Source organism: Muscardinus avellanarius (assembly GCF_963383645.1).
Source record: "Muscardinus avellanarius genome assembly, chromosome: 6".
Lineage (NCBI taxonomy): Eukaryota > Metazoa > Chordata > Mammalia > Rodentia > Gliridae > Muscardinus > Muscardinus avellanarius.
The window spans coordinates 62276354-62564711 of record NC_137791.1 but is presented as its reverse complement, the minus strand read 5'-3'; the positions used below and the strand labels follow the sequence as shown (position 1 = coordinate 62564711).

The 288358-nt window shown below is 36.1% G+C and overlaps 1 protein-coding gene across 2 annotated transcripts; it reads right to left on the bottom strand.

Moving 5' to 3' along the window:
* Positions 1-95623: 95623 nt before the first annotated feature.
* On the bottom strand, positions 95624-213971 carry SNCA (synuclein alpha; the record flags this gene model as incomplete). 2 transcript variants are annotated; one of them, XM_080698096.1, is made up of 5 exons in its annotated part: positions 95624-95656; positions 97394-97477; positions 191591-191733; positions 200295-200336; positions 213851-213971. In XM_080698096.1, the coding sequence occupies 5 exons, from the start codon at positions 213969-213971 to the stop codon at positions 95624-95626; spliced, it is 423 nt and encodes a 140-aa protein (XP_080554222.1). The 2 variants fall into 2 exon arrangements, with proteins under 2 accessions (XP_080554222.1, XP_080554223.1); XM_080698097.1 differs by lacking the exon at positions 97394-97477.
* Between the last annotated feature and the right edge of the window lie 74387 nt (positions 213972-288358).

The following is a 288358-nucleotide window of genomic DNA, read 5'->3' as shown; positions in this document are numbered from 1 at the left end:
TCCATTAAGATGTGACTACAATGCACCAATAAAAAAGTTTAAAAAACCAAATTGATATTTTGGAAAAATGATTAGAGCAAAAGTTTCAAGGGTTTGTTGTTCAAAGGAACAAAGACATGTGAGCTAGTGGTTATCAAAGAAAATGGAGTAATAAAAGGTTTTTCTAAGATGAGGGAAATAACACTAAAATTCAAAGATGATAAAACTGATTCAGTAAGTTATTGATGGAAAAAGAGAAAGATCTAATGAAGTCATGTGCAAAAGAAGGTTAAAGGAGATGGAGTCTGGTAGAAAGATGGGCTTTGGACAGGAGCATGAAAACTTTACCTGTGGCAACTGGATAGAAGGGAGAATGGTGGGTATGGATGTGGGTGGGTAGTTGGTTAGATGCAGAGGTGGAATTCTGGATATATCCTTAGCATTGCTCCAGTTTGTTGATGAAGTCAGAAGAAAGGTCAAAAACAGACTGAGAATAAAGAAAGAAGTGTTGAGGGTTTTCAGAAAGAGAAGAAAATATGGAAGTGTGTGTGTGTGTGTGTGTGTGTGTGTGTGTGTGTGTATACAAGAGGAGAGTGATCAGACATAGAGGATAAAATATATACTTGGGTAGCATTTTGAGGACCCATTGGTAGCTTTTTTATGAACTTAAAATGGTACCAGTCAGCTTAGTTGTCTGTTTTTCCCCAGCTACAGCAAACTTATTGAGTACAGGCATGAGTTGATCAAGAATTAAATTTAGCCAAGATCATGGTATTAGCAAAAAACAGATAAGGTGAAAAAGAGGCAAGGGGGTCATGGGAATTGATGTCACTTTCTTGGATTAAATGACCATCTTCCCTTAATAAAATACTGCAACAATCTCATAAATGGCATCTTTGTCTTAATCTCACTCTTCTCGAATTCCGTTTCTATACTATAGCAATAATGACTTTTGCTAAAAATAAATTTGTGATCACTTTTTTATCTGAAACCCTTTAATGATTACTCCTTCCCCTAGAATAAAGTTCAAAAGTTCTTAACATGGTTTCTATAGACCTTTATAACTTGACCATTACTTGTTTTTCTTGTTGTTTTGTGGTGCTAGGGATTGGACCCAGAGACATTCTACATCTAACCTACACTCCCAGCTCTATTTTACTTTTTATTTGGAAGCAGAGTCTTGATAAGTTGCTGAGGCTGGCTTTGAAACTATGATCCTCCTGTCTCAGCCTCCCAAATACTGAGGTTACAGACATATGCCACCTATCATGTTCAACTTCGTAGCTTACTTTCTAAGCGCCATTTCTTTTTACACCTATGAATCCAACCAAAAGAAATGGACTTTGATTTGTGCTCTTTCTAGTCCCTGGAGGAGTATTCTTTCATTTTTTCATCCTTCTTTTCAGTATCTGTCTTTCTTCCTTCAGGATACAGCTAAAGCAGTGATTTCTCTAAGTGGTATTTTTAAAATCTTAGGGTGGTCTTTCATCCTCCACTCTTTTAAATTTTTACTAAGAAGATACCATCTTGTACCCTATCAAGATGTATGACTACAATGTATTGATGAAAAAAGTCTTTGAAGAATGTTTTTGCCCTATTTTTTAAAAATTGGGATACTAGAAATAGAGATTCTAGTATCTAGGTTCATCTTCACCTTATAAAAGGTGGCAAATTTGATGCTGGTAGCTATTAAGAAAAAAAAGTAGTGGGAGAGACAACCTGAGCAGTCTCAACTCCTTTCCTGTCTGCCCATTTCTGTGTCTTCTCACTCACATGACTGTGAACACACCCCTGAGGACTCAGGTTCCTCTTCTCAGTTGTATCTTACAGACCTAGACCTCTAACAAGAAGGACTTCAATGATGGTCTCAAAGAACTTCTTATCTTAGGGGAGACAAATAGCAACAGATAATGATTAAGTCAGGGGGAAGTGAGATCCTAGATGTTAGAGATCCTAGATTATTGCAGATTGTTATTATATGTATGTATTTATTTACTGTATCGACCAAACTTCAATATAAACCCTCGGTGCCTTTTAAGAGCTTCTTTTATTCTGTTTGTGGCTTTCATAATTTCTTATTAATGTCTAGGGCAGGGTCTGTCTCATATCAAGATTTTAATAAAACTTGCTGCTAGAATGACACTATTCTACTGCTTTCTGTTTTCTATAAAATGATGGCTGTCTAGTGATACCAAACAAGGAATGGAAAGCACTTTCTGAATCAGATGGCCTCTAACCTTATTTGAAATTTTAAAAATTAATTTAGAAGGAAGTTTTCAGCTTAAAGGAAAAAGTGACACCACACTAGTAATACCTAACACAGCCATGTTCTCCTCAAAGTACTTTATATGTATCTAATCTAATGGTCCCAATGACCCAATTCTTTCATATTATTGTTATTAATATTACTACCACTTATGCCTTGGTAAAAAAAAAAAAAGTAAGCATGTATGTCTTTATCATGTGCCCCATTAAGATGTATGACTACAAAGCACTGATACAAAAATTTAATTTTTTTTTTTTTTTTGGTGGTACTGGGGTTCCTGGAAGCCCTTCTACCTCCGGGCTACACTCCCAGACCTATTTTATATATTTTTTAAATTTGGAAACAGGGTCTCTTAAGCCAGCAAGGCTGGCTCTGAACCAGCGCGATCCTCCTGTCTCTGCCTCCCAAGCCAGGGATTGCAAACTTGCGCCACCACGCCCGGCTAAAATTTAAAATATTTTTTAAAAGAATATTTCAAAGTCACATAGCTGAAAAATATAAACCTGGAATTTTAACCCAGACTTAGATGCATCCTTTAACCAAATTGCTAAAAGCTTCTCACTGGTCTTTTTCAGGTCTCCAGATTAGCAAACCAAAACATGCTTTCAGGCCCTGTGTTTTGCTTCTTGTTTTTAAACTTATTTTTTTAGACAGAATGATTTTCTTTTTTCAGTACTAGGGATGAAACCCAGGGGCATTCTACTTCTGAACTACAGGGTCTCACTGAGTTGCAGAGGGCTTCACTACATAGCTGAGGCTTTCCTTGAACCGTGATTCTCCTGTCTCAGCCTCCCAATTCTGGGATTACAAGCATGCACCACCACAAGCAGCTAGGATGATTGTTATTTTATTAGGAAGATTATATGATATTCATGTATGTATAATCTCTCTATATTTATAAAATACTCAAATGTAATGTTTTCCTACACTTAACATAATATTTGTCTGGTTAGAGACATCATTTCCTTATAATTTACCAAACACATATTTTTGCAACCTATCCATATTGAAATAATTCTAGTGCTCTTAATAACTCATGTTTTCTGAAACCAACAATCAAATCAGAAGATCCTCAAACCAGATTTTCTTCCAGAAGAATTAAAAAGTTATATCAGAATTTTTGAAATTCGAATTTTTGTGGAAAAATTTAAAAAACTACTAGAATCAAAAGAATTAAAAATCTGATTATTCTTAGTTAAATATAATTTTGTGTTTACTCTAAATAAAACTATCACTTACCTGAAATCTTTTCTGTATCAGGAGGTCAGTCTGTTATTTATTGATTAATGGCTAGGGTGATTTGTTTTTCACCACACAGAAGCTAATATTAGATAACCTCCAGCCATGGGCAGACGGCTGCTTTAAGCAGTCCTTCCAGATCTGGGCCAGCTCTCCAGAGAACCCAGGCTCCCTTATTTGGAGATGAATCTATAAATTGACTGATACTCACACACAACAAAAAGGCTTTTGGGAAAGCCTTTGAGAAGGTCAACTGCTTACAAGACAATCGCTAAAAGATAAATGAAGAAAGACAGCTTTTATAAGAGATTTGCATTTTTTGAATGGAACTCTAAATTCCTAGTCACAAATGAATTTAGATTTAGGATCTGTGATTCTGTTGTTAGGACAGCCCTGCACTTGGTAATATTTAAGGTGTATCTTAGAGATGTTTCTAATGTTTCAGCAACCCTGCCCTTTCACTTGGCTAAAGGGCAAATAGAAAGTTGCTGGAAAAGAAAAAGACTGAGAATATAATGAAGATAAAGATTCTTAAAGAAGAAATGGCAGCTTATCAAGACAAGACAAAATGAGCAAGGAAATCACTGAAAATCTATGGCCTTTTGAAACATCAGAGAAATTTCTGCTTTAAAGACTTAATCTTGTTAAGATAAGAATTTGTCAATCAGCTCAATGGAGAAATTGGATTACACTTTGACCTGTGGTTGGATGAGTTGTAGAATATCTTTCAGGACAAGAAATTAAATAAGAACGAATTTGATAAATTCAATTTTTCCTTGATGTGGGACATAAAATCTCCAGCCATCATCTTTTATTCCTACCAGAAAGAATAAAATACTGCTTAAATAATAGTGTCAGAGAATAGTTCTCCAGAATCTAGCCTCCCCCTTCTCTATAATTCCTTGAAATCTTACCACTTCTGTGGGTGTTTTCTTTCCCTGGTGATAGTTCTTTGCATTTGTGCAAACACTGATGATTGTATCCTTAAAAGCTATTTTAATTCTCTTATTACCGATCAAACATTTTTATTTAGATGTCAGTATCTACTGATGTGAAGGTGTGCTTCAGGGAAGGCTGGCTCCTGCCCTGGGGCAGAAATCTTAATAACTCAATTATGTTTATGGGATAATGATGACTTGACTAAACCAACTTTGGTAATTCCATTGCCATGTGACCTAATTTGGGGCAATAAGGGACAAGGAGAAGAATGAACATTTGAAAAAAGATTTTCTAGATCTCTAATCTAAAAAATATATAAGGATTTATTTTCTCCCTCTATTTTCCACCTATGGCTATCGCTATTTATGAACATACTCTTTGGTATTGCTATATCTATTCCTGGTGCTATGATAAGAGATAATTAAAATGAGAATAGCAGAATGAAAAATGAAATTTTAGACACTGATTTAGTTTTTTTTCCAAAGGAAATCACATGTCACCAATATGATCTGATATAAAAACAATAAGAAATAAAACCTACATCTATTGACAGACATAGAAAAAGATTTTTTCAAGTACTTTCAAGGGTTAAAAGACTGAACATCAGAAAAGATAATAAGTTTTTGATATTTCTGGCACAGTATGTTCTTAGTATCTCAATAACTATTTAGATTCTCATTTATCCTTTTTGTACTATGATAATCTTGCTGTCCATAAAGGATAGTTTTCTTATGAATAATGTGTATGTCAGAATGTGCATAAAAGAACCTTCCTACCTCTCCCTCTTCTCTTCTGACTCACACTATCCATCTGAATGTTTAGCTAAACACAACCAATGTATTTATTTGCCACTGATATCCTGTCTCATGCATCAAAGCCACTGGGTATGTATGTAACACAATCCTAAATCACCTCTGCTCCTACCATCAGTGGATATAACCCTCAAATGATATTCTTGGGAACTTTGGGGTTGTGGAGCAATAGAAAAATGTTTCCAACTGATTGCAAAGGTGTAATAATTCTTCCCAAAATATAAAAAGAAAACCCTGTTCTTCTCTCCAGACACATGTTAGGCAAGGAAAACTGAAAGACAGCTACACTGCTGAGGCAAAGGAGGAAAAGCCATCTCAGGGGTTAACAAGTAAAATATTCAGCAAGCAATTTGCAGAGCAGATGGTTGGGGGAGGGAAAGAGAGAGAAAGGAAATCTTTACAGAAATCATTTAAGACTTAATTTTTGAAGCAAACTGAACAAGAGCAGGGGCTCAACAATCTCTGCCATCATGAGTAAATGACAAGGAGTCACAGCTAATATGCCTTGGGATATGGACATCCACAAGGAAAGAAGAACATCATGGGTGAGGAGTATCACAATTTCTTTAAGTAAAAGGTGGTTTCAGACATTCTTTAAAAAGTCTTCCTCTGATAATAATGGAAAAGGTACATTTGAATATGTGGGTACATGTGACTATAACGTAGTTGACATGGACACTCAGTATTGGGAGGAAGAGAAAAGGGAAAGGAGAGGAGGATAACAAGTACTGTGTGAATATATGCCATTGTCAACATGATCCACATTATGAGACTATAGTGCTCCAATAAAAAAAATAAAAATAAACTTATTTTGTCTGATTAGCCTTTTCATAATTGTCCTGACTAGTTTGCCATATTAATTTCTTCAGAAAATGTGAGCTTAATTTTATTAAGTAAATATGAGTTTAATCTTATTACATAAGGCCCCCATCACATCCTGCTGTTATTTTAATTGGGTTTCAATTGAATTACTTTAAAGGAATTATATATATTTACAATTACATGTTTTTATAAAAAATTCTCCCTCTGTTCTCATCAAATCCCTTCAGGTATTTTGAGGTATAATTTTACTGGGTAACTTACCCCTACTGTTTTTAATAAGTGCTCTAAATTAGCAAAAGAAGGCAACCAGAACTCAGATAAATCAGAGTCCCATTGGAGAACAACAATCACATCAAAGTAAGATTCACTAAAAAATACAATTAAATGGAATACTTTAAACATTAAAAAATAAAAATACAAAAAATAGATTCTTTTTAGGCAATATGCACTCTTTTCTGTCTGGCTTCTTTCATACTCATACTTATTTCGTGATTCATCATGTCATATGAGTCAACCATGTATTTGGTTTTATTGCTGAGCAGTTTTTTTATGGAAAACCACATTCATATACATTCATATGCTGGCAGACATTTGGTTTGTTCCTATTTTTTGGCACTATAAATTAACATTCTATGATTTTTCATGTAAAAATTGGATTTGAGCAGTGTTTAGCAAAGGAAATATTTACAAAAGTATCAACAAGAGAACTCACAATAGAGATAGGTACACTGGGTTACTATATTATGATATAATAAGAAATTCATATTTGGTCTTCATCCCAGATTCCTGGCTAGAGCTCCTAAGCATCTTTATTTATAACAAGCCTTTTTCTCTACACCTGGGTTTATGTTAATGGTGTGCTTTTGAAAGCCTCTAAGGGGAAACTTGTTGCCAGAGGAAATGACCATGTGGTTAGAGGGTTGAGATTCTGAGCTCTCCTTCTGACCACTAAGGTGGGGAGACTGAAGATTGCACTGATGCCAGTGGCTAGTGATCTAATCAATGATGCCTATGCAGTGAAGCCTCCATAGAAACACTTTAGGATGGGCTTGGAGAACTTCCTGGATAGTGAAGAATGTATCCAAGTGCCAGGAGGGTGGTTAGCCTCACCCCCAACCCCAAACTCCTCAGGTACAGAGTATCTGTGTTCAAGACTTGTCTGGACAACCCTCCCATATATTCACACATCTGGCTCTTCATATGTCTCCTTTAACTTATCCTTTGCAATAAACAAATAGTGCAACAAGTAAACTGTTTTGTGAGTTGTTCAAGAAAATTATAGAACCCGAAGAGGAGATTGTGGGAATCTCTGACTTGTAGTCAAGTTGGGCAAGATAACGAACCCTGAACCTGTGAAGTGTATGCAAGGTACCGACAGATTGTGTCATAATTACTTGCAATGGGAAGCCTGCACATCTCTTGTCAGAAGTCATTTATGCTGAGTGTGAGTAGAAGGAAAAAAATTTTGTTTTTTCTAAACAGCTAGTCACAGCAGGGTGCTAGTACCACCTGAAGGAAGAGACCAAGGGAGGGGGCCTGGCAGAAGAGGTGACCATTGGTGGGGGGAGGAGAAGCTGAGGAAACACCCTGAGCTTCCTCCTCTCTTTCTTTCTTAGGGTGCTTCCCATTGAACCCTGACAGAGGGCTAGAGGGCTAAGGCAGAGGAGCTTGGGTGCTGTTCCTGAAGGTCACAGGGCAAGACAGAGAAGAAGGGAGAGTAGAGAAACCTACAGCAATTCCTTTTCAGATGGCTTCTTTTTTTTTTTTTAAGAATTTGTTTTTTATTCTTTATTTTGAAACAGGATCTCACTAAGTTGCAGAGGGCCTCACTAAGTAGCCGAGGCTGTCTGCGAACCGCGATCCTCCAGTCTCAGCCTCGCGAATGCTGGGATTACAAGCTTGCACCACCACGCCCGGCTTCTAAAAATTTTTTTATTGGTCCATTGTCGTCATACATCTTAATGGGGTAAAAGATGGTAGAGGCTTACATGCACACATCACTCATTTAGTTCTTCCCCAATTCTCTTCTCATTCCTACTCTTTCCCTCTTTCTCATGTTTGGCTTAGTGATTGACTTTGATATGTTTGTGAATGTACATCATGTACATTAGGGAATTTCCTTCGTAGCAAGCCTTAATGATTTAAATCTTGGTGTACTTGTAGTTCATTTGGACATAGAGCTTATTTCACCTGAAAGCCCTTTTGTTCTCCAGTTTTCCTGAGTCATAACAGCTTCTTTTCAGCTAATCTAAACTCCATATGGCTAACTATTCCTGATTCAAATCAAGTGTTTGCTCCCCTGGGAAAGTAGGGACTGTTTCTGCCTATTCCTGATAACAAACTGGATCAGTCAGAATTAGAATCAACTGCATAAAGCAGAAAACTCAATAAGAGAGCAGCTTAATCTAATAGAAATTTACACTTTACGTAAGAAAATTTGCCGGGCGTGGTGGCGCACGCTTGTGATCTCAGCATTCGGGAGGCTGAGACTGGAGGATTGCGGTTCGTGGACAGCTTCAGCTACTTAGTGAGGCCCTCTGCAACCCAGTGAGACCTGGTTTCAAAATAAATTATTAAAGAAAAATAGGGCAGGGGGTGTATCTTGGAGGTCAAATGCCCCTGGGTTCCATCCCCAAACCTGCAAAAAAAGAAGAAAAAAAAAAAAAAAGAAAGAAAGAAAAAAGAAAATTTTATCTATTTGGGAAAATATATACATTTCAAGAAAGGGTCCTATAGAAAATGAACCAATCACCTCACAAACTGGAACCTGGATCTGAACAGAGATCTTTTATAGAGCTTCTCATTGTTAGCTCATGATTTTAAGAGAAAGAGATACTTCTTTCTGCAGCCTTATAGTAATGTCCTAAGTCGATTCATTAGATAGACTGAATTTAACCTGCAGCATCGTTTTATATTTACAAAAGAAATAAAAACTGCCTAATAATAACAATGGAGGAAAAGGGCTTGCAACACACTGCAAACACATTCTCTTTCAATACCACAGGAGAAATACCAATTCTTTGGAAATGGCTCTCCAAATAATTTGCTCTCCAATAAAGATAATCACTGCCCAATTATATGGTTTCTTCATTACAAGTATATTTGAGGAACCAGCGCAGAGGTATATGAAGAACTGTGCTAATGATGGTCAATGCTTTCAAAGGACAGGAAACCTGGGGAACCTGGTAAACAAGTGTCCATTCTCCTGCCCTGGATTTCATCAGACTATATTGACTACTGAATTTCAGCAGTAATTTCAGAAAAAAGCGATTTGAAGGACTGAAGGGAGAGGGAGCTGTGCCACATTCTTTTTTTTTTAATTCTTAAAAAAGATAATTTTGGAGTCTGTTAACTTTCTTTTTAAATTGGGGTTATAGAATATCACTTTAGAGGAACTAATTTTGTGCATTAGTACTTCCACGGCACTCACGGTGTGGGAGGGAGCACTTGATTCTTTTCTGGGATGTGGCTTGGAATCTGTCCGTGGTCTAAATGTTTCTGCTATGGTTTTCCTGAGTGTCCTCTTGCTGGCTGCTCTTCTCCCACCCCAACTTCCAAAACAGGCCTCTTGGGCCCAATTTTAGGTATTACACAAAATTTTATTTTATTTTATGGAGAAATAATGCAACTATAGTTTCCAGAAGAAAATCATTTGATCAGGGGAGGGAGAAGGACTAAAAATGTAAGCATGTTCACACTTGAAGATTTACTTTACTAGTTGATCAAAATTGAAAGAAGGAAGGAACAAAGGAAAAAAGGAAGATGGAAGGAAAGACTGGAGGAAGAAATAAAGGGAAGGAAAGACAGATGGTAGAAGGCAAGGAAGAAAGATAAAAGAAAGGAAGAATATCCCTTCAAATCACAGAAGGTTTGTGAAAGACTAAAACCATTTTGACTTCATGGCAATTGAGATTCTATAAGAAATTATAACTTAAAAAATTTACAGTGTAGGCCGGGCGTGGTGGCGCACGCTTGTAATCCCTGCGCTTGGGAGGCAGAGACAGGAGGATCGCGCAGGTTCGAAGCCAGCCGTGCGCGCTGGCTTATGAGACCCTGTTTCCAAATAAAAAAGTATAAAAAATAGGTCTGGGAGTGTAGCCCGGAGGTAGAAGGGCTTCCAGGAACCCCAGTACCACCAAAAAAAAAAAAAAAAAAAAAAAAAAAAAAATTTCCAGTGTGGTGGCACACGCCTGTAATCCCAGTACTTAGGAGTATAAGACAGGACGATCTCAGGTTTAAGACCAGCCTCAGCATCTTAGCAAGATCCTCATCAACTTAGACCCTCTTTCGAAACAGAAATCAAAAGAGCTGGAGAAATGGCTTAGATGTAGAATACCCTAGGTTTAATCCCTAATACCAAAGGGGAAAAATAACAATAGTTATTTTTGATGATTTGTTTCCTTTCACTTAGGTGTACAATGTTTGCATCAGTTTAAAAAATTTAAATATACATCTTATGATAGACCTCCAGTAAAGTAATTTTTTTCAAAGGCAAATGTAACATAGCCTCATTGCCTTTATAAATTTACTTGGCAGAATTCTAAGGAATTTTATTCAAATGGCAGAGACTAAACACATTATATCTATCCATTAAGTCTCAAGAGAAGAGATAAGAATAAAATTCTAACTACATTTTTTTTACTGCTTTTGGTGCCATAAAAGGAAAACATCTCTCCATTATGAATCATCCACTGTTCTCAAGAGGGTTTTATGATCTGAATTTAAATTAGGCTTGACTATTTAAATGTAGGAGTTTGCTACAGGTGTTCTGGAAAAGAAGTATTGATTTAAGTTTAAGTGCTAACTTCCATATAAAAAAGCCCCAGGTTTGCTTTCATATGTCTTGGTGGAAATCAGCTAGACAGTTTTATCTGTCCTTGAAAAACTGTTTCAAAATTGGCTTTAAAGTTTCATCCTCCAGATGGGCAGCCTTAAGCAGACCCTGCTGAGATGGTGTATTAAAGGCCTAAATATGCTTTCAGTCTACACACGAATTTCCCAGTTGACAATAAATATTTAAAGAGTCTCTTGTATGTCACAAAAACAAAACTGCACCTTGTGTTTATGTAGGATGGTTTATAAATAAATCTATTTTCCACTCTTTCTTGTCATGTCATTTTTATTTTAAGAGTCTGAATCAGTTGCATTTTTAAGGACTCACCCACACCTTGAGCACATAGCTGAATCAAATGGTCATCAGAAGCTACCAAGAGTACCAGTAGGCTTGGTGTATGTTACCAGGAAAAAATATAGACAAATATGCCTCACAGACAACAACAACAACAAAAAAAAAAACCCAAACCAACCAAACCAACAAAACTGACATCACTTGAACAGTGGTAAGAATAACTTCATTCGTTCATTCATTCATTCATTCATTCATTCATGTGCAAATTGTGCAAATATTGTTCTAGGTCCTACTAAGTACTGAGGCTACAGAAATGATAATGGCAATCATGATCATAATAACTTTTACATCAATAACTAAACAACCACTATCATTCATCAAACAATCACTAATTGGTGATAACATTTTACATCAATTAACCTTCTCCAAATTCTCTAAGGTGGGTAGAACCCCAGTTTTATAGGTACAGAATCATAAGCCCAAAGACAATAATGTTTTTCTTTGTGTGTCTGCTTTGTGCTGGGAAATGAACCCTAGGTTTTGCACATGCTAGGCAGGCACTCTGTCAATGAGCTATAAGTCCCAGCTGACAATAATGTTTTTATTGTCTTACATTTTACCTTTAAAGGTTTATATTGACTTTTGCCTACTCAACAAGTTGTGAAATTTCTTTTAAAGTAAAATACAGTAAAATCACTAATGGCATGATTATATTTACATACTTTGTTTTATTTTATTTTCTAGCCACCAGATTAATGTACAGATTAATGCTATACTTGATATGCAGAGATGAGTACATCCTCTCTCTCTCTCTCTCTCTCTCTCTCTCTCTCTCTCTCTCTCTGACTCACTGACAAGCACACAATACATCACTACCTACATATTTTAAATATTTATGGGTTTGTGGCTCCATGTCAGCATTTTTATATCAGAAAGTTTTTCAAGTTTCCTAAATAAATCTATTTTTAAAGTTAACATAATTGTAAATATTGTACTATTGCTACATAATCATATATTTCATTTTTAGTATCAATTTAAAAGACTTGTTTTTCTTTTTATTTATTTATTATTGCCACATTGTTGTCATACATCTTTTTTAAATTTTTCTATTTGTGCATTGTAGTCATATATCTTAATGGAATAGAAGACTTGTGTAGACATACATGCACACATCACCCAATTAGCCCTTACCCCATCCCTCCCCATTCCCTTCCCATCCCTCTTTCCTATGCTTGGATTAGTGATTGCCTTTGATATGTTTAAGTACATCATGTTTAGAGAGTTTCCCTCTTCCCCCCTCCCATCCCCTCAGTTAGGTTGCCTTATTTACTCCTCATACATCTTAATGGGGTAAAAGTAGAGCCATACATGCACATGCCACTCATTTAGCCCTTCCCCAATTCCCACTCCATCCCTTCCCCTCTCCCTCCTTCTCATGTTTGGCTTAGTGATTGACTTTGATATGTTTGTAAATGTACATCATGTACATTAGGAAATTTCCCTCTTTCCCCCTCCAATTCCCCTCAGTTAGGTCACCTTATGTGCTCATCTGTGGTTCCTCTTTCTTTGTCTAGAGTTCTTCCTATGATCCTTTTTCTCCATAGCTTCAGTATATTAGGGAGAACATCCAATTTTTTACTTTTTGTGACTGCCTAATCTCACTTAGCATAACGTTCTCCAGTTCCATCCATTTTCTTACAAATGATGTAATTTTGTTATTCTTTATGGCTGAGTAAAATTCCATTGTGTTCATATCCCATGTTTTTGTAATCCATTCACCTGTTGAAGGACATCTTGGCTTGTTCGGTAGTTTGGCAATTGTGAGTTGTGTGGCCATGAACCTAGATACACATACATGAGTTTGGTAGTTTGGTTTCCATTCTTTGGGGTAGAGATCCAGAAGTGGTAGTGCTGGGTCATATGATAGGCTCATTCCCATTCTTCTGAGGATTTTCCATACTGTTTTCCAAAGTTGCTATTCTACCAACAATGTATTAGAGTTCATTCTTCTCTACACCTTACCAGTAATTGTTGTTGTTTGTGTATTATTATTATTATTAGTAGTAGTAGTAGTAGTAGTAGTAGTAGTAGTAGTAGTGGTGGTGGTATGGGGGTGGAACCCAGAGGCTATCTACCTCCAGGCTATGCTCCCAGACCTATTTTATATTTTATTTAAAAAGAGGGTCTCACTAAGTTGCGCCAGGCGTGGTGGCACATGCTTGTAATCCCCGCACTTGGGAAGTGGAGACAGGAGGATCACGCAGGTTCGAAACCAGCTGCGCTGGCTTAAGAGACCCTGTTTTCAAATGAAAATATAAAAAATAGGCCTGGGAGTGTAACCCAAAGGTAGAAGGGCTTCCAGGAACCCCAGTACCACTAAAAACAAAACAAAATAAAATAAAATAAAATTTCTGTTCACTATGCAACACAGCAACAAAGTCTTATCTCTTCTCTGAATAATTAATCTTGGACAGCTAATGGAACAAATTTTATTGCTCCTCAAATATTTTATATAACCTACTATTGAAGACCTGAGCACATGGAATTAGAATTACTTGTCCTTTGTAATTTCTTTTCACTAAATTGTGATCTACTTTCCAGAATGGTCCATGTTTTGAACCTTTCTTTAAAAGAAAGAAATGCAATCCTTTCTTCTTCTCATTATTAAAATATGGTTAAATATAATGTAGACATTTAGTAATTTTTACTGTACAGAATTATTTTTATTATTTTTCTGTTATGCTTCTAAATTTAAAATATAGCCTTCTATTGATTTATTGATACATTTATCTATTTCACAATATTCCCTATTCATAAAACAATTAGAATATATACTGATGTCACTTAAAAGTTAGAAAAGTAGCCCTATTTTAACTAATAAAAATACATTATCTTATAAAAATAAATGTAATTACTTTGGTAAGGAAACCTATCTTTTTTGAAAACTGTACCAGGATTATCTTGCATGCTTCATCAATAATGCCATCATATCTGGCCTATTATGACTAGATACTGAGTCAGAGAACATAGCTACAATTTGCTTAAAATAACTGTTAGGATTGAAAGGAAGAAAATAGATACAAAGATGCAATATTTATAACTAACAAATATAAACATTCAGACTAGGAGGATAGAGTATGATGGATATAATTTGAACTTCTACATTAATTTTTATTTTTGATTAATGGTTGTTTACTTCAGGAGAAATAACACTAAAACAAAAGAAATATCCATTTTATTAATAAAAATTATTTAAGATAAACATTAGGATAAATGTATGATAAATTCTAGGCAGCAAAACTTGATTGAAATATATGATTGAAGTTTAAATATTGACTAAGTTGTCCCTGTATATAAACACATAAACACATACACTTAGTAGCTGAGGCACTGGGAACCTGTGATCCTCTTGTCTCAGCCTCCCAGGTATTGAGATTATAAGCATGTGCCACCATGGCTGACTTCACATTTATTTCCTTACCAAAGCAAATATTATCTATTTCACATTAATAATTAATGAGGAAAAAAGAGGCAGGCATGGTGGCACACACTTATAATCCCAGTACTAGAAAGGCTGAGACAGGAGGATCACTGGTTCAAGGACAGCCTCAACAAGTACTGAGACTCTCATCAACCTAGTGAGACTCTGTTTCAAAATAAAAATAAATAAATAAATAAATAAATAAATAAATAAATAAATAAATAAAATAGAGCTGGGGTGTAGCTCAGAGGCAGAATGCCACTAAGTTCAATCACCAGTACCAAAAAAAAAATGAGGTACAAAAGGAAATATCCACAAGAACAAATAAATACCTGTCTAGATTTTACAGTCAGTTTAATTGGTAGAAAATAATTTGTAATTGTTTTCACAAACTCTCACATTAAAAATTTATCTTTTTGGTCAACAACAGGAAACATACATGTAGAAAGTGTTGAATTATTATGTAAATTGAAAATTTTTCATTCTGTTCCTTTGGTAGAAAGCATGATGAAAATAACCTTATAAATGTATATGTTGAGCTGGGCGTATATGTTGCTGACAACTTAATCAACAGTGATACAGAGATGCAAAAAAATTACTTACAAAAAATAAAAAATTCTACCAAGAAGTGTCTCCTTAGTGTTTTTAAGTTTTGGTCTACATTAATAACACAAAGATGGTAAATGTGTTTATGTGTGTGTTGGTGTGTACATGTGAATTATACATACAGTGAAAAAGACTTGCAAGGGTGAGAATTCTGTTTGCTATATTTCTAACTTATTAAGAATTTTCAAGATTTCCTATCATAAGCATAGATTTTTTTCATGATTAAAATAATTTTCCCAAAGATATTAAAAGACAGTTATTTGGCCAAAATAGCCTATCATTTTCTAAAGTGAATATCTGGGATAAGAGCATAATTCTGATATTTATAATTTATAAATCAATTTTTGATAATTGGTTGTTTGGCTTCTTAGTGCAGGAACAGCAATGTCTTCCTACTCTGAGGTAGGAGATTGTTCCTCTAGTCACTACACAGAACATTTGGGACACTGAATTAATGTGCAGCATCATTTGGCTCATTCTGCTTAGGATAATGGTTTATGATATTGTTGCTGTCTGTCCCAAATGATGAGCAAAGAAGGACAAGTTAAATAACTTTATAAGAATTATCAACTATCAAATAGAGCTTTTTCTTGAAAGACTTCTGGCCTTAAATATTTAAATATCTAATGGGAATCAAATATTTAAATTATCAAATACAGTGATCTAAATAATTAAACACTAAATACAGTAAAATTCTTAAAGCTTTTCTTATTTAATATTCTGTTTGTACTAGTCCTAAACAATTTCACATAGATCTCTAGACAAAGAAGGAGAAACCATAGAGGAGCAAAATGGCTACCTAATTGAGGGAGATGGGAGGGGGAAAGAGGGAAATCCTCAAATGTACATGATGAACATTAACACACATAATAAAGTCAATCATTAAGCCAAACATGAGAAGGAGGGAGAGGAGGGAATGGGGTGGGAATTGGAGAAGGGCTAACTGAATGATGTGTGCATGTATGCCTCTACTGTCTTTTACCCCATTAAGATGTATAACTACAATGCACCAATAAAAAAAAAGAAATATGATATGACTTTGTCTTCATTCTTCTGATTTATTAGTATTAAAATTATTTATGGAAGTTTATTGCTCTAAAAGAACATAATATTCAACCTAGAATTATTTATGTCATATATTTTCTCTTAACATTAATAAAGATCAATCTATTTCCCAATACATTTTACTATTTTAAAGTCTTTAAGAGTTTATGTAAGCAATTAACATTTTTTCAATCATTATAAAATTATGGTTCCATTTTAACTATTACAATAATAAATACACATCTCAAATTAACTCATTAAATCTTTTCAGAAAAAAAATTTGCTTCAAGTTACCTATATTTGAAGGTAAGGGAGCCATTACTTAGACAATTGATGACATTCTTTGGTACTCATTTTGTAAATTTATTTCTAAGTGATTGCTATTTGACTTTGCTTTTTGAGTATTTTGGCCAAGGGATATAAAAACAAAACAAAACAAATAAAGAAGCCCCTCTGTATTCTCTGAACATTGACCTAGATTCATTTAAATGCTAAGTTGACATGGTTCAGTACTGTTGCATTTTTAGGAAGTCATTGTGCCATGGGCATAATAACTCGCTTTCAGAAGGCTCTATACAGAGAGTGAATCAGAAAGCTTCATCCAATTTTTTGTGGCTTTAGGCACCTATGGTGTGAATCCCTTTTTAATCTTGCATTGATGTTCCATATGTTACCCTTGGACCTATTTGTTTCACATGTGAATGTGATCTCTGCAGGAATATGATGATAATATCTTTGAAAGAATCTATAACTATGTCTAAAGGACATCGAGTCCTGGGATAAAAGTAGCCAAACAGTCTGAATATCATTTAGTCTGAATTAGCACCTCAGGTTTATATTTATTTGGCCAAAGGTGGGCTTTTCTTTTATGATCTATAGAACTTTCAGCTTCTTTTGCTTCATTCCTTAGATATATAATAAATTACAAGGACCCCTACTGACCCATTTCTTCCAACTAGGTCTCATCTTCTCTAATTTCCACCACCTCCTGATAATATCCTGAAATTATGAATCAATCAATGGATTGATCCACTGATGAGGTCAGAGTCCTCATGACCCAAATACTTTCTACAAGCTTCACCTCTGAACACTGATGCTCTGGGGACCAAGTCTTCAAGAGGCAAGCCTTTGGGAGACATTTCAGATCCAAGCAATAACATGAAGGCTGTCTTCTTCTACTCAGTCTACCAGGACAAACCACCACACACCAGGTGTCTTAAACACTAGACATTTGTTTTCTCACAGCTCTGGAAGTTAGAAGTTCAAGATCCAGGTGTTAATAGAATTAGTTTCTGGTGGAACCTTTCCACTTGGCCTATAGATGGTCATCTTTCCACAGTGTCCTCCCATAGCTTTTCTTCTGGGCACATAAGGAGAGACAACACTGGTATCTTTTCTCTTTTTATAAGAACACCAGTTCTTTTATAGTAGTGTCCCACTTGTTACGTCATTTAATCTTAATTATTTCTTTAGAGTTCTTATCTTTAAATAAATTTACATTTGGAATTATAAATATGAATTTGGGAGGTACACAATTCAGTGCATAACAGGAGTGGAGAGTGGGGGGAGGGGTTCTTCAATGAAAATTTAGTTGCTACAAAATCAAGAAAACTATTCAAATACACACACATACACACACAACCAGTTACTCTAATTTAAAATCATATATTAACTGTTCTCAAAGGAAAATTATTTAAAGGCTTCTCCTATATTGCTTTTTATTATCGTATCTTTTGCAAATAATAGGCCTTTAGTAAGGCTTATTTTTAGCTTGATGAAAAAAATTGGAATGTTATCAAGTAAAGGGATTTCTCATTGGCTTTTTCCAATTGACACAAGCATGTAATACTTGAGAAAAGGTCTTTTGCTCTTTCATTTTAAAATAATTGCTATGAGTTTGTATGATTAACTACATTTATCTCCAGTAGCTGTGTCTAATCACACACTGTGAGCCCACAGTTCTCATGGCCATATGGGAAAATGTTTCTTTTAATGAAAAAGCTGGACAATCATTATACTCATTCCTTAGCTTGACCAGTGAGAGCAGCAGCTTCATATAACTCGAGTGAATGCTTTTATGAACCAAATTTTAATTTCAACTTGTCTCTGGGGGCTTCTTAGCCTGGAAAACAAATTTCTCTGTACTAAGTGTAGGTGCATGAGACTCAGCCAAATGGATCCCCTTGCTACATTCAGTGCCGTTGACTGCAAGCCTGGAGCCTCAGTCCTGCTACCTGGGAAATTTCCCACTCAAATGAGAAAATTGAGTCTTAAATGTTCTGATCCCTATTTTTCCATCTCTTCATGCACTTAATAATAAAATCTCTCTTTAGCATGTCATGTGATTTAGTTATGATATTAGTTCTTTAAATATTTATCCTCTTATATGTTAATGTTTTTTCCTATTTTACTCGACTTTATAAAACAAATTAGACTTCATCAACATATTTTTAAATTCAGTATCAAGAAATGACTTTCCTTTTTTTTTTTTTTGCAGGTCTGGGGATGGAACCCAGGGGCATTTGATCTCTGAGCTACAATCCCTGCCCTATTTTTTATTCTTTATTTTTGAAACCGGGTCTCACTGAGTTGCAGAGGGCCTCATTAAGTAGCTGAGGCTGTCCATGAACCATGATCCTCCAGGTCTCAGCCTTCCAAATGCTGGGATTACAAGAGTGCGTCACCATGTCTGGCTCATGACTTTTCTTTTGAAATGTTAATTTATGTCTTTAATGGAGATGAAGTTATCAGAACTATCAGGGTTCAATCCCCAAGAAGCTGATATTTTTAATATTTTATTTGATATGTAAACTTGTTACTCTTAGTCCTAAAGGAGATGGACTGAGGAAAAAAAACATTTAAATTATTTTTCTTAAATTTAGTTCTAAATTTTGTTGTCTTGACTAATTTTGAAAATAAAATCAGGTTTTTGCCTTACTAGTAAACTGAAATTTAAAATATTTATCCTAAAAGCAGTATGAGGCCTTCTTCAGTTTGATATTTGATTGATTGCTAATCAATTTTATGCTTATAGATCTAGATAACTTAGTTACTTATATTGGGATTGCAATAAGGAGTATAATGCCTAGGAGCTACCTTATTGATTAACTGAAATATTAAGGTCTCCATAATCATAGGGTTCAATGAATGATGCCAATGCTTTTGGAGAACCCAGGAAGATCTTTTATTAAAAGTTGGAATTTGAGTCTGCTGGCTAAAATCAAGTCAAAATGAGATGGCATGAACTTATCTTCTAAAGAACAATTTTAATGACATGATTTTTGTAGGAAAGTTACCATTGAATTTGAAAGGTTGAATACATTATCATATAGCTTCTATCTGGGTATGCTATTGCCATCTAACTTAGCCGTTTCCTTTGCATTGGTATTATTAATTGAAAGTCTGAGACATACCTCATACTATCTTCTCACTCATTACTAAGTTCCAAACTGATGAAAAACACCAAGCAGTTCATAGCTCCATCCTTCTTTAATGATGAATGTGCTGAAGAGGACTTTCATTCTATGACCTGCTATCTTATTTCAGAAGCAAATGGGTTTCTTCTTATGTGATGTCTCATACTGACTGCTCAGTATCTTTACTAAATTTAATAAATAATTATCAAATGGAGGAAATACAAATACTTCTTTAAAAGTTGGAGAAAACTTATGTACTATGAGAAACTTCTTGCTTACTTATTCAAATCTAGATAGTTAAGTTTCTAAGTCCACATTCACTTACAATAATGAGACCATTATTAAACTGAAATAGCTGCCTGCTTCACATCAAGGTCCCGTGGCACGTTTTCACTCAGGCATTACAAAAGGGTGAATGAAAGGCTGAGAACGGAATGATATGTGCTGTGAGCTCCCACCAACTCAAATTTTGCATGAATGTTTTCATGAAAAAATAATAAGCCAGTAGATGGCACTCTATTTCAGTGAGAATAGTGCACTTTCAGTGTACTATCAAAATAAGCAATTAATTGTTGAATGCGAAAATGAATGAAGTTCTTCACATCTTATTGTGTTTCCTCAATTGATTTGTATTCAACTACACAAAAAGACAAAATCAACACAGCTGACTTGATGTGCTTGAAAATGGACAAGCACACTTGCTTTGGGATTTTGTATAAATCTTTTTTCAAATAATGATGTGAAGAAAGAAATTATAAATTTAAAAAGATGACTTGAGGTCCTTGTTTTGAGCCTTGAAAATAAAAAGTACATGTATATAGTTATGTTGATATATACATCTATAAATTTTAAATGAAATTCAGTTACAATTATAAAGCTTGAAAAATATTTCCTGAATGCTTCATCTAAAATAAAAAAATACAAAAAGTATAGGTTTTGAGAATCCCTTCCTCTCCTGGCACATAGATAAGGAATGCTTTAACCTGAAGGTAAAAAATTACAAAGACTTTTTTTTATAAAGCAACACAGGGTATCTGACCAGAGATGGAACTGAAACACAAAATAATAAATGAAGCAGAATCCAACATTTTGCCAGGCTCTCAGCCAAAAACAAGTCTATGATACTGGGAACTTTTTTTTTTTTTTTTTTTTTTTGGTGGTACTGGGGTTCCTGGAAGCCCTTCTACCTCCGGGATACACTCCCACGGGCTACACTCCCAGACCTATTTTTTAACATTTTTATGTGGAAACAGAGTCTCTTAAGCCAGCAAGGCTGGCTTCGAACCAGCGCTATCCTCCTGTCTCCGCCTCCCAAGCATGGGGATTACAAGCGTGCGCCACCATGTCTGGCGGGAACTTTTGAGTATATGGGATAATAGAAGCTAAATCTACCTTGAGTATGATAGGGGACAAAACCCTGCTCACTGCCTGAAACCAAAGACCCTCATTCATGTGGAAGGATGTTCAAAACAGCTATGGCTTGTTTCTGCAGCACTGGCCTGAGAAGGAAAAAGTAGGAGCCTCCTAGACAGGACCTGAGCCAAACAGCCTACTGTTGTGAAACACAAATGGTCCAAGAGATCATTAGCATCACTCACCCTGACTCAGGTGCACACATTCTCAGGTTCTGCACTGTTTACCGTCAGGTGGAAGGAACTGTAAAGTTTTAGGAAACAGGGGTGAAATTAAAATGGAAAATTGTGGCCAATATTAGCCTGAATATAAACCTTTTGACCATGTCAGGAAAATTTAAGGAAGACTACAAACATGATAAGCAATACGAATGACAAAATACTCCGTTATGGCTTTAGAAGAGAAAGAAGGAGGAGACGGTCAAGATGGCGGCCACTGAAAAGGACATGCATTCTTCGGAGAAGCCCTGGACACCATATTTTGGTTTAATATCTGATTGGGACAACTTAAGGAGAAATTTCCAGCTGTGAATTCCTATCTAGAATACAGGAGAGAGAGTAGATTAAGGTGGAATTAGAAGCAAGATGAAAAGGAGGTGCCCGCCTCGCAAGAAAAGTGATTTTTGGAAGAACATCCCAGAAGAGATAAGAGAAAAGACCGCTTCAGCTGCTTATGCTGGGGACTCTTAACAACATCCCTTGTAAGAAAAATGACCCAGATGTGGTGGAGGGAGCTCAGCAGTGCTGGGTGGGAAGCCTAGCTGCGTGTCTGTGGGAGCTCAGCGCGCCCGGCCACCACGCTCTTCTATGCTGCACTGGGGTTCCTGTTGCACTCAGAACAGCAGATCATGCTCTATGTGGTGAAGCTATGGCCTCCGTTCTTGGAAGGGAGATAAAATTCATTACGGCTGAGTGCTCAATCCCCATATATATAAATATAAAATATAATATATAATATGTATAATAAAATTATATATATATATATATATATATATATATATATATCCTATCCAATTCACCTGGAACTTTTGGAAAAAAATCCCACAAAGGGGACTGCTCCTGCTGCACATGCTTAAGATTTCTGGACATCATATCATGTACAGAAGGAACTCAATGGAGAACCAAGAGGAAGGTGGTGGCAGCGGCAGCAGCGGTGGCGGTGGCAGTGGCGGTGTTGGTGGCTGTGGAGGCTAGTATTTGGGAGAGGCAGAGATCTGTTCCAGTCCACCCTGATCTTCTGAAGAAATTGTGCCAAAAGTGGAATGCTACTGCCATGCGTGCTCAGAAATTCTGGTCAACATGCAGTGTGGGAAAAGTGTTTGGGAAAGAATTGAGATGGTGGAGGCAGTGGCAATGGCAGTGGCCAGTATTCAGGAGAGGCAGAGATCTGATTCAATCACCTTGATCTTTTGAAGAAATTGCCCCAAAGGTAGAATGCTACCACCGCACAGGCTCGGGAATTTGGGACAGCAGGCTGTGTGAATAAGGTGCTTGGAAGAAAACCGACATGGCTATGGTAGTGGCAGCAGTGGTCAATATTCGGTAGAGGCAGAGATTGAATCCAATCCACCTCATAATTTTAAAGAAATATCCTCAAAAGTATACTGCTACTGCCGTACATGGGTGGGAATTCTAGAAAACAAACTGCATGGGAAAGGTGTTTGGGAGAGAACCGAGATGGCAGTGATGGCAGCGGCGGTGGTGGTGACCAGAATTTGGAGGGACAGACAGATCCAGTCCAGTCTACCTTGAACTTTTGAGGAAATCTCCCTCAAAGTAGACTACTCCCGCCATATATACTCGGGAATTCTGGACAACATGCTAAGTGATAAAAGGGTTTGGGGGGTTTCAGAGGGAGCCTCACATAGCCGAGATGAGCCACCATGCTGCATGTTCTGAGAGTCATCAGCCCTCATGGTCAATGAGTGGGAGACCAGGGTACACGTGGAGCAGCAGAGCCTGCTTTCCGAAGTGAAGCTGTGGACCTCTGCCTTTGGAAGGAAAATAAAATTCATTGCCAACAGGTATTTGGGGTCCCAGCTTTTGCAAAAGACATGTACTACTCTCTCATATTAAAAAAAAAAAAAAATCAAGTCGGGCATGGTGGTGCATGCTTGTAATCCCAGCATTCGGGAGGCTGAGACCGGAAGATGGTGGTTCGTGGATAGCCTCAGCTACATAGTGAGGCTCTCTGCAACTTAGTGAGACCCTGTTTCAAAATAAAGAATAAAAAATAGGGCAGGGGGTATAGATTGAGCATACATATTTCTTATCCTGCCAGCAATTCTCTTGATAGACAGAAAATATAAAGAATAAGTCCACGATTTTAAGTGATAAATTAGTACATTGTAAATTATGACAATTACTATGGAGAACAGCGTGAAGCTTCCTCAAAAGACTAGGAATGGAATTACCATATAACCTAGCTATACCACTCCTCAGTATATTCCAAAAGAATTAAAATTACAATACTGCAATGATGCACATATATCCACGTCTATAGCAGCAGAGTCACAAAAGTCAAATTACAGAACCAACCTAGTTGTCTGTCAACAGATGAACGGATAAAGAAACTGTATATACAGACAATGGAATTTTACTCAGCCATAAAAAAGAACAAAACTATGTCATTTGCAGGAAAATGGATGGAAGTGGAGACTGTCGTGCTAAGTGAGAGCACCCTGTCCCAGGAAGTGAAGGGCTACTGGTTTATCTCATATGTAGAAGCCAGAGAGAAAAAAGAAAAGAAAAGGGACCACGTGAAAATTAGAACAGAGACCAGTAGAGTAGTGCAAAGATTTGGGGGAAGGGAAGAGGGAAAGGAAAGGGGAGCTGGGAATGGGGACGGAAACAGACAGAACAGCATCATGTACATATACCAATGTACTACTATGAATATCACTATCATGTACAATTATAATGCACCAATAAATAATTAATTAAAAAACCAAAATGCAGAAAACCTGCAAAGTAGACAGGATCAGGTGGTAGAAAAGCAACAGTAGGAAATCCAGAGCCCCAAAGTATTCAGAGACAGATATTGGTTGGGAAATGGCAGTTTATTCCACAAAACCCTGAGAAATTTTATGCTCAAAATAAATAAGCACATAACTCAGGAAAGACCTCTAGATCAATAACCAGAATCCCTCAGTGAAGGCTGTGATCATTGGAGTCTGCAGTCAGGCCTTTCTCCTGCTCATGAATATGGAGTGATCAGCAGTCACCACAGTGGTGACAGGTTCCCTGCATGAATCAGTGTGGTGCGGGAAGAGAACAGAGAAAATTAATCAAAGAAACAGTAGGAGACCATTCCCAGAGGTAAGGAAAAAATGTCTCTACATTTAATGTCTGCATAGTGCCAAATAGGATAAATACAAGGAGAGTTATTTTTAGACACTTCCTAGAGAAAATTTAAAATCCTAATTTATCATGACAAAGAATTTGTGCCTTAAAACAACAGAAATGTATTTTCTCACAGCTCTAAAGACTGTGAGAAATATATATGTCTGAAAGAAAAATGTGGTTTGGGCCATCCTCCCTCTGAAGGCTCTAGCAGAGGACTCTTCTTTGTCTCCTCCTGGTTTCTGTTGTTCCCAGAAGTGCTTAGTCTTCTTGTACACACATTGTTCATCTCCGTTTCTGGCATCACGCGACTTTCTCCCAGTATTGTCTCTAGCCACTGTCCCCTCTTTTGGAAGGACAGTCAGTGTTTTGGGGTCAATTCTGGTCCAGTGGATTCTCATATCAATGTGATAGCATCTTCAAAGACTTGTTTTCAAATAAGGTCACATTCATAGGTTGTAGGGGTTACAATTCAAACCTACTTTGGGATGGGGGCATAATTTAACTCTCAGCACCTACCAACAATAAAAAATCCAACACTGTCTAGAATGACCATCAGTAGCAAATGATATGGCATTAAGACAAATTAGACAAAACCTGATACAAATATAAAGGAAGACAACCTGATACAAATATAACGAAAGAAAAAACATTATATTAGAAATCAGCAGAATAAACATAAAAAGAAAATTATAAAATGAAATATTGAATAAAACAATCATGTCTATAGCCATAAACTAGATTTACTCAATGAGGAAACCTTTTATTTTAAGGAAAACAAGAGATACTTATACAAATGGACAATACATGAAGTCATTAAGAAATTACCCATAACAGAAATTATATCAGCATTTTCTCTGCATAATATACTAGAATAAAAATTAAAATGAAACCAAATCAAAACCAAGTACAATTATAAAATAAAAAATTAAAATGTGTCTATATTATTATCAAAATTTAACAATACTTCAACACTCATTCACAGAGAATTGTAAAATATTGCTGAAAGAAATGGAAGACATAAATAAATGGGGGAAATATACTATACTCATCAATTGGAAGAATCAATACTGTTAAGATTTAAATTTTAACCATAAATATACCTGTTAACAAAAGTGGTTAATATTAAATTAGCCAAGGAGTTTGAAATGCACTAAGGTCATACAATATAAGAAAAACTCAATAGATATAAGTAAAAACTAAAAAATAAATCTAAGCAATAAACCCAAAATTAATATTTTAAAAAATAACCATTGGATAATATGATAAAGAACAAAGGGAAAATGGGCCAAATATTAGAAATAAAAAAGACAGAGCTGTTGATACATATCTATGAATATGAACATTAAATGATTTGCACCTTCAGTGAACAACTAATACCAATACTTCATAACCTGTTACAAGAAATTGAAAGAGATGGAACTCTCCCAAATTCTTTCTATGAGGCCAGTATCACATTAAAACCCAAACCAAATAAAGATACCTCAAGAAAGGAAAACTACAGACCTATATCCTTAATGAACATAGACACAAAAATTCTAAACAAAATATTAGCCATATACATTCAAAATTATATCAAGAGAATAATACATCATGACCAGTCCTTTCTTTTTCATTTTTATTTTATTTTGAAGCAGAATTTTGCTAAATTCTGAGAGTTTCACTAAGTTGCTGAGACTGGCCTTGAACTTGTGATCCTCTTGTCTCAGCCTCCTAAGAAATAGGATCACAGGCATGTACTACCATACCTGGCTCTGTAATTACAATTACTTGTCCCCTTCCATTACCTACCCAGTTAAAAGTGGAGCATATAGCTTAGCAGACATCTGTATTGGTTAGGGTTCTGTTGCTCACACTTTTCTGGATGAGCACAGTATATCCAAATTAGTGATCTTCAGTTCTAAATGTGTTCCACTTAGTGAGCCAGAATTCTTTGACTGACCCTATGGTAACTAACACCATCAGATTTGCAGTATGCCATATTGGGAAGACGCATTTCCTCAAGATGTCCTCCTAGTCCTCGGCAAAATTACTACAATCCTGTTACCTCATTTGTGCAGAATGCTGGTTCTAGTTAGTGATACACAATGCCGACACACTGATGTGACCACTCTCATCTTTTAGGTCAAGAGAAACCATGATTTCCTCCATTACAGTGTTTTCAGGAAAGACTTGAGAACATAATTCAACAGACCATATATACAGCTTTTCTCCTTTACAGTGGAATAATTTTACTTCATTTTGGAAGGAAGTTTAGAAATATAATGGCTGTAATTTTTAATTCACCTGGTGAATTAAAATATCCATCTGTTTCAAAAAACAAAAGCAATTTCAGAGCATTGGGCAGAAGTATAACAATCACAGCCAAGACTGGTATTTATAGTAATTGTCATTTTTATTGGAACAAATTCTTTCTGTTACTCTTCAAAGCACAGTATATTCTGCTTCTTCCTGTAAATATACACATTTTTTCCTTCCTTCCTCCTTCCTTCCTCTTTCCTTCTTTTCTTCAGTTAGAGACAGGATCTTTCTATGTTACCAAGACTGACTTCCAACGCCTGGGCTCAAGTAATCCTCCTGCCTCTGCCTCCTGAGAAGCTGAGACTATAGGTTTCTCTCACTGTGTCCAGCTCTTAATGGAGTTTCATAATACATGAAACATATTACTATATAACTGCTTTCCTTTAATATTTTTCAGCTAACCTCCTGATGACCTCATCAATACAAGGATTTAAAGATAATTTCCTGATTGACATTCTTTATGGGATCTAGCCTAAAATAAAAAAATTATATAGTAAATTTTTTCTTCCAACAAAAATTAAGCCAGATCAACTAGTTATTGAGTTTTTACCATGTATTCACATTGAGATAACAAATATAAAATAAAAGAAACTCAGAATTTCTGTGTCCTTAGTGTTCTAGGATCTGAAATATAAATCACTTCACCTGAAGTCACAGAAGCTTAATAAGCTTTTCCCAAAATTGTTTTGAGGTTTTTGATTCAGAGTTAAATGCCAAATCTATAATTTGAAGATCAAGAAAAGAGCCAGCAAGGGTAGGCCCAGTGGCACACACCTGTAATACCAGTACTTGGGAGGCTGAGACAGGATTGCGTGACAGACTCAGCAACTCAGTGAGACTCTTGGCAACTCATTGAGACACTGTTTCAAAATAAAGGTGGCAGTATAGCTCAGAAGTGGGGACACCCTGGGTTCAATCTATAATATCAATATAAAAAAGACACAGCAATGCTAACTTTAGGTGTAGAATGATCACTCAAAATGTAAATAAAATTGAAGAGCAAAGAGAATAACTCAGCATTAAAAAAAAAGAAAAGAATGAAAACTTCAGATGAATTTTTTCCTGGAAATGAGGAACACTTCCTATGGATCTGATCCTGAGCACTGGAGGTGTGAACTCTGCAGCTGCAATGTCTGGCCTGATGTGCTCCAGACATGGACTATAAGCCAGAAGGGCTAGCATCGCTTTCGTGGCTGCCACTTTTTCATGATGACAACCCAAGCTTGAGGTGATGTCTAACTTCCTCCAGGACAAGTAATTAAAGAGACTAATCCCTAAGAATGGCCATAGAGAGCACAGACTGTGGCTAGTTCAGGCCATGTCGCCATTTCAGGACACAGAAAATGGATTTGCAGAGCAGAGATGTGAAAATCCTGCACTGTGGAATGCATTGAGAGAGGGGCTCAGCCTTGCGTAGTACTGAGTGACTCCTAATTTTGTTTATTTATTTATTTGTTTGTTTTATTATTTTGTTGGTTTGTTTTATTTATTTTGATACTGGGGATTACACCCAGGGCCATTCTATCTCTGAACTCCATCCATTTTTTTATTCTTTATTTTGAGACAGAGTCTCACTGAGTTGCAAAAGACCTCACTAAGTAGCTGAGGCTGTCTTTGAACCGTGATCCTCCTGTCTCAGCCTCCCAAATGCTGAGATTACAAGTGTGCAACACGATGCCTGGATTTCCCATAAATTTTGTAGTCCATTTATCTCTTGATGGACACCTTGGTTGGTTCCATAATTTGGCTATTGTGAATTGCTTCTATCAACATGGATATTCATGTATCACTATAATATGATTTCAGTCCTTTAGAAATATAATCAGAAATGATATAGCTGGATCATATGATGGATCAATTGCCACTTTTCTCGGGAATCTCTCCACGGATGTCCATAGTGGCTGTCCTAATTTGTAATACCACCAAAATTGTAGCGTTTTTATTTGCCCACATCCTCACCAGCATTTATTGTTATTTGACTTCTTGATGATTGCCATTCTAATTGGGGCTAGGTAAAATCTCAATGTAATTTTGATTTTACATCTCCCTGATTGCTAATGATGTTGAACATTTTTTCATGTATTTATTGGCCATTTGTATTTCTTCTTTTGTGATGTGTCTATTTAATCAACTTTTCCATATTTTATTCCTTTTTTAGCAATAAGTTTCTTAAATTCTTTGTATATTCTAGATATAAGTTCTCTATCAGAGGAATAGCTGTCAAATATCTTCCCTCATTTTGTGGGATTTTTGTTAAGGTTCTTAATGATTTCCTTTACTACACAGAATGTCTTTAATTTCATGCAATTCCACTTATTAATTCTCATTTTAATTTCTTGTGCCTTGAGGGGTCTTACTGAGAAAGTTTCTACTTACGCCTATATGTTGGAGTTTCTAATCAAATTTTCAGATCTTTGATCCATCTTTACTTGACTCTTGTGCAGGGTAAAATGGGGTTTATTTCCTTTTTCCACAAATGGATAACCAGTTTTCCCAACATCATTTGTTGAAAAGGCTATCTTTTTTCCAGTGTATGTTTGTGACAGCTTTGTCAAAAATCAATTTGCTATAAATGTATAGATTTGTTTCTGTATCTTTTATTCTATTCCATTGGTCTATGTATTTGTTTTTGTGTCAATACCATGTTGTTTTTATTGCTATATCTTTGTAATATAACTGGAAGTCAGGAATTGTGATGCCTCTTTTATGTTTCTTGTTGCTTTGGCTATTCTTGGTCTTTTGTTTTTTCATTTGAAATTTGGGACTGATTTTTCTTGCTTTATGAAGAATGACATTGTTATTTCAATAGAGGTTGCATTGAATATATAAATAAGTTTTGGTAGAATGAGCACTATTTCTTTACTTGATGCACTGTAAATTTATAACATATTGGAGTACAGAGTGTCAGACGAATACATGCTCATAGTTCTTGGTGCCCTCTCCATAAGGGCCCTCTCCTCTCACTCACCCAGAATGGGCATTTTGATAATAATTATTCTGCCAATCTAAATTATGGAGATCTTCCCCTCTTTTAAGATCCTCTTCAATTTCTTTTTTTAGTGTTTTATAATTTTCATAGTAGAAGTCTTTTACCTCCTTGGTTAGGTTTATTCTTAGGTATATTTTTGTTTTTGAGGTTATTGTGAATAGAATTGTTTTCCGGATTTCATTTTCAGTGGATTCATGGTTGACATATAAACAAAGTACTAATTTTTATAGATTAATTTTGAATCCTGATACTTTGCCAAATTTGTTGATTTATTCTGTTTTACAGTTTGTTAAGGTAGAAATTTTCAAAATAGTTTCTGATGACCCTCTGAATTTCACCACTTTCTGTAGTGATGTTTCGTGTCTTATTTTAAGACTTTCATGTCTTATTTTAATAATTTGGGTTGATTCCCTCCTTCTTTGGTTAAGTTGATCAAAGGTTTATGAATCTTGTTTATCTTTTCAAAGGACCAGCTTTTGATTGTGTTGATATTGATGATGTTTTCTATTTCACTGACTTCTGATCTGATTTTAATGATTTTCTGTCTTCTGCTGGCTTTGGGGTTGTTCTGTTCCTGTTTAGTCCAGAACCTTGAGGTATATCATTAGGTTGTTTATATGGTGACTTTCTGTTTTTCTTATGTGGGCACTCAGTGCTATAAATTTTTCTCTTAAAACTGAATTTGAAGTGCCAATAAATTTTGGTATGTTGTCTCTCTACGTTTGTTTAATTCTAGGTATTGTTGATATCTTCCTTTAAATCTTCCATAGTCTAGTTCCCATTCAAAATATTTATATAATTCATTTGGGTATTCATGTTGTTGATTACTACTTTCATTCTATTATAGTCTAAAAAGACGCATGAAATTATATTACATTTTTTAAAAATTTGCTAGTACTTGATTTGTGGCCAAGGACTTAATCTATTTTTAAAAATTTCCTTGAGCAGCTGAAAATAATGTGTATTGGCTGTTTTTGTTTGGAATACTGTGTACTATATATTAGGTTAATTTGGTTTATAGTGTTCTTTAGGTCTGAAGAGTATTTACTCATCTTTCTCTGGAAGATAGATATAGTGGCATGAGAGGTGTGTTGAAGCCTTCTAGTATTATTGTATTTAGTTCTATTTGTGTGTTAATGTCCAGAGTATTTGTTTTATAAAAGTGGGTGAACCCATGTTTGGGGCATACATGTTTACTATTATTATATCTTTTTGTTCTATTTTTTTCTTTTACCAGTAAGAGATGACCCATTTTGTCTCTTCTGATAAGTTCTGCCTTAAGGTCTTCTTTTTTTCAGTATGAACATTCTTTTCCTGCTTGTTTTGGGTCTCCATTAGTATGGTAAATCTCTTACCATCCTTTAACCATCAGCCTGTGGATATCTGTGTCAGTAAGATAAATTTATTGCAAGCAGCATATTGGTTGAATGATGGTCTTTATTTCTCATTGCCAGTCTATGTCTTTTACTTGGGGAATTTAGATTTTTGACATTCAATGTTACTACTGAAATATGGGTTTTGTTTCTATAATTTTGAGTTTTATTTTCTATTTAATATAGTGTTGTTTCTCCTTTGTTTAGTTGTTCTGGTGAAATTTGTACCTTCTTTTGTTCTGGTATTTATTTCTTTTTTCTTCTTTGTGTCTTATTTCTTTAAGTATTTTCTCTAGTGCCAGCTTGATAGTCATATTTTTTTTGGGGGGGATTCTACTTATCTTCAAATGTTTTTATTTCTCTGTCAGTTTTGAAAGATAACTTTGCTGGATATAGCAGCCTCATTTTGAAGTTATTTTTTTTTCTTCAGGATTTGGTGTATATCATACCAGATCTTCCTGACTTTCTTGCTTTGGATTGAGAAGTCTGGATTGATTCTTATTGTTTTGGTTCTGAATATCACCCACCTTTTTGCTTTAGATGCATTTAAGATTCTCCCCTTGACCTCTATGTTAGTCACTTTTATTATGTGGTGTGGAAAAGTTCTTCTTTGACCTTGTCTTATTTGGGTTCATCTTTAAAATATACTATTGTAGAGTTCAACTGGGACAACATTAATTTCATCTATAATAAAATTAGCAGGTTATTCCTTTAAACATATTTTATTAAACCTAAAAATAAGCACTAAAGCTTATAAAGACCTTATCATTTAAAACTCTCATATCAAATGGACATATTTCCTCCTTCAGATTGCCAATCAAATAATTCATTTGGTAGTTGCTGCTTTCTAACTATTCATAATCTTAAATAATTAAATGTTGTCATTTAGCACATGTATGCCAATTTAACATGTGTTGCTAATTCCCTCCAAATATTTTGCAGTTTCCAAGTAGAAGAATTGGAATAACAATGCGTAGTAAAGAAAACATTGTAAGGGTATTTTTTAAAAGCTGATAAATAATTTACATAAAAGGAATATATAATTCTTAAGTTTTAGCTTTGACAATTGTGTATATCATCAAAACCAAGAAATAGAGCATTTCTTTTGCCATAAAAATAACATTTCTTTCAACATAGAAATTGCCTCTGAGCCCCTTTCCAGTCAGACTTCTTCCCAAAGGCAGCCACCTCTTGATTCTGAATCAAGAATTGTGAAGGATGTGATTTGTTATTCTTGAAACTTCATCAGTTAACCCTGCTTTAGTTTTCTAGATTCTGGCAGAAGGCAAGAGTTATAATAATAGTAAGCAGCATTGGATTCTAAACCAAAAAAAGGCATTAAAAATGACAAGAGCTATCAAACCATTAGCTCCTAAGATCTAGGGAGCAAATAATACAATTGTTCAAAGAAACATTATGAATTCATTTCATGTTTAGTTAAATAACTTCTAGAATTTCAAGCTTCATCACTTGATTCTAATTCTTATTTTGAACTAAATTAGTTTCAAAGGCAAGAGTCCAACTTTGCATATTACTAAATTAGAAAGACATATGTGAGATGATATTATGGTTCTATGAGAAATGTTTTCCCACTTTGCACTTTCATATAATAGCTATTGATAAATACCTAAGATTAACATTCCAGGAGAAGACCTAACCAGGGATGGTTGTTCTCAAAAGAACTCTGTGGAGTTCAAGTTTATATCACACCTATATCAAAACAGCATATTGAACATTGAATCAAGTATATATAATTATAATTTGTTAATTGAAAATAATATAAAATACAATAAAAAATAAGAAAACAAAGCATTCATTTCTTGACACATGGCTTTACAATAATTTTACTCCTGAATTCCAGTGACTTTCTATCTTGCTTTTTAAAAAGTAAATGTGATATACACAATGGTAAGCTGCAAAGTCAAGGCTAGAAACATCTGTTTCTGAAAATGTAGCATGGTTTTAATTTTTAAAAAGGCTTTATTTTTATTTTTATTTATTTATTTATTTATTGGTGGTACTGGGGTTCCTGGAAGCCCTTCTACCTCCGGGCTACACTCCCAGACCTATTTTATATTTTTGAAACAGGGTCTTTTATGCCAGCGCAGCTGGCTTCGAACCTTGAGCAAGATTTTGAAAGTCAAGACAAGCAAAGACAAACATTCTGTGCCTACCTATCAAGATAAAGACTCTTTTTTAGTGGATAAATGTTGATACAAGAACAGAGAGAACTGAGAGGTAATCTAAGAAAGAATTTTTTATGCTGAAAGAAATACTGGATAGAAAGACTGGATATGGGGACATCTGGGAAGATGGCGATGGAGAAAAGCGGGGCTTAAGAGCCCCGCTAACAACCAATCTCCATTACCACAAAATCACTGCCTTTCATAGCCAGAAAACACCATCACCAGAGAAACAAAAAAAATCACCAGGCTCCAGAGAGAAAGCGGACTGAGAACAGAGCTCAGAGACACAGAGAAGATACACTGGCCTCAAGCCCAAGGACGCGGCAGCAGCACCATACTGCCGGCGGCAGCAGTGAGTTCACCACACAGCTACAGCAAGGCGAAGTGAGCCTCTGCGGAACAGCCAAGTGGGATTTCTCAGCACAGGGAGCATCTAAAGCTCCCAGTGGCTGAGCTCAGCACACGCTGCAGGGACTCAAAGTGGAACTCAAAATCAAGAAGAAATACGCCAGCCTCACAGCCGAGGGTGTGGCAGCAGCGCCATATTGCCACCGGCGGCAGCAGCAGTGAATTCACCGAGTCCAGTACAGCTACATCTGCGTACTCAAGAACAGTGAGTCAAATTGCGGGCCACAGAGGAGAAATCCCAGTACTGAACTCCCTGGGACTTGACCCAGTGGGGGAGTGGCGGTGGCAGAGATATCACACAATAGGAGAACACCCAACCTGGCAACTCCCATGGTCTAAAGTAGCCTCTATCGACTCCCTGGGTCGGAGACTCTGTGATACAACCCAGTAAAGGAGTAGTGGGGTCTGAGATACCACAGACTCGAGATCCAGAGCACCTTAAGTGAAGTCAGAGTGACCCAAGGGAAGAACCCAGAGAAGGCACAAACTTCCGAAATCATGGGAAAGAGGAATAACAATGGAGCAATGAATGCCCACAACCCCACAACATCAGAACCTGATAAAACAGAAAATCAGAGATTTCTAGAAGATCAAATCAGGAAAATAACTGTAGAAATAATAGAGGTGCTTCAAAAAGAATTTAGAGAGAGCCAAAAAGAGATAAAGGATGCAATTAATGAAGTAAAGGCCTCAATTCAAAGCACAAACAACTGATTAGACCACATGGAGAATAGAATCTCGCTCTTAGAAGATGAGCAATCCAAAAATGAACGCATAGTTTCTAACTTAGAAAAAAATATCCAACAGCAGGAATCTCACATTGAAGAAATATGGGCCCATTTTAAAAGAGCTAACCTAAGAATAATTGGAATAGAGGAGGGAAAAGAAAGTGAAACCAAAGGGATCAACAATCTCTTCAAGGAAGTAATAGCAGAAAATTTTCCAAACATAGAGCAAGAGGTTGATACACAGGTCCAGGAAACTTATAGAACTCTTTTTAGACAGGATCGGAGAAGAGGATCCCCACGCCACATAACTGTCAAAATGACCAATGTGGAAGCCAAGCAGAGAATCTTAAAGGCAACAAAAACAAAGGGCCAAGTGACATTCAGAGGCAAACCAATTAGAATCACTCCAGACTTCCCAAACCAAGTCATGAGAGCCAGAAGGGCTTGGAGTAACATATTCCAAACTCTGAAAGAAAACAACTTCCAGCTAAAAATTTTCTACCCAGCAAAACTTTCTATCAATTTAGATGGAAAAATAAGAAGCTTCCATGACAAACAGAAACTGAAGGAATTTATGTCTTCAAAACCAGCGCTAGAAAAAATACTCAAAGAGATTAACTACAAAGAAGAAATAGGTAACACACACCAGAACCAGAGAAACAAGATTTTCCATCCAACAGACAACTAAGATTGGTTATCTGTGGAGATTCATTATTTATGTTAGTCTTTTACCTATCTCTAAATTGTATTGTTTGCCTTTATTGTTGTTAATTTTTAGGATTTCTAGTTGGAAATATTAATATACCTTTAGATATAGCATTTGGAAATATTTTATCCCATGCTATTAGTAACTTTTAACTCTGTTTACATTGTCTTTGGATATACAATATTTTTTTATTTTTTAGGGAGTTTGTATACTCTTCTGTTGCCTGTGCCATTGAAATCATATCCAAGAAATCACTGCCAATTTCAATGTTGTGAGGTTTTTATGACCCAGATTTTCTTCTAAAAGATTATAGTCTTAAGATTTATATTTAGGTCTTTTATCTATTTTGAGTTAATATTTGTATATGGGATTAGGTAAGGGTCCAATTTTATTCTTTTCCATGTAATTATTATTTTTCAACAATGTCTAGTTAAAAGATTATTATTTCCACCACCAAATGTTTGTGGAAACCTTGTCAAAAATAACTTGACAATATAGGGAAGAATTTAGCTCTAGGCTTTTATTTAACTCCAATGGTTTATATATCTGCCTTTAGAATAGTACTACACTGTTTCAATTATTGTAGCTTTATATGGTTTGAAATCAGAAAATATATATCTTCTATCTTTGTTCTTTTTCAAGATCGTTTTGGGTATCTAGAGTCCATATTCCATATTAGGATAGATTTTTTTTCTGAAAAATAAATATATAATATATGATAGTCTCACCTAAAAAATAGAAAAAAAATATTCTCTGGTAAGAAAGAAAGCAAAAAGAAGTATTGAAATGTAATCTTTAAGTCATCAAAAGCTTGGTATCAGACAAATGAAACTGTTATGTGAGATTATCATTCTTAATTTTGGATAAATTGCTATAATACTAGATGTCAACCACTAAGCCAAGCATGGGAAGGAGGGATGGGGAGGGAATGGGGTTGGGATCGGGTGGGAGCTGACTGGGCGATGTGTGCATGTATGTCTACAAAAGTTTGTATCCCACTATGATGTATGAATACAGTGCACCAATAAAAAAAATTAAAAAAAAAAAAAGAAAGACGGGATGTGGGTGGACTTGAAACAATCAAAATATGAATGAGCTGGGTTTGTGGTGGCTTGATTTATATAGATGATTAAGAGTTTTAAAAGCCAGGCATGGTGGCACACGCTTGTATTTCCAGCATTTGGGAGGCTGAGACAGGCGGATCGCAGTTTGCCACCAGCCTCAGCTACTTAGTGAGGCCTTTTGCAATTTAATGAGACCCTGTTTCAAACTAAAAAGAATAAAATATAGGGCTGGGGGTGTAGCTCAGAGGTAGAATGCCCCTGGGTTACATCCTCAGTACCTCAAAAAAGAATTAAAAATTATGTTTTAATGTAATTTTCTGTCTATATGAAAGTTATCACTCACTTCTCCAACATATATAGAATTTTCTCAAAAAAGTCATTTTAAGTTTCAATTTAATTTTTGTCAGTTTGTTATTTTTGATCACAGGTAAATTATAAATTTTCCAAATTTGGAAGTGTGTTTACAAAATTCAATTAGTTATTATTATTATTATTATTATTATTATTATTGGTACTGGGGTTCCTGGAAGCCCTTCTACCTCCGGGCTACACTTCCAGACCTATTTTATTTTTGGGAATAGGGTCTCTTAAGCCAGCGCGGCTGGCTTTGAACCTGTGCAATCCTCCTCCCAAGTGTGATCTCCGCCTCCCAAGGGCGTTCTCCGCCTCCCAAGTGCAGGGATTACAAGCCTGCGCCACCACGCCCGGCTAGTCTCTATTCTTTTAAAGAAAAGAGGTATTACATTCTGGAATAAGTCACATGCATAGCTTCTATAATTCCATGTAGAAAGAAGATTTGTAATGAATTTTTAAACATAAAACAAATTTTTAGTAACCAATGCTTATTTCAATTCACTAATATATTTTGCTGCGTTTTTTTTTTTTACTGTTTATTTTTTACTGGTGCATTGTAGAGATATTTCTCAATGGAGTATGTGATTGTTTCTTGATACTTTTACTTCAGGTAATGTTTTTCTTGATGAAGTACATTCTATAGTCATTTTTACTTAGTGTATGGTAGACTAATTTGAGTATCCAAAATACTTGTATTATACCCTCACTCTTAAATTACGACTCAGGCATAGAATTTTATACTAACAATCATTTTTCCTCAAATATTAAGGTACAACTTCTGGCATATCATGTTGCTAACAAGAGCTCTGGTCAGATATCATCCACTTGCGGGTAATATTTCTCTTCTTTTATTGATTTTATGACTCTCTCTTTATCCTTGACACTGGGCCATTTCACAATAACATATCAAAAAGTGAATGGGTCCTTCTGAGGCTTGTATTAACTTCCATTTCACATATTTCTTTCTGCCTGTTTCGTGTGCTGAGTTCACTTTCATCAATTATATATTTCAGTGTTTAATTCTATCATGACTAAGTCATCTAATGCTAGCTTCAACCTTTGAGTTCCCTATTTGTAAAAGTATTATTTCATATTTATGTTCGTTGAATAGTTCTTTTCATATCTTGTGTGCTAGATGTAAGGATCCTTTCTCATCCTTATTTTTTTTTTTTAGAAGTCTAAATGCCTTATTCAAAGACAATTACAAATTGCTATGTAATTTCTCTTTCTTTATCTTGTTGACTGCATCTGTGAAGGGCTCCCCAAGTTAGATTATTCTTGAATATGGCAAACCTGCTGTACTTGTCTTTCAGTTTCAATACATAACCAGTTGCTCTTTGGTTCTTAGTATTTTCTGGGTAGCTGATTATGTCATTTGAAAGTAATGACAATTTTATCCTTTCCAAAGTTTCTAACTTTTCTTTTATGCAGAGATTTTTTGTGTGTGTGGTAATGGGGTTCCTGGAAACCCTTCTACATCCAGGCTACACTCCCAGAACTATTTTGTACTTTTTATTTGGAAACAGGGTCTCTTAAGCCACGTGTCTGGCTTCGAACCTGTGTTATCCTCCTGTCTCCGCCTCCCAAGCGTGGGGATAAGCGTAGCCACCATCCCCAGCTCTACGCAGAGATTTTTGGCAGAGCCTCCAGAAATTTATCACACAGTGATTGTGGTAGTAGCCTTTCTTGCCTTATTTATGATCTCTAAAACTGTAACTTAAGTTTCTCCATTTTGTGCAATGTTTGCTGCAGGTTTTTTTTCTTTTTTTTTTTAGTCCCTGTTGGTTCTGATCTCCTGGGCTCAAGTGAGGAGTCCTTCCTCGTTTCCTCTTCAGTCTTCCAACTGCCAGGACTACAAGGTACATGTGTACCACCCGTCCCACTTTTGTTGCAGATTTTCCCTATAACATTATTACAAATTTGAAAAGTTACTGAGTTTAAGTCACTTGTGGTGGTGCATGCTTCTAATTCCAGTACTTGGGAGGCTGAGACAGGAGAATTCCTCCAAACCAGGAGGAGATAACTTAGTGAGATCCTGTTTCAAAATAAAAAGATAAAATAGGCTCCCAGGGTAGAATGTCTCTGGGTTCAATCCTCAACACATAAAAAAAGGATTTATTGTGTAATTTTAAATCCTAGCAAAGACTTTAGACAGATAAATGTATGGTCTTTGTCTTTTATATCATGTGTTACTTTAATAGATTTTTTTAGTACTGAAAGGTCCTTTCTTAGGACAAACTACACATAATCAACTTTAAATGTATTTTAGCATAGTTTATATAAGTTCTAAATATTTAATAAAAATGATTATTTAGACAAATCGCACATGGAATACCAGACCAATGTATTTTACTCTATGGAAAGTATAGGTTCATAACTCCAAAAATTGTAGTTAAATCTTCATTTTCCAAAATATTTTTTAATAAAAAGTAGAAAGTGTTCTTCCTTCTCTGTGGTTCTTTTGGTGTTATTACTTTACAGGATTTCAAATAAAACCCAATCCAGAAATCAGTTGGCATTTTAGAATTTTAATTTTTTATTTTTTATTTTTGCTGAGTGTGGTGGTACACCCTTGTAATCCAAGTACTTTAGAGGCTGAGACAGGAGGAAAGCAGGTTCAAGGCCAGCCTCAGCTACTTAGGCCCTCCACAACTTACTGAGACCCTGTTTCAAAAAGATTTAAAAAAATAGGGCTGGGGGTACAGCTCAAAGGTAGAATCCTGCCTCTGGTAATCAAATGGTGCCGCTCAGGTGTGAAGTTATTAGAGGAGGGCATAGGCTCAACACTCCAACATGTAGGAGCAGGCAGTAACTTTCTCAATGAGAACTCCACAGCAAAGGAAATTAAAAGAAAGAATGAACAAGTAAGATGGCATCAAACCAAAAAGTTTCTGCTCATCACAGGAAACCATCAAGAACCTAAAGAGAAAGCCTACAGAATGGGAGAAGGTCTTTACCAGCCACTAGAGAGCTAATATACAGAATGTACAAAGAGCTCAAAAGACACTAGCAGCTGGGCTTGGTGGAGCACATTGTAATCCCCGCGCTTGGGAGGCAGAGACAGGAGGATCCTGCAGGTTCGTAGTCAGCTGTGTTGCCTGAAGAGACCCTGTTTCCAAATAAATAAAAAATATAAAATAGGTCTGGTAGTGTAGCCTGAAGGTAGAAGGGCTTCCAGGAACCCCAGTACCAAAGACACTAGCAAAACAAATAACCCAATCAAGAAATGAGCAACTGAACTAAATAAACACTTTGAAAGAGAAGAGATACAAATGGCCAACAGATACATGAAAAATGTTCAACATCATTAGCCATCAGGGAGATGCAAATCAAAACTACACTGAGATTCCATCTAACCCCAATCAGAGTGACAAGCATAAATAAATCAAATAACAACAAATGCTGGCGAGGATGTGGGGAAAGAGGAACTCTTTTACACTGTTGGTGGGAGTGCAAACTAGTTCAGCCACTGTGGAGATCAATGTGGAGATTCCTTTAAAAACTGCAAATAGATCCACCATATAATCTGGCTATACCACTCCTGGGTATTTGTCCAAACGGGCTGAAATCAGGGAACTACAGTAACATATGCAAACCCATGTTCATAGCAGAACAATTCGTAGTAGCCCAAATATGGAACCAACCTACGTCTCTATCAACAGATGAATGGATTGCAAAATTATGGGAAATACATACAATGGAATTCTATTCAGCTATAAAGAAGAACAAAATCATGCCATTCTCAAAAAGTTGGGAAGATGTAGAGAACATTATGTTAAGTGAGATCGGCCAAGCACAGAAAGAGAAGGGACATATGTTTTCTCTAATATGCCCAAACTAGGGAGCATTGGGGATACCAGAGGAACTCCAGATAATGGAGGGGAAATCTCAGCAAAGCTAGAATGGAAGGATAGGAGAGGAAGATGGCTGAGGTTGATTTTTGGAGTAGCTACATTAGAATATGTGTAAAAGTATGAATATAGCATGGTTAGCCTGGACACTCATTGTTGGGAAGGGAGGAAGGGGAATGGGGGTTGGGTAGGGGAGATGGCACCAAGCACAGTCTAAATGTATACCATTTTCAATATGTTCCACATATAAATAAAAAATAAAAAATAAATAATTCTATAAAGCTTATATGATAAATAAAAATAATTAAATAAGCTGAGAAACAAATAAATAAATAAATAAATAAATAAATAAATAAATAAATAAAAAGGCAGAATGCCCCTGGGTTTTATCCTTAGTACCTAATATATATATGGCCTTTAACATGTAACATTCAAAATCCTATAAATCTCCTATAATTCCAAAACCCATATATCAAAATTCCAAGGTATAAGGTTTGTTTGTTTTTTTTTTTTTTTTTGGTGGCACTGGGGTTCCTGGAAACCCTTCTACCTCCGGGGCCACACTCCCAGACCTATTTTTATACTTTTTTTTTTTTTTTGAAACAGGGTCTCTTAAGCCAGAGCGGCTGGCTTCGAACCTGCAGGATCTTCCTGTCTCTGCTGCCTAAGTGCAGGGATTACAAGCGTGTGCCACCATGCCCGGCGGAATAAGGTTTTTTTAAAAGGAGATCTTTGTGGGTATTGTAGAAAATAACAAATTGTTCAGAATCAGGAAATAACTTACTCTAATTTAATTAGATACAAAAAAGTATTTTTAAAATATTAGCCTTTTAATTCATGGAGAACTATAATTTGTACACAATCATGCCTGGAAAACAGTAAGCGGGAAATGTAACCTATTTGAAAACATTTGGTTATCATTGCAGTTGACTCCATACATCCGGAAATATAAAGCTCTGTAAAATTAATATGAAGCATTTTAGCACTTAAAAGCATGTCTTGCATTTCTTCTTTTTTTATTTAGATACTGGGTGTTGAATTCAGGGCCATTCTACTCCCAAGCTGTACCTCTAGCCTTATTTTGATTCTTTATTTGAAAACAGGGTGTCACTAAGTTTGGAGAGCTTCGCTGAAGCTCTATGAACTGCTATCCTCCTGTCTCAGCCGTCCAAGTACTGCAATTACAAAAGTGTGTACCACCACGGCCAGCTCCCTATTTTTTTACTCTGTTTTAAAGCAGGGTCTCACTAAGTTGCAGAGGACCTTGCTAAATAGCTGAGGCCAACTGTGGACCTGGGATCCTCCTGTCTTAGCCTCCCAAGTACCATGTCTTGCATTTCAACGAAGCCTTTTGGCTAATTTTATTGTTTCCTTCAAAGTTCCAAAGAGCATTGGAACATATGCTATCATGCATCACAATTTTTGGTACATACAACATATAATAAATATTTGTTACTTTTCTGTCAAAGTAAAATTTTATTTATAAGGCAATGAAAGGAAGGTAGATTAGCTTGTTTATTGTCAAATTTAAATCCTAAACTTCTGCTTCTTAGGCCAAGGGGATGATATTTCTGCTTAGAACATACCATGACTTAGCTCCAATTAAAGGAAGTAAACTTTGATATGGTGTCAGGACTACTATTATCCAGAAGAGTACTATGATTTAACTTTGCTACAGGGAACTATGGAGTCCAAGAACAAAAGAATGCAAACAGAGGGAGAAAATACATCGCAAAGAAGCAAAAGCACACACACAAAGACTCATTGAATAAAATGTTTGATGACTTTGAATTACCCAAGAAAAATATCTTTAGAACAAAATCAGAGAATTTGATAAATTTAAGTAAAAACAAATTTACATGACTAATTGTATCAATGAAAAAAATATATAGCAAAACCCAGTAATTCCAATGGAACAATTATAAAGATATAATCAAATTATTGCTTTTATTTATTGAAACTTGACTAAAATTTTATTTAAAATTTTTTAATTAAAATATCAACTAAAATATTGTGAAATATAAATTTATTCATATTTCAGTCTAAGGATGTATTATTTCTTAACTAATTATAATTGTATAATTTAGCTCTTAATATTATTGCTGCCCTATTCTAGTAGCTTTTCTTCTTACCTCCTTAGGGCAAAAATCAGAAGCTAAGGACTCCCAGATAAAGCTTTTCAAATATGATGCCTCTGTAAAAGTAGATAGAATCTATTTTTTTTCTTTGCAAACAAAAGCAAGCTGTTGTCTCATCCTAGAGTTCTCTTCTTCCAGGGCAATGTTTTCTCTGTCCAAATTCTACCTCTCTCTCAGATTTCTATTTAAATGGTTATTCCTTTAAAGATTTCTTCAGATATCTATTGCTTTAAAACATTTCTTTCCATAATTAATGCCATTTTTTTTTTTTTGCTATTCTCTTTCTTTCTTTCTTTTTTTTTTTTTTTTTGGTGGTACTGGGGGTGGAACCCAGGGGCTTTCTACCTCCGGGCTATACTCCCAGAACTTTTTTTACATTTTTATTTGGAAACAGGGTCTCACTAAGTTGCTGGAAGCCTCACTGAGTAGCTGAGGCTGGCTTCGAACCTGTGCGATCCTCCTGTTTCAGCCTCCCAAGCACGGGGATTAAAAGCATGCGCCACCACGCCCGGCTCTTTCTTTTATTAGCTATGTCTAAATGTTTCTTTTATTAAACCCTCATACATTGTGTGACATATCGTCCTTTTTATTGGTTCCTTTACATGACCCTACCTATTGAAGATTTTTCATGTATGAATGATAAATAAATAAATGTAAGTAAATTCATAAAGGATAGAATGATTTTGTATGTTTAATCTGTATACATAAAGACCCACATCTGAAATTAGGACTTGGGTAAATGTAGGAAAAATATTTGTAGTGGCTTTATATATCTGCCAATGGTAAATCTGAAAAACAATGAAAGGTAAGTAAGCAGGTTCCTTCTGCCTTCTAACTTTTTATACATTTCTCATTATTTTTACAGTATTTCCTATACTCCTGTAAAACATGAAAATCATTAGATATAAACATTACATTTTATATTGGCTCTTTCTACTGAGGTTTGAATTAGCACAATATATTTTCTTAATGCACCAGGTAGGTATATCCTACCTTCCCAAACTATAGTCACAGGGAAAATTATATTCCAATCTAAGGACTGTGTTCTTTCTTTACCAAGAAGTGCCAAAATACTTTAATCCTAGTTTGATATAGGAATTTTTTTAGTGCTCTAAGAATTTTACCTCCCTTTTCCACAAAAGAGGTGCTTTAATTAAACAAATATAGCAAATAAAGAAATATAATTGTGTGGCAATAATTAAATTGGGGTTTTGCTACTAGTTTCCTGATCCAGTTTGGCAATGCCAGGTCTACCTTCATAGCTGCTCTTTCATCTGGGGGATGGACTCATTATTCTGCTACTTGGTATCCCAGTACCAGCCACCTGAATCTAGAACTTGGGCTTCATGAGGAGATAGTAGGAGAGACAAAAAGATAATTTTTTTTTTAATCTGTTGACTCCAACAAACCTGTTAAAACTTAAGCTGTAATTCAAAATGAAACTAGTAGCTTTAAATTTTTTTTTTCTTTTTTTGGATTTGCCAGCAAATGAAGAAGCTCCTAAAAAATTGCTACTTAACAATCAATCCCAAGGCATGGTGGCTTGAAACAATACTATTCATTTTTTCTACATATCTACAATTTGACAGTATGAACCAAGCTTGGCTAAATGCCGTCTTTGGGGCTAATCCCATGTGTAGGTTCTGCTGCAGTATCGACATGGGGCTGGGTATGCAGGATGGGCTCAGTGGAACAGCACTTCTCTTCTACAGGAGGCATCTGACTTCCCAGCACCTGGGCCAGCCTTGTGCACACAGCCATGGCAGAGTTCTAAAACACAGTGTTAGCGTGGAAGGTTCTTGGTCATTCCTATCATGTTCTGTTTGCTAGGACAGTCCAGATCAGAGGTCAAGAAATAAACTTCACTTCTCAATGAGAATCAATTGAAAAGGGTCCACATAAAGAAAGGAGTGAAGATATGGCTGTTTGTTTTTTCAGAGTGCTATACTTGTCATTGATGAGGAAGACTGATTGCATGTCAATACTGAAAACAAACAAAAACAACAAGAAAACTGGCCTTTGTTGAGAGAAATAGCTTAGCTAACATCCTGTGCAGGTAAAAGATTATCTATAAAATATGGGGCAGGGTTGAGGCAGAAAAGGGCATGTACATTGACTTCTGCTTTCCCAGCAGGTTTTATTTTAAATCATGTGCTGTTTTGCTACTGTTTATTGAGAGACAAATGAGATAGATTTTTTAAAATGTAGTGACATGTAAGTCTTTGCTTCAGTCAGCGTATAATAAAAATGTCCTTAAAACAAAAGAAAGACAAGAGAGAGACATACTAACAATCAAGATTGTTCTACTAAATTAGCTTCTTCATATCAAAGTCTGTCAAGTTTATGATTCATTCGGATGGCACTTGTTTTCAGTATAATAACTAAACTGGTGTTTTCATCGACTTCATTCTCGTCTATTATTTTACATTCTCTTCCTTATTGTTTTGTTGAAGCAGGATACTGTGCTGAATTGAACCATGAAATGAATTGTATTAAACAACATTAACGATGAAAATGTTCTAGGGTGTCATCTGTATTCAAATTTCTTTCCACAGTTGCTACTTTGGTAGTATTGCAATGCTTTTCATTAGATATCATATCATAGAAGAAGATAACAAAAATGTGTTATTAGCTTAGTTTAGTATAATAAAAGAATCACTAGCATCAGTAAAAACTGTGGGTGCTAAATTGGCCTTCTAATTCTTTGATTTTACAGTGTAATATTTATTAACTATTCTAAGCACATTGCTATGAGGCCTAAGGATTATTCTTCAGCCTGGAAAAATGGTATTTTTGTGTTTCTTAAACTAAGTTAGGGAGTATATCTAAGTTGTTAACAGAGGAAGAGAAAAGACAGTGATGGAAAAGCTTCAGTTGGGAGGGCTCCCAGTGTCCTTGAGGAATAGCCACCTGGTCACAGTGGCTAAAAATTGAGTCGGGTAAAAAGAAGCAAGAGATTAGGTCTCAGAGACAAAACAGAGGGGCTCCTGTCTGTTTTGGGGTTGTACATCCATTGTGCTCTATGACCAATCCCTACTAGTAGGTCACAGTGGTTGATAATTATGTTGGGGGATCTTGGCTCTTGGGTTACAATACTACTGCCTCTAGGTGGTGTAGTTGCATGTGACAAACTGTCTGGATTGTCCTAACTCTTCCCTTGGTTCTTTCAGATAGTCTTAAGTTTTAAAACCTAGATGGACCTGGAGAAGATTATGTTAAATGAAATTAACCTGTAATGAAAAGTAAAGCGTCATATGTTCTCTCTCATATGTGGAAGCTAGGGAGTAATCAGAGTACCAGAGGGACTTCAGATAATGGAGGAGAAACCCCAGTGTGGTGATGGAGATGGTTTAGGGCAGGGCTTTGGTGGAGGAGGGAGAATTAAGGAAACATTTCCACCGACATTATGTACATATGTGAAATTACCAATGCCAGCCTCCATATCATGGATGAGGAAGGGGAGGGAGCCAAGGTCAAGCTCGCCAAATGTTGTGTGCATGTTTGTCCCTATCACTGAATTACATTATGATGTGAGAATATAATGCACCAATAAAAGTATATAAAATCAGTTGGCTTCTATTATTTTCTTAGAGTAGGTCCTGTTAGTTTATTGGACCTTGATTAATAGACAACAATGTAGACAAAGATAATGGTGGCTTGAAAGAAGGTACAAAGTGAAATAATTAGGACATATTTTATAAGTAGAGCGTGGTATAATAATACATTTTTGATCCTGATCTCTGACTTCTAACATAGAGTTCCCAATGACTTCGGGATTTCCAGAGTGATGAGTCTTTTTTGTATTATAAAGAGAAGATTGGTTTCTGGGGACCCGGACAGAGTTTCAAGACAAAGGCTGCTCACTAGAAAGACCATGACATAAAAAGAAGGTTAGAATTTTTGTCTTGCTCCTTGACCAAATGGAAAAGAGAAGGGATGAAGATTGAATTCAATTACCAGTAGATGATAATTTAATCAACTATACCTACATAAAGAAACCTCCAACATGATGAAATCTCCATAGAAGCCGCTAAATTGGGGGTTTTAGAGAGCTTCTGGATGGGTGAGCACAGCAAAGAAGGAACTGGGAGTGTGGCAAGCCTTCAGAGAACATGGAAGGCTATCATTCTGCTCCCTCTCCTGACCTTATACCTATTTCACTTAGGTATTCCTAAATCATACCTTTATATAGTCAACAAGATGGATGAATGTCATAAGAGAAATGTTAAAAAATGGCACTACTGTTTAGTGAGAGAAGTAAAAAAATGTTCAGAATACTGTTAACTAAGTTGAGAAGTGTATAAGTAAAGAAAGAATACAGTGAGATCAGGGATTTCGTTTTGGACATGCTATGTTAAAGGTCTCTACTAAACATTAAATTGGAGCTGTCAAATTATCCGTAATATATATTTATTTATTCATTCCACGGTTACATTCCTCAGTTCCTGGAGGTTCTGAAGGAGACTCTTTCTCTTTGTCTAGTTCATCTTTTAGACACCACCTGCATTCTTTGGCTTGTGAGTTCCTTCCTTCACTTCAGAGCCAGTAAGACTTGCTGAGTTCTCATGGCTCATTACTCTGATCTTTCCTTCTGCCTTACTTTTCTGTTTTAAAAACCTTTTTACTTTATTAGCCAACCTCGATAAAGCAGGTACTTTCCCCATCCCAAGGTCCTTTACTTAATCAAATCTACAAAGTTCTTTTGGCCATGCAAGCTAACTTACAGTTTACAGAGAATAGGAGGTAGATACCCTTGAAAGGCTGTTACTCTGCATGCCAGAGAGTGGTCACTGTCACTGTACAATAAAAGGGCACTTGAAATACAGCTAGCGCAACTAAAGAACAATTTTTCTTCTTATACAATTTTAAGCAACAGGAATTGAAATAACTGCATATGGACAGTGGCTGCTTTATGGGACAGCACAGATATGGAAGAATAGAAGGAGAGGCTAGGGATAAATAAAATGACCACAGAGCAGCATTCATGTATGGGGCAGTCATGAATTTTAGGTAAGACTTGAGCATCATTATCTTTCTATAGCCATGTTTAGCTAGAGGTGGCACCAACAAAATAAGCCTTAAGATGTGTTATTAAAAAGGAAACAGACTCCCGGGAAGATGGCGACCGAGAAAAGCGGGGCTTACAAGCCCCGCTAACAACCAATCTCCATTACCATGAAATCAGTGCCTTTCATAGCCAGAAAACACCATCACCAGAGAAACAAAAAAATCACCAGGCTCCAGAGAGAAAGCAGACTGAGAACAGAGCTCAGAGACACAGAGGAGATACACCGGCCTCACGCCCGAGGACGCAGCAGCAGCACCATACTGCCGGCGGCAGCAGCGAATTCACCAGACAGCCACAGCAAGCCGAGGTCAGCCGCTGCGGAACAGCTAAGCGGGATCTTTCAGCACAGGGAGCATCTAAAGCTCCCAGTGGCTAGGCTCAGCACACGATGAAGGGACTCAGAGTGGAACTCAAAACCAGAGAAGAAAAAATACGCCAGTCTCACGGCCGAGGGCGTGGCAGCAGCGCCACATTGCCACCGGCGGCAGCAGCAGTGAATTCACCAAGTCCAGTACAGCTACATCTGCGAACTCAAGAACAGTGAGTCAAATTGGGGGCCCAGTACTGTACTCCCTGGGACTTGACCCAGTTGGGGAGTGGTGGTGGCAGAAATATCACACCACAGGAGAACGTGCAACCTGGCACCCCCCATAGTCTAAAGTAGCCTCTATCGATTCCCTGGGTCGGAGACTCTGTGATACAACCCAGTAAAGGAGTAGTGGGGTTTGAGATACCACAGACTCGAGATCCAGAGTACCTTAAGCGAAGTCATAGTGACCCAACGGAAGAACCCAGAGAAGGCACAAACTTCTGAAATCATGGGAAAGAGGAATAACAATGGAACAATGAATGCCCACAACCCCACAACATCAGAACCTGATAAAACAGAAAATCAGAGATTTCTAGAAGATCAAATCAGGAAAATAACTGTAGAAATAATAGAGGTGCTTCGAAAAGAATTCAGAGAGAGCCAAAAAGAGATAAAGGATGCAATTAATGAAGTAAAGGCCTCAATTCAAAGAACAAACAACTGATTAGACCACATGGAGAACAGAATCTCGCTCTTAGAAGATGATCATTCCAAAAATGAACGCATAGTTTTTAATCTATAAAAAAATTTCCGACAGCAGGAATCTGATATTGAAGAAATATGGGCTCATTTTAAGAGAGCTAACCTAAGAATAATTGGAATAGAGGAGGGAAAAGAAAGTGAAACCAAAGGGATCAACAATCTCTTCAAGGAAGTAATAGCAGAAAATTTTCCAAACAGAGCAAGAGGTTGATACACAGGTCCAGGAAACTTATAGAACTCCCTTTAGATAGGATCGGAGAAAAGGGTCCCCACGCCACATAACTGTCAAAATGACCAATGTGGAAGCCAAGCAGAGAATCTTAAAGGCAACAAAAACAAAGGGCCAAGTGACATTCAGAGGCAAACCAATTAGAATCACTCCAGACTTCCCAAACCAAGTCATGAGAGCCAGAAGGGCTTGGAGTAACATATTCCAAACTCTGAAAGAAAACAACTTCCAGCCAAAAATTTCCTTCCCAGCAAAACTTTCTATCAATTTAGATGGAAAAATAAGAAGCTTCCATGACAAACAGAAACTGAAGGAATTTATGTCTTCAAAACCAGCGCTAGAGAAAATACTCAAAGAGATTAACTACAAAGAAGAAGTAGGTAACACACACCAGAACCAGAGAAACAAGATTTTCCATCCAACAGACAACTAAGATTGGTTATCTGTGGAGATTCATTATTTATGTTAGTCTTTTACCTATCTCTAAATTGTATTGTTTGCATTTATTGTTGTTAATTTTTAGGATGTCTAGTTGGAATATTAATATACCTTCAGATATAGCATTTGGAAATATATTATCCAATTCTATCAGTAACTTTTAACTCTGTTTACATTGTCTTTGGATATACAATATTTTTTTATTTTTTAGGGAGTTTGTATACTCTTCTGTTGCCTGTGCCATTGAAATCATATCCAAGAAATCACTGCCAATTTCAATGTTGTGAGGTTTTATGACCCAGATTTTCTTCTAAAAGTTTATAGTCTTAAGATTTATATTTAGGTCTTTTGATCTTCTAGAAATCTCTGATTTTCTGTTTTATCAGGTTCTGATGTTGTGGGGTTGTGGGCATTCATTGCTACATTGTTATTCCTCTTTCCCATGATTTCAGAAGTTTGTGCCTTGTCTGGGTTCTACCCTTGGGTCACTATCACTTCGCTTAAGGTGCTCTGGATCTTGAGTCTGTAGTATCTCAGACCCCACTACTCCTTTACTGGGTTGTATCACAGAGTCTCCGACCCAGGGAGTCGATAGAGGCTGCTTTAAACTATGGGTGGTGCCAGGTTGCACGTTCTCCTATGGTGTGATATCTCTGCCACCGCCACTCCCCCACTGGGTCAAGTCCCAGGGAGTACAGTACTGGGATTTCTCCTCTGTGGCCCCCAATTTGACTCACTGTTCTCGAGTTCGCAGATGTAGCTGTACTGGACTTGGTGAATTCACTGCTGCTGCCGCCGGTGGCAATATGGCGCCGCTGCTACGCCCTCGGCTGTGAGGCTGGCATATTTTTTCTTCTCTGATTTTGATTTCCACTCTTAGTCCCTGCAGCATGTGCTGAGCACAGCCACTGGGAGCTTTAGATGCTTCCTGCGCCGAAAGATCCCTCCTGGATGTTCCGCAGCGGCTCACCTCGGCTTGCTGTAGCCTTCAGATGAACTCACCGTTGCCACAGGCAGTATGGCGCTGCTGCTGTGTCCTCGGGTGTGAGGCCGGTGTATCTCCTCTGTGGCTCTGAGCTCTGTTCTCAGTCTGCTTTCTCTCTGGAGCCTGGTGATTTTTTTGTTTCTCTGGTGATGGTGTTTTCTGGCTATGAAAGGCGCTGATTTTGTGGTAATGGAGATTGGTTGTTAGCGGGGCTCTTAAGCCCAGCTTTTCTTGGTCGCCATCTTCCCAGAAGTCACCTAATGAAAATTTAAGTTAAAATTTTTTAAAAATCCATGTAACAGACCCCTGGAGAAACCAGGCCCAGTAAGACGCTGGGTTCTGGGCGGGGGTCGCAGGCTGGGCACGCCAGATGGGGCCCGGGTCGCGGGACTCTGGGCCCCAGGCAGAACTGCGAGTAGCACGCCAGACCCCTGGAGAAACCAGGCCCAGTAAGACGCTGGGTTCTGGGCGGGGGTCGCGGGCTGGGCACACCAGATGGGGCCCGGGTCGCGGGACTCTGGGCTCCGGCCGAACTGCGCATAGCACGCCAGACCCCTGGAGAAACCAGACCCAGTAAGACGCTGGGTTCTGGGCGGGGGTCGCGGGCTGGGCACGCCAGATGGGGCCCGGGTCGCGGGACTCTGGGCCCCAGGCAGAACTGCGAGTAGCACGCCAGACCCCTGGAGAAACCAGACCCAGTAAGATGCTGGGTTCTGGGCGGGGGTCGAGCACAGGGCACGCCAGCTGGGGCCCGGATCGCGGGACTCTGGGTCCCGGCCGAACTGCGAGTAGCACGTCAGACCCCTGGAGAAACCGGGCCCAGAACAGAAAAAGATAAAGAAAAACATCGGAGAGGTGGTAAGAAAGCCGTCATGGATGCCAGGACACTGGAGATGCAGAAAAAACTTATCTAAATGCACTGGAACTTATGGAAAAATTTGCCATGAAAGAGGACTGCTATTTCTCTATATTGTTAAGAATCTCAGACATCACATATAAGGAGAGAGTTTAGCGGAGACCAAGGAGAAATGCGGTGTTGAAAGAGTTCTTCGCTATGGTGGTGGAGACTTGTATTCAGGAGAAGCAGAAACCGGATCTTACCAACTTTATTTTTTTGGAGAAATTACACCAAATGTCGAATGCTACCATCACGCATGCTTCGGAACACTGGACAACATTCAGAGTGGAAAAAGAGCCTGAGAAGGATTTGAAACGGTGGAGGCAGTGGCAATGCCAGTGGCCAATATTCGGGGGAGGCAGAGATCTGATACATTACAACTGGATCCTTTGAAATAATAACCACAGAGACAGTGATCGGAACCTGCTGAGGGGTTAGGCGGGCGCCGGGGCCAGTGGCCGACATCGGAGCTTGCTGTGAGGCAAGGCCACTACTGAGGCCTCCGTGGCCGGGATTGGAACCTGCAGAGGGGTTAGACTGATGCTAGGGCCAGCGAGGCCGGCATTGGAGCCTGCCATGATGCAAGGCTTGTGCTAGGGCCTCCGAGGTCGGGTCCGGAACTTGCTGAGGGGTTAGGCCGGTGCTGGGGTCAGCGAGGCCGGCATCGGAGCCTGCCGTGAGGCAAGGCCAGTGTTGGGGCCCCCGAGGATGGGACCGGAGCCTGCTGAGGGGTTAGGCCGGTGCTGGGTCTAGCGAGGCCGGCATCGGAGCCTGCCATGAGGCAAGGCCGGTAATGGGACCTCCGAGGCCGGGATAAGAGCCTGCCAAGGGGTTAGGCCGGTGCTGGGGCCAGCGAGGCCGGCATCGGAGTCTGCCATGAGGCAAGGCCGGTACTGGGGCCTCCGAGGCCAGGATAAGAGCCTGCTGAGGGATTAGGCCGGTGCTGGGGCCAGCGAAGCCGGCATCGGAGCCTGCCTTAATGCAAAGCCAGTGCTGGGGCCTCCAAATCCGGGATCGGAGCCTGCCAAGGGGTTAGGCCGGTGCTGGGGCCAGCGAGGCCGGCATCGGAGCCTGCCTTGAGGCAAGGCCGGTACTGGGGCCTCTGAGGCCGGGATCGGAGCCTGCCGAGGGGTTAGGCCGCTGCTGGGGCCAGTGAGGCCGGCATCGGAGCCTGCCGTGAGGCAAGGCCGGTACTGGGGCCTCCGAGGCCAGGATAAGAGCCTGCCGAGGGGTTAGGCCGGTGCTGGGGCCAGCGAGGCCGGCATCGGAGCCTGCCTTGAGGCAAGGCCGTACTGGGGCCTCTGAGGCCGGGATCGGAGCCTGCCGAGGGGTTAGGCCGCTGCTGGGGCCAGTGAGGCCGGCATCGGAGCCTGCCTTGAGGCAAGGCCGGTACTGGGGCCTCGAGGCCAGGATAAGAGCCTGCCGAGGGGTTAGGCCGGTGCTGGGGCCAGCGAGGCCGGCATCGGAGCCTGCCGTGAGGCAAGGCCGGTACTGGGGCCTCCAAGGCCAGGATAAGAGCTTGCCGAGGGGTTAGGCCGGTGCTGGGGCCTCCGAGGCCAGGATCGGAGCCTGCCGTGAGGCAAGGCCGGTAGTGGGGCCTCCGAGGCCAGGATAAGAGCCTGCTGAGGGTTTAGGCCGGTGCTGGGGCCAGCGAGGCCGGCATCGGAGCCTGCCTTGAGGCATGACCAGTGCTGGGGCCTCCGAGGCCGGGATCGGAGCCTGCCGAGGGGTTAGGCCGGTGCTGGGGCCAGCGAGGCCGGCATCGGAGCCTGCCTTAAGGCAAGGCCGGTACTGGGGCCTCAGAGGCCAGGATCGGAGCCTGCCGAGGGGTTAGGCCGCTGCTGGGGCCAGTGAGGCCGGCATCGGAGCCTGCCTTGAGGCAAGGCCGGTACTGGGGCCTCGAGGCCAGGATAAGAGCCTGCCGAGGGGTTAGGCCGGTGCTGGGGCCAGCGAGGCCGGCATCGGAGCCTGCCTTGAGGCAAGGCCGGTACTGGGGCCTCGAGGCCAGGATAAGAGCCTGCCGAGGGGTTAGGCCGGTGCTGGGGCCAGCGAGGCCGGCATCGTAGCCTGCCGTGAGGCAAGGCCGGTACTGGGGCCGCCAAGGCCAGGATAAGAGCTTGCCGAGGGGTTAGGACGGTGCTGGGGCCAGCGAGGCCGGCATCGGAGCCTGCCTTGAGGCAAGGCCGGTACTGGGGCCTCCGAGGCCAGGATAAGAGCCTGCTGAGGGGTTAGGCCGGTGCTGGGGCCAGCGAGGCCGGCATCGGAGCCTGCCTTGAGGCATGACCAGTGCTGGGGACTCCGAGGCCGGGATCGGAGCCTGCCAAGGGGTTAGGCTGGTGCTGGGGCCAGCGAGGCCGGCATCGGAGCCTGCCGTGGGGCAAGGCCGGTACTGGGGCCTCCAAGGCCAGGATAAGAGCCTGCCGAGGGGTTAGGCCAGTGCTGGGGCCAGTGAGGCCGGCATCGGAGCCTGCCTTGAGGCAAGGCCGGTACTGGGGCCTCTAGGCCAGGATAAGAGCCTGCCGAGGGGTTAGGCCGGTGCTGGGGCCAGCGAGGCCGGCAGCGGAGCCTGCCGTGAGGCATGACCAGTGCTGGGGCCTCCGAGGCCGGGATCGGAGCATGCCGAGGGGTTAGGCCGGTGCTGGGCCAGCGAGGCCGGCATCGGAGCCTGCCGTGAGGCAAGGCCGGTACTGGGGCCTCCAAGGCCAGGATATGAGCCTGCCTAGGGGTTAGGCCGGTGCTGGGGCCAGCGAGGCCGGCATCGGAGCCTGCCTTGAGGCATGACCAGTGCTGGGGCCTCCGAGGCCGGGATCGGAGCCTGCCGAGGGATTAGGCCGGTGCTGGGGCCAGCTAGGCCGGCATAGGAGCCTGCCTTGAGGCAAGGCCGGTACTGGGGCCTCTGAGGCCAGGATAAGAGCCTGCCAAGGGGTTAAGCCGGTGCTGGGGCCAGTGAGGCCGTCATCGGAGCCTGCTGTGAGACATTACCAGTGTTGGGGCCTCCAAGGTTGGGACCAAAGCCACCTTAGGGGTTTGACCGGTTCAGGGGCCAGCGAGACCAGAACTGGGTCCTCCCATGAGGCAAGGCCGCTGCTTGAGCCAGCGAGGTCTGGATCAGTCCACTGAGTAGCCAGGCCACTACTGGGACCATCAAGAGTGGGATTGGTACTTGCAACGCAGCATGCACAGAGAAATATCGCAGAAAATATAAATCAGATGCTTCTCTTAATCAGCAATAACTAGGAGGAAAAGGGCAACAGGAAGAGGTTGAGCTATAGAAAGGGCCCTATAGTGAAGCAACTAATGTGACCAATCAGAGGGTATGTAATACTGGAGGACGGAGCCTCTTTAAAACGCAGGAGGTACATAAACAAATGTATCAAAGTAAATCACCAAAGAAGTGTGGGACGGAGGGAGGGGGAGGGAATGGGACGGGGGCTGGAGGAGGGCTAATTGGATGATGTGTGCTTGTACATCCTCTCAAGTCTTGTACTCCAATGTGATTGATATATGACTACAATGCACCAATTTAAAAAATAAATTAATTAAAAAAAAAAATCCATGTAACAGCTTCTAGTTTTATGAAAACAGGTATGTTCAATAGATAAAAACACGTTTTATTTCCACGAAAATCACAGCTGTAACCTAAAGAAAGAAAGAAGATTGCAAGTGATCCCTTTTCTCCCTACCTCCTTACTTAGCTGCTCAGTTGTATCCACTGACTTCATACAAGTTGACAGCTGGTATTTTTCTTTTATTCCTTCTGCTTCTGCTAATGGTTTTCACCTCCCCTTCTCTCCCTGAGCATCACCATCTTGGATTTTCCAACATCTGTTCTTCATTAGCCTCCCAGAGAGGTGAATTTTCTTCAACAAATATTTATGGAAGATCTATGACAAGCATGGCACTGAATGTGTGCATTTAAGAAGGATTGTCCCAAGATGCAAGAAATCTGACAATCTTGCAAGAGAACAAAGGACAAAAATAGCTGCTATTTTATCCAAGAATAAGATGAATATTTCTTTCAATAAGTATATTTTTATAGTGAATGAGATATGTATCACTAACTTGATTCATAATCTGTAAAACGCATTTTGACATTACCTAAGGGTTGCTATGGAAGCTGATATTACTCCTCATTTGGAAACTGGCAAGAGGCTGTATATTTTTAAAAAGAATTATGAATTATGAACACTTTTAGAAAATGTATATAGTTTAAGAGCCCTGTGTTAGACATATAATATCTAACATGTCCTTTAGTAACAATCTTATACTATCATCATTAGCTAGAACATTGATTTATTAAAAGTAATGGAGTATATTGAGCAGTCATTATGTACTTTCTAAGAACAAATGTATTTAAAATATAAATATATAATAATTGAGCTGGAAGCAGTATCACACATGTGTAATCCCAAGTCTTAGGAGGCATAGACACGAAGAGCTCAGTTTCAAGGCCAGCATTCAGTAACTTTTTGACATCTTGCTTTAATGTATAAAAAAAAAAAGCTAACAGTATAGCGAGTATAGCTCAGAAGTAGAATGGCCCTAGGTTCAATCTTCAGTATACACATATAAAATTTAAATAAATTTATTAGATATTGACAGAATACCTTATATATTTAAATTAAAGTCACTGCCAGGAGTAGTGGCAAACACTTGTAATCCCAGTACTTGGGAGGATAAGACAGGAGGATTGTTCAGGTTCAATGACACCCTCAGCTACTTAATGAAGTTCTCAGAAACTCAATGAGACCAAACAAAATATAAAATAGATACGGGTGTGTAATATAGAGGCAGAAGGCCTCTGGGTTTTATTCTCAATACCACACAAAAATAAAATAAAATAAATTAATTAAGGTCCTATAACTCTGAGCTATACCCCCAGATCTATTTTCATTTGGAAACAGGGCCTCACTAAGTTGCTGAGGGTCTTGGTAAGTAGCCAAAGCTGTCCTCAAACCTGTGATCCTCCTGTCTCAGCCTCCCAAGTATGGGGAGCTAGCGTGCACAACTCTGCCTGCCTAAATATGGACTTTTAAGTATGGATATCCTTGAAATTAAATCTTGCTGTACTACAACTCATGCATTTTCCAATCTGAGTACAAATTTTTAGGGAAACATATTTGTTCTACTTTCATTAATAGGCGGAAATATAAAAATGACATGAGTGTTTGCAAGTGAAAACAAATGTATACACCTCATGAAAACAGACCTCAGGCATTAGTTAACTTTCATTCATTCACTTGAAAGTCACAGAGCTAGTTAAACTGGAGCTAGTTAAACAAACACACATTTTAGGAAGATACTGAAAATCTCAAAAGCTAAGTTAGGGCTGAGCCACCAAATTGTGTTTACTTACAAAAATAAAACTGACTGTGTTCTGTAATACTCTCCACGTACTAGAGGTAAAAGAGATATCAGAGCAGGCTCCAGCTGTGGAAATCTACAGGGTTGGGTACACTGTTGGAATGAAACTAAGTCACCAGAAGCTCCCAACTTCTGTGTCTATGAGATTAGTATTCTGAATTCCTGAGATCTCTAGTTGGCACAGCTTCAACGTGGTGTCCATATCAAACCAGATCAACTGACAAAACTAGTGGGATGGCAGAGCCACGGCCGGGGCCCCATCCCTGTGTACCAGGGGCGTTTCCCACATACAGAGATCTTTAATGACTAACACTAAAGCAAGAGCAATTTCCACAGCCTAAATGAGAAGAGGGTGACACTTTACCAAACTAAATTCCAATGATCATCAAAGCTGATGATCACAGTTTCACCAGTTACGGGCAGCGGTGGAAATAAAACACATGCTCATCCCTCCCATGGATGCAGAGAGAAGCATTATAAAATGCATGTGATTTATCTTTTTTATTTTTATTTCTTTTGGTACTGGGCATTGAACCCAAGGGCCTTCTGTCTCTGAGCTACACTCCCAGCCCTATAGTAGTTTTTGTTTATTTTGAAACAGGGTCTTGCTAAGTTGCTGAGGCTGGCTGCTAACCTGTGATCCTCCTGTCTCTGCCTCCCAAGTACTTGGATTATAGGCATGTGCCACCACATCTGGCTCATTTTTATTTTTATAAGTAAATACTTTCATTAAAAAACTCATTTCCATGAGTTTAATTATTTTTCTATTTAGGCGTGTGCAATCTCTTGGATTTAAAATGTAATCATTTAACTGAATTCTACACAAAATTGAAAGCTTAATTGGAATGAAATTTTATAAAAGAATAAAGTGGAACTTTATTATATGCCAACTCTTTTATCAAAAATGGGGTTTCTTTCTGTGCCTTACAAGGCAGTTAAGCTTTTGACCATTCTTAGATTAAAAGATTTTACTCTGTTACCAAGTGCACCTGAAAAGGTTAGTAAAATCAGATTTTTAAATTTGGTCTCCAGAAAAGTTGATAATCCTATGTCAGCCTTATTTGCTTTAGCATTCAGAGCTTACCAAAAAATATCTACTAATTATACGTGTGTGTGTGTGTGTGTGTGTGTGTGTGTGTGTGTGTGTGTGTTACTAGGGATTGAATTACCTCCAAGTTACACCCTCAGCCCTTTTTAGGTTTCTTTTTTCTTTCTTTTTTTTTCTTCTTTTTTTTTTTTTTTCAGTACTGGGGATTGATCCCAGGGGGCATTCTACCTCCAAGCTACATTCTCAGCCCTATTTTTCATTCTTTATTTTGAAACATGATCTCATTAAGTTTCAGAGGGCCTCACTAAGTAGCTGAGGCTGGCATCAAAACTGTACAATCCTCCTGTCTCAGCCTCCCAAGTACTAGCAATATAAACATGTGCCACCACGCCTGGCTAGTTTTTTGTTTTTGTTTTTGTTTTTGTTTTTGTTTGTTTGTTTGGTGGTACTGGGGTTCCTGGAAGCCCTTCTTCCTCCGGGCTACACTCCCAGACCTATTTTATACTTTTTATTTGGAAACAGGGTCTCTTTGCAATCCTCCTGTCTCTGCCTCCCAAGCGCAGGAATTACAAGCGTGGCCACCACGCCCAGCTAGTTTTTGTTTTCAAGAAGAGTCTCTCACTAGGTTTCTGAAGCTGGTCTCAAATGTGCAATCTTTCTTGTCTCAGCCTCCTAAGTACTGGGATTATAGGCATGCACGACTATACCAGCTGACCTTGATTTCTAAATAACAACAAAACCCATGATCTAATAGTGGCATCGTGGGGTGATCAATAGAAGCTGTGGGTGACTCTTTATGGTTACAGTTAAGAACAAAATCTGTGACTTTAGAGACTGTTATGAAAGATCGCTGTGATAAAAAATAGCTAAATTTTTTTCCTCCCTTATGATAATAACCAAGCACTTAACTCCTTTAATAAATCCCTTTTGTTGGATGTTTGGAGCAGGGAATGGAGATCAGGAAATTGCATGGTGAAGAGACAGGCTCTCATTGTCTGAGTAGCTGACTGCTGAGCTAGAGCAGCATCAGGAGGGCTGGAGCAAGGGCAGAAAAATGCAAAAAATTCTTTGTGCATTCAGTGGTGTGCTTAGATTCAGGGTCATATACCAGCAGTGCAGGGAAGACAGACACCAAGCCTGGTGTCTCTGAAGAGATTAAAGCTTTGCTTTTTAGCACACTGGTGAGTGGCACATGGGGAAACACCAAAGTTCTTCCACAGGGCTCAGGGCTCCATCATTCTTGTTTCTTTGCAAGAAGGAAGCACCTGGCATCCTTCACCCCAAAGACTCAAAAGGCTACAGTGGCAGTCCTTCCGTGCTACCTTACCATGCTGCCTTGAAAGAAATTGCTGGGAATGAAAGGCAGAACTTTGGGTGAATATCGATAAGGGAATCTGTGAAAATTGGTCCCATAATGTTCCACTGGTTGAGGCAGCACTACTGTAATTGTGTCAGTATCCACTATAAGTCTGATTCAATTTTGATTGAAAATGTGTGTGTGTGTGTGTGTGTGTGTGTGTGTGTGTGTATGTGTGTGTGTGTGTATGTGTACGTGTGTGTGGATAACTTCTCCATATAATATGTAATTAAGAGTATTGATGTAAGTAATGTTTACACAGTTTATTTAAAATTAACCTAGAACTCTGACTGGAACTTATTTCATTTTATGTAGAGAGACCACTGTCAAGAACCCTAGTGTCTACTTCCAAGGAGTCTGAATGAAGCAGGTACAACATGGAGCCATCTAGATTCAACCCCAACACTTAAGACTGGCCCCAAGAGACCAGCTTTAGATAAATGATAACCATTAGCTGAGCTGCAATTTATATCTTATAGTGAATCGCTGTAGAGAGAAGCCAGTTTCAATGTGTTAGATTTAGCCTCATTTTCCTGTTATCTAAAGTCCTGATGTGAGACTATAATGAACCAATTAAAGTATATAAAAAAGAATTGGCCTCATTCTATTTGCATTATTTTAACAAGCCAACCAATTACTGGACTTAGTGAAGTCATCACACAGGGCATGAGAAAAATTTAATATTATATATTCAGTAGAGTAATTACATTGTGTCAGGCACTGAACTAAGAACTTGCAACTCATTTTGGACATTTCCTAATGGAAAAGAAAGGTATCAAACAAGGAGAGAGAATGATGTCTGATGTAGTGACCATTGCTAAACTTGCACAGTTGAAACAGAAGGAAACACCAGAAAACGCAACTGCGTAGGTACTCATTATAAAGGTAATGGAAGCCAAGCATGGTGGCACTTGCTTTTAATTCCAGCATTTGGGAGGCTAAGACAGGAGGATTGTGGTTCACGGATAGCCTCAGCTACTTAGTAAGGCCCTTTGCAACTCATTGAGACCCTGTTTCAAAATAAAGAATAAAAAAGTAGGACTAGGGGTATATCTCAGAGGTAGAAGGTCCCTGGGTTCTACCACAAATAAAAGGACAATGGAATCAGAATCAATTATGTCTCTTGCTGAGCATAATTGATGCATTTGAAACTGCGGGTTATTAATCACAGATCAAAAGCAAAATGCAAAAGTCAAAAGTCCTTCTTGGCAGAAGGACTCTTATCTTTTACAGATATGCACAGGAAAAGCAGAGAATCAGGGCTATTAGTAGAGCTACTGAGCAGGCTGAAGTCCCAACTGCATTAAGTCAGGCTGTGGGTGGAAAAGAGTGAGCCTCTGAGATGTGGGATGGTGTCATGGGGTAGAAAATGTCAAAGCTCTGGATTCTTTTAAACCCTCTATAAAAGGTCCCACTGTTCCCTTCTAGAGAGACCATCACTTTGTTTTGCTTGAAGACAATGCAGCAGTCTCTAGCTTGCAATTCACTCCACTTTTTCTCTGAAGAAGCTAGCTTTACTTCCCTTCCTTACCACTAGACCAATGAGCAACATCAGTGCTAGGAGTGGAAGAGAGGAAATGGTCGGTATTCCAAAGAAGCTCTCTCATCTAGCCAATATGTACCAGGAGGAGACAGAAAATAATAGATGGGACTGGATGGATTCTAAAGGTGCTCTATTGAGTGACTGTGAAAAGGGTAGGATCGAAGTATGAAAAATGAGGCATTTATTGATATGATAGCATTCTCCTCTACTACGGGATCTAATAACATGGCAAAAACTTGGGATACTAGAAATATGCTGCTTGGCTGGCACATGAAAATTTGGAGACTACAGCTACAAAAGCAAATAGTGGAAAAGTGAATGCAAGAGTGAATATTGATGTAAGGTTAGAAAATCTACCAGCTGACTATGTTCCATGGGTACAGATAGAGGACATTTCTTTTACTAAGGGAAAAATTATGCTCTGATAAAAGACACACAACATCACTTAGAAATTGGCAGTGAATTTTCTTCTATAGGTGAGGAAAACTAGCAGAATATTCTGTTGTGGACCTAGACTCAATATTATGATCAAGAATCACAGAATCCCAACAAGATAAATACCAGAGGGTGGAATATCTCCTCCAAAATATTTTAGCAGATATTAAGATTCCACACATCCCAACACTAAGAATAAAACAGATTTGTTTCCAAGAAGTGAGTTTGTTTTTTTTTTTTGTTTTTGTTTTTTTTTTGGTGGTACTGGGGTTCCTGGAAGCCCTTCTTCCTCCGGGCTACACTCCCAGACCTATTTTATATTTTTGAAACAGGGTCTCTTACGCCAGCACGGCTGGCTTCGAACCTGCGCGATCCTCCTGTCTCCGCCTCCCAAGCGCGGGGATTACAAGCGTGCGCCACCACGCCCAGCGGAAGTGAGATTTTCTACTCTTGGGTATAGTACTACAACTTTTTGCATATGCAGTGGAAGGCAGCCAAGTTGAATGGGATTCAAGTCCAAAATGCTATAGAAGCAGTTCTACCTGTTGGGCCTCAGTGTTGTGAAAAGGGTATTATGTTCCACTTATGTATGATCCAGGTTTTCTAAGTGAAAAATGATTGCATAGCAACTCTAATGGTAAATCTCGTATGAAGCCATTTGCGTATATTGAAAAATGATGATGAAAAGAGAGTTTCTCATACTCTCCCTAGAAAAGATTTGTTTACATTGCAGAGCAAAAGTCTCTGTCTAGAGAGGAGGATCAAATGTGTCAGCTGCACTATGTGAGCTGGTTCTCATAATTTTACAGTGCTCTTCTGTAGGACATACTCTGCATGGATAGATGATATCTGGCCCTCATTGTATTGGCCAACAGGAAGTTGGGGCATGCTGAGATGCTGTATGAATAAATACTATGTTTCATCCAGAAAGCATGGTTTTCTGTTAATAAGTAGATGGATAGATAGATAGATAGATAGATAGATAGATAGATAGATAGAGATGATAGATAGATAGATTACCTTGCAAAGAAAGTGGCATCATATATCTTTCACAGCTTCAAACTTAAAAATGTGATCTGACATTTGTGGTGGAAAACACTTTCTATGGAATTTCTTGAAAACCCTATCAGGACTTATAAAGCCTAAGTAGTAAACACTCTGAAATATGACCACCTCATTTGTTTGTAAAATAGTTCCTAAATTGCTCCTTAGCCCCAATAGAGGTAGAATAATATAAACAATTGGCATGAGCCATGAAAAAGCCCATTTTTTTGAGAAGGGAGAAGAATAAGGATCTAAAATGGCAGATAAGCACATAAAGTGTTTATGCCTTGCCTCAACAATTTGGGAAATACAAATTACTAATTAAAGAAAAACATTAATTCTTCCAGAAAGAACAATATTTTTGTAAAATTTGAATTATAAAAAATATTTTTCAGCCAGTCATGATGGCAAACACCTGTAATCTCAATTTTAGGGAGGCTGAGACAGGAGGATTGAGGATTTGAAGACAGCCTCAGCAAGTTAGTGAGACTAAGAAACCTAGTTACAAATTGTCAAAACAAAAAAATAAAAAAAAATCTTGGAGTATAGCTTGGAAATAGAATACAACAAAAAAAGAAAAGAACTACTTTGAAAAAAGTTCTATGATCTCTGGGGTCCATAAGTCATAGAATGACTAAAGGAAGGCATTTAGAAAAACAGAGGAGAGACGACAAGTCAGGGAACAGAAGCAAAAAGCAGTACTAAAGTGAGAATAAGAAGAAGACCTCTTATCCAAGAGTCTACATTAGAGTGATGGTTAAAAATAAGGACCTGCTGGGCATGGTGGCGCATCCTTGTAATCCCCGCACTTGGGAGGCAGAGACAGGAGGATCGCGCAGGTTCAAAGCCAGCCTTGCTGGCTTAAGAGACCCTAAGAGTTCCATCCAGTACCACCCAAAAATAAATAAATAAATAAATAAAATAAGGACTTAAATCTGATAAATGTTGATGCCAAAGAGAAATATGTGATAAAAAATGATGGAAAGCCAGACATGGTAGCATATGCTTGTAATCCCAGAATTTGGGAGGCTGAGACAGGAGGATCATGCTTCACAGACAGGCTCAGCTACTTAGTGAGGCCCTTTGCAACTCAGTGAGACCCTGTTTCAAAATAAAGAATATAAATAGGGCTGGAGGTATAGCTTGGAGGTAGAATGTTCCTGGGTTCCATCCCCGGCACCACAAAAAGAACGAAAGGAAGGAAGGAAGGAAGGGTGGGTGAAAATGATGGAAACTCAGGGTTTACCTATGACCAGGATGAGAGGCCAAGTAATAGAACCTACAACACAGAGTGGAGGGATTCTGATGATGACTGACAGGAGGCAAGGGCAGAAGGGAAGGGTATTTCTCATCTTTCCTGAAATGGGCAGAAATTCAGCTGTGTATTACTTTTTACTTACCTATTTCTACTTTCAGACAGGATGTGTACAACTCTAGAAGCCTTCTAGTCCCACAGTCACATTTCAAAGATTCTGTCCTATGGATTGTGTGAAGAAAGAAAACAAATCCTACTTAAATGGACACAGAGCTCCAGTAGCCTCACCTGGCTTCCAATGCAGAGCTCATTGGGAATGCTGATGAAGTTGACCCCATTGGGTTCCTTGAGAGGTCTAGGTACACAGGGATGCTAGGGTCACTTGGCACCCACGACACATTTTTGATGATACCGAGCTATTCTCCCATGTCTACCTTACGGCTATCAGCTCTAAAAGACTACATGCCTGAGAGCATACCATGGAGTAATAATGTTCATTTCCCTGTGTACTTGCCTTCATTGGGAAGGCAAACTGGGTATTACTTGTTCTTATTAATAAAAATAATTATAATGCAAAAGCTAACATTTCCCTGCAGGCTACACATCTGCCTAGTACTGACATGCTTTTCAAATTTTACCTTATTTTCTCCTTAACTCAGTATGTTTTGTTCTCTTATTAATCTTATACCACAGAAAGAAAACAGGTATAAAGGGATTAAGTAAACAAAGCTTTAACAATTACAAATGTTGTAGCTTTATTTTGATAAGAGAAAAAGTCTGAGACGTCCTAAGTTGAATTCTAAGGGCCAGAAAATGGAAGGTGTGTGTGTGTGTGTGTGTGTGTGTGTGTGTGTGTGTGTGTGTGTGTAGGGAAGGTTGTTAAAAAGCTAATAGCTATAGGCAGAAAACAACAAAAAGCCATTTCATTTTCATGGATGTCTGTTAGAACCTTAACTCAAATCGACTGTCTAGTAAGGACCACATCATCATGCTGATATCCAGAAGCAAAAATTCTTTCTCCTTTTGGATCTGTACTTCTGTCTTAAAATTGCCCCTGGTCCATGTTATTTTGTCGCTCTCATCCATAGCCAATGTAGGTTCACTGTCAACAGCTAATGCCTTTCTTACCCACATTTCTGCTATACAATTCTATTAGCTCTAATCTACTGTCCAGTCTTCCAAATGCTACCTAGTATTGCTGCTGAAAGTTTCAGAAATGTAGCTGAGGATCTTGTCCTTTTTTCTGGCTAGCATCTATAATATAATAACCCTTCTATTTTATAGATCCCTCGGTATCAAGCAAGACTTTTGGTTTAATGTGTGTGTGTGTGTGTGTGTGTGTGTGTGTGTGTATGTGCGCGTGTGTGTGGTACTGGGGATGGAACCCAGGGGCATTGTCCCTCCAAGCTACACCCACAGCCCTATTTTTTTTTCTTTATTTTGAAACAGGGTTTCACTGAGTTGTAAAGGGGCTCACTACGTAGCTGAGGCTGGCTGTGAACCATGATTCTCCTGTCTCAGTATCCCGAATTCTGGGAGTATAAGCATGCACCATCAGCCCAGCTCTGGTTTAAATATTTTAAACTCAGATCATTTTATCCAGAGCCCTGTGCTGGCCCAAGCCACATCACTGTATGCCTTCTCCCTTTGCTCATTCTCATCTCCCATTTTAGAATCTCTCTGTTAGGGGATAAATATCTCACATTATTAATAGTATGTTTTCTCATACAGAAATTAAGAAAGTGGCAGGTAGAGTTACCAAAACAGAAAAAAAGACAATATTGACGTGAATGTAGTCATTTAATTTAGAAGGTAAATAATTTTTTTTAGTTCATGGGGCAGAAAGTGGAGGACAGTTAATGCTTGATAAAATCTATTTGTAAATCAGCCCCTTATTCACTTCCTACAGAGAAAAATATAATTTACATTCTATCAATAGTTGAACAAGTAAAGGGAATGAATATATAAACTATATATGTGATTAGTGTTGTATTCTAAAATATAAAATGTCGCCAAGCGTGGTGGCGCACGCTTGTAATCCCCGCGCTTGGGAGGAGGAGACAGGAGGATTGCGCAGGCTCGAAGCCAGCCATGCTGGCTTAAGAGACCCTGTTTCCAAATACAAAGTAAAATAAAATAGGTCTTGGAGTGTAGTCTGGAGGTAGAAGGGTTTCCAGGAACCCCAGTACCACCAAAAATAAAAAAATAAAAAAATAAAATAAAACGTGGAATTAGCTGGGCATGGCGGCACATGCCTGTACTCCCAGTACCTGGGAGGCTGAGAAGGGAGTTATCCCAAGATTGAGATGAGCCTCATCAATGTAGCAAGACCCTGCTTCAAAACAAAAAATATAAAGGGCTTGGGGTGTATCTCAGAGGTAGAATACTCTGGGTCTACTCTTCAGTACCACAAAGACAAGCAAATAAATATTTTTTGTATGTGTATATATATTAAAATTAAGGTTTAGGCTTTGTATTTATAGTGCCAAAAGGACTTACAGCTTTGTACAACTTTACTAAGAGGCAGTAGCCATTGTGCTTTATTTTATAGGTTTAAACTCTTATAGTTATTTATGGTATATTATATTTCACCACAATATATTAAAACATAGGTTTTTCTGTCTCACATACTCCCAGAATCCTATCACTCTCTTCCTGTGGAAAGATAGAGCCTATTTCTTCTTCCCTTTGTATCTACATTTGCAAATAAAAAGTGATGCAAAAGTAATACTAGTAAGTCTCCAGGCTTGGGCCATAAGGCCTAAAAGGTGATAGTACTTCCATCTGTACTATGGTCTTTCTTCCTATATCTCTGACCTGGCCACCATGTTGTGAGAAAGCACAGGCCACATGGGGAGGTTATGTGTAAGTGGTCCAGCTGTCAGCCACAGTTAAGGACTTGGTGGATGACTACAGCTAAGTTCCAGGCAGGAGAATGAGCAAGAATTCAGACATTCAGAGGTTACAGCACCCAGGCCACAAGGCTTCACAAATAGAGAAACGCTCCTGTCATCTTTCAGTTCTAAAGTTAAATGATTCAAACTCAAAAAAGTTCTCTTCCAATGCTCAGTTTCTATTAAATTGTTCTTTTACACATTTTATCACAGTGCCTTGTAGATTTCCTCTAGACTGCATGTGTTATCAGCTTTTTATCACTGTGACCAAAATACCTGGCATCAACAACTTAAAAGTGGAAAAGTTAATTTCCTCCTTTGGTTTTAGAGGACTAAGTCTGTGGTTTGCTGATTCTAATGCCCAAACATCAGGGGAGAAGAATGGCAGAGAATAACTGCTTGACTCATAGCAGCCAGGAACCATAGGGTGGGGGAAGGGTCTGAGAGAATATACACCCTTCCAGAGCACACCACCAGTGACCTACTTACTCCAACTAGGTCCAGTCTCCAATAAAATATTCATCTGTCAATGCATAAATATACTGAAGAGCTCAGAGCCATCATGATCCAAACACTTTCCAAAAGCACACCTCAGACATTGCTGCTTTGGAGACTCATGAGACTTTGGGGGTCACTCTAAATCCAAACCATCAGAATGACTATGGAATATAAGTAAGTATATATTTATGTTACTCTACAATAATACAAATATAATTTAAACAATAATTTATATTTGTGTAATTATTTGTTATAAATATGTAATGAGAGAGATGGTCATCCCTCTGTATCTTGTACCTCTCATGGATATCAAAAACTGAGGGAACTCAAGATTATCATATAAAATGATATAATATTTGTATATAAGCTACCCATACATTATCCAGGACAATGTTAAATGCTGTATAAATAGTTGTTATAATGTATTGCTTAGTAATAATGACAAGAAGAGTCTATACATGTTCAATATAAACACAATTTTTTCTGAATAATTTTATCTAAGATTACTTGAATCCATAGATATGGAACCACAAATATTGAGGACTGATAGTATTTATATTTCATATGCATTATGAATGAGTTTTGTCTTTCTAGTTCACCATATGTCCCCAGTATTCTAATTTTGACATTTAGTAGGCTCTCCATACATATTTATTGTGCAAATTATGTAATTGTTTCTCTGATGATGGAGTAGTATTCATTTACCTAGAGGTCATCCTGACTGTCCACTAGCTCCTCAAAATAACTACAACATTAACATGTAGCCTCTCCATTCAACCTGAGCTTCCTTTCAACAAGGTAACTTACTCTAAAGCACTTAGACCATGTAAACTGTCCTAGATGCTTGTACTTTAGGAGACTGGTAGGGGACAGCATTATTCTTAATTTTGTATTTATGTCATCAAAGTAATGTGAGGTTTTATTAGATATACAGAAATAAGCAATTCATTCAATCAGATTTGCTTATTAACATTACTTTTTTTTCCCCTTGGAACATAAAAATAACTTTTCTGAAAGCATCCTTGCTTCTTCCTCTTTTGTATCCTGCTATCATTTATCATCCTGAGAATGAGGCTATAGCACAAAAGGTGAAAAAGTAAGGAGTAAGTTCCTAAGAAAGACACTAAAAATTTAGTCCTGGCACAACTGCTGGACGACCCAAACCTGGACCTACTTTAAATCTTCTTAAATCTGGGGCTTTGTAAAACTGGCTAAGCAAAGTTTCTCTGGTGGAAATAGATGCACAGAATACAAATTTCCAGTGATAGGTGTGGCACCGTTCAATGCTATGCAAAGCAAGGATAAAGATCTTTGAGATTTGTTTCAGGGGCAGCATGCTGAGTAGAAAGAAGAAATGTGTAAAGTCTGACAAAGCAGAACCCTGACTTTTCTAATTCTAGCTAAGCTTTATATTCAGAATGGCCTCTGTTTACAGTTGAATGAAATAAAGCATGTAAAACATGATAAACATTCAAAAAGTAATACCATTTTCTAATTAATATTAAGGAATCAAATCTACGGTGAGCTGGTACACTTAGTACTTGAATCAATGCCAGTATGCTGGTTGTAATGTTTAGACATAGTTTTCAAGACATTTCCTGTTGAAGGAAACTCAGTTGAGGGTACATGGATCTCTTGTATTACTATATACAACGGTATGTAAACCCACTAGTATAGATAAAAACCCACTAGTATAGTTTTAAAAAGTGTGTGAGAAGAAGAGAGCCTCAACTCATATCGTAGGATGGCTGAAGAAACATTAGAAATTCAATTATTCGACAGTTTCCATCATTTTCCAAATGATATAAGGAAGCCCACAAAAGGTAAGTGACTTGGGAAAATACATAGTTACTGGCAGAGTCATAAAATAAATGTTCACTATTCTAGATCCAGATTAGTCTAATAACACAAATCTAATAGGGTTTTTACACATCTAAGCAATCTTTGCTTTTCCAATTATGGGTACATATATTTATATTTTAAATACATTAAAAGAATCTTTGTATGCTTACACTAATATAGATATCATAGCTCAATTGCTCAAGGAATCTGAGTTTAAATATACATTATGTTGTTAGTTGGTACCAAGTTAAATGGTCTAAAAAGATGTTTCTCATGACATAGACATTGACATGGACAACTGCCTTCTGTGAAATTGACAATGTTTTAATTTCCATCACCAGTATTTATACCCTATACCCCATGTAAGCACCAAAGGACAATAGTGAGGCGGCCACTTTCCCACGAATAAAGGCATCCATAATATCTACTATGGATCTCCGCGTGTCTCTGTGCGAATGGGGGACACGCCAAATGCCAAATTATCTTTCACTAGGATCTCCTTTGATCCTTCCAGAGTCCTTTTGTCTCTAGGGCTTAGTCCAGGCCCTCCATTATCAAGATCCATGGGCTGCATTGCAGATTTGTCCGGTCCTGTCTGCTCTGCCATCCCCTATAAAGCAATACTTATATTACAGTTAGTAGACAGGGCAAAACATTATAACACAGGTGATTGGATTTCTATAATTGTTCTTTAATGCATGATTTTGAGGCTTTTGAGACTTTTGAGTTTTTTACTGTCCTGCTGCTGAGTCACTAATAGGCTTTTGTTAAGGCCAGATAAGAGCTTATTAGCATCTCTTAAGAGGGAAAACAAATGGTCCAGGTTCCAGAGACAGTTTTACATCTCTTTAGGAAATGGGGCAAGAGGTGGGTTTGCAGCTTCCCCTGCTGGCAGAGAGGTGCTGGGAGCTAATCTTTAGATCAAAGGACCTGCCTTCCGAAAAAACCGACAGGAATTTTGCAGCCCCTGAATTCTGGATGCCCTTTATTACAGATGGAACAATATAGAGAAATTCTGAGGGTTCAGACATTTTACTAGAAAATTTATCTTTCATGGAATCAACTTCTTCCACAGTCCTAATTCTTGGGATCCTGTTTTACATCATTGGAGCTTCTTATTAGTGTAGAAATCTAAGAGCAGGGAGTATTTTTGCCAGAGATGACGCCTCCTCCCTCAGGGCGTGGTCTCCATGGGCCTTACCGAGTGCAAGCCTTTGTCACACTTGCATTTTCCTGAGGAGGGACGGTGGCAATGAATTGAAAAAAATTCAATACTCATAAATAAAATGCATAGAAGATATGTGGATTTTTACATTCAGTTTGAAGCACCATTCAGGACCAAGAAGAATCATATGTAATGAGTCTTAAAGGAGCCAAACATCCTCCACTCAAAAGACTCTGCCTCTTCAGTTAGCTTCATTTTCTATACCTTGCCATTAATTTTTTATTTCTAATGGTTGCTTGAGTATATCTAGATATAAACATCCCAAAAGTGAATTTTGTTCCCACCAATGTTTTATCTGCTTCCATGTAGAAAATACCTGAAACCAACCAACATTCTGAGGCAACAGGACACAAAAAATCACATTGTTGGAGCACATTTGATGTCATGGTAAAGAAGACCTGACCTTTCATGGGCCAATGTGACAGAAAATCTGAGTCAAGGGTGGGGGATGATAAATACAAACAGAAATATGAAAAGAAGAAAATATTAGAAATACATTTATAATCAACATAATGATATTAAAATGAAAAGGCAATCTTAGTTATTAACACCAACCAAAATTTGATTTGTGTGTGTGTGGTGCTGGGGAAGGAACTAAGGGTCATTCTACCTCTGAGCTATACCTCCAGCCCTAGTTTTTTATTCTTTATTTTGAAACAGGGTCTCACCGAGTTGCAAAGAGCCTCACTCAGTAGCTGAGCTGTCCACAAACCGAGACCATCCTGTCTCAGCCTCCCAAATGCTGGGATTACAAGTGTGCATCACAACACCCAGCTGATTTTCACTTTTGTAATTACTCTTTGGCTAATAATTGGTTCATTTTCACCACTGAGTGAAAAGTCATGTCATTTTAAAAATTAAATTAATTTAATATTTTGTGCCTAGAGTTTTCTGTCCTATCCTCCCAGACCATCATCTAGAAACATTTAAATGCACCGCTAAAATCTCTTCACACCTTTTTTTTGGTGTGTGTGCCCTTTGCCTTTTTCCTAAGGCATTTGCCCAAGAGCCTTAGCTTCTTCTGATCCCACCTGTTTAGTAAACCCCCTTCCTTGGTACTCTATTTCATGTGACCCCCTCTTGGGGTACAGTGACAATAGCTCTTAGTCCTGAGAATATAGTAAACATTTTTTGGCGTGGGGGTATGGAATACAAAGATAGGGTTTTTTTTTTCTATAAAGTATACTAATAGAATTTAATTGAAAACTTATACCAAAGGTAATTTATATATAAAGTATAATTCTTTCCAGATGTTATAAGTAACTTTTAACAAAAACATGATCAACTTACTAGATTTAACATTCAAAATTACAGGGACGAGGATATCTATGATGTTAATTATTCATACACATCAGAAATCACTGGTATACTAAAGTAGAATCAGTGTTTACTTAATGTTTCAACTATAAATTCTTATATTACAATGAAAATATCACTTTTCCCAACAGAGTTAAGGCTCCAGTTAGAATAATATACAATTATTCAAATATGTTTTCTAAACTCTTTCCTGTATATTAAAAGTGATTCTGAATAATTATGTCACCCTGATCCATCAAGAGATGAATTAACCTTGAAGCCAATAGTACCCACAACAGCCAATAATGAAGAACTGCATGAGAGTTCATTCTGCTATTGTTTTGGTGACAATACTATCAAGTTGCAGTATGAATTTTATTTGAAGTCCCTGTATTTAGTATTACACCTGGGGATATCTCACACAGAAAGCCCTAAACCAGGTGAAATAAAGATAAGCTCTCATGAATGAAACACGTCAGGTAGCTCCATTAGATCAAGCATCAACAGCAGTGCTGCATGGAGGAGGGGAAGTTCCAAACTCCCTTCCCCTCCATTGACTGCTAGGGTAGTGGTGTTTGCAGCTACTGTGGTTGTAAGTCTGTTGTTTACAAAGGCCAACTGCTGATGAGAGGGGAGTGGAAATGAAGCAGGGTTAGAACACTACAAAGCTCTTTTTTTTTTTTTTAACCAAGATGCCACAGGGTTTGTTGTTGTTGTTGTTGTTTGTTTGTTTTTAATAATATAATCTCCCCAGGCATGGTGGCGCACGCTTGGAATCCCCAAGCTTGGGAGGCGGAGACAGGAGGATCACGCAGGTTCGAAGCCAGCCGCGCTGGCTTAAGAGACCCTGTTTAAAAATAAAGTATAAAATAGGTCTGGAGTGTGGCCCGAAGGTAGAAGGGCTTCCAGGAACCCCAGTACCACCAAAATAATAAATAAATTAATTAACAATAATAATAACATAATCTCAGGTGATTAAAATCATTGATTAGTTTTCATGGTTCTGAATAAGTTTATTTTAACAGAACAGATGTTCTTGTTGTTGTGTGTTTGTTTTTGCCAGTATTCTCATTGCTGTTATAGAGAAGCTAGAGGGGTTTTTTCATTTTGTATTTCTCTCCCTCTTTAGAAAAAAAAAATCCTAGTGCAATGTTTATGTACGCCACTCTTGCTATGAACTACATTGTGATGTGAGACTATAATGCACTAATAAAAGAATAAACAAACTAATTATAGCAGATTAGGAAACTATATCCAGCGTCTGGTAATAGTGAAAAGAGATATAATTGGCAGCATTTATATTCAACAAAATAAAAATTCAAGGTGAAATCATAAATGTTTGAAGTTATCTAATATCGATGAAATGTGCAAATATGCTAGGATCTTCATGTTACAAACAACATGACTTTGAAATATACAGATATAGAGGGAAAATAGGGCAAGTTGCAAGGGTTCAAGCTTAACAGACTGCTCTGAGAAGTTATTGTTTACTGTTAAAATAGTACAGTGTTACAGTATTCTACAGTATTCCAATAAAAGTTGGTTTAGATAATTTAGATATTTTTCAAAATATCCTATAGTACAGTTACAAAAGTGTCTTCAGCTACAAAGAAAATCTCTAATAATTCTCAAAAGTAGACTTTCAATACATGACATTTCCTGGGCCCAATAAATCTCTAGTTTAGTAGGGAAGCAACATAAAAAACAATATAATGAACCTACTCATTTTAAAATGAACACTCTTACAAATAACTCAGATTAAAGAGAAAATCAAAGCTAAACATAGTTTGAGCAGCTATGATTATTTTAACTTTTAAGAAAGCTATCTTTTCAAATGGCAGCTATCATTCTTTTGTGTATACACTAGTGTCTTGACATCCCCTTGAGATGCAAATTTAAAATAAAGAATTGTTCTCTTTGTATCTCCTTAAAAGCAGAGTTTGACAGTACAAAATACAATAATCTCCATAATCACACTTCCCAGAGGCAACCACTTTTATCACTCGTATTTTGTGCTATCTGGGGGTTATCTCCTTAACTCTGAATAAAACAACTATATCTATATTTTCTGCATTAACAATTTTAGATATTATGCAATGACTCACTTTACTGTTTCTTCCTCCCTTTGTCATTTTTAAAGTTGATATTGTATCTTTAAATATGGTTACTTAAGTAATTTTAGGTAATATTCCTAAGTAATTCTCTTGATAATAATGTTAAACAATTATCAAAACTATTCACTATGTAATAGAAGATAGGATGGACTATACCATGTCATTTTCTTTTCATCTCAAACTTCCTTGTAAGATACCTTCATTATTACAATGTCAAAAATAGTCACATTTAACACATCTGTGCTTAGTCAAATTTTTAAGTGAATGGTCACAACCAAAAACTATATTTTTATCTTGATTTGTTACTCCTCAGCTAAAAAATGTACTACTTTTACCTGTCCTTCTTAGTAGCCTCAATACCATCATGCCAGTGACAAGTGAGCGTACCAAGTTCAGAGGGATTTGTTATTATTCCACTCTGTGGACCACCTAAAATCATGGCACAATTTACTTTGTGTAATATTAGGACTATTATTTTATTCTGCAGCTTTTATTTTTCTCTTGGCATTTCTTTCCTATTTTATAGCTAACAAAAATTATCCGTGTACGTATGTGTGCATATATATGTATATGTGATGCATTTATATTAATATTCACAGTGCATTATATATATTATAAAATATAGAATATCCTCAAGATTATCCAGCTTTTTATAGACATTTGACCAAAATAACTATTTGAGTTTCCCTTTTGTGCAATTGATCTTTTTCAAATGCCTGGTGGTGATTTTCTTTCTTCATTATAAATGGAGAACTAATTTGGTTAATATTGACAACTGACATAAGAATTCATTGTCTTTATGTTTCCCTACATGTCTTTTTTCTTGAAAGAAAAAAAAATTCAGTATCTGGGATTCATTAAGAAGCATGTGAATTTTTAGGCTTTATTTTAGAAAATTATAGCAGCTAGGCATACTATACCTTAAAAAACAAAAAAGAAAGAAAAAGGAAGGAAGGAAGGAAGGAAGGAAGGAAGGAAGGAAGGAAGGAAAGAGGGGAGGAAGGAAGGAAAGAAGGAAAAGGATCGATTTGCTTTTGTTTCTGTCAGATGTCTTATGGGATCATTAATTGGAGGCTTTTAAATAAAGTTTTCACTTGGACTTTTTTGAGCCCCATGTGTATTGTGAATTCAAAGCTCTACTTAGAGAATGGCACTCATTTCTGCTGAAATTTCTTTCTGTGTATTGTCTAGCTTCTGATTTCTCTGATCAATTTTCACCTTTGTGGCACGTTCAATTCTTAGAGACAGCTATTATTCTGTCTGTGTCTTTGACAGAGGAATTTATCTAATAAGTACAGACCTGCACTCAAAAAGTTTCACATTTTGGAGTCTTTGGGGTTTCAGGTTTGCAGATTAGGAATGCTTAATTGGTAGATTTTTTGGGGGGAGGGGGTCTGGGGATGGAACCCAGGGGCATTCAACCTTCGAGCTACACCCCCAGTCCTATTTTTTATTCTTTACTTTGAAACAAGGTCTCATTAAGTTATGGAGGGCCTCACTGAGTCGCTGGGGCTGTCTGCGAACCACAATCCTCTGGTTTCACCTTCCCAAATGCTGGGATTACAAGTGTTCACCAGCACACCTGGCTTAACTGGTAGATTATATACAAATATTCCAACTCTGAAAAATTCCAAACTTTGGAACAGTTCTGATTCCAAGCATTTCAGATGAAGGATAATGTAATTATCACAATATGTTTAAACTTTGGCTGCTGTCTGGTGTTAGGTTTTTGTTGTTTATACTATTTTATTTTATTGGTGTATTATAGTCATAAATCATGATGAGGTTCAGAGTAGTAGAGGCAGACATGCGCACAGCACTCAGTGCGCCTCCCCCAGTTCTCACCCCCACCCATGATCAGCATAGTGATTGACTTTGATAAGTTTATACATCATGTCGATTGAGGTTTTTTTTCTTCTTCCCCCTTACATATTTTAATACTTTTTATTAAAAACTTTTCTGTTTTAAACTTGGTTATGTCTTTCCAAAGAATTATGTTATCTATGTCTGTTACAAAATGCCTTAATCCATTTATTCTTCAATGTCAGTAACTTATCTTTTTTTTTTTTTCCTGGAAACCCTTCCACCTCTGGGCTCCACTCCCAGACCTATTTTTATACTTTTATATTTGGAAACAGGGTCTCTTAATCCAGCAAGGCTGGCCTCAAACCTGCGCGATCCTCCTGTCTCTGCCTCCCATGAGCCTGGATTACAAGCGTGCGCCACCCACCCGGAGTAATTTATCATTTGAATTTTGATAAATGATCATTGTTTAGTATATTGTAGGTCTTTTGATTAATGAATTTTTAAAAATATAGTAAATTTTGAAGTGGAAGACTTAAAAGCTATTTGGAATTTGTGGAATTTTTCTGGTTTCTTTGCTCATTGCTATTTCTTGAATTCAAAATTTTTCTCTTCCTTGGTTTTCAGTCCTCTTGGTTTTGTTTGCTTTCTTTTTTCTTTTTTTTTTTTTTTTTGTGGGTCTTGAAATGGAACCAGGAGCATTCAACCTCAGAGCTATAACCCCCGCCCTATTTTTAATTCTTTATTTTGAAACAGGATCTCACTGAGTTGCAAAGGGCCTCACTAAGGAGCTGAGGCTGTCTGCAAACCACGATCTTCCAGTCTCAGCCTCCCAGATGTTGGGATTACAAGCATGCGCCACCATGCCCGGCTGTTTCCTTTTTATTTATTTATTTTTTTTTTATTGGTGCACTGTATTCATACATCATAGTGGGATACAAACTTTTGTAGACATACATGCACACATCGCCCAGTCAGCCCCCACCCAATCCCCACCCCATTCTCTCCCCATCCCTCCTTCCCATGCTTGGCTTAGTGATTGACATCTAGTATTATAGCAATTTATCCAAAATTAAAAATGATAATTTCACAGAACAGTTTGATTTGTCTGATACCAGGATTTTGATGACTTAAAGATTGCATTTCAATATTTCTTTTTGCTTTCTTTCTTACCAGAGAATATATTTTCTCTATTTTTTTTAGGTGAAACTATCATATATTTATATATTTATTTTTCAGAAAAAAATCTATCCTAATATGGAATATGGACTCTAGATACCCAAAACAATCTTGAAAAAGAACAAAGCTAGAAGATATATATTTTCTGATTTCAAACCATATAAAGCTACAATAATTGAAACAGTGTAGTACTGTTCTAAAGGCAGATATATAAACCATTGGAGTTAAATAAAAGCCTAGAGCTAAATTCTTCCCTATATTGCCACATAATTGTCAAAATGACCAATGTGGAAGCCAAGCAGAGAATCTTAAAAGCAACAAAAACAAAGGGCCAAGTGACATTCAGAGGCAAACCAATTAGAATCACTCCAGACTTCCCAAACCAAGTCATGAGAGCTAGAAGGGCTTGGAATAACATATTCCAAACTCTGAAAGAAAACAACTACTAGCCAAAAATTTTCTGCCCAGCAAAACTTTCTATCAAATTAGAAGAAAAAATAAGAAGCTTCCATGACAAACAGAAACGGAAGGAATTTATGTCTTCAAAACCAGCGCTAGAGAAAATACTCAAAGAGATTAACTACAAAGAAGAAATAGGTAACACACACCAGAACCAGAGAAACAAGATTTTCCATCCAACAGACAACTAAGATTGGTTATCTGTGGAGATTCATTATTTATGTTAGTCTTTTACCTATCTCTAAATTGTATTGTTTGCCTTTATTGTTGTTAATTTTTAGGATTTCTAGTTGGAATATTAATATACCTTCAGATATAGCATTTGGAAATATTTTATCCCATTCTATTAGTAACTTTTAACTCTGTTTACATTGTCTTTGGATATACAATATTTTTTTATTTTTTAGGGAGTTTGTATACTCTTCTGTTGCCTGTGCCATTGAAATCATATCCAAGAAATCACTGCCAATTTCAATGTTGTGAGGTTTTATGACCCAGATTTTCTTCTAAAAGATTATATTCTTAAGATTTATATTTAGGTCTTTTATCTATTTTGAGTTAATACTTGTATATGGGATTAAGTAAGGGTCCAATTTTATCCTTTTCCATGTAATTATTATTTTACAACAATATTTAATTAAAAGATTATTATTTCTACCACCAAATGTTCGTGGAAACCTTGTCAAAAATAACTTGACAATATAGGGAAGAATTTAGCTCTAGGCTTTTATTTAACTCCAATGGTTTATATATCTGCCTTTAGAACAGTACTACACTGTTTCAATTATTGTAGCGTTATATGGTTTGAAATCAGAAAATATATGTCTTCTAGCTTTGTTCTTTTTCAAGATCATTTTGGGTATCTAGAACCCATATTCCATATTAGGATAGATTTTTTTCTGAAAAATAAATATATAAATATATGATAGTTTCACCTAAAAAATAGAAAAAAAAATATTCTCTGGTAAGAAAGAAAGCAAAAAGAAATATTGAAATGTTATCTTTAAGTCATCAAAAGCTTGGTATCAGACAAATGAAACTGTTATGTGAGATTATCATTGTTAATTTTGGATAAATTGCTATAATACTAGATGTCAACCACTAAGCCAAGCATGGGAAAGAGGGATGGGGAGAGAATGGGGTGGGGATCGGGTGGGGGCTGACTGGGTGATGTGTGCATGTATGTCTACAAAAGTTTGTATCCCACTATGATGTATAAATACAGTGCACCAATAAAAAATTTAAAAAAATAATTTTCATTAATTTTAGTGGATACATAAAAACATGAAAGTCAAACATACTAATAAATAACATGTAATATTTGATACATGAATACATTGTGCAATATTTAAATTAGGTTAAACATATTTATCTCAGACATTTATCATTTTTATGGTGAAAATTTCAAAATCCTTTTCTCTCGTGTTTTTGAAATTACAGCATAAATTACAGCATATTGGTATTTAAGACTGAGAAAGTGTGTCAATACAACTCCACCCTTACTCAAGTTTAAAAAGCAGCAGGGCATCATCCCAACATTCTAATCATCTCTTTTTTATTTTGTTTGTTCTACTTAACATAGGCGGACACTAGATTAAGATACTGAAACTAAAATATAGCTTTTGCCTATAAATATTGCAGCAGTTTACACAATTTCACCAAGGACTTTGTTATTTTTGGAGTCTGAGAGAAGAAATATTCTCCTCTCTTTCCTTTTTTTTCCCCTTTGGTACTGGGTATTGAACCCAGGTACATACTACCTTTGAGGTACACCTCTAGGCATTTTAATTTCTCGTTTTGAAATAGGGTATTTGTTAAGTTGCTGAGGCTGGCCTCGAACCTGCAATCCTCCTGTCTTAGCTCCTAAATACTGAGATTACAGACATGTACCACTGTACCTGCCTCTTTTTTTTTTTTTTTTTGTCTTTTCTTTTTTTTTTTTTTTTTAATCCTTTTTCCTTTTTGGATAACAGATGACTAGCTAGGGAGGAAATAATAAGGATCCTTGAGTCAACAAAGGCAGGCAATATATTTCCTTAATGGTAATTTGCCCTGATGATTAATGAATATGTGAAGTTTTTATCTAATGGGGGCCTGATGGCAAAGTTACCCAGTTGGGCAAAACTATAGTTGTTGTTTGTTGGAGAACAACATGTGCCAAAGGTATGATTATATTTTACTCATAAAAACACCATATATGAATTTAATTATATATTTGAAGTGAATTATACAAACTTCATTTAATTATCTCAGTGTTCAGTCAGGAAGTGGGGTTTTAAACTATCATTTCTTAGCCGGGCGTGGTGGTGCACGCTTGTAATCCCCACGCTTGGGAGGCTGAGACAGGAGGATGGCACTGGTTTGGAGCCAGCCTCGCTGGCTTAAGAGACCCTGTTTCCAAATAAAAATAATAGGTCTGGGAGTATAGCCCGGAAGTAGAGGGCTTCCAGGAACCCCAATACCACAAAAAAACCCTATTATTTCTTGAGTGTTTTTCTTGGACTATCTGAGCAAGGAAATGTTTCCTAGATGAGGAAAGGACCTCCAGTGGGCAAGACCCTGAAACACAACTCTTTTGTGTTACTCTTGGAGAATAATGCTCATTAAAACATTGATGACTGAAAAGTAGTGCAGTACAGAAGTTTAATTTGCCAGTTAAATTATTTTATATTTATTATCTCTCTGGGAACTAATGTTTTATGAAATGTATTTTTTAAATTAAATTTTAGAGCTGAGCACGGTGGTGTACAACTGTATCGCCAGTACTTGGGGGGCTGGAACAGGAGGATCACAGATTCCAGGTCAGCACACTGGGTTAGTGAGACACTGGCTCAAATAAAAATACAATAAAATAGGGCTGAGGGGTAGCTTAGAGACAGAATGGTGTTCTGTCAATACACACAGTACAGCAACAATAACAACAACACACACACACATAAAAATAAGGTGTTAGTGAATCTGAGATAATTCTAGTAATCATACAATATGATATTTTTTCTTTAGATTCTTAAGTTCTTTGGGGTTATATCCACTTTATTTATTATTTATTTATTTATTTATTTATTTATTTATTTATTTATGGGTCTGGGGCTAGAACCCAGAAGCATTTGACCTCAGAGCTACACCCCCTGCCCAATTTTTTATTCCTTATTTTGAAACAGGGTCTCAGTGAGTTGCAGAGAGCCTCACTAAGTAGCTGAGGCTGTCCACGAACCATGATCCTCCCATCTCAGCCTCAAGCGTGCGCTACCACGCCCAGCTTCATATCCACTTTAGAAGCAGATGAACTTGAACACCCAGGCGTGGTGGCAGAAACTTATAATCCCAGTATTTGGGAGGCTGTAAAAAGAAGTTTGTAGGTTCAAGGTCAACCTCAGTAACTTACTGAGGCCCTGTTTCAAGATAAAAATAAAGATATAATCTCAAAGGGATAATGCCTCTGTGTTCAAACTCAAGTATATATAAAAGATGGATGAACAATAATATTTTTAACTAGAAAAGTTACACAGATATATATATATATAATATATATATTAAATTTTGCATAAAATTCAACATTTTCATATTATTTAAGGGCAATACTTTAAATCCACCATTGGGACCTATGTTGAGAAAACTTGAACTTTTTTTTTTTTTTTTTTTGCAGTACTGGGGATGGAAGCCAGGGCATTTGACCTCCTAGCTACACCCCCTGCCCTGTTTTTTTATTGTTTAGTTTACAACAGAGTCTCACTAAGTTGCGAAGGGCCTCACTAAGTAGCTGAGGTTGTCTGCAAACCGCGATTCTCAGGTCTCAGCCTCCTGAATGCTGGGATTACAAGCATGCGCCACCATGCTCAGCTGAACTTTTTTTTTCTATGTGGATTATATTGAAAATGGGATACAGTCAGACAGTGTTTGTGACCTTTCCCCTCCCCGCTTCCCCTTTTCCCTCTCCAAACTGTGAGTGTCCAGATTAACTATGCTACATTCATACTTTTATACATATTTGAATGTAGCTCCTCCATTAATCAACCTCAGCCTTCTTCCTCTCCTACCTTCCATTTCAGCTTTGCTGAGGTTTCCCCTCCATTATCAGGAGTCCCTTTGGTATCCCCAGTGCTCCCTAGTTTGGGCATATTAGAAAAAAATATATGTCCCTTCTCTTTCTGTGCTTGGCTGATCTCACTTAACATAATGTTCTCCAGGTTATTTCCATCTTCTTGCCAATGACATGATTTTGTTCTCATTTATTGCTGAGTAGAATTCCATTGTGTGTATTTCCCATAATTTTGTAATCCATTCATCTGTTGATGGAGACCTAGGTTGGTTCCATATTTTGGCTATTACAAATTGTGTTGCCATGAACGACTATGATTGGCTGAACTTGTTGACTCACAAATTAAGCTGCATTTTTGTTATTTCTGCCACGAGGTGTATTTAATTGCTGATCACTTAAGCTCTGCATTTTACTATTATTCTTTACTTAATGTAATATATGCTTTCATCTTTGTGATGGCATTTGTTAATAACCTGCAAAAAATACAGATAATCGGAAAACCCAAGAACAAGTTTTTTCCTCCCCTACCCCATAAAAATTTGGAAATAAAGTATTTAGAATAAAAATCTTACATGAATTTATTTAGTGGGTATGGTTTTGATACATTAGACTTTTATTAATCTTTTAATATTGCTGATATTCAGGGGCATAGTATTGAATCAATTTAACAGTCTTAAACATTTCTTAAACAGAAATTAAAAATTTCTCAGTGCTCTATTGCAGCCAAAGGAAGAAATGCATACTGTATGTAGCCAGTGTGCAGTATATGTCTAAAGATGGAATATAAACATATTATAAACATTTAGCTTTTAAATGTTTTAAATATAAACATTTAGCTTTTCTATTGTTTTTCTTCCTTTTCCATGTAAGTTAGGATGTTAAGGTTAATTTTTATGAATATAAATAGGTGCTGCTTTACAATTTAATTTGAATATATGTCCTATGACATTCTTACTGAATCAAAGGGCTTTTAAAATTTTTTAAGTTCTCTCCAAGAGAACAAACAGGTTGATATTTCTGCATATTTACAAAGTTTGGAGCTTTTTGTGCTTTTTGTGCATTATAGTCTCACATCATAATGTAAATCATGTTGACAATGGCATACATGCACACACTCTTGGTGTCCCCTCCCCATTTTCCTCCCTCCTGATACAGAGTACCCAGTTTGACGTTGGTGTATGTTCACATGTATACACATAATCTATGGTAGTAGTTTTATTAATGAACCCAAGTATTCTTTCACTCCTACCCTTGTATCTCCTTCCTGGCTCCCTGAGGTTTCTTCTTTTCATCTGGAGTCTCTTTGGTATACCAGTTACTCCCTATCCATCATATATTACATAAAGCATATGACCCTTCATTTTCTGTGATTTCCCAATCACACTTAACATAATGTTCTCTAGGTTCTTCCATTGTCTTGCAAATTATGTAATTTTATTATTCTTTATTACTGAGTAGAATTCCATTGTTGTATTTCCCGTAATTCTGTAATCTATTCGTCTGTTAATGGAAACCTAGTTTGGTTCCATATTTCAGCTATTGTGAATTGTGCTGCTATGAACATAGGTATGCATATATTACTGTAGTTCTCTGGTTTCAACCCCTTTGGAAAGATACCCAATAGTGGTATGGCCAGATCATATGGTGGATCCATTCCCAGTTTTCTAAGGACTCTCTACACTGAACTCTGTAGTGGCTGGACTAGTTTACAGTCCCACCAACAATGTAGAAGAGTGTCTATTTCCAATTTGCTAACATTTATTATTATTTGACTTCTTAGTGATTGCCATTCTGATTGGGGTTTGACGGAATCTTACTATAGTTTTGATTTGCATCTACCTCATTGCTGATGATGTCGAACATTTTTTCATGTATCTATTGGTCATTTGTATATCTTCTTTTGTGAAGTGCCTATTCAATTCAGTTGCCCATTTTTTGATTAGGTTATTTGTTTTTGTAGTGTAACATTTTAGCATATAGGCACAGATAGAAACTTTCTCAGTAAGACCCCCAGAAAATTAAAACAAGAATTAATAAGTAGGATGGCATCAAACTAAAAAAATGTCTCCTCATCAAAGAAACCATCGAGTCTAAAAACAAACCCTCAGAATGGGAGAGTATCTTTACCAGCTATCCCTCTGACAGAGTTCTAATATCTAGAATATACAAAAAATTAAAAAAAACTTTACACTAGAAAAGTTTGAAGCTTTACTTGTGGCATTTTCCCCCTAAGCTCATATTGCTCAAGAATTTTTAAGTTTCTATTTTATTTTATAATATGCAGCATAATAATATGAGTAGTCACTAAAATTTAAGCCCAATAGGTACAACTAATTAATAATATTTTATTTCTATTGCATCTTAAAGTTTTTACTTTGGAAATGGAAATGAAAATTACTAGATGTTATTAGGATAATTTAATTATAATTTATCTCATTTATTCTTCAACAAAGTACAGTAAATATAATTATTTCTGATTTATATCTAATTTTTAAGAGACAAAGGTTTTTGTCTATATGACCCTGTTTTCCAGGGTCACATAGTTATAACATAGTAGGCTAAAATTTAAATCAAGTTATGATCATTTAAAACTTTTTTTATTTTTAATAATTTCAAAATAGCTAGGCCTAGTGACATATGCCTCTAGTTTCACCTATTTGAAAGACTGAGATATAAGGATTGTTTGAGTTCAAGAGTTTAAGGCCAGTTTGGGTAAGTTAGAGAGACCCCATCTCTAATAAAATTAAATAACAATAATAATTTAAAAACTTGCAGACTAATTATTTGGGGTGGGGTTGTGAAAATAAATAAGAATTTGTGTTTAGAGAAATAAATTCCTTAGGTTAAGAGTATAGTAACCACAGCCATTCATGGCTTAATGATGGTGATTTGTTTTGAGGAAATTGCAATTGGGTAGTTTCATCATTGTGGAGATATTCCATGCTGCACATCCACACACAAACCTAGAAGTCTTACTAAGCAGCTCAGGTAGGCCCACCTGGTCTCTTTACAGAACTGAGAAACAGGTAAATACCTGGTACACTTCTCTTAGTAAACTTTTTTATTTTTTCTAAGTAGAAAGAGCACACCAGAAAATAACAATTAAAGTTATGGTACCATCAACACATAAACCAGGAACAGTCATTTTCTATCATTATCAGTATGTGGTGTGGTATATAATTGTATGTTGCTGACTTTTGTGGCTGGCAGCACAGCAGATTTGTTTACATCAACATTATCCAAAACATGTGATGTGTCTTGCCCTTTGATGTTATGATGGCTGTGATGTCTAATAGATAAGACTTTTTAACTGCCTGATAATATTATGGGACTACTGTCATATATATGGTCTGTTGTTGGCCCAAATCAATGTTTTATTGTTACTGTGTTCAGTTTACAGAGTACACAGAATACGTTTTCTCGTGTGTGTGTGTGTGTGTGTGTGTGTGTGTGTGTGTGTGTATGCGCGTGCGCGAGCGCGCGCGTGTGTGTACGTTTGTGTGTGTTACTGGGAATCGAACCCTAGGTGTTCTATCTCTGAGCTACACTCACAGCAAACAAGGCCTCACTAAGTTTATGAGAGTCTTGCTAAGTAGCTAAGGGTGGCCTCGAAAATTCAATCCTCCTGTTTCAGCCTTCCAAGTACTGGGATTACAGGTGTGGACCACAATATAAAGCCAGTTAGGTCTTTTTGTACTTTGGTGTCTTTTAATTCTTTTTTTCTTTGCTTATTATTTTAGTCATAGAATTTAAGTATGTGCTATCTCATATATAAAGTACTCTCATAATTTTAATGAATTTTATATACATATACACATGCACAATTTCATTTAATCTTAAAGGTAAATCTATTCTCAAATGTGAAAGACCTCAAGTGGCTGGCCTAGTTTGGAATCTCGTTTCTTGTGTAGTTGCTGAATTCACACCTGCTGCTTCTCCATCTGCCACAATTTTAGATCAGTAAGACCTTCTTGAAATATGTGGAAAATGTCAAACATACTCCAAAAAAAGTGCTGTCTTCTTTTAAGCTGATGGTGTCCTGAGATGACTGAGATTTTTCTTTTCTTAAAGTTTAACGCCCACCTCTTCCTTTTTCCTGTTGACCTAGAGTCTCTATTTAAAGCATCAAGAGACAACTTGGTCATGGTTTAAAGAACAGAGAGGTAGCATTTCAAAATTAATTGTCATGTGCTTGATGGTAAGTATTTGAAATGTCATCTATATTATACTTAGAAGATATTAGTCATATATTTGAATAATATAACAGGTTATGTTGAATTTTTATTTAGTGAAAGAGCAAAATGATTCCTTTCTATAATTTTATATGTCCACTACAAGAAAATTTACACTTAAGAATAACATCTAATAGCTTGATTTAGTCATTCAGATATTTCCGAGTAACATTCTACAAGAAACTGTATTATGAAGGCCCACATGATGTGTTCATTGAGGGACTTGATGAAATTATATTTATATGGTTATATATGGTTCTTAATATTAAATTTCTATTTTGTGTGTATGTTTAGTATTTAGGTACGACATTTTGTGTTTATTGGCTTACACAAAAATATATAATTTTCATAGTACTTTTTTTAATTGCCTAAAAACTAATTTCTTTTCCATACCAATAAGAAAGATATGGGGGTAAAAGTTAATACAATGGTTCAAAGAAACAAGGAGTAGTGAATTTTGAATCTACTATAAAAAATTACCAACGTTTGAGAGTATTATGTTTCCAGTGTATATTTAGTTTTAGTGTAATATTTTAATTCCTTCTAGAGATATACACTGGAATATTGTCATGATATAGAATGAAATTCACCAGTAATAGTTCTTGGTAATGGTTGAAAGTCTGTTTGTATTTTATTTAAAATGGCAATCTTAACTGGGCGTGGTGGCACAGGCTTGTAATCCCAGCATTCAGGAGGCTGAGACCAGAGGACCACAGTTTGAGGACAGCCTCAGTTACTTAACAAGTCCCTTCTCAACTCAGTGAGACACTGTTTCAAAAATAAAAAAGAATAAAAAACAGGGCTGGGGGTATTGCTTGGAGGTAGAATGCCCCTGGAGTTCCATCTTTAGTACCACACACACACACACACACAAAAGGCAATCTTAAGTGTTTGATTGTGAAATGTTGGCACTGGACAGTTATAAATCATGTGAATCTTGGGTTCTCAGACAATACACAGGTTCATGGTCACACTGGAGTAGGGTTTCTTCTTCTTGTGAAGGGCGAAAGAGGGACAGAGCTGTATGATCAACCTTCTAGAAGAGTTGTCAGCACTCGTTTTATAGGCCCTGGTGTTAGGAACTACTTTGGTTTTTCTTCTTACATCTATATCAAAGCCCAAATCATAACCTAGTCTCACTCCTAATGTTTTTTATTTTAACCTTATAACAATCTAGATACTTTTGTTCTTTTGGGTTGTTCTGACTCTGATGTCATTTAGGGAAACTCACTAGAGAAATCCCACTTACAGGGATTGTGTATGAACTTAATAGGATAAATACATCCACCCAAAAAGAACACTAACTAACATGGTAGTTAAGATTCCACCTAGAAACCTGAATGTTTTTAAATGCATTCTTTGAAGACCTTTAGAATTTATTCTGCCAGTTTGCACCCTGAAATTTGTATGTAAGGAGACATTGACTTTTACCTGAAACAAAACAAATCAGAGAATAAACTAAAGTGTACCTTGTATCTTAGAGAATGGGAGCCCTAAGTACATGGTATAAGAACATTTTTCATCTTTCTACTCACTTTGACCAAAGGTGTGTATAAAAACATTTTGTTTTGAACAAAATTCTGAAAGGCAATACTAATTGTTCTTAGAATCTCTAAAATTTTCAAAGTATCAAGAGCATGGTAAGAAATTTTCTCCTGATTTTGCCAAATGCTTGTGAGTGAGTCAAGGCTGATATTTTTGGCTGTGAGTATCGTTTGATCTGTAGCCTGATGGTGGTCTTGCCAATTCACTGAAGATTGCAGAATCCTACTGCTACACCCTGCAAACTTCTCTCCTGCTGCCTCGTGCACACTTCTCTTTGGGTCCTTCATGCACTCTCATTTGTTTGATAGTTTTCTATTGTTTCTATCTAAACTTCCTCCCAGAAGCTTCTTATTTCCATAGACAAGTAAATTTCCCAATAGTTTTCCTCCCAACATGTTTTATACTACAAGTATTTGAGTCTTTTATACCTGAATGCTATGTGATGTCATAATGGTTTGTACAGATCACTCCACCGAGAAAGGAAAAGGAAAAGAACTGCCATGCTTTTAATTCTGTCACTGTGTAGGCAGCACTTGGTACTAGGGCTAACTGCTTCTGGAAACTTAGAAGAACTGACAAACTGAAATATCCATTTTTGTCTATTCTGGATTTAATGTGGACCTTGACTAAAGGGAAAGGCAGCATTGTTTATCCAGATTTTCTATCCTCTTTTGTGGCCTTGCACTTTCTCTATTTCTTCCTCAGGAAAGATCTTGGAGATCTTTTGGAATATAGAAAGTTATGATTTTTAAAAATTTTTATTGGTGCATTGTAGTCCTACATCTTAATGAAGTATAAGATGGTAGAGGCATACATGCACACATCACTCATTTAGCCCTTCCCCAGTTTCCACTCCATTCCCTCTCACTCCCTCATTCTCACGTTAGGCTTAGTGATTGACTTTGATATGTTTGTGAATGTACATCATGTACGTTAGGAAATTTCTCTCTTCCTCCCTCCCATTCCCTCAGTTAGGTTGCCTTATTTCCTCATCTATAGTTTCTCCTTCTTTGTATAGAATTCCTTTTATGCCTATTTTCTCCCTAGCTTCCACATATTAGGGACAGCATCCAATTTCTTATTTTTTGTGACTGACTAATACCACTGACTAATATCGCTTCTTCAGTTCCATCCACTTCTCTGTAAATGACATAATTTTATTCTTTAGGACTGAGTAAAATTCTATTGTGTTCATATTTGGAAGTTATGATTTAAGTGAGTGTCATTTCACTGTGCTATGTTTTAAGAGAGATATTTGGTAATGAATTTCTATTGGGTATAAAAATAGAAAAAAATGATTCTTCTGCCCCACTACAAAAATAATAATAATAATTAATAATAATAATAATAATAATAATGATTCCCATGGACAACAATAATAAAATGTGTTCTTCCTACAGACATTGAAAATTATATAATCTTTGTGTTTCTCATATGGATTTGGCTACCAAGAAACTTAGCTCTAAATGCATCATTTCATACAATATTCTTTGTAGTCTAATTTCTCTACTATTTCTAAGTGATTTCTCATGTTAAAAAGTTTATCATTATTAGCCAGGCATGGTGGGGCATGCTTGAAATACCAGTACTTCGGAGGCTGAGACAGAAAGATACAAGGTTTGAGACCAACCTCAGCAACTTAGTGAGGGAGGCCCTATGTAACTTAGTGAGACCCTATTTTAAAGTAAAAAAAATCAAAAACAAAAAACAAAAACAACAGAGCTAGAGTGTAACTTGAAGGTAGAATGCCCCAGGGTTCAATTCTCAGAATCAATCACACACACACACATACACACACACACACACACACACACACACACACACACACACACTGTAATAAAATCTATAGCTCAGAAGTAGAAAGCCCCTGGATTTTATTCCTAGTACAAAAAAAGCATTATTTCATAGTCAAATGTAATTTTGTTTGTTGGTTGGTTTTCTTGTTTATTTTATTGCAAGCCATGCTGTTTTATGGAGGTAGGTTGAATATATATTGCGTTCAAAACTCTGAAACATTACACAGATACTGTTAAAGGTTAGGTATCAGCATCAACATACTTGTATTTAAAACATTCCATAATTAAATATGCAAGATGACAGCTTGGTGTGTGTTAAGCTGGTGATGAGCATGAGTGGGAGCAGGATAAAGAAGTTTGTCAGCTGGGAACTTGTTCAAGAAATTCAAGTCAATTACAAACTGTCAATAGGCTCTATCATCTATAAAAAGGAGGCGATTATGTGGAAATCATTGTTATTCTAGAAAGAATTACTTTGAGCAAACTGTTTCTAGCACAGCCAGGAAGTGTTGGTGTGCAAATGATGGTTAAAACCTATGTCTAATGGCCTGGAACCAGGTCTGATTGTGAAAAACTTGCAGAGCGTAGCATTCCAGTATCCATTTTCACCACAGGGTGATTCAGAACAGTCATGATAATACTGATTTACAGAGCTGCTCTTAGACAGAACTTGGGGTTGTGCTTAATATTTTTTTTCAGAATAGCAGCAAGTATCTACTTGTACTTTACCTCCAAACTTCTCTCCGATAATTAAATCTCAGAGTAAGATTTTTACAATATAAAAGTAGCACTTGTTTTAGATTTTGTATCTTCATTTGGTTTAGATGGTATTTTAACAGTTGTGGAAAAGGTACTTATCTCTGCAATTACTCTTTTGCTCATCATTTGCACACAAGGGCCTTGCTAAAAACATGGCATAGGCAGCTGAGGTTTTCCATGTCTGATTGTTGGGAAGTTCGCCAAGACAACTTGCCAGATTTCTCCTCAGTCAACATGGTGCTCCATCTCCAGCAGCAGGAGTCAGCCCTGCTGAACTACAGACACTTGGCAGCCCTTCAAGACTTGCCTTCAATTTCCATAGAGATTTGGGTGAGGCCTTAAACAAGTGCTAGGTTCTAGATGCTCAGCTGTCTGCATTTGGATCTTCATTATATTATAATGAAAGTGTCTTTTTTTAGAAAATACCATAATGAATAATAATTTTCTGCTACTCTGCCTTAATTCCTTAGGCTGTGACAGAGTGTGCATCGAGTAAGACTCTATACTGCCTTGCTGATTGGCTTCAACACGCTGCACAGAATGGGCTTACGAGCTGCAGCTTGCCCCTCTTACTGGTCTTCACTCCCAGGCGCTCACAAAAGGCATAAAGAGAAAACAAAGAATAATTTCCCTGAAAACATGATTGCTGGTATCTCTGATGTTTCTAGTGTAATATAGAAAGAAGTTGTCATGTAAATGTCACCTCTTTTTGAATAAAAAATAAAATTTAACAAAGTGGGAAGGGTATACAGGAAGATAATGGAACATAAATTAGACTTGGGGAATGAATGGATATTCAAGTGGCTGTTTTTTTTTCTCCTCAGCTGATAGATCAATGAGTTTTAGAGCAATGAGTTTTACTTATATATAATTATTCCTTTTTGAGTGACCTGAATCATAATTGGTGAATATATAAATATTTATCATCTCCCAATTAGAAGATATGTGACTTGAATGTAGTTGAGCCGGAAGATAGACATGTTCCATAAATATAGTAACTGGTGCATAGTCACATCTTAGCAAATTATTATTTTTTTCCTTTTTGGTTCTTGGTGATATTTTGCTGAGCACACACAAGTACAGCAATATTGGTTATTAAACTTTTAAAATGCTCCCAAAGCTATTAGGAAGTAACTTTTACCTCAGGTTTCCAAAATGTGTCTTCCATCATCCCAATGTTGACTACCATTTCGTACTAATAGGAGATATAAATTACATAAATGACACTATCTGGACTTTATTTCTTACTTACCTTTATACATGCAACATACTCTAAAACTACTAGCACAATTACTAATGCTGGCCTCATTGGTGCATTGATTATTTACTATTAGCCAGGCATAGTCATCATTCTCTGTGTTATCTCATTTATTTCAAACAACAATGCTATGGTGTATTATTATCATCCGAATTTTGGCAAATAAGGAAACTGAGGCAACTGAAGTTTAAATAATGTGTTCAAGGAACACAGGTAGTAAGTGACATAACTTGGAGTTAGTTCTACCTAGTCTAGTTTTAACATCCAGGCTCTTCACTACAACTCCTGCCCCTCATTAAGCAAGAATTGCTGACTATCCTAGATAAATAGTATTTTACTCTTTTTTAAGATAAATACTTACTTGCTGCTATATTTGTTAAGATTTGACTTTACTGGAGTCCAACTTGGCTTTGACATTTACTCACATGGGTTGACTTGCATCTCACTGCGAGATATAAAGCAACCTGGTATTTAGTTTACCTGCCAAGGCAGTTAGGAAGACCTAGAGGAGCCTAATTAAAATGCAGCACATTTCCAAGGCACCATATCTTGCTGTGTTGCCATAGAAACAGTGGGAATTTCTGGCCACTGACCTTTGAGGGAATCTGAGGATACATTTTCATAAGGCTCATAGAGAAGTCAACCCAGAGTATTACTCTATAGTTGGAGGCTCAACTTTTGGAAATTCCCTATGTAATTCTAGCTGATTTTGGAACTAAATTATATTAACAAAATTTATTAGAGGCTCAAATGAAGCTTTTTGAAGGAATGTGTTTAAGTGCTTCCATTATAGGATTTAAAACAACTAAGGATACTATAATAGAAATAAAAATATTAAACAGCATCTTAATTATGGAATAAATATTGGAACTAAAATCATATTTTAAAATAATTTGTGTTTCAGCTATTTTATTGAATTTTGAGTTCTTTAAGCCTAACTTCATGCAAAAGAAAATATTAACATTTACTATATTAAAAATCACATAATGCCGGGCATGGTGGTGCATGCTTGTAATCCCTGCGCTTGGGAGACAGAGATAGGAGGATCGTGCAGGTTCAAAGCCAGCCTCGCTGGCTTAAGAGACCCTGTTTCCAAATAAAAATATAAAATATAGGTATCTGGGAGTGTAGCCCAGAGATAGAAGGGTTGCCAGGAACCCCAGTACCACATATATATATATATATGTGTATATATATATATATATATACATTATGTGTATATATATATATATACACATTATGTGTATATGTATATATATATTATGTGTATATATATATATATACACATAAAAGTCAAAGCTTATTCTGAAATCATGTTTTACTACTTAGTACATTTATGAATTCAGTCATTCCATAACTAAATATGTGCAATTGGAAACCCTAGTTATATCTTAATTTATATTTTACTTTGTCCATTTGGCAATCACCAAGTACTCATGATTTAACAGGGAAAAATGACAATGCCTGCTTACTGTAGACTGTGGTTATTATTACATCAATGTTTTTATTTTCTACTAAAAATAAACAACTTTATTCTATCATCAGGATGTGCATAGTTTAACTATAAGGAGATATCTATGGGGGTGTGGCTAATTTCTCCTAGAATTACAAATATATATCCACTTATACGTATCACTTTGAACACACATAGACACTACAAGAAAAATAGACACTCATAATTACATCTAGAAAACTGAAGCTACCACCTCATCTTTTAGACTTCTGAAAAGTCCTCACAGTTGTGTGTCCTCACTCTGAGACACAGTATGATATTGTGCTGATTAGTTTGTTCATTGATATAATGAGAATGATAATAGATTCTAGGCTGTTTTGAGAATTAAATTATTTAATATTTATGAATCATATATATTTGACACAAAAATATATTGAAGTCCAAGGACAGAGGTAGTATGAAAATGCCATCCCCATGTACTTCCATCCTACAGGAGGCAGAAAGAAGCAAGTGTATGAACGCATTCCAGAGGAAAATCAGCACCATCAATGTAGTAGAGAGAAGCAACCTGTCAAGTTGAGTGCAAAAAAAAAAAAAAAATAGTTTTTTTTTCTGAGTATAGATTTAGAAAGTGATATATCTGCGAATTAATGGTTGTCTTTCAGATGTGTGTGTGTACATGTTCATGCATACACACATACATGCATACACATGCTTATTCCAACAGTGAAAAGGAAAGCCAACCAACTTTTCTTCTTTTACAACATTCAACACCCCACTTCTGCCAACAGACAGGTGTGGGGCTTTTGGTTAATTTGTTTCATGAAAGAGTTTCTAATTCTCTGAAGACATCAATTGGGTGTCCAGTGCAAATATGACACTCTCTACTTAAGATTGCATAGATGGACAGATTAAGAGCTCAGTCCGACAAGTCCACCTTACACTTAAGATGCCAGTTACATGAGATGGGCACTCAGATTACCCATGACTTTCCACTTGGCTGAAAATCAGAGGTCTCCAGGATCCTTTCCTCAGTTTTGATAATTTGCTAAAGATAATTTGATAATTTCCTAGTTTCAAAGTACCTAAGAAACCAATTTACTTACTAGATTATTAGTTTATTGTAAAATGATACAACTTAGGAACAGGCAGGTCAAAGAGATGGAATGGTCAAAAGAGTGGTTTAGAATTAGTGAGCTTCTATACCGTCTTTGGTATTTGTCTATCTGAAAGCTCTTTTAACTCTGTCTTTTAGGGTCCTTTATGGATTTTCTTTCAATTAGTATGGATACTTTCAATTAGTATGTGTAATATAATATATATATTCATGCATTCATGAATATATATAGTATATTACACATACTAATTGTGTATTACACATACTATATGTATATAATATATACTATATATACTACTAGCATATTACATATATATATATATATATATATTTTTTTTTTTTTTACTGAGGATTGAACCCAGAGATATTCTACCCCTGATCTATACTTCCAGCCCTATTTTATTTTTTGATTTTGAAACAATCTCACTAAGTTGTTGAGGCTAGTCTCAAACCTGCAATCCTTCTGTCTTAGCCTCCTAAGTACTGGGATTACAGGCATACGGCACCACACATGGCTACAAAAGATTATTAATTAAGTATCTAGCTTCATTTCTCTCTCTGGAGGACCAGGAGTAAGATGAAAGTTCCATGTTTCTAACCATGACTTGATCTTTCCAAAGGCTAATGCTGGGATTCAGAACATAATACCTCATCTTATGCCACTTGGGTGCGCTGCATATTTTAAGCTGAAGGAAATTGAGAAAACTGCAGAAGGAGAACTATCTCTCTGGCTTTCTCCTGCCTGAAGACTGTGAAGTGACAGGTGTCCCACCCCACACCAGGAATGAAGGAATGTTACACAGAGAGGCCAAGATGAATCTGGGCAGGCCTTACTACTCTCCCGCTCTCAGTATTACCATTAGCTCACACCCCTTTGTGTCCAAGCATAACTGACGATTTGACATCACACCTAAACATACAAATATAGTTGCCCTAGATCTTTGGGTCTTCATATCACACCAAACGTGTGCATTCATTATGTTTTTTTTTCTCTTGTTTCTCTGTGTTCGTTACAGCGATGTCAGCTATAATCCTTGAGATGAATGAGAAAAAAGATACTACTTTTCTCCCATACATAGTCTCCATCCAGAAGCCCACCAAGAGGCATTTCATTATAATAAATGATGCACATATCACAGGGGAAATTCCAAAGCATTTAGTAATCATATCATAAACAGGGGTCTAGAACTACTATTAGAATAAAAACAGTACCTTATATCCTAATGGCTAAGAAAATGCTAAAGATTTTCGTACTTTGTACAGGAATTGGCGGCAGAAACCAATTGTGTGTGTGTGTGTGTGTGTGTGTGTGTGTGTGTGTGTGTGTGTGTGTTGGATGGGTGGGATAGGAGGATAGGAGATTGAATCCAGGGTTGTTCTACCTCTGAGTTACACCCCTAGCCTTTTTATTTTCTTTATTGTGAAAAGGAGTCTTGCTAAGTTGCTGAGGGTTTTGCTTAAGTTGCTGAAGCTGGCCTTCAGCCCAATATCCTCTTGTCTCAGTCTTCTACCTAGGATTATTGGCATGTACTACCATGGTGGGCTCCTAATATATATTTTAATATGTCATGAATAATTACTAACTGTATGAGCCAAAATAATAAGAAAACATTTGTATTTCACACTGGAAGCAAGATTTTGGAAAAGATGCAACTTGGAATGCTAAACCACACATTAGATTGTTCTGCTGTCAGTTGTGTGCCAATGCTTATTCTGAAGGGCTTTGGTAAAGCACCTTGTGGACTCATAGCAGACTGAATAGCTCACACTTGGAGAAATTAATATCTGCAAAATAAAGATAGGACTAGACTGCTCCTTATACCACTTCACTGGTGAAAGTCTCAGGAGTGAATGGGAGACCAGCCTCCTGAACAGGTTTGCATGGCCTGTAGAATTTTTTTATTTGAGTACTTGGTTTTAACCAGGTTTTCTTAGAACTTTTGTGCTAATTCTTAAAGGATATCTACAAAGGATGCAGTCAAAATAATTTTTCACAGAACCTAACTTTTTAATATAGGGCCCTAAGGTATCAGTGCACATCAGAACACACTTTGGACACTCTTGCTTCAGGGAATTCTGAATGTAGGATTATTGCTCTATCTCCTTAAACACCTCCCAAGTTCTCTTTCAACTGGCTGTTAAAAGTTTTAAGCGTGTTGTGTCCATTCCCTTTTAATATATTTATAACTATTATTTTTATTAAGGTGAGATGAAGAAATAAAATATTTTTGTAGTGAGATAACATTTTATTTTAATTTTCACCATTTATATACAAACACAAGTTAATAAAACACATCACAAAACAGTAAAATTTCATAGTTGATATTTATAGGTGCATAGTTTCATGCTCACATATTTTATATAGTGTATATATTAACAAATTCACAACACGTCATTATTCTTAGACAGAAAATAATCATTAAAGACATCTAAAATCTTATGTAATAATAAATCACAACTTCTCAACAACAGCAATGACAAAAAAATAGCGAAGATTTAGAAATACGTGGTAGTCACTTAGGTGTTTTGAATTTGTGTTAACATGTTAGATTTGAAGCCACAAGATCCACAGCACACAGGGTCCTGCTACCATGTATTTGCTTCAGTGAGAGGGAAGCACCGAAATGCTAAGTGGGGGCAGGTACGTGTACTTCAACCACTGCTGATGGAAGACTTCAAAAGACACTGAAGAAACTTTAAGAAAATTTCATGGCTGGGCACATGGGAACTGAGCACTTGTACAAGATGGGATATTTGTTGGTCGATCTCAAGAAAGTGGGAGCAGAGATGCTTCTTAGGCTTCAGGTTCGTAGTCTTGATAGCCTTCCTGACATTTGGGAAATCAAACAGACAGCCACATCATTAGTGGAAGAGTTCAGGAACCAAGGACTTAGAGTAAATGATGTAGGACATGGCTGACCATTTTGAGTAAGATTTATACTCCTAACAGTCTTGGAACTATCCTGCTGCAAAAAGACATAATCTTATTTTTATTAGTGTTGTCTTACCTGCCAGATAAAAAAGTGAATTGTGGTAGTTGTCAGAGAGAGAGGGCATTTGGGTTCTACCTCCAGATGTGCCATTAACAATCACAATGCCTTATAGAACAGCTGTTCTATAAGACAAATTAGTTGGCCTCTCTGGTTCTCAGTTTTCTCAACTGCAAAACTTAGACCCAAATCAAATGGCTTCCGAAGGATTTTTCTTTTTTCTTCTTGTTTTTTTTATTTTTATTTTTATTTTGGTGGTACTGGGGTTCCTGGAAACCTTTCTACTTCCGGGCTACACTCACAGACCTATTATTATTATTATTATTATTATTATTTTTTACTTTTTTTAAATTTGGAAACAGGGTCTCTTATGCCAGCGTGGCTGGCTTTGAACCTATGCGATCCTCCTGTCTCTGCCTCCCAAGAGCGGGGATTACAAGCATGCGCCACCACGCCCAGCTCCGAAGGATTTTTCATGGCTAAGCTGTTCTGATTCTTAGAAGGAAATTAAGGCATTAAAAGGCAAAATACATTTTCTGTCCTTTCACTCTACCACTTTGAAAATTCAGCTTCATTTATGTCTTCAATTATTACTTTTATTCTAAAGCACAACACCCTCCCCTGCATAAAAATATCTAGATAACATCCACAATAAAAATATTCATGTTCTTTTTAAAGGGCTGATAAGCCCTCCTAAAAACTCAGGGTTCTGCTTAAAAGTAAACATACTCTTGAAAACACAAGTTGCTGTATGAATAAAGTACAGACTTAAACCACAAGATTGTCCTCTTGCTCTACAATTAGATTTTGACCTGTATCATCTCTGCAACTTTAATCAGTCACTATTCTCCCTGTTTCCTAAGTTTGAATCTTTTTTTATTTATTTTTATTTTTTTTAATTTTTTATTGGTGCACTGTATTCATACATCATAGTGGGATACAAACTTTTGTAGACATACATGCACACATTGCCCAGTCAGCCCCCACCCGATCCCCACTCCATTCCCTTCCCATCCCTCCTTCCCATGCTTGGCTTAGTGGTTGACATCTAGTATTATAGCAATTTATCCAAAATTAAAAATGATAATCTCACATAACAGTTTCATTTGTCTGATACCAAGCTTTTGATAACTTAAAGATATCATTTCAATATTTCTTTTTGCTTTCTTTCTTACCAGAGAATATTTTTTTCTTTTTTTTTTTAGGTGAAACTATCATATATTTATATATTTATTTTTCAGGAAAACATATATCCTAATATGGAATATGGACTCTAGATACCCACTAAGCTTGTATCTTAATTACTCACTGTTCCTCAACATATCTACATGAACAGACACGTCTGCCTTTGCTTCTGATATTTCCTTGTACTAGAATGTTCTCCCTTCCTTTTGACCTGCAGTATCCCCTACCCTTTCGCACCCAGATCAAGGTCATCTTCAGAAAAAAATTTCTCCTGATTCATGTGTGCAGATCCTAACACAAGGAAAACTGACAGTGGTACTGCCTATTATTAAGACATTAACAATCCAACTTTAACTCCTAAACTTTATTTTGGAAATTCAAATGTTTACCTCAGAGGGCATTTCATAAGCCTCATTGTCAGGATCCACTGGCATATCTTCCAGAATTCCTTCTTGTGGGGATCCTTCTTCTCCCTAATGTTTAAAGTGAGAAGGATATAAAGAATTTGATAAAGGTGCCATTTTGTATTTTAATGCATATTTTGAAAAAAAAACCTTACAAATTATACACACATACATGGGATATTGTCAGGGATGCTATAAAAAAAGGCACTTTCAGGGAAAAGAGTGGTCACATGGGTTACTGACAAAGTGTACAAAGTTTCTGTCCAAGTAACTCACTATCCAGAAAACAGTCCAAATATATTTTTCACGATACCAGTGACAGCAGTAAAAATTTGTTAACTCAATGATCAGTGGAGAAGAGCCAAGGAAATTATCATTAAACTACTCAATAGATTTTTGAGGCCATGCATTATTAAAATATGAGAATCATGTAACAAACTGACAGTGCATTTATGGAATAGTGTGCAGCAGGACGTGAAGGGTGTGTATACTGTGGATACAAGCAATGTAGAAGTTAGATGCAAAAGTGAAATGACTGGAAGAAAACACAAGATATTAAAAGTATTTTAGGCTGTTTTGTATGTTTTTTGTATTTTTTTATTTTATTTATTTATTTATTTTGGTGGTACTGGGGTTCCTGGAAAGCCTTCCACCTCCGGGCTACACTCGCAGACCTATTTTATACTTTTTTTTATATTTGGAAACAGGGTCTCTTAAGCCAGTGTGGCTGCGTTTGAACCTGCGCGATCCTCCTGTCTCTGCCTCCCAAGCGCGGGGATTACAAGCGTGCACCACCACGCCTGGCATGTTCTTAGTATTTTTAAACTAGCAAGTAGGGTACTAATTTTTCAATGTAGTTAACTGGAAGACCTTGATAAAGACTCCACTAGTCAGTATGCTGGGCCTGGCCTGCTTGTTATAATTGTCCCAAAGCAGTTGCTTCCATTCAAGTAGGGCTAGTGGATATTACTGGATGTAGTCTGCATGTGCACTTAGGGTCTAGGTATACCCTTCCAAGCTCAGCCATGCATCACTGAATTTCACTTATGAATTCTTTGACTAGATTGATTATGTATTTGGATTAACTGAAATCCATCCTTGTTAATTTTACATATTTTTCACTCAAGTTGCAAGTACATCCTGATTGCTTTTCTTTTTCCAGTACTGGGGATGGAACTCAGGGGCATTCTACCTTCGAGCTACACCTCCAGCCCTATTTTTTATTCTTTATTTTGAAACAGGGTCTCACTGCATTGCAAAGGACCTCACTAAGTAGCTGAAGCTGTCCGTGAACCTGAGCCTCCCAAATGCTGGGATTACACATGTGGGCCACCATGCCTCACTCATGATTGCTTATTTTTAAAAGTAAAGTATATGCATTTTTTTTTTTGCTTTTTAAATTTTTTTATTGGTGCATTGTAGTCATACATCTTAATGGGGTACATGATGGTAGAGGCATATGTGCACACATCACTCATTTAGCTTTTCCTCGGTTTCTACCCCAATCCCTCCCCACTCCCTCCTTCTCATGTTTGGTTTGGTGATTGACTTTGATATGTTTGTGAATGTACATTATGCACATTAGGGAATTTTCCTGTTCCCCTCTCCCATCCCTTCAGTTAGTTAGCATTGTTTGCTAATCTTTGATTTCTCCTTCTTCATTTAGAGTTCCTCCTATGACCCATTTTCTTCCTAGCTTCCGGATATTAGAAAGAGCATCTGATTTCTTACTTTTTGTGACTGACTAATCTCACTTAGCATAATGTTCTAACACACATTTCCTAATTCTTTTTAAATTGCACACTAAAGATCTACAGGCTATAAAGTACTTGTTTTGAACTAAATGCAGGAAATAAAAATGTACTCTCATGTGCCTTCATTTAGGGAACCATTGCATTTTACATTATCTTGAGAATTATATTAATCAAAAGTTTAAACATTTATAGAGTTCTAAAATTGGCTTCATTGTGGGAAAGGGCTTGAGAAACCCTAGAGGAAAAAATGAATATTCTAGTAAAAGAGAGAACCAATAAACAATAAGACAGAAAGAGGGTACAAATATGAATAGGTAGAGAGAGATAGATGATAGATAAATAGAAGAAAGAGGGAAAAATAAAATAAGGATGAAATATCAAATACAATCCTAGATGTTCAATTGACTATTAAAGTCACAGAATAGAATTATATTTTTAGAAACATTTTGCTCACATAAAATAGAGTTGTTCCTTGGTACCTGTGGGGCTTGGTTCTATGATCCTCCTTGAATACCAAAATCTACAGATACTCAAACAAATCCCTTTTATAGAATAGGGTAATATTTGCATAAAATCCATCACATTCTCTTGTATCATTTAAAGTTTTAGATTACAACTAGTGCAATGTAAATACTATGTAACTAGGTGTTAAACTATATTGTTTAGGGGATAGATACTATAGTCTGGATATGAAATATCCCTCAAAGGGTTAAAGGCTTGGTCCCTTACCTGCAGTGAAATTGGGAAGTGGTAAAACCTTTAAGAGGTAGAGTCTAATAGAAGGAAGTTACATCAGTGGGTGCTTATCTTTTTTTTTGGGGGGGGGGTCTGGGGATGGAATTCAGGGCCATTTGATCTCCTGCCCTATTTTTTATTCTTCATTTTGAAACCGGGTCTCACTGAGTTGCTGAGGCTGTCCATGAACCGCGATCCTCCGGTCTCAGCCTCCTGAACGCTGGGATTACAAGCGTGCGCTACCACGCCTGGCTGGTGCTTATCTTTAAAGGGTACATTGAACTCCAGACCCTTTCTGCCTTCCTTGTTCACTTTCTGGCTGCCACAGGTTAAGCAGCTTCCACTATGATATACTGAGCTGCCACAGACCCCCAGATAATGAGTCAACTACCATTGGCTTAAACCTCTAAAACTGTGAGCCAAAATTAATCTATCTTCCTTCTAAATTGATCATCTGAAGTATTTTCTCACAATGACAAAAGTTGACCAACACAAATGACAAGAATAAATGGTTTATGCATGTTCAGTAAAGATGTAGCTTTTCCCCCATATACTTTCTATTCGTGGTTGGTTTAATCCATGGATATAGAGCACATGGCTATGGAGGACTAACTGCACAAGTTGCTTTTACATGTTTGATTGCTGGATGTATTACTGCCATATTTCTGGAGAATTAAATTATTGATTACATTAAACTAAAAATACATAAATATTTCATTAATAAATTATAATTTACAGCTATAAAGGAATTAAATAACTGTATTAAACACACAAAATACAAGCAGCACACACATATTTTAAAAAGCAGTTCTCCTTATCCACATCTTCCTAAGGAAACATTGTTTCATAGTTTAATAATGTTCCCAGTTTAATAATGTTTAATAATGTGCCCAGTTAAATAATGTGCCCAGTCATACTGGCAGACTTTATTAATCACTATTCTGAGATTTTTGTCCAAAAGAGTTTTGTCATTCAAAATAGTTCCTCAAATTACCTATAGACTTCAGTAATCGAGAATGTTCTGTCCTGTCTCCTACTATGTCTATTTCCTTTTCATACTAGTTAGGAGTCCAGTGCAGGTACAGACACCTTTCTTATAATTTGATTGATGGAACACATCAATGAGGAAGCAATCATGGACCTCTGTAAGTTTATCCACAAATATGTATTTTATATGACCATTATACGTTTTATACTATGAATGTATACTCCAAAGGAGAATCAAAATAACTAAACCCAACATCTGTTAAATCACAGGTAAGAAAGCCTTTGTTATGAAAAGACCCTGATGAGTCACCAGCACTGAGGGCAAGGACAGTGGAGCTGGGGGAAGTGGAGGTGAGGGAAAGGTAGGCCTTCTTCAGCCATAACTTCTATAAGGAAGGGAGCCCAAATCCAAGAACAAGTGTATCTAATATTTTGTCTCCTCTTTATAAACTCCAGTCCTGTGCTGTAGCACAACGTTGCCATCTTTCCCAGCCCTTCATACTTCATTGTGTCTAAATTTTCACTGAAGTTTGCCATAGTGTTCAGTGCAGGAAGCTGCCAGGCCAGAAGGGTACAGTGTTGGGAAGAGAGGGATTATTTCACAGAAACAAGAACTCAGGATCAGGAAAAATGTCACCTTGGGAAAACAAATCAGGCTTTTATCTTATCTCTCTTGTATGAACTGTACCTTGGAGTAAGCAAGGAACCGGTATGAGATATGAAAAGAAAAAACTTTTCATAATAGACATAATCTAGCTAAGGCAGAAATGGATAGAACTAGGATATTAGCTTTTCACAATAGATCTGGGTACTTGTCATAAAATGCTATTAATAGGACATGGAGAAAGTCAGTTAATTATTAGGTACCCCCTGATGGAAGCACACATCTAGAAGATTTAAGTGCCCAAAATTTGAAGTACTCATCAACCACTGAGAATTTACAGCATTATAAAGGACTGAAGAAGACGGGCACATTGTTGGATGCAATTTGGAGCTGTGGGATACTACACGTCAAATAACAGCTATTTTAACAAGTAAATTACAAGAAAAAAAGTTATTATAGATTAAATTAGATCTGAGTGAGAAATAGCAAGTTGCAACTTAACCTTATTGTGTTAGACAGCTTTCTATTACTGTGACAAAAATAGAGGCTCCAGTTCATGGTCACTCATCCCTGTTGCTTTGGGCCTTTGGAGATCCAGCACAATATGGCAAGAGCATGTGGCAGAAGAGACCTATTTATGTTAGAGCATCAGGGAAGCAAAAAGAGAGGCAAGGAAGGGTCTAGGGTACCAGTATTCCCTTCAAGGGCATGCCCTCAATGACCTAACCTCCTTCCACTAGACCTCACCTTCTAAAAATTCTACCCATCTAACAGCACCACAGAATGGCAGCCCAGACTTTAGCAGCGAGCTCTGGGGGGGCATTTAAGATACAAACTATAACAATTATTCTATTCTTATTTGAAACTTGATTTAAACACATGAAAACGTATGTGAAACAGCCAGGAAAATTTGAACATTGACTAGATATTTAATTAATTCAAAGGTTATTATTTGTTTAGGTGTGACAGTATATTTGAATTTTGCTTTTAAAAAGTCTTTAGCCGGGCCTGGTGGCGCACGCTTGTAATCCCCGCACTTGGGAGGCGGAGACAGGAGGATGGCTCAGGTTCGAAGCTCTGCGCTGGCTTAAGAGACCCTGTTTCCAAAGAAAAGTATAAAAAAAAAAAAAAATAGGCCTGGGAGCATAGCCCAGAGGTAGAAGGGTTTCCAGGAACCCCAGTACCCCCCCAAAAAAAAAAGGTCTTTAGCTGTTGGGCATGGTGGCACAGGCCTGTAATTCCAGTACATGGGAAGTTGAGATGGGAGGATCACAGGTTGAAGGCCAACACATAACAACTTAATGAGACTGGGTTTTGAAATAAAAAAAATAAAATAGGTTGGGGGTGTAGGTATAGAAAGCCTCTGAGGTCAATCTTCAGTACTATACACACATAAAAAGTATCCTTCACTTTTAGAAATTAAATAATCAAATATTCATAGATTAAATATGTTATTTAGGAATTCCTTTAGAACTATCCAGGTTTTGGTAGGTGAAGATGGATGAGCTATAGAAGAAAAAATTTATACTTTTTATGTTCTAAAAATGTATAAACTCATATTATGTTCAATCTCTAATGTTTTCTGAATATGATTTAAATTTGTGACCATAATATCAACAGATGTTTAAGAATAATAAAATCTTTAGCAACTATTCTAAGAAAATATAACAACAAGTACTTCATATAATCACTAGATATTAATTTTTCACTATACCTGTATATAACTGTAAAAGTATTAAGTACTATATTTATAGGAGTCTTTTCTAATCATTTTGAGTACAATTTAGAATTGCACCTTATTGTACTTTGAGTGTTAAATCACATTAATGTTTTTGCATTTTATGGTTATTTTCAAAGTTAATTATATTTGAAACTTTTTTTATTTTACTGGGATATTTTAGTCATACATCTTTATGGGGTACAAGATGTTAGAGGCATAACATACACACATCACTCATTTAGCCCTTCCCCACTTCCCACCCCATTCCCTACACTCTCTCTCATTCTCATGTTTGGCTTTGGCTTAGTAATTGGATTTTATGTTTCAAAATGTACCTTAGGGAATTTAAAATGTATATTCTATTGAGTTTTACCACAAATAAAAAATACTAATGTAACAAATATTAAATATTTTTGAGAAATATCATTTTCTTTTGAAGTTTTCATTAAGCTAATATACTAAGCCAAAATAGGTTCTAGGGCAATGAAATGCATGAGAAACATGTCTGGATCCTAGTGAATCTCTGTATGTTTGGGAAGATAACCTATAGGGCAAATAAATATAGGAGAATACCCTGTTTCCTGCTATTATTTGCTCTGTTTATGGAAAACCAGTGCCCTCCTTTTACTAGAGAGATTGTTTCAACAACAGTGCAAAGAGTGAGTTTAGCATCTTATCTTTGCATTTAACTCATAGAAAATAAAATGATTATATAAGCCAACAGCAAAAAAAAAAAAATACACAGTGGAATGAGCTTCCACTGGTATTAAGAATTAAGAACCACATCTTTCATAGGGAGAAGAAAGAGTGTGCTGACATCTTCCACCCTAAAAACCCAACTGAGTTCTTTTTAGATGAACCTTTTGAGTCAAATAGCTGGTGCACAACCAAAGACCAACTGATGCCTGCCCTAGTTCCCATGCTCTATAAAACAGACAAGAGACAAGGAGAAATGGAAAGAAATATTCACTGTGGGAGAGAAAGGCAGCTGATTGCATGCTTGCCTCAGGGCAAGGCTGAGGGTCACCCAGCTCACTCCAGCCACAGGAGCAAGTTGGAGGAGCTATCTAGTATCTACAAGCCTCCCACAATATTTTTCCTGGATATATAAGGGAGAAATTCCTGTGTTACACACCTGCATACTTAGAAATGGAGTTGAGTCTGTTTCCTTGACCAAACTATTATTTAAAGGGTAAATTAAAAGCCGGGTATGGTGGCGCACGCTTGTAATCCCAGTATTTGGGAGGCTGAGACCAGAGGATCGTGATTTGCAGACAGCCTCAGCTACTACTTAGTGAAGCCCTCTGCAACTTAGTGAGACCGTGTTTCAAAATAAGGAATAAAAAATAGGTCAGGGTTGTAGTTCGTAGGTCGAATGCCCCTGGGTTCCATCCCCAGACCCTCAAATAAATAAATAAATAAATAAATAAATAAATAAATAAATAAATAAAATAAGGTACATTAATTTTAATTAACTTTATTTATATTTCTATCTGCCATTAATGTCATACATTGTTGGCCTGCTTTTGAATAGCATCCTTCTCTTTATTAATACAACTGTATGTATAATATTTTATATTTAAAACTATATTATGTTTGTTTTATATGTATGTATATGTAAATGTATGTATGTATGTATGTATGTATGTATGTACTTTATATTTATGGTACTAGGTATTGAACCCAGGGGCATTATTTATCTGAGCTGTATTCCCAGACCCATTTTCTTTTTTGTTTGTTTTTGAAACGATCTCAATAAGTTGCTGAGGTTCTTGCTAAACTGTTAAGGCTGGCCTAGAACCTATGATACTCCTGTCTCAGCCTTCTAAGTACTGGGATTATAGGTGTGTGACACCAGACCTGGCTTTAGATATCTACTAATAATTTCTGTAAAGAATTATTCACTTCCATGACTCATAATTTTATTGTATATTTATCTAGCACATAAGATAAAACTTACTTTCTTAACTACACTCTGAAGCAAAATATAGAATTGTTTTGAAGCCTTGTTAAGAATGCATGTTTCTAGGGCCTCATAAACGTCTTGTTAAATACACTCCTTGGAAACTATTGCCCACTATCAGCAGTTGTTTATAAATTCTGTGGTGTCATTTAGCACAAACATTTAGCAATGTGCTTGCTTTCAATATGTTAAAATAAAGGGTGCCTTTTGTTTTGAAGTCTATACAAAGCTCTCAAACAGTTTTCTAAGGACACTGTATAACAAAATATGGTTTTGTTAATAGCATTTTTAATGGCAAGTCTCCATCATTAACCTGGAATCTGTATCTTAAATGTTCAAAGCAATAGATGTACTGCAGACTTACAAATTACAGTGGATCACTGATGATCTCTCTTGCTATCTCCTGAGACCATCTTGAATCTCCTAATTAAAAAGTGCAACAATAGCAGATGATTTTCATCATAAATTGCAAGGTCCACTACCCCAAAACTGAGCCTCAAGTTTGAATGAAGACATGGCTTTTGGGGTAAGTAGATTACCCTACTGCAAAAGTGACCTACCCTTTCCAGGCTAGAGAATCAACCTATTAAGATTATGTCTTGCCAAAAAACAAATGACTATACCGTCAATCACCCAGGTCTCTTGGGAACATTCTAATCACCTGGGTTTCTTGGAAAGAATCAAATGGTGAGCACTATAAGTCATCTAATAAACAATTTGTTCATAGTTCATAACTACAAAGACCGTAAGTCATCTAATAAAGACTTTGTTCATAGCTTATATATACAGGAGACTTTTCAGATCAAGAATGCAAACCTATTTTAATTATGTGGTGGTTTTATTTTTTATTTATTTTTTCTTTGGTGGTACTGGGGTTCCTGGAAGCCCTTCTACCTCTGGGCTACACTCCCAGACCTATTTTTATATTTTTATTTGGAAACAGGGTCTCTTAAGCCGGCGTGGCTGGCTTCGAACCTGCGTGATCCTCCTGTCTCCACCTTACAAGCTCAGGAATTACAAGTATGCACCACCATGCCCAGCTTATGTGGTGGTTTTTGTGTACACACAAATGAATCTATTCAGCCATAAAGAAGAACAAAATTATATCATTTGCAAGAAGATGGAAAGCCCTGGAGAACATTATGTTAAGTGAGATCAGCCAAGCACAGAAGGAGAAGGTACATATGTTTCCTCTAATATGCCCAAACTAGGAAACACAGAGGATACCAGTGGGACTCCAGATAATGGAGGGGAAATATCAGCAAAGTTTGAATGGAAAGATAGGAGAGGAGGAAGGCTGATCTTGATTAATGAGGGTCTATATCTGAACATGTGTAAAATTATGAATATGACATGGTTAACCTGGATAACCATTGGTGGGAGGGGGGAAGGGAAAACGGGGCAGAAGAAGAGGGCACCAAATATAGTTTAAATGTATACTATTTATGTTCAATAAAAATATTGTTAAAAAAACTGGATGCACTTAGAGAATCAGTTATCATATTATTCATTTTCTTATTTTTTGCCATTCTGACTGTACCTTTAGTCTTGACAATCATCTAGGGAGAGAAAGATAGACTGATAAAAATTAGTTCATCTCATTATTTTTAAACATTTTTTGAGAAAAGGAGAAAGTAATATAATGTATTAAGTATAGTTGTGGTTCATTTCTAGATGCTGTTTATCAGTATTTTCTCTGAATGAAGGGTTTTTTTTTTTTTTTTTTTTTTTGTCGTGTCCTGGGATGAAACCCAGGGGCATTTGAACTTCGAGCCATACCTCCTCCCCTGTATTTTATTTTTTATTTTGAAACAGGGCCTCACTAAGTTGCAGAGAGCCTCACTAAGTAGCTAAGGCTGTCTGGAAACCACGATCCTCCAGTCTCAGCCTCCCAAATGCTGGGATTACAAGCATGCGCCACCACGTCCAGCTTTCTGAGTAGAATTTTATATACTGTATATGAAGTCATAACTTATAAAAATAATTGTTATATAAATAAAAAATGGGTGTGAAATCATCATTTTACCCCCCTTGGTAATAAGGATTAAAACAGGGTTATTCTCCCTCTATGCTACAACTCCAGCCCTTTAAAATTTTTTTTTTTTTTTTTTTTTTTTTTTTGGTGGTACTCGGGTTCCTGGAAGCCCTTCTACCGCTGGGCTATGTTCCCAGACCTATTTTATATTTTTTTATTTGGAAACAGGGTCTCTTAAGCCAGCATGGCTGCCTTCAAACCTGCACGATCCTCCTGTCTCCGCCTCCCAAGCGCAGGGATTACAAGCGTGTGCCACCACGGGTCTCTGTATGTTGCTGAGGCATTCTAGAACCTGTAATCCTCCTGTCTCAGCCTGCCAAGTCCTGGGATTATAGGCATGTGCCACTTTGCAGTTGGAACACAGGGGCATTCTACCTCTAAGCTATACCCCCAACCCGATTTTTTAATTATTTGTTTAGACACAGGGTCTCACTGAGTTGCAAAGGACCTCACTAAATATTTGAGGCTGGCCGCGAACCACTATCCTCCTCTCTCAGCCTTGCAAATGCTGGGATTACAAGAGTATGCCACCATACTGGGCTCTAAAATAATTTTTAAGAAGAGCTTTTCATGCCGGGCGTAGTGGCACACGCTTGTAATTCCAACACTTGGGAGGCTGAGACAGGAGGATTGCACAGGTTCGAAGCCAGTCTCAGCTACTTAGTGAGGCTCCCAGCAATTTTGTGAGACCCTGTTTCCAAATAAAGTATAAAATAGGTCTGAGAGTGTAGCCCGAAGGTAGAATGCCTTTGGGTTCCATCGCCAGCACCACCAAAAAAAAAAAAAAAAGAGAGAAAGGAGAGAGAGAGAGAGAGAGAGAGAGAGAGGGAGGGAGGGAGGGAGGGAGGGCGGGAGGGAGAGAGAGAGAGAGAGAGAGAGAGAGAGAGAGAGAGAGAGAGAGAGAGAGAGAGAGAGAGGGAGAAAGAGCACTTTTCATTGCATAGCAAAGAAGTTGTAATCACTCTTAAATTTTAATTTTCCTTGGTAAGCAGCTCAGTGCCTGCCATGTTAATGGTAGAACCATGTAATTAGCTGACTCACCTAATAAGACTTCAGAGTATAGGAACAATTGCCTGCCTTATCCCCCTGTTACTTAGATATAGATCTGGGTGCAAATACTAATACACAATGGTGAATCTGAGAAGAAACTATTTTTGTTTTTCACATCTAAGGAATCATCCTCCTCTTCTACTAACAAAATGGCATTTTATATGTTTAAAGGTATATTTGAATGAGTTTATTTTATTTCACGGATTGAATTCTTAAAGACTGACTCCTCAGCCTGGGAGGAATAATACATCATCAATGTAAAAGGGGGCTGAGCTCTTGTGCTGGGCTCAAAATCAGCCAGTCATTTCACCTTTGCAAGTGCATTGATATTTGGAAGCAAGTAGAAACCAGCGCCTGGGTGAAGAACCTGTAGAGTGGGTGGGTAGGCTTTTACTAAGTTCAAAATAGAGTCTGTTTTTACAGTTAAGAGAAACCCAGTGAATGCTGGAAGGCTTTTAAGAAAGCCAGGTCTAAGTGAGCCCAGGCACAGGCATTTCCTTTAAAAAAAAATAGGACACAGGTCTTGATATCCTTACTTGAAAATACTTCATTAAAAACCTCTATCCATGCTTCAACAGATTGAAGATAAAAGAAATTTTACCATATTACTAAGAAAGATTATGGGCTAGAAATATTCTTAGGAGGTCACTGACAATCACATATTTTCAGATGATTACTTACTTTTCTGATATGGAATAACAAGATAGCTAATGTTTATTTAATGCTTACATTTTATTTGGCATCATTTTAATAGCTTTACATGCATTATTTCATCTTAAAAACCAACTCTATCTTGACTGCTATTATCTTTTATAATCTATTTTATCAGTCTTTATCTTTTATTATCTATTTTATCAATCAATGGACAGAGATGGATAGTCTTGTCAAGAGCCTTCAGGGGGAAAAATGTTCTTATCATAAAACATCCAGTTGGGCTGCTTAAACAAAATAAAACTAAGTTTGGAAATTAATTATCTCAAAATGAAATGTAAAATATTTTAAGGTTACATATCTGAATTGCTTATTTTGTACTATTTCCAACAAATGGAAATCAGGAGGATAAAGAAATTATGTTTTAATGTGTGTGTGATGTTTGTGTGTGTGTCTGTTGGTAGGCAGAATGCATTTGCAAGAGCAATAATCTGACAGATTACTTACTCTCTGGTAATTAAATCTGCAAACATCAAATTGATACATTTTTTGTTATAGGGAAAATAGTTTATTGAGAATTCAATGCATATCATTTTCCAAGTAGTTTAGGCCTTTTCATTAGAATGTTCTAACAGAATCAAGATAATAAGATTATTAGAAATAAATTATCCATTTACCCAACAATTTAGGTAGCACATATACTATAGTTTTTTAGAATGGTTTGAAATAACATCACTTGAATTTCTTATTTCACTACTTTTGCCAACCAATAAAGCTTCTTTGCCTGGGTTTCAGTCCTTAACTTTCTCCGCTGTCTGCTGGAGATGGTAACTTCTCCCAAGTCCCTGCATTATGTTCATTTTGATTACCACAATAAAACATAATGATCCATTAATTCTATGAGGCAGATGTTATACTTAGTCATGATGTTTATTTATTTATAACTCTGCCTCATTCCACAGAGAATTTGTAGAGAAATAAAAGATTATTTTCACATCCAATAAATGATTTGTTTCATTCCATGTTGTCTTTTCTCTTTCTTTAATTAGGAATTAAGTGTTTATTTGTGTACTTTTAATTACTTTTAAGGCATCCATTATTTCTGGATTGCCTTATTAAATCCTCAATAAATCAATACACAGCTCTGCATTTCATTTTTTGTGTCGCCTCTGTGTAATTGGTTTCATTTATATCTCCCTTTGGTGTTCGTTGAATAGGAACTCATGATTTCTGTATGAAAGAGAGAGAGAGAGAAAGAGAGAGAGAGAGAGTAAAATTACAGAGCACAGAATATTCTGTGTTAAAGATGCTCCAACTGTCTGTATGGTGTGTGTGTGTGTGTGTGTGTGTGTGTGTGTGTGTGTGTGTGTGTGAGAGAGAGAGAGAGAGAGAGAGAGAGAGAGAGAGAGAGAGAGAGAGAGAGAATGAGAGAGAGAGAGAGAAAGAGAGGGAGAATATGCATATGCATGTATGTGCACTGGAAAACATGTTTGGGGGATAATTTCTAACTCTATCATGTTGTGGCACAATTGAAGCTGTGGTTACAGGATCACTTTAAGTGCTCTGTATCATAGTGCTCCTCACCAACAGTTGTATATGCTATTTATTGCTTAGAAACCCAGGAAATGAAAAGCTTGTAAGAGCATGCTATTTAGCAGCAGACTGATCTAGTGACAAATGGCCCCAGTGACAGCTTGAGCATGTAAATGTGTCAACTGGAAAATGGTGACAATATCTTTTTCAGAATATCGTTGTATCTAATGAAATGATATGCATAACGTAGCCTATAATGACCAAAGCACAGTTATAACACCACCAATGTGCTGGGTTATTTCCAACACATTGTTTTCAAATTTTTACTTGTGTTAGTATATTATACTCTCACGTCACAATGTGGTTCATATTGATTGTGGCCTACTTCCATACAACACTTGGTGGGCTATCCCCACCTCCCTCCCCTTGACAGGATATAGAGATTGACATTGGTATTTTCACGTATGTACACAAAGCTGATGGTAGCAATTTCTTCAATGATCCTCACTCTTTCCCTTTCCCTTCCTCTAGACCACCTCCCTGGCTCCACTGGAGTTTCTCCTCCATTATCTGATATCCCTCTGATACCCCAATTACTCCTTAGCTTCTTCATATGAGAGAAAACCTATGACCTTCACTTTCTGAGACTGGCTACACTTAACATGTTTTCTAGGCTCATACATTTTCCTGCAAGTGACATAATTTTGTTCTTCCATATTGCTGAGTAGAATTCCATTGTGTATATATCCCACAATTGTGTAATCTATTTCTGGACATCTAGGTTGGTCCCATAATTTGGCTATTGTGAATTGTGCTGTGATAAATATAGATATGCATATTTTACTGTAATATTTTTATTTAATTTCCTTTGAAAAGATACCTAGGAATGGTATAACTGGATCATATGGTGGATCCATTCTCAGTTTACCAAGCAATCTCCACACTGATAACTCCCTTTGATAGCTCAGTGTGTAGAGCAATTCTTTTGTTACTTTAAGTATCTACCCACTGAATGTGTAGCATATATTGCCTCACTAAATATTACACATTAATCTACTGTTTTAAACTCATGGATGATTTGTGCTTAAAAATTGGGGGAAATTTGTGATAAACAAGTCATACTATGTTAAGAATAGAACCTTTTGTTTTATTTCATCTACAAGCTACATTTGAGTCTCCAGTGAAACTCGGGTGTTCTGCTCTTCTCAAACTGGTGCACAGATTTGCTCTGTTCTCTTGCTTTCAGTTGTCTAGAAATACAGCTAAAGAATTTGATGTCAGATGATAGAGGACATCTTAGTCACAAACAAAAGAACATGCTACAGAGCTGTGAGGAAAAATGCTACAAGTATGGCATTTTAATTGTTTCTAACTGAAAACTTAAAAGCAGAAGCAGTGAGCTAGTGTATATGTATTAACAGAAATATTCAGAGCATAAGTACTTGAACATTAATATACTTTTATTGACATTTTAATGCCAGTAAGAAATATTTCTTATTCCTTTAATCATTAGCTTTTCATAATAGAATCAAAATAATATCTATATTAAAACCTATGACATTTTCTTTCATGTCTTTCTTGGATGTTACAGAAGGCTCATTACTTTGGAAACTCTATACTGCTTGTATCAGCCACTTATAACTTTGATGTAAGGAACACAGTACAGAAAAAAGCTGTAGACTAATGAGATATTAAAACTGGAAATATCATATTAGTATTTATGAGAATACATGATAATAACTAGTAGCATTGTGACTTCCAGTAACATGCAATATATTTATGTCCAAGCCACTATACATCCTGAACAGGCAAACATAACAAATTAAAATTGTTTTGTTCTAAGAGGTGACCTAATAATATTTGTGACAGTACTATTAATCATTAAAGACCTCCAAATTATAATGAAAACAAGGAAACAGAAAATGTTATTTTTCTATTGTGTAATTCAGAGATGAGATCTATATATTTTGTTATCAACCATTCGATCTTTTTGTCAATATTAACCTACCTGATTAGCCAGAAGAAGAGTAATTAACACCATAAGTTCAACAAAATACTTATTCTGTACAGGGAATGATGTCAAGAATTATAGGATATACCACAATACAAAACATAATTCCAACACTTTAAACAACTTTAATTAAGGAAGATCAACTAAGAAATATATAAAATAAGCCTGGTGGCACATGCCTCTAATCTCAGTATTTGGGAGGTTGAGAAAGGCGGGTCTCAGATTTGAGCCCAGTCTCAGCAACAGAGTAAATACTGCTTCAAAATATTGTATCTCAAAAGTACCCATAGTATAACTCTCCCTTATTTCCTGTATTATGTTTATGACCCTTTGTTTTATTAGATTTGATATATTTATTTTTTGTGTATGTGTGGTACTAGGGGTTGGACACAGGGGCATTCCGCTTCTGATCTCAAGCCCTGCTTTAATTTTTATTCTCTGATTCACGGATATTTTATCTTTTCAGCAGACATTAAATTGTAGCAGTCAAATTTATTAGCTTCTAATAGAAAAAAGAGTCTCAGCCTCTTTGTAGTTCTTAAACAATAGTTGCTAACCTCTATCCATTTAATTTCCACAACATCTCACAAAACCATTTTCTTTACTTCATTTCTATTCCAGATGCTCTGGTTAACCTGTCACATATTCCTAGATTATTGGTGTAGTCCCTCATGTCATCCATCCACCCTCAGTACTCTTTCTTCTAAACAATTTTGTACATCATTGCTGGAATATTCTTCATAAAACAAAAAATTATACCATATAACCACCCACCACTTGAAACACAAAGTGAATCTTGAATGTAAAAACTCCGTGGGCTAGCTTTCTGAGTACTCAGTTATCCCTATACCTATCTCCAACCAGATAAAATCACTTTCTTACAACCATGTTTTTGCGCATGAGATGCTCTATCCTTGAAGTTCCCAGTCTGACTAGTACATTCAGATCTAGTTTTAATAATATTAGAAAGTACTCTCTCCTCATTCTAAACATCTTAATTTTACCTTTCTTAGGTTCACTATCACACTTATGACCTTCATAATGCATTGAGTTCCCAATCCCCGGATGCAACATGGAAGTTAAGGTGAAAACCAAACATGTCCAGTGACATTTTGGGCTTAACTGACAAAGAAGATGGAAACAATTATATCATCAGCAGAGAAAACAAAAATTAAAGAAAGGTAGATTTTAGGGACAGATAAGTTATTTTTTAGATATATTTTAGCAAAGTCATGAGTCCTAAAACCACATGATAAATATGAGGTAAGAGTTGAGAGACTTCAGAAATAAAGAATATATATATATATATATATATATATATATATATATATATATATATATATATATATATATAGTGGTACTGGGGTTCCTGGAAGCCCTTCTACCTCCGGGCTACACTCCCAGACCTATTTTATATTTTTATTTGGAAACAGGGTCTCTTAAGCCAGCACGGCTGGCTTCGAACCTGCGCGATCCTCCTGTCTCCGCTTCCCAAGAGCAGGGATTACAAGTGTGCGCCACCATGCCCGGCAAAGATTATATTTTGAGTATTTCCTTTTCAGAGATAATTGAGAAAGTCATCAGAGTTAATAAAATTAAGAGAAAAGGATAAAGTAAAGAAAATTGGTATGTTATCACATAAATATTTTCTCAGCAGACAAGGCAGCAAATAGAGAAATTCAAAGGCATAGTCAGAGATAGAAGATGACAAAATACTTTTGATTTAGAAGCTACTGAAAAGAGACTTATCTCTAAGTGATTGGTACCACTAATTTTCAGTGTCAAGCACTTAAAAAATCCCCACACATACACTATTACTACTATTTGATATATTAATATGTAGATATTTAAGAAATGTTTATTTCTTTAAGTTTGTATAATGTTCCAGAAGAGGATGGAGGAAGAAGTCGGATTTCAAGAGACAAAGAATAAGCAAGATCATTGGAGACCATAATGGTAGATGACATTTTTAAAAGGCTTTGATTAGGGAAAATTGTGTGAGAAATTCATTCTTAGAGTAAACAAACTTGGGATTTGAGTAGGGTTATTGTTCTTGTTCTTTGCTTATTTGCCCTATTTTCCTTTTTAAAAGAACCATTAGACTTGTTAAGTATTCAGTAGGAGTACGATTTCATGATGTGAAGCAGAGATGGGTTGGTTGATAGAAGATGACCTCAAAAATGAGGGAAGGGGATGAAATGAAGGACACTGAAGATGCTTACTTTGGGCAAGGTGGGGCATGCTACATTTCCAGGTGTGGTCTAGAGAACTAAAAGAAGCCCATGATCTAGAGCCTCTTATTTTCTTAGCAAAATAGGTAATGTAATCATAAGATGAAAAAAAGAAGAAAGGGACTGTATATTTATTTACTGAATAATCTTGTAAGGCAGTTAATCATTTCATTATATTGAGGATAAAATATAAATATTAAAAATAAAAAGAGAGATTATATTTTTTGCCAAAAGTCACAAAGATCATAGTCATGCTAGATATTAAATCATATAAGTCTTATATGAAAGCCTAAATTTTAATTGCTATCCTGGGGTATGATCTTAAGTAAATGGAACAGTTCTATACTGGATTCTCTGAAAAATAATTTAGATAGAAATTATCTTCTCAGAAGCAGTGAGCGCTATGTTAATTCTACCTATCACTATTTTTTGGGCAAACCAATCATCCCAATATTCTGATTTTTCTTTAATAGGCAAAGAATTTAATGTAAGTTTTGCAATCTTCATATGGGCTGAGTTGATGGTGAATGGTTCATTCTAAATTGTTTTAAAGCAGTAATATAAGGGAATCCAATCCAATCAATATTGTTATGGTTAGCTATAGAATGTTCCGTAAAGAGCTGATATATTAATGTTCAGAGTTGATGCATGTCATAAGGGTTGAAATATCATAATTGAATAAACCCACTATGATAGATTACTGGGTGGTCACGTAGGCAGGTGGGGTGTGGCTGGAGAAGATGGGACTCTGAGGATGTGGCCTTGGGAGCTATTATTTTGTCTTTGAATCCTCTTGTTTACCAGCTCTCTTGCTTTCAGCCTCTACGATATGAAAGCAGAACCCTTGCTCTCTTCCTCTTGCTGCTTTCCACCATCATACCCTGAGATCCTTAGGACTTGGCAATTTCATGGAAATTCTTAAAAATGTGAGCAAAAAAAATCTTCTCTCCTTTAAGTTGTGTTGTTTGTTGTTTTAGATGATAACAGTAAGAATATTGACTGAGACAGAAATCAAAACACAAAACATCACAGTTACCTGTATTTCTATTCTTAAAGTTTCTCCTCCAGGGTGAATTTCTAGCTAGTTTATAAGCAAGTAGTTCATGTGATCTCATTATGTTAAATTTACTAAAATTTCAAAAGAAAGCAAGTGTATAGTAACATATTTGTATAAAAAGCAATGTTCTATTAAGTTCCTAAATTAAATTTCTTAATCATGTAACTTAACTTTTTAAATTACCCCAAATATTTAGAAACAAGAGAAAAGCCCCTTTTAGATCAACTTGACAAGTTTAAGACTGCTCAGAATGTGTAATAAAATGGGACAAGAATTAAAAGTTAATCTTTGAGATTAAAACAACCTGATATTGGCATGAAAATAGACACACAGACCAATGGAATAAAATAGAAGATACAAAAAAAATTCCTCACATTTATAGTCAGGTAATTTTTTAACAAAGATACAAAAAAATACACTAGAGAAAACTGGTTATTCATTTGTAAAAAAAAATGGAATTAAACCTCAGCCTCCTATCCTACAAAAGAGTCAATTTAAGATGAATCAAAGACCTGAAAATTAGACCAGGGATTTGAAATAACTAAAAGAGGGCACAGAACCAATGCCCCAACACATAGTCACTGGTAAAAACATCCTCAATCAGACCTTCAAAGCTTATAAAATTAAAATTAAAATTAATAAATGGGATGGTATTAAATTAAAAGCTTCTGTGTAGCAAAAAAAATCACTAAGAGTCTAGAGAGAGAGCCTATAAAATGGAAAATCTTTGCCAGATACTCCTCTGATAAAAGAGTAATATCAAGAATATACAAAATACTTGAATGACTTATCACACAAAACAAAACAAATAATCCAAAAATGGGTAATTGAATTAAATAGAAACTTTAAGAAAAGAAATTCAAATGCCCAATAAGTATTTAAAAATTTCAACACCATTACCAATCAGGGTGATGAAAATCAAAACTACACTGAGATTTTATCTGACCACAATTAAATGGCAATCATCAAGAAGTCAAACACAATAAATGCTCCTAAGGATGGGGAAATAGGAACTACTCTACATTATTGGTAGGATTGTAAAGTACTGAAGCTGATATGGAGATCAGTGTGAAGGTTACTTAGAAAATGGGAATGTATCTACCATTTGATCTAGCTATACTACTCCTGGGTATCTTTCCAAAGGAATTTTAATCAGAATATTATACTGATACATGCATATCCATGTTTATAGCAGCATAATTCACAAAAGCTAAATTATGAAACCAACCTAGGTGCTCATCAACAGATGAATGGTTTAAAAAACTATAGATAAATGCACAATGAAATTCTACACAGCCATAAAAAAGAACAAAATTACATAATTTGTAGGAAAATTGATAGAACTCAAGCAAGTGAAGGTAGATAAGTCAATTTATCCAGTCACAGAAAGTGAAGGAATACTATATATATATATATATATATATATATTGGGGGAGGGTGGTACTGGGGATGGAACCCTTCTCCGGGCTACACTCCCAGATCTTTTTTTTATATTTATTTTTATTTGGAAACAGAGTCTCTTAAGCCAGCAAGACCGGCTTGGAACCTGCATGATCCTCCTGTCTCTGCCTCCCAAGCATGGGGATTACAAGCCCAGCCAAGGGTCATATATTTTACTTCCTATGTGAAAGCTAAGGAGAAATTGAGATAGCAGAGGAACACTAGATAAAGAAGGAGAAGCCCAGTAGAGTAATGGAGGGGGTCCTGAGGAAAGAGTTTGAGGTGGAAGTGATTAGGGACTTGATGAAGAAAACATTTCAATTGATACTATGTACATATACAAAAATAATTAATTCTGAGCTCCATATCATGTTTGGGGGAAGGGGCAGAGGGAAGTGGGATCTGGAGGAAACTCACTAAGTGCTGTGCACATGCCTGACCCTATCACTCTGAACTTCATTATGATGTGTGATTGCAATGCATCAATAAAAGTATATTTAAAAAGAAAAAAATGATTATGAATATATTTTAATTAATTTTCCTGGTCAAATATTTTATGTGTTTTGTACCTTTTCAATGAAAAATTATCATTTTTCTTTTCTCTTTTATAGATGCCTCCTACTTTTAATTCCAGGGAACTATTTAATCTTCATTAGCCCTATCTCTCCCAGTGATTGTGACTTTTCTCCTCCCAGAGCTGTGCTTTTCCTATTTTATTTCTCACACTTCAATCCATAATTTGTTGTGGAGTACCCATGTATTCCATCTCTATGGAAACCAATATGTAGGCAGCACAAAAAATATGATTTTATTAGAAAGTCCACCAAAGCACAAGAACGGTACATGCAATTTGCTTTTCTAGCAGACTCAGCATATTTAACCCAGGGGAAAAAAATGTCTGTCTGTTAAATTTTTCTAGGCAAATGAAATATTTGAAAATCACTCTGTATTGCAAACTAAACCACTAATAAGCCGTTTTGTAAAACTACATTGGTGTTCTAGTGTGCTTATGTCTAGAGAATAAGCAGGGTAGGATTTCTGTATGACAAAATATCATTACAGTATAACAGTCCCTGCCCAGCTTGACAATCTAATCACACTAAACCTTAGTATCGCTATTGTTGCCATCACCATCACCATTATAAGCATCATCATCACCAAGTATAAAAATGTTATTTCTTCAAAAGAAATTTAAAATAAAATATCTCTGTAAACACATAAAGTAGTTCCTGTGCACTATTGACTTGCCTCTGGGGCAGGAGACTTAGACACATCAAAGGAAGCAGGGCTCACTGGAGCAAGTATGAAAACCACAGTGATGAGCTATATAAATGTTCTCACAAAAGAAAGGTTTATAAATATATTAAATTAGAAAATACAGTGTGATGTAATGGTGTATCTATGATTATGGAATGAGACCACTTTCAAACATCACTGATGAATTATTATAATATGACAGAGTAATGTCTCTATATGCCATCTGCGTATATTTAAGATGGGGACTTTCAAAACACATATTTCTATCAGTTATACATAGGTATTGCAAATCAAGTATTCAGTTACCATTCAGATAAGAAAGCTTAGCACTAACTTCAGTTTTATTTTCTTCATGGCTGTTATGATTTGTATATAGACTCCCCCCTGAAGAGCTCATGTATTCAGATATGAAATGATTGAATCATGAGGCTTCTAATCTCCTCAGTGGATGAATCAATTGTAATAGATTTATTGGGTGATGATTACCTTGGCAGGTGCGGCATGGCTGGAGAAGATGGGTAACTGGGGATGTTGGGGATGTGGCCTTGGGAACTCTGCATGTGTCTATTAACTCATTTCACAACCTTTCTCTTGCTTCCATCCTCTGTGGTGTGAGAGCAGAATAGCTGTCCTCACTCTCTCCTCCCCATGCAGTCCTGAGTGCTGCAGACTTTGTCTGGCCTAACATGAATGGAACCCCTGAAATCTCAAGAACTGTGAGCAAATAATGTTCCTTCCTCTATATTGCTGTCGTCAGGTTATTTGGGTCACAGCAGGGAGACTGAAACAATGGCTTTGCACAATACATATTATATGAGTTAACAAATTAATGAAACCAGCCAACATGGATTAGTTATAATCATATTCAGAAAAGAATCTATTTCCACAAAACACTTAAAGATGAACCTGTACTGGTATTACTCCTAAATCTCTCTAAAGCTGATGCCTCAATTTTACTATAAGCAATTCAGTCTTAGGTCTTAAGTGTAGTTCTTTCCTTTGGCCCTCTCTTTAAATGTCACAGCTATTTCTGGCAGGTAAGATGAATACCTTGGTTAGTGGGAACACACCATACTGTAGAGTATAAAGCACAGGAGAGAAAAGGCTGCCCAAACATGGAGAGAGCAGGGAGGAAAGACACAAATAATACAAAAGATATACATCTGTTTACTTAAATCTAATGTAAATCAGTCATAGGATATAAGGTATTTTGGAAACATTTGTTGCCTATGGCTATGCTTAATGCTGTGGTCACTTAACACAAAGCAAAATGTTCTTGCTTTCTTTTATGAAGGGCAATTTAGAACTGAGAGCTCAGTCTTTAAGGAGGGTTTATGTACACTGTCTTGAAGCACATCAAGGAGATAAAGTCTACCACTTTTAGAAAGCACTGCTATAATTCAAACCAGACAGGGGTCTGATGGAAGATTTTTAAAAAACTGAAAAAGATCATGAGAACAAGGTGTTTTTTAGCAAAACCAGGATATTTTTGTGTAGTTTCTGACTGACTGAATATATAAAATTCAGGAGATCATCTGAAGACTTAAGCCTTTTTTGTTGTAATATTATTTGGATGATCACTTGTGAAGTTAAGTCACAAATAAATTTTCTAATGGATAATTTTAATATTCATAAACATGATAGCTCAGTAAAATTTGGTCACCACTTTCTATCACAAGACTGCTAAATAATAGTCATCTTTCTTAATGGAGCATATTGCTCTCTTATATTAATTTTTCCCTTAGTTAATAACTTATTTGAAAATATTTTACTATTCTGTTTGATATTTCTCTATTCATTTATGCTTTCACATGTCTTTATTTTCTTTTTATTCAGACTTCTTATTCTTTTTTTTTTTTTTTTTTTTTGGTGCTACTGGGGGTGGAACCCAGAGGCTTTCTACCTCTGGGCTATACTCCCAGACCTTTTTTATATTTTATTTGGAAAGAGGGTCTCACTAAGTTGCTGAGAGCCTCACTAAGTAGCTGAGGCTGGCTTCAAACCTATGCGATCTTCCTGTCTCAGCCTCCCAACCGCGGGGATTACAAGCGTGCGCCACCATGCCTGGCTTCTTATTCTATTTTAAAAGCTGATTTCTCTTATATTCTCTTCAATTCTTTAATTCTCTTTAATTCTCTTCAATTGAGAATTCATTCCTGTTTTGAGTTCCAGGGATTTATTTGACATTAGGCTGACTTTGTCAATGATAAACATCAATACAAAGAAAAAATTTTACAATAAAAGGCCTGATTTAACATGAGAGGTCAATTTTTTCAGGATGTTTTGTGTCTTGAAAATCTTTCTGCTGTAATTATCTGGAGCCCTTGGTTAGATAATTATTGAGGGACACTGCAATTGTCCCTTTTCTCTTCACAGATCACCACATTAATTAAGAGTGCCTCACTGGGGACAGGTTGCTGTTCTGCATGTTTAAGTATTTTTAGTTCTTTATTTCCAAAAGCGAAAAAAACAAAGCATTAAAAAAGATTGCTTCTCAGCCAAATTTTCTGATTCACAGATATTCTTAAAACAAAATTTTTTTTTTTTAAAGTTGAGAGCAAGAAAGCTTTGGGAATATGCCTTCACAATCTTATTTCTGCACATTTTTAAAGGTCATTAAAAATTCACACATTTTTATGACCTGTAATGCATTTCTCTGATCTTTATTTGAGTTAATAAAGACATGTGAATCAGGTGCTTGCTATGATCAAGATGCTAAAATTATACTCATGCCACATCACCACTATAAGGTGTGAAAGCTTAGTGAGACAAGAAGTAAACTGACAATTGATCAGCAGGAGACTGGTATAAATCTACTTCAAGGGGGCCTTCCTAGGTTAATGCAGAGCTGGTGGAACTTGGCTCCTGGCTACAGAAATAAAGCATATACACCCATCGACTTCTGGATGATGCCTTATTACATTGTGCTACCTTATAATAATAATACAGGCAAAAGAAATCAACTGAGTTATAAGAATTGCTTTAATTTCTCTATGAATTTCTCCAATTATCTCCTCCTAAGGCCAGCTCACAGCCAGCTCACATGCCCACTAGAGGAGGGACCTGAGAGGAGTTATCTAAAACTGTTTTTTATTCCCTATCCATAGATCTTAGAACAAGTATATGCCTATTAACTGCCCTGCAAATAGCGAATGCATGACTGAACCTTTTAAACGAATTCCTCTTTGATTATCTTCTAGGAGAGCTAATCTGTCTTTTGTAAGTGTTCCCTTTAAGTGCTCTCTCATGGATCTAGTTCATTATAAAGTGCCATGGTTGGAGATTGCTAGTGTAGGTGAATGTTGATGGAGAGGGTGGAAGAGCAAGGACTACATCACACTCACCTCACTTTCTTTTTTTTTTTCTTTTTCCTTTTTTTTCTTTTTCTTTTTATCCACCCCCCCCCCTCCCCTTGTGGTACCGGGGATGGAAACCATGGGCATTCTACCTCCAAGCTACATTCTCAGCTCATTTGTTTTATTCTTTATTTTTGAAACAGGGTCTCACTGAGTTGCAAAGGGCCTCACTAAGTAGCTGAGGTTGTTCGCAAACTGCGATCCTTCTGTCTCAGCCTCCCAAATGCTGGGATTACAAGGGTGCACCACCACACTTGGTTTCACCTTTACTTTCTGTTTGTTTCATGTCAGGCAAATAGTTCCAAATAAAAGAAGAGAGAGCGAGAGCGAGAACGGTGTGGTGGCACATGTTTGTAATCCCAGCATTTGGGAGGCTGACACAGGAGAATCTCGGTTTGAGGACAGCCTCAGCTATTTAGTGAGGCTCTTTGCAACTCAGTGAGACCCTGTTTCAAAATAAAGAATAAAATAGGTCTGGGGGTGTCGCTCAGAGGTAGAATGCCCCTGGGTTCTCTCACCAGTACAGCAGAAGAAGAAGGAGAAGAAGGAGAAGAAGGAGAAGGAGGAGAAGGAGGAGAAGGAGAAGAAAAAGAAGTTCATTTGAGATACCAGTAGAGAAAACAGAAAATAAAAAGCAACCTAACTTGATTTAATTGTTTGAGTAGGACTTCCTTAATGATTTATAGTTGAAATTAGGATACAGGTCCAAATAAAAATATATTGTCACTCTAAGAATGCGTCATGATTTGTTGTAGCATAAGCAAAAATGTGTAATTGATAAATACATTTTTATACCATACTTCATTTTTTTGTGGTACTGGGGATTGAACACAGGGGTTTTCTACCTCCAAACAACACCCCCGTCTTTATTTTTTTTTATTCTGTATTTTGAAACAGGGTTTCACTGAGTCGCAAAGGGCCTCACTAAGTGGCTGAGGCTGTCCAAGGACAGTGATCCTCCTGCCTCAGCCTATCAAATGCTGGCATTACAAGTGTGAACCACCACACCCAGCTTATTCTTTATTTTTTGAAACAGGGTTTCACTAAGTTGCGGAGGGCCTCAGTAATAGCTGAGACTGACCGCAAACCTTCAATCCTCCTGACCCAGCCTCCCAAGTACTGGAATTACAAGCTTGCGCCAAGCCTGGCTTCAAATTCTTTATAAGTTTACCTGTCTTTCATATATAGTTATGGAACATTGAGAACAACATACATGGGTATTACCTAAGGAGTTTATTACATGGTAAATGCACTTCCTAGGCTTTATTCCTTAACTTTATTTTTTAACTGAGTCAAAATATTTGAAAGTGAACTAACAAGAATCTGAGTTTTAAAAATAAAGTCTTAGAATGTTTCTCATATATCTCAGGGTAACTTCCTAACTTCTTTAGTATATAACCGAGAACAGTGAAGAGATAAATTTGAGAACTATGTAACATGTCTCTTTTTGTAGAGATTACGATTTTTTATCTGGTATTTGAAACTTTACATACGTACTGGATACTAAGTCTTCTTTTTCTGAAAAAAAAAAAAAAAGACTTTTTTCTCTGGAAAAAATGAAAGGTCATTAGCTTTCTCAGAGTGTTCCAGTTTCCATCAAAACTCCACTCAATCCGTGGGACTCCCTTAATCAAGATTGTGAGTGACCTCCACCTCCAGTTTTTACTGTCTTACAAAATGGGGCTCTCAAATCCCATTGCAGATGGCCTCAGTTTTTATTTCTGGGCAGTTTTAAAATCTCAATAAGGAAAGGAATACACAGAATTTAAACTGCTTAAAGAGTGCTATCTCAGAACTACCCCCTCAAAAGAGTGACTATAAATAATACTTGAATTGAAAGTGCCCTGACTATAAATTGAAATCCTAGGCTAGATAGTCATAGTAGCTTATATACTGTCAGATACTCAGTAGGAATTTGTCATAGCCTTTGGAAAAAAGGTACTAGGATTAGGCATACTCTCTACATATAAGTAATTTATCCTAATTCTCTAAGTTTAATGGGAAACAAAATCAGGGAGTTTGGCCCCACAAGCTACCCTCTCAAATATGAGCCAAATTGTGTCTCAACCCATACCTGTGTGAGTGGTATGTGCTTAGGCATTGAGGCATACCAATGTGTTTTGTTGAAACTATTTACCAATGTTTACCTTAAAGGCTGCTGGAATTTCAGTTAAATAGTAAAATATTTGTATCTTCTAATTCATTAAAAATTTAGGAAAATTTATTGGCTATTTGAATCAGTGCATATTTCAACAGTACATTTAAAGTGTAACGGCTACGTAGAGATTTTGTAACTATATTTGAACATAAGTATATGAACTATTATGTTTACATAGAAAGAAAAAAATATTATTTAACATCTACTCATAAATCTCTAGTTCCCTCTGGATTTGACTTTAAATCTTGCCACATTTTCCAGAAACTAATATCTTTTAGCTGACTTCTATTAAAGATTTAGGGAAAAGGTTAAATAGAATTCAAACAATTATTATAATACTGTCATCCTCCTGTTCTCTGACTCTCTGGAGCATCCCACTTCTTCAAATATCAGTCAATAATATTCCAACTCCCAGAATGTTTTGTTTAGTTAAAATATACATATGCATAAATATACATTAGGCACACAGCCATTTATGTGTGTGTGTGTGTGTGTGTGTGTGTGTGTGTGTGTGTGTGTGCCTTCTTGAACGTAACTTTTGGTGGTCTATGTGATGCCTCTATTGTTATCAAAATTTCTTAGCATCCCTCTTCATAACAAAAATTAATAAATTGTGAATAAAGAAAGAGAATGGCTACTCGTTTTTTAAATGTGTTTTCATTGGTTTGCTCAATGATTATTAAATTATCTAAAAGAAAACACCAGTTTGACTTTGCTGTAAGTGATTTAATTAGCACCTCAATATCTTCATGTTATAGGTTAACTTATAGGCTTTTTTTTTCCAGTAGAAAACATAACTTCAGTTCATTTCCAAATAAAATGTTAACCGGTTTTGTATTAGTCATATCATTTCAGAATTCCTTTAACTCACCGACTGTATAAATCCTTATTCCTCAGATTTTCCTTTATTTTTAATTTTTTTTATTATTTTTTTATTTTGCAGGTCTGGGGATGGAACCCAGGGACATTCAACCTCCAAGCTACACCCCCTGCCCTATTTTTTATTCTTTATTTTGAAACAGTGTCTCACTAAGTTGCAGAGGGCCTCACTAAGTAGCTGAGGCTGGCCACGAAACACGATCCTCCTGTCTCAGCCTCCTGAATAATGGGATTACAAGGGTGCACCACCACGCCTGGCTCAGATTTTCCTTTAAATAAGTCTTAGCAACTTACTAGTTCTGATATCAGTTTATTGGGTGGATAAAATTTCTGATGTATGTTCATTTTGTTTCTGTACAAAAAGTCATGTTCTTTGCCTTTTGAAAACTCTGTTTTAGCTCATTGAATGAGACCAATTGCTAGGTTGAACTGAAGCATTTTTGAATCATTTTTCTTCTTTTAGAGTTTTTATATTATATGTAAATTATTATTTTATTATTATTATTATTAATTTTATTTTTGGTGGTACTGGGGTTCTTGGAAGCCCTTCTACTGCCGGGCTACACTCCCAGACCTATTTTTATACTTTTTATTTGGAAACAGGGTCTCTTAAGCCAGTGTGGCTAGATTTAAATTACTTAACAACATAAAAATTGTAGAGTCACATTTACAGGCTTCCTAAGTGGTATAATTTGTTAACTAAACAACTAAAGTTCTTAGAAAAATTTCATAAAAATGATAAATGCTAAATACATAAAAAACACAGAAGCTATTTCCAGCTCTCCAAGCCATACTGAATACAATAATCCTTTAATAGGAACTCTGCGAAGAGGTGGATTTAAAAAAAACTAGTATCTTATGGGCTATTGCTGTATCTTTTATAAATTATTTTGTGTTTTTTATTTCTCTTTTTATTTGCATACATTATATACTTTGGTGACTTCGGAGAAAGCATTCAACTTTTCTGAAGAGTACAGATAAGCATGCCAAAAGAAGAAAAAGAACAATGGCTACTATCCAATCGAGTGGATTCAAAAGGACAAAAGGAGAGACTCTCAAGCAGTGATGTAGCTGGACCACTGAAGAAGGTCTGGGGGAAGTGGCTGCTTCAGATCTCTCAGAAACCTTTCATTTACTGCATCTGTTGGCTCTCCTGCAGAGATGTAGTTGACTCCCTGGATGATTACTCACCTTTCTCAATCCCTAGCTCCTCCGCATATAAACCCAAAGAGATTAATTAACACTTGTTCTAGGAAGAAACACAGACAATGGCATCCGATATTCAAATATTCCTTTGTGGATAAGTGAAAAACTTATGGAGAGAAAAGGAGATGTTGTGAGAGAGGAAAAATGTGTTGGGCTTTATTGCGTAAAGCCAAGAAAAATTGTTATTTGTGTTATTTGTGATAAAATAAAACAATGAAATTTTTGTACTTCTCTGCTGTATTTGTGGTGATGGTCTGTTATCTTAAGAAGCTTCATAAAATAAATCATTGTGTTTTGAGTACCTATTATTACAGCATGCTCTGAGAATCCAAGGACTTTCAACAAGTAGATAATTATGCTACATGCAGAAAGGCATGCATAGCATGAACTCCATTTAAAGTACAGCATAAAATCTTTTATATAACAGTTATAGAGTTTGTGTTTCAAAACAAAAAGATTTTAAAAGCTCTTTTAGATAGACACAAGATTCCTTGTTTTTGAAGAAATATGTAAAAACAAATGCCTTTGAGAACTTGAAAAATTTATTGAAGAATACTTCAAAAAATAGATTCCTCATTCACTTTTAATTTGGGAGTATCAAGAGTTACTTGAAAGTGCCTCATAGACAATAACAATTTCTTCTCCGAGCATTTCATGAAGATTAGGATTTTTCCCATGGTAACTCAATAGAATTGAGTTGTTTCTCTCTAGTAAGCTGTAATCATTCCAAAACTACCATGTATAATAATATTCCTAATAAATTGTAATATTTATAAACTCACCCTTATCCCAATTTATGTAAAATTTAAAATAGTTATATGTGTATGTATGTATGTATGTATGTATGTATTTTGTGACCAAAATTATGACCACAGTTTTATTATTGTTGTTGCATTCTTCATTTGGTTTGCTTGTTTCTGGCACATTTTTGGTAATAAATCATATGTGACTTAAACAGGGTGTAAATATTCTTATAAAACTCACAAGTCTATACATAAAACTACTTCCTGTAGCTTGTTAGATCTGGAATAATTTGTCCTATCTGCAGCCTTCATTTCTTCTTACATTCATGATAGTTCAGTTACTCTGGCCTCTTTCACCAGCTTCTCAGATTTTCAAAGCCTTCCAGTGTGAATTTGTTCAGCCTTAAAAACTTCCATCTCACATTTTAAAAATCAAATTCCCAAACATTCTCTTTCTCACCAAATGACAGGGCCCCTCTCACTCTTCTGAACTTAGATGTGACTTTATAAACGTTCTATCAGCTGGGATATCTGACAGAATGGGTAACCAGCTTGCCCTGTATGTTTTATGTGCTTTTGTTTGAGAGTAGTTTGCTTGGGAAAAAATGGCATGGGCGTTCATGAAGAATGGAAGTTTAGTGTAGAAGGGTATGGAAGTGGTGTCTATTCCCCAGACTGGCTCTAGGGATCAGATCTGATGTCCAAAGGGGGACACTCTATTAACCGCACACAATGCTATTTCAATGGAGACAACTGGAATTCTCCAGACACAAGAAACAAGGTCACTAGCAAGGGTAGTAGTGGCAGGATTCCTTTCTTAGTGCCTTGAAGGAGGCAGATTTATAAAAGGAAAGCCAAGCAGACACATTTGTTCTTGAACACATGTGAGATACCCTTGGAGATTTTAATAAATCACTTGGGAGAGGTGAAAGGAAGTTTAGACCCAGCAGATGGAGTTTGCAATGAAAGGAAATCATGTTTATCCTCAGGCTGTCAGGTCTGAAGGAAGATGCCTGGGTTCAGTAAATAACCTGTGGGATGGTAAGAGTCAGAGATTATTAGCAGTTACAGATCCGTCTCCCTACCAAAAGAGATAACAGCATCCAGGAATTATCAAAACCTGCAAATCAGTCTTAGTGTCCTGTCATGCTTTTTCCTTCCTCCTTGCTACTTAATGGATATAGGCAAGCTGTCAAAGAGACAAACAAAGAAGTGAAGATTAATGTTGCTTCCCAGTTTAAAGTGAACCATTAGTCAGACAGTATCGTCAGGGAATTTAGTCTTCTGTCTAACTAGCTTTATTTTAGCAGAGCCATACATCTAGCTGTCATTGTCTTTAGTTCCAATGACTCAGTACATTAAAGCATTTTATTTGATTTTACACTGTAATATATTACAACTAATATGGCAGCATGAATATGTTCTTACTCACATACATGTGATAATATGATGCTATCAGTTTAATACCTGTTTTCAGTGTCTGTTTTATTTTTCTTCTCATCATATTGAAGGGCTATCATAAATCATTTTATGCCTTTCCTAGTCATCTATCAGCACAACAGTATTCATTTGAGAGCTAGGTGGCTATGAAGAGTTTTGGTAGCTATATTTCTTCCCAAATACAAATTAGCTTATAGGGGAACTGAATAGGGTATGGACAGACACAATATTTTCAAATAAATTTACAAACCTGAAACATCACTGTGGTACATACAGAAACTGTATATGCTCTATAACTGATAATAAAAGATGATTTTAATTGAGATATAACAAATTGCTGTTTTACTTATAAGGGTTATCATTTAAACATTTACTTTTTAATCTGGAAACAAGTTCAATCAATTCATAATTTATATTCAAATCAGATTTAACTAAATGGGTGATGTGTGCATATATGTCTCCATCATCTTGTACTCCATTAAGATGTATGCCTACAATGCACCAATAAAAATATAAAAAAGTAATAGCTTTTAAAAAATTTAAACTTAGAGCCAGGTGTGGTAGCTCATGCTTATAGTCCAAGCACTTGAGAAACTGAGACAGGAGGATCTTAAGTTCAAGAACAGTTTGAGCAAGTAGTGAGACTTTCATCACCCTATTGAGACCCTTTTTCAATATAAAAATAAAACAGAGTTGGGGATGTAGATCAGAGGTAAAATGCTCCTGTGTTCAATCTTCAGTACCACAAAAAAAATTAAGCTTCAATATAAATACAACAGAGTACTCAACAATCCTTTACAAAAAAAGTAAGAAGCAAAGAATCATCAAGTAAGTTGAAAGATGGCTTTTGTTACATATCCTTCAGATTTCTAAAGAGTAAATGATAAAAAAACTTTTTGGAAACTTACAAGATTGCTAAAATTAATTTGTATATAAATGTGTGGTGAAGAATTGGCTACACTTTTTAATTTAATATTTTAAAGAAAGATTAAAGGCAATTACATATTTTGAAATTACTGATAATTTTATATTAACTGAAACCTAGGATTTATAAATATAATACATTTAAAAGCTCTGGATGGTAAAGTATAAAGGTAAGTATATTTATAAATGATGCATTTGTTTTCATTTTAAGTGAAGTTATCTAGCATCTTAATACCCTTCCCCTATTTACACGTTTTATCTTGATATTCAGCTAATAGAAGCTAAAAATTAAGAGAAATTATTGGAAGGAACAATTTAATGAATCAATATCTGATAACCTAGCTAGTCCAAGATAAGCATTTTATACTTATTTGGACTTATACACTGTCCAGTGCTTTAATAATAAACCTAATGACCTAATGGCTTGTTCAACTAATTGGTGCTGTTGGATTTTTTTATTTTTTATTTTTGTTGTTGTTTTTTTGGTGGTAGTGGGGATGGAACCCTTCTACCTCCAGGCTACACTCTCAGACCTATTTTATATTTTATTTAGAAACAGCGTCTCGCTTCGAACCTACGTGATCTTCCTGTCTCTGCCTCACAAGCGCGGGGATTAAAAGCATGCGCCACCACGCCTGGCAGATGCTGTCATATTTTGAGACTATTAATATTAACAACTTATCCAATCATTTATTCTTCAAATATCTTTTAGGCACGATGTAAAAAGATGGCCAGGGCTATAAAATATGTGAACACAAAGAGAAGTGAGTAGTCATTCAATAAAAGAAGTTGTATAATACCAAGAAAAGACTTTTATCTTAGGCTAAGGTGATCTGAACTGAACAAACACATTTCTTTGTTGGAACTATTTCAATCTCTAGACCTTAAAAACCTCACACACCTTTACACTGGTGGTTTGGTTTATTACTTCTCTTCATCTCTAGTCTCTTAAGAACACATAAAATTGCAGTGATATCTCTCCATAAGACACTTTTGATGGAATGAGAAAGTTTAAACTATGGATATTTATTTCAGAGATGCTGAAATTGTGTATAAGCCTTCTATGAGGAATACATGAAGAAAGAATGAAGGCAAGAACAATGTTATTTTAAATAAAAATAAAAAATATATGTGTGTTTTTGAGAGGCTTGAATCTACTGTTCTGTGTTAGGTTTCAGGTGTGCTTGATTCACAAGTGACAGCCTTGTTTTGACATGGTCCTTAATTTCCATGCACCAGTGCAATGAATCCTGATATGAAATCCATAGTACCTATATAGTCACAATGTTGTGGGAGGAATAGAAGATTTTAAATTTAGGCTTTAAGGGTTGTTATGATAGCTTTTTTTTTTTTTTTTTTTTTTTTGCGGGTCTGGGGATGGAACCCAGGGGCATTTGACCTCCGAGCTACACCCCCTGCCCTATTTTTTATTCTTTATTTTGAAACTGGGTCTCACTGAGTTGCAGAGGGCCTCACTAAGTAGCTGAGGCTGTCCGTGAACCACAATGTCCGTGAGCCTCCCGAACGCTGGGATTACAAGCGTGCGCCACCACACCCAGCTCGTATGATAGCTATTTTTAAAACAGGTGAGTTCACACTAAGTCTGTTCTATTAGCCAGTGTTACAAAAAATAAGGGGAAAACAGGTATCAGGTAATGTATAAGCTACAGTAAAATTTATTTTTAATAACTGGTAATTTTCTTATATGTGCACTGCTTTTGGTCTATTTAAAACTTATAAACTCTGTCAGTGTAATTAGCAGAAGACATGTGGGCAGGGCGGTATCAATCAGAAATCAGTCTTCTTTTAATTTTATAAGCAATTTGGAGAAAAGGTGTATGTGTGTGTAATGGGAACAAGAGGAGATTATCTTGTAAACCGTTATCAGATGCAAAAGCAAGCATTTTCTAAGTCATCTACAAGGAGATGTTTCGATAATAGCTGCAAATTCGTATAAATCTTCAGGGACTTGGGTGCTCTCATGTGTGACTGCACACTTATCCTGACTGCCAGCACTTCTATTTAAGAAGATCACATTTGGCAAATGGCACTGGTGTTCTGAATTCTGTTCAGTGACAACTTGGTTTTCAATCTCATTCACAGTATCTTAGAAAACTAAAATTACCTTCTATTAAAACCTTTTTTAAAAATGTTGTCTATCCGAGACCCACTGTGGTCAGTCTTTGGATAACTTTAAGAATGATCCTTAAAAAATGTAAAGGTGATTATGAACAAGATATTTGGAAAGCCACAGGGAAAACAAACACTGTTCAATTTTGGTCTGTGCGACATTAGTAGCATTATATATTTATCCCAGAAAAAAAGATTATTCCCTTGCCAGCAGAATCCAAAATGGAGTCCACATCACTGGGCAACACATAAAACAGATTCATAATGAAAAGTAGGCAGTGCTCAGGTGCATAATTAAGGTCTTTCTCAATTTCCTTTCATTATCTAATCTGTTTGACACCTGGGCTTGTTATGATAGAGCACATGAAAAACTCTTTATTATTGGATTTTCTGGCATGCATTACACATTTCTCCAGTGGTGCCTGTTTAACTGCAGGCAAGCAGACACATACTTCATCGGGCTCCATCAGCATCTCTGTCCATGTGTGCACACTGGTTTTGGCTCTGTAAACTTTAGGGTAATTTACATTAGGAATGACTCCTGGAAATAAGTAATGCATATTGAACATGGACTCTGAATATTTTTATAAAGTTAGAAAATATAATCAATATTTTTTCTTTATGGAATCCCTATATTCATAGAAAAGGTATGAAAGGAAAAAGATAAAGTTATACTTATATGGATGGAGCAATCTGAGTTCTTTATTCAAACTGTGACCTAACTCATTCTTTTAAGAAAAATATTTCTTTAAAAAATACTTTTGCCGGGCATGGTGGCACTTGTAATCCCAGCATTTGGGAGGCTGAGACAGGAAGATCATGTTTGTGGAAAGCCTCAGCTACTTAGAGAGGCCCCTTGCACTCAGTGAAACCCTGTTTAAAAATAAAAAATAGGACAGGGGGTATAGCTTGAAGGTATAATGCCCCTGGGTTTTATTCCCAATACCGGAAAAAAAAAAATTCATTTATACCCTGGTGTGGTGGCTCACACTTGTAATCCTAGTACTTGGAAAGCTGAGACAAGAGGATTGCAGGTTCAAGGCCAACCTCAGATACTTAGTGAGGCCCTCTGCAACTCAGTGAGATCCTGTCTCAAGCTTGGAGGTAGAATGCTGCTGGGTTCCATCCTCAGTAACACACACACACACACACACACACACACACATACACACACACACTTTCATTTATGATACAATTTATTTTTGATTGCAGAATCTCTCTTCTTTTCTACAACCTTTCTTCTAATATATTTTATGCATGCATACTATCATTTATTAAATGGGAATCTATAGACTTCCCATTTAATTTACTCCATCTAACCCTAGTTTATTTTTTGCTAATGTTTCGGAACAACCATATTTATTATCATTAAAAAAAAACTTGTAAATACCATCTACCATCACTAGGCAGGACATATTTAAGAGATATCCAACTCTTTTTAGTCCAGGAAGAAAATGGTTTTCCAGGAAACTTGACAGTGCTCTGTGCTGGCAGTAGGTTCAGAAGCACATTTTAAAGAGTAGACATGGAAAAATGTATGGGTCTGTTGATTGCCTGGTGAGTTATTTTTTACCTAGAACTTTTGATTTTTCTCAAAAAGCTGTAATAATAGACCAACAGCATGATCCTGGATAGGCACAGCCAGTCACTATCCTAAGGTCCAGTTGATAAGTTATTTGAATGGAGGTCTCACTGTTTCATCTGAAGAACCCTGTCATGGTGGCTAAGAATGAGAGTGCAGAGTGGGCTGTGTATGTGCCTACATAGAGCTTGAATGATAGGCCAATGATATTCATTATTTAGGAACTGGATCAGGAAAATCTGTGTTTGCAGTTATACTATATTTATACTTGTACTAATCCAAAAAATAATATGATAGATGAGGATGACAGTGAATATAAAAATAAGTTCCAATTCTTTCTCAACCCAAAAACACATAAAACTTGAAATATTTCCCAGTTAAAAATGCAACTGCATGTTTCAGAATCAGTTTTAATTTCTCCCACATCCATTTTCTAGTAAAATAAAGTGATAGAGGCATTCATATTTCATGCAGATTTGTTTCATCTAATTCTTTTGTTTTCATTTAGATAAATATGCTTTATACCTAACTTCCTATTGGAAGTCCCAAAGCTCTGAGAATGGAAAGAATTAACTATCATAAATGCCAATGCATGAAGCTTCTGTGACTCGCTGCTCAGAGTTCACAGAGCTGCTTACCAGGGAGCAGCTGCTCACTGAGCTCAGCTGTAACTGGAATCTCACATCCCAAGACTGAAGTATCTGTTCTCAGTAAAGTTGATTTTATACCTTGCAAAAATAGCCTTTCATGTTATTTTTTAATGAATTAGCACTTTGTGTTTTCTCAGAACTTTCTCTTTCTTCTTAGTATCTTCAAAAATATACAAAGGATAATCCTATATAATAACTTCCCCTGCGCAGTCTAGGTACAGTGTCTCACACATTGTAAGCATTCAATAAATATAGTTTTTCAGTGAATAAATGATGATTGAGTGAAAATCATATTGTTAAATTAACAATGGGTTTATAAGTAATCTGTGTAGTTGATTATTTAGGGTTGACATATTGATATAGTTTCACTGATAAATTGTCTACTGTTTATCAAGGGAAGGTGGTATTGGAAAGTTTTGTAGCTCATAGATGAGTTATTTGTAACTTCAAATGTATCTAGGCACCATGGGTTTTCCTAATATGTAACCTATAAAATACAAAGTCTGTAACACTTAAAGCTATAACACTTTTTAATTTATCCTTTAAGAAACTTCAGATCAATACTTGTTTCCCACAAGGAAAGCTTATTAATATGCACAACAAAACAAATTCATTACAATACAAATCATGTGTACTGATCCTACAAGTAATCTTTAAGAGTGAAATTATGCTTATAAAAATCAGCAGACTGAAATAAATGAACACATCTTTCAATAAAGTTTATGGATACTAGGCACTGAACTTTTAAAATCTCCCTGTGTCAAACCAAATGGAAAATAAAAGTAAACTAAAGCTAAGTTAGTAATGTAACTGTTGCCTAACTACAAACTAATCTGTCTTAATAGCTGTGCTGAAACCATACGCTCCCCCTTGTAACCTTAGCTAAAGAATATTTATACAACTCTTACCATGCAGATCTATTAACAGGAGATTCCCATCAAGAAAAAAATAGATATAAAATTTTTCATTTATTTCTGGTCCCATTAGAAATACTTCATTGATATTCCATTTCTGGATAAATTCACATTAACTGTGAATATCCCATGTTGCTCAGTTTTACTGACAAATTGCACAAATCATTTTATGGCTATGTGATATCCAGAGATATTGTGTAGGTAAATGGAATCCATTAAGTAACATTTTGAAATTAGGATGAATTTAAATGTACTAAAACTAAAGGCTTGATTAGACATTGATACATCAAGTACTTGATCTCTAAAGAGATGGATTTCATCTTTGGTAGGTTTTATCTTTATGTTACCTGTCACAAATTTGAAATGCTTCTTTTAAGTTTCAAACTTTACGTTCATGCTATAAATTTATAATTATAACAATTAAAAATGCTTTGAAATGGGATGCTATTCATGGTTGCCTCTTCTTTTGGAGATTTCTTATGGATTTCTTTTTAGAAAATCAGAATTACATGGAAAGCAGATGCTACAAAGTTACCTAAATTTTAATCCCAAATTTCCCATTTCCTATTTGGCAAAAGGAAGCCAGGAATAGAAATCACCTTTTTGACTGTCTTTCCCCTGTATCAGTTTCTACAAGACCAATGATTTTACTCTTCCTGCTTTTGCAGGTTTACATTTTGCAGGTTTTTGGCAGCTATTTTATATCTGTCATCGTCTTTCAGTCATCCTGTGGTCAATTTTTTCTAGGTCATTCTCTCACCTCTACTTTAAAGCAATACCTCTATCAGAATATGATAAAGATGAAAACAAAGACAATCATCTTTCTTTTATAATAATAAACAGGATTGAATTGTGATTGTTATGAGGTAAGTAGCTACCTATTACTTAAATAGATGGACAGGCTATTTAAATCCTATGAGGTAGGGTTCATTTTTTTACTCTAATCTCACATGTGAAGAAATAGAAGCACATAAAAATTATGGAATCTTCTTCAATGCCTCACAGCCGGCAAATGATTTCTTCAACATAAAGATCAAGCTCTAAACCACCATACTGTAAGGCCTTCTGTGTTTTTACCATGAACCAGTCCATTGCATGGTTTTTGCATTCAGGTTCTTCAGTTTCATGTTTGTCTACCATAAAGTCACAGAACTAAGTTTAAAATTGCATCAGAAGTTAATTGATGGAAAATAGTCTGCAGAAGAAAATAAAAGTCGACCATGGAGTTCCTGGATGTGTTCAGAAGTAAAACTTTATATTGCATGGTCTAGGTAATAATTAAAGGGCTGTTTCAGGGTATCTGCAGAATTGCACTATGGGAAGATATAACCAGAGGAAAGGTGAGGAGACCCTGAGCTACTGCAGTGTTGGCAAGTTTGAGAGGAGAGACAGAATCAGAAAGTATTTGGAAAGTGGGATATAAGACCCCGTGGCTGACAGGACTCAGTGGTGAGAGGGTGAAAATTGCTGAAGGCTTCACCTCACACTGCTGTCTCACTCTCCTGCATTTGCACTAGAAGAGTGTTTGCTTCTTGCCCTACTCTCAGTCTATCTCCCAGCCTGCACCAGTCTTCCCTAGTGGCTGCTTTTCCAAGCATTAAATCTCTAATTTCCTAGTCACCCAACACACCTGGATCAGAGAAAGAGGGGAAAAAAAGATGAAGCCTGAGACTGCCAGATTGTTACTGAACAATAGGGCTGAGTGCCTGTGTATAAGTATTTATCTTAGTTACTGACAGATTTAGTTCATATAATGTCATTTACAACAAAAACCTGGTCAAAAGCAGGACTTAATTGACCCTTAATATTTCCAAATAAAATTCATCTTTGTATCAGAGCAGAATTTGGCATGCTATGGATGCTCACTAAATTCTAATGAAAATTATCATGAAAATACTTCAGTAACTTAAGGAGATACATAACTTATACACATTTAAATATAATCTAATTAAAATTATGTGATATTTAAGATAGTTCTCAAGTTGCAAAAATAAAATAGGTGTTATGACTTTTTATCTCCACCACTTCAGCAGAAAGGCTAATTTTAAAATGCATCTTTCTCAGAGCTACGTATGAAATCCCATGACAAGCCTTACTTAATAACAGAAAGTTTAGCTCAAGAGGACTCTGGAGTGTCCTAAGTCCACTAGATCAGGCAACAGCAAAAGATCAGGTAAGAAGCAAAATGAAATAATATGTGCAAAACAGTATGTTTAACATAGAAAAACAAAAAAATGTGCATCTTGACATATATGCCCAGGTAGACACAGAAAAATTCTGAAAAATTATATCCAAAATCTTTAACATGAGTTTTTTTTTTTTTTTAATTAGGACGAAAATACAGTATTACTTTCATTTTTCTTTTCTCCTTTTTTTTTCTTTTTTTTTTCTTTTTTTTTTTTTTTTACCTTTGGTACTAGGGCTGAACCCAGGAACATTCTACTTCTAAGATATTTAAAAACAGGTCTTGCTAAGTTGCTCAGGCTGTTCTTAAATTTGCATTTCTCCTGTCTCAGTCTCCCAAGTACTGGGATTATAGGCATGCACACTTTTTTTCCTTCACACATTTTTGAGTTAAAGAGTGAGAGAAAAGACATTATAAGAATTCTTCTCCCTCCCTTCTTCTCATGTTTGACTTAGTGATTGACTTTGATATGTCTGCGAATGTACATTATGTACATTACGGAAGTTTCCTCTTTTCCCCTCCCATTCCTTCAGTTAGGTAGCCTTATTTGGTTATCCGTAGTATCTCTTTATTCCTCTAGAGTTCCTCCTATGACCCATTTTCTCCCTAGTTTCCGCATATTAGGGAGAGCATCTGATTTTTTTACCTTTTGTGACTGACTCACTTAACATATTGTTCTCCAGTTCCATCCATTTCTCCACAAATTATGTGATTTTGTTCTTCTTTATGGCTGAGTAAAATTCCATTGTCATAACCCATAGTTTTGTAATCCATTCATCTGTTTATGGGCATCTTGGCTGGTTCCATTGTTTGGCAATTATGGATTGTGCAGCTATTAACATAGATACACATGCATTAGTTTGGTAGGTTAGGTTTCCATTCTTTTGGGTAGATACCCAGAAGTAATACTGCTGGATCATATGGTAGGTTCATTCCCATTCTTCTAAAGACTCTCCATACTGTTTTCCAAAGTGGTTGCACTAATTTGCAATCCCAACACTTCTCCACACCCTTGTCAGCATTTATTGGTGTGTGTGTGTGTGTGTGTGTGTGTGTGTGTGTATGTGTGTGTGTGTGTGTGTGTTTGGTGGTGGTACTGGGGTTCCTGGAAACCCTTCTACCTCCAGGTTACACTCCCAGGTCTATTTTTTATATATATTTTTATTTGGAAACAGGGTCTCTTAAGCCAGCACCGCTGGCTTTGAACCTGCGTGATCCTCCTGTCTCCACCTCCCAAGTGTGTGTTGTGTTTTTAATATTGCCATTCTAATTGGAGTTAGGGAATATCTCAGAGTAGTTTTGATTTCACATCTCTGATTTCTAATGATGTTAAACATATTTTCATATATTTGTTGGTCATTTGAATGTCTTCTTTTGTGAGGTGACTATTTAATAGTTCACTTGCCCATTTTTGATGGGGTTATTTGTTTTCTTAGTGCTGAGTTTCTTGAATTCTCTGTACATTCTAGATATTAGTCCTCAAAGGAGTAGTTGGCAAAAATTTTCTCCCATTCTGTTGGTTCTCTATTGAGGTTCTTGATAGTTTCCTTTGCTGAGCAGAAGCTTTCAGTTTAATGAAACCCCACATATTGATTATCCCTTTTATTTATTTTTATTTTTTATTTTGTGCATTGTAGTCATACATCTTAATGGGATACAAAATGGTGGAAACATACATGCACACATCACCCAATTAGCCTCCTTTTAGTTTGTTGTGCCTTTGGAGTCTTGCTGAGAAAGATTTCACCTGTGCCTATGATTTGCAATGTTGGACCTATGCCCTCTTCAAGGAACGTCAAGTCCTCTGGTCTGATTTACAAGTCTTTGATCCATCTTGATGATACTTGAGCAGAGTAAAAAAAAAAGTGTGGTTTATTTCATTTTTTTTTTGCATATGGCTAACCAGTTTTGCCAACACCATTTGTTGATGAGGCTGTCTCAGCCAGATTCCCTGAGATGATCAGATGACTCTCAAAGCTGGGATGGTGTACACTTCCTCTAGGAATGCTCTGGGAGACATGTCAATGGGGGGGCTCCTTTCTTCAATCAAAAATTCATTACCTCCAGATGAGTGTGAGACACCTGGCTCCCAGGGATGAGGACTGAGATTTGCTCTCTCATTACAAGCTGAAGTTGAACTTAGTCCTAAAATTATTTGAAAAGACTCCAGAAAAACTGCAAAATACACTGGCAATCTCTGTTCGTGTCAGTTCTGAGGAGTTTAGGGACATACAGCTTCAATAATTCCACTCTCCATTTCCAAAAACGTGATACGATCCAGTACTTACTGAGTGCACACCATGTATTATGTACTGGATACTTTCCCCAACACTTACATGTTACCATTAGTTTGAGGCCAATATTGTCCTCCATTTGGGAGGTTTGGAAAACAGACAAATTGTCTTCCCTGAGATAGCATTTTTGGGAAAAGATAACACTAACATCAGCAACACAACTCAGATTATTATTTTAACATTAAACATGTTAAAATTTATTATATGCCAGACATGATGGTACACACGTGTAATTCCAGTGCTTAGAGGCTGAGACAGGAGGAACACGGTTTGAGGGCAGCCTCAACAACAACTTAGCAAGATCCTATTTCAAAATAAAAAATAAAGCCAGGCGTGGTGGTGCCTGCTTGTAATGCCAGCATTTGGAAGGCTGAGACCAGGTGATAGTGGTTTACGGACAGCTTCAGCTACTTAGGCCCTCCGCCACTCAGTGAGACCCTATTTCAAAATAAAGAATAAAATACTGGGCAGGGGATGTAGCTCGGAGGTCAAATGCCTCTGGGTTCCATCCCCAGACCCACAAAAATAAATAAAATAAAATAAAATAAAATAAAGCTGGGGTTATGGCTTGGAGAAAGAATGCCACTGGGCTTAATTCCCTGTACATCCCCCCCCAAAAAAAAAAATCACAGGAAAATGAAAACATGCCATGTAATGTCAATTCGATACAGGTTGAAGAAAGTTCAAAAAATTTATTCTAAGATTTGGCAAGAATTTTAAGTAGTTGTAGACATAGATTGCTTAAACAAAGTGAATTTTCAATGAACTTTCCATGAGAAAGTATGCCTTAATTTTTTATATATTTTTTCTTTAGTTTGTGTTTGAATAAATGGCAGCTGCTCATTGGAATTATTTTATTTTATTTATTTATTTTTTTCTTTCTGTAGTACTGGGGATGAAGCCCAGGGAATTCTACCTCTGACCTACATCCCCAGCCCTATTTTTTATTTTTTATTTTGAAACAGGGTTTCACTGAGTTGCAAACGTCCTCACTAAGTAGTTGAGGCTGTGTACAACCTGTCTCAACCTCCCAAATGCTGAAATTACAAGCATGCTGTACCACTCCCGGCTTGAAATTCTTCACATGCTGTCTCTCTCTTCTGTAGAGGGGTTTATTTCTACTTGGACACCACAGGCCAGTGGATATCTGCAAATTAACAGTTTTATTTGTTGTCATGTTCCACTGTTGTAAAACAAAAACACAGGAAATAGATATGTCTGTAATCACATTCTTATATACTTATCATAGGATATAGAAATGTCATTGAAAACATGCCAATATCATTGAGATAAAACCACCACTTGAAAGTAAACCTCAGTATGCCAATACATTGGTGATCCTCAGTTTAGCACTTACTTTTACTATTTAGATTGCAGATCCTGTTGGGGGTTAGTGTGGAAAGTACAACAGGAGTGAAAAGTATGGACTTTGGAGATGAACATGTCTGTGGATCCTCACTACTATGTATTTGACCAAAGGTAAGATATTTAACTTCTCAAATGCTTATATCATGAGTTATTGTGAAGATGAGCTAATGTATGTAAAGGTTACAACCCAGTACCTGATACATATTAAGTGTGAAATATATGTGAGCAATAATAGTAATGTGCTATCAAGTCATAGTGAATCTAGGAATTTAAAAGACTATATTATTTTACTAAATGATAGACAAATTTCATGTTTTGTTTCTGATATATGTATGCATATATAGATATATACCTTTACTTCCCATCTTCTTGCAAAAAGATTACTCTTTTTGCAGATTACTCTTGCAAAAAGATGACTAAATTCATTGTATGTCCCATTATGACATGTTAGAATCTAAACCCCCAAAACTCAGGAAATAAAATCAAGAATCAGTAAGCTAATAAAGAAGAGTGAAGAAAAAGTCTACAGAATGAGAGAAAATCTATGCAAGTTACTCCACTGATAGTGGAATGATATCTAAAATATACAACAAATTAAATTTAAAAACCAAAAAACCCAATAAAAATGGGCAGTTGAATTGAATAGACTCTTCTCAAAAGACAATATACAAATGGCCTATATATATGTACAATATTCAATATCATTTACAATTATTGAAATGCAAATCAAAACTACACTCACATTCCTTCTAACTTCAAGTAGAAGGACAACCATCAAGAAGACAAACAGTAATAAATGCTGGTGAGGATGTGGGGAAGTAGAAACTCACACACTTTTAGTAGTATTCGTAACTAGTGCAGCTCCTATGGACACTAGTGTGATTCCTCAGAAGATTGAGAATGAAATCACCATATGACCCAGATATACGACTCTCGTGTATCTTTCCAAAGGAACTGAAGTCAGAATATTATAGTGTTAAATTCATATCTGTATTTATAGCATCATAATTCACAATAGCCAAATTATGGGGCCAGCCTTGTTGTCTAACGACAGATGAGTGGATTACAGAACTGTGTTACATACTCAGCAATAAAGAAGAAGAAAATTATGTTACATACAGGAAAATGAATGGAACCAGAAAATATTGTACTGAGATTATCCAGTCTCAGAAAGTGAAGGATTGTATGTTTTCTCTTAGATGTGGAATCTAGACAGAAACTGGGAAACAAATGTACTTCAGATAAGTGAGATGTGATACCAGTAGAATAGTGGGAGATGTGGGGAGGGATACGAAAAAAAAAAAAAAGGGAGGAAACAAAATTCTATGAAAAAACTATAAAAAATAATACCGTGTACATATATGAAGTTATCAACACCAATTTCGATAACAGGTACCGGGAGGAAGAGGGAGCAAAGAGAGATTCAGGGGTATACACACCAAGAGCTGTGTACATGTATCTGTCACAGAACCTCATTATGATGTGCAATTATTATGTTCCAATGAAAGTATATTCATAAAAGAACATGTGGAAACAGTATCATGTCATATATTTATTTCAGTGATTGGAATCTATATGCAACGGATCCAGAGAATAGGAGATATTGTTGATTACTCTGAATATTTACCCTCCAAAGCTTTTCTTTAGCCTATCTTCTACCTTTGTTAACCATGCTAACGCTAGCCTCTGTACATATTCTTATGCAAATCTCCAGCCAACATCACCTATATGACCAATAGAGTGAGAAGTATTCAAGATTCTGGGAAGAGGAAGAAATCCTTCCTCATCTGCAGGGGTGAGAAGCACTTTAGATATTCTTACAGAACAGTTACTGTCTAAAGAAGGTATCCGATGGGTGAGACTAATACAGAGGGCGTAGGGATAAGTTTCAAGAATTCACATATCTCATTTCTGAGTGTAAAGTGCCTGCCCAGTGGTAGATAATATTTTTATAATTTTGCAAATTGTGTGATTTCCCTCGTCTTAAAGATTTTGAGGGTCTTTCTCATAAAAATGCAATGACATTCTAAATTCTTTACCAAGAAGGTACTGCTCCATTCATAAATACTCTTCTTTCTGGAATTTCTATGAGCTACAGACTGGCATGTAGAGGGAAAGACCCACTGATAAGATATTTCCAGTTTTGAGGAAGTTGATGATGAGGGAGTGTTTATTCTGACAGCCAGGGGACCAGTCCTGCTGGTGACCACAGAGTCAATGTGAAAATCTGTACAGAGATTATTAGGTAAGCTTGGGGTTTGAAGTGGTCACTATACTTAAATCATTTCTAGATTTTCCTCTAACAAAATCCGAAGAAATGAAAAATAGTGTAGATATGCTTCTGAAAGACATGAGAATTTATTGTAGTTTGTTTAATTCACTGTAGGTATCCTCTTTTCATTTGTTATTACTAGTATATTATTTATCTTTAGGTATATAAATTATATTCAAGATACATAAATTAATAAAGAGAACAATATGAAAATACAGAACAAATTTATTTAAATTTATAAAGTTTCTTTTCCTGTATAAAAAACTGGCATTCTGTTTCTATTTTATTTTAGGTTGAAATGTGTGGTTTTTGTAATTACTAGACTTTCTAGGGGTTAAGACTGATTTCACAAGCATTTAATATTTTCTGGGGAGAGATTAAGAAAGACACAAGACAGACAAATGGTTAGTAACAAAAAGAGACCTTAATTCTTTTTACTCTGTTATATACTATACATTTACATAGGAAACAATTATTTTATATAGTTATCTATTTAAATAAGAATAAAAATGTAAATCTATAAAAGTATAAATGTTTATCTACAAAACTGATAACAATCAAAAGCTTATATATCCTTAACCGTGTCTCAACTTTTTCTACTCTTTATACACATAACATATGCTCAAAGGCACACAAACTCATCTTTAGGATTTATTTTTATCTGGGTGGAGTTACATAGTTGCCTTGGTAATAGCTACTATCACCAAATTGAGTGCTCTCAACAGAACATTTTTTTAATGCAGATGCCAAAGTAGGACAGTATAAGGAAAGAATATTTTAAGTTCTTCTTTTCCTCACATCTATTTTACAAGTCTTGTACTACTTTCAGAAACTTTCCAGTGTTTAAAAAATATACATATGCACATGTAACTAGACAAATCACTTCTTATGAAATTGATCCTTTTGTGAAATATAATAAAATAAGAATAGTTTTCTAACCATTGACAAAATAAAGGCATTTATTCTGAAAATAAGGTAGATCATATACAATGGTGATGTGACCTCTTGCTTGTCACTTTTGAATCAGATTCTGTAGCCAGAAGGGGCACATTTCTGGGCTTGGTCTAAAATCATTTGAAGGTAAGCCTGATGCTAAGCATAAGCAATTTGGCATTTGGCTCCCAATATATGTTCAGGATTAGTTGTTTCTTCCCTCAGCAACAGGCACTCAGCCAAAGAATTTCCAACCAAATCTCTGAGTCCAAATTTGTACTGCTACTGAGTTCTATTTCAAGTTACTTGGAAGACATAAAGGAGAGTGAAATATTGACACTTGTGTGATACCAAATCTTAAGCTAAACCTGATAATTTCTGTTTCTAAATTAAATTTTAAAAAGGTAGAAATTGTGCTGTTTCTAAATCGCTCAATTGGTTTCTTCCACACTGTAAAGTGCAAATTCATAGAGATTTTTGTTATTTTCATTTTTAAAAAATTAAACTTTGTGGCAGAACATAAACATTTTAAGCAAAATAGTAAACTTCCAAAATAGTGGATAACTTAAAAATCAAAACTTTAAGATATTTCTTAGATGAGTCTTGTATTCTTTGCAAAAAGTAAGAAAAGGCTGAATTTTATTTTTTTTTAATGTAGGAAAATGAGTAAAACCCACTTTGCGCCTTTTCTACACTTAAGACCAATATTCCATTTTCTAACAATATGTAAAACTTTTGTTTTTCATTTTCTCGGTTTCCAAATGACAATAAAATGAGGCATTATCCTTCAATGTATAATTGGTGACATTTGAGAGGAGATGGCGTATCTATCCACCTCATGGTGTAACTTGTGGACTCAAATGTGACGGTTAAGGGCACAGAGAACTATTCTTTATGAAGCCTTGGAGAAAAGATTAGTGTAAAGTTATGAAATTATATGTGGCAACATGAGAAACTGCTAGACAAGTTTAACTTCTTTTGTGATCATATCACTTTTTAAATGAATGGTATAATTATGTTTAATAAGTGTTTTAAGAAACAATTAATTGATAAATTTCAAAAGTATCTATTTCAATATTTTTATGTTTTAATGTGAATAATACTTTTACCTTGTCAAATTTTCAGTTTATGAAACTATTTACTTGAAATATTTATGAAGATAAAAGTTATACTGAAAATGTATTGAAATGTGGATATAAGTTCTTGATTTTATGGAGAATGGAAGGGTGGTCCCTCAAGATTAGTAAAAGTAAGGGAAGAGGAGATGGAAAGTGGCCAGATAAGGTACCAGAAGACAAGATGCATAAGTTATAGGGTTCTATAGCACAATAGGGTGACTATAGAACTACAAGTTCATCTATTTATATTAATACTGGAAGAATGACATCGGATGGTTCCTAACACACAGAAATGAAAAATGTTTAAGAAAGGAGAAATGTTATTTACCCTGATTTGATCATTACATACTATATACATGTATCAAATTATTACATGGCTCTTCATAAATATGTACAATTACATGTTAATTTAAAATATTTCCTGAAAAACATTTCTATGACATGATTTAAAAAAGGCAATAAGATCTTCACATGGGATTCTGGGCTTAAGTGGCGTTTCCTTGTTTTTGCTGACCTAAGATTGCAATGGTATTTGGTGCCTATGGGACTTGACTGCTTTGTCAAACCAGGTAAATGAAGAGATTACAAATTGAGGACTTACATTTTTCAGTCCATCTGTGAAATGTTAAGTCACGAGCATTCTGCTTTGTTCAAAAGTAAATACTAGGCCCTATGAGCTCAAATACTTGAGCGTTCATTTTCTTCTTAAAAACAGGTCCTCAGTCATTCATCACACCTCTCCCTCTCTCCCCTCTCACACCCAAATTGTTAACTTTTTTTCTCCATTCTCAGGTTAACAATCTGTTGCAGACCTTTAGAGATCTCTCACTTACACCTGTGCTTAAGTTTTTTAACTGGAAGTCTTCTTACTAATCTTTTCCCTTAGATCTATGCATGTCATTGGAAATTGAAGTCAGAATATTTTACTATCCATGTTTATAGCAGCGCAATTCACAACAGCCAAACTATGGAACCAACCTAGGCGTTTGCCAATAGATGGATGGGTTACGAAACTATGTTATATATACAACTGAATGTTACTCAACCACAAAGAAGAATAAGAATGTAGTTTTCCAGAAAATGGATAGGCCTGGAGAATATTATGCTATATGAGATCAGCCAGTCTCAGAAAGAGAGGAAATACGCTTTCTCTCATATGTGGGAGATAGAAATTGAGAAACAAAAGAGACTTTGAAAAAATGAGGAGAGATACCTGTAGAAGAGTGGAAGGGGAGTTGGGGAGGGAGATGTGGTGGAAAGGGAGGAGTCTTGCTGAAGGTATCAATTCAAACAATCCTAGGCACACTCTTGAAGCTAGCAATACCGATTTCAATATTATCAATGGTTAGAAGAGCAGGGCAGGAGCTGGAGGGAACTGTACCAGGTGCTGTGTGACTGTATCTTTCTATCACAGTAAACCTCAGTATGGTGTATACTTACAATGAGCCAATAAAATATATTTTTTAAAAAGTGAACAAAATTATTTCCAAAACCCACAAGTCCTCTGCTGACAACCTGTCATTCTGTCCTCACTGCCCACTGCATCTAGAGTCCAGAGTAGCACAATACAGTCCTTCGCCATGTGGCACAAACAACTTCCCAGTTCCACCTCTGGACGCCCCTGTGCTCTCAGCACGGTGTTGAGGACACAGTGGTGAGTGGGGCAGCCGCTGATCTCAATGGGCTCACAGTCTGCGAGAGGCAAGCAGGTTGCTGTAAAACAGGTTGTTTACTACAATGGCAGAAGTGTGCACCAGTGCCATGGGAGCAAAGAAAAAATAAATAAAAAGCCACACCGGGAAGAAGAGAAGGTTAAGGGAGACTAACTGGACACAGTGTCTACATACAGGAAACCTTGAAGCACAGGTGAATATTGGCTAAGGGAAGGGGAATTATGGCAAAGGAAGCAAGGTAAGAACAAAACAGGGTGAAGCACTTGGTGTTGCTGAAGCTCAGGTGACATTTTGTGAAGGGTCCTAAGTCTCCTTCAGAGGCTAGCTCTGGATTCTTTGTGTTCTTGGATCCCTTTAAACACTTTTCCATTCTTTGAGATTTCATGGCCTCTATTTATTTTTATATCTCCTTCCCCTAAAGTTTGCCCTTAATGAAACTGACACAAATGTTCTGTGAAATCATGAGCTACAGAAGACAGGCTAGATAAAAGTTAAGAAAATGTTACAACTTTCGTGACTTCTTCATAGAGGCACTTGGAAACAAACAAAAAATGCCAGATGTTTAGAAGCAAGCACACATAGTTTCCTCAGACACACTGTTGGATCTCATAAACTGTATTTTAACATTAGAAGCAAAAAAAACACCTCATATTTTTAACCATTTAATATTTGGGGTCACAAACTATTCTGAGATCAGTTAGAGTCAAAGCAGAGTCTAAAGCAAGAAATTACCCCATGACATTTCTCTTAGATGACTATAATTGCTGGACCCTCTGATTTTCCATGAAGTGTAAGCACCCTCACATTCCAAAACCACCTGACTTGATCATATATGTACTCAAGTACCTTCAAGTGCTGTCCAAGACAGCGCTGCAATGGGGTTCTTGCCCAGTTTCTTCATCCATATCAGTTCTTAACTCACTTCTCTTTGGCTGACACATTAGTCACCAAGTTAGATTTTAAATAGTGCCTGAAAACTGATCACTTGGCACCTAATTTTATGCTCAAGTCTCCCTCCATGTTGACCTGTTTACAGGTCAATGGAAGCAACAGACATATAAGTTCTTGAAGAGCATACAAAGACTTGTCCTACAAAGGGTATATTGAGCCAGGCATGGTGGCGCACACTTGTAATCCCCATGCTTGGGAGGCGGAGACGGGAGGATCGCACTGGTTCGAAGTCAGCCTCGCTGGGTTAAGAGAACCTGTTTCCAAATAAAAATATAAAATAGGTCTGGGAGTGTAGCCCGGAGGTAGAAGGGTTTCCAGGAACCTCCATACCACCAAAAAAATAGGGTACATTTAAAGCTATATTCCAGAGGAATATGTTCTATGCCCCAGATGCCTCAACTTGTAGAACTAAGATCTTGTTTTAAATCCTTCTTTTCACTCCAAGTCCTTGTACTCCCTTAGGTTGGGTCTCTGCCATGTTCGGCGAGGGGGGGGGGGGAGTTGCCAGAAGGGGGTTATCTGATTCATGAAGAATCCCTTCCATGTAATTTCATTCAAGAGTTCTGGCACCAGGTGGTTAACACTGTGTAAACCTCTAGGACCACTGACCTCTGCTATGTATCTTGGATGCTGGTCCTTTATGCTCCTCTTATGAGATGATATCCATCCCTAGACCCATCACAAACAGAAAGATAACAAATTCGAAGGACAATAAATATCCTAGAGCTTCCAGGAAATATCTGCATGCCAGAATTTTTTTTTTGTGGTCAGTGTCACAGAACCAATAACAAATGCTTCCTGTATTATTTATAATGGAGAAACACTATGCCAGCTTATAAAAGCCTATTGATTAGTACCAAGAAATTTATTTTTCAAAAGTCATTCTAAATTCATTGCAAAAAATAGGGCAAATATTTTTAAAGTTATACTTGGACCATATTAGTAGACTATTTTATTTTAAAGAAACTTTCTTTTAAATATTGGTTCAACATGTAAAACAACAGCACTCTGCAATCCTGTTGTTTTGAGATTAATGCATTCTAGTCTTCAAATTATCATTCCAACCTATGAACTTTTCTCTCTTAAAATCATTTTTCACTTTGCCCTTTTATGAAAGCTTCAATTTCATTATGTTATTTTTCTCATTTAAAATTTTCAGGGATCTGATTAAACATCACAATTGTATGATTAGCCCCTAATCATTTTTTCTATAATTAGTATTTTCCAGAATTGTTATCTATACCATTAACCTAGTATTTGTTATTTAATACTGCATTAATTTTAATTAATTATATTATTAGATTATGCATTAATTAAATATTATTTATAACATCAAGTGGCCTATTATAATTCATTGATTAACTGACTTTATCAACTAGATTTTAAAGCACTGAGGTCAAGTGAGTAGAGAGTTATTGCTGAAATGAATTATGCTTGCTTATGTAGACAACCTCATGAGTAAGCCCTCACAATACCCTTCCCTACAGTACAAGAATGAATTAACTACAAATCGATTACTTGATTAATTAAGTAGTTTCACTTTGCAAGGTTTGCAACGATAGCATCTTACAAGAAAAGTGTGATTTATGTTTTACTACTCTGTTAAAATGCAGCTGGAAGTCTTGTGGTTTCCCAGATTAAACTCTGCTCACAAATCAGTGTCTTTACAGACCTATAATTCATGTAGGGATATCAGTCTGCCACACCCAGAGAGAAAGCATTCCTAACCATGGCCTAACTGCACTACAACACCCGCTGTGGCCACAGAGAGGGGGATCTCAGGGCCCCCAACATCCTTAATGGAAGAGGAAAGTGATGACTCCTCGTGAGCGCAGACTCCTGAGTGCAGTTCATATTTATCTTCAGTGAAAGGCCTTATCCTCTGTTAAGTAACTCTAAGGTAGGAAAACAGAGAAGTACTTTACCTACCAGTAGTAGCATCCACCTGTCCTTTACGACTATACACTGGTCTTAGATGTTTTTAAAACCCTTTCTACCTCGTTTCTAAAGAAGTACATAAAAGGAAAACATTTCATGATGTTTATTTTATATAGTTCTCAAAGTAGAAAGAGCTACATACTTGACTTTTGCCATTTTTTCTCTCCTAGATATGTATTCTTTATAAACAGCCCAAAACACTTAGAAATGGTGTAACAATCACTTAAGTAGCATGAATGGTGTTTGGTTCCTTTCACTATGTCAGATGGCATTACTTCATGAGAAATTTATTAAGAATAATAATGGGAAAGTTGTCAGTTGTCCTTCCTTCTTTCCTTTCTTCCTTCCTTCTTCCCTTCCCTACTTTTCTTTAACTTATTTATTTATATTTTGGAACTCTTGAGGATTAAACTCATGTCTTTATGCTTTTTAGGCTACTGCGCTATATTGTGCTATAACCACAGCCTTGAATTTGTGATCCTTCTCCCTTAGCCTACCAAGTAGCTGGGATAAAAGGTATGCATCCCCATGCCCAGTAGGAAACCATATTCTTCATGGTGGATTTATGAACTTTCTGGAGAAATGTATTTATAATGATGAGCCTTTTTATCTAGAACAAACATCTTAAAACTAATATTTCTAAAAATATTTTCCAAAAATATTAGCATGTAAAATGGGAAATAAGAACTACTTATATTATTTGCATGAGAGCTATACCCTCTTTTAGTATCTATATTTAAAAGATTCTAAAACATATTTAAATAATACTATACTGTAAAACATAGATAGCATCATTGTTTATGGTCTGCGACTCATAATAATCATTTTAAATTATTTTCCTAGGTTAATTTTATAAGAAGCAACTGAAGTAAATAGGAGAATGACTTATGCTACAGAAACAACATTAGACAATACGAAACTTGAAGGACAACCAAGAGGTCAGAATCAAGATGAGAAGGAAGTAAATATACTAAAAATAAGAAAAGACAAAAAGAAGTCAAGAGTACACTGAAATTCCTTTTCATAGACCTTTGTGATAGAACAAAAGAAATGAAATTTCAGGGGAAATCAATGGGAATCAGTAAATGTCAGCTAAAGCAGTAGATAAATTGGAGGTGAATGGACGATGATGGATACTTGTACCTGGGGATCCTCTTGTCACTGGATAGAAGCAGTCTAATCTCTTAGCAAGGGCCACTTTGTATGCTTATTTCACCAGCAAATAAAGAAACTTAAACATGACACCAGAAGAACCTAGGGCCATGAGGCTCAGTTGATATAGACAGAAAGATCAAAGTTCCCTGCCACAGTAAGCACTCTCACACTTGGTATAATTTTTTTCCTAATGAGTAGAGAAACCTTGCCTTGATGTAAATGGAAGCATTATATTGGATGTCATCGTTATCAAACACCTATAATTCAAAGGAGAAATGATGTCCATAATTTAAAAATGTGTTCCTCTTGTGATGGGTTTAGTATGGGAAGTAAAAAGGTTGTATCTTTAATTTAATATGAATTTTTCAAAATCTACTGTAGGCCAGGCGTGGTGGCACATATCTGTAATCCTAGTACTTTGAAGGCTGAGACAGGAGGATTGCAGATTCAAGGTCAGCCTCAGCAATTTAGCAAGACCACGTTTCAAAGTAAAAATAAAAATAAAAGAGTGCTGGGATATAGCTCAGAGGTAGAATACCCCTGAATTCAATCTCCAGTACTCCCTCTACCAGGAGAAAAACACTATAGTAGTACTTTATAAACATAATGCTCTCATGTGTGTGAAGAGGTGCTTATATAAAATTTCTCTTAGGTTTCTCTTCCCAAGATAGTGGAAACTAAGTAAATATTAGAAGTATATTTAGAATTGAAATCATTCTAAGATACTGAAGAATCTAAGCACTTTCCTTTAAAATATATTTTACTTGATATATCTGGATAGTTACTTAGTCATTTCAGTTTACATGCATGAACTCAGCCTCAAAGAAACTTTATTCTAGAAATGTGGAATGAGACTGTCAACCAATATTTTTCAAGATGTGTTTATTCTTCTAAGATAGTGTGAAAAGAGGATATAAATATCTAGCAAGGGATTTATCCCACAAGTCACGTAAATTTGGGGAATGAGGTGGTAAAATCTTTCTGTAAGAAAGCAAGCTGTTTTTTAGGAGTGGGAACACTGAATTCTCTGGTTTTCTTTTTCTAGTCCGACTATGCCCCTGACATCATATTACAGCTGTCAATCAATTGTGCCCAGAAGGTGAGACAAAATGCCAAGTTGCACTGTAGGCAGGATTCCAAATATTCTCAGATGGTTTTCTTCATCTTCCTCTTTAAAATTGCACCATATGAGCTAGATTTATTTTGAAATGTTCATGAAAAACAAATCAGTTTTTAATTGTCCCTTCTTAAAAATGAATTAGTCTTGGAGATGCTTTCTATAAGTCCATTTGAACATTTTATTCTTTTTAATCTAGCTCATAAATATGTCCTCCATAAAGAGGTCCCAGGCATGTCTTATAGAGTTGGGTGTGTTGATGAACACTTATGGAAGACTGAGCCAGATCCTGTTCCAAAATAAAATAGGACAGAGGTATAACTCAGAGGTCGAATGCCACCGGGTTCAACTCTCAGTATGACAAAAACAATAACAAAAGGAAATATTATAATATAACCAATAAAAAAGTTGAAACTAAAGATCATTAACTGACTTTGGCCACTGTACCAAAATTAATAACAATAATAATAAAATATATAGTGTTTTATTGCTTATAAAGCAGGATTTCTACACATGCTTTCATTTGGCTCTCAAGATGACTCTGCTATTACACATAAGCATATATACATAAATAAGGCCACAGAGCTCTTGAATTATGTACTCTTGGTTATAATTTCTAAGTTATTTCTACGGAATCAGCTGGTTTCATTGATATCAAAAGATTACATATTGGTATATGATGTTATAAAATTCTTCTAATATAGGGGTTTTATTCACACTTGTTCAGAAAGCTACTATAAAAACAAGAATGTGAACACATTTCAAAATGAGAAATATTTACTAAATATGATGCATTTATTGTCTATCAGGGGTTTTTAATATTTATAGTACCATATAGGCATCTCCAGTGTTTAATTCGATCTTTCCTAAGAAACTGATGAAAATATAGTGAAGATTTAAATGTAAGGATGTTAATCAAAATTTTATAATTCACAAAAGTTATAGAACTCAGAATTTGAAAACAGATGAATGTTTTATTCACAAGTAAACTGAGACCAGAGAGGTAATGTGATCTGATCATGCACACAGCAGTAACTAGAAGCAGATTTGAAATCAACTTCAGGTTAGCAACCTCTGGATAAAGAAATCTCTTTACCAGTTAGAGTATGGGTATACTCTAACTGTGGGACTGATGATTTTCCCAGCTGTGCATAGTTTGGGGTTTATATAAAATTGTGACATAGAATTATTATTATTATTATTAATTATTATTATTATTTTACAGTACTGAGGATGGAACCCAGGGGCATTCTACCTCAGAGCTATATTTCCAGTCCTATTTTTTATTCTTTCTTTCTTTCTTTCTTTCTTTCTTTCTTCTTTCTTTCTTTCTTCTTTCTTTCTGTACTTATTTATTTTGCAGTACTAGAGCTGGAACCCAGGGGCATTTTACCTCCAAGCTACACCCCCAGCCCTATTCTTTATTCTTTATTTTTGAAACGGGGTCTCACTGAGTTGCAAAGAGCTTTACAAAGTAGCTGAGGCTGTCCTCGAACTGAGATCCTCCTGTCTCAGGCTCCCAAATGCTGGGATTACAGGCATGCACCACCACACTGGCAATTTTTTTTTATACTGGAAACTGAGCTCAGGGGCATTTTATGAGCTCCACCACCAAGCCCTTTATATTTCTTCTTTATTTGAAACCAAGGTCTACTGAGGTACTAATGGTCTCCGTAAATTGTTGAGGGTGATCTTGAACCTGCAATACTACTATAGAAACAAGAATGTGAGCCGGGCGTGGTGGCACACGCTTGTAATCCCCGCGCTTGGGAGGCTGCAGCAGGAGGATTGCACAAGTTCGAAGCCAGCCTCAGCTACTTGGTGAGGCTTTCAGCAACTTAGTGAGACCCTGTTTCCAAATAAAATATAAAAAAGGTTTGGGAGTATAGCCTGGAGGTAGAAAGCCTCTGGGTTCCACCCCCAGTACCACCAAAAAAAAAAAAAAAAAAAAAACAAAAATGTGAACACGTTTCAAAATGAAAAATATTTACTAAATTAATGTTTTTATTTTATATCAGCAGTTTTCAATATTTATAGTACCAGATAAGCATCCCCAGTATTTATTTCAATATTTCCTAAGAAACTGATGAAAATAGAAGTCTTAGTCCCTTAAAAGTACTGGCATTACTGACATGTGCCACTGTGTCTGGCTGACTATCCTTTTAAATTAAAAAAAGTGGGAAATGGGTGAGTAAATAGATTATGGAAAAACCTAATAGTAGGTTTCTATGCTTCCGCATGTACCAAATGTCAGATAATACACTCTTTATCAAATATATTTCCAAGGTTTATCTCCATCAGAGTCACAGTGTCCTATGATGTTATGGTCAAAACTAAAAGCCGTAAATGCAGAATGTCTTGTTCACATGACAACTAAAAGACTGAATTTGACAGAGTTTAAAATTGAGTTAATTAAAAGGTTAAGTATAATCCAAAGTCAACACTTTAACTAATTTTTCTTCATAAATAAATATTAATTATCCAAATACGATATTATGTTCCTTTGGGAACCCAAAGAGGAATAGCAGAGAAGAGATAATTCATAGATAATAATTAAAAGAAAGTTCTAAGCTAATATTCACAGAGGCTTCAAATGCTCTTTTGGCATTAGATGCTGTTAGGCATGAATTATCTCCAAGAAGCCAAGTTCAAGCTGGTGCACAAGCTGTATATTAATTACTTGAACAAATTCCCAGTAGGGCAATGGCTAAATATATTTCAGTGAGAATAGCATATAGATTTGTTATAGAGGTGATGATCTAGCAAACGAGGCTGTCTAACCTCCAAAATATATCCACTAATAAAAAAAAATTAAGCAACATTTGGACAAGAATGGATGAGAAAATCTGCGACACAGATGGGCCTCTCCATGTTTTGGCCGTGAGCACACTTGGCCAGATCAATCTCTGTGATCAATTCTGTGTAAAATCAACAACGTGGTTAGTTGGTTGTGAAAAATGTACCAATTTCATTACTAAAACGTCTTATTCCTAGCATTATCATAAACCATAGCCTTTATCACATATTTACATGTATATTTACAAGTGTAATTTTTTTGGGGGGTGGTACTGGGGTTCCTGGAAGCCCTTCTACCTCCGGGCTATGCTCCCAGACCTATTTTTATTTTTGGAAACAGGGTCTCTTAAGCCAGCACGGCTGGCTTTGAACCTGCATGATCCTCCTGTCTCTGCCTCCCAAGCGCGGGGATTACAAGCGTGCACCACCACACCCGGTGTACAGGTGTAAATATTTTTAAACATAAAATAAGACCAAAAACAACTATTTTTTTTTACCATAAGAGGTATCTCTATCTCTTCATTCAGAATCGCTAATTATTAGCATTTTACTTCATTGCTCTCCCTGCTCATTGTTCGTGTGTGTATGTGTGTGTCTGTGTACGCATGCATACATGCTCACATGATTTCATTAACTCCAAATACTTGATTATGTAACTCCTTAAAACAATATTTTTACCCTGAGCATTGTGGCCTCAATTATGAATGAGTTTCCCATGTCATCTCTCCCCATATGAGCTTATTAGGTCTTTGCCTTGAACAAAGAACTTCTTTCCAACATGGAAATCACATTCAGCCTGTGTTTTGGTTCCCCAAATAAGCCCAAAACATTAATTTTCATTCATTATATCATGAAACTATAAAACTAAACTATGAATACTGAATCAATCTCTAACCACAAAATACCAAAAGTCCTTTCTCAAGGCCAGATTTCTCTATAGTTCTAGTTGTACCTGATATACCAATTCTCAGCAGTACATGTTCCAAGTACTTACAGAAAGATCTCAAAAAAGTCCTGAGGCTCTGGGTGGAGAAAGGTCCTAGATGAAGTTGGGTGGGTATCACAGAGAACTGAGTCTTTGTGAGCAACTTGGAGCAGTGCCCGGGACACAATTTTTGGCAGATAGCAAACATCGCCTAGTTCTGTCTTGGGCTCTAGCAGCAGGTGGCAAAGAATGGATCAGAGCTTTTCTAATTAGAGTGATGGTGCAAGAGAGGTGGAAGAGGCAAGAGCAGATACTAGGCGATTCCACCAACAACTTGTCTGAGTAACACAATCCCATTCTCAGGATATACTTGTCAGGCATCAATTCTATATACTATTTAGAAATTGCAAGCTAATTCAAAATACTACTTGTTATTCATTATCTTTAACTGCCCAGATGCAGTATTTTATAGCCTGCTCTCTGATATTAGTGGGGACTAACTGTACCGTACATATATAAGTAATGTTTTGATACATAGCTGGTATTAAATATTTGTGATATTCATAATTTCTTCTCATCTGTCTCAAGAGATTCAACTGATATAATTGAGACAGCTCAGCATGTCATATGAAAAAAATTCATATAAAATAAAGGTCAAAGATGAAGTAGGATGGTCATCGAATTAATTTGTTTTGCTTAAGAGAATTTTTCAGGTCAAAACTAAAGTCACTGATAGATTGGTGTCTCATATTGTTCCCTGGGTGTGAAGAGAGCGAGCTGTTGATTTCCTTTGGTGGCTGTTTTCTTGTCTCACAAAGAATAAATTAATAAATTCTGCACAGCTGTGATTTAGTATGTGACAGAAATGAAGAATGTGTTTCCCTGTCCACAGAGCAGACACAGCATGAATCCCTCCCTTTGCCTTCCCCCCATTTGCCGCCACTTGGCCAGGTGAAATGTTCTTAATCCCAGTGTAATGAGACACTGTTGCCTCAAGGTCATGTTTACCTCAATTTTCCAGGCTTTTATAAATATTCTTACTACTGAATTTCTTGCTTTTATCCCATATGGCAATTGTTTCTACAGGTAAAAATCTCCTGAAAGCAAGGAATTTGGGCTCAGTTGCCTTCAAATATGGATACTAATTTCGCCAAATTGTTTTCCTTTGAAAAATTAAAAAGAATGGAAAAATGAAACGAGTTTTCCAGCTTCTTAGAAAAATAGATATTTCTAAATTGTATTAAGAACATCACATAATTTTCCCATTTCTGGGAAGTTAGTATTAAAAGTTCTGCTGAAGAAAAGCAAAGACACAAAGGAATCATTCTAAACATTACCTGGGTTTATTTCTAGAATCTTTTTTTTTTTCTTTCAGATTTTGCTTTAAATGTTTTTGGCACTGGATATTGAACCCAGAAGCATCCTACCTCCAACCTACACCCCAGCCCTTTTAATTTTTTTTTTTTTTTGAAACAGGGTCTTATTAAATTGCTGAGTCTGACCTGGAACCTGCAATCCTTTTGTCTCAGGCTCCCAGGTCCTGGAATTACATGCACCACCATACTCAGCTCATATTTTGCTTTGAAAACAATTATTTATGATATGCCATGCATTTAGAGTATTTTTAATAAATACTAAATGTCAACTGTGGAAAAACTAGAGAGTTATATAATTTTACAGCTGCAGAGACCCATTAAAGGTCCTGTGACACAGATCCTTGTGCTTACAGATGGTGCAGAGTATATGAGTCTAAGTGACTTGCCTACGCCATTAGCTGGTGGGAGAGAGGATATTAGGGTCATTTGCTCGTTTTCTCACTGGTATTAACCTACTAATGTAATATCTAGCATGTTCCATCACAACAGCCTGATGTCTGGGCTGAGAATAATTCTGTGGACACTCTCCCAAATCAACACTATGTCTTTGAATTACTTCTGGTATAATTCATTTCTTCTGATAGATAATTCCCTCGTCATGACTCTGTCAGTGGCATAAAAAGAGTATCAGTGCAGTCTCTTGATGTATGGCTCATCATTTTATACATACAATAGTTAGATTCTAAATTGTTCTTTGCTTATATTTCCCTCATAGGTCACATTATCTTTTAAGTTAAATTTAATCCAATGCAACATTTATTTTTCCTTAATAGTTTTGTTATTGAGTGGCATATAGTTTATTATAACCTCCATTTCAGCAAGTAATTTCTTTATATTTCTTTATATATACATAATTTGTTTGAGCTCCTAAATTTTCATAATGATGATTATATTAAGCATGGATTACCTCTTGCCAAATATTAGCTTAAGTGCTTTAAGTTAATTTAGTATTTATACTTTGCATATTACCTCCTTATGATAACAAGTCATAATAATATTTGCTATGAAAAGAACTTACGGTAAAGAAATTAGGAGCACTTTAATGTACTTTTCACCCACTTCTACCCCATATAATAATATTAAAGGTATCTTGGCAATCATCACATTATAACCTAGAACTCATTTGCTACATGATTATTTGGTTATTGCTTAACTTATAAAGACTGGACTTAGGTGTATCCAAGAAACTGCTTTTAATTACCATTGAATAGAGGACTTAGAAAACCTATGTGTTGAAAGTGTGGTCCCCAGTGCAGCAAGGTGTAGAGGTAGGACTTTCAGGCACTGCTTAGATGACAATGACCTCTCCAAACTGATTAATCCATTGATAGTTGAATGGAATATAGAAAGGTGGAACACAGCTGAAGAAAGCAGGTTGCTGGGACCATGCCCTGGAAGGCTGTGCCTTTTCTTAGACCCTTTCTCTCTCTGCTTCCTGGCTGTTATTAGCTGTACAGATTTTCTCCACCTCACCCTTTTGCCATGATGTTATGTTTCACCTCAAGCCCAGAGCAATGCAGCTAGCAGACACGGGACTGAAACCTCTAAAACTGTGAGCCAAAATAAACATATCTGCCGGGCGTGATGGCGCACGCTTGTAATCCCTGTGCTTGGGAGGCTGAGGAAGGAGGATCGCACAGGTGCGAAGCCAGCCCTAGCTACTTAGTGAGGCTCTCAGCAACTTGGTGAGACCCTGTTTCCAAATATAATATAAAATAGGTCTGGGAGTGTAGCCTGGAGGTAGAAAAGCCCCTGGGTTCCACCCCCAGTACCACCAAAAAAATAAATAAACATATCCCCCTTTTAGTTGTTTTCATTAGGAATTTTGGTCACAGTGATGCAAAGTTAACAGTACTGAGGCATACAAAGACTGTAACACTTCTACTTCTGTTGTTAGTGTTAGAACTTTGAGCTACTAAGCCTTCAGCTGGAGACCAGCCAAAACAAAAGAAATTACATAGCAACTGTTCACATAAAGTAGCTACCAATTCTTAAAAGCCAGGGAAATGTTCACTTAGGAGTTACTGGAGAGTGTTTACATACAAAATTGGATAAAATATAGATGGAAAGCTAGAGTGGAAGATGAGGCTTCTTAAATTAATATTTCTAAAGAAGAAAATCCACGTCCCCTTCTTTAAAAAGTGTAATTTAGAAGATTGTTTTGTGGTATTTCAATAACTCATTTACATTAAAATAGAAAAATCTTGAGTGCTGCTTGTCATAATATCATTTCATAAATACGCACTGAGACTTTTACATTTTTTCTATATTATGCCACGTAGAAAAATATTTAGAAAGTTTAGAGTGAATTTTTAGGAAGTAATATCTCCTACTTCCCTAAAATTTATGGCCAAGGCAGCATTATTTATTATACATAGTAAGAAGGCCATAACTTTGTGAAAAATAAAAGTTTATTGAAATAGCAGCATAAAAGCAAACCACTAAATAGTAATTGATTCATTTTATTGAGGATTTTTCTATATTGGAGGGTTTTTTTAAATGCTAAAGATTTTTTTTTTAAATTTTATGAGAAAAACATAGTAACTGTCTTCAAGAAATTTCCTGTAAGATTTTGGAAATAAGTTATTAAAGTCACTAGACAACATAAATCATAATATTCATAAAAAGACATGTATAGGATATTTAAAAAAGCATGAACCAACCATAGGGAGAAATGTGGAGCAACAGATGAAAGGCAAAAAGTGAGAATGGAAGAAAAGCCAGAGCTGGCACTGGGAGGGTTGGGCACATCTAGATCATGTACAGGTGCATCACCATACCTAGGCAGGTGCCCTGTATCCGAAAAGAGGGCCACTCTGACAACTGTGAGACCCAGCTTCTCATGGTACAGGACCCGTTGGGGAAATTATCCACCTAAGAGACTGTGAAGTCTTGACATAGATTTTTGAAATATGTTATATTGGAAGTGATAAGACACTGTGTTAAGTAAAGCTAAAGATGGTGTGAAGGGGCAGTCAAAAATTATAGGAACAATAGATTTCAGGAGGAGGAATGAATTTAGGAGAAGATCACGTCACCACATAATAATATGACAAGTGATAGAAAATCACTCTTTCATAATCTATACAATTTAATCCCACATATTCTAAAAGGCAGTATATAATCTAACCTAGAATCTTTTCATATTTTACTCCTCTGGACCTCTAAACATATTTTCAGTGTTTTATTTTTCTGGAAAAAAAATAGTCTTACCCTTCATATATACAACATTATATACTGGGCAAATATTGTAACCTTTTCAAAATGTATCTTATTAGTCACTCTTCTTTATAACATTTTAAGGTTTGTTAACGGGAAGGCAAAACCCATTTTCCTGATCTTTGCTAAATGTCACAAGGCTCTGTCTCTTCTGTCTTTATGTCAGAAGGTACCTTATGCTCTGCTAGATAACAAGACAATTAATTTTTTCTGATGGGGGGAAAGGGCTAGATTTGTTCTCATGTATAAATAAAAGCCTGCAATTATTAAACATTCAACCCTATTGAGTTATAATTTGCCTTTTATAATAGGCACTCATTTTAAGTGTTAGTATATAACCATCACCACAACCAAGAAATCATGTTTTCATATCTCCCTAATTTCTTTTGTTCCTCTCTCTAGTTATCCTCTGCCTCCCACCCTCATCTCCATGCCAAGCTCAGTGTGGTGGCCATGAAAGTACAATGCTTGAGTCTGTATTGGGAGCTGATTAGCAACAGAGTGCCACTCTTATGTTGCAGCAGCTGTAGAAGACACAGCTGTATATAAACTCAGGCCAACCTCCAGACAGTGACTGAGAAGAACAAGCAAAACACCAGGCTGTGGTCATCAAGGCATACTTTCCCAACAAGTAATCTTTGTACCTAAAGTTCCCACTGGAAGCCAAGACTTTCTTAGGGCTCATTGCTGGTGGACACCTCCCACCAGAGTTGGCTCCCTTCTTTCTCTCCCTGCAGATACCAAAACTGCTTTGTGGTCCATAGGCTTTCTCTGCTTCTTTTGCTTTTGTTCTCCTTTTACCTTCCGTAGCTATTACTCCCAATAAATCTCTTGGAACTCTAACACCATCTTGGAATCAGCCTGGGTGACTGGACTGGCACCTCTGTCTCCTCTAGTCCCTAATCTTGTTTTTGTGGTAGATGACATTTGTCTCTATTAGAATTATAGTGTAAACTCATTTGTTCTCTCAGCATGATAGTTTTGAGATTCATCTATGTTGAGAAGATGGCAGTGCAGCTTTAAAGTCCACTCCATTTTTATTGCTAAGTAGTTTTCCACCGAATGACAATTCTTAATGAACAATTGGGTGATCATCAGTTGGAGTTAATTAGAGTAAAGCTACCATGAGTGTTTTTGTACAAGCCATTATATGGGCATATGTTTTCATTTATCATGGGTAAATACTAAAGAGTGAAACTGCTACTCAGGAGTTCATTGTATGGTCAACTTTATAGAAAACTGCCAAATTATTATTATTCAAGTTACCATAGCATTTAGCAGTCTCATCAAATACATGTGAGAGTTCTAGTGGCTCCTCATTCTTAGCAACATTACTAGTAACAGTCTTTTAACTTTACCCATGATAATAGTGATATCTTATTGTGGCTTTAAGTTGAATTTTTTGTTTTTGAAAAATGATCTTTGTATATTTAAATAACTATGGTGATTAATTACAAATATTCGTCCAACTTCATATTCATAGTGCGATCCTTGGGGTTAACACATATTATCTTTTAAAATGTTTTCTGGATACGATTTGCAAAGTTTTTATTAAACATTTTGCTTTGTACTCATGGATGGTATTTGTCTGCTCATTTCTTTCTTTTGCAGTGTGTCAGGTTCTTTTCTCAAGGTTATGCTGACCTTACAGAATGTGTTGTTTCAAATTTCTCTATTACCCGAAAGAGTTTGTTTGATTCTGGTGTTATTTTCTCCCATAAATATTTCATGTAATTCACAGGTGAACCTAATTCAGTGAGAAATTTTCTTCATGAAAACAATTTAGATAATACAATTTCTTCAACAGATAAGCATTAGTTATTTTTCTATTTAATTTTATGCCAGTTGTAAAGCTATAGTTTTTAAAATAACTTGTCAAAACAACATGTCTTTTTCTTCTAAGAGTTTGAATTTATTTGCATTAGTCTGCCAAGAGTTCCCTTCAATGTCCCTTTAAATTATGTAGAATCTTTAGAAATAACCATTCTCAAATTTCTAACACTAGTAACTTGTGTGTTCCCTCTTTTTCTTGATAGTAAAACAGGAGGCATCACTTCTTTTGATCTGTATATGATGTACATTCACAAACATATCAATTACTAAACCAAACATGAGAAGAAGAGAGGAGGAAGAAATTGGGGAAGAGCTAAATGAATGATGTGTGCACTCTATTATCTTGTAACCCATTAAGATGTATGAGACTACAATGCACCAATAAAAATAATAATAAAATTAAAAAATAAAATAATTTTTATAACATATAAAAAGAAGACAGTTTTAAGTTTTAAATTTTTCTCCTTTTAATTTTAATTTTCTATTGTATCAATTTCAGCTTTTATGTCAATCATTTCATCTACTTATTTCATATTTGATTTTCTTTTTCTATTTCTATCTTGTAAGATAGAAGCTTATGCCAATAAATCAGGACCATTCTTCTTTCATGGTATAATCACCTAAAACTATAAACTTTATCTCAGCATTGATCGGGATGTATCCTGTAGCTTTCTATGATTTTTCACTCAAATAAAAAATATTTGGATGTTTTTGTGGTTATTAAGAAATTTATTGTTAATTTCTATCTATTTGCTATATTTTTAAGCCGCTATTGTCTTATTAATTTCTACTTTATTCTGTTGTGATCAGTAAACATACTTAGTATGATTTCAGTCTTATCAATTCTTAAGAACTGAATTTGAGTTTTGTTTTATGGTATAGAATGTGGCCTGTCTTGGTCAATGTTCCCTGTATATTTGAAGGGAATATATTCTATTTTTATTGGCATGGAGTATTCTATAAATATTAAGTTACAATGGCTAATGAGGTCCTCATCTTTCTAAAATATAACTTTCCTGGATGTTTTAACTTTTAGAATTCACTTTAGGTTTTATATTTTGAAATTATTATTCTATATGCCTATTTAGCTGCTCTGAGTAAAAATGTAAGTGAGGAAGTTAATAAAAACAGATAAAAACAAATGAATAATTAGATTACATAATAAAATAAACCAGGGACATTTTCTGTAAAAGATTGATAAGTAGACTTCAAATAGTATAAGAAAAATTTATACTGTATAATTTTTATCTTTTGAAACTTTACCTGATATTTCTTAAAACTAACTGATAGTTTCTAAATGGAAAGTCAAATGTTAAATTTTATTTTCCTACTAAATTCTAAAGCAATGCTTAGAACTACAGCACATACAATGCACTTGGTATCTGTCTATTGTTTATTTATCTGAAAGCTTTATGGAATTATTAACTTTAGCTTTGTTGATATAGAAGAAACTAAAATTTTTAAAGGACTAAGTTGTGAATAGTAATGCTACCAGATTTTTGAGGGTTTTCTGTTTATCATTTATATTCTAAATGCTTAATTTCATGTAATCATCAGAGCAACGCTCTGGAATTCACTTTTACTATCACCACCCTACAGAATGAGAAACAGAGGTACAGGGTTCCGACTACTTTGTGGAGGGAGGCAGCAGAGGTTTCCTAACTCTGGATCCTATGCTCTTAACCCCTACACTATAGTACTCTTCATGGGAAGAAAGTCACTTGAATGGAACCATTTAGAAAGCCTATAATGTCTAACCACAGTATTCAGGTTCAAAACAGCAAATGCTGGGACACAGATATACCAAACTCAAACACGATGAAGGATAATTAGAACAATGTACTTTCACAGCAATTGTGCAAAAGTTACAAGCAGTACACAACCAAAACATTCCTGGAAATCACAGTGCTATGAGGAGATAATCAGAAAACAAGGGTGAATTTGAATATCATATGCTCATTGTAAGAGAAATTTCTACCAAGAAAAAAATTGAAAGCAATACTTATAAACATTCTTAGAATTCTGCAATTGGGGATGAACAATCTGAGTCAAGTAATTTAAATAATTTAGGTCCTCTTCTGGTACAATTTAGTTAAAGGATGAAAACTTGAAACAAATCTGTTCTATCCCATTACCACCAATAAACTATATAAGTAGACATAATAACCAATATTAAAAATGATGTACCTTCAAACAATATTAAATGTTTTATCTTATCCCCATTGCTTGTAGTATACATTCAAAACTCATGTAAATTATCTAGAGCTCCAATGCCTAGTGTAATTATTATGGAAGCCACATATGTAAATTTAAATATACTAGTTACCATATTTAAAAGATAAGAAGAAACAGGTGAATTTTATATTTTATTTAAGGCAACTTATTTAAAGTGTCATAATTTTCACATGAAACTTGTACAAGAAGTACTGAGAAATTTTATGATTTTTTTTCATTTCATGTCTTGAAATAAGTATATTTTATGCTTATCTCTCAATTAGATGTGTATTCTACATCTATATCTCAACTTCAAGTGCTTAACAGTAGCATATGTCTAATGATTACCATATTGTACAGTGCATATGAAGAGATCATTTATGTAATGCAGTAGAAAAACAAGAGAAAAAAAAATCTTTGAAAAGCTCATAAGGGAACTGGGTAAAGTCTAATTGGGTGATGTGTACATGTATGTATGCCTCTACCATCTTATACCCCATTAAGATGTATGACTACAAAGTACCAATAAGAAATTTAAAAAAGAAAAGCTCATAAGAAGTAATGCAGGCAAAAATGTTCATAAGACTTTATGGGACATTGTGATTTTAAACAAGAATTTGTATATTAAATGTCTGAAATGTAATAAGATGTTTTAGCATAATATAAATGACAAGACACACAAAAGAAAATTCTGATATGTTTCTGGTATTAATTAGAAGGTTCATGTGAGTGATGGTGAATTTCTTGGTTGTTCCATAATGATCAGCTAACCCAAACATATGAGTGAGCCAACAATAAACTGTATGCCATTGGTACAAGGATGGAGAAGATATGTAAAACTTTACAATGTCAATACTATGATACATACTAGTTGTGAATAAAGAGCTACATATGTTTAACTGAGAAATGATATGTACAGTGAAACATATGGCAGTTAAAATTTACCTGAAAAAGAAAGGTAGAACACAGCCAGACAAGCTGGAAGTCTATTGCATTAGTCAGCTATGAGGCCATGAGAGTCCCATCTAAACTTTCATTATGGAAAAGATGGGAAAGAGAATGGGAAAGAGAGGAAACCCAGAATGATTTCATGTCTGAATAGGAAAGAGAAGTCTATGAACACATCCATGAATTGCACTGTGGTTCCCAGGGAAAATACTGATGCCATTGGTGATTACTGAAATGGAGGGGCTTCTTGTTCAAAGGAAAGATTAAGCTAAACTTTCAGATCTGTTGAAACTGAAGTGTTAATGTGATATGTAAGTAAAAATGTGGAGTAGACAAAGAAACGTGAGGAGCATATTATGCAAGAGATCTGGCTAGAATTATAAACAAAAAGATGAAAGGTGTTAGCCAGGCATGCCTTTGCAACTCAGTGAGACCTTGTTTCAAAATTAAGAATAAAAAAAAAAATAGGACTGGGGTGTAGCTCAGAGGTAGAATGCCCCTGGGTTCCATCCCCAGTACCTCAAAAATAAATAAATAAAAGTGAAAGGTTTTGAGAATATATGGCATTGCTAAAGTACAATTAGAAAATCTTAAGCTGGGTGTGGTGGTGCATGCTTGTAATCCCAGCATTTGGGAAGCTGAGATCAGAGGATTGTGGTTCGTGGACAGCCTAAGCTACTTAGTGAGGTTCTACAACTCAGTGAGACCCTGTTTCAAAAGTAAAGAATAAAAAAAATAGTGCTGGGGATGTCTCTCAGAGATAGGATGCTCCTGGATTATTCCATCCACAGTACTGCGAGAGAGAGAGAGAGAGAGAGAGAGAGAGAGAGAGAGAGAGAGAGAGAGAGAGAGAGAATATGACTCAGAAATTTAGGCAGTGGATTAAAAGCTTATACTGTGAAAATGTGGAAAACAATTTTTGTGGAGAATGCTCTGAGGAATGAACTAGAAATGAAAAACAGAATTAAATATTAGCTAGGTAGAAAAGCCATGCACAATGGTGTGTACAGATACCTATGGCTGCAAAAATGTCAAGTTTACTCTTCCTAGTTGTATCATCACCATGCAGACCACAGCAAACTGTACTTTGTTCTCAGTTCACAGGTGGAATTAGTAGAGAACTGTCTGTGGACTCAGGAAATCCTTTGTGCATACATCACTTGTCCCATTACATTCTTATCCATGTTTTACATAACAGGGCTGCCTGCAATATGAGTATTGTGTGTGCCCTTTATTGATAAATCCTTGTATAAATCCCACAAGGATGTCTCTAAAGATAAACCTGGCTTGCTAAATATTATGTGCGCCAGGTTGAATTTTAATAAATCTCATAAAATACTACCAGATACATCTTTGAGACTTGAAATTTCAGTGCTGTTTTTACCCCATGTCTATTTTCATTGACTTATTTCATGGTATCATTGGCTTTTTCTTTTTGACTTTTAGAAACTATCTCTCCTATTCTTGCTCTGCCCAGGGAAGATGAAACATCTTACCACATCAGGTTTGTTCAAACTGAGCATTGGTGATAGTCTGAATAGGTTACTTCACCAGGGGAAGATTTCCTGTTCATTTTAGAATGTCTAGAAGAATCTCCAGGCTCTATCCATTGAATGCTAGTAGCACTACCCTGCCCTTCTAAACAGAGCTTTGACAACCAAAAATGTCCACTGGGAACAAAATTGCTCCAGGATGAGAACTACTGCCCCATCAATGTGCTCCTTTGCTTTTGGCTACTCTGTAGGTTTAGTCAATGGGAGCACTAGAAAGAGCACAAGGAGGAAGGAAAGCAAGATCAAGTGATTTGTTCTCAGATAATCAGGATTCACCCCTGTGACACCATTGCAGACAGGTGGGGTGCTAGTCAGAGATGACAGCTCTGGTCAGAAGGCTTACACATGCCAATAGCAGTCTCATCCCTCCCACTCCCTCCCTTGTCTGGTTTATGGCAACCTTTCCTGCCTATTTAACCTGCTTTGGCCTAATGTTGTCATGTTACCTGTTATTACCACACTGAGAGATTGTACTATTACCTGTATTTTTTATTAGCTTTGCCCAATCCTTCACGATTGGTTATATATAAGTTCTTGTCAAATTATCTAATTTGTAGACACCATCTGTTTCCTGCAGGAGTTATAATTGATGCAGAGTAAGTACATATCAAATTATTTACAGAAAAGCAACATACCAAATAATCATTTAAATACCATCTCTATATTAGCCCAAGACATTGGAATGTTTTATACCCACAACCTTATAACAATCACTGATTGACACCAACATTGCTTTTTATACTTTAATTTTCTTAATGAAAGCTAGCTATGAAAAACAGTATCACTAAGATACTCCTCACCCTTATTACTTTCAGGTAAAACAGAGACATGCATTTTATAATAAAGAGTAAAAAGTCAGTGAAATTGTAAATAGCCTTATATCCAAGAAAAATTATTAAGACTAAAATAAAATTATGTTATTTGAAGAAAAATGGATAGAACTAGAGAATATCATGGTAAGTGAGATAAGCCGATCTCCAAAAATCAAGTGTTCTTTGCTCTCATATGTGAAAACTAGAAAAAAATATGTAATAAAGGGAACTTAATGAATGAGGAGAGAGAATATTAGTAGAATAATAAAAAGAATTGGAGAAGAAGATGAGGAGTAAAAAGAGGCTAAAGGAAAGAAACAGACCAAATCATATCATGTTCATCTCTGAAGGTATCACTACCAATATGACTAGCATGTATACACAAGGAGATACTGTGTGCATGTATGAATGTATCACTTTGAATCTCACTACAATGTACAACTACAATGAACCAATAATATTTTAAAAATTAAAAATAATCAAAACGGAGAACTTCTGGGAAGATAGCGACTGAGAAAAGCGGGGCTTAAGAGCCCCGCTAACAACCAATCTCCATTACCACAAAATCAGCGCCTTTCATAGCCAGAAAACATCATCACCAGAGAAACAAAAAAATCACCAGGTTCCAGAGAGAAAGCAGACTGAGAACAGAGCTCAGAGCCACAGAGGAGATACACCGGCCTCACACTCGAGGATGCGGCAGCAGCTCTTTACTGCCAGTGGCAGCGGCGAATTCACCGGACGGCTACAGCAAGCCGAGGTGAGCCGCTGCGAAATAGACAGACGGGATTTCTCGGCTCAGGGAGCATCTAAAGCTCCCAGTGGCTGAGCTCAGCACACGCTGCAGAGATTCAGAGTGGAACTCAAAACCAAGAAGAAATATGCCAGCCTCACGGCTGAGGGCGTAGCAGCGGCGCCATATTGCCACCGGCGGCAGCAGCAGCAAATTCACCGAATCCAGTACAGCTACATCTGCGTACTCAAGAACAGTGAGTCAAATTGCGGACCACAGAGGAGAAATCCCAGTACTGTACTCCCTGGGACTTGACCTAGTTGGGGAGTGGTGGTGGCAGAGATATCACACCATAGGAGAACATGCAACCTGGCACCCCCCATAGTTTAAAGCAGCCTTTATTGACTCTCTGGGTTGGAGACTCTGTGATACAACCCAGTAAAGGAGTAGTGGAGTCTGAGATACTACTGACTCGAGATCCAGAACACCTTACATGAAGTCATAGTGACCCAAGGGAAGAACCCAGAGAAGGCACAAACTTCCGAAATGATGGGAAAGAGGAATAACAATGGAGCAATGAATGCCCACAATCCCACAACATCAGAACCCGATAAAACAGAAAATCAGAGATTCTAGAAGATCAAATCAGGAAAATAACTGTAGAAATAATAGAGGTGCTTCGAAAAGAACTCAGAGAGAGCCAAAAAGAGATAAAGGATGCAATTAATGAAGTAAAGGCCTCAATTCAAAGCACAAACATCCGATTAGACCACAAGGAGAACAGAATCTCGCTCTTAGAAGATGATCATTCCAAAAATGAACGCATAGTTTCTAATCTAGAAAAAAATATCCGACAGCAGGAATCTGACATTGAAGAAATATGGGCCCATTTTAAGAGAGCTAACCTAAGAATAATTGGAATAGAGGAGGGAAAAGAAAGTGAAACCAAAGGGATCAACAATCTCTTCAAGGAAGTAATAGCAGAAAATTTTCCAAACATAGAGCAAGAGGTTGATACACAGGTCCAGGAAACTTATAGAACTCCCTTTACACAGGATTGGAGAAGAGGATCCCCACGCCACATAATTGTCAAAATGACCAATGTGGAAGCCAACCAGAGAATCTTAAAGGCAACAAAAACAAAGGGCCAAGTGACATTCAGAGGCAAACCAATTAGAATCACTCCAGACTTCCCAAACCAAGTCATGAAAGCCAGAAGGGCTTGGAGTAACATATTCCAAACTCTGAAAGAAAACAACTTCCAGCCAAAAATTTCCTACCCAGCAAAACTTTCTATCAAATTAGATGGAGAAATAAGAAGCTTCCATGACAAACAGAAACTGAAGGAATTTATGTCTTCAAAACCAGCACTAGAGAAAATACTCAAAGAGATTAACTACAAAGAAGAAATAGGTAACACACACTAGAACCAGAGAAACAAGAGTTTCCATCCAACAGACAACTAAGATTGGTTATCTGTGGAGATTCATTATTTATGTTAGTCTTTTACCTATCTCTAAATGGTATTGTTTGCCTTTATTGTTGTTAATTTTTAGGATTTCTAGTTGGAATATTAATATACCTTCAGATATAGCATTTGGAAATATTTTATCCCATTCTATTAGTAACTTTTAACTCTGTTTACATTGTCTTTGGATATACAATATTTTTCTTTTTTTATTTTTTAGGGAGTTTGTATACTCTTCTGTTGCCTGTGCCATTGAAATCATATCCAAGGAATCACTGCCAATTTCAATGTTGTGAGGTTTTATGACCCAGATTTTCTCCTAAAAGTTTATTGTCTTAAGATTTATATTTAGGTCTTTTATCTATTTTGAGTTAATATTTGTATATGGGATTAGGTAAGGGTCCAATTTTATTCTTTTCCATGTAATTATTATTTTTCAACAATATCTAGTTAAAAGATTATTATTTTCACCACCAAATGTTTGTGGAAACCTTGTCAAAAATAACTTGACAATATAGGGAAGAATTTAGCTCTAGGCTTTTATTTAACTCCAATGGTTTATATATCTGCCTTTAGAATAGTACTACACTGTTTCAATTATTGTAGCTTTATATGGTTTGAAATCAGAAAATATATATCTTCTAGCTTTGTTCTTTTTCAAGATCATTTTGGGTATCTAGAGTCCATATTCCATATTAGGATAGATTTTTTTATGAAAAATAAATATATAAATATATGATAGTTTCACCTAAAAAAATAGAAAAAAATATTCTCTGGTAAGAAAGAAAGTAAAAAGAAATATTGAAATGTTATCTTTAAGTCATCAAAAGCTTGGTATCAGACAAATGAAACTATTATGTGAGATTATCATTTTTAATTTTGGATAAATTGCTGTAATACTAGATGTCAACCACTAATCCAAGCATGGGAGGGAGGGATGGGGAGAGAATGGGGTGGGGATCGGGTGTGGGCTGACTGGGCGATGTGTGCATGTATGTCTACAAAAGTTTGTATCCCACTATGATGTATGAATACAGTGCACCATTAAAAATAAATAAATAATCAAAACGATTGTAAAGAAATGAGATTGAGGTCATAGATAATGCATAGCCTTGTTATTATGGTGTTGTTACATTTTATAAATAAGCAGAGAAGTAGAAATAGATGACTGTTTTCTAATTTAGTCACACATCATTCAATGAGTCAATGAACTCTTAAAACCTGTTGATCCTGAATGTCTTGGCTGTGCTAGGTAGGTACTGTGGAAGTTAAAAGGGTGATGTTTATCTTAGGAAGAATTGACACTCTCCTAAGACATGTAGTTCGATTGTATGCAGAAGTGGAAACTTAATGGTAAATGATCAGTACCAATGGAGGGATCATGCAATAGGGCCACAATAAATGTCTCTTGAATGTAGGATTTAGTGAAACTTGAAGGAAGAAGCCCAGACTCCACACAATGTATCAGAGTGCTGTGTGGCTACTCTCAGTACAATTGCCTTTGCCCAGACCCTCACTAACTTTTCTGATTAAGTAAGATATTAATTGACCCATTTGTATTTACTTTATTTTTTTTTGGATGAAAACAAATATTTTATTTGTATTAGTCATTCTTTCACTATTTAAAGGATATCATAAATTTAGGTTATGTCTGGTATTAATTTGGTACCTTGGTTTAGTAGTTAATTTTTTTTATAACAATTTTTTTATTGAACATAAATAGTATACATTTACACTATATTTGGTGCCCTCCCCCCCGCCCACATTTTCCCTCCCCCCCCACCAATGGTTGTCCAGGTTAACCATGTCTTATTCATAATTTTACACATGTTCAAGTGTAGACCCTTATTAATCGAGACCGGCCTTCCTCCTCTCCTATCTTACCATCCAAACTTAGCTAGTATTTCCCCTTCAATATCTGGAGTCCCTCTGGTATTCTTTGTGTTTCCTAGTTTAAAAGGACTACATTAATTATTTTAAAATACAAACAATTTCACCATAAATCTTAAACCCAGATATGTGTATACTAAGTTTTACTAAAGTAGAATACTACTATTAAATGCAGGACAGGGCAAATAATGTGAAACAAAGTGCCTACTATTCTAATACTGTATCTTATCTGGGCTTTATATGTTTTATAAGACTTTATTTTATATGTATGTCTGTGTAGTATTGGGGATTGAACCCAGGAGACATTCTACCTCCAAGCTACACTCCAGACCCTTTATATATCTTGTTTGTAAAACAGGGTCTCTCTAGGCTGCTGAGAGGTCTCACTACTTTCTGAGGCTGGCGATCCTCCTGTCTCAGCCTCCCAAGTACTGGGATTACAAGCATGCACACTCTCCTCACTGAATTCCCATAGTATTATAATCTTATGTTAGTGTGGTTCATGATTAAAAATGATAAAAATTAATATTGTTACAGTTACAATCCATAGTTCTAGTACACACAATTTTTACAATTCTGAGTTCTACAAATGTATGCCATGTGTCAACAAATGCAGTATCATAATGAAGTTTCATGCCTCTACCAGATATTCTGCCTACTTATCCCTCCATTCTTTCCAGAGCCCCTGGAAACTACTGATTTTTTTTTTTTACAGTCTTCAAAATTTTGCCATTTCCAGAATGTCACAAATTTGGAATGATACAATATATAGCCCTTTAAGACTGGCTTATTTCATTTAGGAATATGTATTTCAAGTTCTTCCATGTGTTTGTGTAGTTGGATAGCTCATTTCTTTTTATCACTGAATAATATTCCATTGAGTGGATTTGCCACAGTTTGTTTACCCATTCACCTATTGCAGAACATCTTGGCTGCTTCCAACTTTTGGCACTGGTGAACAACACTGCTATAAACACCCATGTGTAGGTTTGTGTGTATCCATAAGTTTTTAACTCATTTGGATAAATACCAAGAAGTGCAATTGCTAGATCATATGTTAAGTCTAGGCTTAGCTTTCTAAGAAACTGCCAAACTATCTTCCAGAATAACTATATCATTTTACATTTGTACCAGCCATGAATGTGACTGATTTTTTCTCTACATCCTCACCAGCATTTGGTGCTATTAATGTTTTGGATTTTAGCCATTCTAATAGGTATGTGCCATGATTGACAATTTGTAATCTATGTTATGGACTGGAAATTAATCAAGAAAATAGCAGAGAACCAAAGATCCTGATTTTCTTTCCATGTAATGAGAACATTAATGGAAACTTCGGAAAGATAATTTGCTAAACATTAATATTCTTTTTTGCTATTTTTAAATTTTTTATTGGTTTATTGTAGTCATATATTTTAATGGAGTACAAGATGGTGGGGGCATACATGCACACATCACCCAACCAGCCCTCACTCAATTCCTGCCCCATTCTTACCCCTTCCCTCCTTCTCATGTTTGGCTTAGTGATTGACTTTGATGTGCTTATGAATGTACATCATGCACATTAGGAAACTTCCTTTTCTCCCTCTCATTCCCATTAGTTAGGTCACCTTATTTGCTCATCTATAGTTTCTCTTTCTTTGTCTAGAGTTCCTCCTATGACCATTTTTCTACCTAGCTTCTGCATATTAGGGAGAGCATCCAATTTCTTATTTTCTAACAGTTAAACCTAACTGAAAAAATTTTGCTTGTGTCATACATAGCATATAAATATTTCACTCTCCGTTCTTGTATTGGTATCAGTGTTTCATTTGGGAAAGATTTAAGCAATAAGTGTCAGTACCTGTTCACTGTCAGCAATTTTGAGTAATAGGACATTTGTTCAGATATATACATATATATATCAGAATAGTCATATACCTATATGAAGATATAGATTTGAATCACGTAATACAACATTAGGATTTTTCTGGGTTATGTGATGTATTCAGGAGATCATGCATATTTCCTGGCATTTACAGTGGAGCCAGGTAAGCACTGAGCTTGAGGTCAGTGGATTTCAGTTTGATTTTTCTATATCATCACAAATCATGAGACTTTGTTTCACTTTATTTCTTTGAAAAATGCATGTGTAAAATAAAATTTATAGTGTGTTATTTTATGCTCACCTTACTGTGAAGCTATTGTAATAATGTTGAAAACAACTATATTGATAATGATAATAAGCATTTAATAACTACACTGTGTATTTGAGATTAGGCAAAAAATGAAAGTCATAAAGCACTATGCAGAATGCAACTTCATGTCAGTGATGGTTCTTACCCAAAAGACTTCATAATTTGTCAGGGAATCATGAAACTAATCACAGTACAATTTAGTACTTAAGATGAGATATGATGAATTTGTTGAAGAGTACTAATGAGGGACAAAAGAGGACCCTGTGCCAGGGTCCAGGATCATATTTAACCTAAGTATTTTCCACCAGACCTCTAAGATATGAATTTTATTATTTTCATTTTATATAGATAAGGTAACTAAATAATAAAGTAAATTATTTATGCAACCATAGCTAATGAAGACAGTGTAGTTCTATTCTTCACAGAGAACTGGAGAAGGCTCCATTACATATCATTAGCAGCATGGACCATATCCAAAATTCAAATTTCTAGAAATCAAACAATAGAACATATATTACCCCATAACTTATCGACAATGCTAATGTGTGTGGTCTCCTTGCATCTTTGTGTGGAGATACTGCATACAGGGTTTCTTTCTTTCTTTCTTTCTTTCTTTCTTTCTTTCTTTCTTTCTTTCTTTCTTTCTTTTTCTTTCTTTCTTTTTTCTCTCCAACAATCAACCTTAAACATTGACTCTGTGCTCATGTGCTGCTTTAAGTTTTCTTCTATAAAATAGAAAAATACACACATGGCAACATAATTTTCTTTGTGACCTTCCATATGAAATAATACTGGACAAAATACTAAGATAAATTTGTAGCAGATTTAGTCTCCTGTCTCCTCTTCATGGTTGCCCAGAAGGTGAGAGACTTGGAATGATTCCAAGCTGCTAAGGATAAAAAAGACACTGAACCAAATGTCTAAAGTCTAAAGCAGATATAAAACAAACAAACAAACAATATTCTTTTAGCTTTTCTGAAATTTAATATGGGAATGGGGCAGAAAAGAGGAATCAAAATGACTGGTATGCAGAAATGCTCTGCTCCTATTTCCGAAGTTCTAAGAACATGTCTTATTCTTTTATCCTATGGCTTATTATGGTGTGTGTCACTGCATGGAAATTCATTAAATATTAGTCAAATACTACATGTGAGAGCAATTAGTGATGTAAATAGGACCTAATACAATTGTGTGAGCTGACTTATGTTTTATATTTGTCTATAGGTTGAGTTTTATATGCTTTGCTAATTATTACTGGTCTTATGCAAGGGATTGCCTTCAATTTTATTCAAGATACAATGAAAATGAAAACAAAATAAAAAATACAAATTTAAATGTGTTTGTAATACATAAATGATCTGAAATGGGCAGATCAAAGTTGACAAACTTTAATTTCTGTGCAATAACAGCTTCTGAAAAAAAGTATTGATTTTTATCAGCTAGTGTTAAATGTGCCTGAACAAAACCAAACAAATAGCATTCTCAGAAGAAATACACCCTAAAATCACTGATTTCAGCCAAATGCACTAAAACAAGTATCTTACAACTTCACCTAATGAAATGCATAAAAACAATGTATACAACTCTAATAGACTAAAACCCCAGTGTCATAACTGGTGATGCCATTTTAAAATATACTCCCAAGATGAAAAATACAATTATTTAAACTTATATTCTTTCAGTACTACAAAGGGGAACATATATGAAAAATTGAGAAAAGATATTTAAATATAGAAAGTTTTTATAATAACTAACACAGAAGACAAGTTGGAAACATATTTGTATAAGAAAATGACAGGCATAAAATTGAAAGGAAAAAGGGAAAGTGCCTGAGAAACAGTAGATAAATTCAAATTTTCAATAGTTTATTTTATTAATTTTTTTTGCAGTACTGAGGATGAAACCAAGGAGCATTATACCTGTGAGCTATAACCTCAGCCCTATTCTTTATTATTTATTTTGAAATAGGGTCTCACTGAGTTGCACAGGGCCTCACCAAGTAGCTGAGGTTGGAAGAATGAGTAGAGACACAACAAATTGCTATGATTTCTTCTAACTTTACCATCTCAAAAGAGGTCCAGAAACTGGAAATGAAAGAGCTGTGATGCCCAAGCCATTTTGTCACCTAATTTCACTGGCATCTATAACTGAGAGACATATTTTTGATATGAGTATTTGTAAAGTTTGCATTGGATATATAGCTAATGGTCCTTATTTATAATTTTGCTGTAAGATAACTGATTCTATCCCCCCAAAAGAGGAACTATTAATCTAAAATGAATTCAACCAGATAAGACATTGTGGGCAGAATTTACCTGTAGTTTTAAGTAGACTTTTTATTATAAATGTCTGGGACACTCGAAGATGTCTCGAGATTAGAAATTTCTTGATAAATTAAGTATAGCCTATAGATAAAGCAAGTTATTTATAAAGCCTTCCTTTTGAACCTTGGCCAATTACAGAGATGACTACTTCGCATCACAGATGCTAATTTTTAAACATTTTTATTTGTTCCTAATGGGAATTCATTGCTGAAGTGATTTGAAGGAATAAATTAAGGAGCCTGGTGTTTCAGCCAGCGCGACTCAGAGTTCTACACAACCCATAAGTCCAGGCTTGACAAAGGACACACTGTTCCTCAGTATGTGACCTTTCTTCCCCTCTCATCCTATTGCAGCTGAACACTGTTACATTCCCTGCAGAGGAATTTACATTTCATAACTGTCATCCTGGCATAAAAGGTAGAGGAAAGGGTATATCCCTCATTTGATCTGAATATTTCACTTTATTATTTATATTCCAATTGCCACAAGAAAATATTGAATATATTTGAATATAAGGCATGAGGAGTTATTTTGGAAGGCTTTACTTTTCAAATGAAAAATACATATAGTTGAGAGTCAAAAGCACAAGTTCAACATTTTCAAGAACAGTATGAAGCAGGTCATGTTGATATTCCTAATCTCATTTCTGGCATTTTATATTCACCAACTGCCTAGTATTGAATGCATGTGGTTCTGCCCATCTGTCCAACAGTCATTCTGAGTTACGCGGTTTACTCAGAACCTGCTGATGCCCTCATCTTAGACCTCCCAAACTGTGAGACATTAATTTCTGTTGTTAATAAATTTCCTCATTTCATGCATTTTGTTATAGTAGCACAAATAGGAGGACTAAGGCAACACTTTTTCAGAGACCCAAAGATTTAAAATACAAATGTACAAAGTCAAATTATAAGGTTCCAAAAGACCGGATATACTTGCTAAAAATAAAACCGCAAATAAATTATTTAGTTCACTCACACAATACAACCATGGCCCCTGGAAATTTTCTGTTAAAATGTATCATGAAATCTAGATGTGGTTTCCCACCACATATTATTAGATAGCAAAACAGAAAAATTGACAAAATGGTACTTTATTTATTTTATATAATTTTACTGGTGGATTTTAACCTCACATCATAATGAATTTCAGAGTGACAGGGTTATTACATGTACACACACTTGAATTAGTTTGATAATTGAGATCAAGAGAAAAAATGAAATACTATATTCATAAGTTTTAAAAATAATAAGAGTCTATAGAACCTATGATACTTCCCTCAGTGGAAATCTTACTTCAGTCTTGAAAAGAAAGAGGAGATTGGGGATAAAGTCTTAAATCAAGGTTCATAATTAAATAGATAAGACACCAACATGAACTCACCAAGATCAATAGTTAGACGTCAATGCCTAGAGAACAATAAATGAGTCTTATATATTACCATTATATGATAATAGTTGGCATAGTATTTTACACAGAGCATGCATCAACAAATATGGATCAGATGGGTATATGGGAAAATGGAGAAAAACTGGGTCTGTGCCACCCTGTTTGCACCAACATTTTAATGGCCTTTCAGCAACCATTATATGAATGAACCGTAATGCATTTAATGAAGTCCCTATTGTCAAACTATTAGCATTCTTTAAAGTTTGTAGCATAATCAGTGCTCTGATAAGCATCCTTATATTTAAACTTGTGATCATTAAGATTTGTGTACTGTTAAATCAAAAAGCATGTATAATTTCATACTTTGTAGGGTGGGTGGGTACTGGGCATTGAACACAGGGATATTCTACCTCTGAGCTACATCCCCAGTCCTATTTTATTTTACTTATTTTAAATGTATTTTTGAAATAGAGTCTCACTAATGAGCTGAGGATCTCAATAAGTTGCCAAGGTGGGCCTCAAACATCCAATCGTCCTATCTGCCTCCCAAGTACTGGATTGCTGGCCTGCAACACCACAGCCAGCTCACATTTTTAATCAAAATTTCAAATTGCCCTCAATAATGGTATGTGTCAACTTAGTCTCCAACCATATTACTGGTGATGACTATCTCTAAGATAAAATTGCAGAAAATGTGAGACACCAACTGAAGGCACTGAGTCCTTCAGGAATTGGCTGGTTCCTTTCCCACCCCACGCCTAAACATATAGTACAAGGATGCCTGCCTTTAAAAACCATATAACTAATTCTAAAATGCAAGTGCCATATCCCTTCATTATCTTTCCAGGAAGGAAGTGGAAGGAAGAAAGGAAGGAAGCAATGAATGAATTCAGGGAAAGCACTTTGAAGAAAAGCAGTAGTGGAGTTTCAGTGTCTGTCTTTCCCCTAATCCCTCCTCCGTGGAGGCAAATGCTGACTAATGAGGTTAGGGCTGCCCGCAGGCAGAGAGGACTTGCATCTCATTCCCCAGCGGATGATGCTTTGGAACCAAGATCTATGGTTCTGTCTCGGTGCCAATACAGTGTGTGCAAACAGCTACACAGACACGGGACTGACATGCCAAGTGTGGCAGCTCAGCTTACTTGCTTTTGCTCCTGCACATCTTGGTTCCTGAAAGTCTGGGCTGGTATGACTGGCATTTCTAGGTTTCCCTTGGGCTCAGATCAGGCCTTGGAGAGAAGTGCTGCAGGGGCTGGAGACAAAGTTCTATGGGAGACAGAGGCAGTGGGTGACAGGAAACCATGGTTTTCGATTCCTAAGGGGGACCCACCAGGCACATTTAGACCATGCAACGTACCGCATGGAAGAGTCACTCCAAGATGCGAGTGGCCATACATTAAGAATGTGGGGTGAAGTCAGACCCCAGCAAGAGCTAGAGAGTCCCATTCTGCTCCTTCCTTCCTCCTTTCTTTGCAGATGTACCATCCACTTTCAAATGAACTTGGGGAGGTTGGACTGTGAACTCCTGCTTGGGGTTGCTCCTCCTCTAGATCTGTTTCCATGTTAGAAAGTTCTGGCACAGAAAATTAGCGTGAGGGAAAACCCTCTGTGCTCTTCTCTTTAAGGACTTTTCTTGTTGTTGTTGTTTTTTTTTTTTGGGGGGGGGGTTGGTGGTACTAGGGTTCCTGGAAGCCCTTCTACCTCCGGGCTACACTCCCAGACCTATTTTTACATTTTTATTAGGAAACAGGGTCTCCTAAGCCAGCGCGCGCGGCTGGCTTCGAATCTGCACCATCCTCCTATCTCTGCTTCCCAAGTGCGGGGATTACAAGCGTGCGCAACCACGCCCGGCTTCTTTAAGGACTTTTCTGCCTGTGGGTATGAAGAAGGGATCTGAGAAGACACGCCAGTCCATCTCCACATCAGAAGACCACTGTCACCATCAAGGATCTTAGTCATGATTTGATACAAAAGCCTCAGATGAATAGAAAGGGTCATTTCTTTGGCCTTGTCCCAAGGAACTTTACAGAAAATAGCTACAAGAGTGAACTGTGATGTTGGTTACTGTTTCCTCATAATTTCTATAAATACCTTTAATCTGGAACTCAAAACTAGTCATTATGAAGGAAAGAAGAAAACAAAGTGAGTGAGAGAAAGTTTCAGTTAACTCAGGGCATCCCAAAGCTGTGTTCCATTGAATACGTAGAACGGATCTCCATGGGTTTGGCGTTAAGGAGGCCTTAAAAATGACAGTGGCACCCCTAGAACTATATTAGTAAGAATTCTTTAGATAACCCTCAGATTGAAAGAGAAGCATTTTAAACTTGTTTATTTCACTTTTCCCCAAAATTATTTAAGCTCACAACATTTTCTAATTGCACCATGTATTTAATATTCAATGGAACTGCATTGTTTTATAATTAAACTATAAACATGGAAACATCCTTCTAAGATCTTTTATCTAACACACCTCCTAGAGGAAATGTGAGCTCTCCTTAGCAACATGCTTCAACCGCAATGCACCCAAGTCTATTGTTTCTCTTCTGTGTGCACCATCTCATTTCATTCACAATCCAGCCCTGTGCAGACAGCTGGCCAGTCACAGATGAGCAGCTTGGGTTGAGGAAGGTTAAATGAGTTGCCTGGCAATGTGTAATTGAATAAATGGGCCTAAAATTCAAGCCATTAAACACAGATTCAAAACATTTCTAACTCAGTTAATTCAGTGTTTTTATTTCACAGATGATAAAACTTGTGCTCAGAGAGGTGAGGTGACCTGAGCCACCACAGGGAAGGAGGCAATAGCATCTCTGTGTCCCCAGCCTCATAGCCCAGGCCCACACCCAGGCCTGCTCCCCCTAGGGATGGCCAAATCAAATGGGACAGGTCCTCAGGGACCCGGTATGAAGAGCAAGGCCATTTGGCCATCCTGTGTGTCAAACAACAGATAGAAGCTGGGCATAGTGGCACATGCTGGTAGTACCAGTATGTGGGAGGCTGAGACAGGAGGATTGCAAGTTCCTGGCCAGCCTTAGCAACTTAGGCTCTGTTTCAAAATGAAAAATAACATAAGCCTGGGGATGCTGCTCAGAGGTGGAATGCCTCTGAGTTTGATCCCCAGCACCAAAGCAAAACAAAACGAAACAGATACAAAACAGCATTAGTCAGAATACTTGTGTACCTTTATTTATTATTATTATTATTTTTGCATTCTACCTCTGAGTTGATAAGCTACTCATTTTCTTTTAGAATCTCTATTAGATTGATGAACCAGTTCTGTCATACAATTCTAGTTCTGATGATTGTGTATTAACATGCAAAACAAAATTGATATTGCATTCACCTTATTTCTGTTCCTGGAAATATTAAGTAATTGTGTTATGCACTAGGTTTTTGTATGTGTTTGACTATTTGGACAACCATTGATCTCTTTTAATATTTTCTCTCAATAAGCAAACAGCATTGTCATTGTCTCCTTGAGATTAGAAAACTAAAATACCATATTTAGAGAGGTAAAACATAAAATTATTTCTTACTTCTTACAGAAAGAAGCTTATTACCATTGCAGTATGGTGGATATAACTCTTTTATTTCATGATATATAGACACCAACTATTCCCTTTATGAGTATTACCTAAACAAATAAATGCTATCAATATTTATCATTTTATTGCAAAGTGGAAATTTGGCTTAAATGGGACTAGAGGCAAAAAAACAAAATCCAAGCAATCTTTTTATAAAGAATGAGTAAGTCTAGATAGCTAATAGACAACATAAGGACTATAGTTTATAAAATTTTATTAGTCTAGAGATCTAATGTACAACATAAAGATGATAGTTTATAATATTTTTATTGTGTACTGGTAATTTGGAAGAGGAATAAATTTTAATTACTCTTACCAAAACCACTGAAAGATAAAAGAAATAACTTAATGAAACGAGAGGTATACTAATTTGCTTGACTGTAGAAATCACTTCACTATATCTATATACCTACCTACCTGTCTATGTATAAGATAATTATATAAAAACCCTTAAATATACACAATAAGATAAATTTAAAAACTTAAAGCCTCTAATATGAAGCCATCTTATATAATAATCTGATTAGTGAAAAACAATAAGAATACCATGCCATCTTTGCATATGAAAGGACATTGGTAATAGACCTTAGCACATATACAGCAAAGATGGATTCCTAATAGTGTGCTCCGTGTTCCCATGTTCCACTCATCAGAATTGTAATCTATATCAAGCATTTATGAAGAAACAAGATCGTTGCACATATAGGATGTAGATCTTTGCTGGTGTGCCTTAAAGCATGTCTGTCACCTCAATGTGTATTTCTCTAACAAACAAAACTACCGTCAAAATTAGTTCTTTGAGCACTAACATTAGATTTGTATTTATGAGCATATTTCATGGTTGTAGTGCTTATAGATTAATAATGAATGCTCCTATGGCATGGGCAGTGGTATTTTAATGCCTCATATGTAAATAGCTAAAATATCATGTGTACTAGATCTCTATAGGTGTGAAATAACGTCACACTTTACCAACAAAGTTGCAATTTAACAAATTTAAAGTATAATATTTATTTAATGGACTTATTGAGTATGTATAATATTTATTGAGAGGCTAGATCTCTCTTATTTCTTTTTCGTTTATTGTTTTGTGTGGTACTGGGGATGGAACCCAGGTACCATCCCCAGTACCACACAATACCTCTGAGCTACACCCAAGCCCTATTTTCTATTCTTTTTGTTTTAAAACAGGGTCTCACTGAGTTGATACAAGTGTTCACCACCATGCCAGGCTCAGATCTCTCTATTTCTAACAACATCCTTTTGGCTTTTCCTGTGATTTATATTTTATTTTATATTCATTGTGTTTTATTTTAATTTTAATTAATTAATTAATTATTTTATTTATTTATTTATTTATTTTATTTGGTCCTGGGAATGGAACCCAGAGGCTTTCTACCTCCAAGCTACACTCCCAGACCTACACAAATTATTGAGGCCCTGTTTCAAAATAAAAAATAAAAATTAGGGCTGGGGCGTGTAGTTTAGAGGCAGAATGCCCCTGGTTTCCATTTCCAGAAATAAAACAAACAAAAAAACAAGAAAAGGAAAACTTAATAGTCATGTTGATTATTGTCATAGTTTGGATATGAAATGTCTCCAGAAAGGCTTATGTGTGAGCAATGCAGAAATGTTCAGAAGTAAAATTAAAATGTTCAGAAGTAAATTGAATAGGGCTCTAACTTTACTACTGGATAAATCCATTGATCCATTGATTAAATACTAGTTTTGAATGAACTTATTGGGTGGTAACTCTAGGCACATAGGGTTTGTGTAGAGGAGTAACTAGGGGCATGATCTTGGGAACTATGTCCCTAGTCCCTTCCTCTCTTCCTTTTTTCTCTCTTCTCTCTCTTCTCTTTTCTCTCTGTCTCTCTCTCTCTCCTCTGTCTCTATTTCATGACTGTCCTAGAAATTTTCACTTTCTCTACCATTCCATGTCACCATGATGTTTCTGTCTTCCAGCCAGCCAACCATGGACTGAACCTATCAAACTATGAGACAAATAAACCTTTCCTCATATAGTTGCTTTCAGGTATTTTGGTTACAGCAATGAAAAAAAATTCTAACGAATACAGTTATCTTCTGAGGTCAAGCATAAAGAATCAATTTTTAATTACTTTAGATGATGTTATATATCAATCATTGTTAAACATTTAAGAAGAAATATTACTGTAAATTAAAATATTTCACTAATCGTAATATAATCTATACATGCTTCTTTTGAAAGGTTGCCTATGTCCTGTGTCTTAATGATACAATAATACTAAATGATTCAGCTCATGGCAGCATATATCCTCTGATTAATCACTTAATCAGAGTATCCATAACATTTAAGTATCTAACTTTAATTTGCATAAAACTAAACATAACTATCATGATAAGTCAAAGGAAATAGTAGAAGAATGTTGTAAGTTTTACAGATCATGTCAAATATGTCATTTTCCTTCTGCCTTTGTTTTCTTGGATAGCTATCGACATACTTGGTTAGCAATCCTCTCATGAATTAAGTTAGGACTACATGTTTTTTTTTTCATTTAAAATCCATATTTTTAAAAAGTGGTTATGATCTACAGATCAAATTTTTAAAACTAGCATTGCTTAGGTACTTCATTCGGGTTCTGATGAAAAATAAGCAACATTACTGAATTTGTGTATTTCAAATATCTAAGGCTATAGATATTTCAAGCATATTTCTTTCATGAAAAATATTAACTACCCTGTACTTAGGCTAATATCTAAATAAGATAATAAATCTGACTTCTTTACTATTTGTCAGACACTGTTTTCACAGGCTATTCAGGACATTCATGCTTTAAGAATTCAGAAAATTACACTTAAAAACCTCACACTCCAACTCTGCTAGAACATTTCAGATAGCATGAAAGAGGGCTCATTTGTTCAGCCAGCAATGATTTCTTTGAGCACCAGTCATAAGCAAAGCAATCCTGAGGGTTTGGGATAGATCAAATTTTCTAGTGATTATAAACAGTGTCACTACAAAACAACTTTGATTTTAATAACTTTCTTTCTACAAGAAGAAGCAAATCTTGCTATGAGAAAACTTATCTTTATCAATTGAAGTGGAAAATATATCTTGCTTTAAGTGAGTGAATTTATTTTTCTCAATTGAAGTGGGAAAATAATTTTTATCTATATAAAAACTGTTAGTTCAAACTTAAAATTTTTCCAAAGAATTTTTAGCCTGTTTCTACTGTACCAATCAAATGAATAAGTTTCATAAAATTGTCTAACTGATAATCTCTAAGTTCACAGATAAAGCTATAGACTAAAAAATCCAATATTAAATATTAAATATTAGTATTAAGTATTAAATATCTAGTATTAAATAGAGAGGTTAATAATGTTCTATAAGAAATTATTTTTAGACAAATTTATGAACTTCAAAAATCTATTTTTAATCTAATATTTTATAATTAGAAATTATTACTAAGGGTGTCTTCATTCACATAACCAAATTTACACAGTTATCCATATATTTTTCAGTACTGGGGGTAGAGCTCAGGGCCATTCTACTTCCAAGCTACACTCTCAGTCCTATTTTTTATTCTTTATTTTGAAACAGGGTCTCACTGAGTTGCATAGGGCCTTACTAAGTAGCTGAAGCTGTCCACAAACCCGGATCCTCCTGTCTCAGCTTCCCAAATGCTGAGATTACAAGCGTGTGCCACCATGCCCAGCTCAGTTATTCATTTTTTAATTGCCTTATCTTAGTGGTTGTTCAGGAGGATGTTGTTTACTTTCTACTTATTTGTGACTTTTCGTATTTCTTCCTGTTATTAATTTTTCGTTCCACAAAATTGTAATTAAAAAATGCTTGATGTGATTCCAATCATCTTAAATTTGACAAACTTGTTTTGTGGCCTGACATAATCTATTCTATAGACTGCTTCATGTGCATTTGTATTCTGGTACAGTTGTATTCTGGTACTGTTGGAAGAAATTTTGTGTATATCTTTGTTAGATACATTAGGTCTATAGTATTTTTCCAATATACTGTTTCCTTATTAAATTTCTGTCTAAATGATCAATCTCTTGTTGAAAGTGGGGTATTGAGATCTTCTGTCATTGTATAGTTGTTGAGTTTTAATTTTGGTTCTGTTAATATTTGCTTTATGAGTTAGGTGCATATTTTTATATCCTCTTTATGAATTGGCCACTTTATATATAATTACATGTTATATATAGGTTAGGTATCTCTTATCTGAATTATTTGGAACAAGAAGTAACTCAGATGTTGGACGCTTTGGGATTTTTATTTATTTATTTATTTTTGAGGTACTGGAGATTGAACTCAGGGAAATTCTACCTATGAGCTACACTCAAAGTCCTATTTTTTTTATTCATTATTTTGAAACAGAATCTCACTAAGTTGATGGGGGCTCACAAAATAGCTGAGGCTGGCTGCAAGAATGGGATCCTCTTGTGTCAGCCTCCTGAGTGCTCACTTTTGGATGTTAGAGTAAAACTATAGTTGTCCTTAAAGTTAATATGAGTTTTTTATATAAATACATATTATAATTGGGTCTTGTTTTATATTCATTTGATCACTCTATGATTTTTTATTAAATAAATTTAATCCATTTACATTTAAAATAATTTTAACAGGTAAGAACGTATTACTGCCATCATATAGTCATCTTAGTTGATACAGAACAAGCATTTGACAAAAACTTTCATTATAAAAATGCTCAACACTTAGGTATAGAAAGATTATACTTCAATATAGTGAAGTCCATATATGATCATTCCAAAGAAAACATCATAAAGGGATGCCCACTCTTACAACTTCTAGTCAATCTATAATTAGAGGTTCTACCCAGAGCAATTAGGAAAAGCAAACAAACACACAAACAAAACAAATAAAAAGAATCCAAATTGCAAATGAAAAGAAAATTGTCCATATTGTCCATGTTTGTAGGTAACATTATTACATATAGAAAACCCTAAGGAATCCATCAATAAATGATAATGAATTTAACCAAGCTCTTGAAATATCTGTACACTGAAAACTCTAAAACATGAATTAAAAAAAATTGGAGAAAACACAATCATCTGTGAAGATCATCTGTGTTCATGTATAGGCTTAAAGAATCAATATTGTCAAAATGTCCACACTACCCAAAATAATCTGAAGATTTGATGTAATATTTATCAAAATTACAATAACATTTTTCACACAAGTAGAAAAAGAAATCCTAAATTTCATATGGAATCCATATATTTGAAAAAGCAAACATCTTCAAATATCCAAAGCAATCTTTAGCAACAAGTAATAGCAAAGCCATTATGACAGGTTTGTAGCTTCAGGTATTATACTACTTGATTAAAAATAAAAAACACTAAAAACTATAGTAATCAAAATAGCATTTTACTGTCATAAAAAGTCATATAAAACAATGAATCCAAACAGAAAAATCAGAAATAGCCCACACATAATAATTGACTGATCTTTATCAAATATGCTAAGAATGTACAATGAGAAAATAATAGTCTCTTCAGTAAGAGGTGTTAAAACTGGATAACCATGTAAAGAAGAAAAAATTGAACTTTTATACCATATACAAAAATCAACTTAAGTGGATCAAAGGCTTAAACATAAGATTTGAAAATATACAGCTACTAGGAAAAACTGAAAGGCTTTTCCAGAAAAGTCTAGGTAATGATTTCTTTATTTATATGACCCTAAAAACAAGCAATAAAAAAATCAAAAATAGGCAAATGGGATTGAATCAAATGAAACAATTTCTGTACAGCAAAGCAATCAAAGGAATGAAGATAAGAGAATTTGTGTGTGTGTGTGTGTGTGTGTGTGTGTGTGTGTGTGTGTTTGTGGTACTGGGGTTCCTGGAAGCCCTTCTATCTCCGGGCTACACTCCCAGACCTATTTTATACTTTTTATTTGGAAACAGGGTCTCTTAATCCAGTGGGGCTGGCTTCGAACCTGCGCGATCCTCCTGTCTCCACCTCCCAACCACGGGGATTACAAGCGTGTGCCACCATGCCTGGCGTATAAGAGAAAATATTTACAAACTCTACATCTGGTAGGGAACTAATATGTGAAATATATAAAGAACTTAAATAAATAACCTGTTTTTAAAATGGGAAAACAGCCAGGTGTGGTGGCACATGTGGTGGCATATAATCCCAGTACTTGGGAAGCTGAAACAGGAGGATCACAGGTTAGAAGCAATCTCAGCAACTTAGCAAAACCCTTGGCAACTTAGCAGGACACTGTTTTTTTTTTTTTTTTTTTTTTTTTTTTTAATGCCTGGGTGTGTAGCTCAGTGGTAGAATACTCCGAAGTTCAATCCCTTATATCATGAAAATTAAAATTAAAAATAGAAAAATAATATGAGTAAATATTGATCAAAAGAAGACATACAAATGGTCCATGGGTACATAAAAACATCTCAATGTCAGGCATCATCAGGAAAATGCTATTAAATCACCATACCACCTAATATCTGTTAGAATGGCCGTTGTAGAAAAGACAAATGATAAATGCTGGCAAGACTGTGGAGAAAAGGAATTCTTTGTGCACTGCTGGTGGGAATGCAAATTAGTAGACATTGTGAAAAATAGTATGGAAGATTCTTTAAAATCGAAAATAGAACTACCATGACATCCAGCAATCACACTTGCAGTCATATCTCCTAATGATAAGAATCATTGTCTTTTTGTTCTTCTTTATGGCTGAGTAAAATTCCATTGTGCATATATTTCATAGTTTTGTAATCTACTCATCTGTTGATGGATATCTTGAAAAGGTATGCGCACCTACTCTTCCATTCAACACAGGCATGTGCGTATGTGCACTCACTTGCACACACACACACATACACACAAAATGTGATACAGTTCAAGATAAAAAAAAAAAAAGAGCCGGGCGTGGTGGCGCACGCTTGTAATCCCCGCACTTGGGAGGTGAAGACAGGAGGATCACACAGGTTCAAAGCCAGCCGTGCTGGCTTAAGAGACCCTGTTTCCAAATAAAAAGGTATAATATAGGTCTGGGAGTGTAGCCTGGAGGTAGAAGAACTTCCAGGAACCACAGTACCAACAACAACAAGAACAAAAAGATAAAAATAAGAAAACTTTTTTATTTGCCAGGACATGGGTGTACTTTGAGGACATTATACAAGGTAAAATAAGTCAGGCACAGAAAGACCAACACTGCATAAGTCTCTTTTTTACAGAAAGTTAAAAAAAAAAAATCAAACCCATAGAAACAGAATGGAATACCAGTGGCCAGTGGTTACCAGTGACGGGGATTAGAGAGGAATGGAGCAAAAATATAAATGTTCAGTTAGCTAAGTTTCAGTTAGATTCTGCTCTTGAATTCTAATGTACAACATTGGGTCTATAATTAATAATACTGTGCTATATACTTGAAATTTTTAAAGAGAATAGATTTGTCACCACACAAAAAAAAGAACATAATTATGCCAGATGATGACTATGCTAATGAACTTAGCTGCTATCAGCCTTTCAGAAAATATAGGTCCACTGGAACATCAGGGACTGGGAAGAAATCTCATCGTAGAAACCTTGCCCAATGTTTAAGAAGCCATTTCCAGCATAAACAAACAATACCCCCCAAATGGCATATTGTATTCCACAAATATAAACATTTTTTATTTATTAATTGTTCCACAATTGGGAAAAAACCACTTTAGTTATCTCTTGTCATATGTCTCTGACAATCTCACAACATCAAATGTAGCAAACACACCAAAATAAGCCACGTGTGGTGGCACATGTGGTGCCATATCATCCCAGTACTTTGGAGGCTGAAACAGGGGATACATTTAGTAAATGAAAAAGATAAATGTATGTATCCTAAAGAGATATATTTAGTAGATGAAATGAGAAAAATTCAAATGTGCTACTAGATCTCCTGGATGCAAACAAATTGAAATACTAAAACACAAGAGGGAAGAAGTAGTAGGGAAAGAAAGGGAAGGAGGGATGCAGAAGGAGATGGGAGGGTCAGAATGAACTTTACATTACCAAACAGGGAGTGATGAGCCAAACACCTTCAAATGGTATGATGGGGAGAAACCAAAGTCATCCCTCATGCCTCAATGAGTGTTCCTGACCCTAAAGAAGCGCCAACCGCATGAGAATGGCACAGCCATTAACCCACTTCTATAAACCAGTATCTAGTAGCCCTAAATGTCATATCCTTCTTCCTTCAAATTTCTGACACATCGTATACAATAAATATTTCTTAAATAAGTGCCTCTCTAGGGTCATTAGCAAGGAGTCAAAGTAAAAAAAGAAAAGAAAAACAAAACACTTATTTATACTCATCAAGACAGAGTCTGAAAGATAAAATTAAATTATTTGTTTAATGATGAATAATTAAATCATTAAATTATTTTGTTTAAACTCTATACTTTTGAGAACACTATAGATGTGGCTGCAATAATAGGTGCTTATTAGAGTAGTCCTTGAATCACTATAGAAATTCAGAACTTTATTGCTACGTTGGGCTTTAACAATTTTCTCACAAGTTCCCTTATTATGTGAGAAAGGGACTTCAGAGATCTGCAAAAGGTCATCCAGCCAGGTAGTGATCAAGCAGGATATGAAGACTGGCCATTTTAGCTCCCAAGCCAAAAGTTTTTTGCACAGCTTTGTTGCAATTTCTAGGTTTTATAACTTTATTTTCATATTAGAAATTTTTAAGAACCTGTAGTATCGATAAGAGAAATATCACCAAATGGTTAATTTTGTCACCTCATCTAAATTTCTACTCTAAAACATTCAAATAACTACTGGTATTTTTAGGAAGATAAAAAAAGCAATTTTGTAAAAGAAAAAGCATTTTCATGACTCTTTTGCAATCTTCATTTTGTATTTAAGATGGTGGCAAAATGAAATTATGTTTCCCTGATTTGCTTATATTCTGAAGCAATAAAATTTTCTAGTTAATCTGGTTGTCCTTAATTAAAGTTATAAAGACCCAAAGGAGGATCAGTATTAAGGAATTGGTTGTAGAAGTGATATAGTAGATGGACAAACACTCTTGTGTCTGGTCTGTTCCACTTAGCTATGTGGCCTTAGACATTTACTTCCCAGTATGGATTTCAGTTTCATCTGTGAAACCTCACTAGATCATGAGTTCTGTCCAAAGACTCCCATTTAAGCCCTTTGTTGTATATGTTTAAGTGTGTACTTTTCTAAAAAAAAAAAAAAGTCATTGCTTCTATTAGATTATCAAAGGAATCTCAGACATAAAATTGTCTCTGAGCTAGTATCTGAGGTCCCTTCTTAATTTTGGAATGTCTTAGAGCTATAAGTATAAAATTTCAAACAGAAACTATGAAATAGCATAATTATTAGCACAAATAAGCTTATTTGAAAAGCATATTCTACTCAAAGGAGTGTTGCCTCGATCAGCCATACATCCATGTGTTAGCTGAAGAACTTCTCTAGAAGCCCAGTTTATATTTTTCATGATTAGCCTTAAGCATCCCAGAGAATGTTTCTACATGTGAGGAAGCAAAATATATACCCCAGGCTTCCAGTCCTGACTTTTTATTATCAAGTTTTCAATAGCTCATCTTGGTCATCTTGCTACTTAGGAAACAATCCATAGCACTGCTCACAAATAAAGCCCATTTCTCACAGTTCTTAGGACATCTATCCCAAAACCATTTTGATTATGACTTTTGGGGGGGCTGAGTAGCTAAAGTTCTAATAGAATGTGTATGATTATAAAAGACTCAGAAAGTCCCTTTACTTTTTCACATATTTCCTTCCGTCTACCCCTCAACTTAATAAATATGTAGTAGTTATCTTGTATCTGCTAAGAACTCTCCTAGACACTTGTGAAATAGCAGTGAACAAATTAAACATGTTTCACTTTCATGGAGTTTTCAGGAAGGGGAGAAATAAATAACATACATGAAAATAAAATTATTTGTCATTTATAAGGATGATAAACACTTGGGACAAAAAAGTAAAAAAAAAAAAAAAAAAAAAAGAGTAGGACAATTGAGAAGACCATAAATTAGGAGAATGGTTCCAATTTTAAATAGGTCAGGACAGCCCTCACAAAGAAGTCAATTATCACAGAGCTTTGGAAATGAGGGAATGACCCAAGGATATGGTCTTGGGTAAGAGTTTTCTAGGCAGAAAGAAACAGGGCAAAGGTATGCTTGATTTGTTTAGGGAATAGCAAGGAAACCATTGTGGTAGGGGAAAAGGAGAAACCATCCTGCTGCGATAGTCAAATTGGTAAAATTTCTTCTTCCATTTGGCACCTCATATTCTATGTTTAAATTGAAAGTTAAAAGACTTATTGTATAATCTTACTAGCATCCCATATTTATCAAGAAATCAAATTTCATATTCTGAAAATTTAAGACTCGCATGAAAATCATGATATCTGGAATGGATAATAAGTTTCTCAGTTCTCATGAGCATGTATTTTGTAAAGGTCTGTTAAGTGGTATGAAAATATGTCATTCGGTAGAAGATGATGTAATTATATAGAAATCAACTAAAATATCTTCATTTAAGAAACTTAGAGCTTAGGCATAAAGAGATTTGTTATTCCAACCAGGAGAAATTCCAAGATTTGTTGTTAAATAAAAGCACCCATTCTTTCCTAAATGTCACTGTTCCTTTTGGCCTTTACTACATTATTTATTTCATTAGCTGTCTTTCAGAAATTGAAACAATCGTGATTATTGTACAATTTGCATGGCATTTCTCTGAGCTGCTGTCACACACACAAAAAGTAAGATCCATGTAAAGATAGTACTTTATTCTGAAGGAGGATCAGACACTCATACCTCACAGCAAGCATCTTATTCCTGTCTCGTTCCTCACATAAAAATGAACCACAACCTCCGGACCTTATAACTATGACACAAAACATGGGCGACCCTACCTTGCCCAGCTGGTCCTTTTTGACGAAGCCAGTGGCGGCTGCGATGTTTCCTGCTCCCTCCACGGTCTTGTGGGCCACGGCTGTCACACCTGTCACCACCGCCCCACCAACATTTGTCACTTGCTCTTTGGTCTTCTCAGCCACTGGAGCAAATCAAGAGGAACAACAAATTAAAGTATTGTAGAAGGAGAAGGACTTAAGTTATTTTTGCTGTCAACTTCTAACATCTATATTTATATCTGCTATAGACAATGGAGGGACAAGAAGGAAAAAAAAAAAAGCCAAACATGAGAAGGAGGAAGAGGGAGGGGATGGGGTGGGAACTGAGTAAGAACTGAGAAACTTATTATCCATTCCAGATATCATGATTTTCATGCGAGTCTTAAATTTTCAGAATTCTAATTGAATGATGTGTGCATATATGCCTCTACTATTTTGTATTCCCGTAAGATGTATGAGTACAATGCAGCAATAAAACAATTTTAAAGAATAAAAATGTTTTAATAAAATAAGAAACTACGAAGATTTTGAAGTGAGCATGGTTCAACCAAACATTGAATTTTGGTGAGACATTTTGTTTTAATGATGCAAATGTAAAAAGGTGCTTCAAAGTGCTTAAATAGCCATGAGCTATTTAAACTTGGTTTATATTAAGGGAAGTAAACAGAAAGCAGTACTTTCAGGTATAGATATACTTCAATTAGCCTCAGCGTGAGACTTATTTATTTCATTATCAATGCCAATTATTTGATCTCACTAAGCAAGTTTAATTTCACATCTTCCATATTACATAGCACAAACGTCCTTTATTCAAAACTCCAAAATTTGAAATGTTCCAAAATCCAAAGCTTTTGGACACCAACATAGCACCATAAGTCAGAAATTTCACTCCATAAATTTTTGTTTCATGAGCAATATTATTTCAAATATTGCATAAAATTACTTATAGAATATTTATGCACTATGGCAATATGTAATTATTTATATATGGTATATATATGGAAACAAAAATGAATTTTGTATTTATACCTGGATCCCATCAGTCCCATTCCAAAAACATCTCACTATATATGTGCAAATATTCCAAATAAAAAATTGAAATTTGAAACACTACTGGTCCTAAGTGTCTCAGGTAAGAGAGTGAGCCTGTTAATTATACATGTTAGAAATTAACAATAGTACAAGGCATAGTTGATGAAGTAACTTTGATTCTTTTTAAAAAATAGATGTTTTCTTATGTTATAACTGATTTTCAGTAATTGGGAACACAGGAGCTAGATTGTAAGTGTGAAAACAGAGCTTTATTGAGCAGACTTATAGTTTTTTTAAAGACGAAATGGTGATTAGTTAATTTTTAAATGAGATAAAATATAATGATAGTGTAAATAGAACATATTAGATTTATAAGCAGAGATTTTAACTTTGTATTATAAGTTATCCAAGATATTCTAAAACTATACCTAACTGCTGAATCAGTCTTTATATATTATTTTTATATAAGCATAGTGTGGAAGCTCCAATATAAAAAAATGTTGTTTTAATTAACTAAAGAGTTCTATGGGAAAAATAGCATGGCAAGAGATTCTGCTCTTTTTAATAATTCCAAGATCAATACAGAAATAAAATAACTACCTTTCATCTACACCTCTCTGAAATCTGTGCACACAGAGCTTTAGATCTTGCATTTCTTGCCTACATTTGTATCATGTTTGCCTTTTTGTCTTGCTCCTGTTTGTCTTTTTTGTTTTAGCCCATAAACTCATTTTTTGGTTTTTTTTCTCCCAATTTTCAGAAACTTTTGTTTTTAAAGGATCATCTTCTTTGGGCACTCTTTTAAGCAAATAAAGGCACACTTTTGGGATATGTTTTGTATTCTTCAGACAAACTTCAGTCTGAGGAAACAAAGGAGTTCCACCATAGCAGCTGTCAAGAGCTATTCATAGGAATATTAGGATCTGGAGTATTCCCTACAGGTATCACATCACTAGTTGACGAGGCCAGTAATTAAACAGTGTGGCCAGAGCAGTTTGTTTGGAATGGACTACTTAGGTCACGGAAGCAGAGCTGGTCTCTAAGGACAAGAGGCTTGCTCTTCAAGTCCAGACTGTATGGGAAAGCCTGAAGCTGTCATAGAGCTTGACACAACAGAGAGCCCGCAGCTGAGGTTCCTCTGTATCTGCCTTTCAGGTAAAACTGCCTTCCTGCCACTCTAGAGATGTGGTGATTCCTCCTGAGGTAGAATGGATAGTCATAATTCAAGTTCAACTCAAATGCCAGTGAAAGGTTGCACAGGAAATTTTATGTTTTCAAACATGCCTGGAATGTTAATCCTTTAAAAATAATGAATTATATGTTTCAAGTTGTCATTTCCTCTTCTTTTCCAAGAACATGAATAGAAAGTTTTGCTTGAGATGAACATTTTCTTGTCATAAAATCTCAAAGCAAGACAAAAATAGGCTCTGATTTTTTTTTTTACAGACTCAGTTTTTGCCAGCCTTGGATTTTACAGTATCTAGATAATCCTTTATGCATATGTAAACTTTAATCTATTGTTTTTAATACACATAAGCTGTGCAATAAAACAAGCTTTTTACATTTTTATAAACTGACTAGATTTTATTACTGTATCAATGATAGATTAGTTGCATTATAATGTCAAAGTGTATAGATAACAATAATAGACACATTTAAAAAGATTTCTATAGGACTGATTTCTCTAATAAGCCCTCCACTGACCTTGACCTTCTCTTATTCCCTTTTTTGAGCATTTCTTTGCTCACTGACGACCCAAAACAACCAGAAGGAAGACAAACTCAAGCTAGTATATTGGATTTAGTAAGGAGTATTTATCAAGGGAAATACCTTATAACCAGAATACAAAAGAGTATTTTCCTCTCAGTCAATAGATACAATAACATTTTAAATTCACTTAAAATTTTTCCAATGTGCCAGTCTTTCCTATTTTGATACAAGACATCTCTTTCTTGCAAAAGCCTTTATCCCACCCCTGTTTATTCAGCAACCTCAATTATTTTGTTAAAACCTAGCTAAAATGTCACATCCCACTGAAAATCTCTCCTTTTTTGCCTCTTCATATGATCTCATATATATAATATATATATGTATGTATACATATATAGTATACATATATATGCTATGTAACTTTACACTATAACATAATTATTCACTTACCAGTATGTCTGCCTATCCTTTCCTGTTTTAAGCTCAAAATCAGGAATTCTGCTTTATATGCCCTTGAATTATTTCACAATAGATACTCAAAATATAATTTTCAGCGGGGCATGGTAGCACACACTTGTAATCCCTGCGCTTGGGAGGCGGAGACAGGAGGAATCACGCAGGTTCAAAGCCAGCCACGCTGGCTTAAGAGACCCTATTTCCAAATTTTAAAAAGTATAAAATAGGTCTTGGAGTATAGCCCAGAGGTAGAAGGGTTTCCAGGAACTCCAGTACCACCAAAAAATAAAATAATAATAAAAATTTTCACAAAGAAATTTTTATTTATCTTTAATTTATACATTAATACTTAGATTTACATTTGATTTAGCCAGGTTAAAGGTAAAATTTCAAGAGAAAAATGTGGTATCTATTTAGAGAACAAGTATGATAAATTCAATCTTTGTCATTAAACAAGATTATAAAATTAAGCCAGTCATTTTGGCACATGTCTATAATCCCAGTACTTGGAAGGCTGAGACAGGAGGACTGCAGATTCTAGACCAACCTCAGCAACTTATTTATTTTTTTTATTATTTTTATCTGTTTATTTATTTATTTTTGTGGTACTGTGGGTGGAACCCAGGGCCTTTTCTACCTCTGGGCTATACTCCCAGACCTATTTTACATTTTATTTGGAAACAGGGTCTCACTAAGTTGTTGAGAGCCTCATTAAGTAGCTGTTGGCTTCAAACCTGTGCGATCCCTCCTGTCTCAGCTTCCCAACCCCAGGGATCAAAAGCCTAGCTATTTTTTATTTTTTTTAATTTATTTATTTTTGAGGCACTGGGGATGGAATCCAGGGGCATTCTACCTCTGAGCTATACCCCCAGCCCTATTTTTTATTCTTTATTTTGAAACAGAGTCTCACTGAGTTGCAAAGGACCTCTCTAAGTAGCTGGGGCTGTCTGAGAACCAGGATCCTCCTGTCTCAGCCTCCCAAATGCAAGTGTGTACCACCATGCCTCAGCAACTTAGTGAGGCCCTCAGCAACTCAGTAAAACCTTGCTTCAAAATAAAAAATATGTATGAAGATCTAGCTTTGAATTGGTATACTAATGATAGATTTTAGGAAAACAATTTATTGAGATTAAATTGTCACATGTAAAAATTAGTTTTTTCATCAAATATAATAAAATTTTACTTGTAATAAATGAAAATTTCAGAGAATCTCTAATCTAGGAATTTCTTTAGACTATACTTGTACAAAAACAAACAAGTAAAGTAAGCTTATATCATGATTCATCTTTTGAAGCACATTCAAATACATGTCTTTCAATAAGTCAAGTTAACTATATTCTTATATTCTGTTACCATGATTAAGCTGACAACTGAAATAATAATCTCCTGAGATCCCAATGCCAGGATCTATGGTGAGATTTACTGTTTTTTAATTATGTGAGAGAATTTATTTTCCTTGAATTTTGTAGATAGAAAACTCTTGGCCTACACCTACTGAAGCCTATATTTTTGTAGAAGCAGTTAAGGGGATGAATCTTGGAGGATTTATTTATTTATTTATTTATTTACTTATTGGTGCTATTGGGGTTCCTGGAAACCTTTCTACCTATGGGCTACACTCACAGACCTGTTTTTATATATTTTTATTTGAAAACAGGGTCTCTTAAACCTGCATGATCCTCCTGTCTCCGCCTACCAAGCGCGGGGATTACAAGTATGCGTCACCACACCTGGCTGGAGGTTTTATTTTTAACATTAGTGGGTAATGTTGTGACCAATATAATAATTTCTTGCTATCCTGCATAAAGACCCATAATAATAATGAACAATATTTATGCAGAAGTTATGATGTATCTATAGTAAACAACTCAGCAATCAATCAGTTCTCCTTATCTTTATACACTGAGGTAATTACCACAGACTTACTTGCCCTCATAATTGAAATTTAGAAATTATATTAAATTTAGCAAATTAAGTAATTCATTTATCTGACGAGGAAGAATAGTCCTTCTTGCACTGGCTTCTCCAGTGCATTTCTCACAGCCAGGCTAATTGTGACAGCATTCTGGCTATTATACTAGTACTGGGGTCACTACCTGGTACAGTGACTGTGCACATTGCCCACATCCAGATCACCATATCCTTTCTGCCAAATGGCACTTCACATAGATTTGGGGAAACACTAGTTTTCTTTGACTCTGTAATTGTAGAAAGAATATATCAATAGTAAATAAGCTTGTAAAACCCTGAGTTAAACTCTATTATGCAAAGTTCTTAACTGTAGATCATTTTAGATCCTTTAATATGTGAAAGAAAGGATAAAATATACAACGTTTAGCAACTTTATAAAACCACAGAAACAGCCAGGTGTGGTTGTACATGCTTGTAATTCCAGTACCTGAGAGTCTGAGACAGGAAGATTGCTGGTGTGAGGCCAGCAGTGTCTCAGAGGAAGAACCCCCTGGATTTAATCTCCAGTACCAAAACAACAACAACAACAACAACAACAACAATAATAAGCTTATCGGCTATGGTGCTTCAGAGAATATTTTGTAAAATGTTGCCTTACTGTGCAAACTTCAGTCTCTTCTCCCTGCACCCCCAACAGACACCTTGCTCTCACATTTACATTCTGAAAAAGACTGAAAATTCCCCACTGAGGCAATAGTTATCCTTGCAGCTAATCTTCATAGATTCTTTTAGATAACAACATTAGTTAGGTTATTTAATTTTTACAAAGAGACCCTGAAATCTTGCCATATGCTGCTTTCTTTCTAAATCACATGGGTGCAGCTTCAACTACCTTAGTGGAACACTATTAGTCTAGGCTGGCCCTGTTGAGACAGTACAATCTCCTCCTGTCTGCTTTCCATGTCTGACTAAAATCTTGCTTAATAATGTCACTGCAGAGGCCCCGGTAAGGCGACATAGTGTATTTACTTGCCTGCTTCTCTTATATTACATATGGGATTGCAAGAGAGCAAATGAACACTGCATAAATGGCTTCTAATAGAATCAGTTTTCAAAGGCTTCCATTTTATTTTTATAGCATCATTTATCAAAAACATATGTTGTTGGGCGTGGTGACTCACGCTTGTAATCCCAGCATTTGGGAGGCTAAGACAGGAGGATCACAGTTCGCAGACAGTTTCAGCTACTACTTACTGAGGCCCTTTGCAAATCAGTGAGACCCTGTTTCAAAATAAAGAATAAAAAATAGGGCTGAGCGTATAGCTTGGAGGTAGAATGCCCCTGGGTTCCATCCCCAGTACCCAGTACCACCAAAAAAAAAAAAAAAAAAAGACATATGAAATGCTTTCCCTCACTAGCCATAAATATATTGTTCAAGAAAGGTCCACTAGAGGCCGGGCGTGGTGGTGCAGGCTTGAAATCCCCGCGCTTGGGAGGCAGAGACAGGAGGATCACACAGGTTTGAAGCCAGCTCTACTGGCTTAAGAGACCTTGTTTCCAAATAAAAAAAACTATAAAAATATGTCTGGGAGTGTATCCCAGAAGCAGAAGGGTTTCCAGGAACCCCAATACCACCAAAAAAAAAAAAAAAAGTCCATTAGAAAGAAATAAGTGACACATGTGTGATATGTGTTATCTGCTTTATGTCTTCTAGATGTGTTCTGTGTGTTAACTCACTTTATTCTTTCACAGATGAGGACATTAAATCACATAAAGATTCAGAATCTTGTATATAATGACACAGTTAGTAAGGGGTAACAGGTTTAAACCAAGGATATCTGACTCCAGTGTTTATGGTCTTAACCACAACACTACTTTCAAGAGTTCTGTTTCATTCTCCCCATTTCTATTTTGTGATATAGTGATATGAACATGTTATTTTTTTCCTGAGGCATTATGTTTGATGCTTTCTGATCAAATGAATCATATCCCCGATTATATCTCATTTCATCACACCTGTCAAAACACAAAGTACTCACATATAAAATTCAACTGCAGAAAGTTTGTGGGCTACTTGTTAAAATTTGATTCTCCTATTCCTATCAATATCATCTTCATCTTCCCATTTCTATTTATGACCATCATCTTCACCATTTTTTCCTCATTGTAAATCTTTCATTGACATATTCAGATTAGTTTGAGTAAAGATAAATACAATAAATAATTTCCAATCATCTCAATGGTATTTTCTTTTCCTTTTTTTTTTTTGCGGTTCTGGGGATGGAACTCAGGAGATTTGACCTCCGAACTACATCCCTGGTCCTATTTTTTATTCTTTATTTTGAAACAGGGTCTCACTAAGTTGCAAGGGGGCATCACTAAGTAGCTAAGACTGTCCGCGAACCACCATCCTCCGGTCTCAGCCTCCTGAAAGCTGGGATTACAAGCATGCGCCACCATGCCCAGCTTTCAAGGAAGGGTATTTTCAAAAGATATACTGAGTAGTAAAGAAAATATATTCAGTATAGTTTGTGCTCGTAATATTTTACTGTGTTCCAAAGAATATTTAACTCTAATCCTTTGAAAGATAGCAATCCTTACATTTTATTTATGCTATCAGTTTGCTTTTTTTTTTTTTTTTTTTTGGGTCAGATACTCAAATTCCAGCCAGGTATAATGGCACAGGACTATAATCTCACGACTTGGGAGGCTGAGGCAGGAGGATTGAAGGTTCAAAGCTAACCTCAGCAATCTCATGAGTTTTTTTTCAATTTAATGAGACCTTGTTTCAAAATAAAGAATAAAATAGGGCTGGGGTATAGCTCAGATGTAGAACGCCCTTGGGTTCCATCCCCAGTACCACAAAACAAAATAAAAAAGAGAATACTCAGATTCCCAAGTGCTATGAATTAAGCATGTTAGGACAATTCAAGGTCATCATTCTTGGCAATTAAATTTATGACTTATTTATTTGCAATAAGTATTCATACATTTTATAATTCTTCATAAATAATTAAGTTTAGACTAGGCCAATGCTTCCTTAAAATCTCCTCTCCAGACAAAGTAGCTGTTTACTATTATACTGATCAATGCCTGAGCTATACTAGATACCAATATCTGGAGTATTATTCCAAAATATAAGTTTCTTTTTTATTTATTTTTATTTTATTTTATTTTTTATTGGTGCAATGTATTCATACATCATAATGGTATAAAGAAAATACTTTTGTAGACATACATGCACACATCGCCCAGTTAGCCCCTACCCGATCCCCACCCCGTTCCCTCCCCATCCCTCCTTCCCATGCTTGGCTTAGTGGTTGATATCTAGTTTTATAGCAATTTATCCAATATTAACCATGATAATCTCACAAAACAGTTTCATTTGTCTGATACCAAGCTTTTGATGACTAAAAGATAACAGTTCAATATTTCTTTTTGCTTTCTTTCTTACCAGAGAATATTTTTTCTTTTCTTTTTTTTTTTAGGTGAAGCTATCATACACTTATTTATTTATTTTTCAGAAAAAATCTATCCTGATATGGAATATGGACTCTACTCTAGATACCCAAAATATAAGTTTCTTGGAGCTTACCTGTTGTCACACCATGAACCACTCCCTCCTTGGTTTTGGACCCTACGAAAACAAATAAATTCAAAATATAAATCTCAAATTGTTGTTGGATTGCTGGTGGATAGTTTAGAATATAGCTAACTTAAAAATTTATATCTTCAATAGCCAATATATAAAGATATTCTCAAGGGGCAAATAAATAACACACTGAACTGAGGGCATTCAGTAACTGCCAAAACATTTGAAAGAACACAGAGATAACAGAAGGGCCTCTCCAATTCAGACATTAAGTACAAGAGTGTAGCATGGTAAGACCAATGAGTGCTAAGGTCCCAGGTGTGGTGGAGCGTGCTTGAAATCCCAGTGCTTGGGAGGCTGAGACAGGAGGATAACAGGTTCTCCACCAGTCTCAGCTACTTAGTGAAGCACTCTGCAAGTTTGTGAGACCCTATTTCAAAATAAGGAATAAAAGAATAAGGGTGGGAATGTAGCTCAGAGGTGAAATGTCCATGAGTTCAATCCCCAGTGCTGCAAAAATAAATAAATAAATAAATAAATAAATAAATAAATAAATAAAGAGTGCTAAGGTGCCGTTACAGAAGGTCTAGTGTGCTGTCACTCACTGGGGTGACCATAGATAGCAACTATGCACTGTGTACTTCAGAAAGCTAAAGGAAGGGATTTTGAATGTTTTGAATGTTTTCAACACAAGATATGTTCATGTATGCCTCTACCATCTTGTACCCCATTAGGATGTATGACTACAATGCACCAATAAAAAAATTTTAAAAAGATAAATGTTAGCCGGGCATGGTGGCACATGCTTGTAATCCCTGCGCTTGGGAAGCTGAGACAGGAGGATCGCACAGGTTCGAAGCCAGCCTCGGCTACTTAGTGAGATCCTGTCTCCAAATAAAATATAGAAATAGGTCTGGGAGTGTAGCCTGGAGGTAGAAAGCCTCTGGGTTCCACCTCTAGTACCACCAAAAAAAAAAAAAAAAAAAAAAACAAAAGATAAATGTTTGTGGATATACTAATGTTTAATCTGCTTATACAACATATGCATGGGTAAGAATATCAGATGATGTGCCATTAATACATACAATTTGTATGCTTTAATTTATAATTAAAATTTTAATTAAAAAATAAAACAATATTTTAGCACAAAATGATGACTTTTATCTTGCTTCCCACTTCACACACCATCTTAGGGAGGGGAAAAAAGGGAGATAACACTGGGGCTTAGTGAGAAGATTCGTGATTCAGAACAGTTGAAGCTGTGAAAATACAGCATAAATGAGAAATTTGTTACCCCATGAAACATAAACAGATAAACAGACTGAGGAAGAAAATAAGGTATTAATATTTGATGAGCATCAAGCATGGAAAATGCATATGAAAACTCATCTCATTTGATCATTATGATATTCATTTAATAGATATATATTATGCCTATTTCATATGTAAAGGAATTAAATATCTCAGTGAAGTAATTTGCCTAATGTTAAATATGTAATAACAAGCTATTGATACACTCAAATAGAAGAGAAAATTTTTTCAAACCTTAGTTATTACTAAATTTGCAAATAGAATATTATGCATGTATTATTAAATTAATTTTGTTAATCATATAGCCTTTCTAATGTTGAATTTTTCAGTATAGTTCACACCTGTTTTTTAATTATAAGGTTTTTGAAGAAAATAAAATATTTGAGCATGAAACTGATTCTATAACTTGTTATAGACCTAGAATACAAGAAAATGAGGACATAAAACAGAATATTTAAATAAATATTAAGAGAGTTAGTAATGTTCATTTAAATACACTATTTAGAGTTCTGGAAAGATGGCAACCAATGGAAGAAACATATATCAGTCCTACTGACACTCGGTCTCCAGTGCTATGAATAGTGGTCTGATGAAAGAAAGAAGTTAAAATTTTTAAAAGCAGGACAAGTGAAAGGCAACAGAAAGAAGAAAAAAAAAGAAGCTAGAATATGGATCAGAGAAGAAAAAGACCTCACCCATCTCCAACCACTGCGGCTGCAGCTGTTGTGGCTCTACCATCTTGCTTCACCATGCCCAACTGCCAAAGACTCACAGGAAAGAAACTGACTTGAAATTATGTTAAGTGACTGCAGCTCATCGGAATTGTAAGCCCTCAGTTCCTCCAGCTCAAACACTGGCTATGACTTGCAGCAATGGCAGCTGAACTCACTGTGCCCTCCAGAGATGCAGAGCAGTGCTCAGCAACACCATAAGTGAACCCACCATTCTCACGGGGGAATGCCCAGCCATAGCAACTTGTGCCGCTGCGATAAACTTCATTTAACCTCATTTGGACCTTGCAGTTCAATCCAGCAAAGGTAGGGATAGAGTCTGCTGTTGGACATAGCAGAGGCTCAGAGAAACTCAGGCCTTGCATCAGTGGGAGCTTGAACGAAGACCTTTGCTTAACATTACATCAAACTAGTAGGATCTCTAAATCACCACACACCTCCCAGTCATGGTGAATGGGGAGAAGTCAGACCAACCCAGCCCTAGCTGTGGAGAACAACTCTTACATATACACTAGTTTTGGTCTCAGAGGAACCCACCACATATACAGGCAGGGAGAGACTCAGGCTCCACATTGTGGAAAGGTGTGCAGGAAGACCTATGCTTAACATTATATGTAGCTCCATTGATACTGGCCATCTGCATAAATTGAGAGACTCAGAGAATCAGGATTGCAGTAGAAAAAATGCCAGTGTACTCTGCATCTTCACTGAGAGAGATTGCAGGGACCAAGTATCTTGAGTATTCATATATTTGTAGGGTTGTATTATTTTGTGGTTGTTTTATTTTTTTGTCTCTGTGTGTGTGTTTGTGCTTGTTTATTTGCTCTCTTCCCCACCCCTTTCACGAGACTCTTCCCTTTTACATACCTACTCTCTTCTCCCCATTCCTTTTCTTTTTTTCTTTTCTCTTCTTTGTCTTATATTAAATCCATTTAATAGTACCATACTAAATACTCTACATTGGTTATTAAAATCCTACTACATATTCATTATCTCTAATCTCTAAGATATACTACCTTAACTAAACCCATACTCTCATTCTATTCGAACCTATCTGTGGTTTTACCTTATTCTTACATTTACAATTTCACTTTTCTGCCAACTCAAACTCCATCATTGAATATAACACAACTTGCCCTGTATATACCAGCTGACACCTAGAGATTGAGAGAAATCTATCAAAAGCAACAGATACAAATGTCTAAAATCATGAGAGGCAAGAATAACAAGGAAACAATGAGCTCTCACAACCCCAGAATAACAGAACCTGAAAAGACAGAATTGCAGAGGTTGCCAGAAGGAGAAATCAGAAATTTAACAGTAGAAATAATAAAGGATTTATGAAAAAAATTTAGCCAGAAGGAGAAATCAGAAATTTAACAGTAGAAATAATAAAGGATTTATGAAAAAAATTTAGAGAGAGTCTGAAAGAAATAAAAGATGCAATAATTGAAGTGAAGGCATCAATACAAAGTATGAACAATAGATTAGATAACATGGAAAATAGAATATCACACTTAGAAGATGATCAATCAAAAAATGAATGCATAGTATATAATTTAGAAAAAAATTGACAGCATGAATTGGACATTAAAGAGATATGGGACCTAAAAGAGCTTACCTAAAAATATGTCACCTAAGAATACAGACATCAAAGAGGAAATAGAAGGTGAAACCCAAAGAATCAACAATCTTTTTCAAAGAAAGGATATGAGAAAATTTTCTAAACATAGTAAAAGAGGTCAATGCAGAGGTATAGGAAACTTATAGAACTCCATTTAGACAACATCAGGGTAAAAGCTCACCACACCACATAATAGTCAAACTAACCAATGTAGAAGCCAAGAAGAGACTCTTAAAGGAAACAAAAGCAAAAAACCAAGTGACAAAACTAATTATGATATTCTAGACTTTCCGAATCAAGTCATGAAAGCCAGGAGGGCCTGGACTAACATGTTGCAAACTCTAAAGAAAACAACTTGCAGCCCCAAATTTCCTAACCAGCAAACCTATCTCTCATATTTGACAGGGAATTAAAAATCTTCCATTACAAACAGAAGTTGAAAGAATTTATGTCTTTCAAACCTGCACTAAAGAAGATACTCAAAGAGATTAGCTGCAAAGAAATAAGTAATACACACTAGAACCAGAGAAACAAGAATTTCCATCAACCATACAATTAAGCAAAGAAGAATAAATATTACCTTAAATAGAAATTAAAACTCAAAATATTAGAAATTAAAAATCATCTTTCAATAATTATGATGAACATGAATGACCTCAACTCCCCAATAAAAAGACAAAAGGTGGAAAAAGTAATAAAAGCCAGAACCCATCTATCTATTGCCTGCAAGAAACACACCTTACATGTAAAGGTGGTAACAAACAAAAGGTAAAGGGATGGAGCAAGGTAATCTATGCCAATGGAACTCAAAGACAAGTAGGAATAGCAACTATGATATCAGAAAGGTTAGACTTCAAGCCCAAGCTTACCTGAAGATACAAAGCAGGTAACTTTTTTTACTGGAAAAAGAAACAATCCAGCAAACGGAAATAATAATAGTCAACATTTATGCCCTTAACATAGGGCAGCTACTTTCATAAAACAAATTCTTTGTGACATTAAGTCACACATAAGTCTCAGTAAAACTGGGAGATGTAAACACCCCTCTCAAACCCTTAGACTTATCTTCTAGACAGAAGGTCAATAAAGATATGTCAGACCTAAAGAACACCATCAACAAAATGGATCTATTGTCACATATAAAATATTCCACCCAACTACAGCAGAGGTCACATTTTTCTCAGCTGTTATAAAACTTTCTCCAAAATAGATCACATCCTGGGCCACAAAGTGAGCACTAGCAAACTCAAAAAATGTGACACACTTTCCTGTGTCTTTTCAATAGAATGAAACAATAAATCAATTATAAGAAGATCCAGAGAAACCACATAAACATGTGGAGCCTGACTACCACACTGCTGAATAAAAAATGGGTCATAGAAAAATTAAGGGTGAAATAAAGAAATTTTTAGAAACAAATGAAAATAGAGATACAACAAATAAAAAATTATAGGACACCTTGAAGGCAGTATTAAGAGGAAAATTCATAGCACTAAGCACTCACATAAAAAGAACAGAATATCAGCAAATAAATAACCTAATAACACACCTCAAAGCCCTTGAAAAACAGGAACAATCTAGCCCCAACGCCAGTAAAAGATAGGAAATTAATAAAATCAGAGCAGAAATCAATGAAGTAGAGAATAAATAAAAATACAGAAAATCAACAAAACCAAAAGCTGGTTACACAAAATAATTAACACGATAGATAAACCACCAGCAAATGTAAGTAAAAAACGGGAGAATCAACACAAATTATGAAAAGAAGATATGAAAAAGGAGATATTACCACAGACAGTGTAGAAATCCAGAATATTATCAGAAACTACTTTCAAAAACTATACTACAACAAAATGTAAAATCTAGAAGAAATTCACAACTTTCTAGAAATATACAACCTGACTAAACTGAGTCAAGAAAATTAAGAAAATTTAAACCAACCAATAGCAATCCAAGGGATTGAAGTAGCAATAAAGAGCCTAACATCAAAGAAAATCCCAGGACCAGATGGTTTCCCAAGTGAATTTTATAAAAACTTTATAGAAGAGCTAATCCTGATACTTACCAATCATTTTGTAAAATAGAAAGAAATGGACTCTCCCAAATACATTCTATGAAGCCAATATCACAATAACACCAAAACCAAATATAGACAGCTTAAGGAAGGAAAATTACTGGCCCATACAATTGATGAATGAAGACACAAAATTGTTAAACAAAATACTAGGAACACGCATTCAAAACCACATAAAAAAATCATACATCATGACCAAATAGGGTTCATCTCAGGGATGTAAAGCTGAGCCAACATATGAAAATTAATCCACATAATTCATCACATAAACAGAATCAAAGAACAAAAATCACATGATCATTTCAATAGATGCTAAAAAGCATTTAACAAAATCCAACATCCATTTGTGCTAAAAGCACTGCAGAGAATCAGAATAGAAGGATCATACCTCAACTTCATAAAGGCAATCTAAAATAGACCCACAGCCAACATCATATTAAGTGGGGAGAAATCATGAGAATTCTCTCTAAAAACAGGAAGAAGACAAGGATGTCCATTATCACCACTTCTGTTCAATATAGCACTTGAGACTCTAGCCAGAACAATAAGGCAAGAAAAGAAAATCAAAGGAGTACAAATAGGAAAGTAAGAACTAGAACTTTCACTATTTGCAGATGATATGATACTATACTTAGAAGACCCAACAAACTCAACCGTAAGTCTTATAGAACTGATCAACAAATTCAGCTAAGTGAATACAAAATCAATTTTAAGAAATCAGAAGCTTTTCTATGTACCAACCACAAATCCACCAAAAAAAGTCCAGAAAACACTTTCACTCAGGATATCCCAGAAAAAAAAAATACTTAGGAATAAACTTAACCAAGGAGGCTAAAGACCTCTACAAATAAAATTATAAAACACTGAAAAAAGAAATCAAAGAAGACCTTAGAAGATGGAAAGATCTTCCATGTTCATGGATAGGCAGAATAAATATCATCAAAACGGCCATTCTTCCAAAAGTGATCTACAGATTCAGCACAATACCTATTAAATTACCAACGTCATTTTTCACATAGAAAAATCAGTCCTTGGCCAGGCATGGTGGCTCACGCTTGTAATCCCCGCACTTGGGAGGCAGAGAAAGGAGGATCGCGCAGGTTCAAAGCCAGCCGCGCATGCTGGCTTAGGAGACCCTATTTCCAAATAAAAATGTAAAAATAGGTCTGGGAGTGAAGCCTGAAGGTAGAAGGGCTTCCAGGAAACCCAGTACCGCCAAAAAAAAAAAAAAAAGTGTATTTTTATGATCTAAATAATATGGTCAGTAAGATGGTATAACAACTATATATACAATATGGTATTCAAAATACTCATTGAATATTTGTGAACATATATAAATGTGGCATTAAATGAACTTTATATGCATCATATTTAAACTTGAATTTTACAAAATTGTTTCTACACTTAATAAAATAATTAAATATACCTATGAACTTTCAATGTGAGCATAAAGACCACCGAAACAAATAAAACTTAAGCTAAAGCTTTGTAGTTAAGAATGTAGACTCTGGATTCAGAATATCTAGGTTTAAGTCTTGGGTCAACATGATGATCAAAGAAAATAATTCATAGTATGCTCTAAAAGCAATGTTTAGTACAGAGCAAATACTTAACAAATGATAACTATTATTCTTCCCATGCGTTTGTTAAAGAGTTTGCAGTGTGAAGCACATGACAAAATCTCAAATAATAAATGACATCAAAATTAAAGGTGCAATTGTTAAATATATGAAAGCATGAAAGCACATGTTCTAGCATTATACAAGTATCTATAAATATATATTTAATATACAACTAAACATCGTATTACATAGTTACATTATAAAACTGTATTCAACTGTATGTAAATATATTTTATATAATATATACTCATATATATTATATATACATATATTTGTAAAATATATGTGTGTAATATGTATGTTTACAGACAACACTTATTTTGCATGGTACTATGAGATTTTAAGTAATGCAAACCAATCTAAAGATGTGCTAATAATCTTAATAAATCAATTAGAGAAATTATGAGTAATCAGTAGTAAAATTTAGCATCACTTCATGACTTTCAAATTTTGTTAAGATATTTAAAATTCTCATAAATATATAAAGTTTAATAGTACAATTAAGTTACTATTAAAATATTAATATGCATTTAAAATATGAAGTAGTTTAAACAGTGCTTGCCTTTTTCTCAATACATAATTTCCTATGTTAAGTGGGCATCTTTTTTGTGTGTCTTACAATTGTCATACTCCTTTCTAAGTTTGGATCAGTTTCCAGTATTACAGTTTGCACTCTTGGTGTCATAATTTACCCCTGGTAGTTTCCTCACTAAGAGCTGTTTTTGTGCTACCATGCCCTCTGATACACCTTCCCCAATCTGTTTTCCCACTTATGCTGATACATGTACTTTCAATAAGTTCTCTGACCAACATATCTAGAATCTCTTGAACTGCAGTCGTGACCACATCCCCATGGTCAACTGTTTCTCCTGTAAAGCAATTCATGTTGGATACAACTTTTTTTTTTTTTTTTTTTTTTTTTTGGTGGTACTGGGGTTCCTGGAAGCCCTTCTACCTCCGGGCTACACTCCCAGACCTATTTTTTATACTTTTTTATTTGGAAACAGGGTCTCCTAAGCCAGCGCGCGCGGCTGGCTTCGAACCTGCGCGATCCTCCTGTCTCTGCCTCCCAAGCGCGGGGATTACAAGCGTGCGCCACCACGCCCGGCCTTGGATACAACTTTTACTTCCAACATTTTCCCTTCATTTCTCTGCTGTCTTTGTTGTCGTTTCCGCTTTCTATTAGGCATTTTTCTGTGAAATCACTTGGGTTTATCGCACAGCAGGAGCCAGGTGGCAACACAACTATAAGCATTGTCCTTATGAGCTGAATGACAGGTACAACGTGACCAGTCACAGGGAAACCTTAAAAGATGTGATATAATTTAGTCACTGGCTAAAATTAGTTTCTGTAATTTATGTAATGATTTGGGGATTGAAGAGTTAGCAGTAAAGTTTGTGCCTTATGCAATTAATCTTAATTTAAGTACCATGGTGATGGTATTTTAAATTGTGCTGTTAGGGGACTGGTGTTACTTAACTTTGTTGACAAGAATTTGTGTATGCTGGAATATTACCCAGTGAGAACAGCTTGTATTTTAAATAATATTTCTCATTTCTATCTTTTAGCTATACACCCTGAACTCCATATTTCAATAAATAACATACTAGTGGAAAGAACTCTTTACTGGCTGGCCAGATTTTTCCTCTTTGTCTCAGTAATACCAGAGAATGTGGTCTTTGGTTAAATCATGGAACATATCTGGAATCAAAGCCTAATGAGAGTGCTAATTAAGTTACTACATATGGAACCAAATCCCTGTTCTTTGCCACCATAATTATTAAAGATTGGCCTTTAACTTCTGAATAATCTCTAACTGGCAAGATGTACTATAAAACAAATGCCAAGCTGTGTGACTAGCAAGATATCAAAGCTGAAAGGACACAAACTACAGCTCTGCTGAAAGCTGATGGTTGAAACACTATCCCCATACCAACTTGTCTCTTACCATCTCACCACCGTGCAGAATGGAGAGGCCTCAAGTACCACCTGAGATTTGGGAGGACTTCACTGTACAATTTTTGTACATGTAAAGTTGACTTTCCCGACTTGTTGACCTATTGTGACTCTCAACTTGAGACTCTTTCTTGACTTGAGACCCTATTGTGAATTAAGCAGTTGATATAAATCACACAGATGGCCACTACTGCTTACTGAATAGAATGAAATTTCAGGAATTTTCAAGGTCCTTATTTTGCATTTATTCTTATAATATTTGACATTATATAAAGATAATTGATTGTTTCTGCTTTTGAACTTGAATCTCACTCAACTTATAATTTGTGAGTCATGTGAGTGAGAAAACTTTTCTCTATTACATTGAAGTACAAAGTATTGATTGAAAACTTGCATAGAAAGATTTCACAAACAGATAAAAAATGAAAGTATTATGTTAGTTAAATTAGTTAAAAAGTGGTTGCCAAGCCGGGCGTGGTGGTGCACACTTGTAATCCCTGTGCTTCGGAGGCAGAGACGGGAGTATCACATGATGCAGGTTCGAAGCCAGCCTTGCTGGCTTAAGAGACCCTGTTTCCAAATAAAAATATAAAAGTAGGTCTGGGAGTGTAGCCCGTAGATAAAAGGGTTTCCAGGAATCCAAGTACCACCAAAAAAAAAAAAAAAAAAAAAAAAAAAAAGGTGGTTGCCAAAAGTGTATCTTTATAAATTATTGTTTTCTTTCAAATTATTTCTTTTGAGACATCTGCCAAACTTTTTCAGCCATAAGTGAAATTAAAAATACTTTCTTTGATCACTTCTTTTCTTCCAGACTAATTATTAAAATATTTTATAATAAAAGTTGAAAAAATAAGTCATATTGACAAAGCAGTTATTTTGTTATATAATCTATATGATAATAATAAACATTGTTTCAATCTATGTAAGTGTGCTCAATTCCTCCTATGTGCTGTTTTATTATTTCTTTTGCACAATAATTTTGGAAGTTATTTGCATGTTTATATATCATATTTTTACAAACAAGGACTATGATGCTCAGGAATATTAAATAATTTCCCCAGGACCCTTAAGGCAAGAAGAGATATATTCTGGACTAAAACTTAGGTTTGTGTTACAGCAAGTCCTTGTTCTTTCTACTTCAACAGTAATCAAACTAAAGCTCTCTCTCTTGTGTTTGAGTAAATAAAACTTTATTGAAACAAAGTCACGCTATTTATTATCTATGGTTGCCTTCACACTTTAACACTAGAGCTGAATAGTTGAGACTGGGTTCTTTTATGGCCCAAAATATTTACTACCTGATCCTTTAACAAAATTGTTTGCCAACCCCTGGACTATACTGTTGTACCCTCAGAGGGTCATTTTTCAAACTAAATCTTATATATGTGTCCAACTTTTAATTAGACTTCAGAAAATACTCAGTAAATAATTTATAAGATACGTGTGTTAAATACACTTATAGACATTGAAAATTATTTTAAAATATTTGACACATAAACCAATCAAAATATTATATAACTACCTAACACCAAATAACAGAATTAATTACTAAAAAACAAAATATAATTTTGTTTGCCCAAACTCACAGTTAACAATTAAAAGAAATAACACATGTTCCTGATGATAAAAATCTATTCATTATCTGAAATGCAAACCGAAGAGTAACATATTATATTAATATTCAATAGTTTCTGGATTTGTTATAAAGTAATACAGGATATATTTTCATCCCTAAAAGCCTAAAAATCCCTTAGATGTCTTTAAAGATACAGTTATTAAGTACCTAAAGTCAAAGAATAATTACAAACCTGAAATTACTTGAGAAACTAAGGACAATAAACAGCTAGCATCAGCTGTCATTGATTATATATTTCAAATTCTTTTTGAAAACATACTTTGCAACTCCCCTGGAAAAAAATTTACCTGACCCGTTATTTTCCTCTTTTAACACTCACTTTAATAATTTTCAATTATTTTCTGAAAATATCTTTTTTGTGTTTGTATGGCACTGGGGATTAAACACAGAGGCATTCTACCTCCAAACTACACTCCCCAGCTCTATATTTTTTTAAATTTTGAAACAGGGTCTTACTAGGTTGATGAGAGTCTCACTACTTGCTGAGGCTGTCCTCAAATCTGCGATCTCCTGTCTCAGCCTCCCAAGTACAGGTGTGTGCCACCACACTTGGCTTTGAAAATACTTTTTTTTTTTTCTTTTGCAGTACTGGGGATATAAACCAGGGGCATTCTACCTCTGAGCTACACCCTCAGCCCTATTTATTATGCTTAATTTTGAGACAGGGTCTCACTGAGTTGCAAAGGGCCTCACTAAGTAGTAGTTGAGGCTGGGTATGAACCATGATCCTCCTATCTCAGCCTTCAGAATGTTGGGATTACAAGTTTGAGTCGCCATGCCCGGCTTTTTTTTTTTTTTTTTTTTCTTGCTGTGATATTTGGGTTGAAACCAGGGACAATCCCTATGAGCTACACCCCCAGCCCTATTTTTTAATTCTTAATTTTGAAATAGGGTTCCACTAAGTTGCGGAGGGTCTCACTAAATAGCTGACGCTAGCCATAAACCTATGATACTGATTCTCCTGTCTCAGCCTCCCAAGTACTGGAATTAAAAATGTGTGTCACCATGCCCAGCTTGAAAATATCTTTTAAAAGTAGATAAAGGTCCTGTGTGGTGGCTCACACTTGAAATCCCCGCGCTTGGGAGGTGGAGACAGGAGGCTCCTGTCTCCAAATAAAAAGTATAAAATAGGTCTGGGAGTGTAGCCTGGAGGTAGAAGGGTTTCCAGGAACCCCAGTACCACCAAATAAATCAAGAATGAATTAATTAATTAACAAAAGACTTGTGGAAAGATTCAACTAACATAGAAGAGTTTATGAAGAAAAAGAAAAAAAATGATTTGCTGTAAACTTTCATGAGACACATTTTTAAAAAAAAGTTTTGAGTATAAACTTTCCCCTTTTTTCTGTGTTTAGAGACCACAAAGCTTTCTGTCACTTCATATGCTTAGGTACAGCATCTGTGTCATCTAGGCCTCCCCAAATACACATCGTCCACCCATCCTGTGACCATCTCCTCAACAGTTGCCACTAGAGAAGATGGAAGAGCTCAAAGGGGAAGAGAAGAAAAAAAGAGAGAAAATGGTTGGTGTGTGTGTGCGTGTGCATGTGCGTGTGCGTGTGTGTGTGTGTGTGTGTGTGTGTGTATGCGCATGTCTTTATTCGTTCCCCAAAAGAATTTGAAGTGGTTTGTAAAATAGCACATATTTAACACAGCTCTAGATGGAGAGAAAAGAGTCAGAGTTAAGGTGTATATCTCATGGTGGATTCAGGATAAAAATGGTGCTAAGTTATCTATCTTTTGATATTTATGATGTGTCATGTGATAAGTTAGCTGTATAAATATGTGAAAATATTAGTAGCACACCCCTGAGCACTTCTTAAGCAGTCATCCCCAGAGTTCACAATGATCAAGTTATAACAAGAAATGACTTTTTTTTTACCAAATCCAATACGTCCTTTCTACTTTAGGGCCAAAGTAGTTCTCTCTTTACAGGTCACAGGACTAAATAAAGTCTTATTTTTAAATCAGAATACATTAAAATTTGCAAATTTATTAACAATGATAAAAGAAATCAGAGTTTCTTGAATAATTTTGATTCCTAGAAATATTCAATATTTTTAAACCTTAATTAATGTATTTATTTTTTAGGTACTTGGGATTGAACTCCAAGGCATTCTGAGCTATACCGAAGACATATTTTATATTTTTATTTTTGAAAAAGGGTCTCACTAAGTTTGCTGAGGCTGGCCAGAAACCTGCAACCCTCTTGTCTCAGCCTCCCAAGAACAGGAATTACAGACATCTACTACCATGCCAGTATATTCGTCATTTAAAAAAAAGATTTTGAGTTTTAAAAAATAATGTCCTCTAAAATATAATCACACGTAAAAAAAAAAAACCTTCATTAGAAAAGAAATAAAAGTCCTAAGTATGAGAGCAAATTTGAATAATCTGGAAAAATCAAAAGATGAGCCCCATTCTTTACAATTAGCTGAAATATACACATCCACATTCTCTACCTACACATGCTTATGACTCATTCCATCCCTTGACATATGATGATTCCAAAATGAGTCAAGTAAGAAACACCACCATTTAGAGTATCAATCATTCCAGCCCATCAGTCGTGAATAAATACAAAATGACACTTGGGGTACCTACCTACATAGAGGACACCCTCTTTTGTCTTTCCAGCTGCTTCTGCCACACCCTGCTTGGTTTTTTCAGCAGCTGCCACAACTCCCTCCTTGGCCTTTGAGAGTCCTTTCATGAATACATCCATGGCTGATGATTTTCTTTACACCACACTGAAGAAAACAAAGTATACTTCCAATGAGAACATATTTTTGGGGGGTGGGGGAGATCAAGATTAAAATACCGTAGGAGGAAAAAAAATACCCGAAAAAATAGTAGAAAACCCCGAGTGTAAGACGTTGAAGACCCCTCATTTCAACCCTTGAACATAGGAGCCTTTTCTAAGCGTTAGTATTAAAAATGTGACCTCTTCCATCCATCTTGGCTAGTAAAAGTCCAGCCACCTAAACATGGATTAGGATGAATCATCCCAACTGTTCTTACTGCATTTCAGAAGTGGGGTTGCATAAAAGGATGGATCCCTTTCCCCTCTTTAACTTCCTGGGGTCCAAAAGGTGGCAGTAAAGTTAGAGCCATGCTTAGAACACAAGAGAAAGAAGGGGGCAGACTGCAGACTTAGGGTCAGAGGCGCCCTTCAAATGGACCAAAGGAAAGGCTGCCGCGTTGACCATGGAGCAGAGAGCTGGGAGAACCTCGCACTCCCGATGTGGCTGAACCTCGGGGCGACAGCAAACCAAAGAGCGCTGGTTCTAACCCAGCCCACCATCCATCTTTCCCTGAGCCATCTACTCGGAGCAGTGCCCTCCACACCCGCGGGCAGAAAGCACAGAAGCAGGAACCTGCAGGCACACTTGTTAACCCTTCACCACCTGTTGGCTTGCCTTCTCTACAGGTCCCTAGAATTATCTGACAAAAGCAGCTTTTCCCGGGCGGGGAAGGGAGAATAAGGGATGAGAAATAAAAGTTGGGTGTTCACGCTTACAGCATCCTGCTTTTCCGCAAGAGAAAAAAAAAAAAAAAGCAGCTTCTTCCAAAGGGCCAGCCTGCCCTCCCAGCTTTGGGGGTTAAAGAGACTATTAGAAGCAAAAGGAAATCCAGGTCAATTTACTTTCCTTGTGCTCACCAGCTGCCAAGTACTCACCGCCCGGAGACTCCACGCCAGGGTCCCCGTCTCTGCACCAAACCCCTCCCGTGCCTCCCCCAGGACACCTCTCCATCGGGAGCTCTCAGGGTTTCCTAAGCCGCCTGTTTTCGTCTACAGGTACTTACCTGTGTCCCTCTGAGTCTCTAGAACTCCGATTCTCTTCCTCCTTTTATTTTTTTATTTTTAATTTAAACAATTTTCAAATATTATTTAAATAGGTAAAGGGAGAAAAAGAAGCGCACAGGAAGGGCGGGGGCGGTACCAGGAGAGGGATGGTGCCGGGAGGAGGCAGCTGTCAGCCCAGCCCAGGGACGACAGGCTGGGGACGTGGGAGGCCAACCCACCAACATGTCGTGGAATTGCCACTCCCCGTCACCCACACTGGAGCATCCCAGAGAAAGATACCTAGGCTCGGGAGGAAGGGCGGCCGGGCAGCGCCAAGGTTGCGCCGGCGGGGTGGGGTCCGCACGCACCTCTCCGGGGTCGCGGCGCAGGGTCCCTCGCCGGGCTCGCGGTCTTCGTCTTCCTCGCGGTCCTCCTCCTCCTTCCCCTCGCTCGCCGCCCCCACAGCTGATTTGTCAGCGCCTCTCCCCGCCCCTCTCCCGGCGCTCGCAGCTCTCTGCCGCGTGCACAGCTCCTTTCCTTTCATGGGGAGGGGGCGAGGGACAGGCTGCGCCTCCACTCCAGGCGCCCTGTGGCCCCGGGAGGTGGGAAGGTGAGCTGTTTCGTGCACCACCTCAAGTTCTGGGTCGTGGGGACTCGGGTGGCATTCCGGCCCATTAGGCGGGGGCTCAGTCTCCCTCTGGCCCATCCCCCCTTCCTGTCTGACCCTGCCTCTCCCCCCCCATCCATCCTCCCGGGGACCCCCTGGACAGAGGCAACCCAAGGGGGCCCCCCACAGACCGTGCAGTCTCCTGGGGAGCTGGAGGCCGGCGGTTCAGGAAAGGAGCCGCGCCGGCGGTCAGGAGCGTGTTCCCTCCCATCCCTGAAACCTGAGAAGGGTCCCAAGGCACAACATTAAGGGTCGCTTTTGTTCAAACATCCCCAAGATTTGCATTTGCTTTTGATCTTGCAAGAACCCGAAAGGGTCCCGCGGGTGGAGAGGAGACTACTAAGGAAGAGTTACAGGTCCAGGAGGCAGGAGGAGGCTCGGCAAATCCTCTTCCCACCCCACTATCACCATTTTCTTTTCCACCAATCAGCGGCTGCCAGACGCTGATCCCCCCCCACCCCCCACCCCAGAGCAAAGAATAAATATTCCCCAGCCGTCGAAAACAAGCGATCAAGCGGCTTTTCGCTTTCGGAATGGGACTTACTTTTTAAACCCGATTCCCTGTTCTAGGAGATAAAAACGGTGTGACTTACCTTCCTGAATTACCACATCCAGTTTCTTCAGCTCCTTCTGAAAGGCAGATTCTTCTTCACACCACTCACCTTTCTGACTTCAGATTCTCTTCCCGCTCCCAGAAGATGGCCCCCTCCCTCCTTGGCACACACCGACACAAAGGCGCACACTCTCACAAGCTTCAAGATAATTTTTGCATCGCTTAACACGTTTGCACCTCTTTGGAAGCTCAGTGGGAAACAGCTGTTCCTGGATCCCACCAGAATGGGGAACCAAGCTCCTCCCCTCCAGCAGAAAGCCTTTGCACTCCTTGCCTGGGCTCAAAGCAGAAGTTGAGCCCTGGGAGGGAAAGCAAGTTTTTAACTGTATCTTTCATTTTGTTTTATTTTTATGTTTGTAAAAAAAAAAAAAAAATGCGTTCTCTGATCCTTGTACTTGTTTGGGGCATAAATTTGAGTAAAATACAGTTTAAATTTTACTTAAATTTTATTTTTTATTTTTATTATTATTATTTATTTATTTTGTTGGTACTGAGGTTCCTGGAAACTTCCGGGCTACACTCCCAGACCTATTTTTGTACTTTTTAAATTTGGAAACAGGGTCTCTTAAACAGAGTCTGGCTTCGAAACTACAGGATCCTCCTGTCTCTGCCTCCCAAGCACGGGGATTACAAGAGTGTGCCACCACGCCCGGCTAAATTTTAAATAAAATGCAAAAATTAAAATGTCTCAGCAGACATTCAACCTTTTGAAAACAAGAGAGGAAAGATATGATTATGTGTTAAACATATAGGCAAATTATACATATATACATGAATGCGTGAGCGGTTTATTGCTTAAGCATTTCCTTGTACTCCTAATGTGCCTTTATGAGTAGCCTGCCTTTAGTAGTCTATATTGTTTTCCTGATATCAGAAAAAGAAGTCTGGGACTGGGAGCTGGTTCACTCTCTGGCTTTGAGAACTTGAACACGTATGGTTCCCTCCTGGTCCTAGGTTTTATTTTATTTTATTTTATTTTTGGATTTTTTTTTTTTTAGAAATAAAGTTGAACCCATTTTTCATCTTTTTATTATGGAAAATATTCAAATATATGCAAAAATAGAGAAAATAAAGGACTCCCATATGAAACTGGTGAGCCCAATTTACAGAATGTTTCAATGCAGTTAGTCCTTTCCCATCTGTATGTCCGTCTCATCCACTGTATCTCTATTGACCCCTCTAGCTTTTGGTAAGTTCTAAGCTTTACATATATTTTTTTCATCTGTGAACATTTCAGCATGCATTCTTAAAACAGAATTATTTTAAAATAACCACAACAGTATTGGATATTTTACATTAAAATATAACTCGTGTTGGTAAATGCTAGGTCTTAAGTATCCCTTTGAGTCAGTTTTGAAAAAATTATTCATTTATGCAACCCACACCTGTTTGAAGACAGAACATTGTCGTCATCCCAGAAAGTTTATCATCTAGTAGATCCATTCAAATCCTTCAGTGCATTTATCCCCTGATGAGTTGATAGCCCTCATTCAATCATTTCATGTCTGAATATTGTTGCATTTGGGAACATGTTTTCAACGCGTGAGCCTTTGGGCATGTTCCAAACCCAAACCCTAACACATTTGCGTGATTTGTGTTTCTGTGTTTTTGTATGTGCTACTAGGGATTGAACCCAAGGGCATTTCATCCCTCCGCTACACCCCGCAGCCCAATTTTATTTTTAATTTTGAAACAGGATCTCACTAAGTTTGTGAGGCTGGCCTTTCTCACACACTGGGATTGTACACAAGTGCTGCAATGCCTAGTTTTGTGTATGGTTTTGTTAAGATGGTGAACTCGAGACAGGAAAAAAAGGGTTATTCCAAATAATCATGAAGAACACTCAAGAGGGAGTATAGTGTCTAAAGAAGATTTTCTAATTTTACCTGATGGACAACTTCATATTGATTTTATAATATGATAGGCAACAAAAATCAGTAAACAATAATGTAGAGTGACTATAAACCGTGAGTATAAGAAATTACTATGTGAACTATGTAAAATTCAAAAAATTCAACTAGTGTGTGCGTGTGTGTGTGTGTGTGTGTGTGTGTGTGTGTGTGTGATACTAGGGATTGAACCTAGGGTCATCTACCTTCAAACTATACCCCCTGCCCTCTTTATGTTTTATTTTAAGACAGTGTCTCATTAAGTTGCTAAGAGCCTGGCAAAGTTGCTGAGACTGGTCTGAATCCTGCAATCTTCCTGCCTCAGCCGTTCAAATACGGGGCTTACAGGCATGCACTACTATACCTGTCTCAATTGTAATTATTTTAAATATCTTTGAATTTTTTCAGTCCTAAAATATAAAGATATGCAAGCAAGATTTCAAGATTAAAAATTGTAAAGACAGAAAGATATTTAAATGTTTTAGGGTCTAAAATTTCAAATGACTTTAACAAGAAAGAGACACATTGATATGTGTCTCAAGAAATGTACTCAGCTCTGGTGAGCATGGTAGACTGCTGAGAACAGAGGTACAAGCACAAATGAAATCAAAGACTCGAGGCTCTGCTGTTCATTCACAAGGACACAAAGCAAGTATCTAACCTCTCTCTTCCCTAACATGCTCATCCATAAAGTGGGAATGATAGTTTTCTTGTGTAATTCTTATAAAGAGTAGATGACATGGTTCTTAGCAGAGCCAGGCACAAAAGAATCTCTCAATATTAGTGCCACTGTGTTGTTGTTATCAACATCATCCTCACCCTCATCCTCATCATCATCCTCACCATCATCATCATCCTCATCCTCCTTATCATCTCCCTGTGTTTTGCATTCCCCCAAGAGGCACTTTGTTTCACTGTAGCAGTTTTCATCTTTATTCCTAGCCCTACATAGTTTCTCATTCCATTAAGCAACACGTCTGAGGCAGTTGGTATCCACACCAGTAACTTTGTCTTACCATGGAAAGTAAAATACTTCCAACCAAGGCTGGAAGGGCAGGGAAGGTGAAATGACAGAAGCTGAGGACCATCAATTGGGATCAATAATAAAAAAATATGCCGGCCATTGCCTTTCTTCCCCTGATGTGTGTCTTATAAGAAAATCACTTATAGCAGTTTGAATCAGCAACCTGAAATAACAGTGAGAAAATTAGCATTCCCTATCTCTACTTATATTTTTACATCTTGAAACCAGGCTTCTGAAAGTGGCAGCGGCAGAATTCTGTGCGAATGGTGTTGATTTGCAAAGGGGGAACTAGAGAGTGGCATGAGAAATTCTGTCCCAACTTTTCCAGATTTCTTTGTGCCAGTGGCACTGAAAAACTTCAGAAAGAATATCCAATTCAGAGAAAAACTCGAGGTCTAGTATGCTAGGTTAGTGAAGAATGGGAGGACTGAGAAGACAGTACTGACCTTCAACAGCATCTGTGCTCAGAAAGACAGAAAAGGAGTGAAGAAAAAGCATCTCATTGGAATGCATATGCTTTGTGTCTTGTTTCGAATTGAAGTTATAATGCTATTGCAAATAGAAATCACATCAAAATTATATATTGAGCATGTTTTATAATATTAAAAATATTTTTGCATCCAGTATTTTTTCCTATTCAGGTAACTTGAGAGCAAAAAGTGACATTTAAGAAATTTTCTTCAACACTACATAAAAATACTTCATTAATATTGTTTTGAAAGCTTATTGTTCTACATACAACTTTAAATGTAAGTTATTAAGAAATTTAGAAAGGGAAATTATTAAAGATATTTCTTAGTGACTAATAAACACTTTAGTTTCAAAACATATCTATGTTAATATATACAAATTTATGATATCATTTTGATTGTAAAATGTATTACTTTATGATGTATTTATACAATCACCAGTTTATTTTATCTTATATGTGTTACCTTTTATGTAGACAACTTTTTATCTATATGTTCAGCCTAATAACTTTTTATAAATTAAATATTATTTAAGTTTCTGCTAAGTCAACTTCTCTGTGACAGACAAGGATTCTTTTCTGCATCTCACTCTTTTTCTGAGTCCATTTATATTTAAAATCCCTTTAACTCTTTTCTCATTAAAATGCTAGATTACAGTTGTCTCTCTCTCTCTCTCTCTCTCTCTCTCTCTCTCTCTCTCTCTCTCTCTCTTCATCCTCCCTCCCTCCCCCTAGATGTTATAACTTTATATACACATTTAACAAAGAAAATTATACTGAAACATGTTAACATAATGGAATCATTAAAAGAAAAAAACTGATTTATAGTAAATAAAAGCACTAGTTTTGCTCAAGCATGTGCAGCTCATTTTCAAGAAGGGAAATAGCATATACCTACCAGATCATTAAAAAATAAACAAAAGAATTGAATACACAGACATGCACACATACACAGTGTAGTGCAGATGTTATGTGCACTAAAAGAATGTTAGCAAAATAATCTGCCAAATGTTTTCAAATGTAAAAGAGACCTGTGATAAGTGGGTTTAGTTAACTCTGTGTGTATGTAGTAACAACAAGTTCAATGATTATACTATCTCTTTAATCATCTTCAATTACAGTTTTACTTGTAAAAAGCATTTATATCATTAAAATAATACTTTCAGAATAGATTTATCATGCAGTGGATTTCCTCAGCTTTCTAATGGGTATGTTAACCTTCTCTGGCACCTTTTAGAAAGTAGAAATATTGCTTTCTGAATCTTTACATCTTATGCATCTAAATATGTACATAAAAATGGGCGCAGTGATGCATGCCTGTAATCCCAGTACTTGGGAGGCTGAGACAGTAAGATAGAAGGTTATAGGCCACCATGAGCAAATTAGTGATACTCTGTTTTCAAATAAAAAACAAAATAGGTCTGGGAGTATAGCTCAGAGGTGGAATGTCGCTAAATGTAATCCTCAGTACCACTAAATAAGCTAATTAATAGATTAATTAAATAATGAGTAAATAAATATGTACATAAGCTGAGTGTGGTGTCATGAGCCTCTGATCTCAGTACTTGGGAGACTGAGACAGGAGAATCAAAGGTTCAAGAGCAGTTTTCGTGATTTAGTGATGCCCTCAGGAAATTAGGAGAGCCTGGTTTCAAAATAAAAAGTAGATTATGTTGGAGCACATAGACAGAATAACCCTGGGTTCAATCCCCAGCAAATATAAATATATAACCATGTATATTTATATTCAAGAGGAAAATGACAAGTGCTATCTATTCTTACCAAGACATTGACTTAGCATAATTCTCTGCAAATTAATTATGAATATGCATTGTGATGAAGTGTCCTGGATATTTTCAAATCGCCTTTCATATTGTGCTGAATAATTGCTCACTTTAATAAAATAAAACCTTTAATTTTCAATTACTTCTTTTCTAGAAAATTTAGGCTTAGAATGTTTCATGTTTGGTTTTTCTAAAATTTGTACTAGAAACATTTGGTGATCTATTTAGCTAGAAAGTAGCCATTGTTTATATTGATGTATTACTTTAAGTAAGTCTTAAAATTAATGAAAAAAGTCAGTTAATTCCTATGACAGAAATAACTGCCATAACATTAAACAAATATAATGCCTTTTTTGTTGTTACACAAATAGTACATGCTAATTAAAGAAAAGTTAGTAAATGTAGATAAGAAAAAAGAAAAAATAGAGTATCAGTATGTCCAGCAACAATAAGATAACCTTTTGAATTTCTTATTAAAATTATTTTTCCTAAAAGATCATTTAAAAATATGTATGCCTGGAGACTTAGCAGTTGTACTTCTAAAAATGTATTCCTGAGAAAATAACATCATACTTTATGCCTATTTTTTCCATAAAAATTTGTTTTTACCAATGCAATTTTCCAAGTAAATTTCTGCACAGGTAGTTATTCAAGGCTACTTCCCCTTCATGTGAAAGAATGTGTGCATGATGGAATGTACATGACAAAGCACACCGCTTCCATATTTTTCTTCAGCAGCTCACAAAACAGCTACAAATACTTGCAGTTGACCTTTTCCTTCCCTTGTTCTCTCTTTCAGAGATAAAGGTTAACTATATCTACTTTGTAAATTTGTGGAAATGAATTGAGCTGATGCATCAATACCATCATAATTATAATAGTATATATTATACCATAATTATTATGATAATATGTGAAAGAACTGACCTCACTTAAGTGATAAAGGAGATTATAGGGAAAAAGAAAAATAATTCTTTTGCTGCTCTTTTATTAGCGGAGACAAATGCATATTCCAAAATAATGCCTTCAAAATTGAAGGGTGGGCTTAGTTCTGACACAGCTACGAATTGGATGGAAAGGAAATAGGATTATAAAATCTTTTATGATTGGTAGAGAACCCAAATAAATGTGGAGGATCCAAAAGATTTTATCTAGCAGGAAAAGAGAATTATCCCAAATCTGTTTCCTATTAATTGCAATCATTCAAATAATTCATTTAAAAATTCAGCTTTATTGTTTATGAAATTATAATTCCTGAAAAAGTGGTTGACATCAGGCTGTGAGGCTGAAAGGAAATAAGTTCAAGCCAGGAATGGTGGCACATGCCTCTAATATTAGCATTTGGGAGGCTGAGACAGGAGGGTCAAAAGTTCAATACCAGCCTCACCAACTTAGTGAGACTCTCAGCAACCTAACATGACCTTATTTCAAAACAAAAAATAAACAAGGGCTGGGGATGTAGCTCAGAGGCAGAATGATTGAGTTCAATCCCAGTACCAGAAAAAGTTAAAAAAAATGAATTTATCTTCTTTTCTTTTTTTGTATTGGTACACTGTAATTATACATTATAATGAAGTTCAGATAGAGACATATATGTACATAGCAGGGTACGTACCTTTCTCTTTTAAATTAGAAATCTAAGCTAATGTTGAAATTTGAAACTAATTAGTAGAAAAAAATAAGTCAGAAATGGAAGTTATTGAAAATAGGAAAAGTTTGTCCTAAACAGATCTCTTCCATTCCCTATCATTAACGAAGCAGGTCTTAGAATTATCTTCAAACCAACATTTTTCAGATAGCGTCAGTACAGCCAAAGGCATCTTGGGCATTATCAGTTGAAGTAATTGAAGAACTTTAAACTTTTTTATATATGCAACCTTTTATTAATAACCTTATATATGTATGCAAATTAGGACAGTAGGCTAGCATGTGTGTATGTAAATGGCGCCATTATTTTAAGGAAGCTGAGACTCGTGTGGCTGAGAATATTGCAAGTGGCAAAGTCCTAACTTTATCACACAGCTGCAGAATGCATCTTGTACTTGCATTGTTAACAGAGAGATTTATCCAAAGATGAGTAGAAACTCAGGAGTGTCTTACCGTCTGGGCTAAGAACTGCAGAGCAGAATGGCAGGGAAGGGCAATGGCGAAACCGGACACCTGCTCCTCCCACCGTGGGAAGGGCAGCAGATGATCTCCAATGAGAAAGGTCCACAAGGAGTCTCCTGTTGCAGTCACAGAAAGGAACGTGCTCTTTAACCCTAGCTGAACAAGCGAAACTTGCAGAATATGTATTCTACTAATTTTGCTTAAAATAAATAGTTATCGCCATTCACAAAATATTTTACAGGCAATTTTTCCCTATTATAGTGTTGGTTACTTGCACTTGATTCATAACCTCATGATTACAATATAACTACTTCTAAAGATTTCTTCCAAATATTTCTATTCCCAAGGGGGGGGGGTGAACATCTTTTGGAATAGAACTTAATTGCATAAAAAGTTATATCTTTTAGAGTGCTAATTAGAGGCAGTAATGATATGACAGTTCTCACCTAAAAATATTTCAAGTTATTCTGTCAGTGTTGAACTGGTGTTGAGCATTTGAATAATTGGCAAATATTCAAAAAATTCTGAAGGTTTAAAAAGAGCACTGTGAATAAATTCTCAATATGTGAATTTCATATTCTGATTGATATATCAATACCTCATTTAATGAAGGTAAAGGGTAATATAGAAATCCCTTCTGAACACACAGTTACCATTTTCTTATCATTGGCAAGGAACTTTTATTTAGCCAGAATAAAATAGAGATAGCAGATCTCATTCCCCCCCCCTTTTGCCTAATCATTTGTCTCTTTCTGTATTTTTCTTTTATGTCTCATGATGATCTCTCTAATATCTCAAGGGAAAAAAATTATAAAGCTTTCTCTTTTAAATTGTTGGCCTACCAGTACCAAAATTAAATTAAATTAAATGTTGGTCTTTTTTTTTTTTTTTTTTTTGGTGGTACTGGGGTTCCTGGAAGCCCTTCTACCTCCGGGCTACACTCCCAGACCTATTTTTACATTTTTATTTGGAAACAGGGTCTCCTAAGCCAGCGCGCGGGCTGGCTTCGAACCTGCACGATCCTCCTGTCTCTGCCTCCCAAGCGCGGGGATTACAAGCATGCGCCACCACGCCCGGCTAAATGTTGGTCTTGATATGCATTCACCAAGGCCTCTTAAAGCAATACTGCAAGCATTCCAGATGTTATGTGCCAAATTCCATCACCTCAAATTGTATGTTCAAGTTTAAACCTAGATGTTGAATATATAGCCATATTTAGATGTGAGTTCTTTAAAGAAAAAATTAAGATTAAACTATGTCATGCAGCAGGTTCAAATCTAACATTCCTGATTTCTTAATAGGAAGAGTAGATTAGAACACTTTAGAGGCATATATAGAGATTACTATGTAAAGACTAGAAGAAGACAGCCATCCACAAGCCAAGAAGACAGATCTTAAAATGAACCAACGCTGCTGACATTTTCAGCCTCCAAAATTGTAAGAAAGTAAATTTAACGAAGTGGTTCTTTGTTACATAGTTCTAGCATATTATCACAGAAGGGTAGTATTTAAATTTACAAAGTAAAATTGCATAGCTACCTGGTAAACATTATAAACTACTTTACCCAGAGAGTCTAAAGCTTTTAGAAGCTATATGCCTGTCCTAAGATTAACAAACAGGCATCATACTGGTTGGTCATATGGAGGCCATATTTTATCATATCTTTAATTTCTTTATTTACTCTCTCATAAGCTAATACACCCTCAGCCCTCTCTGATGATTAAGTGTAGGAGTTATCCTCAAAAGTCATCAGTATATTCGGCAAATTTTAAGCCCAACAAGTTAGTATTCTGAATTACAAGCAGGCTTTGGATCATAAGGGATATAACCTTATCACTGAATTAATCCATTGAAGGATTCATAATTTTTTGGGGAGGTAAAGCTGTAGGAGTGAAGGCTTAGATGAAGGAAGTACATAACTGGAGGTGTTACCTGGAAGGGTACCTTTTGTCCCCAGCCCTGCTTCCTGCCAATGTGAGATGAGTAGCTTTGTTTCACCACACCCTCCACACCATGATGTCCTGCTTCACCACAAGGCCAGAACCTATATATCCAAGTGATCACAAAGTAAAACCTCTGAAACCATGAGCCAAAATAAATCTTGCCTTCTCTACATTGATTTTCTCAGGTATTTTGTCACAGTTATGGAAAGCTGACTAACACAGTCTTGAACTTCCTACCTCATAGGGCTTTCCATTTTTAGCAAACTAGACAACTCAGGACAAAGTGTGTACTAACTACTAATAGGACATTTAGAAAATGTTGCTATATTCTAAAGAATTGACCTTGTATTTACTTATTTTATGCTTTCATTGATGCAATGTGATTTTACTTTATGGTGATACAAATATATTTGCTCATAGCACTTGGTATATTTCCTTTCATATATTCATCTCTTCCTCACTTTCTCCTTTCCCATACGAGTTAATGAGATTGGTAGTGAAACCTTGTATGGATATAATCTTATTTGAACAGTTCTCTTCCTCAATTGTTTAAATATATTTTTCCGGGTTTAGAAAATTTGATTGTGGACTGATGTGTTACTAAATGTCCAATTTGTACCAATGGCTGTTTATTGAACAGTTGAGGTTTGCGTGTTCTTTTGCTTCTACAGTGGCTGAAATTTGGCCAGAGCATACTCAGGAAAGTTCCAAGGGATTGTCCACTGAGTGGTCTCCAGTTCACAGTATGCAGCCTCTCCTTTTTTAAGGCAATACTGGGAATTGAACCTAGGGATTCTCTACAATTGAACTACATCCCCAACCCTTTTTCATTTTTATATTGAAACAAGGTCTTGCTAAGTTGTACAGGCTGGCCTTGAACATGTAATCTTCCTATCTCTACCCACCAAGTACTGGTGTTAAAGGCCTGTGCTACCGCTCCTGGCTAAGAAAGTATCTTTTACCCAGAAGTAAAGAGAACTACCTGTGAAAACTAGGGGCATGTTTTGGTAGTCCGGATAATATTTGCCTCTAGAACTTGGCAATTTGTTCCAAAATCTTTCTCTAAATGCAGGCTTTATATATGAAAACACTACTTTTGGTAAAAAATGTGTTTACATCATTCTAGTTTATTTTCATAAAAACAAAGTTGATTCAGGTAATTTTATTCTTTTCCTTTTCTTACTAACAGATTCTACCTTTGCAAATGTTATTCTTATCCTCCCATTAATTAACCAAATTTATTGAGACAATAGAATTATTTTCACAGAATAAAGAATACTATTAGAATAAAAAAAGAACAGCTTTGAAGAGCTCATTTATCTTTCTTCATTCCCTTTACTTGGATATTGGGTTATTTCCTGGACTAAATCCAAAGCTATCAATTCTGGCAGAAATACTTTTCAATGACAGAACTGTTTGAAACTCTGCAAAGAAAATGAAAACTTTAGAGCAATAATTCAATAGGTTGTATGTTTATGGACCCTTTGGGGAAAATTAGGCTACTCTGCTTACCACATTAATTTTATAAATACTTTCTTCAAATTTCCTGTCCTTCCAACTGTGATTGAGTGTGCTTTGTGTCCAGCAGTGTGTGCTCAGTGGCAAAACTGATTCAAGTGGAATTTTAGAATAAATGCTAAAGAAGCAACTGAAATAAAGATGATCACATGAACAGAAAGGATTTGGAAAACATGAAGGCCTAGTCTCCTTTAAGTAGTAAAAAATAATAATTATGATGCTGTTCAAACCCTGTCATATTTGTAACCACTGGACACAATAAATAAAGATGACTTATTTAACATTGAAGAGATATAAAATACAGGATATTGCTATTTGAAAAAATTCCAGAGCAGGATATTTGTATAGAAGATAATAATAATTATTATTATTTATGAGTTTCTAAAATAGAAGATATATCTTATTAATAAATGCTTACAGTTTTGATAAAAACTGATAATGTATCAGAACTACTGATGGCATTATAACTAAAACACCATATCTGGTAATCTATTGAACAAGATATAATTCCATAATAGTTTCTGGCTGCATTCAAATAAAGATACCTAATATTGAATTGAAAATTATACTAAGATATTAATTAGCTTTTCATAAACATTGGGTGCTCAGTTTTATTGATGGATTATCACCATATCAACACAGATGGATATCTGAATAAGTTAATTTGCTGAACAAAAGTGAGATGATGAGAAAGGTTTTTTAAGTTTATGAAATGTCACGGTGCCAGTTACAAAGCTACCTAATATTCTGCAAGCCTAAGACCTTATTTAGATAAGTAGTGGATCGCAGGGACAAAGACTGTGATCCTCCTCAACTGACGGCTGCCGTTCTGTGTTACACACGCAGGTTGCTTCCTGCAATCCCACAGCAGCAGTTGGTTTCAGCAATTCAATGGACAAGGATAATTTTATTAGAGATTCTTTTCTTTAAATCATAAATTAAGAGGATGCAAGATAGTGGCTTACCTCTCCATGAAACCAAACAAGAAAATGTACAAAAATTAACGAACTACCACATCTCATATGGGAAGAGAAAAGTGACACACATTTTGAGCACTAGCTTGAAGAAGACTACATGCTCCTTGCCTTGCTTTTTTTTTTTTTTTTTTTCTTTTTTTGCGGGTTTGGGGATGGAACCCAGGGGCATTTTACCTCCAAGCTACAGCCCCTGCCCTATTTTTTATTCTTTATTTTGAAGCCGAGCCGGGTCTCACTGAGTTGCAGAGGGCCTCACTAGGTAGCTGAAGCTCTCCGCGAACCACGATCCTCAGGTCTCAGCCTCACGAATTCTGGGATTACAAGTGTGCACCACCATGCCAGGCTTTCTTGCTTCTTATAATATTTAACTCTGTATTTTTTCTTTAAGTTAAGAATAATATATTTCTTTGACCCCTTTCTTGAAAGATGACTAAGCTGAGTTTTTAGGGGATTTGAAATAAAAGATCTGAAATATTTTAGATTTGAACACAGATCCTCTGCCTTCAGTACATGTTTTTTTTTTTCCATTATGCATTCTTAGATGTGTGCTAAAAACAGCCATTACATGAAAAAACAAGCCGACTTTCTAGTTGCCAATGTAAGTAATTTCATCACCACATTATATATGTTTTCAGAATAAAGCAATTTGTCATGCTTTATTTATCAAAGATTTTTATTTCCCATCTTTCTACATTTCCTCCCCTTCTCCTTCTCCAGCTCCTTCTCCCCCTCTACTTTCTTTCCACTCATTTCCCAAATGGCATTTAAATCTATGAAAGCAACTAATATGTAGTTATTTTAATTCATGAGATGTGTTGCTGTTTTATGTATGTCCATTCATGTATATGTACTGCGTTTGTATGTATATTTGTGGTTAACTCATTGGCAAGTAGGAATTCATAACAAGTTATAATTTGTCATCATTTTTTTGGTTCCTGAATGATTTGTCTCACAGTTCTATTTATCTTCATTGGTACATAATGTGAATTACAGTTTAAATTAAAAATACCAATTAAATTCTCATTTGTGTTTGAACAAACATTTTGTTTTGTATCAATTTGATCAGAAAAGTTTAATTTTTTTCAGAGGTGGTCATGCATATTAATGTAATATTATATTTCTTTACACACATTTTAGTAATTTATTAGAACCATTGTTTGAATATTTGAAATATGTCATTTGCCGGGCGTGGTGGTGCACTCTTGTAATCCCAGCATTTGGGAGGCTGAGACCTGGAGGATCGCGGTTCGCGGACAGCCTCAGCTACTTAGTGAGGCCTCTGCAACTCAGTGAGACCCGGTTTCTAAATAAAGAAAAAATAGGGCAGGGGGTGTAGCTCGGAGGTCAAATGCCTCTGGGTTCCATCCCCAGACCCAAAAAAAAAAAAAAAAAAAAGCCTCTGGGTTCCACCTCCAGTACCACAAAAAAGAAAGAAAGAAAGAAAGAAAGAAAGAAAGAAAGAAAGAAAGAAAGAAATATGTCATTGTTTGCTGTTCTAGTTCTTAAACACAAAAATTTTGGTTTTTTTGTTTGTTGAAAATACACTTGAACTTTTTAAATCTTAGAGAACTGTCATGACATTTGTGATTTAAACTTCAACATTATTGCTGTGCTTTTCGTCCAATTTAAATTTCAAAGCTAGTAAGGTGTTAACAACTTTTAAATGGTAACAGGAGAATTGACATGTTTACCACTCAGTGTCACTTAATGTAAGAGGAATTCTCACAGGACAAAGTGTCAGACAGTTTCTATCCAGGGAATATTCTGAATCCAGAGAAACTAGCTGTAATAGTATTACATTTATAGTGATAGGGTTTTTTTTGTTTTTTTGTTTTGTTTTGTTTTGTTTGTTTTGTTTTGTTTTGTTTTTTGGTGGTACTGGGTTTCCTGGAAACCCTTCTACCTACGGGCTACACTCCCAGACCTATTTTATATTTTTTATTTGGAAACAGGGTCTCTTAAACCAGCATGGCTGGCTTGAACCTACATGATCCTCCTGTGTCCGCCTCCCAAGCTCCGGGATTGTAAGCCTGCGCCACCATGCCCGGCTATAGTGATAGTTTTAAAGCTAGATTTTAAGTAATCAAAATAGTAAAAGGCCACTTTCAGCAACTTTCTCAGTAAACACAGAATGTTCATAAGAAAGAAGAATAACACTCCGAGTGGTCGAAGTTTTATTTCTATATATTGTCCTCCTAGGATAGAACAAGTTTAGACCAATTTATCAACCAGTCTTAAAAGTATGCATACTTTTGGAAAGAATTTTAAGGTTTAGATAATATATGTATGCATTTAAAATATTTAAACTGTTAGTGCTGGTTAAATTCAATATTATCACCAACTATAACTGTTAGAATTTTGTATCAGGGAACGTGAGAATCACTAGACCTCATTTTTTTTCTTTCTCACTAAACCCCTTATTCAAATAATGGCTAGTTCTAGTGAGCAAAATGATTCAGATCAATTACAAGCCAACTGGAATTAGCCATTTGGGCAGAGAGCTAATTTTAAAAATTATATAGAGCACAGTATTTTAAAAATATGTAAGAGGTTGTTTGGTGTCATGATCTCTAATTTTCAATCATTTTTCAAAGACCCGAAATGGAGGATAAAGAATACATGCATTCACATTAAAGGAAGATTCATCAACAATTCGGACTATATATTTTGCCCTAGATTTTACTTGAAGACATAGCCATTCTTTTTTCATTAACCCTACATCTTTACTCTCCACATAGGAGACATCTGAATAGCTAAGTTGGAGCTTGCTCCAAGAAAATCCCCCAGAGTCAGGGTGCAAAAAAAGAGACTGTTATCATTTGCCCTGCTGGATGGTTAGTGAGTTAAAGCATCAGAAGTCCTGTTTGGTCTGGTTAACAAAATTGAGTTGTGATGTGGACCCTCTGGGGCTAAAAGAAGGATATAAATATATATTGTGACTTGTTTCTGATCCAGAATTTTATGAAGATGGAAGAAACACAATACTGAGAGCTTTGAAGCAATCTGAATGAGCATCTGTTATATTTCTATGCAGCACTGGGACATGTGAATAATATGGCTGAACTTCAAGTGTCTCCAGGGAAGGAGGGCAGAGGTTGCAGGAAGAACCTGTAGGACTCCCCAGAGTAGATGGGCTATAAGACGTAAATCTCTGTAGGACCTCACTTTTCCATAATCAGCAAAAGACTAAAAGAAAATCTAACCTTGTCAAGAGCTCTGCACAGAGAGCCACATGTCAGCAAAAGCTAGTGAAATGACAGCAGCCAGTGGAATGACAACACAGTCAACTACCCTAATATCATCAAAAAGAAAGTTTTTAATTGATTATATTACTGAAGATTTAATATTGCTTGGACTAAATTTAACAACCAAAATTTGTCAGTTATAATTCCTACCCAAATTCTGTAAATGGAAGTGAAAGAGAAAGTGAGTATAATAGAGTTAAAGGTAATTTAAAATATTAAAAGCCAGGTGTGGTGGCACATGATTATATTTCCAATACTGGAAAGCTGAGACAGGAGAATCACAGTTTCAAGGCCAGTGTTGCTCAATGATTTAAAGAGAGCCTGTTTCAAAATTAAAAATAAAATAGGAATGGTTATAGCTCAGAAGTAGAACATCCTTGGGTTCACTTGACAGTAGCACACTTTTGGGTTCAAGTATCTCTTACTGTGCATTCACTCACCAGTAAGAACACACACACACACACACACACACACACTTTCAGCGTTTCACGTTTGTATCCCATTATGATGAGGTTGATCAATAAAGTGTTCACCTGGGCTCACGCCTGACACACCCTTTTGAACTAGGAGTCCTTGAGTCAAAGACAGTCCTGTCCATGTGCATAATCACAGTTCCAGTTCCTATCTTGAGACCTGTCACTTAGAGAAACTGCCTCCAATCTATTTGGTGTATATATAATTAAGTAAGTCTTTACACATTATTCCATATTTTTTCAAAACTGTAACTGAATTCACAGTCCTCTATGTGAATGTATTTCTTGCTTTTTTCACTCCTTACTATTTGGGATGACTCTAGAATTCCTTACCGCTGACAATTCTCTACAGTTTGAAACCCTCCAACTCAGTTTCTACAGTATGCTTATTTTCTGATTATTTTCTTACTTTTCTCTTTCTTCATAGACTTCCTTTAGATTCATCTTTCCCCATTTATTAATGACTCCTCCAAAACTTGTCTCCTGTGCTATATATTCCTTTATGTGAATGGCAGCATTGAACATTTATTCTCCCAAAATGAAAACTTATAATTCACAGTCATCTTTCTTTACATTTTAGATCTGATTGATCACCAGAACACTCAAATTTATCGCCTTAAGACTTTGGCCATCATTGATCTCCCTTTTCCTGTATCTAGTGTACATCCTGTTTCATTTTCTGGATATACGAAATGACCTCGTTTCCTAGAAAAGCCATCTCCTTCTTGCTGCCAGACTGACCTATCTGAATTTGTTTTGTTGCTGTCCTTCTCTCATCTGACAGCCATCAGAGACTTGCCACGTGGTTTATAGTGGCTGGCAGATAATCTTCTCTGAGTTTCAGAATCCATACACTTGTTTAGTCTCATCCATGGCTCTCCTTGGTCCTACTCCATTTATGTTATACTGAATATTTCTATCTTCCTCAAAGTGCCTGGTTATTTCATTCCTGAACAGAAGTCAAAGAGCCTCATCCAACTGCCAGAGAAACAACAGCTGTTGTCAGCCGTTCAAGGTCAGCCTTAAAGTCGTTTCTTCTAGCTCTTCTTTCCCCTCCATTCCCTGAGAGTTTATCACTTTCTATTTTGTGCCTTCACACTCTCTTGACTCTAATTTAGCATTTCTTGTGAAACTTGTGCTCTTATTTGGTTACATCTTTGTTTTCTCAGATTCTCTCTCTCCAGGCTTCCCCATGATTTTGTTCAAGTGGTATACATTAGGTGATCACTGACAGTATTAAGAATGAGTAAAGGAATATGTTTAAAAGTGTTAAAATAATATACACTCAATAATCTAAGGATTATAAACATGGAAAATAATAACATTATTTACCTTTCTAAGTACAACTACTCAAAATTCAGTAGTTGTTATCATTGGCTGCCTCTTCAAAGTCTGTTGTAATGGTGATGAATACTAGCTATGTTCAACACACAGTTTGTTATTCTGATGCACTGAGATCACACATGAGTAAAGCCACTTTGAAGATCAATTTTGTCTCTCTTAGTAGAACGTATAAGATTCTAGACTTCAAACTAAATAATGAAGACAATGATAGGTAGTTATAGTTATTAATTTATTATTGAGACAAGGAGTTTCTGATGGTGTAAAGGGACACTACCAATACTTAAACTATGTCAGCATGTATAAAACTGAACTGCTTACATGAGAACACTAGGATGTATCTTTATTCTAGTGAAGGGTAATAATAATGTGATGATTGGAAGAGTCTTCAACAAGAAAGCTCTAAGACACACAGTCCATGACTTTTGTACTTTTTTGGTGCATTATAATTTCACATCATAATGTAGTTCAGAGTGATAATGACATACGGCACTTGGTGGGCTTTCTTCCAGCTCTCTCCTTATCCCCCCTTCTCCACACAGGATATTGAATTGACATTTGTATCACACATGATGTAATGGAAGTGATTCATTTATTGATGCTCCCTCCTTCTTTCTCTTCTCCTAGACCACCTCCCTAGCTCCACGGAAGTTTCTCCTCCATTATCCGAAGTCCTTCTGGTATCCTAATTATTCCCTACCTTCTGCATATAAGACAAAACATATGATCCTTCACTTTTTGTGACTGGCTAATCTTACTTAATATACTGTTCTCAAGATCTATCTATTTTCCGGAAAATGGCATAATTTTGTTCTTTATGGTTGAGTAGAACTTTATTATGTGTATACCCCATAACTTGGTAATTCATTCATACATTGATGGACACCTAAGTTGCTTCCATGATTTGGCTGTTGTGAATTGTGTTACTATAAAAATGGATATGCATATATTACCATAATATTCTGATTTCAGTCCCTTTGGAAAGATACTCAGGAGTAGTATAGCTGGATCATATAGTAGATCCATTCCTAACTTTTTGGAATGTCTACATTGATCTCTATAACAGCTGTATTAATTTGCAATACCTCCAACATGTAGAAGAGTTTCTTTTTCCCCACATCATCATCAGAATTTATTGTTGTTTGACTTCTTGATAATTGTCATTCTGAATGGTGTTATGTAAAATCTCAGTGTCGTTTTGATTTGCAGCTCTCTAATTGCTAATGATATTGAACATTTTTAAAGTATTTATTAGCCATTTTGTATTTCTTCTTTTGTGAAATGTATATTTAGTTCAATTGCACATTTCTTGAGTTGGTTTATTTGTTTTTTAGTAAGCTTTTAAAGTTCTCTGTATATTCTAGATATCAGTCTTCTATCAGAGAAATAGCTGGAAAACATCTCCAATTCTGAGGCCAGGCGTGGTGGCACACCCTTGTAATTGTGCTTGGGAGGTGGAGACAGGAGAATCGTGCTGGTTCAAAGCCAGCCTTGCTGACTTAAGAGACTGTTTCCAAATTAAAAAATATAAAAATAGTTCTGGGAGTATAGCCTGGAGGTAGAAGGGTTTTCAGGAACCCCAGTACCACTAAAAAACAAACAAACAAACAAACAAACAAACAAACAAAAAACTCCAGTTCTGTAGGTTCTCTTTAGACTTTATTTTATATTATAAGAACTTTTAAATTTTTTTGTTGGTGCATTGTAGTCAGACATCTTAATGAGGTACATCACTCATTTAGCCCTTTCCAAATTCCCACCCCAATCCCTCCCCCTCCCTTTTACTCATATTTGGCTTAGTAATTGACTTTGATATGTTTGTGAATGTACATCGTGTGCAATAGAAAATTTTCCTCTTTCCCTCTCTCATCCCCCTCACTTAGGTAGCCCTATTTGCTCATATATGGATTCTTCTTCCTTGTCTAGAATTCCTCCAATGACACTTTTTCTTCCTAGCTTTTGCATGTTAGCGAAAACATCCAATTTCTTAATTTTTTTGTGACTGACTAATCTCACTTAGCCTAATGTTCCCTAGTTTCTTCCATTTCCCTGTAAATGACATAATTTTGTTCTTTATGACTGAGTAAAATTCCACTGTGTACATATTCCATAGTTTTGTAATCCATTTATATGTTGATGAACATCTTGGCTGGTTTTATAATTTGGCAATTGTGAATTGTATGGCTATGAACATAGATACACATGCATTAGTTTGTTATTTTCATTTCCATTCTTTTGGGTAGATACCCAGAAGTGGTACTGATGGATCATATGGTAGGTTTGTTCCCATTTTTCTAAGGATCTTCCATCCTGTTTGTCGAAGTGGTTGTATTAATTTGCAATCCCACTGAAAATGCATTGAAGTTCACACATCTCCACGCCACTCCACAGCATTTATTGCTTTTGTTTTGAATGATTGCCATTTGAGTTGGAGTTAGGTGAAATGTCAGGGTAGTTTTGATTTGCATCTTTCTGATTGCTAATGATGTTGAGCATTTTTCATAAATTTATTAGCCATTTTAATTTCTTCTTTTGTGAAGTGTCTATGTAGTGTGTATGTTTTGATTGGATTATTTGTTTTCTTAGCAGCACTGAGTTTCTTGAGTTCTCTATATATTTTAGATATTCGTCCTCTATTGGAGGAATAGTTGGCAAAATTTTTCTCCCATTCTGTTGGATCTTGGTTGAGATTCTTGATAGTTTCCTTTGCTGTATAGAAGCTCTTCAGTTTAATCCAGTCCCACATATTGATCTGTCTTTTAGTTTCGTGTTCCTTTGGGGTCTTCTTGAGAAAATTTTTACTGTGCCTATGTGTTAAAGTGTTGGACCTATGCCTTCTTCAAGGAGCTGCAAGATCTCTTGTATGATTTCCAAGTCTTTGATCCACCTTGATATACTCTTATGCACGGTGAGAAAGTCGGGTTTATTTTAATTTTTCTGCATATATTTATTTTATTTTATTTTATTTTATTTATTTTTTTGGAGGTACTGCGGTGTGTTCAGACACTTTACTGAAGTGGTTGATCAGTTTTATAAGCCTTTTAGGTTGAGTTTGTTGGGTCTTTTAAGTACAGTATCATGTCATCTGCAAATAGTGACAGTTTTAGTTCTTTTTTTTTTCCCATTTGTACTCCTTTGATATTTTTCTTACCTTATTGCTCTGGCTAGAGTCTCACATAGAGTATTGGAAAGATGTGGTGAGCCAGGCGTGGTGGTGCACGCTTGTAATCCCTGAGCTTGGGAGGCTGAGACAGGAGGATCACACAGGTTCGAAGCCAGCCTCAGCTACTTAGTGAGGCTCTCAGCAACTTAGTGAGACCCTGTTTCCAAATAAAATATAAAAATGGTCTGGGAGTATAGCCCAGAGGTAGAAAGCCTCTGGGTTCCACCCCCAGTACCACCAAAAAAAAAAAAAAAAAAAAAAGAAAGAAAGAAAAAGAAAGAAAAGAAAAGATGTGGTGATAATGTACATACTTGCCTTGTTCCTGTTTTTAGGGAGAATTTTTGCAGTTTTTCTCCATTTAATATGATGTTGGCTGTGGGCCTATTGTATATTGTGTTCATGATGTGAGGTATGTTTCTTCTATTCCCATTCTCTTCAGTGCTTTTAGCATACATGGATGTTGGATTTTGTCAAATGCCTTCATTTCAATAATTACATCCTTAATTTATTTATTTTTGCAAATCCTGTATACTTTCTACTGTTAAATTTATGATTTGTCCTTCTTGTGATCTCTGCAATTCTGTTTTTTCAGGTTTTATTGTGGAATTGTGAGAGCTCATTGCTTCCTTGTTATTCCTTCTACTCATGATTTCAGAAGTTTGTATCTTTGTTGATTTTTATAGATTTCTCTCAGTCTGTAGGTTTCAGCTGGTATATACAAGGGCAACTTGTGTTGTATTCAATGGTGAAAGTTGAGTGAGGAGGAAAGTAATGAAGTCATAAATGCAAGAATAAGGTAAAGTCACAGATAAAATCAAATAGGATTGGTTTACAGTCACTTACTTTGTTTCAGGTCGTTAGCTTTTTTGCTAGGGGGTCTCTGAAAGTTCTGGTAGGAATGAGGCAAGATGACACCATGGCCCACAGCCACAGCCATTGGAGGTAAGTGGGGTACTTTCCTTCTCTCTGATCTGCCTTCTAGCTCTTTTTTTTGCTACTTTTCACTTGTCAGTGCTCTGTTAAAATTTATGCTGGTTTCATTCTTTTGTCAGAATGCTGTTTTCATGGAGATAGAGAATAAGTGTCATCAGGACAGATATCTGCAGCTTCCCTCCTTTGCTGTCTTCCTGGAAGTCCTCTCTTTAGAATCTTGATGATTTCCTTTGTTGAGCTGAAACTCTTTAGTTTAATACAAACCCATTTATTAATTTTTGTTTTAGTTTCCTAAACTTTTGGGTTTTATTGAGAAAGTTTGTACCTGTGTCTATATGTTAGAGTGTTGGACTTAAGCAAGCCTTCCTCTAGTAATTCCAAAGTCCCTGGTTTAATTTCCAGGTCTTTAGTCCATCTTGAGTTAACTCTTTACATATGTAGAGTGAGAAGTAGGGACTTAAATTCATTTTTCTACAAATGGATAACCTCTTTGGCTGCTAACTCAAGAACTAGTTTTTACCACCACCACACAGTTTGTTAAAAAGGCTTTCCTTTCTTTAACATAAGTGTTTGGCACATTTGTCAAAAATCTATTGGTTCTAAGTGTGTGAATTTGTCTCTGTATCTTATATTCTGTTCCATTGACCTATGTGTCTGTAATCAAATTTTTAACTTGAAGTAAATAATAAATAAGACAGATAAACTTTGCTACTGGAAATATGTTTTGAACTAATTTGCGTGCTATTTATAATATCTATGGAAAATATGAGTGTTTGTTGCATTTTGAAAAACTATTTAGCAGTTTCAAAATAGGCACAACTTTTAATCATTTCTTTCTAAAAACCTTTCTTATTCTCTCATGGCTGCCCTTAATATTCACTGAGGTAGTATACATTCTTCTCTTGCTATACCCAAGACATACAGTGAAAGTAATATGTTATTTGTATGTGTGTAGCTCTATCTATCTATCTATCTATCTGTCATCTATTTGTCCATCTATGGTGCATACTCTTCCAGTATAGAAAGCAAATACTATCACTCTTCCTACTCAGTGTTTCATTTAGTGCCTGGAATATATTAAACACTAAATTAAGTAAATATTACATATACATTATATTTGCAGGGAAAAGCAACTCAAAATTTAAGTCATGATGCTGGTGTTTATTTTATATCTGTTTTGTATCATGTGCTATGCTGGTGAAGAGGCTCATCCGAGGCGCATCCTGTGGCAGAGGCCAGAGGCTATGTGTATATGAGTGTGTGTGTGTGTGTGTGTGTGTGTGTGTGTGTGTATGTGTGTGTGTGTGTGTGTGTGTGTGTGATAACTGTGAAAATATAGAGCATAGCATTAACATCAGTTTGGCTTTGATGAGGGTCCTCTTTGCTATAAATTATCATAATAAATAACATCTGGTAGGAGCTTGTTTGAGAGGGAGAGATCACATGGTGTGGCAGTAAGCCAGAGAGCAGGAAGGAGCGAGCTAGTCTTATTCTAACAACCCGCATTCATGCAAAATAATTATTTCTTTGAAACCATTATTAATTCTTTCATAGGGTATGCTTCCAAACACCTAATTATTTCTCTCTAAATACCACCTTTGACAAGTTTTGTCACCTCCAGACACTTTTACACAGGTGATCAAGCTTTCTAAATACCAATCTTTGGAGACAAACCACATCTAAACAAGAGAAGTAGAACAGAAAGTCATCTTTTGTTCTTTACAGAGGATTCATCTTTGGGATAATATATTTGGAGTCTCTCTTGATTCTACAGTAATGACAGAGGCTTCAGACTGCGGAAAGAGAAGAGGACTTCACTGAATGTGTATTTGGGCAGAAGGGTGAAGCAGAGCGGACTAAGGACTCAGGGTGAAGAGTCCTGACAGGTAGGCAGGACACTATGGGGCATCAAGGAAGGGAGAAGGGAAGAAGGGCATACAAGAAGATAATTTGTTTGATTTCAGAATGAGCATTTCTTTGAGCAAAGAACATAATGCTGAAAATATAGTGTAAAAGAATCTTTAAGTTTTGCCAAAGAACAGATCTGGTTTCTATAAGAAGAAACATTTAAAAGTGAGGAAAATATCTACCAATATTAGGTTCCTTTTCTTCTAGATATACTAAATCAGTGGTTCCTGGTGGATGGTGATAGGAGCCTGACAGTTTAACTTCAGACTCATTCCCCAGGTGATGCTGAGGCTGCTGACTCAAGAACCAGACCTGGCCAGCCGCTGCACTGAACTGGCTGAAATATCCAAGGAGCTGATGTAAAACACACAGAATTTTACTACTTTAATTTCTACTAAATTACCATTTTACTACTTTAATTTCTATCTCTTTTAGCATCTGAAGCTATTTTGTAAAAATCAGTTTTCCTTACTTTAAACCTATAAATACAAGTTATGAACATACAATCACCCAAATAAAAGTTAAAAATTGATAAAACCAATACTCAACATTTATTGATATTCTCTTGCAGCCTAGGCTGGGCCCTAAGTGCTTTAAATTAATTAACTTTATTCAATACTCTTAATTGTGTCAGGTATTAATAACAGTATTTGTTTTCTTAAAGAAACAGAATCCCAAAGGCCAGAGGTTGGAGCTCTCCACTGAATCAGCCTTGTTGTCTTCCACACTCTCTTTTGTTCTGCCTTAGGCAAGGAAGCAGACAACGGACTCACAGAGAGATCATGGGCATACCCAAGAGCTGCTGCTCCTTATTTTCTGGCACTAAAGTAGTAGTTGAGAAATAGCAGGTCCTTTGGTGGCTTTGCTATGTTGCAACATGTTGTGAGTCCAATGAAAAGCACACTGAGCTGTCACACATATTTACATATTTAAATGACCCTGGGAATTCTGCATTTCACTTTTATGGACCACACTTTATTCTCTAGACAATAACAGAGCTGGCATGGCATAAATTCTTGTTTATGGGTTATGAAGCATCATTCCCAGACTGGTTGGGTGCCACTCTCCTGGAATGTGTGACCATGCTCTGAACTTCAGTTTTAAAGCCACTTTCTCCTCACTTAAATCAGGAAAGAAAGAAAACAGCCTTTTCCAGGTGATTTTAAATTGGATCCCTTTTAATATGTAGCATGATGCTGCTGATTTGGGAGGTGAATATACATAGCTGAGATATTTATACCTTAAATTAGGTAGTGAGGAAGTTAAATAATGTAAGTTAAATAAGCCAGTTTCCAAGAATTATTTATAAGATGGTCAGCAGAGAGGATGAAAATAGGGCAGAAGAAACCTTCTCTATCACATAAGATGCACTTGGGAAAATAATGACTACAGTGTTTGCCAATGAGTAGTAGATGCATATGAACTTTATGACCTTTATTTTAGCGACTGAAGAAAACGTACTTATCTCTGCTATGAGAGATGAACAGTTGTCCCACATTTCTTGACTTTCCAGGGGGAGAGATTTTTCCTAAATTATTTCCCTAGTCTTTATGTCCAGGAGAGATGGAGTAATTTAATAAACTAATAAAATTGGAAGCAACACACAAATAGTTGGCTCAACTTCTTGTCATTAGCACTAGGGACAAAGTGTCTTCTTTGTACTTCCTTTTGTATAAGTAGTTTGCACTTCATTGCACTTTGGAGTCCACTCATCGAAAGATTTCAAATTATCCTACTTTCAAAGCCAGAAACTTCAATCCCAGCCTGGAGCAGGATCCATGATTGTCTCTCCTCCCTCCTTTTGGAGGTTATATTATCTGATCCCCTATTCTGCCACCTATAGAGTCCACCAGAAACCTGAAAGAACTCTGGAAGTCATGCACAGAATCGCTCAGAGATTCTACACTCAGGTCAGGTCCAGGAGGGCAGCCTGGCCAGCAGATCACTCCCCACCAGATAGACAGGCATTCCTTACACAAGATCAGGCAGTCACAACTGTGCTGTCATACCTATGTAGGCTGAGCCACTCATGCTGAACACAGGACCTGTTCAGGGAACTGGGCTAGTGACCACCTCTCATCGCCTTTGGGGGCTTGAGATGTGTGCCTGGGCTCATGCCTGTGGCTTGTCTGTCCACATTTCCTACACAGTGCCATTTTGGAGCTATAGCACCACAAGAGTAGGGGTGGGAGAAGCTGTTTTTTATGTTCAACCATTCATCAAGCAAACCTCAAGGCATGACCATGTCTCTCTCCTCTGGGAGATGTGTTGTTCTAAATTTATAGTATAAAAAAATCTTTGAATAGCAAATTTAACATGAATAGCAAAAGCAATTGTCCACATTTTCCTGCATCCTCTAAGACTTGTTTGCCTGGTTCTCGTCATAAAAGAACAGTGACAACTGTAAGGGTCATTGGAAGCCAGTGCTCCTTCCCAAGACTCATGGTGGAAATGTAGCATCATGTGTCATTATGTAAATGGCATTAAGTGAATGACATCGGGGTATTGTACAGGAAAGAATATCCATATTGTTTCTGTACATATAGAGTCCAAAGAACCATGGCCTTTTGAACAGTAACAGTATGCTATCTTTTCTTAAGGCAGAAGATGAGAAGTTAGTCAAGATGATGTGTTTGACAATAAACAACATATAGAAATACTCCTTAGACTTGGACATAGAAAATGATGCTTGAAGACTCTCAAAAAATTTTATATATGATAGTTGGACAATAAAATATATCTTTCCTATTCTAAACCTTTACATTGTATAGTTTATTTATAAATATATTGTATATATGGATAGGACCATGGCAATACTTATCCATGATCTTGGACCCAGTCTTACATGCATGGCCCTGTTGGAGAGTCCATTACAGTTTAGTACTACAGAGAGAAGGCCAAGAGGATAAATTGCTAAATTCTGCAATTTAATGAGCAGGACAGTTTTTCTCCTAAATTTACACTTCCTAACTTGCTCTTCAATAGTAGTATAGATATTATTTCAATCCCCCTCTGCCTTCTCTTTTGCCTCATTTTCAGAATCTGAAGTTCAGAATCTCACTGAAGAAAGCATTGCTGCCTATTAAGATTATCAATGCTCCAAGACCTGCCTTAATGTGCATATATACTCTTAATATATGAAGATGATAAATGAGACAAAAAATGTCCCAGTCTTGGGACATTTCTTCAACCACACACCTCTCTTCATTTTCTTTTGTTCTTAGGACTGGTTAGCCTCTTAGATTAAAGAGTCCTACCTTGAGACTTGGTACCTTGAAACTAATGAACACTGGGATGAAATGACATATAGTACTTTTCAAATGCCATTATAGAAATTGTGTCATCCATACATCTCAAGAACCTTATGAGTAGGTATTTGTGCTAGTTTCTTAGGACAACTGTAACAAATTTCCACAAATGAGGCAACTGAAAATAACAGAAACTTAGTCTCTCACAGTTCTTGAGGATACAAGTCTGAACCTAAGGTTTTTAGCAGGGCCATGCTGCCTTTGAACTAGCTGGGAAGGATCCTGCCTTGCCTCCTTATGGCTTCTGGTGGTCATCAGAAATCTCTGGCATTCCTAGGCTTTGGGCTTCATTGCTATGATTTCTGTCTTCCCATGGCTGTTTTTCTCTGTATAGGTCTATTTCTCTGCATTCAAATTTCTCTGTTCTTTCTCTTATATAATATTTAGGGTCCACTATAATACAGTATATCTTCATTTTAAATTGATTACATATCAAAAGCCCTATGTGCAAATAAGGTCATATTCTGATGCTCCATGAATTTTGAGAAGACATTATTGAACTAAGTGCAACATAGCAATAATAATAAATTATTAATAATATAATTAATATTTTATTAATTATTATTGTAACAATAATAATATATTATTATTACACTCAGAAATGTCATCCTTTTACACTCAGAAAATTAAAAATTAAAGGTGCTAGCTAAAATTCACCTTGTCAATACAGTCAGTTCAGTATTGGAATCTTATGTATTGCTGCATTTTAAACTTACTTGAAACATACATGTGGGAAAAATACGCATATAATTATCATATTCTTTGATACATTTTGACAAGATTAGCACACTCATGTAATCAATATTCAGATAAAAACCGATAAGATATGATAACCAGAACCTCCGTAGTTTCATCTTACTATACCCCCAAAGATGACCATTTTCTTAACTTCCAATAGTAGAAATTATTTTTACCATTATTATTATTTGTATAAATTTAATTTCTCACACACACATATTTTTATATTGTTTTAGTTTTCTATTGCTGATATAACAAATTACCAAAAATTGAGTGGCATATAATAGCACAAATGTATTATGTTAAGGTTCTGTGGGTTAGAAATCTGACACAGTACTCATTGGGATAAAATGAAGGAGTTGAGTGGACTATGCTTACTTTTAAAGGCTCTGAAGGAAAATCTATATCCTTGCCTTTTTCATCTTTTGGGGAGAAGCCCATAGTCCTTGGCTTGTTGCATCCTTTCCCAAAGTTCCAATTTAGCAATGCTAAATCATTCTCATCATTATCCTTTATAGTCACATCTCCCTCTTTTTATAGCCAAGAAAGTCTTTCTCCACCAATAAGGAGGATGTAATTAGACTGAGTCTATCTGAATATTCGGGGATAATCTTCCCATCTTGAGATACATAACCTTAACAATATCTGGAAAGCCCTTTTGCTATGTAAAGTAATAAATTCAAGGACTGCAGAAATTAGCACAAAATATTTTTAGAGGCTCACTATTTTAGAATAGTATTACTGGACATAGGAAATATATAAATTTAAATTTAATGAATACTGATAGTTTTTCAAAAAGACTATATAACTTGAACTCCTACCACAGATGGATAAGAGTTATCAGTACTTGATATTTTGTCACTTTTGACTTCACTATTCTGGAGAACAGTTCTATGATGTATACATGAATTCTTGTGATTGTAAATTTTTTTTGATGTTCAAAATGCTGAGTCAAAAACTTTGAAAGGTCTGAAATTTTTATACTCGTTTCCAGCTAACAAGTTAGTCTGCCAGTATTTTATGGATGCTAGCAAAAGGAATGAGATTCTGGGTCATAAAAAGGAGACAGTATATTACTCATATCAATAACAGTGGCGAGTGCGTCAGCATTTGCTCTAGTTCCCATGTCTCCATTTCCACAGAACAGCACAAAGTGGGCTAGTTGCCACTTTTGCATGGCAGAGGTATTTTATCATAGTAAAGAAACCCTGTGCTTAGGAAAAATAAAATCTCTTATACTAAAGAAAATGCATGGCTGTCCTTAGCTCTGTAAGAAGACACTATGGAGCTGGGCATGGTGGCGCACACTTGTAATCCCAGTATTTGGGAGGCTGAGACAGGAGGAGCATAGTTTGTGGACAGCCTCAGCTACTTAGTGAGGCCCTCTGCAACTCAGTGAGATGCTGTTTTAAAATAAAGAATAAAAAATAGCGCTGGGGGTGTAGCATGGAGGTAGAATACCCCTGAGTTCCATCCCCAATATTGCCAAAAAAAAAAAGACATTATGGCTAAATTACATTCTAATTAAACCTCCATGAGTTTGAACTAGAAAGTGAAATTATCCTAACCTTATCAGGCCATTCCTAATACAAATAACCTTGAAAATATATTCTATAATTAAGGTAGCATGCATATCTACTTCTAAGATATTCAGAAAAGCAAGAGAACAAGACAAATTGTCTCTCAGTCTATCGACTTTTTATTATTTGGATTGGTAAACTTCTTGCTGCTATAATCCAGCACAATTGGCCATGCAATTTAGATGAAGGACGATTTATTTGCTCATAGTATTTTGGAGATCTGATGTTTCAGTCCTTGTTAAGTTGTGTTACATCTGTGAAGCTCAAGGTAATAATAGCATAAGACAGAGAGAGGGCTAGAGCAAGACTTTGCTCTCACATCCAGAAGTCTAGAGCCGGGCGTGGTGGTGCACACTTGTAATCCCAGCATTTGGGAGGCTGAGATCAGAGGATCACAGTTCTCGCACAGCCTCTGCTACTTAATGAGGCCCTCCACAACTTAGTGAGACCCTGTTTCAAAATAAAGAAAAAAATAGGGCAAGGGGTGTAGCTTGGGGGTCAAATGCCCCTGGGTTTCATCCCCAGAGACGGGAAAAAAAAAAAAAAAAAGAAGTCTAGAAACAAGAGAAAGCAAACAAGGTGATTCAAACATAAAAAGTAGGCTAGGCGTACCTCATCACACTGGACATACACACTGATGGGATGACACACTTGTAGCTTAATTGCATCAAATTCTTAACATTAATATATAAGCATTATATGTTAAGAGGTAAATTACATCAGGAAATGTTCAGTGAAAGTGTTGTATATTAGAAGAATCTAACAGTACTTTATGGTAAACTGTGTGAGTAACAAGGAAGTGGCAGAAAACATGGCAGCAGATGCCAGGCAGAGTGGGCTAAACCGGATAGGCATCCTGCAACAGGCCTTGAATGGAAACAACAAAACTGTGGCTCAGTTAATTTCTCCTCTGGGGCATCTGGGAAAACGGTGGCAAGTTTAATTGTGATAAAGAAGGTAAGAAGGAAAAGGGGTTCTTAATAAAGCTGACTTCATTTTCTGTTTTCTTAATGAGCTAATGAATCTCTGGGATATACTTCTTTCCACTTATATGCCTTTCAAAGCCTATAGATCACTATTCAGAAATGTAATGAGTGCTTTCTCCACGACAGCCTGGCACAGGTGCTGAGAAGTTGGGGCACTTTATCATTTCCTGACACAGTGCATCCTCTATATCTCAGTGCTCCTATTTACTTTCAAAGCTGCGTGTAATCATGTGTCAAGTTGAGAGGTGATAAGGACATTCCAAGGTTAAGTTAATAAAGTTGAATGTGAAGAACTTAAAATGACAATCATATTCAAATTAACCTTGCTTTCACTTGTCTGTCTTTCTTTAGGTAATATTATTAATATATTCATCTTAACACCAACAAAGCTTTGGATAAGCATTTCCAAAATATTTCAAGACTGGACTCATTTTTTTATTTTGAAATAATGATACAAAATAGTTGTAAAGCACAGAGAGTTTCTGTATATCCTCTAATGTTAGTTACATATACAACCATGGAACATTAAAAAAAGAATTGAACATTTAAATTTCGTCTTTGAAAATAAAAGGTTTCAATTGTCAACAAAAATTTAAAACTTTTCCAATTTTCACAACCTTATGTCTGTTTATTCAAATGAATGTCTCACACTTATACATGTCTCCAACAAAATGTTTTTCCAAATGCACAAGTTGTAACATTTTCAACACTATGACACAGAATTAATCTGAATTTATAGATTACTTTAAATTTTCAATGACATTTAAATTGCTTATCTTCTCTTTGAGATAATTCATATTCAAAGTATAATTATTCTGAGTGAATTATAAATGAAAATTATAAGTAATTTTACCAACACAAATCAAATTTTATTTTTCCCATTTATACTTTTAGATTTTGTTGCCAAAATCTCATTGTGAAAACCAGATGAAAATTTAATTAAATCAAATAAATTGCAGATCTACTAAAAATCTGTTAAATCAGTCAAAACTGTGATTTAGCCAACTGGGAAACAACTATCTTTTGTGCTTAAGCATTATGCAAACCTGGAAGTGGATTTTTAATAAATGGTTAGAAATGTATTATTTATGCTGTGAAAATAATGCATACATTTCAACCATTCCAGTTACCATAACAACAGAGTATAACACATTTTTCTTGATTTTAGTTTCAATCAAATTCATTCTCATTTGAATGCTGCAACCACAAATGAGTGAGAGAGAGAACAAGATCGAGAGAGAGAGAGAAAGAAAGAGGAAGAGAGAGAGAGGGAGAGAGAGAGAAAGCATATTAAAATAACATTTTTATTTTACTTGAAGGTAAAGAACTAGGTTTACATATACTCTTAATTTTTTATATTGGTTGTGCAGACTTGAGAAATACCATGCAATATTTTATTGTTGAGAAATACTCTAAGAAAATGTCTAGGTAGCATAAAAAATATATATTTTCTATGATTTTTTATAACTTGATATGATATAGTTTTAAGTTTTGGCCAATTAAGCTTAAGCCAAAATTTTATATGACAGTTTCTGGAACCTTCCTGAAAAGATAGCCGGTATACCCACTTTTGCCTTCTTTACTTCTCCATCTGGATTTTTCATTCCACTTTTTGAAATTGAACATATAAAATAGGAAACCAAACCAGGTGTGATGGCTACTAATTGAAGCACTCCACAACTTAGTGAAACTGTTTTAAAATAAAAAATAAAAAAACAGGCTAGGGGTATAGCTCGGAGGTATAATGCCCCTGGGTTCTATCCCCAGCACCACACAGACACACACAAAGAAACACACACACACACACACAGAAACACACACACACACACAGAAACACATCATATGAGGATGACCCTGAGAACCTGTACATATATTCTAGATGTCAGAGTAGTAGGTGAGATTATAGCTTTGGTCTTTGAGAACTTCCTTGAACAACTTTTCTATTCCAGCACTTGAGTTTCTTAGATACTTTGTCAGAAGAGGAAGATTATTTCTATGTAATTTAAGCCATTGTTATTTAGCATTTTTCTGCTCTTTGCATGTCGCGTCCCTCGACCAGCGATTAAGATGCAACACGAAGCTCTTCTTGCAAGCCGTTTATTCAGGATACTAGTAATGGCAGAATGGCAGAATGGCAGAATGGCATGGCCTGGCAAAGATCTGCCTTGCGCAGGGGATTATAAACATTAACCCTCCCAATCACTCCCTGCCACGTCTCACTCACTCATTGGCTCATGCTCGTCAGGCCACCACCACGTCATGCGTTACATAACCTTAGCCTCCAAATATGGAGTTGCTTCCTGCACAGCCATGTGTCAATCAAGCTCAGAGGCAGGAAGCCGGCGCCATTTTCTAGTTCAGAGGCAGGAAGCCGGCGCCATCTTCTAATGGCGGCTCGCCACATTTGCATATTAAACTAATCCTAATCTTCTATATCCCTATGAAAAATAGAAATATGGAAAAATACCAGGTATCTCTTTTCAAGGAAAAATTCATCTATCATCATTCCATTTCTCTCTTTTTAAAATTTGGCGCATTGTTTTCACACATTTCAATGAAGTACAACTTGGTAGAGACATACATGTACATATCACTCATTTAGCCCTTCCCCAATTCCCACCCCATTCCCTCCCCCTCAGTCCTCATGTTTGGCTTGCTGATTGACTTTGATATGTTTATGTATGCATGTCATACAGACTAGGAAATTTTGTTCATCCCCCCTCATCCTCCTCACTTAGGTAACCTTATTTGCTCATCTATGGTTTCTCCCTTGTCTCTTATTTATTTTTTTTAATCTTTTTCCTCTAAAATGTTTTTATTATCATCCAACATCTTCCCTTATTAATTTACAACGTCTCAACACCTGTGAGCATTTGAGTTACTACTCCTGCTATTTTTCTCCTGGTGGACTTTAGGTGGTCGACAGAAAGCTGACAGCTATAAATAGCATTTTAAACTCACCGTTCCTGAAATCCCACTAGGAATTCTGCACCTTGCACAATCTTTGTTTTGTTATGGTTTCTTAGTTGGTTGGCTTGTTGGTTTGTTTTTGAGAATACCATGACATCCCAAGATAATTGACAAATCCCTAGTGTTTGGCACAGTCAGAAATAGGGAATGACTCTGTAAGGCTTTTGTTGTTTCCGTCTTGTCTTAGGAGAATATATAAGAGACAATTAATTCATACTTTCAGTATTACCAAGTGAGCAGAGCACAGTATTACCAAGTGAACAGAGCAAATGTACACTGTTTTTAGTACACTCAAATTAACTGGACAATTTTTTAAAATAAATTCAATAGGGAAGTAGAAATAGTGGACATATAAACTGAAATATGAGTCTCTTCTAAGCTACACATCAAGTTATTCTAAAATAGAAACTATATATCAAGTAAATTATAACACTTTATATTTGAATCTATTTTCCAAGAAAAATCAAATTTTGAAAGGTATAAAATAATAAAAATTACACATATTAATAGGTTGCTAAATGATAAGTGCAAAGATAGGTGATAGTTACTTTTGAATGATAACAAAAACATTAGAGAAGAAAAGTACTTTTTAAGAAAGAATATAAACAAGAGAAACGGAATGACGACAAATCAAGAATATTTTATGTTAAATTTCAAGCATGTTGGTCTATTAAGACAGTTAGCACAACACAATGGTATATCACCAGAATTGCTGAAAGTGGGAAGATCTAATAGAGCACATAGGCTGAGAAAGCGTTGAACCTGGCAGCTCTTTTTCTAGCACTTCCCAGAAGCTCTAGAACCAATCAGACTAGGAGAATTATCAAAATAAAGTTGCTGACTCCAAACACTCCTGCCACAGAGCCATGCCATGGCAAAAACCTACAGTAAATAAGTCTTCTCTCTACACCGAACTGGGCTACATATCTTCTGAGAGAATAAAATTCTTGTTTCATCTTTTTTACTTCTCAGTTCCTTCTCTGTGTTTTACTGTAAACTATGATTCTTAAGAGATAAAAATGACAAGTAGATACTTTTTAAATTTTTATTTTACTTTTTAAAGGTTAACAGTCAGGCATTGTGCCTCCTACTGGCTGCTCGGTTCTATTGGAGTCCAGCCCAGCCTCTTCTCTCACAGATCATTCTTATCTCTACTGAGGCTCAGAGGAGTTTATCTGAGTTTTAAAGTGGAAGCCAGGCATGGTGGTGCATGCTTGTAATCCTAGCATTTCGGAGGCTGAGACAGGAGGATCTGGGTTTCCACATAGCCTCAGCTACTTAGTAAGGTCCTTTGCAACTCAGTGAGACCCTGTTTCAAAATAAAGAATAAAAAATAGGACTGGGAGTGTAGCTCAGAGGTAGAATGCCCCTGGGTTCCATCCCCAGTACCAAATAAACAAACAAACAAATAAATAAATAATAAATAAAATAAAGTGGAGCATTCCATTGCTATTGGTGAAAGTCAACTGGGTTATGTGCTTGACTTCATTCATTTCAGTGCTAATGCTTTTAAAATTTCATCAATCATCTTTTCAACTACGAACAGACATTAATTCTGGAAAAAATAATGTTTTATTTAAGATACTGCAAACATTTTTTAAGATCGTCAGTGAAACTGCAATTTCTGAATTAAATTGTTTTTCTAAAACAAAGACAGCTATTACAAGGAGGTGGGTATATGGAGGAAAATACACTAAGTGATGTGTGCATATATGTTTGTATCATTTTGAATCCCATAATCATGTATGATTACAATGCAACAATAAAGGCAAAAAAAAGAAATAATTATAAGTGAATCTAAAATTTGTTAGTGCCATCTGTTGTTTAGAAACAAAATTACATGTACTGCAAAATAAGTTTCTTTGTAAATTTTCAAGGAAAAATATTGTAAGATTAATTTTTACCTGTTTTCAATATATTAAAAAGAGAGTGCTGTATTCATGCTGTATTTCTGAATACAAGAATATTGCATTTATTTTAAATTATTTCTTTTATACTATGTATCTTAATTAGAATGGCTTTTCTATTATTACTTAGGTATTTCTTTTATATTGTCTTATATTATGTGACATTATATTTATATTGTATGTGATATGGCTTTAAGATTGTTAAAAATATTACATAGCCAGGCGTGGTGGCACACGCTTGTAATCCCCATGCTTGGGAGGCAGAGACAGGAGGATCGCGCAGGTTTGAAGCCAGCCGCGCTGGCTTAAGAGACCCTGTTTCCAAATACAAAGTATAAAATAGGTCTGGGAGTGTAGCCCGGAGGTAGAAGGGCTTCCAGGAACCTCATTACCACACACACACACACACACACACACACACACACACACACACACACACACACACACATATATATATATGTACATACATATATATGTATGTATATATATTACATAAATATGTATATAAAAGTTAGCACTAACAACATGGGCAGGGGACTGGGGATGTAGTTCAGTGGTAGAGTGCCTTCTTAGCATCAATATAAGCTTGACTCTAATCCCCAGATCTCATAAAATCAAATATATATACCTATATGTATATTTCATGCTTAGTTCCAGTTATGATTTAAAGTGAAAATTAAATAGTAGACATAAGGATACTTTTAGTTTTAGATACTTTATTATCTTTTAGAAAGATAATAAATCTCAATTTATATTCTAATATTTAAGTTAAGAGTTGCATTTAGTTTTGAACAATGAATATAAACAACTATGAGTGAATGTGCAACTATAGCAACGGAGAAATGTGTATTTTTGACTTGGAAAAATAAAATTAACATTTTAAAATTCTCAAATCATTTGAAAATGTGAATTATGTAATTTTCTCTCTCTCAGGTATCTTCAAAATTTCCACATAGACTGTTACTAGTCCTGCAGATGCAGACCAAACTGCAGAGGGCTCTACTTTAGTATTCAGGTGAGTTCTGAAACTCTTTTGAAACATAGAAAGAGTAATCTGAAGGCAGGGAATTAACCACACTGAAGATTTGGAAGGAAAAAAATTACTCCTGCAATCCTGTAGAGTCTGAAATAGTGCTGTCTTCTTTTCTCTTAATTTTTTTATTAGTACATTGTTGCCATACATCTTAATGGAGTACAAAATGGTAGAGGCATACATGTACACATCACACATTTAGCCCTTCCCCCATTCCCACCTCATTCTCTCCCCTCTCCCTCCTTCTCATGTTTGGCTTACTGATTGACATTGATATGCTTGTGAATGTATATCATGTACATTAGAGAATTTCCCTCTTCTTTCTATCTCCCTCAGTTAGTTCGCCTTATTTGTTCAGCTATGGTTTCTCCTTCCTTGTCTAAGGTTCTTCCTATAAGCATTTTCCTCCTCAGCTTCCACATATTAGGAGAATGTCTGATTTCTTACTTTTTGTGACTGACTAATCTCACTTACCATAATGTTCTCCAGGTACATGCATTTCCCATAAATGACATAATTTTGTTGTTCTTTATGGCTGAGTAAATTTCTATTGTGTACATATCCCATAGTTTTGTAATCCATTCATATGTCGATGGACAGCTTGGCTGGTTCCATAGTTTGGCAATTCTGAATTGTGTGACTATGAATATAGATAGGCATGCATTAGTTTGATAGGTTGGTTTCCATTCTTTTGGGTAGATACCCAGAAGTTGTATTGCTGGATCACATAGCAAGTTTATTCCCATTCTTCTGAGATCCTCCATACTGTTTTCCAATGTTGTTGCACTAATTTGCAATCCCACCAACAATTTATTAGAGTTCCCATTTCTCTACTTTCTCACCAGCATTTATTGTTTGTGTTTTGAATGATTGCCTTTCTAGTGAAGTTAGGTGGAATCTCAGGGTAGTTTTGATTTGCATCTCTCTGATTGCTAATGATACTGAGCATTTTTTCAAAATTTTATTGGCCACATGAATTTCTTCTTTTGTGAAGCATCTATGTAGTGCACTTGCCCATTTTTTATTGGGTTTTAGTGCTGAGTTTCTTGAGTTTTCTGTATACTCTAGATATTAGTCTTCTATTGGAGAAATAGTTGGCAAAATTTTCTTCCATTCTAACAGCTCACTATTGAGGGTTTTGTGGTTTCCTTTGCTGTACAGAAGCTCTTCAGTTTAATGCAATCCCACCTATTAACCTGCCTTTTAGTTTCTTGTGCCTTTGGGGTCTTGGTGAGAAAGTTTTTACCTGTGCCTATGTTTTGAAGTCTTGGACCTATGCCCTCTTCAAGGAGCTGCAAGATCATGATACCTATTAAATTATCACAGTCATTCCTCACAGACATAGAAAAATCAGTCCTTAAATTTTTTTTGAAACAACAAAAAACCCAGAATAGCCAAAGTAGTTCTAAGTAACAAGAACCATGCAGGAGACATCACAGTGCCTGACTTCAAACTATACTACAAAGCCAAAATAATGAAAACAGCATGGTACTGACACAAAAATAGGCACATAGATCAATAGGCAAGAATAGAAGACTCAGAAACAAATCCACACACTTATGGTCAATTGATTTTTGACAAAGGTGCCAAACACATGCACCAATAGTGTTGGCAAAACTGGTACTTATATGCAGAAAAATGGAAATAAACCCCATTTCTCACCCTGTACAAAAGTCGATTCAAGATGGTCAAAGACTTGGAAATCAGAATTGTGCCGTCTTCAAATTCCCACAGGATAAAATGTATATCTCATCAGACATCAGGGTACGAGAAATTGTTTTTGCCTCAGGAATAAAAAAAAAAAAAAAATGGTCCTTAACTAAATGTTGCTTGATTTATGCCTAACAAATATTAAAGAACTGAAATGAACATTTCCAAATGGTATAAAGACGTCCTTGATTAAAATTCGAGAATATTTAAGATTATTAAATTATCCAGCATTCAAATAATACTTCACAATGTCTGATATACATTTAAATTTCACCAGGCAACAAAGCTAAAGAAAATAAAACTCATAGTGAGGAGAAAAGTAAACCAATTAAAAGTGACCCTAGAATTACAGAGATTGATGTTTAGTAAAGAAGAATATTGAACATTCTGAACTGTATTCCATGTTGTTGAGAAGCTAAAATTAGAATTAAGCATATGTATAGACATAGAATAATAAAGACGACCAAAACTGAGTGATGTCCAGAATGAAAATCAAACTGTGGAATAAACATTATATAAAACATCAAAAAATTAGTCAACTTGAAGACTTAGTAATAGAAGTTATTCATAATGAAACACAGAGTAAGTGAAAAACAATTGGAGAAAATTACCAGCATCAATTAACTGTGGAATAGAAGCTATATATATATTTGTAATTGGATTTCTCAAAGGTAGGGAAAAATACAATTTAAAAAATATGATTTTTTTTCTCAAATCTTATGGAAACTTTAAATACAAAGATCTAAGAACCACACATATGGAAAACAATAATAAAAATACCAGTGTACTTCATAATCAAACTTGTGTACATCAGATTCAAATTTGCAACTTGATTTAGTAACTAGTGCTAAAGAACTCTTAAAAGCTTGAGGGAGTTAAAAAAAAATCCAGATGCATTTTGTACAAAGAAACAAGGAATGTCAGTGGGATTTTGCTTTTGTGGGTTTTTGGTTTCTATTGTCACAAACAAGGCAAGCTAAAAGATTTTTGAGCAACATCTTTATAGGAAAGAAAGAAAGATGAAAGAGAGAAAAAAGAAAGAAAGAAAGAAAAAAGGAAGAAAGAAAGAAAGAAAGTAGAAAGAAAGAACTGGGAAATTTTCATCATCACAAATATATCTTTCAAATACAATAGTAAAATAAGGCTTTGTGAGATATTTGAAGCTGAATTTATTATCAGCAGATTGCACTACAAAAATGCTAACGAAGATCCTTCAAGAAGAAAAAAAATAAAATATCAAATGAAAATATAAACCTTTAAAAAGGAATGTTAAACACCAGAAATGACAATGACATAAATGAATAACCAGACTCTTTTCTTATTTTCTTATTATTTAAGTCTCTTATAAATCATCTAAACTCGTCTAAATCTTCAGCAAGAGTCCGGGCTATTACATATTTATCCTTAGCTCAGGACAAGAACCCGTACTTTTTTATCTTATTGTGGTATTTTGGGGGAATTATTCCCAGAGGTCTAACAAAGATCCCTGGGGATGGTTTCCCCAAATGGTAACCCTAACCTCAAAACTCATAACAGTTCAGTAGTTGGCTGCCTCCTGAGCCAGATTTGTCTGAGTGCAATGACTGTCACACATTCTCTGGGAGAATGGGTTTTGCTATGCAGAAGAAAGTAGAAAGTGCCATTCACAAAATCTGGGGTGCTAGGAAACCTGTCCTCTGAGAATAGGTAAATGGCCGATGGTTTAGTATGAGTTTCAGGACTGAGGGCTACGGGTTCTCACCACCTCTCTTCCAGCACTGTTAATGGAACCTATTGCTAGCAGAGCAGAGAAGTACTTCTGTACTTCCATTACTTTCCCACTCACAGAAACATGCTAGGGTAGATTTAAGCAATGTCAGTTCCTGATGGCCACTGCAAATGAAAGAATCAGAGGCAGGAAAGCCCACAGCCATCAACTCATCCCTGGTCACAGAGAGCTGAGGAGCCTGAGGCCCGGGTCCTAGGCAGGCACACTCACAAACCTAGAGGAGAGGAAGAGCACAGCTTTTCCTGCCTCAACCTACTTGGATCCCTACATCAGTCTGATGACAAGGCTGCATTAAGTGCTGTAGAATGGCTGCTGTAATTCCTGCTCCCATGAAGCACTACTGAAACAGCCAACACCAGGACCAATAACAAGAGGAATTTTAGAACCTACTCAAACAAACAAAATTATACAAACAGATGGAGACTGAACAACACACTTCTGAATGGACAGCGGGTCATTGCAAAAATGAAAGAGAAATTAAAAATTTTTTTGAAACAAATGAAGATGGAAATGCAAGATACCAAAATTTGTATTCACCTAAGAGTAGCCTACGAGGGTATTGTATATCAATGAGGGCCTACATCAAACAACAAAACAAAACAAAAAAAAAAAAAAGAAAACAACTTAATGAAGCATCTCGAGGTCTTAAAAACAGCAAGAACAAATCATAATCCAAATTTAGTACAAAGGAAGAAATAAAGATTGGAGCAGAAATAAATGAAAGAGTCTAACAATGAAATAATTGATTACTTGAAAGATAAATTTGACAAACATTTCACTAAGCTGATAAAAAATAAACAAATATAGGAAAACTTATAGTTAGAGATGAAGATGGAGGTATTAAAACTGATACTACAGAAATTAGAAGGATCATAAAGGCTATTTTGAAAAACAATATGCCAAAAATGGAAAAATAGACTAAATTGACACCTTTCTACATATATATGAACTAACAAAATGGAACCAAGAAGATACAAAAAAAACCTGTATATACCGATAATGACTGAATGCAATTGAAACTAATAAAAAAATTTCCCAACAAAGTAAAGTCCATGACCAAATAGCTTCACTGCTGAGTTTTTCCAAAACTTTAAAAATAACTAACTTAACACCAATGACTTTCAAACTATTCCATAGAATTTAAAGGCACAGTACCTTTCCAAGTTTATTCTGAGGGCAGCATTATCCCAAATAGAAAACCTGACAAGAAAGCTACTGACCACTATCCTTGAGAAAATAGATGCAAACATTCTCAAAAAATACTTGCAAATTGAATTTGACAGCATATTAAAAGTGTTACGGTTTGAAGGTGAGGGTTACCGTCTGGGGGAATTGTCCCAGGGACCTTTGTTAGACCCCTGGGAATAATTCCCCAAAAATACCACACAAAAAAAAAGATAAAAAGCGCGGGTTCTTGTCCTGAGCTAAGGATAGATATGCAATAGCCCGGACTCTTGCTGAAGATTTAAAGGAGTTTATTAAAAAGATAGAAATACAGAAGACAGTTACAGCCTCATGTTACCCAGGGGGGGTTCGAATGAATTCACTGAAATACAAAGCACGGAACAGAATTTTTATACACATGACCTCCATCTTGTTCATTTAATTCTGATGTAGTAAATGTCCCTGTAAGCTTTCTCCCCCGCCAAGGTGTCTCCTTTCACGAAGGTCGACCCCCTCCTCCCATCCTAGCTACGAAACAAAAAAAGCCTACGAAACAAAAGCGAACATTGACAAGTGGAATTTAATCAAATTAAAGAGCTTCAACACAGCAAAGAAAATAATCAGTAAAGTGAAAAGTCAACCTATAGAATGGGAGAAAATATTTGCTAGCTCTTCATCTAACAGAGAATTAATATCTGGATTATATAAAAAGTAAAAAAAAATCAAGGAGACCTATTAAAAATGATTGAGTAGATACTTCTTAAAAGAGTGAATACAAACTGGGCATGGTGGCACACCTTTGTAATCCCAGTACTTGGGAGGATGACACAGGGGTATTGCAGGTTGGTGGCCAACCTCAGGATTTTGGTGAGGCCATTTGCAACTTAGTTTCAAATAAAAGAATAAAATAGGGCTCAAAGTGTAGTCTGGAGGTAGAATGCTCCTGGATTCCATCACCAGTATACACACACACACCAAAAGAACAACAAATAAAAATGGTAAATAGATATATAAAAATGATAAATATTATCAGTGATTAGGAAAATGCAGATCAAAACTATGATGAGATACTATCTCAACCCAATTAGAATGGCTGGTATCAAAAGTAAAATATAACAAATGCTGCTAAGGATGTGGAGAAAAAGGCACTCTTATATACTGTTGTTGTTAAGGTACATTAGTATAGCACCATAGAAAACAGAATGGAGGTTTCTAAAAAAATACCTAAAAATAAATGTATCATGATGAAACTGTCCCACTTTTGTTATCATACAAAAGAGAAACTTACATATTTATGTTTACTGTGGCATTACTCACAATAGCTAAGATACAGAATCAGCCTAGGTGACCTTCAACAAAAGAGTAAATAAGGAAAATATGGTGTGTGTATGTTTAATGTGTGTATATATGTGTATATTTATGTTATGGTATAAATATATCATATATGCACATATACTTATGTATATGCATACACATATATAATATTTTCTTCAATCCTTTACATATACACAATGTTATAAAATACACAGTAGTTTTACATACACTATATACATTACTCCAATAATATACATATATGATGCATCAAATTAAAGAGCTATACACATAAATATATATGTATACTAGTGGAATATTATTCATCCATAAAGAAAATGAAATCCTGTTATTTGCAGGAAAACGGATGGAATTAGAGGGCATCATATAAAGCAAAATAAGCCAGGCACCAAAAGACAAGTGCCACACATTTTCTCTCATGTGTGGAAAATAAAAAGATGGTCTACAGTGGCAGAGGGATCACTAAGGACTGGGAAGGATGCTGGGGGAGAGAAAGAGGGAGGTGGGCAAGGGTGGATGGATATGATCAATGCACAATGATGCATGTATGAACACGTAAAGTGGCCCAATTACTTTGCACAATTAATATGTGTTAATAATTATAATAAATACATAGTTGTTTAATGCAAACATGATAAAATACTTTGTAGTTTATAATATATGTAGAATGAAAATATAACAACAACACGTATTTTGGACAAGTTGAAAAGGAAGAATATTTTTCTAAAGTTCTTATACTCTCCAAAAAGTAGTATAGTATTACTTGAAGCTAAGCAGTGATATATTAAATATGAATACTATTAATACTACATAAACTAAGAATATAAAGTCCTAATAAACCAACAAACAAAATTTATAAATAGTATTATAAAGCATACTCTATTAATGTGTGTGTGTGTGTGTGTGTGTGTGTGTGTGTGTGTTACTGGGGTTCCTGGAAGCCCTTCTACCTCTGGGCTACACTCCCAGACCTATTTTTTATATTTTTATTTGGAAAGAGGGTCTCGTAAGCCAGCGCGGCGGGATTCAAACCTGTGCAATCCTTCTGTCTCCAACTCCCAAGTGCGGGGATTATAAGAGTGCGCCACCATGCCCGGCATACTCTATTAATTTTTAAAATAGGAAGGAGAGAAAAAGGAAAACAAAGAACAGAAAGGACATGTAAAAGACAAATAAAGTGGTAGACTTAAATCAATTCATATATGAATCCTATTAAATATAAGTATCTAAATACTACAACTAGGGTGTATTCATTCGAGTCACCCCTCCATGCCACTCTGGCATGGGGCTGTATTTCTATTTTCTGTATTTCTATCTTTATAATAAACTTCTTTAAATCTTCAAAAAAATTACTACAACTAAAATACAAACATCAGATTAGATTAAACAGTAAAACCTGACTACGTATTACCTATGAAAAATCCAATTTAAATAAAAAGTGTAAATAGGTTTTTAGTAAAGAACTAGAAAAATTATTCTATGCTATCATTTACCAAAAGTAAGCTGGAGTGCCTATCTTAATATCAGACTATGTAGACTTTAGATCCAAGAGTATTAAAAGTAATAAATTATTTCATAATGGTAAAGAGTTTAATTAATTAAGAGAACATAACAGTCTTAAATATTTATCCACTGTATTAGTATTCTGTTGCTGTAAAAAATTACCACAAGCTTAATAGACTTGAAAATAATACTTCTTTGTGTGGTTAGAAATCCGGGCATAACCATCTATTCAGTTTCACAGCACCTTGGCTAGGTCTTGTTGTAGTCAGGGTCCTCTTTCAAGCCACAGAGTTGTGACACTAATAGATTCCTTGCATTTGTGAGCTTGAGCTTCCCATTCCTTTGCTGGCTGCCAGCTGGAGGCCACACTCAGTTCCTAAGGTCATCTGTATTTCTTGTCCAATGGCCCGGCATGTTCATAGCCTGACTCAGGGAATCTGCCTTGCACAAAATTCTTCCCATACCTTGACTCTCTTTCACAGGGACTCTTGTCCCTTTTAAAAGCTCACCTGAATAGGCCAGGTCCACTGAGGATAATCTCCAAGGATCCTACAGGGAAAACACTTCAATGGCCCTTCTAGAATCCTACCTACAGCATGTATTGAATAATAGAGTTTCAAATGCATGAAACCCACAGCTAAAAAACTACAAAGAGCAACAGACAAATTCATAATTATACTACAGATTTCAACACATCCCTCTCTCAATTCTTTTAAAATAAGTAGACAAATTCAGCAGCATGGGGAAAAAAAGACTTAAATAATACCATCAATCAACTTGGCCTATTTGATATTTTTAGAACACTCCACCTGCCATCAGCAGAGTGCACACTACTTTCAAATTTATATTGAACAGTTAACATGATAGACCAAATCCTACACCATAATTTAGACTCAATAATTATTCCACCTCATACAAATCATATTTTCTGAACAGAATAGAATTAAATTTTCAAATAATATAATAAAGTGGAAATACATTTGGTAGCATCATATTGCTACTTTAATACTTGTACATATAAAACAATCAGGGAAAGCTCCAGTGACAAAGAAAGACTTGAAAAAATGATGGGGCAAACCATTTTGGTACTTGGGAAGAACAGTCCTGGAGAAGCAGCAGTCTGTGAAAAGGCTTTGAGGTAAGATCATGCATAGCAGCAGTAGGGCTGGTTCATGAGGTGTGTGTAGAGCAGAGAGCAGAAGCAAGGTCAGGAGTGGGGCAAGGCATTGGCTGCATGTCTTATCACCCTCCCTTTATATTTTATTTGGAAACAGGGTCTCACTAAGTTGCTGAGAGCCTCACTAAGTAGCTGAGGCTGGCTTCGAACCTGTGCGATCCTTCTGTCTCAGCCTCCCAAGCACAGGGATTACAAGCATGCGGCACTACACCCGGCTATCGGCCTCCCTTTAAAGGCATCCAAGTGGTCTAGAGACATATGTCACATACTCCCTAGAAAAAATTCTTCTCCAAATCACCTTTTGTAAAAAAAAAAAAAAAAAGTGGTCAAAAAATCAAAACAAAGCATTTCAACAATTTTCAGAAATTTCTATTTCATGCATGTCACAACAATAAATTTTTTATTGCTTGGGCAATATTCACTCAGTCCCCTACTAAAAAAATTAGAAAAAGAGAAAATAAAAACATGAGTCATGAAGGCCCATGTACCCACTCCCCTAGAAAAAGTATCAAGATTCTGACAAAATTGGTGTCACTTTTTGTCTTTTTTTTTACTTTTATTTAAATATTTTATTTAATTCAGCTTCCATCTCAAAAAACAGACTTATTTTTACATAACTACTCACATAGGTTTGTTATGGCATATATTGAAACCAAATTAATGATGTTTATCTAATAATCAGTTCATAACCACATTTCTGATTATCCCAAAATGTCTTTTATACAATTGATTTGTTTGAACCAACTAAACTTTGTGACATTTCATCAAGTAATGGTAAGTTCACTGCCCATTTAGTCTTGCTTTGAGTATATATTCTTTTAAAAATATTTTAATATTCAAAATACTTTGTTAAATACTAAGGAAGATAATTATGCAGTTGAATCATAATTATAACTGCCTAAAATCTATACTATATTATGTTAAATAAACATTCATCAAAATAATATATTTGTATAATTGTCACTACTAATACAATTAGTTCATTAAACTATTATCTAAAATCATATATCTACTATTTTATTTTTTTAATCATGAAGTCCTCAGGTTGCTTGTGTACAGTTTATATGCATTTAAACTTTACATAAAATAGGTAGAGAAAAGATAATAACAAAAGCTACTCAGGTGATGATGGTGCAGAATAGAAGATAGAAATTGCCCCACCAAATATAAGGTCAGGCTCAGTTTTCTTTCAAATAACCATGTGTTCCATATATTACAATTACTAATGTTAGATCTTAGTTCCAGCCCTATTGCAACATGTTTACCAAGCAGCATTTGATATATAATCATTCAGTAATAAAATCTGTCAGGATTTTCAGGAAGCTTTCAATTTTCCCTTTACATAAATCCCTAAAAGATACACACATTTTCCAAAATAATAAATAAATAAAGGGCCTCTCTCTTTTCTAAGCTCAAAGTAACAAGAGCATCTCACCTTCTCCATCTATGTGTTGATTTTGACTTGCCTTTTTCAGTAACATACCCACTGGATGTAGCGCATGTAGAAAATGATTTAATGTTGATGACTCCATTCACCAAATCCCAGAAAAAAAATACAATTTTGTGTCATTTTCCAGTGTATATCATTGAACCTAAACTGAAAAAAAGACTCAAACCAAACTAATCACCCTATCCTCCTTTTTCAGCAATTATGTTGACTGATGGTACATTTATCCAGCTCCTTCAAGTTGGACAGAGTTTTTCTGTAAGACAGAATTTGAAAATTCTGAGATATTCATGTAACTATGTAAATTTTAATAAAGATTGATTTCTGACACATATTGAATACTATAACATCAGTTTTAAGCAGCTAGCTAGAATTTTTTTTTTTTTTTTTTTTTTTTACATTTACAGATCTGTGTTAAATGTAAAACATTTAAAGCCTGCTAGCTATAAGCATTTTTGGGGGGTCATTTCCTGTAGTTTAATATATTTTTTGTTCCAGGTTTTCCAGCATGGTCACTAAATTCTCTTTTGTAGAGGTGTTCTATGATCATTTTTAGTGGATAAAACCTTTGTTTTCAACCAATTCATGCTTTAAATACAAAAATAAGTCATTATATCCGCTGAAGGATGTTTCTATGGAATGAAAGGTCTAATTTTCTCTCCAGAGCAATAACCTTGGCCTAGTCATATAGAAAGACAGAAATAAAATAAACGATGTTACTGAAATTATTTTTATCTATCCTTTATTGAACATTTTCTAAGTGTAATGTCTTTTGCTAAGTCCTCGGTTATTTTATGTATATTTCTTTTTTTTTTTTTTTGGTGGTACTGGGGTTCCTGGAAGCCCTTCTACCTCTGGGCTACACTCCCAGACCTATTTTATATTTTTGAAACAGGGTCTCTTACGCCAGCGTGGCTGGCTTCGAACCTGCGCGATCCTCCTGTCTCCGCCTCCCAAGCGCGGGGATTACTAGCGTGCGCCACCACACCCGGCTATTTTATGTATATTTCATAATACTCCCAGGAAGAATGTATTATGCTCTCAGATGACACAACTGAGGATTGGAAAGCCAGTTCATCTTTGAAGTCAAATAGTCAAATATTTAGTCATGCTGCTACCAAAGACACAGACACCTCAAAGTATAAAGCATTCTAAAAAAAAAAAAAAAATATTTCATGATGTTCAATTCCAAGTTCAGATTTATTAGTGGGTCCATCTATGCCCTGATGATAACCAAATATAGTGTCATACAATGCCACACTGGAGTCAACTGTACACAGGTACACAAATATTTTGTTCTCAGAGAGATTATATTTTAATGGGAAGACAATCAAGCAATAAGTATATCTGATAATATCAGACAGTGACAATAAGTACAGTAAAAATAAATGAAAATGGGAGAAACTAAAAATGACATTTATATTTTTGATCATTCACATTACAATTTTATAACTTTCTATAAGTTTTGACTATTCTAAAAATTTAAGATAATAACTTACTTTCCCATACATCTTTCAGCTAGGATAGAGGAAATTTCTGTGTTCTGTCAAACAGATGCTCTAGCAAAGTTTTCTGTATAGAATCAGTAAGACATGTGCTTCATTCAGGACAATGCATTTGTTGATAGATGAGGTGGTAGTGGTACTTGCCAATTCTGGTATTTAGTTCCAAACATAATCAACAGTGATCATGTTTATATGATGTATGTTACTTAATATACTTTGGTAAATTTCTTTTTAAACTGTCCATAGTGAATTCTATTGTTTACAACTAAGAATTATCACTTTGGCACAGAGAACAGTAATAGTGGATTCATTAGAAAGCGATACTTTGAAAATGCAATATTGCACATGACATAAATAAGAAAAGCACATAGAGACAAAGCCAGAGGAAAGAGTAAATAAAAAGCCCTAAAATGGGAATTAGCTTGGAGTGATTGGAACAGGACATCATCAGGCAGCTAAGCTTCATAAACCAGGTGGATAATCACAGGTGATGAGTTCAAGCAGTCTCATAGAACTTTGGAGACTATAATGAAGAATTTGGATTCTACAGTGTGAGAGTCATTGAGTAGATTTGAAAAGCACTTTTATAAGATGACTTTCATTTTAAAACTTCACTTTGGCTGTTGTGCAGTACTGAAGCCAGAGAGGAAGAAACAGAAACCATGATAACCTGAGAGAAACAAGTGTGTTAAACCAGGTTGGAAGTAGTGGAGGTCAGAGGAGTAGGTTAGATTCCAGACATGTTTTGAAAGTAGAAATGTTGCATTTGTTTGTGTAGTGATTGTGCTATGACAGAAAGAAGTTGGATGAATAGTGGTCATTTACTTTGAGTAGGATAGCCAGAAAAGTTATTTTTGTTTCATTTGTTTGTTTCTAATGGATAGAGGAAAGCAAAAAGCTCAGTTTTGAACCAACTTATTAAATATGTAAGAGGCAATTTTAGTCAGACAGATATGGCTGTGGGTGTGCAGAGGATAACATTGGGTTAGAGATACAAATTTGGAATTATGTGAACTTAGATGATGTTTAAAAATCCTCAGATTCAAATCAAACCCCTGGAAATGAAAATAGAATAGGGAAGATGAGGGCTATATGCTCCCCCCATTTAGAAGTTGGGAAGTGGAGGAAGAATAAAGAAAAGAGGTTGAAGAGTGGGCAATGAGATGATGGAGAACATCAAAGTGAAGAATGTGTTTCTAGAAGGATAATATCACCAACCATGTTAAATGCTACAGATAACTGCAATTATATGAGGTCTGAGAATTGACCAGCATAGATGTCACTATGCAGTTAGGTCAAGGAGATCTTGAGAATAACCAATTTAGTGGAAGACGAATTCATGAAAATCTTACTTGAGGGCGAGGGTTGTTGAGAGAATAGGGGATCAGAAATCTAATGAGTGGAGTAGAGTCCATTGATTTTCTGAAAAGTGGAACAGAAAAATAGAATTAGGTCTAAAAACAGAGTATGGTAGAATTCTTTTTTTCCTTTTTCTTCCTTTATACATAATATTCACATTGACAGAGAAATCCATTAAAATAGTGATATAAGATTTTGACGATCTTTAAATTTTTTACTTTATTCATGTTAGTTAGCATTACATAATGGCTCACTAAAACACAAGACAAAAGGTAGGTATTTTGATAGCAATGTATCAATTTTATTAGAGCTTCTAAGATCATTTAAAATAGAGTAGACAGATGATTTTGAATTGCTGAACAAGTTACTTGAGAAAATATTTCATATTATAAAAATGTTTTGGTTTTACATGATAAAAAGTTAGGGAATGAAAATTGTCATCTATATTTTAAGAATATTTAAACTTTGATTTTTCTCCTGTCATCATCACATAATTTCTTGCAACTTGGAGCAGCCACTGCTCTCCTCTAGTACAGCTTTCTGGACAGTGATTTGGCTAAAGACTCTGGCCGCTTCAGGGCATAGGGTCAACAGTTCCTCTTTACTGGGAGAGAAAAATTGTGTACCCTTTAATACGCCAAGACTGTTGACAGTCACTGGGTTGTACCCCTTTGACTGTAGCCACGCATTCTCCTTATCGATGTGGAGTCATAGGTGATGTTGGCAACTGGCAAGTTCTACCATGGGACATGAAACCTCTAGGCTGCATTCTGGCCAGTGATCAGCCTGCCCTTTGACAAGCTCAAAGACAGATTGTTAGACTTACTTAACGTTCTTAATGCCAACCTTTTTATTTTTTATTTTTTTAAACAATTTTTTATTGAACATAAATGGTATACATTTAAGCTATATTTGGTGCCCTCTCCCCCCCCCCGCCCCTGTTCTCCCTTCCCCCCTCCCACCAATGGTTGTCCAGGGTAACCATGTCATATTCATAATTTTACACATATTAGGATGTAGACCATCATTAATCAAGATCAGCCTTCCTCCTCTCCTATCTTTCCATTCAAACTTTGCTGATATTTCCCCTCCATTATCTGGAGTCCCACTGATATCCTCTGTGTTTCCTAGTTTGGGCATATTAGAGGAAACATGTATCTTCTCCTTCTGTGCTTGGCTGATCTCACTTAACATAATGTTCTCCAGGACTTTCCATCTTCTTGCAAATGATATAATTTTGTTCTTCTTTATGGCGGAATAGAATTCCATTGTGTGTATTTACCAAAGTTTTGCTATCCATTCATCTGTTGATGGAGATCTGGGTTGGTTCCATATTTTGGCTATTACAGATTGTGCTGCTATGAACATAGGTATGCATATGCTGCTGTATTTCTCTGAATTCAACCTCTTTGGAAAGATACCCAGGAGTGGTATAGTTGGATCATATGGTGGATCTACTCCTACCTTTCTTAGGTATCTCCACGCAGATCTCCATAGTGGCTGAACTAGTTTGTACTCCCACCAACAGTGTAAAAGAGTTATTTGATTTCTTTATGCTTGCCACTCTGACTGGGGTTAGATGGAATCTCAGTGTAGTTTTGATTTGCATTTCCCTGATAGCCAGTGATGTAGAACATCTTTTCATGTATCTATTGGCCCTTTGTGTCTCTTCTTTAGTGAAGTGTCTATTCAGTTCATTTGCCCATTTCTTGATTGGGTTGTTTGTTTTGCTAGTGAAGAGTCTTTTGAGCTCTTTGTATATTCTGGATATTATCCCCCTATCAGAGTGGTGGCTGGTAAAGATCTTTTCCCATTCTGCAGGGTTCCTCTTTAGGTTACTGATGGTTTCCTTTGCTGAGAGGAAACTTTTTAGTTTGATGCTATCCCACTTGTTAATTCTTGATTTAATTTCCTGAGCTTTGGAGGTTTTGTTGAGAAAGTTACTGCCTGTGCCAATATGTTGTAGTGTTGAGCCTATGTTCTCCTCTACTAACTTCACAGTCTCAGGTCTAATTTCTAAGTCTTTGATCCATCTTGAGTTAATTCCTGTGCATGGTGAGATATAGGGGTTTAAATTCATCTTTTTACAAATGGTTAGCCCGTTCTCCCAGCACCACTTGTTGAAAAGGCTGTCTTATTTCCAGCATATGAGTTTGGCCCCTTTGTCAAAGATTAATTGACTAAAGATGTGTGGATTTGTTTCTGTATCTTCTATTCTAATCCACTGGTCAGTATACCTGTTATTGTGCCAGTACCATGCTGTTTTTACTACTATTGCTCTATAGTATAATTTGAAGTCTGGGATTGTGATGCCTCCTGCATGTTTCTTATTGCTGAGAATTGCTTTGGCTATTCTGGGTATTTTCTTTCTCCATATAAGTTCATGATTGATTTTTCTAGGTCTGTGAAGAATGTTGCTGGTATTTTAATGGGGATTGCATTGAATCTATAGATCGGTTTTGGCAGAATGGCCATTTTGATGATATTTATTCTGCCTATCCATGAGCATCTTCCAAGGTCTTCTTCAATTTCTTTCTTTGATGTTTTATAGTTTTTGTTGGAGAGGTCTTTTACATCTTGGGTTAGCTTTATTCCTAGGTATTTTATTGGTTTTGAGGTTATAGTGAATGGAATTGTTTTCTTTGTTTCTTTTATTGTGGATTCATTGTTAATGCCAACCTTTTTAAAATATTAATTTGAATTAACTTTTAGTAAAGTCAGGCTTTGGACATGCAAATGTAAATTTATGGTACATTTCCAAGACATTTTGCTTGTCATGGATGTATTGACTGCAATCCTTTGGACAGCTGGTATTTTGATTTAGTTTATATTCTGCTTATTATGTGTACGTATACTGTGTTCTTCTGTATAAGAAAGCACAAGAGGGAAAGAGGCCATGTACACTCAGAATGTCAAAGGAATTGGTGTGTACTTGGTGTGCGTTGTAGTATTTTGCTTAATCAAGGCTTCATTTATGAATATTGACATGGGTAGTAAAAAGGATATTGTGGTCATTTTATGCATTTATCTGTGTCAAGTCTTTCTGGTAATTAAAAACATTTAATTTTTAAATATATTTTTATTAGTGCATTGTATTTATACATAATAATGGGATAAAAAAAACTTGTGTAGACATAAATGCACACATTGCCCAGCCAGCCCCCACCCAATCCCCACCTCCCTCCCTCCCATGCTTGGTTTAGTGGTTGACTTCGATATAAATAAGTACATCATGCGCTTTAAAGACTTTCCTTCTTCCCCCTCCTATCCCCACAGTTAGGTTGCCTTATTTGTTCCTCTACAGGATCTCCTTTTTCATCTGGAGTTTCTCCTATGACCCCTGTCACCTTAGCTTTCACATATTAGGGAAAGCATCCGATTCCTTACTTTTTGCAACTGAATAATCTCACTTAGCATAATGTCCTCAAGATCCATCCATTTCCCTGTAAATACCGCAATTTTATTTTATTTTATTTTTTTATGGCTGAGTGAAATTCCATTGGTACATACCCCACCGTTTTGTAATCCATTCATCTGTTGGTGGACATCTTGGCTGGTTCCATAGTTTGGCTATGGTGAATTGTGCAGCTATGAACATAGATACACATGCATTAAAGGGGCCAAAAACATACACTGGAAAAAAGATAGCCTGTTCAACAAATGGTGTTGGCAAAGCTGGTTAACCATATGCAGAAAATTGGAAATTAATCCCACTTTCTCACCCTGCACAAGAGTCAATTCAAGACGGATCAAAGACTTAGAAATTAGACCAGAGACCTTAATGCTCCTTGAAGAGGGCATAGGTCCAACACTGCAATGCATAGGCACAGATAAACACTTTCTCAACAAGACCCCAAAATCACAACAAACTAAAAGGTGAATCAATAGTAGGATTGCATGAAACTGAAGAGCTTCTGTTCAACAAAGAAAACTGTCAAGAACCTCAATCGAGAGCCAACAGAATGGGAGATTTTTGCCACCTACACCCCTGATAGAGGACTAATATCTAGAATATACAGAGAACTCAAGAAACTCAACACTAAAAAACAAATCATCCAATCAAAAAATGGCAAGCAAACTAAATAGACACTTCATGAAATAAGAAATTCATATGGCCAATAAATGCATGAAAAAATGCTCAACATCATTGGCAATCAGAGAGATTCAAATCTAAACTACACTGAGATTTCACCTAACTCCAACTAGAATGGCAATCATTCAAAACACAAACAACAACAGATGCTGGCGAGGGTGCAGAGAAGTGGGAACTCGAAAACATTGTTGGTGGGATTGCAAATTACTGCAGCCACTTTGGAAAACAGTATGAAGAATCCTCAGAAGAATGGGAAGAAATCTACCATTCAATCCAGCAATACCACTTCTGGGTATCTACCCAAAAGAAAGGAAACCAAACTACCAAAAAACATTTAATTTACATGTACTATAATCTTGTGAAAGATTCTGGATGAAGAAAAGAAAAATACCTAATTTTCAACAAATGTTATTCTTGGAAACAATTTTTGTCATTTAATGTTATATTATTTCACATATATAAAGAGATGTTATGTAAAAATGTTGTATATTATAACATAAATTTATTTAGAGAGATTGTCTATGGTCATTAATTTTTCATAGTGCCTTTTTCACAGTCAGCTGGAAAGTTTGCAATAAAGAGTATTGTCTGTCTGTTAAAAAAAGAATATTTAACTTTGATCTAAGACACTGTAGAGTCATTAGAAAATAAGGTTGAAGATAAAAAATAAAAAGAACAGGGGAGTGCGATATTCCCAAATTAGTAATACAGAAATGCCCAGCGGCTTTTACTAATACTAGACCCTGGTGTGTGAGTCATTGTTGTTGTTGTTGTTGTTGTTGTTGTTGTTGTTGTTAGACAATAGAGTTAGGAAGACAAGGAGCATACAGTAAGAAGATAATAAACCGAACAGTAGATCCTTAGGCAGTGGAGGTAAGATTTGCTCTAAAGTTCAGGGCAGAACAGATAAGTGAATTTGAGTCATCATTTAAGTCTTCTGTAAGAGTGGGAAATGGAAAGGATGCAGAAAAGCTGGAAAATCAGATAAAATGGAAACAAGGATTCCAAGAAAAGAGAAAGACATTTTGGAGTAATTTAGAACAATTTGGTTTAAAATACTTTCGTTGATTCCTTTTGTGTTATACGCTTCAGGGTGTGGATATTAAAAAGTAACATTCTTTACAAAAAAAAAAAAGCTTGTATATGGTGTTAATGAAAATGTGGAGGAAGGAGCTGTGGGGATGTAAATAATAAACCTCTTTGAAAAAAATATGACTGTTTCTCCAAAAGTCAAACATAGAGTTATAACTTTCACTCCTAGATGAATGTGTTTGTACAAAAACTTGCATGATAATGCTTATAGTAGCATTCTTCATCATAGCCAGAAGGTAGAAAAAGTTTAATAGTCCATCAGCTAATGGATGGAAAATCAAACAGTGATACACTCACACAATAAAATTTTATTTTTTCCATGACAAGTAACAAAGTACTGGTGTGTACTACAATAGGAATAAGCCTTGAAAACAATACACCAAGGGAAACAAGCCAGCACCAAAGTCTAAATATTGGGTGATCCCATTTATAGGAAATGCATAGTATTTGTAAGTCCTAAGGAAAAGAATGTAATTCAGTGGTTGGCAGGTGCTTGGGGGAGGGAAGTGGGAGAATATTTTTGTGCGTATGTGGTACTAAGGGTTGGACCCAGGAGCATTCTGCCTCTGAGCTATACCCCAAGCCCATTCTCATTAGGTTGATAAGAGTCTCACTACTTGCTGAAGCTGTCCTTGAACCTGAGATCCTCCTGTTTCAACCTTCCAAGTACTGGGATTTCAAGTATGTGCCACCACATCTGGCTGGTGTGGGACTGTTGATGACTATGTAGTTTATTTACAGAGTGATAAAAATGTTCTGGAATTATATGATACAATGTTTGTACAATCTTGTAAGTATTTTAAGAACTAATAAATTGTGGACTTCAAAATGTTGAATTTCATATTTGAATTTGTTTGTTTGTTTGTTTTGTGGTGGTACTGGGGGTGGAACCCTTCTACCTCCGGGCTACACTCCCAGACCTATTTTATATTTTTTTATTTGGAAACACGTTCTCTTAACCCAGCGAGGCTGGCTTTGAACCTGCACAATCCTCCTGTCTCCACCTCCCAAGTGCAGGGATTCCAAGAGTGCGCCACCATGCCTGGCTTCATAGCTGAATTTTATGTCTCAAAATTTTTAAACTGGAGAGATATTCCCAAAACTCAATAACAAAGGAAAAGATGAAGAAATTCTTCTTGTTTATTTTAGAGTCATATGGGAGCAGAATTAGATATAGAAGATGGGGAGATGCTGAGTAGACTGGGCTAATTGGAGAGGAGAGTTTGGGCTCCTGGAAACAAGAATTTAAAAGATGAGTTGCGCCAATAATACTATTATAAAAATAAATAGTCTGAGGTCAAGCATTAGGAAGAACTGAAAGATCCATGTCCACTTATTACAGGCAGCAATATATAAAGACATATTATTATGTGTGCCCCCATTTAAGAGAGAAAGGCAGAGGTCCCAGACGTATCCCAGAAGTAGTTTAACTATTGGCACACAGTAATTAAAAGATAATCAGGATTTGAACTAAGATTCCAAAGTCAACACTCAGCACTATTATTTCTCCCCTCAAATGCTATTATGATGCAATTTCTAATATAAATAAATCACTTTTAAAGTACCAGATTTGACTTTTCTTCCATTGAGGATGAAAAGTTAAGTTCGATTTTAAATTTACTAGCACACTAGCTTCTTAGGAATGAAGTACAAAAAAAAAATCAATTGTTTTTGAGTATGATTTATTCCTATTAAAGTTGAATAATTTTGGTGGTATTTGCTCTTAGAGGATGAAATAAAACATTGGTTTTCTTAGACTTAACTAAATATTTCTAGTAAGGTATAAAGTTAAAATTATGGTAGAGATACAAATAAAGAGGAAATTGGGGCACAGACAAGGAAAAACTTTTTTATAGCCTTACTTAAGGCAATTTAAAACCAAACCATTACTGTTTTGTGTGTGTGTGTGTGTGTGTGTGTGTGTGTGTGTGTGTGTGTGTGTTACTGGGGATTGAATTCATGGGCATTCTCTCTCAAAGCTACACCCCTGACCTTGAAACAGGGTCTCACTAGGTTGCTGAGAGTCTTACTATGCAGCTGAGGGTGCTCTCCAACTTGTGATCCTCTTGTCTCAGCCTCCCAGATGCTAAGATTACAGATATGCCCTGCTCAAAACATAACATTGAATATTTTCTTTTACCCCACCTACCTTAAAATATAAACTAATATTCCATTTAAGAAATAGCTTCAATTATTTTGTCTTAATATCAGAGCAAAAAATTGTCTGTAAATGAGAGCTGTTTTATTATTTAATTTATTGATTCTCAAATTATTCCCAAACACAATAGTCACTGTCTGCAACTCTGTGTCAGTTACTATATTAGTTAGAGTTTGGGTTGGATACCAGTTACTGGAAGACCTCACTAACTGAAGCTTCTACTAAATAGTTTACTTCTTTTTCCTCCTCAGAGTCCAGTCATGCTCACTTCAATGACCAATGCAACACATCACAACATCCAGGGCCCACAGCGCCATTCTAATGCTTTGCTTGCTGGATTTGATTCCAAGTTCTTTCATGATTCCAGGTGATTGCTAGAGTTCCAGATATTCCATTGAGTAAAGCTAAGGATAGGGTAAAGACAGACACATTTCTTTATCTTTTTTTTTCTTTTCTCTCTTCCTCTCCTCTCTTATCTGCTTCTCTCTCTCTCTCTCTCTCTCTCTCTCTCTCTCTCTCTCTCTCTCTCTCTCTCTCTCTCTCTCTCTCTCGGACTAGAAAACCAAGAGCATTCTATCTCTGAGCTAGACCTTCAGCCCTGTTTTATTTTTTATTTTAAAACAGGGCCTCACTAAGTTACTGAGGGACTCAGTAGATTGCTGAGATATAACTTCAACCTGCAATTCTCCTGTCTCAGCCTCCCAAGTACTGGGATTACAGGCATGCACCACCATGCCTAGCCATTTTTTATCTTAAAGATAACTTTCTGGCTTTTGAACACACAATTTCTGCTTATACTCCCCTGCATTTGGTCAGATGGCTGTAGCTGTCTATAAAGAAAACTAAGAGAAGTACCCTTTATTCTGGTGATTGTTGAAGATAAAGGGTCCTACTAACATAAAAGAGGAGAGAATATCTGCAGTTGCAGTAGCTCAGTTTCTGGGGAAGCAGATCTGAGATGAAATTAACTGGCAAAGAAGATTATTAGCGAGTATTAGGATCAACACCTGTGGAAAGTTTGGGAAAGGGCAATTGTAAAGAAGTCCAGCTGAGCTGCAGTCCCACAAAGTTGTAACCCAATCCCATGGGAAACCCTGGAGCTAGAATGGCTGCATATTTGTCCCTAGCTGCAGTGAGGGGCTTGGTCCTGGGTCTTTATTGCAGCTTCCCACCAGAAGGTGTGACTTTGGCCAAGACTGTTCTCTTCACCTGAGATAATTTGTAAAGAAGGCTAAAAGTTGAATGCTTTTACTAGGAGTGAGCCAGAGGAATAAATCCTTCACTCCTGCAGATGAATATCACCAAATTTTAATATGTGGCAGAAGAGAAAGAATTAATAAATAAATGACTAATTCAAAACTCTGTTTTGAAGGAGATGCTCATAGGGAAGAAAGAAAAAAAAAACTATATAGGCTGAGAAGGAAGCAGCCATGGGGAAAACAGGAAAGTAGATTTCTAGGCTGAGGACACAAAATATTCACGAATTGACAAGTCTGAGAACTGAAGAATGCCAGCAAGACTGAACCACCATCAGCAAAGGAGGGCGCCATGTGAGAAGAATTGGGAGTGGCAAGAAGGCATTCAGTGCCTGAGAATCTGGGCTGTGTGCCGCACAATGGGAAGACACGAATTTAACATGCACAGCACATAATTACGTTATTTACAAGGAAATGGATGGAGCTGGAGAACATTGTGCTAAGTGAGATTAGTTAGTCACAAAAAATAAGAAAGCAGATGTTCTTCCTCATATGCAGAACCTAGGGAGAAAATGGGTCATAGGAAAAACTCTAGGCAAAGGAGGAAAAAACATAGATGAGCAAATAAGGTAACCTGAGAGGAAGGGAGGGGGGATAAGAGAAATTCTCTAATGTTCATGATGTACATTCACAAACATATCAAAGTCAATCACTAAGCCAAACATGAGAAGGAGGGAGGCGGAGGGAATGGGGTGGGAACTGGTTGAGGGCTAATTGAGTGATGTGTGAATGTATGCCTCTACCATCTTTTACTACATTATGATGTATGACTGCAATGCACCAATAAAAAAAAATTAAAGAAAAACATGCACAGGAACACACATAATCTGGTTAACGGTTCTCATAAATTACTTCTGGCTGCAGTAGAGAAAGTGATGTTGGGAGGCTGAAAAGGTCTCAGAAAACTTGATATTACTTAGTTTTTGAGAAGTACCTTACTCAAATATCATTAAACACACAATGTGCCACATTCTAGCAAAGTGATGCAATTAAAAAGTCCTGCCTCCTGAAGTTTACTTTTTCCTGAGGAGGCTCTTGTTCTCTCTTCATACACACATAATTATGTATATGTAGATATGCACACATATACATTTATGAATATGAATGGCCGAAAAGAACATTTTCTATAACAGGACATAACTCCTGTAACTATTTAACTTATTTATTTTTCTACATAATAAATGTTCTTTTCTACCTTCTTTATATACTAAAGTGTGTATATATTCAGCGTATTATACATTTATTATGTATTTATACACATATTGTGTATATATTTAATACATATATAATGTATATGCTATGAATAATACATATAATATGACATGAATATTATATTAAACATAACATAACATAAAAATTAGGTAATGATATAAATTTTTATATTTTTTGTAATTTGAATAGAGATACTAACTTTATTAGAACAACTTACAGTATAATCTCAATTTTCTCATGTTCTATAGCATGCATCAGGCCCACACAGTATTCTTTTTATTCTGTGTTTAGTTCACAGATTTATGTTAATATGAAAGAAATTTTTATTTTTATTTTAATAGATAATTATTATTTTAAAAAAATTTGCAGCCGGGCATAGTGGCACACGCTTGTAATCCCACCATTTGGGAGGCTGAGAGTGGAAGACTGCAGTTTGTAGACAACCTCAGCAACTTAGTGAGGCACTCCATAAATTAGTGAGACCCCATTTCAAAATAAAAAATAGGGTAGAGGGTGTAGCTCAGAGGCTGAATGCCCCTGGGTTCCATTCCCAGACCTGCCAAAAAAAAAAAAGATTGCCTTTTTTTATTTTAGTCCAAGCAGAATTTATTTTAAAATATAACAGTATCAAAGCAAAAGTACTTTTATTTGTGATTCATTATTTAATTTATTCTACTTGTCATAGATAATATATTTATAAATTTATAAAACAATTAAGAATGATATTCCCTGACTCTAAATGGAACAGGCTAGAGTCCCATGGAGTCATTCTGGTACATTGCGTTTTATAGGATTCTGTGATCGCATTTGGGTTCTCTAATGTGAGAGGTTTATGATAGTATGATGAGTTCCTACTCATTTCTTTTCAGAAGGACAACTAATGGAATTTCTGCTTCATTTTTAAGGAGGACTTTATGTTTACTTTCCCCCTAAAGTATTGTTTTCGTTGTCTCAAAAGCAAAATACTAAAACATTCACTGAAATGTAGATACAATGACACTTCCTATATCTATATGTGGCTAAAGTTTCAAAAGTATTCCCAGCAGAGAAATCAGATCAGAATGTACTAAAATCTGGAGACTTTTCCAGCAAAGAGCAGCCTAAAAACTGTTTTTCAAGAATTCACTATGTTCTTAGCTGAAGAGTTTCATGTAGCAGAAAAAGAGAAATCATTTTTTGAAGTACTGATGATTGTACCCCAGCCCTATTTTTTATTCTTTACTTTGAAACACTAAGTTGCGGAGTCTCACTAAGTTGCAGAGGACTTCACTAAGTAGCTGGCTGTGAACCTACAATCTCCCTGTCTTAGCCTCCCAAGTACTGGGATTACAAGCATGTGCCACCAGGCCTGATGAGAAAAAATCTTTAAGAGAGAAAAAGATGTACAGAATAATTAAAATTTAAGCCACAGCTACCAGCACTTTGAGCCAAGAAAGCAAACAGAAAATCACTTCAACACATGGATTGGTCACCTATCATATGATTGGGGCCTTCGATATTGAAAAGGTGAACAAAGCACAGGTCCCTTCCTACCATCAGTCTGCAGAGGAAGGTCTATTTATTCAAAATTAGAAATGTGACACATGTTACAACAGACAGAAGCCAAGTAAGTGTGAAGGGGATGCAGCTGCCTGGAGTCCACTGGAAGTTTCTCTGTGATACGGACCCCCAAGCATTCATTTTCCATCTACTTACAGAAGCTGTAGAAGAAACTAGAGAATGGTTTAGCACGTAGCATATAGCTGTGATCCTACCAGTGAGTTGCGGATGACCATGAAATGCTCCCAGCAGTGAAATCCAGGGCTGCCAACATGGCGGCAATCAAAAAGATAGGCAAATTACCCCAGCTCCCACTTGGTTATTTTTTTATTAGACTATAATGTTTATTGATACTCTTGCCCTACTTTTTGTTGTTTTGATTTTACCTTTATTCTTTTGTGCCTAACCTGAATTGAATTAACTTCCTACATTTAATATGTAAGATTTGCACATTATGCCTTTTTTATTACTGGTTTAAGTACTGTTAACTGAAAAATTATGAGCGCACCAATATTTTTGAGAAAATTCTCTTAGCTTTATGTTATTCTGAACAGTGGCAGCTAAACCTTTAGGTTGGATAACACTCTTTAGGAGGAGCTGTAGGGTCACGTGCTGCCAAGAAATGATCTCCACAGGCTGGGGGACAGTACCTCCCCCAACCCCGCATCTTAATTTCTATGCCCGTGGTCTTCTGTTGCTAGGCATTCACTGAGAGCACAATGGCAGGGCCATTGTAAAGGCAGATTTCCCCACCCCCCTGCAACTCCCTTTTCTTGCCTGAAAGTATGTGAATTTTGGACATAGTCTACAGAGGGCTATAAAAGTTTCCATAGGTTAGTCTCTAGGCTGCATGCATTGGTACCAAAAATCTTAAGGTAAGAAATATCAGTGATTTTTCAAATGAACATTTTGCTTAATTTTTAAAAGAAGTTCGTTAATGTTGCTTCTAATGAGATTACACTTTTATTTTGAGTTTTAGTAGTTAAGCACTTTATCAAACATACAAGGACTTTTTCCTAAAACTGTTAATTTTTCTTTTAAAATACTCAGTATTTATAATCCAGTAAAAGTGTGTGCAGAGAATATCTTCTGACAGAATTTAACAAGACATATGAAGAAAAGTGTTTATGTTGAAAACTATTATGTTATTATTGCTTAAGGCACTTCCGCTGATAAACTGCATCAACTACTAAATCAACAGACTTTACTGTAAAACTGTTAATGTTTTGGACATGTTATGTTGCCATTTGATTTTATAGATTGCTGTGGGTATAGAAACCCTGTGGGAAGGAAATTGGGGGAGGCATGTTTACAAATACTTTATTTTCTTTTGAAACTAAGCTCTGGGTTTATTGTTTTTATCAGTTTTCTAATGTAGCAGAAGCTGACTTCCAAAATCAAGATAGTTTGGGAGGGCTTATTTTAAGCCCTTAAAATGAAAGTTTCTGGGTTTAAATTATGTTACTTCCCAGCTATCATATCTTAGAATGGGTAAAAGGGACTTCTAAGTCACTCTGTCAAGGGTCATTAGAGTAATTAAATAAGGTTTATAAAACACCTAATAGAGTGCTTGATACAAAATCAGTACACAAAGAGTTAACAATTATTGTAATTTTCTAGAGAAGGTAAATCAGTGTTTATCTGCCTTTACGCTGATAGAAGAGGAGAAAACTCAGATAAGTTGTACTCTGTTCAATAAGGATTTATAGAAAAGGTAACTGACAGAGAAGGCTTTCTAATGTTTATAATCAAAATAACCTTTCCCTATAGACTGAGGACAGGTGGGTTCAAGCCCTTGCCACAGAAAGAAAAGAGAAAATGTAATGATGAATCTCTTTTTTATTTTGTGTGAATAGTACCGAGAATTGAATCCAGAAGTACTTTACCACTAAACTACACCTCTAGTTCATTTTTTTAAAACAGGGTCCTGCTAAGTTGCCCACCTTTTCAGACTGAAAATTGTATCCTCCTTCCTCCACCTCTCAAGTGGCTGCAATTTATTATTTTTTAAATGAAGGACTGAAACGAAAAATTAATCAATTAATAGTCATTAATTTGTGTTTGTCAAAGATGCTCTGGATGAATTAAAGATGACATTTCTAATCTGTACTGTTTCTACAGCTTTAGTAATAAATCTGTCTAGTATTGATTTATATTTTTATCCCATTAACTATCATATACCCTTTCTTTCTTTCTTTCTTTCTTCCTTTCTTTCTCTCTTTCTTTCTTTCTTCCTTTGTGGTGCTGGGGATGAAACCCAGGGGCCTTCCAGCTCTGGGCTACACTTTCAGACTTATTTTACATTTTATTTGGAAACAGGGTTTCACTAAGTAGCTGAGGCTGGCTTCAAACCTGTGTTATCCTCCTATCTCAGCCTCCCAAGGGCTGGAATTACAAGCATTTGCCACCACACCCAGCTCTTTCTCTTTCTTTTTTGTTTTCTTTTTTATTTCAGTTCATTGGTGTATCGCTGCAAATTATATGTTAACTAGTGTAGACCTACCTTTCAATTTGTAATTGAGCTTTTGAGAAATAAGCACTAATAATACAGCTAGTGAAGGAGTTGAGTACAATAACTTATGCATTAAAACTCCTGAAAATACTTCAGATGAATGCAAAGTGTTTTGTGAGTTATTTCTGCATTTTTTTATTCTGATTATAGTACTTGCTTTCAACATCTGCTCATTTCTTAAATTTATTACTTATGAGAGTTTATCAGCAGAAACCAGCTCTTTATTTAAGCCAAGTTTATTTAAATGGAGCAGTATATTAGCCACCTTCCCACTTCTTAAAAAAGGTAATCCTCTCAGAAAGATTATCTTATTGTTTTGGCAATATCGATATACAACAATCTATTTTATTTAGAAAAAATATACTTTTTAAATTTAATCTCTCCTTAATTGCTCTACCTAAAGTGGTTTTTGCCATGATAAAAATATAAATGATAGTTGAATCACTATCCAGCTACTTATTGGATTTTTGTCTTTCTGTAAAATGTATTCCTGATACTGAAACATTAATATTATTTTAGTGTAAGAGTAAATATGTAAGTACATATGTTGTTAAAATATTATTTTAAGATATTTCTTCCTTTAACAAAAATTTTAACAAAAATATCATCTGAAATCTAAATTTAGTTGTGTTTAGATGATTATAAAGGGCCATATATGAAGGCACAGCTAGGTATAGAAAGACTATTGTCCTTGTTTAGATAACCTGTTTTTTGTTTCTTTGTTTTGTTTTTTTCTCTTCATTTCTTCTCCCAGGCATATTAATCTTTGGTAAATACTTGCTGTGGTTTGTATCTGGAGCATCCCTGAGTAGCCTTTGTGTCAAAGGCATGGTGGTGGAGCTGTAAGAAGGTGTAGCTTTGTGAGAGGAAGTTAGGTCTCCTGGGGCGTGTCTTTGTGGCTATTAGAACCCAGCCTCTTCTGTCTCTCTTCTTGCTTTCTGGCCACAGTGAGGTGAACAGGTTCACGCTGACATGCACTTCTGCCATGATCTACTGCCTCACCACAGAGGAGGACCAAGTGACCTGGGACTGAACATTTAAAACTGTGAGGCAGAATAGCTTTCCTCTTTTAAGTAGATTATGTCAGATTTTTGTAATAGTGATAGGAAGCTGAATGACATTATATTAATTCAATTTAAGTTGATTTTCTGCACTGTAGGTCATCTCTGTTCTCCAGGAGCGTAAGTATTGAGTTTGTTTTACAGTAAAGGAAAGAAAACATTTTAAACTTCCCTTGGGTTTTTACTTTTGACTCATGGATTACTTAGAATTATGATCTTTTAAATATTTAGGGATTTTGTGGTTTATTTTATTTGTAGCAACATTTTTATGATTATAAAACATTGTTTTTATGATTTTATCTTTTAAAATTTACTGAAAACTAGTTCATAATGCAATATATATTCTACCTCAAAGATTTTCAATGTGTATTTAAAAGTAATATTTTGCACTTGTAGGATGTTCTATTAATATAACATTAATAGAACTTTTTCTCCTATTTTCAGTATTTTATTTTTAACTTGTTTTTTTTTTTCAGAATTTTACCTGCACATGCCTATGCATTATTTGGCATGATGTATGTCATCATATTTAAACAGTTTGTATCTGTTATCTTTTATCTTTGTCATATTCTTTCTCTTTTATTTCTTCCAATTACATATATGTTAAAATATATGAAGCTGTTCTGTAGATCTCAAACACTTTCAACTTTTTCTATATGTTTATCTTTTTGTGTGTCAGTTGGATAATTTCTTTTTGGCCTATCTTGAAGTTAACTCATTATTTTCTTTGAAATTTCTGGTGTGGTATTAAACTTTTTAAACAAATTATTTTTTATTTTTACAATGTCATATTTTTTATTCCTAGGATATCTGTGTATTTTTCATTAGTGTTGCTTGTTGAAGTTTTTTCTGTTGCTGACCCTTTCTTACACATTCTAGCATATTTTATTATATAATTAATTAATTAATTAATTAATTTTTATGTGGAACATATTGAAAATGGCATACATTCAGATTGTGCTTGGTGCCCTCTTCCTCCACCCCGCTTTCCCTTCCCCCCTCCCAACAATGAGTCCAGCTTAAGCATGCTATATTCATAGTTTTACACATATTCAAGTGTAGCTCCTCCATTAATCAACCTCAGCCTTCTTCCTCTCCTAACCTTCCATTTTAGCTTTGCTGAGGTTTCCCCTCCATTATCTAGAGTTCCTTTGTTATCCCTAATACTCCCTAGTTTGGGCATATTAGAGAAAACATATGCCATTCTCTTTCTGTGCTTGGCTGATCTCACTTAACATAATCTTCTCCAGGTCGTTCTATTGTCTTGTGAATGACATGATTTTTTTTTTTTTTTATTCCTGAGTAGAATTCCATTGTGTGTATTTCCCATCATTTTGCAATCCATTCATCTGTTGATGGAGACCTAGTTTGGTTCCATATTTTGGCTATTATGAATTGTGCTGCTATGATCATGGGTATGCATATGCTACTGTAGTTCTCTGATTTCAACCCCTTTGGACAAATACCTAGGAGAGGTATAGCCGGATCATATGGTGGATCTATTTCCAGTTTTCTAAGGAATCTCCACACTAATCTCCATAGCGGCTGAACTAGTTTGCACTCCCACCAACAGTGTAAAAGAGTTCCTCTTTCCTCACATCCTTGCCAGCATTTGTTGTTATTTGACTTTTTTATGCTTGCCACTCTGATTGGGGTTAGATGGAATATCAGTGTAGTTTTGATTTGCATCTCCCTGATGGCTAGTTATGTTGAACATCTTTTCATGTATTTGTTGGCCATTTGTATCTCTTCTCTTTCCAAGTGTCTATTCAATTGTTGCTCATTTCTTGATTGGTTTATTTTAAATTTTTACCTCATATTTCTGAGATGTGTGCTCTTTATCCTTTTCTATTGAGGATTTCTTTCTTGACTGTGGTTTACATTTTCTTATTTATTTGTCTCTTAAGTTTTGATTATATGAGAGGTATTATGTATAAACAATAAATTGTATAATAAATAATATTTCATCAAAAAAGGACATCCCCTCATTTCTGCCTCTAATATAAAGGCCAAGTAGCCCCAATTTGTAATTGAGCTAGGTCTAATCTAAACCAAAGGTGTTAAAGCTTTAATTGGTTTTTTTACTCATTATTGTCATAAAATATTTTGAGGTTGTGATTAGAATTTTCCTTTCAGCTAAGCCTGAGATCTGAGCACAGGCACAACTTTGGGGAACTTTTATCCTATACAACACAGAAAGAAAGCTCTCAGAGCTGTGTGTGGTAAAGTCCTGAATTAAGATACATTATATGTGCTGCCTTGGCATGTAAAACTGTAGGACTTCACTAGGACTAACCACAAGTTCCCTTCCTATGCTGTGCCTGAGGATAAGGTCCTCTAGCCAAAAGATTCTTCTTATCAACAGGGCCAGACATGGTTCCACTTTATCTCTGAGTAGTACATTTCAGTTCTCTACCCGCCCACAGGATGATTCAAACAAGCCAGTCATACCTTCCCATGGGAACGGGACGTGTGCCACACTTTTGATATTACAAAGTCTGTCTCCTGTGGTCCTTGGTTGTTCACTCTGCTCCAGAGTGTCACCCCTGCATGTCCCCGAGAGAGGTTGTACTGTCCTCCCACCCTGAATACATGTGTGAATGGCTGCTAGTTTCTTCCATCCAGTGTTGGGGGTGTGTTCTGTGATCAGCCATCCCAGAATTCTAGGAGTTTGGGGGGGGGGGTCTCTGCCTTATATGGTGAGGGGAAGAGGGGAAGCCTCCTTCTGCTTTTCCCCAAAGTGTTTTCAGTGAGGGCTTGGCTGACTTCAGTTCTTCTTGCGTTTCACTCAGCATTTGGAGATGCTGTGGCAGTGCACTCAGTACAGCAGTACAGCTTTCTTCTTTTTTCCCCTCCTCTTCTTCCTCCTGCTCTTTCTCTTCTTCTTTTCCTTTTTTTTTTTTTCATTTTTGGTGGTACTGGGGTTCCTGAAAACCCTTCTACCTCCTGCTATACTCCCAGACCCATTTTATACTTTTTGTTTGGAAACAGGGTCTCTTAAGCCAGTGCGGCTGGCTTCAAACCTGCGCAATCCTCCTGTCTCTGCCTCCCAAGCACGGGATTTACAAGCGCGAGCCACCATGCCCGGCCGTTCTTTTTTTTTTTTTTTTTTTTTTTTTTTTTTTTTTTTTTAGTGAGTACCAGAGACAAAATCCTCTGCATGCTACACAATCACGCTACCTATGATCTGTAGCCTTTTATTTTATTTTAATATGCGATATCAGGCATTAAGCCCAGGAACATTCATTAATTCGTTTTTATTTTGAAACAGGGTCTTGCTAACTTTCTATGTACTGTCCTTTAAACTGTGATCCTCCTGTCTCAGCTTCACAAGTACTAAGATTACAGGTGTGCGCCACTGGGCCTAGCTAGTGGGGCCTTCTTGATGATGAGATTTTCTGCTCTTCTGTACGTCTGTCCTCCAGAAAGAGAGAGAAGCCGTGGCCCCCGTGATAACCTTGCCAGGTGGAAGTCTAACAGCCTTTGCTGGCAGGGTGGGGGTTCTACTGTGGTGTTTGGTGGGACTAGAGTAGTTATCCTCTAGAAAATCTGCTTTTTCAGGTTGATAATTTCTTGTTTGTTTCCTAGAGAAGGCAATATTTGGGAAGGTGTTTATCCTGTGCCTTTTTGTGTTTCTAGTTTGGGAATCCCCTAGGACCCAGTCATGGGGCTGCAAAGCACAAAAATCCTGGGGAACTCATGCTGTGTTGTCCTAGGGTTGACTTGCCATTCTGTCTTCTTCCTTCATGTTTTAAAACTTCATGTTTGCTTTGTAAAAAATGCTCAGAAATTTTAGATGTACTTACCAGGAATAATAGGAAAAATATTTCAATTACATATTTCCAGAAGCAGAAGTCACTAATGATCATCATTTGATAACCAGACATAAATTTCTATTAAGGAAACAAAAACATCATTATTTTAAAAATAATCAAAAAAATTGTGAGTCATAAAAATCTTTGAAATTAACTCTTTGGAGAATGCTCTGCTACTTAAGTGGAAATATCAAATAAGCAGTAGGATATTTTTGCAGTCTATTAAAATAGACTTTTTTTTATCAAGGACATTTAGTCATCTCTATGTGTTCTTAACAATATTAGTAATAAAATTCAAAAAATTAACATTAGGTCAAAATATCTTGTGTTTTTTCTCTGTTAAACACAAATGCATCACTTACTATTATGAATTATATAATTCATTATACTTATCTGTTCCCTTTTCTGCTGTCCCACTTTTAACCTAAATTTTCCTTTTTTTAATGTGTGTGTGTGTGTGTGTGTGTGTGTGTGTGTTTTACTGGGTATTGAACCCAGAGAAATTTTACTTTTGAGCTATACCCCCAGCCCTTTTTATATTTTGTTTTTGAAACAGGGTCTTCCTACGTTGCTGAGAGTTTCACAATGCTGCTGAGGCTGTCCTCAAACCTGTAACCCTCCTGTCTCAGTCTCCCAAGTTCTGGGATTACAAACATATACCACATGCCTGGTTAATTTTACTCTTAATTTGAGTTCATTTTCCTAACTTAGGCTTTTCTGGCATATTATTGCTTTAATATCTTTTATTGCACAGCACTTAACCTTTGCTTTGATTCTAATGTGGCTTTGGTAGTTTCAAAACAAATATTATCAAGCTTATTTTTAAAACAGGTGATATAGAAATAATGAGCTTCCTGAATTTTATTTAGGAGAGACTTACAGGAGGATAGCTAACTGGAAGGATTTTTTTGGAAAACTTTTGAAGTCATCTTCCTAGAATAAGTTCATTGTATCTATTTACATGAATAGAACAAGTACAGTAGAAAAAGTGTGTTACAGTAAGGTATTTTGCTTTCCTTCCTTTGCATGTCTATGAAGAAATACAATAGAGCCCTCCCTTAGTGTTTTGCTAGGAGGTGGTACTATAAACAGAAAGTCATGTGCAGATTCACCTACAGCCTGTTCACTCACTGATGCCATAAATATTTGTTTAGTGCCTGTGAGGTGCTAGAAGCTGGGGATATAATATCTTCTGCTTCTCTGGAGGTTCCATTCTAGCAAAATAAGGTATATCATCTGTGCTTTTAAAGCTATGACATCATCAGCCCTTAAACTTTTGTGTAGGAACTGAAAAAGGCACTCACCCAAAAAGATAAAAACAGTTATCATCAGACTTAAAACAAACATAGAAGCCGGGCATGGTGGCACACACTTGTAATACCCGAGCTTGGGAGGCTGAGACAGGAGGATCGTGCAGGTTTGAAGCCAGCCTCGCTGGCTTAAGAGACCCTGTTTCCAAATAAAATATAAAATAGGTCTTGGAGTATAGCCCGGAAGTAGAAGGCACCTGGGTTCCATCCACAGTACCACCAAAAAACAAAAAAACAACAAACAAAAAACAAAAAAACCCCAACAAAACAAAACAAAAAAAAAAAACATAGAAACACAAACTTCCCCCTCTAATTTCTAAACTCAAAGTAATAGAAATCATTAGAGCATTGCAAACTTTTCAACATACATTTCAGGTATGAAATAACAAAAAAAAGTTTAAAACAGGTGAGAAGAGGAATTTAACATAGATTGGAAATTACTTTCTCTGAATTTTTCTAAATCTAGATATTTTACTTCTTTTTGGGTGAATACTATCTGTGTAAAATAAGAATTGAACCAAAACATGTGTTTTATCAATTGTTACTATGTTATTCTTGGAAACTATTTAACTTCAAGTTTAATTTTCTATGAATAAAATGAGAATATAACACTTATTAGCACAATTGATAGAATTAAGTAATATTCCAAATTTAATTTATCTACCATGTTGTTATCAAAACTATGCAGAAATTTTTCTTCTCTCCCCAGCATTTGCTATATACTTATCATTCCCATTGTCCACATTCAAGTTTAACAGGCTCTTAATGTTTCCAAACAATATAAAATTTTTAAAAAGCTTAGAACTCTTGTTTTTATGATTATTTTAAGAAAACAAAAATTTTCATCTGATTAAAAGGAAGTTTGTATGAAACCTTATTAATCCAGTTGAAGTTATTCCATACCCAGTATTTTTACAAAGAATATCTCTGTATCCCACAAATTGGCTTTAACTAATATATGGCAGAATTTACAGAGAAATCTTCAATCTAAGATTCTCTTTTAATTCACATTTTTATTTTGTTTCAACTTAATAAACATTTTATACCTTTTATGCTTAGAATATTATCTCCTATGGACTGTAAAGGAAAGAAAAATAACATAAATTGATTTTTCTCGTGACCTGTAGAGACCCTGTTTTGCATCTTATATTCAATCTAATGTTAATGATACAATGAAAACTGATACAAAAATCTACGGATAGCACATAACATAATGAGGTCCATGCTTTATTTTTTATAAAATATCCAAAGGTGAACAAGTTAGGAGTGTTGTAAAGCACTTAGGAGCGTCGCTCACCCCCAGCCAAGCTTACAAGTGACCTTGTGATCTAAAGTCTAAAGGTTCTGCGTCTCATTATTGAACCACTAAGCTATCTTGTAGGAGTTAGGAGTGTTGTAAAGTTAGGAGTGTTGTAAAGCTTAATGTAAATAATCCAGTAGGAATGGGATTTGGAGAATGGGGTCCAAGAATGCAAAAGTGACAGTGAGTGTAATCCAACAATAGTATTCAGAGTCTGTAGAAAGAGGAATGAAGTTGGTACTTTGCAGGCAGTCGTATCAGGAATATTATTTTTCTTAATCGATATTTGATGGCCATTAGTCAGTATCAAGAAGCAGAATTAGATGTTAGGATTTTGCTAGCTTTTGTAATATAATATTTCATTTCTCTAGATAAGAGCTGATCCATAATACCCCAAACCATCAAATACACTGGGAATTCTCTGGGGATTTACAGTACAAGATAGCTTAGTGGTTCAATAATCAGATACAGAACCTTTAGACGTTAGATCACATGGTCACTTGTAAGCTTGGCTGGGGGTGAGCAAATGGCATTACTGGTTAATACCTTACAAGAGGTGAAATCAATTGCTTATTTTAATTCAGTTTTATTAACACTCGTTAATTATTTGATATTAGTTATAGGTCCAGTGGGTGAAGGGTGATTCCTTTTTTGTGTGTGTGGTACTGAAGGTGGTCCCAGGGCCTTTTCTACCTCTGGGCTATACTCCCAGACCTATTTTTTATATACTTTATTTGGAAACAGGGTGTCACTAAGTAGTTGAGAGCCTTACTAAGTAGCTGAGGCTGGCTTCGAACCTGTGGGATCCTTCTGTCTCAGCCTCCCAAGCGCAGACACCACACCACCCGGCTCAGTGGGTGATTTGACCAGGAATGAGGCATCAATGTGTTCTATTAAACACAGAAGTAAAACAAAAACAAAAACAAAACAAAAAAGTAAAAAAAAAAACAACCCTCAAACATTAAGTGCCATTTTTCTAGTTGTTTATTCAACATTCAAAATAGTTTATTCACCTGGGTGTGGTAGTACACACTTGTAATCCCAGGATTTGGGAGTTTGAGACAAGAGGATCACAGGTTTCCTATTAGGCTCAGCAACTACGCAAGGCCCTCTGCAAATTAGTGAGACCCTGTTTCAAAATAAAATAATAGGGCTGTGGGAATAGTGCAGAGGTAGAATGCTCCTGGGTTCTATTCTCAGTATGACAAAAATAAAAACAGTTTATTCATCTACTTTATTAAATTTAAGAAATGGGTTGAAAGCGGTACATTAAACAAAATTTTTTCTATATTTTTTATTTTTTGTGGTACTGGGGGTGGAACACAGGAGCATTCTACTTCCAAACTATTCCCCCAGTCCTGCTTTTTATTCTTTATTTTGAAACAGAGTCTCATTGAATTGCAAAGGGGCTTACTAAGTAGCTGAGACTGTGAGCTGCAATCTTGTCTCAGCCTCCCAAATGCTGGGATTATAAATGTGGGCTACCATGTGAGGCAAACAATATTTTAGTTGGACTTTTTTCTGAATTATTATTCTGTAATAAGACAAAACAAATTGGTCCTATCATACATAGGTAGAGAGCTATATTTTCTTCTTAGTACTATAAACCATGTTCATAGTGTGAAACTCATGCAGATTCATCACTCTTTTTAGTAACTAATGGCTGCCTGGATTGTCTGTGGTGGACCTTTTGCTGTCTTATTCATTAAAGGTTTGTGGGTTATTCTGCTTTGAAGTCCATAACAAAGTCAATTGTGGCTACTGATACCCCTGTGTCTTAGTTTAAATAACCCCACATTGTATACTGTCTAGTAGGTCAACAACATGAATGACAATGATGGGAGTGAATACTAAGACCAAGTAGTTACTATGTCAGGAGAAATTAGGTTCAAAACTTGGTATCTTATGTCCAGAATGAGGGATAAGATCAGATATCTACAATTATAATTAGTTAAGGCAGCAGGTTTCCAATTTTCTTATTCTGAAAAAAAATGTCATGATGAATATTTATCAAGTGCCTGGTGCTTGGCAAAGAAGTTGACAGAAAGATTAGTTACACAAGGAGCTTGCCTTCAAATAACAGGTAACAGGCCATAATCAAACTGACAGCCAAAAAAACATTTTTTATTTTAATCACAGGACCTAAAAGAAAATGCCTTACACATACTATGGGTTTAGTAATTACTGAGTGAATGAATAAATTCATGAATGGATGAATAAACTATTAGAATTTAACATATATCTGTTCACCATATGTAATAGGGTCTTCTGAGTATGGGAGGTTAATTGAAGCTTAACCATTAGAGGCTTACTGAAGAAATAAAATATGAATCTCATAAAGCATCTCTACTTGAAGAACAATCCTAGAAAACTCTTTGATCTGTTTATTTCTCTTTTACTTATAACTAATATTCTTTTGCACTGTAGTAAAGG